At 37.8% G+C, this 206,072-nt stretch overlaps 2 protein-coding genes, 1 long non-coding RNA gene and 1 other non-coding gene across 14 annotated transcripts; 2 read left to right on the top strand and 2 right to left on the bottom strand.

Moving 5' to 3' along the window:
- Positions 1 to 52,081: 52,081 nt before the first annotated feature.
- On the top strand, positions 52,082 to 151,454 carry TEX15 (testis expressed 15, meiosis and synapsis associated). Of its 10 annotated transcripts, none has more exons than XM_042983141.1 (11): positions 52,082 to 52,124; positions 66,609 to 66,684; positions 87,325 to 87,475; positions 100,059 to 100,224; positions 115,728 to 115,965; positions 123,047 to 123,193; positions 124,518 to 124,680; positions 132,987 to 140,326; positions 142,661 to 142,719; positions 144,790 to 145,907; positions 149,366 to 151,454. In XM_042983141.1, exons 3-11 carry the CDS (start codon positions 87,337 to 87,339, stop codon positions 149,401 to 149,403), a joined length of 9,408 nt encoding a protein of 3,135 aa, XP_042839075.1. In that variant the 5' UTR covers positions 52,082 to 52,124; positions 66,609 to 66,684; positions 87,325 to 87,336; the 3' UTR covers positions 149,404 to 151,454. The 10 variants fall into 10 exon arrangements, with proteins under 10 accessions (XP_042839075.1, XP_042839073.1, XP_042839074.1 ...); XM_042983139.1 differs by lacking the exon at positions 52,082 to 52,124 and adding an exon at positions 52,777 to 52,847; XM_042983140.1 differs by lacking the exon at positions 52,082 to 52,124 and adding an exon at positions 52,989 to 53,076.
- Positions 100,077 to 105,066, bottom strand: LOC122237865. 2 transcript variants are annotated; one of them, XR_006216569.1, is made up of 3 exons: positions 105,007 to 105,066; positions 102,482 to 102,583; positions 100,077 to 100,198 (listed from the first exon to the last, which is right to left on the bottom strand). It is a non-coding gene; the product is annotated as an uncharacterized LOC122237865 (long non-coding RNA). The 2 variants fall into 2 exon arrangements; XR_006216568.1 differs by lacking the exon at positions 105,007 to 105,066 and adding an exon at positions 102,944 to 103,179.
- LOC122238202 lies at positions 101,822 to 101,929 on the bottom strand. Its single transcript, XR_006217164.1, has one exon. It is a non-coding gene; the product is annotated as a U6 spliceosomal RNA (small nuclear RNA).
- Positions 151,455 to 171,206: 19,752 nt separating the features above from the next.
- On the top strand, positions 171,207 to 205,273 carry PPP2CB (protein phosphatase 2 catalytic subunit beta). Its single transcript, XM_042983137.1, has 7 exons — positions 171,207 to 171,351; positions 193,994 to 194,203; positions 195,811 to 195,984; positions 198,266 to 198,355; positions 198,466 to 198,627; positions 200,539 to 200,657; positions 204,567 to 205,273. Exons 1-7 carry the CDS (start codon positions 171,250 to 171,252, stop codon positions 204,637 to 204,639), a joined length of 930 nt encoding a protein of 309 aa, XP_042839071.1. The 5' UTR covers positions 171,207 to 171,249; the 3' UTR covers positions 204,640 to 205,273.
- The last annotated feature ends 799 nt before the right edge of the window (positions 205,274 to 206,072 follow it).

Genomic DNA, 206,072 nt, shown 5'->3' with positions numbered 1-206,072 from the left:
AAAATGTCTATTCATGTCTTCTGCTCATTTCTTAACTAGATCATTTGTTTTTCGGGTGTTGAGGTTTTGGAGGAGTGTTTTTTTGGTGTGCTTGTTTCTTTCAGTAGGCTCTACACCCAGTGTGGAGCCCAACTCCGGGCTTGAACTCAAGATTGTGCCATCAAGACCTGAGCTGAGATCAAGACTCTGACACTTGACCAGCTGAGCCACCCAGGTGCTCCTGAGTGTTGGGTTTTATAAATTCTTTATGTATTTTACACGCTAACCCTTTATCTGATATGTCACTTGCAAATACCTTCTCCCATTCCAAAGGTTGCATTTTAGTTTTGTTGATTATTTCCTTCACTGTGCAGAAGCATTTTATCTTGATTTCTTATTTTTTTTTAAAGAGAGATATATACAATGTAGCCATTTAATCAAAAAGAATTCTGAGAAAAATCACCCCACTTGAGGACTTGTAAGTAGACAATGCAATCTTGCAAATTACTATTCTACTTGCTCAGGAAAAGTGGTGATTTATTAAAAATAAATGTAAAAAAATCAATTAGTACCTATGCTAAGCACTTGGTAAGATCAGAGAAGATACCCTTTTTTGGACTGGGCCTAAATTTGGTTCTTTTAAATAAATTATAGGAGAAAGTTTTAAAATGCCAAAAAGACTCAGAAACCAGTAAAAAGAAACTTTTAAATTAAAAAAAAAATTTAATGTTTACCTATTTTTGAGAGACAGAGAGAGAGAGAGAGAGAGAGTGGAGGATGGGGCACAGAGACAGGGAGACACAGAATCTGAAGGAGGCTCCTAGCTCCAAGCTACCAGCACAGAGCTAGATGCGTAGCTCGAATTCACAAAACTGTGAAATCATGGCCTGAGCTAAAACCAAGACTTGGACATTTAACCAATTGAGCCACCCAATTGCCCTAAACACAGTATTTCTTACCTGCAGTTATTTTTCCCCCCGCTTCGAGGGAAGAAAGCCTCTGGCCCTTTTTAAAACTTCTGATGCAGGAGCACCAGGCTGGCTCAGCCGATGAAGCATGTGACTCTTGATTGTGGGATGGTGCGTTTGAATCCCACATAGGGTGTAGAGGTTACTTAAAAATAAAATCTTAAAAAAAAAAATTCTGATGCAGAAAAAATGGGCCACAATAACATCTGATTGTGGTTCTATTACCTTATTAAGAAGGGTTTGGTAGATGGGTCTGTCTCTATTCTTTAGTACAAATGTTAGTATTTCTATTATTTCAAATATTAGCACAATATTAATATAGTGCAGTTTATACTAATGGTACAAATATGAGTAATTTCCCATAGGAGCTTTGCAAATATCACACATTCCATTTGTGGTGATAACGCAAACTTGTTTTTCCAAAAAGAATACACACAGATCTTGATGAGACTTGCTTAAGAAAGCTAGCTAACAATCATAGTTTTGTATTTCAATTTTTTTTTCTCAAAAGAGGAGGGGAAATGAATGTATAATGAGTATCAATAAGCTCAGGACTATTAGAAGCAATTTTACCAAAGATCTTCTGGAATAGAACTCCAATATATAAATAAAATCTTTATATTATATGTAAATTGACTTTATGTAAATAGATTTACTTTCCGTGTTGCTAGGGTCATTCCTAGTTAAAGGGTCCCTGTGGGAAAAAAATTTTAATCAAGGAATCTTTTTGTGATATGAATCTCCTTAACTGAACAACTTGGATGTATACTGAATTTTATTACTAGAGAATTCATCAATGGATAAGTGAATTGTGGTTCACTATGCAATGGTCTAGTATGCTGAATGAAATACTATTCAGCAATGAAATGGACCAAACGACTGACTGAGAAACTGCCTGCCATGGCAGCTGTCCCTCAAAAGACCATTATCTTTGTGTGCCCATCACCAATGTGTGACCACAAAAAACCCACACACAAACACCCATAGATCCCAACTTGTTCTGGGAAATGACTGACCACAGAAAACCCTCCACCTAACACTGAACCCTCCTTCATCTTTTGAAATGTCCCCAAACTTCTCACTTGCCCTCTTGCAAGTAATCAAGGACTGCCAAATAGCTAAAAACCAATGAGAAAGTCTCCCCGCTTCCCCAAATCCCACATTAATAGAATACTTGCCAATCAGGGGCTGTCTCAGTATTTCCTCTTTTTGCTCCATAAAACTTATTTTCCCTTCCAATGCATCTGAGCCCCTGCTGAAACAAAAGTGATGACAGATGGGTTCCCTTGCCAAGAGTAAATGAATAAACAGTTTTTGTTAATTCTGTCTCAGACTTGGTTTTATCTTTGACGTGATAGACACAAGAACATGGATGAATCTCAAAAACATGAAATTGAGTGAAAGAAGCCAGACACTGTATGATTCTATTTATATAGAATTCTGGAGCAGGCAAAACTGAGCTGTGATGATAGAAATCGAGATAGAGGTTGTCACTGGGAGTGGAACTGACTGGAAAAGACCAGAGGGATCTTTTTGGAATGATGGAAATGTTCTATATTTTCATTCAGGTGGTACTTACACTGATATATGTGTTTTTCAGAGCCCATTGATCTATACGCTTAAGGCTTGTACATTTTATTGGGTGCAAATTGTACCTCAGTTTTGAAAAGTAAGAATGTCTCTGATTTGGAAGAGTAATAGGTTTCAGTATCCACCTATAACTGACTTAGAGGAACCAAAGCTCATTCTGTGCCCTATAAGGAAATGCACCATGTCTCTAATAAACTCCAACTTTTGTACCCCAAAGATGGCAACAGAGGAAGAATTCCTAGAATGAAAATCATAATCACTACTGTTTCTGGAACTCTTACCATGCTCTTCACATACATAATCTCATTTAATCCCTCTGAGGTAGTATTGCTTTTATCCTCAGATAAGAGAAAACATAGGCCCAGAGAGGTTGACTAATCTTCTCAGTTTACTTGTAAGGTGGACCTAGTAAGTGGAGAAGTCAGTATGAAACCCAAGCAACTTGATCCCATAGTCTATGATTTTATCATCATGCTATGTTGGAGAAGAGCCTGTTGGACACCATAACCTTAGCTTTGACCTCAAAACTCATTTTCTTTTGGGGAATTCTCATTAGTCTGCTGTTACAAGACACTGAAAAATAATATGACATTTCTATCTCTCACAACAGTCCGAGTGATGGTTCAGATTGGTAGGCAAATTTGTCTGCATGATCCTTCAGGGATCCAGGCTGATAGCTGCTTGCCGTCTCAATGTGTGGTTTCTAAGGTCACGCTGGTCTTCATCTTTCCAGGCAACAGGAAAGAGAAAAAAATGGTTACTCAAAGTTAGGGATTTTCTCATAAGCAAGTGAGAAGTTGTATAGACCACTTCTGCTCATCCCACTGGGACACTTTAAGCAAAGGGCATACCTAGCTGCAAGGGAAGCTGGGAAATGTAGTCACTAAATATGCAGCTATGGTATAGCATTAGCCTTTTATTATGAAAGAAGCAGAGAATGGATTTTGCTTGGACAGTTAACAGTCTCTGCCATATTACTCTAGACAAATCATTCTTTTTTTAAAGTATTTATTTATTTATTTATTTTGAGAGAGAGAGAGAGCATGTGCATGTTGGGGAGGGGCAGAGAGAGAGAGAATCCCAAGCAGGCTCTGCACTGCCAGTGCAGAGCCCAATGTGGGGCTTGAACCCACAAACCAGAAGATCATGACCTGAGCCAAAGTCAAGAGTCAGATGCTCAACTGACTGAGCTACCCAGGTGTCCCTACATGTATCATTCTTAATTTCCCTAGACACACCTAAGACAAAGCTGGAATGTTAGTAAGATTATACTTTTGGGAATAGTAGAGGAAGAGGAAATAGTGTACAGCATACCACAAAATAATGTGCGCTAAAAGATATTCAGCAATTTGCTTGCTGAAGTCTTTTCCCACCTCCTAGTCTATTTCATGAGGTAAGTATTATCTCAATCCAGGCTCTTTATAGGAGCCAGAGGAGAAAAGAACTACAGTCAAATTTAGCTCAAGTGAAAAGATATCTTTTGGAAAGGACACGTGGGCAATCTAAAAGATATTCTCACATAGGAAATAAAGTAGAATTGATTAAAATACTTAGGAAAGAACTGGAAAAAGAAAGTTCTGGATATTATTCATTCATTCAACAAATATTTATCAAGCATCTATTATGAGCTGCCAGGCACTGTTTTAAGTGATGTAGACACAACAGTAAAAAAAAAAAAAATCTCCCTGAACAAACTTTCTTAATCATAAAGTTTACATTGTAGTAGTGGAGACAGACAATAAACAAAATAAGTGAAACATATAGCATATCACAAGGTCTTAAAATGTTATGGAGAAAATAGAAAGAAAATGGAAGTAGAAAATGTTAGAATGGTTGTTTGTGATAAAGATTGGTTAGCTGCCACTCAAATCTACTTTTCTCTTCCTCCTGGGAACATAGGTGAATTACATTTCTCAACCTCATTTTGTAGTTAGCTGTTGTCAGGTGACTAAGCTCCACTCAATGGAACATGAGTAGACATGATATTCACCTTCTGAAGGCCTAACGCATAAAACCACTTATACACAATCATCTACTCTTAGCTCATCTGATCACTGAATGGAGAGCGCTCTGGGAACTTATGAAGGGGATGGAACCACAAGATAGGATTCTGGGTCCCAGCGTGACCAAGGTTGGCTTTTCTTTTCAGAAATCCCTAACAGAGCTTTATATGAACAAGAAGGAAATTACTATTTAGTTCAGCTACTGAGGTTTGAAGATTTATATTACAGAACATTATTTACTGTAATATAGTAATTGGTACCAAAAAATATAAGTTATGAGCCATTAAAGGAGACCATAGCCTCAAGAAGGAAGGACCACAGGTCTCTAAATGATTAAGTAGAAGACTACCAACCAACCCAGAGCACCCAATTGGTCTTATGTAACTAGAAATAAATGGTCATTGTGTTAAACCACTGAAAGGCATCTGTTCAACCACTGGATTTTATCTATTAGAGCAGCTAGCATTACTTCCCCTAACTAATCAGGGATGTTGTATGATCTCTAGTTTCTTTTTGGCTGCATTGTTCTGCCAGTCTCCTGCTTCTCTGAAGACCAGCTCTCTGGGTTCCCTATAATTTTGGCTGGAACATGGCACTTTTATGAAGTCAACTCCAGCCCTGACTATACATGACCTTGCAGTTCAAGTATCCATACTCCTCTAACTGACTCAGACTCTCATTGTCACAATGCCAGCTTCTCAAAAGCAAAAACCTAATTGACCCATCTAGTATTGGACATCCACAACTTGTCCTATGAGCTGTGCTAGGGGAAGGTGATAATGGTGTTTTCCAGGGGCCATGGGCAGAATAATATCTAAATAAAACAGAAAACAAACAAACAAAAATATCCACAATACTGGATAGGAAAGCAATGGTTGCAAAATTTACTATAGACACCATCTTTTCATCTCTTATCCAGAAGCCCACACCTGGACACTACCTGAAAACCTTTAAAATCTATCTCTAACAAGAACAAGACCTCAAATGGGACACATCTTCCCTGTTACATATTCTAACTTCTGGTTCATTGAGTTAAGGTCAATTGGATAAATGACACCGGGAAAAATGGATTCCTTCAAAGAAAACCCTCACTCTCTTCATAGGGGTGTGTTATTCTCTAACATCTGCAACACATTAACCAAATCTGGATTCAATACCATAACCCCAACATCACAAAAGAATTATATGTAGAGCAACAGGCAAGGCATGTATTTTGATCATTGTGAATTACTCTTAATTGCCTTTATCATTAGTTTCCTCTATTGTACTTAAGACTTGGGGAAAAATATATTATTCTCACTTTTTAAAAAACATTATGTTTTTACATTAATTTATTTTTGAGAAACAGAGCATGAGCAGGGGGAGGGGCAGAGAGAGAGGAAACACAGAATCTGAAGCAACCTCCAGGCTCTGAGCAAGCAGTCAGCACAGAGCCCGACATGGGGCTTGAACCCACAAACCATAAGATCATGACCTGAGTCGAAGTTGGACACTTAACTGACTGAGCCACCCAGGAGCCCCTTACTCTCACTTTTAATACGAATTCTTGACAGGGAACATTATCACTTCTCCTGAATCTTTCACTGAAAGGTACCCGAGGGCTTGAAATATCAGAACTCCTAAAATCACAATAATCCAAAATCTACAAGGAAATTTCATGCCCATGTACCTGTGAATAGAATTTCTGAACTCCCATGCAACTAGCCAAGATAACAAGGCAAATCCTTTGGGAAATCAAGGAGATTCTTGCCCTCAATGGACTCATTTTGAATTTCTATGGGGCTTTGGGGACTTGCTTAAGTATTATCTGCTGTCACTTCTGGTATTGAGTGCAGGACCACGACACAGGAAAAGGAAGAAAAGGCAAAGGGCACACATGGCAGAGAAAGTTTGTCAGGAGAGAAGAGGAGAGGGACAATAGAGAGAACAAAGGAAACAGGAATTTTTGAAGGATGGGAAGTGAAAGATTACCTACAACATCCCCTTAGGATTCTAAGTGAAGGCCACCACTGGAAGGCCATCCCAGTTTAGCCTGAGATGATGTTTTTCTCAGCTTTCTCTATATTCTTCACCCTCCTCCAACCTCACTGTGGGCAGACACACACACACACACACACACACACTCACCACCTTACTATATTCTAATATGCATTTCCCAACACCAATTCGCTTCAGTGCTTTGTACTCTCTTTGTTCTAATTTTTTTTACAAGTTTTAAAATGCCTCCAAAATTATTTTTTAAAGACTCAGAGGAGCGCCTGGATGGCTCATTTGGTTAAGCATTCAACTCTTGCTCTTGGCTCACAAGATCGTGGGTTCAAGCCCTGCATCAGACCTTAGAGCCTCCTTTAGATTCTCTCTCTCCTTCGTTCTCTGCCCCTTCCCCCCTCCCTCTCATTCCCTCTATCTCTCACCCCCCTCCGCCTCTCTCCCAAAAATAAATAAGGGGTGCTTGGGTGGCTCAGTCAGTTAAGCATCCGATTTCGGCTCAGGTCGTGATCTCACGGTTCATGAGTTCCAAACCCCACGTCTAGCTCTGTGCTGACAGCTCAGAGCCTGGAGCCAGCTTCATATTCTGTGTCTCCCTCTCTCTCTGCCCCTCCCCTACTCACACTCTGTCTCCCTCTTTCTCAAAAATAAGTAAACATTAAAAAATTTTAATAAAAAAATAAACAAATACATAAACTTTTTAAAAAACACTCAGAAAAGTGACAATACTACAAATCACAGTATCAAGGACTTGGAGGCTTTTGACTTGCCAATGGGAATCCCATAGTATTTATATGTCCATCAGTGTCTCCGATTTTGAGTCCTAGTCTACTTTCTTACTTAATAAGACTTTCCTTGTACTGGACCTTTCTATAATATTAACATTAGTATTATAATGTTGTAATACTATAACCTATGGACAAATGTGTCCTGACAAAATTCATAGGTTAAAGCTCTACTCTCCAATGTGATGGTCTTTGGAGATGAGGCCTTTTGGGAGGTAATTAGGTAAGAAGAGTGGAACCCTCAAGAATGGGATTAGTGCCCTTATAAGAAGAGACACAAGAGGGACAATCTCTGTCTCTCTCTCTCTGCCATGTGAGGATACAGAGAGAAGTTGGCCATCTGTAAGCCAGGAAGAGGGATCTCACCAGAAAAATGAATCAGCTGGCTCCTTGATCTTGGACCTCCCAGTCTCCAGAACTGTGAGAAATAAATGTTTGTTGTTTCAGCCACTTAGTCTATGGTATTTTGTTATAGCAGCTCAAACTAAGATAATTAGAGTAAAAGGTACTCAGGGAGCAACAAAATTGTGTCCACTCAATATGAAATTGGGAGAAACAGCCACTTTGTGACTTGTGGATGGCTTATTTCTTGGCCCCCCCAGTATTTCCAGTGTAAGTTAATTTCATGTAATGGTTTTAATTCAGCATTACTGTAATTGACTTGATCTCTTAGGAAACAGATTATAAAAAAAGAAAATTTACCTGAAATATTATCTTCTTTAAATGGATACGGTGATGGTTGTACAATATTATGACTGTGTTTAATACCACTGAACTGTACACTTTAAAATGGAAAATTTTTATATTATATGTATTTTACTACAATGAAAAAAGGCTAAGCTTATATTAAAAATAGGCAAATCAAAGAGAGCAATGGAAAGGAAAAACCACTGATCAATAAACAGTTATATTAGCCAGAATTCTTTGGTTCTCAAGCACAAGAAAGGCAACTCAAATTGGCTTATGCAAACAAACAAACAAACAAACAAAAAAACATTGGCTCATGTAACTGAAAAGCCAAGGAATAATTTTCTATCAACATTTATTCATTTTTGAGAGACAGAGTGCAAGCGGGAGAGGGGCAGAGAGAGAGAGAGACACAAAACCTGAAGCAGGCTCCAAGCTCTGAGCTGTCAACACAGAGCGTGATGCCAGGCTCAAACTCATGAACCATGAGATCATAACATGAGCCAAAGTCAGATGCTCAACCAACTGAGCCACCCAGGTGCCCCTGGAATAATTTTTTTTTTATTTCAGTCATTGCTAGATTGAAATATTCATTGTCATCCTGACTTCTGTCTGCATCTATTGGCTGTGTTTTCCCCTATGCTAGGTTCATTCTTATGCAGTTTCTCCCTAGATAATGGTGAAAGTGACTACCCAAGGCTCCAGGCTTATATCCTAGCACGTTAGCAAACACGGGAAAAGGAGAGTGATCTCTCCCAAAAGTTCCAATAAAAATTCTGGAGCTAAAATGGCCTGGCTTGGATCAGAACCATTTCCTGAGCCAGTTATCTTGTCTAGGGGGATGCAATGCTCTAATTACTTAAGCCTGGGATAGGTTATCACCTTTAGAGCAAGGAGATAAAATCAGCCCAACCTAAACCAACTGAACTGAGAGTGGGGGAGAGGCGACTCCCTAAGAAAATTAAGTCCTGTTACCAAATGGGAGGAAAGACATTGGGCAGGCAAAAAACACAGATGTCCAGAAAGGGTACAAAATAGACACTGGGACATGTTTGCCCCAAAAATAAAATCAATAGAATCATTTACAGACTAAAGACAGAGACAAAATTTTCTAACTTTATTTGATAATATCCCAATTGGATGGGTGTTTGCTTCCTAGTTTTTGATCTTACATCTCTCTACAGCTACCACTCTCTCTGTTTCCCCTCTCCGTTTTGGCCAAGCTTCTTGAAAGACTTTGATATTCCCATTTAGAATTGTTTTCTGGGGACGCCTGGGGAACTCAGTTAGTTAAGCATCCAGCTCTTGATTTTGGCTCAGGTCATGACCTCACAGTTCCTGAGTTGGAGACCCATCTTGGGCTCCACTCCGAGTGTGGAGCCTACTTAAGATTCTCTCTCTCTCTCTCTCTCTCTCTCTCTTTCTCTCCCCTCTCCCTCTGCCCCTGTTCCCCACAGTTCTCTCTCTCTAAAATAATTTTTCAAAAGTAAATAAAAATTTTAAAAAGAATGTTTTCTGAAATGATAAATTGTATCTCCACTCCTCTTGTCCTTTCCACACCCACAAAAGTTAACACAATGGACTCCAAATACTACCAAAATGAGAAGATTCAGTGTGTGAGTTGTAGATTGAATCTGTGTCTTTGGCCTCATACTACATCACCTCCTCAGACTGTTTCTATGGGAGAACAAGCTGACTTTTGCTGGCTGGAGTTACATAAACATACCTTCTGTGTTTTTTCTTGGTGTTCATGGTCACCTTAGAAGAGAGCTACCAAATCAAATAGAGATAATATTAAACTCTCAGCTCTCGGAGTTCCTCCATGTGGTGCTAATAATGCACAATAGCTAGCCCCCTCCAAGCTCATTTGACTTTGCCCTTGCATTATCATTTAAAGCACACACACACTTCTTGGAGAGCCTGGGTGGCTCAGTTGGTTGAGCATCTGACTTCAGCTCAGGTCATGATCTCACAGTCTGTGAGTTCAAGCCCCGTGTTGGGCTCTGTGGTGACAGCTCAGAGACTGGAGCCTGCTTCAGATTCTGTGTCTCCCTCTCTCTCTGCCCCTCCCCTGCTCATGCTCTGTCTCTCTCTGTCTCAAAAATAAATAAAAACATTAACAAAAAATTTAGAAAGCACACACGCTTCTTAATGTCTGACCTTGACCAGAAAGCACACAGATGACCAAGAAGATAGATTCACAATGGCAATCATCGTCACTGAGCACAGTCACATGATTAACAGAAATAGAACTTGAATCCTCCCCCCCACCCCCAAATTTCTTTATTTTCCTTCTTCACAAAACTAACTGGAAATAGAACCACATGATTTAAGTACTGAGCAGAAATATCACTTTGTCGAGATAACATATTGCCTTTGCCCCCATGTTCAATAGAGGTTCTTGTCACCATCATTCCATTAAGCCAAACAATGTCAGGAAAAGGAAGGCTGACACTTAAAGCCGCATTTAAAACCTGTAAATGCTATCTGGGATATGTTTGTGAGGCAGAACAGAGAGGGATGGTCTTTTCTCACTAACAACCTACTAACCCCAGGAAAAATTCACCTAGCTTCACCTGGGAACCAGAGAAGAGCAGAGAATTTCAGCATTCCATTAAAATACCGGTAAATTTGGAGACCAGAAATTGCCAGGGAGGTGAGGTCATTATGCAGGCCTTGGAAGAGGAAATGTCCCAAATGAACTCACAGTCATTGGAAAGAATTTTAAAAGGGAGAATCAGATAGAAAAGAGAAAAAAAATAGTCAAAGAAGTTAATAGTAGACAAGCAGGTATATTTGTCATTCAATCCAGGAGAGATTAAACAAAAAACAAAAAACCGAAGTCAAGGGATGCCTGGGTAGCTCAGTTGGTTAGGCCTCTGACTTTGGCCCAGGTCATCGTATCATGGTTCATGGGTTCAAGCCCCATGTCGGGCTCTGTGCTGACAGCTCAGAGCTTGCATCTTGCTTCAGATTCTGTGTCTCCCTCTGTCTCTTCTCATCTCCCATTTGGATTCTCTCTGTCTCTCAACAATAAATAAACATTAAAAAAAATTAAAAAAGAAAAACTTGAAGCCAAATAGATATCGTGTCTATTGGGGGAAGAAGTAATTGAGACATGGTGAAAGGGGGTTCAGAAAACAAGAGGATTCTGGCATGCTCTAGCATGAAGTCAAAGCCCTGTCACTTAGCATTGGGAGGGGAAGAGAGAAGCAGACTGGGGAATCACTCCCTCAGTCTAATGCATAGAATCCATTAAGACTGTTCTTTGTTTTTCCATCTCAAACTTACAAATTCCTCTGTGTCCCTTGTAGTATTGTAGCAGCTGGAAGCAGATCTGAACTACTGCATGTTGGTTCTAGAGAATGTCATGATCAGAATTTACATTTCAGAGAGATCACAGAGATCCTGCAGCCCTACACCTAGAAAATGGCAGGCACATAGTATGTATTCAATAAATGTTGAATAGTTGAGTGTTGTAGCAGATGCAGCCACGGCCTTGATCTTGTCCTCTTGGCCCAGCCTGAGGTCACCAGAAATCTTGGTTATGAAATCTCGTACTTGCTCATGGCTTCTGTTGTGTGGGTCTTGGTCTATCGGTAGTAATGCGTTGGGCTAGAAATGCCCGAGGTGCTCACCTGGGCCCATCCTACCTGTGGCAGTCCCCATGGGAATTTTTTTTAATGTTTATTTTTATTTATGAGACAGAGAGAGAGAGAGACAGAGCACAAGCAGGGGAGGGCAGAGAGAGAGGGAGACACAGGACCTCAGGCAGGCTCCAGGCTCTGAGCTGTCAGCATAGAGCGCGACACGGGGCTCGAACTCACAAACCATGAGATCATGACCTGGGCCGAAGTGGGAAGCTTAACTGACTGAGCCACCCAGGCACTTCCCCCCAACCCCCACCCTCTGGGAATTTCTGACCAGACTCAACGTTGTGGCTGGACTGGCCCTTGTGGTTCTCATTATGACTGCACCAAAAAAGAGCAGCAGGATGGAGCTGGGCTCTGCCTTTGTTAGGATCTACCTAGGGTTGCTCAGGTTCTCTCTTTATTGGCAAATGTAAAATGTAAGAATGGGACTCAGGATGCAGGGAGGGAGAAGCGGGGGCCACCCAGGTGGTCAGTTACCCAGGTTACCCAGGGCATTCCTAAAAGGGGAACCTGATGGGTGGGGGTGGCCTGGTTTCTTGACTGGTTGGTTTGCTAGTAGCTGTATCCTACAGCCAGCAATGTGTTTATCAGGATGAGTGTCTTTGAAATGGATACCTTGGCAATTAAAAGCTTAATGTCAGGCACATCCACCACAGCTTCCCAGCATTTCTTGCCTGCAGGAGCTGTTCAGCCTGGGCACAGAGTAGATCACAAGTGCCACAGAAATGATCCTCAACTAAAGAGAGGCAGTAGTTGGTGAATTAAAAAAAATCTCTTGCTCTGGGTATGGTCTGCAGGGTCTCCCAGTGGGTCCCTCATGGGCAGACCATTGTCACCACTGTAACCTGCTCACTGAGGAACATTTATTGACTTTCCTCTCTTTGTCTTACTTCTCCAACCTTTTTAATATGCTTCCTGGGATACCCTCTGAATAAACTACTTGCACCCAAATCATTGTCTTAAAATTGCCTTTTGGATGGTTCAAAAACTAAAAAAACAAATTACTAGTAATCTAGTAAGCCAAGGGACTTTCTCTTATTATGCCCCTGACCTTGTAATTCCTTTTACAGAGTCTGTGACCTCTGGGCTCTAAAGTTATTAGTCAGGGAGAAATGTGGCTTTGAATCCCATGAGACAAATTTTGTTATTCATCAGAGTGAATAAAGATTGAATAATAATCAGATTCTGTTGGTTATAAAGCCAAAGCAAAATATTCATTTACCAAACATTTTTGAGAAGTCTGAATACCAAACTGTTGAACCAATCATTTATAATCCATTTCCAAGAGACTTGTATTAATTCTAGTATTAATTCCCTACGTAGACCCAACTTATTCTTACCCAAATTACCTACCCTCTCAGCAGCTCCATTTTTCTTATTTGTGGAATGGAGATAATCATGCTCGCCAGCTCCTTCACAAGGACACTGTGAGGATTAATGAGTTAATGCCAGGAAGCACGTTTCTGCCTTAGACGAATGTTGCTATATAAATGCAAATTATTGTATTACAGCTAGGCTTACATGTGCTAATGCAATAAGTTTTAGATCCTAGCTTCTTTCATAACACTGAGAAATAATTCTCCTCTGAACACAGCTTTCTCAATTTTGTTTTGTCCAAGAGAAAAAGCAATCAGTGTGAAGGGTAGCCAGGGATGATAGAGTTGCTCCTCATACTTTTTCCCAGACCCTCTCCCTGTCTGCTAATTGCTCAGTGATTGTGTGTCTACTCTCTCCTCAGCTACGTGCAGGGATCATCCCTCTCTCACCTGCTGTGTGACCAGGTGTTCCCATCACTCCTGGAACCCTTTGTGGCTTATTTAAATGAACTGTCTGCTTCTATTAAAAGAAAATCATCCTATATCTTACTTTTTGAATTCTCACAGAATCTTTCTTTCTCCTAATTCACCTCTCTGAAGCCTGACTCAGTAGATTCTGGGCAGTGGTCAAAGAGGAGAGGAGTAAAGTCTTTAGTATTCCATTGATCATATTATCCTCCTGCATAACACTTGGGCAACTTTCCATGACCTGCAGGATGACGTCCACACTCCTCAGTCTGGCACTCTGCCTTGTCCGTTCCTAATTCGACCGAAAGGCTCTTTCATCCCTCTCTGTCACTATTATCCTGCACAAAAAGAACACCCTTCTCTTATCTACCTTACAGCTCAGAACACCTGGATTTAATCCTGTTTGGGTCCTTACTACCTGTGTGATCTTGCATAAATTCCTTTTTAGCTTACATTTTTTTTTTATCAACATGTATACATGTGGTACAAAATTCAAAGGTACAAAAAGTGTAAAAGCAAGTCCAACGATCTGCTGTCTGCAAGCTGAAGAGCCAGGAAAGCTGGTGGTAGAATTCATTCCGACACTGCAGGCCTCAGAACTGGGAAGACCGCTGGTGTAAGTCCTGGAGTCCAAAGGTGTGAGAATCAGGAACTCCAATGTCCGAGGATGAGAAGATGGACCTCCCAGCTCAAGAAGAGAGAGCAGGAATTTGCTGTTCTGCTGCCTTTTTGTTCTATTTCAACCCTCAACAGGTTGGGTGAGACCCACCCACATTGGTGAGGGGCATCTTCTTTACTCAATTTACCAACTCAAACGCCAATCTCTTTTGGAAGGCACCCTCACAGACACATGAATAAGGTTTTATTAGGTATTTGGGGATTTCTTAGCCAAGTCAAGTTGACAGATAAAATTAACCATCGCAGCATATTATACAAATGAAAGGTACTAATATTGTTACCTAGCTATATCGTGTGGGTGTGTGTTTCATCTCTACACTGTCACACATGTTCTTCCCTAACTCCTCCCAACGCTCCAGCTTTACCTCAGGTGTCTCTTATCCTTATTCTCAATGCTCCAGTCACTTTGAAATTTTAATATCTAGTTTTTGTTGCCTAATAAGAACAAGGATTTATAGTCTTTTTTTATTTCTTAAATTTTTTTTGATGTTTATTTATTTTTGAGAGACAGAGAGACAGAGTGTGAGCAGGGGAGGGGCAGAGACAGGGGGAGACACAGAATCGAAGTAGGCTCCAGGCTCTGAGCTGTCAGCACAGAGTCTGATGCGGGGGCTCAAACCCACAAACTGTGAGATCATGACCTGAGCCAAAGTAGGACGCTCAACTGACTCAGCCACCCAGGCGCCACTATAGTCTTTTTTTAAAGTACAGAGGGTGGGCAAAAAGGGGGAAGGTGATCAAAAGGTGATCAAAATTCCAGTTATAAGACAAATAAGTCCTGGGGATGTAATGTACAGCATGGTGACATAGTTAACAATACTGTATTGTACATTTGAAAGTCGCTGAGAGAGTAAATCTTAAAAGTTCTCATCACACATACAGAAAGTGTAACTATACATGATGATGGGTGTTAACTGAACTATATAATTATTTCACAATATATACATACATAAAATCATTATGTTGTACACCTAAAACAAATACAATGTCATATGTCAATTATATCTCAGTAAAAACAGTTTTATTTTGAGCCAAGTAGCACTATACATTTTCAAAACATTAAACAACAGTTCCCGAGTTACTGGACTCATAGTCCTACCCCACCTATGGCTCTTTCGAGTGTTTTATTTTTTGTGGTATTTGCAGATATTATTATCACAATGTTCTGTTCTTGATTTATTAATTTCAGATATTATCTGTGAATTCCTCATGGAATGTATTCCTCAATGGAATTTCCTCATGGAAAATAAGGATTTAACATTCATAAGCCATCATTCCTAACAGTTCTCCTCTGATAATACCAGGAATTTAGATATATCACAACTTAAAAAACAAATATTGTGATTTCTTTACTGTGATTATGTAATTATTGTTCACTACTAAACCCAAAGTATAATTTGATTACATTTTATTGTCTTTTTAAGTTTATTTATTTATTTTGAGAGAGGGAGAGAGAGTGCCCATGAGCAGGGGAGGGACAGAAAGAGAGGGAGAGAGAGAATTCCAAGCAGGCTCCACACTGTCAGCCCAGAGCCCCACATGGTGCTCAATCCCATGACCATGAGATTACAACCCAAGTAGAAATCAAGAGTCAGATTCTTAACCCACTGAGCCACCCAGGTGCCTGATTTCTGGTCTTATCTGGAGTTAATAGTTGATTCTTCCATTCCTTTGCTTAAAGTAAATGGTATACATATAATCTTTTTCTTCCCAACTCTTCACAGAATCATAAAACCCACTTAAGGGGTGCCTGGGTGGCTCAGTCGGTTAAGTGTCGACTTCCACTCAGGTTGTGATCTCAGGGTTCATAGGTTTGAGCCCCACATCAGGCTCTGTGCTGACAGCTGGGAGCCTGGAGCCTGCTTCAGGTTCTGTGTGTATCTCTCTCTCTGGCCTCCGCTGCTCACACTCTGTCTCTGTCAAAAATGAATAAACATTAAAAATAAATAAACAAGGGCACCTGTTGGGATGAGCACTGGGTGTTGTATGGAAACCAATTTGACAATAAATTTCATATTTACAAAAGATAAAAATAAAAAAATAAAAATAAATAAACACGACCCACTTAATAGTATTTTTCATATCCTCAAATGCATCAGTGCTGGTGTGCATGCATCTGTGTTTTCTTAGAGCTTACTAGTCATCTACTCCAATCTAACTAGTTGTTCTCTAGGCTTTTGGCAAAACTGTTATCCCAGGACTTTCTTTCTTACTTTTTTTTTTTAGTCCTAGGACTTTCTTTTCTCATCACCTAGGGCGTTCTCTCTCTCTCCTTTTTTAAGACTTTATACCAACATGGGGCTCAAACTAATGACCCCAAGATCAAGAGTCACACATTTACAGACTGAACCAACAAGCCAGGGACCTGTCAGGAGTCCTCTTTATCCCTATTCTATGTTGTATCTCCTATTTCTTTTGATCCCATGTCTACCTCCTTTTTTTTTTTTTTTTTTTTTTTTTTTTGGAAATGTACTTCATTTTGAAGGAATATACCATGCAGAAAGTTCCTGAGAAACAGGGTTTGGGAGGTAAATGCTTATGTCTGAGAATATCTTTTATTTTCCCGTCACCATTTCTTAAAATTTTTTAAACATTTTTTTAAGTTTTATTTATTTATTTTTGAGAGATAGAGCGAGCACAAGCTAGGTAGGCACAGAGAGAGAGGGGAGACACAGAATATGATGCAGGGCTCAAACCCCTTGAACCCTGAGATCATGACCCGGCCAAAGTCAGATGCTCAACTGACTGAGCCACCCAGGTGCCCCTCCCATCACCATTTTTGATAGTTTATCTGGGTAGAGAATTCTAAGTCAAAAATATTTTTCCCTTAAGATTTTGAAGACATGTCACCTCTGCTTTCTTGCTTCCGGTGTTGGTAATAAGTACAGCATATTTCTAATTCTTGACCCTCTGTAGATTTTAGCTTTTTCTTTATTCCAGTGAGGATGATTCTGGGAAGACAGCAGCAGCAGAAGCATTTTGAATCTCTCCAAATCTTCACTTAAAAACAGAGTAATTAAAGGGAACACAAACAAACAAACAAAAAACTAAGAGATATCCCCTGAACCCCAAAGTACAAGCAGGTGAGAACAAAATAGCAGCCGTCAGTCATAGGACCTGTAACAGCATCTGCGTTTATGCAGGAGAAAAGCAGGGGCAAGCAATGGTATTCTGAAAGACCTGAAAATAGGAGAGCCCCATGGCTAACAGGTATTCATCGGAAAGCACAGTGAGTCAAATTTAGAACAACATCTGAACATGGGAAAGGTTTTGTCCACTCCAGCAGCAGGTGAGAACAGTAAATGTCTCCCTTGTAAAATAAGCTGGACAAAACAAATATTAAAACTATAAGTCAAGACATCTTGTCTAAAAAAAGAACAGCCAAAAAATAAAAACCCTTAAAACCACGTGTTGAAAGAGTGTGCCTCATATCTAATTATATCAACCTGAAAATCACCAGCCCAAGACATATTCTAATAAAATTATTGGACTTGAAAGAAAAATTGTTTGGGCAACTAGGCACAAAGAGCAATTGATATAAAGGAAAGAAAATTAAACTATCATCAGACTTTTGTCAGCAACAGATTATGCCAAAAGAAATGGAGTGTCTTTAAAATACTTAAGAGCAGAAAATGTGTAAAGGATTTTATATCCAGCAAAAATGACTTTCAAATAAAAAGGGGCAGAGGTGGACTATTATTAACACACATAAACTCAGACTTTCTTGTGTGTTGTTTTCACGGGCCCTTACTGCGGAATCTACTAGAGGAGAGCTTTGAACAACCAACGTAACTGGAATACTCACATAAACCAAGACTATATCTAATACTTCAGCTAGGTGTTTCTTCATGCATTATCCTGGGAATTTGAAGGATGGTTTCAATCTTAAAACTTAGTTCAGAGAAATGTTCTTGTATTATTCATTTGAAAATCCCCTCCCCTAAAATAGGTAGGGAGAGGGTGTCTGGCTTGCTCAGTAGGTAGAATGTGCAACTCTTGATCTCAGAGTTGTGGGTTTTGAGCCCCAATTGGGTGTAGAGATTACTTAAAAATAAAATCTTTTTTTTTTTTCTTTAGAAAGAGAGAGAGTGTGTGTGATCGGGGGAGAGGAGCAGAGGAAGAGACAGAGAATCTTAAGCCAGCTCTACACTCAATGCAGAACCTAATACAGGGCTTGATCCCATGACCCTGGGAATCATGACCTGAGCCGAAATCAAGAGTTGGATGTTCAACCGACTGAGCCACTCACATGCCCCAAAAATGAAATCTTTTAAAAAAAGGAAAAAGAAAATGTATTCCCCTATATATATATATATTCTCTTTCTGAAACTCCTATACATCAGTTTACCATATGCTCTGTCTCTTTTCCGTTTTGTTGTACATTTTGAGAGTTTCTTGACTTTATCTTCCAGTCTCTATACTGAAAGTTTTTATTTTTCTTTTAAAGATTTTAAGTAATCTCTATACTCATTGTAAGACTCAGACTCACAACCCGAGATCAAGAGTTACATGCTGTACGAACTGATCCAGTCAGGCACCCCTGAAAGTTTTTACTTAATCTCTCATCTTTTTAATTTCTAAATGCTCTTCCTTCCATTTAAAAAAAAAATTTTTTTAACATTTATTTATTTTGAGAGACACAGAGAGACAGATCACGAGCAGGGGAGGGGCAGAGAGAGAGGAAGACACAAAATCTGAAGCAGGCTCTTGGCTCTGAGCTGTCAGCACAGAGCCTGACATGGGGCTCGAACTCACAAACTTTAAGATTATGACCTGAGCCAAAGTCAGACGCTTAAATGACTGAGCCACCCAGGCACCCCTCTTCCTTCCATTTTTTTTTAACAGAATTGTGTATTGTTTCATGAATAAAGTATCTTCTCTGATTTCTGTGACAATATTATACTTACAAGGTTTTTCTTTTGCTCTTTATAGTATCTGTTTCCTTTGAGTGATTTTTCTAGTCTTTGTATTTCATGATACTGGTTTTCTTCCAATGTATGAAGACCCATGATTGTCCCCTCATATTAAATTGGAATATTACAAAGCTGACTGAAGTTCTGTGAGCATAGACTGGTTTGACCACTGTAGGCATTTAGGCAAGGACCCTAGTGATTTAAGAGACCTAAAAATATCAATTCTTGTAACTTTTCCTCTGGGACCATTCTGTTTCCCTAGAGAAGTGCCTTGTGTTTTTTTTCTACCTAGGAAGTATAACCTTGATTGCTACCATTCTGGGAGATGAACAGGGAAAGGTGGTTGGTTGGGTGGGGTGGGATGTCTGCCTTTCAATATGCAAATTCTTACTTATTCTGTTTTTTATCAGTCCTGCACGTGACTGTCTTTAATGCTGCCTGGTGTCCTCAAGCATGGAACTTCTCTAATTCAATTTCTCCAGATTATAAACCTCTGGTATCCTGCAGAGGCTGGAGGAAAGTTGTCACCTAGCTATGAAACATGGGGAAACAGAACTGGAATCTATTTATATACAGATTTTTAGCTGATCATTGGTTTTAACCCCATCACTTACCCTTACCTTCCACTGCTCCTAGTGAGTGCCTCCAGGGACTGACACTTTCTGTGTTTTTTTGGGAAATGGACTTGCTCCTTTTTGTCATCTTCCTTATGCAAACATGTAAGGGTTCAGCCTTCTCTGTTCTGTTAATGTTATTAATCACTCCCCCCCCCCCCCGCTTACTATCTTCCAGAAATTTGTTGACATACTATTGTTGTCTCTGTTTTTCTTTATCCTTGTGAGTTCTTATATTTCAAATTCATTTTCTGTCATTTTATTGGGGAATTGGAAGGAAGCAGCTGTAAACAAACCTGTTCAATGTGTGCTTAAAAGGGAGTCTTCCTTTCTATTGCTTGAATTAAAGTATTGTGTTACTTTCTGTAGCAGGTTTTCACACATGCTGTTTCCTCTCTGTAAAAGACTCATTGTCCTTCCTTCACTCTGGAATACCCATTCAACTGATGTAGTGGGTTGAATTGTGTCCCTGCAAAAGATATATCTGAGCCAGTACCTGTGAATGTGACCTTATTTGGAAATAAGACCTTTGCACATGTAATTAAGTTACAGATCTCAAAATGTTACAGATCAGTCTTAAGGAGTGATTTTCTCATAAGAGAAAGAAGAGGGAGATTTGTGACCCACATGATGAGGTTTTGAAATGGTAGGGATTTGGAGCTGATGGCCAAGAAAGAATTCTTGGAGACATCTTTCGTGCAAAAAGGTGATTTTATTAAAGCACAGGGACAGGACCCGTGTGCAGAAAGAGCTTCACTGGGGTTGTGAAGAGTGACTGGTTATATGCTATGGAGTTGGGGAGGTAAAGGCAAACAGGAGGCCTCCAGAAGGACTCTGATATGCTTAGGAAGATTCCTAAAATGCCAGGGCCTTACTATTGTCAAGCTAAGGTTGTTTTCCTTCCAGTAAGGCATTAACAAAGGGCAGTAGGGGGTTCCTGGAGAAATGTTATACTCCAAATTTGTCTCAAGTATTTGTCAATGGGCTGCGGGTTATAAGGAAATTTAATTTTACCTGCCATTTCCTTCTTGCCTTTGTTCTCCATATCATCATGGAGGGGAGGGTGATATTAGAGCTCCAGGAAAATGAGTCTATAGGTTTTTGGAAATTAGGCTATTGGTAAGATTGCCTTTTTCTTGTAATTTACTAAGATATTTATAAACTGATGGAGACTCATGTCCTGCATGACTGTGATCTCTATCAGTAAACTATTTGTTTTCCCCTTTTCTTTGTTCTTGGGCAGCAAGAGTTGCCTGAGGAATATCACACATAACCCACCTGGAGCTGGGGTTGTGTGCTAGTTTGTACTTTGCCCCCCCACTTGCCTTATGCTCCCTCATCACACAGACAGAGAAGATCCAAAGGGCTCTCTGTGAAGACAGGAGCAGAGAGTTGAGGGATGCAGCCACAAGCCATGGAATTCCAGGAGGCAGGAGAAGCTAGAAGAGGCAAAGGAGTATTCTCCCTCTGAGGCTTCAGAGGGAGCACGCTCCTGCCAACACCTTGATTTTGGACTTCCGGGCTCAAAAACTGTAAAAGAATAAATTTCCATTGTTTTAGGCCATTAATTTTGTGGTTATTTGTTGTGGTGGCTCTAGGACACTAATACTCCTGGTAAAAACCATCTACACGTAAGCTAACAAGTGACACATAACCTCTACATCCAGAAATCAGACACTGAATTAAAGAGCTAGAACAAGCTGTAATATATAATGTGATAAATGCCAAAGAAGAGGTAAATGTGCAGGGAAAAATTTAGCTGAAGAGACCAGGAAAGTCTTTGTAAAGGAGGTGACCTTTAGGCTCTCTATCCCCCCCCCAGAAACCACAGCATCTATCATGATGGAAGCAAATAAACATTTTTGGTGGTGGTCATGATAGCTCCTTTAAGAGCTAATCATTTATTGGACACTGTGGTTAAGTTGTCTTCTCCTCTGTCTCATAATCAAGACTTGAAGCAGCCAGAGGCAGATGTAACATAATACTCCCACTGTATCTCTGGTTGGGAAAAAAAAATTAGTGACCTTGTGGGCTTCTGTGTTTATAAGTTTTAATCACAATTTTACCAAGGATTCCCGAGGCTGGAGCAATGTGTTCTACACCTCTGTTAACCTGTATATGCCCCTAGTTTTGTACCCAGCACAAGTATTTATGGTAGAGGTATGTGTTCATATGATGTAATTATATACTTGTGTGCTTCCCCCACTAATTTGAAAGCCCAGGGAGAAACACTGTGACTTATTCATCACTGTATGCCTCTTCCCTAACAAAATGCCTGGCATACAATAGGAGAACAGCATATCTTTGCTAATTAAATAAAAGTCATTTAGTTAAACTTGCTCTGTCCCTGTAAGTTCTCATTTTGGATAATTTCTAAGAGCTGAACTTTTTTTTTGCACATTTTAGCTCCTGTGTAATTGGAGTATATATATATATATATATATATATATATATTTAATATTTATGGTTTTTTTGAAAGAGAGAGTATGAAAAGGGGAGGGGCAGAGAGAGAAGGAGAGAGAGAATTCCAAGCAAGATCCACGCTGTCAGCGCAGAGCCCAATGCAGGGCTTGATCTCACAAAACTTGAGATGGTGACCTGAGCTGAATTCAAGAGTCAGATGTTCAACTAAGCCACCCAGGTGCCCCTAAGGGTTGAAATTTTTTAAAATTTTCTTTAGTTTATTTATTTTTTGAGAGAGAGAGAGAGGGGGTGAGAGAGAATCCCAAGCAGGCTCTGTGCTAGAAGTGTGGAGTCCGATGCAGAGCTAGAACGCATGAACCATGAGATCATGACCTGAGCCCAAATCAAGAGTCAAACTCTCAACCGACTGAGCCACCCAGGATCCCTGAGTTGAACTTTTTTAAACTATGGTTATGTGTGCAGCCATCTAAGATGCCTGTAAATCAGGACTTAAACTGGATGGGTGCTCTTCTGGAGTTCCTGGACTCAATTCCAATGTGTTATGGGTGTGTGTCCCATACACAACACCTACACATTTTTTTGTTTTTTTAAGATTTTATTTTTAAGTAATCTCTATACCCAACATGGGCTCAAACTCACAATCCCAAGATCAAGAACCACATGCTCTACCAACTAAGCCAGCCAGGTACCCAAAATAGCAATTCTTGAACACCAACAAAGTGTCCAAGAATTCAACTCAATTCTGACACTATCTACCTGGAGATAGAATCAGATTCCACAGGTTAAGGGTTCAGTTCTATGAGATGCCCTTCTCCAACCTCGATCTCAGACACCAGTCACAAGCTCCAGGCTGTTATCTGTGTCTCTGACCAACAGGCTACAGATGGAGGTTCCAGCAACCTCCTTCTTAGGTTCAACTAATTTTCTAGAGCAGCTCACAGAACTCAGGGAAATATGTTTACCAATTTATTAAACGATATGATAGAAGATATGAATCAACAGACCAGTCAAGAGATACATAGGGCAAGATCCTAAACAAAGAAGCTTCTGTCCTCATAGAGCTTGGGCCTGACTCAGAGGCATGTGGAAATGTTATGGTTCCTGAAACTCTCTGAAAAGGACCAAAAAGTTATTCTCTTGGGTTTTTATGGAAGCTTCATTACATAGTTGTGATTGACTAAGTCATTGGCCATTGGTTGATTCAACCCCCAGCCCCTCTCTCCTTCCCAGAGGTCTGGGAGTGGTGGGACTAAAAGTTTAATCACAGGGCACCTGGGTGGCTCAGTCGGTTAAGTGTGTGCCTCTTATCATGGTCTCACAATTCATGGGTTTGAGCTCCACATTGGGCTCTGTGCTGACAGTGTAGAGCCTGCTTGGGATCCTCGCTCTCCCTCTCTCTGCCCCTCCCCTGCTCTGTCTCCCTCTCTGTCTCTCTCTCTCTCAAAATTAATAAACTTTTTTTTAAAAATTCAAAAGGTTAATCACAACCTTTAATCATAAGGTTGGCTCTCTTCACTTCCAACCTCTAGCCTTGGTGAGCTCCAAAAGTCACCTTCATTAATAACAAGACACTCATTTCACCTTTATGGCTCTGAAGCATTTTCAAAAACTGTGGATGAAGACCAAATATATCTGAGAAATATATTTTGGTCATCTGAATGATCGAGTGTATGTATTCTTATAAATCATTATATCACAGGTACTCATTAATTCTCAGATCCACATCCTGCTGTTCTATTTGCTTTGTGTTCCTATAAATAGGTATCGTGTAGAAATTTATCCACAGTGAAACAAAGGACAAGAATAGCCACATCCTTCCTTTATACTACTGTCACTAATGTGGGCACATTAATCCTGATGGCAATTAAATGAGGAATACAAGCATGTGCCCAGAAGAAACCTGCTAGTTGAAGAGTCACAAGGCACACACATACATACACACAAGAGAGAATTCTCATCTCATCAATTCAATAAATAGTGTAAAGGATCTACTGGTTTGGCTATGGTATTGTCCAAATGCCTGTGGTTTGCTCTCCTCTCTCACCCAGAGGTCAAACTGTTACGGAACCTGGTCTAGATCACCCAGCGGAAGAACTAAGCAGCACTCAGAGATCTTGGAAGGCAGGAGGTTTATTTCACACCGGCGGGCTCAGAGGAGATCACTCTCCCAAGGTCTGAGTCCTGAGTGTAAGCATGGGGGACAATTTATTGTCTGTTACTTCTGCATTAGTAGTAATTTAGCACGCAGGAGAGGCGGGGCAGAAAGAAGAACCCGGAAGGGGAGTTTTCGGGTGGGGACTGGAATTTCCCTATCAGTCCTGTGGGCCATCTCATAACATAATTTTTCCCTATCAAAACTACCCAGGTAATGAGGAAAACCTCTTGGAAGAACTAAAAGATATACCTCTATGCCTCTTTGATCAGTGTAGTGGACATTTTTGGGTTTGTACCCAGATTCTGTTCAGGTTCCTTGAGAACCTTCTATTCTGCAGAAGTGGCCTCAGTGTCCCTGGCCAGAAGATAGCAGCCCACCCCTTGCCTAAAGACTATAGAAGGCTTCATGGGGCTTCTGGGTGGCTCAGTCAGTTAAGTGCCCAACTTTGATTTCAGCTCAGGTCATGAACTCATGGTTCATGAGTTCAAGCCCTACATCAGGCTCTGAGCTGACAGTGTGGAGTCTGCTTGAGATTCTCTCTGTCTCCCTTGCTCTCTGCCCCTCCCCAGCCAACATGTGCTCTCTCTCTTGAAGTAAAGAAATAAACTTTAAAAAATAAATAAATAAAAATAAAGACTACATAAGGCCTCAAATGAAGCAGATGTCCTGTGCTCTTCAGGACAAAATTTGCCCTCCTCCTCCAGTGTGGCACCCTCCTCCCCTCCTGGCCACACTAAACCAGGAACAAGGAACAAATCTCACTGCAGCCTGATTGGAGAGGTACTGGCCTTGCCACAAAGAATATTTACTGAAGGAGATTCAAGGCCTGGCTAACCTATCTGGGAGTGGATGTTGAGGGTGCCGGACCTGAGTGGGAGACAGTATACTAACCTGGAGAAGGAAGAGTTTAATATGAAGTACTATTATATCACTCAGGATTTAACACCCTGACAATGGAACCAGTTCTAATGTGCTGTTGAGATGGCTTTTAGAAGTTTATGGGGGAAAATGGCCCACATTAAAAGAAGCGGAGATGCCAGAAATGCCTTGGCAGAGTGTTAAGGATGGCATTTAAAGGCTCAGAGATAAGAACATGTCAGAATGAATCAATTATTTAAAACTCAAGGACCCACTCTGTTCCTTGTGAGGGCCCAAAGGACACTCCTTTCACTTATGCAATGAGGAATGTTCTAGTGAGAGGGACATAGCACTCCCGAGACCTCCTCAGTTGTGATGTCCTCCATTACTGAGGGCTGATGGTTCCAGATGCTGTTATAGAACCATTCTCCTTAATGACAATGGGGATGGAAGGATTCCAGAATAGTAGACGTTGGGGGACAGATCTTAACCACCAGAGACAAGGTGAGCTCACTTACTATAACGTTTGGTCAGGTTGGAATAGTTCATGGTTGGTCAGCTCATTGGAGCAAGCTACAAATGAAACAGGCTGCACTATAGCCCACCGCATGCAAAAGTGTTCTCAAAAGACAGCGGTGAGGAGAAATCCATTTAAAGGTCTGAGTTTCAGGTAGTGTGCCTGGCCACCCGCTAGTATGGAGAGAAAGGGGTAAGGATATCATGGTATCTTGGACAGATACTGTTGGGAAATACCACGTTGTGGGGACAGTGGGAGCACTCCACCCCAGCATGGAGGAATAGTTTAATACCTACATTGCTTAGAATTGTCACTGCACAGTGATAATAAAAAGTGAACTGAATTTTAGGCATTTTTATTATTGTTTGAAATTGTCTGCCAACAACAGATACCCCTTTTGCCTGCACAGGAGCGGACCATTTTTGCCACTGTCTCCCTAGTTCACCATTGCTCATAGGCTGTGGTGAATAATTTGGTTGGTCGGTCAGAGCTCTGGAAGGAATAAGACCGTGGATGTGACAGCCTGGGGGCCTATAGGAGTGGGCCAAAGTGTGATGCCCGTCAGAGTGGATCCATTGCAGAAGAGGCATTAAACAGCTAAGGACTTGCCCAAAATGTCAGACTTCTATCACCAGCCACCTGGTGCCTGAATAAAGACGGCCAAAATGGAGCCTAGTGGCATAGACTCCCTTTCACCAAGGCTGATTTAGCGATTGCGATTGCGGCTGCTAAATGTGTCTGGTCTATCACTAGCAAGGACTGCCACTGAGCCTGCAATATGGCACTTTCCCTCAACAAGGAAAATCAGTGCCATGGTGGCAAGTTAATTACATTAGATCCCTTCCACCCAGGAAGGAGCAGCCACTCTCCTCACTGGGATTGACACATTTTCTGAGTTTGACTTCTTTGCCTACAATATCTTGGGATCCCACATAACAAAGCCTCACTCTGCATACAAAGGGAACCAATTAACAGCAAAGAAGTCACAGGAAGGGCCAACGGCCACAAGATCTATTGGCCCAACCACAGATGCCATCACCTAAGTACAGCTTGCCTGATAAAGAGGTGGGATGCTTTTAAAAATGCTCTTAAAGATGCAGCAATGGCACCAGCTTAGAGAGGATTCGCTCCAAGTTCAGGCCACTGCCCTTAAGAATGTTATTATACCTTCAACTAACAGCCTTGAATATGGTGCTGTGCGCAGTGGCTTTGTTCACTATCACCTCTGGAGACCCACTTGGAGAATTTATCCTTCTTATCTCTATAAGTATAGGTTCGTTCAGTCTACATATCCTGGCTGCCAGAGAGGAAATGCTTCTGCCTTGGGACACCCTAAGGGTTCTAACAAACTTATAGCTATAGCTGTCACATGGTCATTCCGTGTTCATGCCATTCAAACAAAAGGCAAAAAAAGATGAGTTACTACACTGGCAGGGGCAGGTGTCCGTGTTCATCATGAGGAGATAGAGCTAATGCCATAGAATGGGGCAGGAGAGGTGCCCTTGGGACTCAGAGGACCCACTGGGGCAAGGCATGCTACCCTCGTGCTCAGTTTTAACTCAAAATGGGCCAATTGCAGCAGAAATGGCATAAGGGCCTGGGAACCAGGGGCTGAACTAGCAAGGATGAGGGTCTGGGTCACTTCAGTAGGTAAGCCCCCTGGGACCAGAAGAAATGCTTGCTAAGGATGAGACAAACTAGCATAGGTAGAGAAGGGAGATGATGAGTATCACTTATGACCTCCAGACTGACTGTACCAACGGGGCTTTAGCTCACTTCACCAATGCTCTTTCGGTAAGTTCTGCCCAAGAAACGTGACCAGTCTCCGTCTTGAAGGAGCCAAGACAGGATGGAATGAACTTAAAGCGAGACCCAAGTAGATCTGGGTATTAGAATGAGTGGATGGCAGTGGCCACTGTTGGTACTTTACTGGATCCCCTATAATTCTGTAATTCTTCCTGTGTGCCCCTCTCCCATTTTCTGGGCTCTTTTGTTTTTAATGGCTTGCACATGCAACTTTATACAACTGACTTTATACATGTCTTTATACAACAGACTGAGAGCTACTGGAGCCTCTGCCTATACTTGCTAGGAGCCCCAAATACCTGGGAGTTTGTATCCCCTGGAGACGGCTTAACCAGTAACCAATTGGTGAGAATATGAAAGTCAAGCTTCCTTGCCTCAAGTTTCCACAAACTCTGAATGTAATTCATACTCCAGAGCTCCCCATGGGATCATGCTAAGGCTAGTGATATTGCCTGTGGTAGGCAGAATTCTAGGATGGCTGCCAATGACCCACACCCTTGTATAATCCCCCCCCCCCCAAGTATATACAGCACCTGTAAATATTGTGGACTATCGCTCCCGTGGTCATATTGTATTACATGGCAAGGTGAAGGGATTTTGCAGTTGTAATTAAGGCCCTAAATCAGAGGACTTTGAATTAATATAAAAGGAGATCATCTGAAGTGAGCCTGATCTAATCGGGTGAGCCTTCCAAACAAAGCTTAAGCCTTTCCTGAGAAAGGGAGCCTTAGTGAGGAGGTGACTGCAGTGGTTCAGGCAGGAGTTGATGATGGCCGCTGGGCTAGAGAGAGGGTAAAGGGAAGCGCTCAGTTTACAGATAAACTTTAGAGGCAGAATGATCAGCTTGCTGATAGCTTAGATAGGAATTCTCTCAAGAGCATCCTCATATATCATTAGACAACTCTAATTCAACTAACAGCTGATAATTCACTTTTTGGACAGCTGTAATTAAGAGAACCTTCTTTTCTTTGGTGCACTAAGTCAGCCTCATAGGACTCTGCCATTTGGTCTAGCTCCCATGAAATGTAAGCATCTGAAGTACCTGACATTAAGCTTTTGATTGTTGAAGCATCTACTTCAAAGACTACTTTCTCAGGGCCTGGGTGGCTCAGTCGGTTAAGCGTCCAACTTCAGCTCAGGTTATGATCTTGCTTTTCCAAGTTTGAACCCCCATCAGGCTCTATGCTGACAGCTCAGAGCCTGGAGCCTGCTTCGGATTCTGTGTCTCTATCTCTCTCAGCCTCTCCCCCCACTTGTGCTCTCTCTCAGACATAAATAAAAACATTAAAAAGAAATTTAAAGACTACTTTCTCAAATAAACACATTGCCAGCTATGAGACTAAAGAGCCAGACAACCCCACCTCTGAAGTTTCCTTTGTTTTAGAGATCTCTGGCTGACTTAGCTGATCATTTAACCACTTGTTTTTCTTTTTCCACTCTTTAATCCCCATTCTTATGTTTAAAATTCACCAATAAGGAGGCAGGTGCCTGGGTGGCTCAGTCAGTTCAGCATCCGACTTCAGCTCAGTTCATGATCTCACAAGTTGGAGCCCCGTGTCAGGTTTTGTGCTGACAGCTCAGAGCCTGGAGACTGCTTCGGATTCGGTCTCCTTCTCTCTGCCCCTCCCCCATTTATGTTCTGTCTCTCAAAAATAAACATTAAAAAAAATTTTTTTAATTAAAATAAAAAATAAAATTCACCAATAAGGAGCAAAATCCTTCTCTCTGCCCCTCCCCCATTCATGTTCTGTCTGTCTCTCAAAAATAAACATTAAAAAAATTTTTTTTAATTAAAATAAAAAATAAATTCACCAATAAGGAGCAAAATCCTAGGCCCTCAACCCCAATAAAAGCAGAACTCCAGGCCCATGTGTACTCTGTCCCTGAGAATTTTCTGTGTGGCCTTACGTGTGCCAAGGACCCTCCAGGACCTGTGAGAAAAAACCTTGTTTTTCTTTCCAAAATTCCCTGATAGTTGATGCTGAGATGTGTCTTATAATCATAACAAGAATCACAAAGGCCATTCCAGACACAACATTGGCTCTGAAAGGGGAAATGTCCAGTGGGATCTCACCTCTCAGGCCTAGGTGAGTACCCGCAGGCACTGGCTAAATATCAGCCACCACTAACTCAGGTTGTGCCCTTGGCAGGCTCAGCCCTACCCATTTTTTAAACCCATGAAAACCTAGTGTGGTAAGAAATGAGAAGCTCTCCCCAGGGGCAAGTAGTGGGGAAATGGAAATTACTGGTAAACCAAAGGTGAAGAGAGTGCTGGAAGTCTGTGTAAGCCCTGAGCCAAGCCTGCCTACAATTTCCCACCCCCTCACAAACAGATACACTCACTCACTCACCATTTCCAAATATAGCCTGTGTGTCTGATTTGCCTTGTAGGGTTCTCTGCCCCCAAGCAGCTTCCTCACTGGAAATAAAGCTTGGCCCTGAATTCCAGCATGGCAAACCATATCCCAGATTTCCTGGATTTATTCTACTGTCTTTCTTCAGAACTCTTGTTATTCCTTGCAATGACTCTACTCTGAGTTTCCCCTGACTTGTGATTTGCAAATGCACCTGCACAGCACTGTTCCCACTGCTCTCAGAATCAGGTTTTCCCTCTTGGAGAGCACTGCTGATTTAGAGCCACCTGGAGTTTGCCACATCCCCATGGACTTGCTGTTTGATTGCACACCTCTTCCCCAGGCTGAGCTGATGCCCCTGGGGTTTCTCCACAGCACTGCCACTTTTTGGTCCTCATTCCCTGATCCTGCTTGTTAGAATGTCCCAGCAGGCCATGCAGCTCGGACTGTGAATTATGACATATGACTGAAAGAATGTTAGAACTCAAAGGAATCTTACAGATCATCTTGCCTGGGGCCTCTCAAACTTTTCTCTGAACCACGCGTCTCAGGAAAAAAACACAAATAGCAGTGAATACCTTCTCTTTACAGACAAGAAAACAAGCTAAGTGCCTCACCAAAGATCTTACAGCCAGTTATGATTAAGAACTAATTAAAAATAAATAAATAAAAAAAAAAAAAAAAAAAGAACTAATTACCTGAGGAGCACCCTGGTGGCTTAGTCAGTTGAGCATCCGACTCTTGATTTTGGCTCAGGTCAGGATCCCAGGGTTATGAGATCAAGCCCCACATCAGGCTCTGCATTGAACATGGAGCCTGCTTAGGATTCTCTCTCTCCCTCCACCCCTCACTCACACTCTTTCTCTCTCTAAAATATAAAACAAACAAAAAACTCATTACCTGAAATGTAGTATATAGCATTTATGTATCATTAAGAGTCACATTGATTTGGATCTTTTTTCTGCCAACTCGGGTTTATCACCAACCTATAAGAACTTTGGGGGGTAGTATGTGCACAATTTAACTTTAAAAACAGCCATTGAGAGGCACCTGGGTTAAGTGTTAAGTGCCACATCTTCTTTATGCATTTGTCAATTGATGGACATTTGGGCTCTTTCCATAATTTGGCTATTGTTGATAGCTCTGCTATAAACATTGGGGTGCGTGTGCCCCTTCAAATCAGCATTTTTGTATCCTTTGAATAAACACCTAGTAGTACAATTGCTGGGTCATAGGGTAGTTCTATTTTTAATTTTTTGAGGAACTTCCATACTGTTTTCCAGAGTGGCTGCACCAGTTTGCATTCCCACCAGCAGTGAAAAGATACCCTCTTCTCTGCATCCTCCCCAACATCTGTTGTTGCCTGAGTTGTTAATGTTAGCCATTCTGGCAGGCGTCAGGTGGTATCTCATTGTGGTTTTGATTTGTATTTCCCTGATAATGGGTGATGTTGAGCATCTTTTCGTGTGTCGGTTGGCCATCTGGATGTCTTTGGAGAAGTGTCTACTCGTGATTTTTGCCCATTTCTTCACTGGATTATTTGTTCTTTGGGTGTTGAGTTTGATACATTCTTTATAGATTTTGGATGTTAACCCTTTATCTGATATGTCATTTGCAATATCTTCTCCCATTCCATAAGTTGCCTTTTAGTTTTATTTATTGTTTCCTTTGCTCTGCAGAAGCTTCTTATCTTGATGAGGCCCAATAGTTCATTTTTGCTTTTATTCCCCTTGCCTCCAGAGACATGTCAAGTAAGAAGTTGCTGTGGCCAAGATCAAAAAGGTTGTTGCCTGTTTTCTCCTCAGGATTTTGATGGTTTCCTGTCTTACATTTAGGTCTTTCACCCACTTTGAGTTTATTTTTGTGTATGGGGTAAGAAAGTGGTCCAGTTTTATTCTTCTGCATGTCACTGTCCAGTTTTCCCAACATCATTTGTTGAAGAGACTGTCTTTTTTGCATTGGATACTCTTTCCTGCTTTGCCGAAGATTAGTTTGCCGTACATTTGTGGGTCCATTTGTGGGTTCTCTGTTCTATTCCATTGATCCATGTGTGTATTTTTGTGTCACTACCGTGCTGTCTTGATGATTACAGCTTTGTAATACAGCTTAAAGTCTGGAATTGTGATGTCTCCAGCTTTGGTTTTCTTTTCCAACATTACTTTGGCTATTCGGAGTCTTTTCTGGTTCCATGCAAATTTTAGGATTGTTTGTTCTAGGTCTGTGAAGAATGCTGGTGTTATTATGATAGAGATTGCATTGAATGTGTAGATTTCTTTGGGTAGTATAGACATTTTAACAATATTTGTGCTTGTAATACATGAGCATAGAATGTTTTTCCATTTCTTTGTGTCTTCTTCAATTTCTTTCATGAGTGTTCTTTAATTTTCAGCATATAGATCTTTTACCTCTTTGGTTAGGTTTATTCCTAGGTATTTTACATAAAAGAGTCTTGAAAAAAGATGGTGGGCACTATATTAAGTCGGCCAGGCCTGCCATAATGGAATATCACAGTCTGGTTGGCTTAAACAACAGAAATATTGTTGTTTAAGATCAACAGAAGGATCAAGGTGCCAGCAAGATTGGTTTCTGCTGAGGCCTCTTTTCCTGGTTTGTGGACAGATGCCTTTCTCTGTGTCCTCACATGGCATTTCCTTGGTGTTTTCACACACAGCCAGAGGGAGATCTCTGGTGTCTCTTACTTTTCTTTCTGTCTTTTTTTAAATGTTTATTTATTGGGGTGCCTCGGTGGCTCAGTCGGTTAAGCGTCCGACTTTGGCTCAGGTCATGATCTCACAGTTCTTGAGTTTGAGCCCCGCATCAGGCTCTGTGCTGACAGCTCAGAGCCTGGAGCCTGCTTCAGATTCTGTGTCTCCCTCTCTCTCTCTGCCCTTCCCCTGCTTGTGCTCTGTCTCTCTGTCTCTTTCTCAAAAATAAATTAATGTTAAAAAATTTTTTTTTTAATTTTTTTTTTAACGTTTATTTATTTTTGAGACAGAGAGAGACAGAGAATGAACGGGGGAGGGTCAGAGAGAGAGGGAGACACACAGAATCTGAAACAGGCTCCAGGCTCTGAGCGGTCAGCACAGAGCCCGACGCGGGGCTCGAACTCGCATACCACAAGATCGTGACCTGAGCCGAAGTCAGACGCTTAACCGACTGAGCCACCCAGGCGCCCCTAAAAAAATTTTTTTAATAATAAGTGTTTATTTTTGAGAGAGAGAGAGAGAGAGAGAGAGAGAGAGAGAGCACATGAGCATGCACGCACTCCAGCATGGGAGGTGCAGAGAGCTACGAGGACAGAGGATCCAAAGCAGATTCTGCACTGACAGCAGCGAGCTGCATGTGGGGCTCAAACTCATGAACGGCAAGATCGTGACCTGAGCCAAAGTTGGACGCTCAACTGAGTCACCCAGGCGCCCCCTGTTCTTTTTCTTAAAAGGACACCAGTCCTATCAAATTACGGCCTCACCCTTACAACCTCATTTAACCTTTACTACACATTCCTAGAGGCTCTATCCCCAATACAGCCACACTGGAAGTTAGGACTTCACTAGAATGTGGGAAGGACACAATTCAGTCCATTAAAAGGCACTTCCTCAAGCTTTTCTCAGTATTATGCACCAACTCACTCCTTTGCTTGAAAGTTATTTCATGTGTTTACAGAAGAGACACAACAAAGAATTAGTGTTTGTCAGGGTAACAGCTTTGCCTTTGTGATACAATGTTTATTGTGTGAGTAACCGCTTATCTGTCTCCAGAGAGCAAGCAATACCTGAATTCACCTCCTATTCCATGTAAACGCAACAATGTAAATGCAAGGCAGAAGATTTGGCCACTCTTCATCTTCCTGTCACAACCCACTCTGCACTGATCAAATCAATTATTAACAACTCCCAGCCTTCGTCTTAATTTTGTTCAGGCCTTTGCTGTCACTGGGTAGCTTAGTTTTTTCTTCTCTGGAAATACTGCCAGTTTTCTCCATATAGTTACACTGGCAGCATATATATTAAAACTGGTTCAATAAATTGTTGATATCTGATACAGCAGAAAAGGAAAATATTATGAAAGCCATAGGTAAATGCTGGACTAAATTTCTCCCTTGAACTCTGAAGTTAATGGTAATAATAGTGTTGGTTAATTTTGTTAAACTCTTTAGGTAAAATGCTTTCCTTTATTTTAAAAAAATTTTTAAATGTTTTATTCATTTTTGAGACAGAGAGAGAGAGAGAGAGAGAGAGAGAGAATTAGTGGGGGAGGGGCAGAGAGAGAGGGAGACACAGAATCTAAAGCAGGCTCCAGGCTCTGAGCTGTCAGCACAGAACCGGACCCGGGGCTCAAACCCACCAACCGTGAAATCATGACCTGAGCTGAAGTTGGACACTTATCCTACTGAGCTACCCAGGCACCCCTATTTTTTTCCATTTATTTTAGTTGCAAAAGCAATATATAATGTTGTTTAAATTTAAAAAAACACCCAGGAGTATAAAGTAAAAAATTAAAATCTTACCCACCTGCCTTATTGTTACCCCACTCACTCATTCTCCCCACTAGGGATAATCGCCTAGTCTGATGTGTTTTTTTTCTAGATCTCTTACTAAACACACACACACACACACACGCACGCACACGTACACATGTACAAATGCACACACACATACACACACACTCCCTCTCTTTCTGTGTGTGTTACTTTTAAAATAAAAATTGGATGATACTTTGTATTCATGCGTTTCACTCCTCAGTGTATCACAAACAGAGAGATGAAATGAAAATTGCAGGAGACTGATAATTGTTGAATCTGGATAATGGATACATGGAGCTACATTATTCTCTTTATTTCTGGGCTAAAAAAAAATCACAAATATCCTTCAATGTGAGAAAAAAAAGAAAAGAAAAGAAACGTCATAGAAAAAAAGATCAGATGTAGCAGAGGCAGGGGTAGAGGGTGGAAGACTTGGATGAAAGTATTCAAAAGGTACAATTCCAGGGGCGCCTGGGTGACACTTGAGCGTCTGACTTCGGCTCAGGTCACGATCTTAAGGTCTGTGAGTTCGAGCCCCACGTCGGGCTCTGTGCTGACAGCTCAGAGCCTGGAGCCTGCTTCAGATTCTGTGTCTCCCTCTCTCTCTGCCCCTCCCCTGCTCATGCTCTGTCTCTCTCTCTCTGTCAAAAATAAATAAACATCAAAAAAAAATTTTTTTAAAGGTACAATTCCAGACATAGATAAATTAGTGCTGGGGATGTAATGTACAATATGATTACAGTTAACGCTGCTGTATGGTATATTTGCAAGTTAAGAGAATAAAATCTAAGACTTCTCATCATAAGGGGAAACAAAAACATTTTATTTCTTTCTTTTTGTATATATATGAAATGATGGATACTTATTAAACTTATTGTGGTAATCATTTCACAATATATGTAAGTCAACTCATTATAATATACACCTTAAACTTAAACAGTGCTATATGCCAATTGTATTTCAGTAAAAAATTGAAAAAAATAAAGTTCCATTGTAGAATATCATATATAGAAGGAGACTGCTGATGAGAGAATTGAGTTTTCCGTATACTATGCCAAATTATGTCTAATATCTCCCCTTTCCGCCACCAACTCCCTACTGTAAACCAGGACATACTTCATCACTAAGGTCAATTCCAATCTTTGGAAGACACTGAAGGAGTTTGAACCCAAAAATGTTGAACTTGGTACCATCACATATACACTCTCACACTTCTCATACTTTGCCTGAATTACAGTGACTGGCATTCTTCTGCCTTGCTGCACATTGCTTAATTCTAATCTTGGTCACCTTTCCAGGTCCACAGTCTTTTTAGGATTGGAGACCTGAATTCTTCTCAGTTGTTGACTCCAGTGGTTGATCTCTTTGGCTACCTATTTTTTTAAGTAGGGTCTGTGCCCAACATGGGGCTCGAACTCATGACCCCGAGATCAAGAGTGGCATGCTCTATCGACTGAGCCAGCCAGGCACCCCTGGCACCCCTGCTTATGTGAATCTCTGATTTCCATTGCCTCCAGAATTCACCTTTGTTTATTCCCCAAGCCTCTTAAAGCACTCCCTACCTTGCTTGTGGACTACCTTGAGATCAATCTTGTTGATTTTCCCGATCTCTCAAAAACTTTGTTCTACCTGTTGGTCTGGACTCACTCCCCACCTCCCAGGACATGCCGCATCTGTTCTGCACGGCCTATTCCACCGCGTAGGTCTAGTTCAGGGTCTGCATAATCCCCTGTGGAACTGTGCTCTGTGCCTATAATAAGACTCTTCAAATGCTCAAAAGACCATTTTCTACATACCTGAGAAATTTTCAGACATTTCTAGAAATGGAAAGAAAGTGTAAACAAAGAGTTATTCTGAAGAGAGAGAAGCCAGTAAGAATCAAATTATAACCGTTCAGGTGAAACTGGGAAAGACCTGTACTACGAATAGAGATTATGATGGTGTGAGTAATCTCATGAGGCTAGTTAAAGATGACTTATTTTAGAATAAAGGAAATTGCATAGAGATTAAGGGGTCATATTGTCAATAAATAATAAATTCTACAGGGGCGCCTGGGTGGTTCAGCCGGTTGGGCGTCTGACTTTGGCTCAGGTCATGATCTCACAGCTTGTGAGTTCGAGCCCTGAGTCTGGCTCTGTGCTGACAGCTCGGAGCCTGGAGCCTGCTTCGGATTCTGTGTGTCCCTCTCTCTCTGCCCTTCCCCTGCTCATGCTCTGTCTGTCTCTCTCTCAAGAATAAATAAACATTAAAAATTTTTTTTAAATAAAAAAAATAATAAATTCTACAAAGTAGAAATCTCTGCCCAAAATAAAATAATAAATAGAAGCTATCAAGAAAAAGAAAACTTTTTAAAAAATCAATTGCTTGGAAATGTTAAATGAAACCTCTAAATAACTCTTAGGTAAAGAAGAAATTAAAACTGAAATTACACAATAAAACTGAAAAATTCTGAAATTATAGATTATTTACAATATAACAACTATGTCACACTAGTGATCAGAACTTTTAGAATATAGTTTAAAATCCTATTTAGGGAGGAGTGTCTGGGTAGTTCAGTCAGTTAAGTATCTGACTTTGGCTCAGGTCATGATCTCGTGGTTTGTGGGTTCAAGCTCCATGTCTACATCAGGGTCTGTGCTGACAACTCAGAGCCTGGAGCCCACTTCGGATTCTGTGTCTCCCTCTCTCTCTGCCCCTCTACCACGAGCGCACACGTGCATGCTCTCTTTCTCTCTCTCTCTCTCAAAAATAAATAAACATTAAAAAAATCCTATTCAGGGAAAATTCAATGATGTTTAGTAGTTATATTAATAAGTACAGAACATGGGTCATTATACATTTATCTCAAGAAACAAAAAAAAAAAGGGGGGGCACCTGGCTGGCTCAGTCAGTAGAGAATGGGACTTTTGATCTCAGGGTTGTGATTTTGAGCCCTATGTTGAGTATAGAGATTACTTAGAAAAAACACAAACAAACAAACAAACAAACAAACAAAAAAGAAGGTAAAATAAAGGAATGTTCTAAGTAGTACACCAAAATCAGAAACTGAAGGAAAACATTGACAGGTTTAACTACAAAACTTATTCTTAAATTTCTAGAGCAAAATACACCATAAATAACAATAAAATGCAAATGACAAACTGGGAAAAATACATGCAACATATGGCAGAAATACATTTAATACATCTAGCATTAGTATATCTTTCAGATCAATAAAAATCAAGAAACACTTCAGTAGAACAATGAATGGGGATTCAACAAAATTTGCAGAAACAGAAGCTAAGATAGTATTACCCAGATAAAAAGATAGTAAATTCATAGACCATCAGAGAAATGCAAATCAAAGAAAAAGAAAATATTTTGAATCTGTGAAGCTGAGAAAAATTTAAAGGATCGATTTTGCCCAGAACTAGTATGGGAATGGGAAACTGGCATACTTGTCTACTACTGATAGAAGTGTGAACCGGTGCAAATTTTATTTTGGAAGCTTGATTTTGACAATATGTTTTGTATTTAAAATTTGCATATTAACTTGATGGTCCAAGCAGTATGCTTATCTCTCACACCTGCCAAAATCTCATTGAAGTGATGGAAAATACATCAAGGGAAGTTCTTGGGCTGTCTGACTAGATCAGTTGGTAGAGCATGAAACTCTTGATCTCGGGGTTGTAAGTTCGAGCCCCACATTGGGATAGAGATTACTTAAAAATAAAAATTTCGGGGGAGTGCCTGGGTGGCTTACTTGGTTAAGTGTCCAACTTTGGCTCAGGTCATGATCTCACAGTTCATGAGTTTGAGGCCCGCATTGGACTCTGCTGACAACTCAGAGCCTGGTGCCTGCTTTGGATTCTGTGTCTCCCTCTCTCTCTGCTCCTCCCCCACCTGCACTCTGTCTCTCTCTCTCTTAAAAACAAATAAATATTAAATTTTTTTAAAAAATAAAATAAAATAATATTTTTTTAAGAAAAGGATGTTCTTTGCCTGGTGGGGAAACCATAAACTAAGAAACCTGAAGCCCAAAATAGAGTCCTCATACCCAGCTTTCACCAGTGGTTTCTAGGAAGAACTCAAGTTCACAGTGAGCTGCAAGATGTCCCCTGGAAGGCAAAAATGCCCTGGATTGAGAACGACTAATACAGATATAGACATTAGCATGGCCTTACCTATATCAAGGTCTTAACAATGATCTTTGTGGGATGAGAATACAGAGTTTGACTTCTGATATGTTATTTGAATATATCACACACACACACACACACACACACACACACACATTTCCTTACAGTCATTATTACTCTCACTAAAAAAATTCTGAGGAGATAAAAGGATGAGGCACACCATTTTGTACCCATTGAATAAAGCCTCGGAGTAAATAAAACCTGAATATCTTATTCTGAGTTTAGGGGGAAGAATCCAAACTCCAAGTGAGAGAAACTGGACTGGTCAAACCAAACTGCATTTTAGGAGAAGATCAGAAATAACTCCTGAGAAAATATCCTGTGGTATTTTGTGAGAGACTTGTTTTCTGAAGAATTTCAGTGTGAGGTCATCTTTGATATTCACCTTTAACTTGAAGAGTTTTGTACTGTAGGTGAGCTAGGTGATGCTTTACTGAGGAGCCAGTGAGAGGATACATCACTGAGTGTATGTGTTACCCTCTCGTAGATTTACATTTATTTCTCTAGTCTCTTCCTTCGTAGATATGAGGTCTGATACATTTCCAGTGACCTATAGGTTGGACTAGGAATTAGAGAATCGATCAATACAACAAAATGTGTATCAGAACTCTGGAAAACAAAAATCACTCAGCTGGCAGCACCCATGAAAGTAGGCCTCTTTCCAAAAAACAACGCTGGGAAAAAAGAAATCCCGTGCTAAAATTTTAATAAATCTCATGTATTACTTTACCATGGTATTATATTTAAAAGGATAACATGCCTCAGAATAAGAAATGACTAGAAATTTAATTTTTTCTGCCTGCTTTTAAATTGATTCACACACCATGAAATTTACCTATTTATTTATTTATTTATTTATTAAGAGAGAGACAGAGGAAGGGGGCACCTGGGTGGCTCAGTCAGTTAAGCCACTGACTTTGGTTCAGGTCATGATCTCACAGTTCATGAGTTCCAGCCCCACATCAGGCTCTGTGCTGACAGCTCAGAGCCTGGAGCTTGCTTCGGATTCTGTGTCTCCCTCTCTCTCTGCCCCTTCCCTGCTCATGTTCTGTCTCTGTCTCTCCCCAAAATAAATAAACATTAAAAAAGAGAGAGAGAGAGCACAAGTTGGGGATACGGGCAGAGGGAGAGAGAATCTTCAGCAGGCTCCATGCTCAGCTCAGAGCCTGACCCAGGACTCAATCCTACTACCATAGTATCAGGACCTGAGCCAAGATCAAGAGTCAGGAGCTCAACTGACTGAGCCACTCAGGCACCCCTAAAATTTACCCTTTTATTCTGTACACTGCAGTGGCCTTTAGTATACTTACTATGTTGTGCAGCTAGCCCCAGCTGGTAATTCCAGAATATTTGTCACCATCCCCAAAAGAAACCCATATCCAGTAATAATCACTCACCCTCCCCCATATCTCCTGGCAACCACTAATCTACTTTCTGTCTCTATGGATTTGTCTATTTTGAACATTTCATATAAATGAGATCATACAGTATGTGACCTTCTGTTTATGGTTTCTTTCACTTAGTATGATGTTTTCCAGCCTCATCTGTGTTGTAGCATGAGTCAGAACTTCACTTCTTTTAGGGGTGCTTGGATGGCTCAATCAGTTAAGCAATAGACTCTTCATCTCACCTGGGGTTTTGATCTCAAGGTCTTAATCTCAAGGCTGTGAGTTCAGGTCCTGCACTGGGTCCTCCCATTGAGTGTGAAACCTACTGAAAAAAATAAAAAGAACTTCACTTCTTTTGATGTCTGAATAATATTCTATTGTATGGATATGCTACATTTTGTTTAGCATTTATTAGTTGATGGATATTTGGGTTTCTACTTTTTGGCTATTATGAATAATGCTACTATGAACATTTATGTACAAGTTTTTACCTAGATGTATGTTTTCACTTCTTTTGGGTATGTACCTAGCAGTGGAAATCCTAGATCAAATGGTAAGCCTATATTTAACTTTTTGAGGAATTGTGAGACCATTTTCCACAACACCTGCACCATTTTACATTCTCACCAGGGAATATATGTATGAGGGTTCTAATTCTTCATATCCTCACTAACACTTATTATTTCAATTTTTTACAAAGAAATTTAACCTTAAACCTGTTGGATATGAATTTAAGACGAAATCTGAAAATGTGTGCATTCAAATATTCTTCAGGTATATACCACATTGCTCATAAAGAGACAGGATTTAGAAATAATGAATCCAAGCTAGTTAGAAGAGGTAAGTTAAACCAATCTTCAAACTGACCTTGGGATTACAGATCTGCATTTGAACTCTGCAAGGTCTGCGACTTGAGAGAAATTGTTAATCTCCTGAAACTCAGTTTTACTTCCCTATTATGGTAATAATTCCTATTTCCAGAATAGAAGCCAGGATTTGAGGTCCTGAATCTTATACGGTTTTGAGGGCCCATGTTTAAGGAAAAGAATAAAAAATTATGAACACAAAATTAGGTATGAATAAGAAAAAAATATCATTAACAAAACACAGATGTAAGCAGTTGGAAAATACCACAACACCATGAGATTCAGGAAAATAACACAATATTTTATTAACTACCTGATACACCTCTAATATATGTTCTCTCCATGTTTAGTCTTCATTTTCTCTTAAAACCGCTTTGTGTGATATAAATGTTGTAGTGCCATTTTCAGTAGTGAGAAAAAGGAAAATAATGTAGTCTTCCAGCTTGGTTGGATAATTTTTTTATTATTGATAGTTGGGATATTGAAATAATGTGAATTTAAACCTATATATTACTGTTTGAAGCTCTATTACAAGTTTGTGTCCTACAAACAGAAATTCTGGTAAATATTGGTGCTGAGCACAATAGAAAACATTTATTTATTTATTTATCCATTTATTCACAATTTTTTATTAAAATTTTGTTTAATGTTTATTTATCTTTGAGAAAGAGAGAGACAGAGTGGGAGTGGGAGAGGGGCAGAGAGAGGGGAAGACACAGAATCTGAAGCAGGCTCGAGCCTCTGGGTTGTCAGCACAGAGCCTGATGCGGGGCTCGAACCCATGAACTGTGGGATCATGACCTGAGCCAAAGTCAGATGCTCAACTGACTGAGCCACCCATGCACCCTGGAAACATTTAAATCATGATGCAACTTCTCAGCATATACACTAGACACAGAAATGGCTGTTAAATACAAAAATTTATGACACAAATTCAAATTAAATGTATCCCCAATTCAAGATCCCCACAGTCACATCCTAAAATTGCCCACAGCCCTTTGAACACCACCCTAAAGGAGAGGGGAAGTGGAAGAGGGAAATGAAGTTGAATCCATGGTCTTAACCAATTGCCATTAAAATATATTTTATAAATTTTAACCAAAACATACAGCCATGCAAAGACACTGCTGCAGCCTCTTTCAGGATCTTGGGAGGGGTCAGGCAAATGAGAATCTTGAAACTTACATTTTTTTTTTTAAGTTTATTTAGTTTTGAGAAAGAGAGAGCAAGTAGGAGAGGGGCGGATAGAGAGCAAGAGAGAGGATCCCAAGCAGGCTCCACACTGTCAGTGCAGTCTGACATGGGGCTTCAACTCAGGAATAGTGAAATCACGACCTGAGCCGAAATCAAGATCCCAACACTTAACTGTCTGAACCACCCAGGCACCCCCTGAAACTTATATTTCACTGGCTTTGTGCTAACCCTGCCCCTGCCTATTTCATAGAATAGCTGTGAAGGTGAGTGAGATAACATGTTAACTATTTACTTGTGTTCTGCACAGAACTTTACAGAGTTCCAATCCCACCAGAATACCACATTTTTTAATGTCATAAAATTGGTGCATCTCAGTGGGTATATCTTTTCTTGTTGGAAAAACAAGAGAAATCATCCTTTTTCCCCCCCTACATACTATATAAAGCTATAATAGAAATAGAACACACTATGAACATGATCGCTTCTATTTTTTTCTCTGATAGGCAGTTTAGTATATGATATGAACCAAAAAATCATATGGAAATAATTTCTTTAAAGGTTATATTAATGTAATAAAGGGTGATGACAATACCTACAATATCTAGAATTCTGCATAAATATACCCAAGTACTATTGTTTAAAAAGAAAAGATTGCCTATGTGGATTTTTTTCCCCCAAATGTTTTCAGGTAAGAGAGTTCTGCATTTCTAATTTCTTTTTAACATTTATTTATTTTTGAGAGACAGAGAGAGACAGAGTGTGAGCGGGGAGGGGCAGAGAGGGAGACACAGAATCGGAAGCAGGCTCCAGGCTCTGAGCTGTCAGCACAGAGCCCGATGAGGGGCTCAGACTCACAGAGTGTGAGATCATGAGCCAGCTTAGCACCCAGGCGCCCTGAGAGTTCTGCATTTCTAAAGAAAAGACAGATTAAGATTTTGATTGAGATTTTTCAATAGAACAAGAAAAATTGTGCAGGATGTGTGAGTCTTTCTCTTAGACTGACTGACCTTGATTCTGAGTGTTATGGGCACAAGCCCTAGGGTGGGGTGGGAGTGCTGGAGTGACGGCACTGCTATAATTAGAGAGTGGGAAGTATAGAATTTTTCAAGTACGGAAGGCTGGTTTCCTCAGTCCTGATGCAGGGATCGCTCTGCACAGTACTGTGTGCATAGCTGCCCTCTACTGGATGGAATGACAATTTGCCCAAGTTCATTGAAACTGGAATTCATTTACTAACATTTAACAAATATGACTTTCTTAAATATTGTGTTGAGTTTCAGGGATATAGATATGGGGAAAACAGTACCTTCCCTCAAATCGCTCATGGAAAGTTGGGGGCGACTCTAAGAAAATCAGTGATTGCACTATAATAGTGGTAGGCATAAATACTATCAGATAATAGAGAAAATACTATTTATACTCCACTTTAGTTTATTATCTAGTATGACCCCTGTTTTAGACCTCATCTGACAAAATTATGCAAGACATTCTGTAATTTTTACCTTAGGAGTGAGGATGACAGATAAAAACACACACAGTTTGAATTTCAGACGGAGATTACATAGAACATACTTCTATCATTGTTTCTTTTGCAGGTAAGCATCTTTCAAAACCAAAAGATTTAGAATTAAGTATAAAAGTATTTAAGAAAATTTTGGCTTTTTAATATGTCTGAGTAATCTTAGGAGTTTAGTTGAAATTGTATAGCTAAAATAATCTATATAGGCTATAATTTTAAGGTTAAATTTTAAGCTTACAGTATTGGAACCATGAAAAAAAATCTCAAGAATCACTATATTTATGCTTAATTTTTTTGCATTATAAAAATTATTCAATACTTAGGAAAGTTTGTTCGTTGGACAACTAATACATAGAAAAAGAGCACTGACTTCATTAAATTTATAAGTGCAATTCAAAAAATAAGTTCAATTATCTAAGTTTATAAATGGGACCAAATATTTAGCAAGTGCCTTTGAAAGTAATTATTATAGCTTAATACATTTATAAATCAAATAATAGGATTTGCAAGGTGGATTTAAAAGCTTAAGGAAGAAACGAATTTTAAAATGTGTAACCTTAATAAATAGCACAATAATTTTACAAAAGCAAGGAACCCTAGAGTAATCTTTTCTGGGCATAAAAGCAATCCTCAAGGACGCCAAATGCATACATTGAAACCATTCATTCATTTGATAAATATTAATGGAACATTTACTACCTGTATAGTGTCTGAAGACACAGTAGTTAACAAAACAAACAGGAATAGTCTCGCTTTTGTAGATAAAGCATGGTGTTTGAGAGGATATGAGAATTATGGATTTTAGTTCAAGTCAGAAGACAACAGTCAATAGGTAGAAGGAGGGGGAAATTCTTCTACAAATGAAATAGCTGAGGGTTTCTATATGGAGCCCAAGGAAAGATCGTGTAATATGGAAGGAGGAGGTACAAGTCAGATTTTAGATTCAAAGGGAGTGTGTATATTTAAAAGAAAAACTGATAGAAGAAACAGATATAATTTTAGAGAACATCTTCTTTGTACCTGGAAAACTCAGAAAATATAGACAAGCCCAGGGATGAAAGATGAGATAATAAGTCAATAGACTGTGATAAAAAGGAAGTAGGTAGAAACAGAAACTGAATTAGGTGCAGAATGGCAGAGTTAGAAAAATCCTTGCTTTGGGAAAATCACCATAAAAATTGATTCAGACAAAAAAAATCAATGGATATTAAAATTATTCAGTGAAAGTTTGATGGGAACAGCAAATATACACAGTCTCAAGATAGTTCCTAACAAATCACATATTAATTGTAAAGTGAAAAAGTAACTTTATAGTGGAGAAATCTGGTGGACACTATCTTGAGTGATCAAAGTTAAAATTACCAGTTAACAGGACAAATGGGCATAATGTTCTTCCTGGTGTGATAAATTGAGAAGGACCAACATCATGCATGTGGTGTTCCCGCCAAAAATGAATAACCTGATTCTAATTATAGCAAACCCAGGTAGAGAGACACACTGCAAAACAACTGGTCTACACTCTTCAAAAATATCAAAGTCATGAAATACAAAGCAGAGTTGAGAAGATTTCTAGGTTTAAGGAAACCAAAGAGACACCACAACTAAATGTAATGTGTGGTTACGGATCGGCTCCTGTATTTAAGCATGAGTGGAATAAATGATGGATTTTGAATATGGGCTATATTGTAAGAAAATAGTATTGTAACAAGGTTCAATTCCCTAAATTTAATCACTGGACTATGGGTTATATAAGAAAAATTCCTCGCTTTGAGCAGATAGAAGCTGAAAGTTAAGTCATGACATATGTAATTATTCTCACGTGTCTCAGCAATAGTAAAAATAACATATGATACATACTGAGAGAGAAAGAGGGGATAATGGATTCAAGGATAGATATCCTATTAAAGCAAATCTATCAAAATGTTAATAATTGGTGAATCCAGGTGAATATACATAGAAGTTCATGTGTTCTTGAGATATTTCTGAGTTTTGAAACAGCTTTTCAAAATAAAAAATTCAAGGTGCGCCTGGGTGGCTCAGTTGGTCAAGTGTCCGACTTCAGCTCAGGTCATGATCTCACGGTTCATGAGTTGGAGCCCCACATCGTGCTGTGTGCTGACAGCTCAGAGCCTGGAGCCTGCTTTGGATTCTGTGTCTCCCTCTGTCTCTGCCCCTCCCCTCCTCTCTCTCTCTCTCTCTCTCAAAAATAAATACATTAAAATTTTTTTGATTCAAAATAGAAAATTTAAAAAAATAAAACAAAAACTGAATTCATGACAAGTAGAACAAACTTGAAAAGATCTCACAGATTACAGAAAAAAGGGACAAAGGAAAAATGATAAACAGGAAGCTAACAAAAATGAAGGACAAAGAACAAAAAAATTTGCATATCTGTTTTCCTGAAGAAGCAGGAAGAACAACTGTTATATTACGTATGCTATAATGAATGCTGTTATAGAAAAAGAAAATTGCTAATTGCAGGAAAGCCAGTCCGCAGGCAAAAGGGTCGATCAATTACCAGCCAAAATTAAGTTTTAAAAGACCAATATTCAAACCATTTGAAAGATGTAAAAATACAGAATTAATTCTGGATAACAGTTTTAACTATAATTAAAAACAGAAGAAAGCAATAATTATTGAAAATCAAAAATATAATAAATTAATTAACAAATAAACTCTGGGTCTAAAATTCCAGGTGATATCAACAACTGGTATGAAAATTATGTTAACCTCCTTAACTAATGATTAAGGAAATCAATAGGTACTGTTTCTTTTGATACTATTTCATTAAAGAGTATAGGTTTTATTATTGCTTAGTTAACAAAGGTATTTATACCTGCCAAAAAACTAGAGGAAAACAAGAAAATATAGTCCATGTATCAAAAGATATGATGGGGCACCTGGGTGGCTCAGTCAGTTAAGCGGCCGACTTCGGCTCAGGTCATGATCTCACAGTCCGTGAGTTCGAGCCCCGTGTCGGGCTCTGTGCTGACAGCTCAGAGACTGGAGCCTGCTTCAGATTCTGTGTCTCCCTCTCTCTCTGACCCTCCCTCATTAATGCTCTGTCTCTCTCTGTCTCAAAAATAAATAAACATTAAAAAAATAAAAATTAAAAAAAAGATATGAAATAAAAGAAACAGCAAAGATGCATGAAAAGTAGTATAAAATGAGATGATTAATGTCAGTTATACCTGTAAAGGGTTTGCACTACTATTTATTTATTTATTTATTGTGCATGAATGATGGAGGGGCAGAGAGAGGAAGAGAAAGAGAATCCTAAGCAGGCTCCATGCTGCCTGCACAGAGCCCGATGCAGGACTCCAACTCACAAAACTGTGAGATCATGACCTGAGCTGAAACCAAGAGTCAGATGCTTAACTGATTGTGCCATCCAGGCACCCCTGTTTTATTTATTTTTTAATGCTTTAATACAATTTTAACGTTAGGAATCTATTTTACATATATATTTACACATTTGCCAAACGACAAATAGACACAAATCCCTGCTTGGGATTCTCTCTCTCCTTCTCTCTCTGCCCCTCCCTTCCTCTCCAAATTAATAAAATAAACTTAAAAAAATATGATACTGTTTGTTAACTAACTTGAATTAAAATAAAAACTTAAGCAATCTATCAAAGTAATATCAACATTCTTCACAGAGCTAGAACATACAATCCTAAAATTTGTATGGAACCAGAAAAGACCCCGAATAGCTAAAACAATCTTGAAAAGAAAACCAAAGCTGGAGGCGTCACAATCCCGGACTTCAAGCTGTATTACAAAGCTGTAATCATCAAGACAGTATGGTACTGGCACAGAAACAGACACTCAGGTCAATGGAACAGAAGAGAGAACCCAGAAATGGACCCACAAACATATGGCCAACTAATCTTTGACAAAGCAGGAAAGAGTATCCAATGGAATAAAGATAGTCTCTTCAGCAAGTGGTGCTGGGAAAACTGGACAGCAACATGCAGAAAAATGAACCTGGACCACTTTCTTACACCATACACAAAAATAAACTCAAAATGGATGAAAGATAGGAAACCATCAAAAGCCTCGAGGAGAAAGCAGGCAAAAACCTCTTTGACCTCGGCCTCAGCAACTTCTTACTCAACACGTCTCCAGAGGCAAAGGAAACCAAAGCAAAAATGAACTATTGGGACCCCATCAAAATAAAAAATCTTCTGCACAGAGAAGGAAACAATCAGCAAAACTAAAAGACAACTGATGGAATGGGAGAAGATATATCAGATAAAGGGTTAGTATCCAAAATCTATAAAGAACTTATCAAACTCAACACCCAAAAGACAAATAATCCAATGAAGAAATGGGCAAAAGACATGAATAGACACTTCTCTAAAGAAGATATCCGGATGGCCAACCGACACATGAAAAAATGCTTCACATCACTCATCATCAGGGAAATACAAATCAAAACCACCATGAGATACCACCTCACACCTGTCAGAATGGCTAATATGAACAACTCAGGCAACAACAGATGTTGGTGAGGATGTGGAGAAAGAAGAACCCTTTTGCACTGCTGGTGGAATGCAAACTGGTGCCAGACACTCTGGAAAACAGTATGGAGGTTCTTCAAAAAATTAAAAATAGAACTACCCTATGACCCAACAATTGCACTACTAGGTATTTATGCAAGGGATACAGATGTGCTGATTTGAAGGGGCACATGCACCCCAGTGTTTATAGCAGTGCTATTGACAAGAACCAAAGTATGGAAAGAGCCCAAATGTCTATCAACGGGTGAATGGATAAAGAAGATGTGGTATACACACACACACACACATACACACACGCACGCACGCACACACACAATGGAATATTACTCGGCAGTTAAAAATAATGAAATGTTGCCACTTGCAACAACGTGGATAGAACTAGAGTGTATTATGCTAAGTGAAATCAGTCAGAGAAAGACAAATATCATATGATTTCACTCATATGAAGAATTGAAGATACAAAACAGATGAATATAAGGGAAGGGAAGCAAAAAGAATATAAAAACAGGGAGGGGGACAAAGCATAAGAGACTCTCAAATATAGAGAACAAACAGAGGGTTGCCAGAGGGGTTGTGGGAAGGGGAATGGGCTAAATGGGTAAGGGGCATTAAGGAATCTCTCCTGAAATCATTGTTGCACTATATGCTTACTTGGATGTAAATTAAAAAAATAAATAAATTATTTAAAAAATGAAAAGAAAAACTTAAAAATGTTATAAAGAGATTCATCCTATATTGATAAAAGATCTAATACACATGAAAATATAATCCTCATAAAGCTTTATGTACCAAATAATATAGTTCTACATATATGAGGAAAAAACAGCCATAAATTTAAGGAGAAATTGATTGAAACATATTTCTCTGGGTGCACGATTCTCTGATTTCTTGGAAAGTTTAAAAGACAAACATTAAGTAGATTAAAAAAATCACAATTTTGACAGTCTGACTAATGTGAGTAGTAAGACAGATATGTGTATGCTACATTTTATGCACTGTAGAAAATAGCAATAGAAACTTTATTAATATCACACATTTTAGGCTACATAACCCCCCCCCCAATATATTCCCCAAAGCAAAATTGCACAGATCACATTTTCTGATTGTATTGTAATTAAATTGGGAAATAAGAATAGAAAAAAACAACATCTAAATCACTTAGAAATTAAAAAGGCGGGGCGCCTGGGTGGCGCAGTCGGTTAAGCGTCCGACTTCACGATCTCGCGGTCTGTGAGTTCGAGCCCGGCGTCGGGCTCAGGGCTGATGGCTCGGAGCCTGGAGCCTGCTTCCGATGCTGTGTCTCCCTCTCTCCCTGCCCCTCCCCCGTTCATGCTCTGTCTCTCTGTCTCAAAAATAAATAAAAAATAAATAAATAAAAAGCCTTTTCCAAAATAACTCTTGTCCTGAAGAGCAAATTAAAAATGTAAATACATATTCTTTAGAAAATAATAATGGAAATACCAAATATAGAAACCCATAGGATGAAGCCAATGTTTTCTTCATATGCAAAAGATGAAAATAAACTAACCAAACTAAGAAGTTAACAGTAAATGAAGTACAGGTGTATCTAAGAAAATGATACGAAATAAAATAGAAATCAATTTTCTAGATAATGGTAAATAAATGGTAAATTTTTTTTCTTCAGAATTTCAAAAAGGAAGCAAAAATGGGAATAGAAGAAATAGAAATTGATGTTGTAGGTTTGGTATCATTATATAGAGTTGCTCACAAGATAATTCTTCTGTTCAGTTTCATCATGGCATTTTACTTTTGACCTTTCTATACAGAGAACAAACTAGTGGTTGCCAGAGGGGAGGGAAGTGGGGGGAGAAGCTACATAGTTGAAGTTGATTAAGAGGTATAAACTTCTGGTTATAAAATAAATCACAAGAATGAAAAGTATAGCACAGGATATGTAGTCAATAATATTATAATAACTTTGAATGGTGACAGATGGTAACTATGCTTACTGTGGTGAGCATTTCATAACGCATAAAATTGGCAAATCAGTATGTTGTACACTGGAAGCTAATACATGTCAACTATACTTCAACTTTAAAAAATAACACCTATTTTCTTCCCTACTAATGACATATGTCCATTGTAAGAAATTTGGAAGTTACAGAAAAGCACAAAAAAGAAAATAAAAATCACCTGTAATCCTGCAGCACACTTTCTTGGGAAACACTTTTTTTGCTTTTCTGTATACTTTAACCATGTAAATATGCATCCCTAGAATGAGTTTAGTTTTGCCTATTTTTGGCCTGTATATAAATGGCAACACACAATATGTATTATTTTCTGACTGACCTCCTTCCCTTACCATTGTGTATTTCATTCATGTTGTTGCATCTAACTGTAGTTTATTGTTTTCACTGCTGTTAATGAAATGATGGATGCTGCTAATGAAAGGTGGATGAATGTGCCACTGTTTGATTTGATAGATATTTGGGTTGTTTCCAATATTTGGCTATTATGAATAGTGTTGGTATGAAATTCTTACACATGTCCTTGGGTGCAAATTCCTAGGAGTACAATTGCTGGGTACCTTAACTCTTAAGTGTAAAAGGAAGGATAAGGGAGACACCTGGCTGTCTCAGTCAGTAGAGCTTGCAACGCCTGATCTCAGGGTCATGAGTTTGAGCCCCTCCTTGTGTGTAGACATTACTTAAAAAAATAAAAACAAACGTAAGGATAAGGGTCAATGAAGGAGAAAATGAGAAGTAGGTCAATTATGAACTTTTGTTTATTGTCAAAATAGAGTATAAAAAGAGCAATAAAGTTTTATTTCACAAATGGAGCAAAACTGGAACTTAAAATAATCTCTTGAAATACCAATGTTTTATAGGCACATAAACATAAAGCAGTTCTTACCACTTTGGGGAGTGTCACACATCTGAGAATCTGATAAAAATACAGAACCTTTTCTCACTAAACTGAACTTAAACATTTTCATATCACTTTAGTGTATTCACAGATCCCTGAAACTCCCCTTTCAATTTAAGGTAAGACCTTCAATCCAAGGAACAAAAACCTTGCTGTATACTGATTTTTTTTATTTTTATTTTTTATAATTTTTTTTAACGTTTATTTATTTTTGAGACAGAGAGAGACAGAGCATGAACGGGGGAGGGTCACAGAGAGAGGGAGACACAGAATCCAAAACGGGCTGCAGGCTCTGAGCTGTCAGCTCAGAGCCCCACGCGGGGCTGGAACTCACGGAGTGTGAGAGATCGTGACCTGAGCCGAAGTCGGCCGCTCAACCGACTGAGCCACCCAGGCGCCCCTATACTGATTTTTTTTTTAAAAATATCTATCTCATGACATGCTACATTCCAGTTTCAAAATACATTTAAAATTTGCCTTAAATTAAGTGGCTATTGGGAAATGAAATGTTGTACCATTTGGCTTCCTTGTCCCAACATCTTTACCCATGAACGTGCAGGATGCTTCAAGCATGGACTGCAAAACTAAATCCAAGTTCCTCTACTGGAGTACCTGTATTCTGTGATCTACATAACCCTTGAATCAGGACTGTTAAGAGGCCATGCTACAAAGACATCATTTAGATCCTCCAAACTTGTGATGTGTTTGCCACCTCCAGGCTCAAGTTCTAGCTAAAGGCAGCTGGCCATTACCTGTGGAACATATATAAAGTCCTTCCAAAATTTTTAAATTATAAAGTGAACAAAAAAAATGTACCGGAATGGCTGTTTCAGTAGAGCTGAGGATACCTGGAGGCTTACTTAAGCAAGGCCCATTCTGTTCAGTTTATGGAAGAAAACCCAGCTCTCCATCTGAGTCGAAAGGATGTCAGTAGCAAACACATTACATTCACGTAGTCATTCAACACACGTTTGTTGAGAGCCTATCATGTGCAAACGGAGTATGCACTGAGCACACGTTTCACGTTGGGACACCGAACTAGTCTACAAAGTCCACGTCCACCCAGTCCGCCATCCCCTCGCTCTTCAGGCCTTCCCCAATAGGACATCTTGCTCCACCCAATGCGCACGTGCAGAAGCGACCGCCTCCGCGGACGGACGCCTCCGCGTGCGCACGTGCCTGCGAGCACCGCTTGTTCCTGAAGTTTCTTGGCAAGCAAGTGCCAGGAGTTTTGTTTCGCTGTGAAGAGTTCGATTCTGAGGAACTGACTGGACAACGAAGGCTGCCTAAGGTTTGTGGGGAATGAGGTGGCGACCGTTTAGAAGCTGGCAAGGTTCTTGGTGAATTAGGGAAAGCATGTTAATCATCATGAAGTTCAGGGATTCTTAACTTGAGCCCAAAGGTGGACCTCCGCCGGCCAGGTTACTGGCTAAATATTAGCTTCCCTTGGATGAGCTACTTCCCACGCTCGCGCGTCCTTCGCCCCCGTGCAGAGGTATCCCGACACCACGGAGATTCAGGTACCGGTAACCGGGAGGGGAAACCCCACAGTTTGGACGGATCCCCGACCTCTTGATTCTCAGTTGCCACAAGGTCGAAGGGAGCAGTGCGAATGCTGTGTGCCTCGCACGGGGCCAGGCGCCAGGGTTGGATTAGCCTCCGTGCGGTTTCCCTGGGGGCGGGGCGGGACCGCGGCGGGGCTTCAGGATCCGGGAGGGCGGGGGTGGGGGTTGCCGCCCTCTCCCGCCGCAACTTGGCAGCCACGCACAACCCAGCGACTCCCGAGCGTGGAGGCGGGGAACGCCGCCCGGGTGACGGCTGCTCTCGCGAAGTCGCGAGGCGCTGAGCCGCCCGGGCCACCCGGGGCATCCGCGCGCCGCATCGCGGCGGAGCAGAGCCCGCGCGCTCGGACGATGCCCGCCGGCGCTGGCCGCCCGCTGTCTCGCTGCAGGAGCCCGTGGAGCTCGGGTTGGCGAGGGCGGCTCGGGAGGCGGGCGTGCAGGGTGAGCCCGAGGTGAGCATCCCCCGACGGCAGATCGGGCTGGCGGGCGGGCGGACCTTCGCGCCCGGGGAGGCGGCCGCCGCGTGTCCGAGGCGCTTTGGCCGTTGTAAGGGCTGAGTGGAGGCTTTGCGAGACTGCTTCGCTTTGATCATTCTTGGCTTCTTGGTTCAGTTCTTTGAACGTACTGAAACTTTTCGGGTCCCACCCTGGCGTGGGTGCAGAAAAAGCCTCCTGACCTCAGGTAGTTTAGTATGAGCCACTGCCTAAGCCCATTCCTACTCCAGTCTTTTAAGGCAGTTTCCATCGTTTCCGCTCTGGGGTTGAATTTATTTGGAATGCTCGATTTGAGGTACACGGCCGCCCTGGTGGCTGTGTGGAAAGCAGTTTAGTAAGGATGGCACAGAAAGTGGAAAGGTCGACAGTTCCTGGGCTTTTCCAGTGCACTGGACAGTTCCAGTGCTCCTCAAGTTTTAAAAATTGTGGGCTCCAAGTGCAATGTAAAGCACCCCAACACGTAAGTGCAATGCTTGCCTTTTGGGGTGACAGATGAGTGTGGGACTATTTCAAAATATAAAGTGGAAGTGACACAAAATTGTAATTCGCTTATTTACGTTTTTGAATTTGTTTTTTGGTCACTTATGTGCCAAGTGTGTATGTGTGGAGGTACCAATAGAAATGGTACAAGCTTTAAGAAAAGTGTCATTGAATTCACATTTTAGAAAATATATTAGGTAATCTAAAAAGGTTTTAGACTTCATTCAAAATATGTCAGTGTTCATTGGAAAGGAGGACATTTTAACAGAAGAGGCCAAGGGAACTGGAGGACTGAAATCAGTATTTATAGGTATTTTCAGTGCTTTGTCATTGCTCATTTTCTTAAAAGCTTCTAATTTAAACACACACATAGAAAACTGTCTTTATCTTATTCCCCAGATATTTTAAAATCTGAGTCTAATCATAAAGATGTCAAAATTTTGGAGACCGTGCCTAAATGTCTTGAAAACCTATGCGTATTTTCTTTTTAAAAATTTATTGAAGAATTTGGGGCGCCTGGCTGGTTCAATCAAAAGAGCATCTAACTCTTGATCTCAGGGTCATGAGTGTGAGCCTCACGTTGGGTGTAGAGAGATTACTTTTCATAAATAAATAAATAAAACTTTTAAAAAATTATTGAAGAATTCGTATGACTAGGGGAAAATTGCAATTATCTTTAGAGGTTAGTTGTTAATCAACAGGAAAAATAAGCATAAGTTTTATTTAAATTTTCTGGAAATTTAACACTAGTGATAATTTTAGTGTGTATTTCAGCCTCATTTTATTTTTATAGTTTACCACATTAAAAAGGTTTTATCATTTTGCAGTATATACATATGAAATCATTATGTTGCACACCCGAAACTAATAAATGTTATATATCAGTTATGTTTACATTTTTAAAATGCTTTCTACAACCAGTAAAACATAATTAGACTACTTTTGTTAATAAAATATATTATAATGGTACTTGTACTCAATTGCAAGTGACTTAAGGATTACCTTTTCTCTCAGTATAACAGCTACTAAGGCACTTTTAAGTTATAGAGTTATTTTTTATTATACTTAAACATGATATAGTTTACCTGGATTACAAAATTTTTAAATTAGGGATAACAATCACCGTTTTTACAATACCTGAAGATTAATTTTAGAAAATTGGCAATTCTGATTTTTGGTAAATGTGTTGCTTTGGTCAGCTTTTGCTATGTTCCTATTTTTTATTTATTTGTAAATGTCTTTGCTTTGAAGAAGAATGCTTTAAGGAATATGAAGTGCCTGCTTGTTATCCCGTTAGATGTGATGGAATCTGATTAACTGCAAACCCTAAATGTGTTGCACAGTTGGGATTAATTTTCCTTTAACCCTTACCTTTTTCCATTCATATTTGTTACGTACTTTTATCAAAAAGGAACTTTTTGGTTTAAAAAATATTTCCAGAATACCAGTGTTTTATTCATTGATTTTTTGTGTGTTTATAAGTGATATTCTAGGCTGATTTGTTTTTACTTTGTGATATTTTCAGTTATATGAAGTTAGTCCAGAGGTAGGCTTAGATTGTCAAAAAATAACTTTTTAAAAATAGCTCTATTTTACAAGGTGAAGTAAAGATGCATAGTAAGCTGAACAAACTTAAGAGAATTTTTGAAAATTTACACAAAAGTAAAAAATATAGTAGAAAAAAATTAAAGAAAAATATTTTTATTAAATGAAAATAAAAATGAATTTTTTCTCTTTCTGCTGAATTCTGTGGTTCAGGTTGTGCAGATTGTTGTGTTAATCCTCAGATCAGTTTTCTAAGTGTGCAGGATGGTTTAGTGTTCGTCTGGCTGTATTTCATGGACCCGAGACCCACAAAAAAACTTCCATGCTGTTCCACCATCTAGGCTCCACCCCCCCAAACTTAAGAGAATTTTAAACTCATTAATAGAGTAAATTTGATGATTGCTTTAATGAGCAATTTTGCCTGTTTAAGATAGTCTCTGAAGTCTGGTAGCAACTCTATATCCTTGGAATGTATAATCCACATAATGCAAAGCCTTTGTAATTACTGCCCTGTGAAACTAACGATAGTTGCTCCTGAGAGTCTGTCTTTAATTACCACAGCTGAGACTTTGGCAAAGCTGCAGCTGCTGCTGTCATTAGTATGGCTGTGGATATATGTGAACAATTAAATCCTTATCAGAACGTCATTTTCATATTGGATGGCTTTGGTAGTGCTTATTAGACCCTATATATATAAAGCCATTTTGATTTTTAAGTGTTTCTGACAAGTTTAACCTACTGTAACTCAACTTGAGGATATGGAGGACAAGGTCGCAAGAGAGAAAATCACTGACTTGAGTATCTAGCTTCTCAGGATACAATCTGAAACTGGCGCACACACCTCGAGTTGGGGGGCATACTTACTTTTTGCCAGTGAAGGTAAAACTTAATTTCTTTTTCACTTTTATAAGCATAAGCTTGTTAGCACTGCTGTGTTTATAGGTTGAACAGCAAAACTGCAAAGTGTGTGTGTGAGAGAGAGAAAAGGAGGGGAATGAATAAATGGCATTTTTGTATATTAAATCAGCAGAAACCATTGTAATCCTCTTGTCTAGAGGTTCTTAATTTAGGACACATGGACTTTGGTGATTACTTGAAGCCCCTGATTGTTTGCAAAAAAAAATGTGTGGATTGTGATAATTTTTGCTGAGGAAAATATATAGCTTCATCAGACTCTAAAAGATTTAGAGTTTTAAATTTGTTTTGCCAAAACAAATTTAGCAATAATAAACTTGAAGTAGTTGTACAGGAACATGTTCCCAGTTTATAAAGCGTAATAGCTGGATGTTAGCAGAACTGGGATTCAGACCTAGGCTTTGACTGCCAGTCCTTTGCTGCTTTCGTTAGTCTATAGTTATTGGACCTTGTAGTGGCCTCTTTTTTGATAAGCCAGTGTTCTATACTCTGTGGCTTACAAGTAAAGCTTTTAGAGGGACATTTCAAGTTCATGTAAGCATTTTAATGACAGGTCTTAGCAGAAACTATGAGCAAAAAATGAAATGAAGGAAGACATGAACAAATATTTCCTAATATCAGTAGATGAAAACATTGCCATAATTTTGTACCATTAGTATAAAAGAACAAATCCTGGGGCACCTGGGTGGTTCAGTCAGTTGAGTGTCCAACTCTTGATTTCTACTCAGGTCCTCATCCCAGGGTCATGGTCTGTGCTAAGTGTGGAGCCTCCTTGGGATTCTCTGTCTCTCTCTCTCTCTCTCTCTCCCTCTCTCTCTCTCCCTCTCTCTCTCTCTCTCTCCCTCCCTCTCTCTCTCTCTCTCTCTCAAATAAAATAAAAAATAAATAAATAAAAGAACAAATTCAAAAGGGACTGAGCTTTTATAAAATCAAATTCTTTGCTAGTAGAATTACATATCATAATGGTGGTCAGGAAAGTCTGTAAGCCCTTTGACCTTGGATTTATGCTTTCTTTTTTTTAAGTTTCCTTAAAAATTTTTTTAAATGTTTATTTATTTTTGAGAGAGAGATAGAGCACAAGCAGGGGAGGGGCAGAGAAGGAGGGAGACACAGAACCCAAAGCAGGCTCCAGGCTCTAAGCTGTCAGCACAGAGCCTGATGTGGCTGACACATCTGTGACATCAGGATCTGAGCCACCCAGGTGCACCATTTTAAGTTTCTATTCAAATTTCAGTTAGCTAACACACAGTGCAACACCATTTTCAGGTGTGCGATATAGCAATTCAACACCTCCACACAACACCCTGTGCCCATCAGAGCAAGTGCACCTCCCGAATCCCTATCACCCACTCCGCCCCCCACACAACCACCAGTTTCCTCTCCACAGACAAGAGTCTGCCTCTTGGTCTGCTCCCTCTCTCCCCCCTCCCCTTGCTCATTTGTTCTGTCTACTAAATTCTAAATATGAGTGAAACCACATGGCATTCCTCTATCTCTGACTGACTCACCCTGCCCAGTACAACAGTCTCCAGGTTTATACATCCTTTATACTCTGTGGGGTATATTGTGTATAATGAAATAGTCAAGGAATAAGAAGCAACTTCAAAGAGCAAAAGAGCAAATTTTTAAAGAAAAGTTTCACAAATCCATCTTTCTCTCTCAAAAACCCAGCCTTTTATATTTGCAGTTGTCTTTAAAGCCCGTTTCAATCAATTAAACCTAGTATTTTAGTTTTTCCAAGTTTATTATGTGCCTGCCTATCTGAGATATTTAGCCCATACAAGTACATGCACTTTATATATTTTTGTTCTCATTTTTTTGAAGGATTTTTTAAAGTTTATTTATTTTGAGAGAGAGCACAATTAGGGTAGGGGCAGAGAGAGTTCGAGAGAGAGAATCCCAAGCAGGCTCTGCACAGTCAGTGCAGAGCTGGACATGGGGCTCAATCCCATGAACTGTGAGATCACGACCTGAGCCTAAATCAGGAGTCGGACGCTCAACCGACTGAGCTACCCAGGCACCCCTAGTTTTGTTCTCTCTTAAAGCTAAAAAGAGAATAGGGCTTCACAGGTCAATAAATCATATGAATATTTGAAAAAGAGAGGATGAATGTTAGATGATTAACATTAAACTGTAAGAATTTAAAAATTTTATCTCATTATGTGATCAAACACATACTAATAATAATAACCAACACTGAATAGTGCTTTGTTCTGTAAGTCAATTGTATATATTGCATATATTAATTTAGTTACTCATACAGCAGGGGAGTATTGATCAACTGAATTAACTTGAGTAGATATTTGTTAATTTTCCTATTTTTAATATATGAATAAATTGAGGCACAGAGAGATTAGGTAACTGGTCCAAAGTTGCATAGTTAGTAAGGGCAGAACAGGATTTGGAACTAGGTGATCTGGCTTTACCATACTGCCACCAGAACTATTTATCTCTGATCTAAGTCATGAATGAATCAAATAATTTTCCTTTAAAAATAATTTATCTGGGGGCACCTGGCTGGCTCAGTAGGTAGAACATGAAACTCTTGATCTCAGGGTCATGAGTTCAAGCCCCACACCGGCATGGAGCCTACTTTAAAAAATTTTTTTTGCAAAAAACCAACAATTTATCTAAATTACTTACGCTAAATTTTTTAAGGAAAATTATTTGCTGCAGATTTTCTGAGTCTGAAGAAAGCTAATGGCAAATTGGTCTGTTTTGTTCACCTCATATTTGTGGACTATTTAAAAATGGGACTAAAATTTTTAGTCTAACAGAAGACTAGCATCAGAAAAGCCAAGAAAAATGATGCAAATTCATTTCCTTGCGTAGGGTGTTCTGGTTAGTTTTCTTCTGGAGACTCGATAATACTCAAATTTTGCCTACAGGTTTATTGGAATTCTCCAGTCTACTTGGTGTAATCCTCACCAGGTTTATTTTAGTATTTCAGACATGGCTTCTACAGAATTTTTGAGAAGTCTTGTTATTACAGTCAGGTAGACTCTTAAAATGAGTATGATGTTAGAAATAGACAAATTATATTGAAATCCATTCTTGATAGGATAAGGATGCATATTATTATTGTTAGTTGTTAGCTTCTCAAATTTAAACTTAAATATGGAAAAAATTAATTTTAAAATGAACATCATGCCTCTTCTATCAGAAGGATATATAATTAGATATATTTATTTAAGAATTATAATTGCATATTAGTGTTTTCTGGGTATGACTCCTTTACAGATATACATGATCCAATATTAAATAGTTATCTTTTGGGACACCTGGGTAGCTCAGTCAGTTGAGCGTTGGCTCTTGATTTTGGCTCAGGTCATGATTTCACTATTCATGGGATGGAGCACTGCATCAGGCACTGCACTGACAGTGCAGAACCTGCTTGTGATTCTCTCTCCCCCTCTCTCTCTGCCCCTCACATGCCCACACATGCTCTCTCAAAATAAACCAGCATTAAAATTTTTTTTACTTTGGGGCGCTTGGGTGGCTCAGTCAGTTAAGCGTCGGACTTCAGCTCAGGTCATGATCTCACAGTTCATGGGTTCGAGCCCCGCATCAGGCTCTGTGCTGACAGCCTAGAGCCGACTTTGGTTTCTATGTCTCCCTCTCTCTCTGTCCTTCCCCTGCTTTCTCTCTCTCTCTCTCTCTCTCTCTCTGTGTCTCTCTCTCTCTCTGTCTCTCTCTCTCTCTCTCTCTCTCAAAAATAAATAACATTAAAATTTTTTTTTTGCCTTATCTTTCTGGCCTCAACCTTGCATTTCTTTTAGGTTCAGCAGACCAGAATAGGTAACTAATAATTGATGGCTGTATTTTCCATACAAGATGTTGAATTTTTTGGACCAACACAGAAAGATAGCTTAATGTTTTAAAATGAAAACAACACCTTGAATAGCAAGAATGATTCAGTACACTATTCATTGACTTTGAAGGGCTATCTGAGGAATACTGTTGGTTTTTAACTAGAAAACAATCCAATGCAAGAGGAAAAGTTGACTCATTGTTGGTTCAGTCCTATTTAGAAATTTATCAAACGATGCTTCATCTATTACCTGTATACCTATATTAATAAAAATGAATTGTGTGGGTTTTTAGGTAAGACCAATTTTAGAGATTACTTTGTTATTGGGGAAAATAACTGATAAGTCTTCTACAAGGATTAAATAAGGAGCTCTTTATTATTATTTTTTCTCTTCCAAGAGTTTCATGTGTTTAACTCCCTTGAAAATTGTATGTCATTATCTTTAGTCATCTGATTATGCCTTTGTATTTCCCTAATATGTTTTTTAAAATCTCATAGCCGTAATAGATTAGCTACTAATCTCATTCCTGTGCTTTTACAATTCCCTAACTCCTTTTGTATGTAATTTTCTTCTGCCACACAGAGAATGGACTCAGTTTGGAGTTCTATTGATTGATCTCTTCATCTTTGACAGCCTGGTAGCACAATACACATCCATATTTTATACCCTTCGAGCAACACATCTGCTTTCCAGAACTTTGGTCAGGCAATCATCTCTCTGTTTATATCTGCATAGGGAGGAAAGAAGTGGCTTTAGTCTGGCAAGGGGGTAACTTTCCTGCTGTTTCATTTGCTTTTCACTCGTTTTCAATACAGTAACTTAGAGGAAGGCATTCTTTGTATTTATTAATTGGGCTCACTAAGTAGTAACAATCTCTCATTATGTTCACCTATAAATTATAAAACAAGGTTGATATATAGGAGGAGTGTAGGTAATCCAGTTTTTTTTCCATGTAAAATAGGTTGCAAAGTATCCTTTGCTAGTTTACTTCATGGTAGAGTGTTTCTTTTTGGTTAAGCCTGTTAGAATTTGGGCATTTGAGAAGGTTGAAGGAAGAGCTAGGACTGGAGGATTGAGTTAATGAAGAGTTGACTTGTTTTCTCACCTTTCTCTGTGGCCAGGATGACCGTGGCCTCTTTGTGGAACCTGATCTATTTTTACCAAAGCTCCTGGACTCCAACGGGAAAGGAAGCAGGGGAGTCCTAACCCTTGGGGGCCCCTTAAATTTAATTATTCCCCTGATGAAAAGCAGCTGGACTAGGAGTACTATTTCCCAGAGCCTAGACTCTTGGGATAGTCTTTAAAGCATATAAATTACTTTTAACTTTACTCTCATTTGACTGTGTATAATTAAATAGATACAGGATCCTCCTTGGGACTGAAGGGAGAGCCTGCCCCCAAATTTTTAGAAAAATCCGTTCATACACTATAGGACATCAAAACAAAATTAGGACTTCTGAGTCACCACAAAACCATGGAAATGTTTGAATACTGGCTTTTGCTTCTAGTTTAAGAAACCCTCATACTGTAGATTGATTAAGGCAACATAGTCAACTGAATTTGGGTTGTGATAAAATAATTAAACCACATAGTTTAAAAGATAATCCGTCCCTCCTATTCTCTTTGCCCTCAGGGAGACAGACTAAATCTTAGCGATAAATATAAATGAGAAGGCCTTGAGAAATGAACTGGTAATTCTTAGACCTTTCCTTCCTGGAGTGCCCAAATTTAATGATGCCTGATCATCTGGATTGGTGGTTATCAAAATGTGGTCCCAGGACCATCAGCATTACCTGGTCATTTGTTAGAAAAAAAAAAAAATTCTGGGGTGCCTCGGTGGCTCAGTCAGTTAAGTGTCCAACTTCAGCTTAGCTCATGATCTCATGCTCTGTGAGTTCAAGCCCTGCGTCAGGCTCTGTGCTGACAGCTCAGAGCCTGGAGCCTACTTCAGATTCTGTGTGTCCCTCTCTCTCTGTCCCACCCCTGCTTGCGTGCTCTGTCTCAAAAATGAATAAATGTCAAAAAGAATTTTTTTAAAGAAAAAAAAATTCTTGGGCTTCAAGCATAGACATACTGAATTGGAAACTCTAGAGATGTGGGACCCAGTAATCTGTTTTAATAAGCTCTCCAGGTGACTGATATATGTTAAAGTTTGAGAACCACCAACTCTAGATCATCAGGAATGAACCTTGTTTGTTTGTTTGTTTGTTTGTTTTTTGCTTTGCTAGTCCATTGCTTCAGTGTAAAAATAATTATTACTTATTACTCATTTGGTATTTTGCCTGTGTACACACCTGGAATAGGCATCCTGTGTTAATTACATTGAAGATACCCAAATTAAAATTGTTGGTGGCTTTTAGAGTTCTTTTTACTTCCTTGTCTTTCCTTCTTGCTGGGTACCTGGAACAAGGTAGCTGCTTGATAAATACTTGTTAAATGAATTGATTGCCTACCTCCCTTTCCACCCCAAAAGAGCAAACCCACAGTCTTTTTAAAAATTTCTTTCAGATTCTTCCTTGCCAGGAGCATTAGGCCTGAAAGTGACGTTTCTAATTCAGAACATTTCTTTCTCCTAATAGTGACTCTGGTTGAAAAGAATTGCTTGCTAATACTAAAAATGGAAAAGAAGATGGGGGGTGGGGGGGAGAAACTATTCTTATGTAGCTGATTGGATGCTTTCCTCGGAATTACCTACCAGTAGATCTCAAACCATCAGAATCACCTGGAGAACTTGTCCAATCACAGATTGCCAGGTCTAATTCCTAGATTTTCTGATTCAGAAAGTCTAGGATGAGCCCAGAAGATTTGTGTTGCCAGCAAGTTCCCGGGTAATACTGATGCTGCTGGTCTAGGGACCCCAATTTGAGAATCACTGCCCTTCGTTCACTAAGACCAGAAATACAGGTAATTTCCTGAATGTGAACATTAGTTGCTGGTGCTTGTGTATCTAGGGAACTATAATTGGAATGTATAGTATATAACTCGGTAACAGACTTACTGAACAGTATTTTTTAGAGGTGTCTGTTAAAATCTTTTTCAACACAAAGCTTTTTTCAGACCTCTATAAAAATTGATTGAAAACTCAGCCACCTAAATATCTGAATTTACGAGGAATAGATTCTTTACCCAAATCTTGCCACACTGGTCATTTCCCTGCTTCTTTTCACTTCAAGCTTTGTTGAGAGTTTAGCTAAGCTCCTCCACAGTACAGCTGCCTCAGCAGTCATTTTGTTTGGCCAGGCAGCCTTTGGTGACCTGAAACTGACCCTAGCTCCCTCATGCAAATGCATGCCCTAGATATTAGCCCTCAGAGTCACAAGTAAATGGAAGTTTCTGAAATGACTTCCCCAGCAGCCCTTTTGATCACCTGTCTCTCCTGCCTCCCACTGCCTTTCCCTTACACGCCCCTTGGTTAAGACCCCTGTGCAGCTTACCAAAACCCTGCTCTTTTGTTTTGAGTTGACCAATCCATCTTAGCCCACGAACCCCAAAGCACTCCGTTCACAGACCCTAATAAAGGCATGTGCCCAGGTCCTGCCTCTGCGTCTTCACTCTGCCTTCATCTCCTGTGTAGTCCCTTGAGGTGTGTCCACTACTTCCTCCAGGACCTGTAACAAATTTCTCTTCAGTTCTTCTTGTGGTCTGTTGTTGAGCCTTGGTTCACCATCCACTGGTGCTCCAGTTAATATGTGTCAATTTGACAAATTCATAACAAGCTTACTTAATTTTCCAATATAATTTTATACCCAAACACGTGTTGCTTGTTCATCTTCTTAAGTTGACCTGTTTCTGTATTTTCTGGCCTTAAATACAAGTTCCTAAAGAATAGAAAGTTGACATTTCATGTGGATATTTTTTTTAAGTTTATTTATTTTTGAGACAGAGAGAGACAGAGCATGAGCAGGGGAGGGGCAGAGAGAGAGGGAGACACAGAATCAGAAGCAGGCTCCAGGCTCTGAGCCATCAGCCCCGAGCCCGACGCGGGGCTCAAACTCACAGACCGCGAGATTGTGACCTGAGCTAAAGTCGGACGCTTAACCGACTGAGCCACCCAGGCGCCCCCCCATGTGGATTTTTTTCTTACAACTAAACAGTTTTGTTGACCTCTCTGCCATTTGAATTCTTACATAATACATTCTTAGCTTCTCCCGAAACAGGTTAAAAATGAGGTGAAATTGAGGTCTTTTCCCTTTTTCTTGGTAAATGGGTAGTTCTAAAGAAGAAAATCTGACATATATCAATGAATATAGAATTCTCATATTTAATTTTTTTTTCAACGTTTTTTATTTATTTTTGGGACAGAGAGAGACAGAGCATGAACGGGGGAGGGGCAGAGAGAGAGGGAGACACAGAATCGGAAACAGGCTCCAGGCTCCGAGCCATCAGCCCAGAGCCTCTACAGATTAAATTCAGAGTTACTGTACTACATAGGTTCTAGTAGAGAAAAGTCTTGAAGGCAGTTTTTCTTTATTTTTTTAATGTTTATTTATTTATTTTGAGAGAGAGAGAGAAAGACAGCACCCACACAAGCTGGGGAGGGGCAAAGAGAGAGGGAGAGAGAATCCCAAGCAGGCTTCATGCTGTCAGCACAGAGCCCGACGTGGAGCTAGTTCTCATGAACCATGTTATCACGACCTGAGCCAAACCCGAGAGTGGGACGTGTAACCAACTGAGCCACCCAGGCATCCCTTCGTTTCTCTTTTAATGAAATGCCTCCCATGAATTTGTGGAAAGGCTTACCAAGTCAGTACCTTCTTTATTAAATTTGTAGTTGGTGTTGCTTTTTTAAACTTAAATTTTTTTAATATTTATTTTTGAGAGAGAGAGAGAGAGAGAGAGAGAGAGAGAGAGAGAGAGAGACAGTGTGAGCAGGGGCAGGGGAGGGGCAGAGAGAGAGAGGGAGACACAGAATCTGAAGCAGGCTCCAGGCTCCATGCTGTCATCACAGAGCCCAATGTGGGGCTCAAACTCACAAACTGTGAGATTATGAGCTGAGCTGAAGTCGAATGCTCAACCAGCTGAGCCACCCAGGTGCCTTAGGTTGGTGTTGCTTTTTAATTTCAGTGTCCCATAGCCAGTTTTTTCCCCTTATTTCAGGGGTTTGCCACTGTTTTGCTATTCCAGAAAGTCTGAAACGGCTCTGCGCAAGGGTTTTTGTGTTTTGTGCTTTCTTAAGCAACTTCTATGATCAAATTAAGAGTATTGGTAACTTTTACATCTTCATACGTATTTGTTTTTTATACACCCCCGTTGTCTTAATTTACAAGTTTGCTTTGGATTCTTAAGTGTACTGACTTAAAAATTATCCTTTAACTTAGTACAGTTACAGTAGACAAGCAAATGCACTAATCGTTGATTTCCAAATGTACATGTCATCCATCTAATTATTACTAAATATTTCATACCATTATTGATATTCTTATGTGAATGCTAGCTCCAATCGTGGGAATTTGTGAGTGATAGACTATCATCATTAAATTCTCAGAATTTTTAGTTTCCAAATTAGTTGTCATTTTATTTTTATATGTCAGTCTCTTATCCTTATTACCTTGATATTCTGTGACTATACTGATTCTGATTTTTTCTGTGTATTTTTTCCACTTTTATTTCTTTGGGTCCTTTTGGCAATAACACTTCATTAAAGCACTTCACTAAAACATTGGCAAAATTATCAGTAAAGGTTAACATGTTCTTTTGTTTTTACAGAGTTTTAAAATGTGTAGTAATGACGTTTTCTTTTCAAAAGTAGATCTACAATGTCTATTTTATTTTATTTTTTTAAGGTTAATTTATTTATTTGGGGGTTGGGGAGCAGAGAGAGAGGGAGACGGAATCCCAAGCAGGTCCTGTGCTACCAGCACAGAACCTGACACAGGACTTGAACCTGTGAATTGTGAAATCATGACCTGAGCCGAAGTCGGACGCTTAACTGACTAAGCCACCCAGGTGCTCCTACAATGTCTATTTTAAATACTTTTTTTAAATTTTCTTGAATGCTTAACTTGGAAAATAGAAAAACTCTAGAATTTGGAGTTCAAAATTTTGCTGGATGTATCAGTAATAAAAACATACTTTTTCTTAAAGAAGGTGTAGCATTTTAAGGTATGGAATAGCATCATATAGAGATTATTATGTAACCAGTAGTACTATCCTGAAATCAGGGCATAAATTATATTTTAATATTATCCTGAAATCAAAGCATAAGTCTATTATCCTGAAATCAAGACATAAATTTGAAGCTAATTATAAACAGGTCATTAAGATTTGGACATATTTTATAATTGCTTATTGTTTCCATGGTGCATAAAATTAGAGTTATGGCTTAAATGTCTCTAGAAAGAAACTTAAAAAATGGTTAGGATAGTTTAGTGGTTTAGAATCCAGATATCAAGATTGGACTTGAAAACCAACTTAGCAATTGGATAACCTTAGGCAAGATTCTTAAATTTTTTGATTCTCCCTGTTCTCATCTGGAAAAAATGGTAATACTGCTAATCAGTGCAGATTAAATGAGATACTGTATATAAAGTACCTAGATGGTGCATAGCATGTACCATAACTGTTTATAGTGACTTAATTAAACTTTTGGTATAAAACTATCAGTGTTTGTGTTTAGTGTTTTTTGCTATATATAAAAGTCCAAGGACAAGCTCATCTGCTATGTCACAATGTCATTTTCTCTGCTAGATGGCTGCATAAAAGTGGTGAGCTGATTCTGAATAGCAGATGAGAACGTACTAAAGCGAAGAGAAAGACTTAGGAAGAGTAGAGGAGAAAAGAATGCAAGGGTGTAATAGAGAAGGTACTGAGACATGCAGAAAACGGAACCTACCCTCCCCCCAAATGAAACAGGACTAAAAGGAAAGCAGAATTCACGAGGAAAAAAATGGCAGAACAAAAAAGAGTTTATTCGTGACGGAGAATGTGACCATAATTTTCTTCACCTCTGCCTTTTCTTTTTTTGTAGATACTCCTTTGTCATTTTTCATGTATGGACTGAGTCCTGATCATAACTGTATGATGGTAGATTCCATTGAGGAGTGGTAAGTATTTCAAATAATGGTTTTGTTACTGCTGGTACTTATAATACTGTATTGATTTTTTAAACTCACTGTCAGTAATCTACTTTATAATTGACTTATAAATAATTTCACAATAAAAAAGATATGTGAGGAATATGTGTATTTTTCCACACATTGAAATACTAAAGTATCCTTTGCAGGAAATTTTATTGGGTACTTATGAGGATCTGTGATTGCTGCTGGAGATTTAAAAATGGGTAAATTATAGTCCAGTGGAGAACATTGACCCATACAAAATTGACCTTAATTTACCATAAGTATTGAATCTTTGAATAACTAAATTGGAAGGTCAGGCCAATATGCAGATATTGCTTAGAATATTTGTGTTATTTGAGGTTTGGAATTACCTTTGAGCTAGTACTTAAGCAGAATAAGACATTTATTTTGTAGCCAGATTGTTTTTGTTTCTCCATTTTTAATCAAAAGTGTTATTGTCACATGTGGTCACCCACATATTAACTGGATGGGTTTTAAATGATACTTGTTTGATTTTGAAAACAAAACATGTCAGAGGATGGAAATTGGGCCAACTGTTGACATTTAAAAAAATAAAAGTGCCATAGTCATACACAGATGTACTCTGAGGAAATAAGTTTTCTAAGTAGTTTAAAAGTAAGGGTATCAAGGCTCTTTAACTTCTGAAACTGCCAAACTTTTATGACATCAGCTTGCATACACAGTACAGTTTTTTGCACGTACCTGTGTGTGGAACCACAGAGAAAATGTAAATAAATAGAGCTTGGTAGTGGTAGAGAGTGGGATAGGAATAGGAGGAAGCAAAACATTTTACGGTTTTCAGCTTTAAGCCTTACTGAAAACAGATGAGAAGAGTAAAGCTTAGGAGCAGGTGTTTAGTGAGTGGCAGAATCAGGACAAGAAATCCAAGTCTGCTGACTTCTTGTATGGAGTCCTTTCCTTACTATGTCATAAATACTTCAAAACCATTCTTTTTCAAGTTAATTTCATAAAGACAATTTGGAAGGAAAGTGAAAAGTTGGACTGTTAAGTTGCAGGAGTTTGAGCTCTGTAGCCAGGTTAGCCTCAGCTACTTGTAACTGGGCCTGAGATTTTAAGATATTTTTCTGCCAATGTTTTAACTAGTCACTGTGATCAGTTCCAGACTTTTTTTTGCATTTGGGGAAAAAATTGCTTGTTCAGTCTTAGCAAAGTCTTCAAAACAAACCTGAGAGCTTCTCTTAATTTTTTTGGGTAAATCTCAGGTTTTTATTTGGTAACATTTCATAATCTATTTATTACATCCACCCCCGGGGTAGTAAGATTTTATTCTTCCATAATCATTCAAATTAGTACAGTTTTACTCTAAATGTCCAGGAGTTTAGATATATAGTGTATTCTAATGTATGACATTTTCTTTTGATACACCACATCTTTCTAGAGAAGTGGTTGATGTGGGCACTGATTTTCAGAAGCACACAGGTTCTGCTTATCTAACTCTTTAAACCTAAGTAAAACAAGTTATCAATGGAGGAGAGTTGTTCTCTTGGGAATTATGTTTGCTTTTTTTTTTTTTTTTTTTTTAATCTTCCTTGTTATTTTCTGTAGTGAGTCAAGGTAGCTACTGGAATTACTGTGTAGTTATAAGCCCTTGTCTCTGACTCACAGTAATGCCCTCCAGGGAAATAGGACTCAACAGATGGCTCATCTTTTCCAAGAGGATTTGATAAGCTTCACATGGTGCTTTTCCTAAAAGATTCTGGGATTTGACAATAGCAGAATAAACAAAGATTATCAGAAAAGAAATAAGATAGTCCTAATGTCCATCTTAAATACAATTGAAAGTGTAAGAAAACTACATGAGCTTCCTTTGCTATTTTGTTTCCAGTTTCTGTTAATTTTATATGAAAAATGATCTAGAAGCATCTTTTGTTTAGTAACTTCTGCCTGTTGTGTATAAGACTAGGAGGCAGTTTGGGTTTTTTGGGGTCTTTTTAAGTTTATTCATTTAAGCAATCTCTGCACCCAGTGTAGGTAAGGCTTGAACTCATGATCCCAAGATCAAGAGCCACATGTTCCATTGACTGAGCCAGCCAGATGCTCCTAAGGGCCAGTTTAAAAAAACAACAACAAAACGACTATTTGTGATTATCATTGTTCTTCATGTAGGCATTCCCAATATCACTGCCTCCCCCTAAGCCAAACCTCAAGTTAAAGAAGAATTTGAGAGAGAGAGTTTAGGGTAGATTTCTGAGACACTACAAGGATGAAATTGAGCTTTCTTTATTGTGTCTTCACAAAGTGTTGACATGTAAACCTCTGGATAACTTGTAAATTTATCTTATGAGATATGTGTCACAAAAAAATGGCTACATAGATGTTGAATCTGAAATCAGTAAGAATAAACGATCTGATACTCAGCCAGATGCTGTTGATAAAATTGATAGACAAAAGTCAACAACATTCTGTAAGTGAAACAAGAGAATTAATAGATTTTACTGGTAGCCGCTAAGGGGCATCCTCTGCCCCTTTAAGGGGTTACAAGCTTCTAGTCCATGAAAAATAATGGATCATTTAACTTTACCTCTTCAGTCTCCCCCCCCCCCCCCCAGCCTCACTAATTCAACAGACATTTATTGAAAATCTGTGTGAAGTTAGGTGTTAACCCTTGAATCATTAGGCTTTATATTTTTGCTTTTTGGGTTTTTTTGGTATGAGCTTTTTTTCTTACCACAATACAGATCATAATCTTGCTCTTTTATGATCAATTCAACCTCACCTTTTGGGAGATCTTTCAAAATTCCTCCAGTATTCATTTTTCCCTCAGAGTGTTCTGTTTGTTTATGATGGCATCAGAAGGAATTCTTCAAGACCTTCCATTTTTCTGTCACCACCCCATTCCTTTCCATGGGACTGGATCTTTCTGCCTTTGGTCTCAGTGTAATGTTTCACTCTCACTTGGAAACTCCACATTACCAGAAACAAGTACTAGTCACTGTGTCTGTGTTGCAGGCACTGTCTCTACCTTTTTGACTACAATGTCTTTTGTGTTTTTTTTTTTAATTTTTTAAGTGTATTTATTTATTTTGAGAGAGAGAGGGCGCGCGCACAAGTTGGGGAGGGGCAGAGAGAAGGAGAGACAGAATTCCAAGGAGGCTCTGTGCCATCAGCACAGAGCCAGATGCAGGGCTCGAACTCACAAACCGTGAGATCATGACCTGAGCCAAGATCAAGAGTCTGATGCCTAACCGACTGTGCCACCCAGGCGCCTACAGTCTCTTCTTGACATGGCTCCCATTCCATCTTTACTATTGTGCTGTTTAGTTTTATTATAATCTCTTTCTCTTTAACCAGTGGGATTTTTTTGTTGTTTATTTTTTTACCAGCTTCTTTACCAGCTGGATTTGTCCTGGTCACTTATTTCATTAATAATTTCCCTAAGGTTCTAGATTTCCTTTCCCTGGAAATGCCTCGCATTTCTAGAGAGTATAATGAATGATTATACTGTACATTCATATCCAACTTGAAATATTGTATTATGTTCTCAATTAGGATCTTATTTCATTACAAATATTTAATTTATGTTGGCCCCATTTAATAAATAAACCATGCCTTTCAAGTACCTACTCATCCACGTTAATTTTAAAATCATTTTTATCTAACTGCAAGAAAGAAATCTTACTGGGATTCATAAAGGAATTGCCTTGAATCTGTATCTTTTTTTCCTCCTTCATCAGTCTCAGCACAGTTATTGTTCGGGGTTTTTTCGCTGTTACAAAGAAGCAATTTTGGTCTTTTGTTCATTTTCTCTATTATAAATTTATTTTCTTATTTTAATTAAATCAGACTTTTAATAATTAAGAGTGAATTAAAAGTTACGAAATCCATAAGAGATTCTACTCCCCAGCAGATTGGGAGGAGGCAGATTAGCAGAGCACAGTGGTAGCAGTTATTGAAAAAATAGTTGTCAATGTTAATAGGTCAATGAGTTGAGACTTCACCAAACCAGAATTAATTATCCCTCTGTCTTGTTAGCGTAGAAATTAAAACATGTATGTGTAACTAAGTCTAAAGTTAATCAGTATATTCACCCTTCTATAGATAATACGGGACCTTAGAACACTTTTTTTTTTTTTTTAAGTAAGCTCTTAGACCCAATGTGGGGCTTGAACTCACAACCCCAGGATCAAGAGTTGCATGCTCTTCAGACTGAGCCAGCCAGGCTCCCCTAGGATCTTAGAAGGATTTTAATGCAATCCCTTTGAGATAACATGGTAGAAAAATACAAAAACAGAAAGTAAAAAGGATAGTACCAATAACTCAAGGCATAATTATTATTGAACTTTTGCTGTGTTTTTGCCAGGTTTGTTTTTTTTTTTTCCCCTGCTGAATTTACTTTATGACCCATGGTATTTTCTTCCAGTAGAAACAGGTCAGTTCCTGCTTAAAGTATCTCAGACTGTCTCTTCATGCATTCTGTTTAGTGAAGAATTGTATGATAACCCAAACCCTGAGTTCAGTGTTACATATTTACATTAAAAAGATGTTACTCACAGTGAGAAATAGGGAGATGCCAAGAACATGTCCTTTCCAGGCACATGTCTAGTGAGAAAGGACTTTTTAAAACTTTCTTCACACTTTAACTATCTAATCCCTGTTTCTTCAATATTTTAACCTCTGAATATTTATTTTATATTCTTTGTAAGCTTAGAGTTACTGTTCTGTTAGCCTTAATTTCTTTTCATATACAAAATATCACCACTTTCTATATAGTATTCAGTGAACTAGCCAATTCCAAATCAAAGCACACACTTCACTTATAAAAATGTCAAATTATAAAAATGTTATAAAAACTGAATGATACAAATAACCAAGTAGGATTAAGAGTGGAAAAGGATTAAGAGTGGCTCAGTCCGTTAAGCATCTGACTCTTGGTTTCCGTTCAGGTCATGATCTCACAGTTCATGAGATCAAGCCCCACATTGGGCTCCACACTGACAGCAGGGAGCCTGTTTGGGGTTGTCTCTCTCCCTCTCTCTCTGCCCCTCTCCTGTTCCTATACGTGCACGCACACACACTCTCTCTCAAAAAAAACAAAAAAGCTGTAAGTGTAAAAGGACTTGGAACATTTGTATAACAATAACTACCACCACCAACAAAAGCAAACTTTCCTTCATATTTCTCAAGATGTTACCTAGATCGGTAAGAACTTTTTGACATGTGATACCAGAATTCACAGATAACTTCTGATTTTTCCATTTATGCAAATCTCTGTGAAAGGTGTTAGAATTTTCTTCCTAGATATTCTGATTCCTAGCAAAGTTTTTGCTACATGTAATGGCATAGCCTTACAAGTTATTTTTTATCCTAATATGAAGTATAAAATACTCTACTTTCTTAAAATATTAACTTTTGTGGGTTTTTTGTTAAGATAATTTCATTTTATTAAGTTTTTATTTTAATTCCAGTATACTTAACATATAGTGTTATATTAGTTTCAGATGTACAGTATAGTGATTCAGCAATTCATTCAGCAATCATTACTCAGTGCTTATGATGATAAGTGAACTTTTAATTCCCTTCACCTGTTTCATCCATCCCTTACCCACTTCCCCTCTGATAGGCTTTATCTTAAGTGAGTACCCTCAGTTAAAGTTATTTTTTTCCAATAAGAAAATGTTTTACCTGAAGCATACTTCTGAATACATGATCTAAAATACATATATGCACCACAGGAACTAGGAAAAAAAAATTAACTCTAATTTACTGGAGGAAGGAAATAACAAAGAAAAATCAGAAATAAATAAAATAGAGACCAGAATAAACAATAACTTAACTTTTCAAGTAATGATCAGTTTTCCAAAAAATAAACAAAATTGGCAATGATTTAACTACATTAAGAAAAAAAGAGAAAAGACTCAAAAACCAATATGAGAAAACACAGAAATACATAGTGTGATAATAGATTACTATAAACAATTATATACTAACAAATCATGTAACTTAGGGAAAAAAGCAGATAATTCCTAAAAATGTACAAGTTAACACGACTGAGTCATGAATCTTGAGTCCAAGAAATAGGAAATCTTCTTATACCTATAATAAGAATGAAAATTGAATTTGGAATCAAAAACCTCCCAACACAGAAAAGCCCAAGACCATATGATTTCATTGGTGAATTCTACCAAACATTAAAGAAAATAACTAATGACAATTTTTCTCAAAATCTTACAAATAGTGAAATAGAGGGAACACATTCAAAATCATTCCATGAAGCCAGTACTATTCTGATACCAAAGCAGGATAAAAACAAAACAAGAACAAAAAAGTGTAGTTCATCTGATAGAAGCATTGCTACTTGCACATAATTTCAAAAAGTCATAATACTAAATATATATAATGAAAGACAGTTGTCTGTTGTCCCATTCTCTTCTGTTCCTAGTTATACTTCCTAGGGGCAGCAACCTTCAACTTCTGTAGTTACTTTCCTAGGTATTCACCTCCACACTTCTAGGTAATATGCTTTTACTAGTGTTTCTTGATTTATCAATGATAGAAATTATCCATTGATTTTGTCATCATTGTAGATAAGAACATAACTCCTAACCACCACCATCTCACTACCTACCTCCATCCTTCCAACATATTTATAATTTTTTGTTAGAAATCAGTGCTCACATTATTATGATCTACATATTGTTTTCTACAACTGTGATTGTCTAACTTTTCTCCTTAGAATTAATAATAGCTTTTTTAGCCTGCTTTTAAATGTAACATTTTTTCTGCAAATGTGCTAGTACTTGCCAGTAATGGTTTTTGGGGTGCTGAGATACATAAGTTCCTTTTTCTTTTTAAGTTAGAGAATTTTTTTTTAATTGAAGTATAGTTGATGTACAATGTTATATTAGTTCCAGGTGTGTGGGGAATTCTGTTCTGGAGCCCTCCATTGTCCTGCTTCAGTCTACACTGAGGGTTTCCTAGAAATTGTGTGCCACTTTCATCCATCCTAAGGTCACTACTCTGGGTTGGGTTCATTCTTTTTTTTTTTTTTTTAATCCCACGTCATCTTTATTTTAGATTCATTCTTTTTTTTCCCACCCCAAAGCACATCTTCCAGTAGTTTTCTAAGAAAGGGTATATGTTAATACTTGCATGTATGTTAACCCTTGCACACCTGCCAAAGACTTTCTCTTACCCAAGTACTGACAATCATGTGAGCCAGGCAGGGTAAAAGAGTTAAGGATTCTATAACTTTCTACCCAAGTCCTGTTTTTGCTGGTGTTACCTGAGTTGTGAAACTTCAGTCTTACCAATACGAGCAGCTGTATTCTGGTTGCACAGTCATCATCTCTGTCTATACCAGTTTCATATTTGGAATATTCATATAGCCAAAACTATCAAAGACAACAATATTTGATCAAAGCATCCTTTGTCTACCAATTGTTATTATATCATTTGATAGCAGTGGTCAAATTAAAGACTTGATTTCACCTTCTCTACATTTCACCTAATCAGTGAATTTTAGAACACTGAGATGGTTCCAGTTAGAACGAACACAGTCTAATTATATTACTATTTTAAAATTTATTATTCTTTAATAAAGTTAAGAACTCAGGTTGATAAAAAATTTTAAGCTCATTTAAATAAATCATTAAAAGCCAAGTTTCAATATAGTAATATAATTCTGGTTGTACAAGTTCCTCCTGAAACATTCAGGCCTCTGTTTTCTTTGTCAGTAATGGGCTGGGTATTAGGTCAGGATGAGTGCCAGTTTGATACTTTAGGAATTTTTTGTTTTTTACTGTAGGAAATTTATGAAGTGTAATAGTTACAGTATGGAATGCTAAATGGAGAGTTTTGGGATTATTGAAAAATAGCAAATGTTTGGTGGTCACATATTTTTTGTTAGCACCATTCAGCTGCCTGCCACTCAGTTTTGTAACATGTCTATCATATTTTTTCTGTTGTAGATTGCCATACTTTGGCATACTATTGTCAACTTAATAGTAATCTTTGGTGGGGGAAATAGTAAATAGTACATTAAAGTTCATAATTGGTAGTTGTTAATTTTTAAAAAATTCATATTGATTTTAATAAATGTCCTGAAATCAGAAACATTGAAATTTGAAAAAAATATGTTGCCTAGAAATGATATAACACAATTGTTGTATCAGTCTTCAGTCATACACACATAACGAAACCCCGTGAATGAGTGGTCGGAAAGAGGGAGGATATTACTGTAGGTATGTGAAGCACGAATTTGTCTAAACCCTCTGTGTGTATTTTTTTCTACCCTCACTTATATGTTCACCTGGTATAGAATTGAAAGTTTTCCTTTGAAACTAACAAGGTTGTTACACACTGAGCTGATGATTTGCCTGCTATCTATCATATTTCTTCTTTCCTAAGTTGTTCAGTTTCGCATTTTTTAAACTTCATATAAATGGCATCCTACTTTACTCTTTCACAACTTGTTTTGACATTACGTTTCATGTAGCTGTAGTCGATTCATTTTCATTCATGTTGTATTCCCTGGCATGTTGTATACCACAGTTTATTCATCCTGCTGGTTAGTGATGGACATCAGCAACAATGCTGCTCTGAACACTCCTCAGTTTGCTTTTAGGTGTACATGTACAGGAGCTTCTCTAGGATAATGGTTGTCAGAGATGTTGGTTTTAAAATTTGACATTTCCACCCTAACTGCAGTGCAATACAATCGAGTTCAAATGCTGACCATCTGTATTTAGTGTCAGACTCCCATTAGAGCTAAGTCTTCCGCAAAACTGTCCTTACTTCAGATGTCAGTCGCAAGTGGTTCCCCAAGCCGCCCATACCTGTGACCAACTGCTTACAAATTCAGAGGTTCCCACGAACCCCCTCAGTTTCAATAATTCACTAGAACAACACCCAGAACTCAAAAAGCACTGTACTTAAAATTAGTTTTATTACAAAGGACATACATAGAATGCAGTCCTGGGAGGGTCCTTAACAGTCCATGTCTTCCCTCCGTGAAGTCTGGAGGCATCACACTTACAGCACATCATTGCGTTCACCAATCAGTAAGCTCCCTTGAGCTGTAGTGTCCAGTGTTTATTGGGGTTTTATTAAGGAGGTGCAATTGATTAAATCATTGGACATGTGATTAAACTCATTCTTAATCCTTCTCCCGGGTGGAGCAACTGAAAGTCCTAGCTGTCTAATCACGTACACGGTTTTCTGGTGACCAGCCCCGATTTTGAAACTATGTAGGGGCCCACCATGAGTCACCTTTTAGCATAACAAAGTCACTCCTGTCATTTAGGACATTCCAAGGGTTTTTGAAACTCTTTGCTGGGACAAAACCAAATGTATTCTTTATATAGGATCCCTTTAATCACCCTTCAAATTTAAGACCGTAAAGAACTTTTGTTAACGAGGATTGTATCTCCTGTACCTAGTTACAAGCAAGAAATTTTTAACCATACTAATTTTTCATTTAGAAATAGCAACACATCCATCATATTGACATAAGTAATATTTTAATGAAAAATAACTATTTCCCAAAAAAGTGCTGTTGTTTTCTATTACTGCAAATCAGGCTAATAGAAATCAGGTGTGGGGCACCCTGGACGGCTCACTTGGTTGACTTGTGATTTCAGCTCAGGTCATGATCTCACAGTTCATGAGTTCAAGCCCAGTATCAGGCTCTGCGCTGACAGCATGTTTATTTTTGAGAGAGAGAGTGCAACCGGGGGAGGGGCAGAGAGAGAACAGGAGACACAGAATCCGAAGCAGTTTCCAGGCTCTGATCTGTCAGCACAGAGCCCGATGCAGGGTTCGAACTCAAGAACCACAAGATCATGACCTGAGCCAAGTCGGACACTTAACTGACTGAGCCACCAAGGCACCCCTAAAAAATAAACAAACATTTAATAAATAGATAAATAAATAAACTTAAAAAAAAAGAAGTGAATTCTCACACTTGCTTCTGCATTTAGTCTTCTGCAGTTTTTGTTGTTTTGGTTGAAGAATATGAAGATAATATGACCTCACAGATATGTAGGTGGAAAAGAGGACCTGCTGACACCTTGAAATGCTCTTAAGGACTCCCAGAAGTTTTCGGATCACACTTTGTGAATTGCTTCTTGAGTATTTATACCTAGAGAATGGAGTTTCTAGGTCAGAAGATAATCCACATCTTCAACCTTACTAGATACTGCCTAGTTGTTTTCTAAAGTGACAGTACCAGTTTACACAGTCACCAGAAGTATATGAGAGTTCCACTTGCTCTGGCACCTTTTTAAGCATTTGACATTGTCAGACTTTAATATTTTCTGATCTGAGAGGTATGAAAAATTTCATTGTAGTTTTAAATTTGTGTTTTTGTTTTCCATATGGCTAGGTTCTGTTTGAATACTGTAGATTGCCTCACTGATTTGAAATACCATTATTAACATCTGCAAAATCTTGGGGACTTTTGGTCTTTTTTCTGACTCTGGTATTCCATTGTTTATTTTTGTGTCGATAACTACAGTTTTAAATTGCCTATTATTTACTATCCTCTCTCATTAATAAAACCTAAATTTAATTGAGTGATATTACCCAGCTAATTATAATTGCTATAATTATTGAATAAATTATAATATTTAATAGTCCAGTTTTCTTCCTCCAGTAACTTTCTCAGAATTTCCTTGATTGTTTCTTTTCCATATAACCTTTAGTATTATTTTTGTCAATTTCAAGATTGAATCAACTTTAGAGGCTTAATATAGGACAATTTTAAATATTCACCATAATAAGTATTCCTCAAAAATAAAGTATGCTCATTCCCTCTTTAAGCAAGTCTTTTATGACCTTCAGAGTTTTTAGAAGTCTTCCTATCAGCCCAGATCATTTCTTCAGTTTATTCTTATGTATTTTATATTTTTTGTTGCAATAGTGAACAAATTATTTTCATTTTTAAGAGTTTATAAATTTATGAAGATAAAACTTAAGGTAATAAAAATGTAAGCTGATAAATTCCTCCACATTCCTAAACCACCTAGTATTCTTTTCTCCATAGACAGCTAACGTTATCGATTTCTTTTAAAGATAATTTCAGGGTGCCTGGGTGGCTCCGTCTGAGTTTGGCCCGGGTCATGATCTTGCAGTTTGTGAGTTCGAGCCCCACATCAGGCTCTGTGCTGACAGTTCAGAGCCTAGAGTTTGCTTTGGATTCTGTATCTCCTTCTCTCTTCCCCTACCCTGCTCACACTTTGTTTCTCTCTCTCTCTCAAAAATAAGTTAACATTAAAACAAATTTTTAAAGATAATTTATGCACATTTAGCCACTTTTATGCTTCTGTTTTTATTCTGGAAAGTTCCAAAATATATGAAAATAGAATACTATAATGAGTCCCCAAGTACCCATTTTCAAGCTTCAGCAGTTATTAACTGGATAATTTTAAAGCAAGTAACCCAGATATTATATCACTCTTTGTTTTGTGTGTGTGTGTGTGTGTGTGTGTGTGTGTGTGTTAAATCAACTATTGATTTTAAATCAACTTTATTGAGAATGCAACCTAGGAAAAAGAGATGAAATACATGAATTAGGTGTTAAGAAACATGAAAAATAAAGGTGTAGAAGTTTAAACACAGGTAACTAAAATTTCTATTCTAAGGAAATAGAACAATGCCACAACAATATTCAGAGATAAAGTTGCAGAAAATTTCACAAAAATGTCAAAGATACCAAACCTTAAATACAAGTCCATGAAATATTTACACTAGAACATTATAATGAAAATGCAGAACACCAGAGATGAAGAGATTTTAAAAGCTGTCAGAGAAAAAAGATTTGCCCTTAAATGAGTGACAATTATATTGGAGGTGATTTCTTTTTTTTTTTTTTTTTCAATATATGAAATTTATTGTCAAATTGGTTTCCATACAACACCCAGTGCTCATCCCAAAAGGTGCCCTCCTCAATACCCATCACCCACCCTCCCCTCCCTCCCACCCCCCATCAACCCTCAGTTTGTTCTCAGTTTTTAACAGTCTCTTATGCTTTGGCTCTCTCCCACTCTAACCTCTTTTTTTTTTTTTTCCTTCCCCTCCTCCATGGGTTTCTGTTAAGTTTCTCAAGATCCACATAAGAGTGAAACCATATGGTATCTGTCTTTCTCTGTATGGCTTATTTCACTTAGCATCACACTCTCCAGTTCCATCCACGTTGCTACAAAAGGCCATATTTCATTCTTTCTCATTGCCACGTAGTATTCCATTGTGTATATAAACCACAATTTCTTTATCTATTCATCAGTTGATGGACATTTAGGCTCTTTCCACAATTTGGCTATTGTTGAGAGTGCTGCTATAAACATTGGGGTACAAGTGCCCCTATGCGTCAGTACTCCTGTATCCCTTGGGTAAATTCCTAGCAGTGCTATTGCTGGGTCATAGGGTAGGTCTATTTTTAATTTTCTGAGGAACCTCCACACTGCTTTTGGAGGTGATTTCTTAACAGGAGCAGTGGGTCACAGGAAGTAGTGGGATAGTATCTTAAGAGAGCTGAGAGAAAATAGCAGTCAGTCTAGAATTTTATACCCAGGAAAATTTAACCAATACAGGATGTCTTTCAAAAAAAAAAAAATAGAATTTGTCATTCAATTGTAAAAGATTTAAAACTTCCCCTTTAGGTTCAGGGAAAAGACCAAGGCACCTGCCATTATCACTTATATTTGACATACGTTAGAACTTCTAGCCTGCGCAGTAAGGCAAGCACAAGAAATAAATGGTATAATAATTGGAAAAAAGAAACATGCTGAAAATCATTATAATATGCCCTTCCTCATTCAGAAAGGTTATGATTGTTCATGAAGACAAATTATTAGAATCAATAGAAGCATAGCAAGGTTGCTGGCAGTCAGTGTACAGAAATCAGTTTCAGTGAAAGTCATTTTGCCTAACAATTGAGTGTATTCATGCCAATGTCAGACTGCCTGGCTTTAAATTCCAACAAACACTTCCTAGCTTTCTGTCCTTGGGCACATTATTTAACTTACACTTTTTTCCCTAATTTAAAATAAGGGAATCTTATAGGGATATGATGATTAAGTGGATCAATATATACCTAAAGCACTTAGATAAGTGTCTGGTTCCTAATAAGTGTTACAGATAAATATTGTCATTATCATGAACACCACTTTAAACATTAGCAGTGAATAAAATACAACTTTTTAAAAAGATAATGTGTAGTGATTTAAAAATTATGACAAACTTAGAATAAATCCTTTATTTTTTTAATGTTTATTTAGTTTTGAAAGAGAGAGAGAGAGAGCAAGGGAGGGGCACAGAGAAGGAGACAGAGGATCCAAGCAGGCTCCAAGATGTCAGCACAGAGCCTCACGTGGGACTCAAACACCATGAACCATGAGATCATGACCTGAGCTGAAGTTGGACATTTAACTGACTCAGCCACCCAGGCACCCCAGAACTTACAATAAATTCTTTAAAACATGTTATACCCTTGTGGAAAAAAGAAATCTTTATTGAAAGATATAAAGGACATGAATAAATAGGAAGATAACCCATGTTCAAGAGAGGAAGACTCATAAAACAATATCATTGATCAGTAGTAGATCAGTGAAATTCCAGTTAAAACCTAAACAAGATTTCTTATTAGACAAACTTATTTTACATTTATTTATTTATTTATTCATTTATTTATTCATTTATTCATTTATTTACATCCAAGTTAGTTAGCACATAGTGCAACACTGATTTCAGGAGTAGATTCTTTAATGCCCCTTATCCATGTAGCCCATCCCCCTCCCACCGCCCCTCTAGCAACCCTCTGTTTGTTCTCTATATTTGTCTTTTATGTTTTAGACAAACTTATTTTAAAATATGTGTGTAAGAGCAAAGGTGTTTCAAAAAACAAGATTTGTTTTTTATTTTCTTTTGGTTTTATCCTAACATATATCAAGATTTATTATTGTGTGGTGTTGGTGCAGGAATGCAGAAAGACACCAATAAAACAGATCAGAGAGCCTAGAAATCATACATATGTGGAAAGTTGATTAATGTCAGAGATACCAGAGATAAATAGGGAAAGGAAAGATTTTTCTAATGCTACCCTGGATACTCATATGGAAAAATTGAGCCCTTCTTACCTCAGACTAACATGAATTTCAGGTTATTTAAGGACTTGAAGGTAAAAGGCAAAACTATAAAACTTTTCATAGAAGAGAATAGAGAGGATATTCTTTATGATCTTGGGGAGAATTATTAAAGTTTATCAAAAGCAAAAACAAAATATAAGGAAAAAGTGTATAAATTCAACCACATTAAATATTTTTCAAAAAAGTGAAAAGATAAGTTTAAAAAGTGAGGGGAAATTATTTGCAACAAATATGATTGATGAAGTGCTCATATCTCAAAAAGATTTTTTTTTGGGGGCGCCTGGGTGGCTCAGTCGGTTAAGTGGCCGACTTCGACTCAGGTCATGATCTCACAGTCCATGAGTTCAAGCCCTGCATCGGGCTCTGTGCTGACAGCTCAGAGCCTGGAGCCTGTTTCAGATTCTGTGTCTCCCTCTCTCTCTGACCCTCCCCACATTCATGCTCTGTCTCTCTCTGTCTCAAAAATAAATAAACGTTAAGAAAATTTAAAAAAAAAAAAAAAGTTTTTTTTTTTTTTTGGCAAATACATAGAGTAGAATAAATAGCCTCATAAAAAAGTGGGTAAAAAACATGAACAGGCATTTCACGGGTTTGAAAACACAAATGACCAATAAATATACACAGTCTTATGAAAAATCAGACAAATGCAAACTAACCACAGTGAGATAGCATTTGCAGATCGGCAAATGCCGAATCGGCAGGAATTAAAGTCTGGGCCAGTATTATGTGAGTTGAAAATATGGAACAACTGGAACTCTCCTACACTGATGGTGTTAAGATAAAAATCCAGTGTAATAAAAGGTTGAGAAATTAAACTACACAAAAATTAAAATTTTGCTATGGGATACAAATGCCATAAATGAAATTAAGACAAAAATATTGCAACCTTTATTATGACAGACAAAAACTAATATCTCTGTGTATAAAATCCTTACAAATCATTAAAAACCATCTTACTTGTAAAAAAGAAAAAATGGAGAAAAAGATAGGAGGAACAAGTGACAGGAAAAAAATGACTCAACCTCACTAGTAATGAAAGAAATGCAAATTAAAACCACAAGATTTTGTTTTTGTTGTTGGCTAAAATTAGTTTGATAAATACTACTAAAAAAATCTTCAAAGAGAATATTCTCTTATTTCCCTTATAGAAGGAAACATTAAAACAATAATGTTTTAGTGTTGAATTATTAAGAGACTGAGAAAGGACCACCTGAAATCAGGATTATGAAGTCACAGCAATCAGGGAAGAGTGGGGCAGATTGGTCAAGAGTATCAAATGTAAACAGGCCAAGTAAGTTATGAGCCAGAAGTGTGCTTACGTGAGTGAGAGACTGATGTGAAAAAGGTAACTGAAGATTGCTGTTGAGGTGGAGTTGAAAATCAAAGTAGATTGAGGAGGAAGTAAGGTGATCTAGATAAAGACATGTATAACCCTGGTAGAATCCTATTTTGGTTTTGAAATGATCAGGTTTGAGCCTGTTTAAATGCTGTTGGGCAAGATGCAGAGAAGCAAAGTGAGTAGGGATTCACTCACTTTGAAATTCATAATACAGTAGAGAGATAATTGAGACAATGGGAGTATGGGAGAAAGAGCCCTGAAATGGAAGTCATAAGACCTAGTTTTTATTGTCCCAATTAGTTGTGTTGCTTCATCTCTGACAGGGGTTGGCAAACTCTTTCTGTAAAGGGCTAGGTAGTAAATATTTTAGTCTGTGGGCCCCAGAGTGTCTGTCACATTTACTCAGCTATGCTTTTCTAATAGTAAAGCAGCCATAGACAATAGATAAATTGGTGTGGCTGTGTCCCAGTAAAATTTACTTACCATGGACCCTTAAATTTGAGTTGCAGATAATTTTTTAAGCGACAAATACTATTCCTGACTTTTTTCCAGTCATTTAAATTTCAGTCCCTATGAAAACTAATAGTGGGCCAGCGTTTGCCAATCCCTGATCTGTAAAATGAAAGATATGACAAAAATGTATTTTATTTCTCCATTATATAGTCTTAACTAAGGGATTCTTGGCTTAATTTCACTAATTGTATATGCAGTTTATCATATGTGTGATCTGATTTAACCATTTGCTTATCAAATAATTCTTAGTCTGAACCATTTAGAACTCTGCAGAAGAACTCAGAAATTACTTTTGTGACTTAAGTTCTGAGAGTATTCTTTATTCATCAGGAACTCTTTTTTGAGATTACTAGAAGAGGAATGAATGATCTTTGCCATATCTGCATATCATCATTACAGTAACTTCTGTAATATTCTAAAGTAGACTTATTTTTTACTTAAGTATATTTTGGGATGGAAAATGAATAGGAAGTCAGTATTATTTGGCACAAATAGAAGGTAAGTGTAAAAATAAGTTAGAACAGTATTATTTGCCAGAAAATCCTGAAACTGAGGCATTGCTTTTGTTGTTGTTAAAGAACAGCAAAGTTTTAGAGATTTTAAAGATAAATTAATAACAAGCTGATTCATACAAAAGTTTGAAAGAGAACTGAAAAAAAACTTTCTCATTAATGCTTTTGTGTATCTGCAGTCATCCTGAGTTACCTTGTATAAGGACTCAACTGATAGCAGTTGAGTCTCATTAAAGAAACTCTAAGGCTAAGTTTTTCACTTGAAACAGGTTCTGTTATTAAGACTCTTTGACAATCAGGTTAAAGATTTTGCAGGTTTATTTAGTAATCTCTAATCTCCCAAACATGCAAGTCCTTAATGTTTGATGATGGTCTTCGGAAACCCAATACAAATATTCTTCTAAAATGGACTTCAAGAGGATCAAATATTTAGCCTGACTATTTGGCATAAAAGATATCTATTCTTTGGCCATTACTTGTCCCTGAAAAATGTAATACAATTCATAATGCACACAGAGTAACACACTGCAGAAGTTAGTGAATTGTTGGAGGTTAGTTGAGTAGTTGCTAGTATTAGAGAGCTATTAAGAGCTAGTATTAGAACCAACATCACTTGACTTCTAAGCAGGTTATCTTTGCAGTCCTGTGTTTCTTGACAAATAGTGTAACTTGGTTCCATAGGATAGACTTTAGGAATATACAAATAGTTAATTGTGTCCATTATAGCATACAGGTGCTACAACCATGTGAAATATTATTGATATTATCAGTCTCAGAGAAGTTAGGCATTTTGCCTAATATAACATTGTTAATTAATGGTAGAACCAAAATTTGAAACATTATGATTTTTTTGCCTTTCTAAGTAAAATTCATTCTTCATCTAAAACTTCATCTAAGTTTTCTCTTACAAGCTGAAACACTCTTTTACTCCCAGAAATTCCCAAGCCCTTTTCTTTTTTCCCTTTAACTTGCCTTTATACCTTTTATTTCTTGCCATTTGCCCTTGTGAGCACCACCAGCCCACTGTTACAGGGAAGCAGAGATAAAGGAAACAAAGGCATTCTTATTTTATTCTTAATTGAAAAGGTAGTGCTCCTGATATTTAGCAATTTGCTATAAATTTTTGGTGTTCGTTACCAATTTCTCTGTCGCTTCCTCTTTCCTAAGATGTTTTAAAAAAAAAAAAATCATAAGTCTATGAGATAATCATAGTCTATTGAGAGAATCACTTGATTTTTCTTTTTTAGTGTATAGGCAAAATACTTTTAAAAGGTTTATGTAGTAAATGAGATGTACATATTTCCTATTGATAAATCTCCCTTGCATTTCTGGGGTGAACTCAGATGGTTTGTGATATATTAATATCATTTTTACTTTAATTTTTTTATTTTTTAAGTTTATTTGAGAGAGAGAGAGCACGAGCAGGGGAGGGGCAGAGAGAGAATCCCAAACAAGCTCCACATTCCGTGCTGAACCCAACATGGGGCTCGATCTCACAATTGTGAGATCATCACCTGAACTGAAATCAGGAGTTGTATGCTTAACCAACTGAACCATCCAGGAGCCCCATAATATCATTTTTACTTTTAGAATCAGTTTGTAACTTCTAATTTAATTTCTTCTTGACAGTACTAAGATGATGAATTCTTGTAATTCCTTCTTAAATCAGTTTTAATAATTTTTTTCCTAGAATGTATTATTTTGTATAATCTTCAAGTGTGTTAGCTTAACATTGATCATAATATACATACTTATTTTTTAAGTGTTTATTTATTTACTTTTGAGAGAGAGAGAGCATGAGTGGGAGAGAGGCAGAGAGAGAATCCCAAGCAGGATTCACACTGTCAGCATAGAACCCGATGTGGTTCTTGATCTAACAAACCACGAGATTATGACCTGAGTGAAAATCAAGAGTCAGACACTCAACCATTTGCATACATATGTAAAAACATATCCTGTTATATACTACAGAACAGGATATGTTTATGGGACTGTGAATATGAATATAAAGATTTATATGAATTTGTTATCACTTTAATATGGCTAAGTTGTTTAGGCTGAAGTTTTTCAAGTATTATTCCTACTTGAAAAATTGCTGGGTGCAACTTAATAAAGAACATTGAAGGGCGCCTGGGTGGCTTAGTCGGTTAAGCGTCCAACTTCAGATGCTCAGGTCATGATCTCACAGCTTGTGGGTTTGAGCCCCACATCAGGCTCTGTGCTGACGGCTCAGAGCCTGGAGCGTGCTTCACATTCTTTGTCTCCGTCTCTCTCTGCTCCTCCCCTGCTCATACTCTTCTCTGTCTCTCAAAAATAAACAAACATTAAAAAAAATTTTTTTTTAAAGAACATCGAATACCATTGTGCCCTGAATATTCATTTTTCACTACAGTTTTTAACTTAGCTAATTTGTGACTTAGTGTTATCCTAAGCACTAAGGAACAAAACCAGTGAATTTCAGAGGCCCACTTTATTAGTAAATTGTACTAGAGGAACATTGTATAAGAAACCATACAGCTATAATAGTATCCACCTTTCCTGAAAATACAGTTTAACTATAGTTAAAGGCAGTATTGAGGATTGTTGCAGCACTTGGCCCTTCAAGTATATTCAAGTGATGGTAGTATCCCTTTGTGTACAGTAGGTATAGATCACGATTAAGTGAAAAGTTTTCTTGTAATTTAAGTCATTAAATAAATTATTCTTCCTTCTCCCCCTTACCAGATGAATATGGCTATCTTGACAGCTATCTCTCAGGCTGGTATATCTTGGCAACAGTATTTCTTTTGTTGTTGTTAAAGATTTTATTTTTACATAATCTCTGCACCCAACACAGGGCTCAAACTCACAATGCCAAGATAAAGAGTCACGTGCTCTACCAACTGAGTTAGCCAGGTGCCCTGACTCAAGATAGTGTATCTTGTGGGTGTTCTTGTTAGGTGACAACACCACTGGTGTCTATCAGTGAAGCTAGATGAGAGAAAGGCTGATTTTCTGTTTCTAGAGATTTCTGTCTATTCAGATTCCCTATTCTGATCCATGTTTGGGAGATTGTAAGATTATCTCCCATAAAGGGTGGAGTGGGGATTGAAGGGAAAATCTTTTGTGAACCTTCTGTAGAATTTTATCCTTTATGATCCTTCTGTAGAATTTTGGCAGCTCTTAATGTAGATTATGAGCTAAGTTGGAACTAAGCAGTTAATAGCTATCAGGAGGTCCATGAACCATATTATGAAATGGTATGAAAAAATCCATGTCTACATATATTTCTGTGTGTAGACTCCATAACTTTCCTTCAATACCTAGTACGAGTTCTGCTTGAAAGGTTAAGAATTAACTGTATGTGTTGGGTGGGAGGGGAGGGAGGGTTGGAGAGAGAAAGAAGGGAGGAAAAGAAATCTTTTATAGTATGACAATATATGAGGTCTTAATCCATTTATAGAGTGATACTATGGAACATTAGCCAATGATTGACTGTTTAGGCAATCCAATGTAGGGATAGTCCTGTAGTAGTTGGTTTACAACTTTAGGTTTTTCCCACAGGCAGAGATTCTGATTTAGAGAATTCATTCTGTTCACAGAAGTGTATAGACAAAATGCTTTTTAAAAACATAGTATTTGGCAAGAATTTTACCAAATGTTAATAAAAAATTGTTGTTCAGAGGTGACTGGGTGGCTCAGTCAGTTGAGCATCTGGTGTCAGCTCAGGTAATGACTCACAGTCCGTGAGTTTGAGCTCCACATTGGGCTCACTGCCATCAGCATAGAGCCTGCTTCAGATCCTCTGTCTCCTTCTCTCTCTGTCCCTACCCCATCAAAATTAAATAAACATTTTTTTAATTGTTTGGAAGTTATTAAACTTTTCAGGAACACACACTTTTAGTTACCCCATTACAGTTTTATAAATTACAGAGAAAAGGTTTATTAGAAGCTAACAAAATAAATATTTAAAACATTATGTAAAAGCTAAAGCTGTTAATTTTTTATTTTGGGTGACCTGACAAATTGTGATTGGAAACTGTTGTGAGTGTGACCAAGACAGTGTGTTCAATTCCATGTAAGAAATTTTAAAGTTTTACTGCCATTGCCTCTTACTTATTAATTGACCTTTTGTTTAATAATTTCGGGTTGATTTTAGGGCACCAACAAAATGGAAATGAAAGATATTGCTAAACACAAGACACTATGGAAAATGAACTCAACCAGTGAGCCTTTATTACTTGCTGGTGTAGAAGTCAATCCTTTGAAGAAATTCACTATTCCCAAGATCAGGAGGGCAGCTGGGAAAGGTAATATTTACTATTTCCAAGGAAGGCGGGGTTATTTTATAACTATTACTGCATTTTTCTGATTCTTAGTTTGTGTTCATCTTCTGTTTTGACTATATAAAATTAGATGAAGTCATGCCTTTAATTCCTTAAACACACATGTACCTTTGGTTCACACACAATGAAACAGACATGACTCCTATCCCTTTCACTAAGTACACTTAAAATTGCTGGACATTATACACAAAACAAATAGTAGAAGACTTTGGAAGGTGTAGAGAAGATGGACCACTTAAAAACCCTGGGACTCAAGGAATGTCACTGCAGTAAGTTCTCTGGATTTTATGTTTGTGTTTCCTCCATGTCTCAGATCATATGCCAACAGTCCAGGAATACCAGCTGGAATAGACACAGAAAGCCCCAAGAAAAGTGTCTTCTCCCTTGAAAAGGACTAGGAAGGGCACATCCTAGAAAAATAGAAACTTATTTGACAGTATATCCCTTATTCCTACAAAAAACTAGGGGGGGAAATATAGTCGGTACACCTTTGTTAGCAAAAGCTAAGTGGAGGGCTTAGACTTCTATCCACTCCTCTCCCCTTCATGGCAGTAACAGGTTCCCCTCCCTGGCATCCCCTCCCCTGCAGTGTCAGTGGTTTTCCATCCCTGCCCTGTGGTGATGAGCCACCCCTTCTCACTTGGAATAGAGTCCATGAAGACCAAGTATGGAGCCTGGACTGCTATCACACCTGTCAGTTACAAAACACCTGTCCCTTTCCCACATTGTCATTGGAGGCTGAGTCAGGAGCAGTGACTTCTACCCCTTTCTCATGGTAACAAACAACCCCCCCCACACACACACACACAGTGTTGTTGGAGACTCTTTAGGGAGCCAGGATTTCAGTCCAATCTGGTGGTAAAGAAATCAGTCCCTCCCTTTTCTTACTGGCAGTTTCCCCTGTTAGCTCAATTTCAGTAGAGGCTTGGTAAAACCCAAGATTAAATATGATCCAGAATATCTTAACAATATCCAAAATGACCAAAATAAAATTTTTTGAAATCACTCATTTTCTACCAACCAGGAAAAATATCAACTTGAATGAGACAAAGTAATCCATAGATGCCAATACTCTGATGAAACAGATGTTGGAATTAATCTGACAAGGCTCTTAAGGCAGCCATTATAATGGTGTTTCAGTAAGCAACTATGAACACTCTTGAAACAAATGAAAAAATAGAAAATCTCAACAAAAAAATGCAAAATGTAATAAAGAACCAAGTAGAAATTTTGGAACTGAAAAATACAATAATCAAAATAAAAAAGGATGGATCCAGAGAAGAGTTGAGAAGAAGACATTGGAAATAGTGAATTTGAAGATAATAACAATAGAAATTACTCAGCCTGAATGACACGGGAGAACGTACACATGCACACACAGAAAAAAATACCAGAGCTTCAGGAATGTGTGGAACAATAATATAAGATTTAACATCTTTGTCCTCAGTGTCCCCAAAGAAGAAGAGAAAGAGTGTAGAAAAGTACTTGAAGGAATATTGGCTAAAAAATTTCCCAAATTTGGCAAAGGGCATAAACCTGCATAATCAAAAGGCTGAAGGTTCCATAAACCCAAAAAGTCCATGCTATAGCACAGCATAATCAAACTTCTGAAGACTAAGGACAGAAAAATCTTGAAAGCAACTAGAGCAACCACATATCTATAAGGGAAAAAAAAATTTTTAAGTAAACTCTATGCCCAACAGGGGGCTTGAGCTCATGACTCCCAAGAGTAAGAGTCATGTGCTTCAACCAACTGAGCCAGCCAGGTGCCCCTATAGGGGAAAATTTTTTTGAATGACAGAAGATTTTTCATTAGAAACCATGGAGCCTAGAGGAGGTGGCATAACATTTAAGTATAGAAGGAGAAGAACTGTCAACCCATAGTTCTATCCCTGGCAAAAATATCCTTCAGGAATAGAAATGAAGTAGACATTTTCAGATGAAGTAAATTAAAATTTTTTCATCAACACATGGCTGAAAGAATGGCTGAACAAAGTTCTCTAAACAAAGCAACAGAAGAAGGAAGCTGGGAACATTAGGAATTAAGGAAAGATTCAAAATACAGGGAAATATAATGAGCCATCCTTCTCTTGAGTTTTATAATTATGTTTGACAGTTGGAAAAAAAGTTGTAACATTCTCTGATGTGATTCTCAGTGTATATAGAGGAAATAATTATAAAGTGAGATGTTACCTTTGGAAGGAACTGGGCGAATGGGAATATAGGTGCTTTCTGTATTATATATTACAACTACATGTGAATCTACAGTTACATCAGAATTAAAAGATTTTTATAAAAATAGATCAAAATGGATTTTTTTAAATGTTTGAGTAACCCATAGGAAGTCAGGAAAATGAAATCAAGAATTGAACAGTGGAGGAAAAACAGATAAATGGCAGGCTTAAGCCCTAACATACCAATTATATTAAGTGTAAATGATATATACCAATTAAAAAAACGGGTTGACACAATATATTTTTATTTATTTTTTTTTAATATGAAATTTATTGTTACATTGGTTTCCATACAACACCCAGTGCTCATCCCAGCAGGTGCCCTCCTCAATACCCATCACCCACCCTACCCTCCCTTCTACCCCCCATCAACCCTCAGATTGTTCTCAGTTTTCAAGAGTCTCCTATGGTTTGGCTCCCTCCCTCTCTAACTTTTTTAGAGTCAATGGGGGAGTTCTCCTCCCCCATGGTCTTCTGTTAAATTTCTCAGGATACACATAAGAGTGAAAACATACAGTATCTGTCTTTCTCTATGTGACTTATTTCACTTAGCATAACATTCTCCAGTTCCATCCACGTTGCCACAAAAGGCCATATTTCATTCTTTCTCATTGCCACGTAGTATTCCATTGTGTATATAAACCACAATTTGTTTATCCATTCATCAGTTGATAGACATTTAGGCTCTTTCCATAATTTGGCTCTTGTTAAAAGTGCTGCTGTAAACATTGGGGTACAGGTGCCCCTATGCATTAGCACTCCTGTATCCCTTGGGTAAATTCCTAGCAGTGCTATTGCTGGGTCATAGGGTAGATCTATTTTTAATTTTTTGAGCAAGCTCCACACTATTTTCCAGAATGGCTGCACCAATTTGCATTCCCACCAACAGTGCAAGAGGGTCCTGTTTCTCCACATCCTCTCCAGCATCTATAGTCTCCTGATTTGTTCATTTTGGCCACTCTGACTGGTGTGAGGTGGTATCTGAGTATGGTTTTGATTTGTATTTCCCTGATGAGCAACGTTGAGCATCTTTTCATGTGCCTGTTGGCCATCTGGATGTCTTCTCTAGAGAAGTGTCTATTCGTGTTTTCTGCCCATTTCTTCACTGGATTATTTGTTTTTCGGGTGTGGAGTTTGGTGAGTTCTTTATAGATTTTGGATACTAGCCCTTTGTCCGATATGTCATTTGCAAATATCTTTTCCCATTCCATCGGTTGCCTTTTAGTTTTGTTGATTGTTTCCTTTGTAGTGCAGAAGCTTATTATCTTCATGAGGTTCCAATAGTTCATTTTTGCTTTTAATTCCCTTGCCTTTGGAGATGTGTCAACTACGAAATTGCTGCGGCTGAGGTCAGGGAGGTTTTTTTCCTGCTTTTTCTTCTAGGGTTTTTATGGTTTCCTGTCTCACATTCAGGTCCTTTATCCATTTTGAGTTTATTTTTGTGAATGGTGTAAGAAAGTGGTCTAGTTTCATTCTTCTGCATGTTGCTGTCCAGTTCTCCCATCACCATTTGTTAAAGAGACTGTCTTTTTTCCATTGGATAGTCTTTCCTGCTTTGTCAAAGATTAGGTTGGCCATACTTTTGTGGGTCCAATTCTGGAGTCTCTATTCTATTCCATTGGTCTTTGTGTCTGTTTTTGTGCTAATACCATGCTGTCTTGATGATTACAGCTTTTTAGTAGAGGCTAATGTCTGGGATTGTGATGCCTCCTGCTTTGGTCTTCTTCTTCAAAATTACTTTGGCTATTCAGGGCCTTTTGTGGTTCCATATAAATTTTAGGATTGCTTGTTCTAGCTTCAAGAAGAATGCTGGTGCAATTTTGATTGGGATTCCATTGAATGTGTAGATAGCTTTGGGTAGTATTGACATTTTAACAATATTTATTCTTCCAATCCATGAGCGTGGAATGTTTTTCCATTTCTTTATATCTTCTTCAATTTCCTTCCTTAGCTTTCTATAGTTTTCAGCATACAGATCTTTTACATCTTTGGTTAGGTTTATTCCTAGGTATTTTATGCTTCTTGGTGCAATTGTGAATGGGATCAGTTTCTTTTTTTGTCTTTCTGTTGCCTCATTATTAGTGTATAAGAATGCAACTGATTTCTGTACATTGATTTTGTATCCTGCGACTTTGCTGAATTCATACATCAGTTCTAGTAGACTTTTGGTGGAGTCTGTTGGGTTTTCCATGTATAATATCATATCATCTGCAAAAAGTGAAAGCTTAACTTCATCTTTGCCAATTTTGATGCCTTTGATTTCCTTTTGTTATCTGATTGCTGATGCTAGCTCTTCCAACACTATGTTAAACAACAGCGGTGAGGGTGGATATCCCTGTCGTGTTCCTGATCTCAGGGGGAAAGCTCTCAGTTTTTCCCCATTGAGAATGATATTAGCTGTGGGCTTCTCATAAATGGCTTTTATGATGTTCAAGTATGTTCCTTCTATCCTGACTTTCTCGAGGGTTTTTATTAAGAAAGGATGCTGAATTTTTTCAAATGCTTTTTCTGCATCAATTGACAAGATCATATGGTTCTTTTCTTTTCTTTTATTAATGTGATGTATCACATTGATTGATTTGCGAATATTGAACCAGCCTTGCAGCCCAGGAATGAATCCCATTTGATCATGGTGAATAATTCTTTTTATATGCTGTTGAATTTGATTTTCTAGTATCTTATTGAGAATTTTTGCATCCATATTCATCAGGGATATTGGCCTGTAGTTCTCTTTTTTTGCTGGGTCTCTGTCTGGTTTAGGAATCAAAGTAATGCTGGCTTCAGAGAATGAGTCTGAAAGTTTTCCTTCCCTTTCTATTTTCTGGAACAGCTTGAGAAGGATAGGTATTATCTCTGCTTTAAATGTCTGGTAGAATTCCCCAGGGAAGCCATCTGATCCTGGACTCTTATTTGTTGGGAGATTTTTGATAACTGATTCAATTTCTTCACTGGTTATCGGTCTGTTCAAGTTTTCTATTTCTTCCTGTTTGAGTTTTGGAAGTGTGTGGGTGCTTAGGAATTTGTCCGTTTCTTCCAGGTTGTCCAGTTTGTTGGCATATAATTTTTTATAGTATTCCCTGATAATTGCTTGTATTTCTGAGGGATTGGTCATAATAATTCCATTTTCATTCATGATTTTATCTATTTGGGTCATCTCCCTTTTCTTTTTGAGAAGCCTGGCTAGAGGTTTATCAATTTTGTTTATTTTTTCAAAAAAACCAACTCTTGGTTTCGTTGATCTGCTCTATAGTTTTTTTATATTCTATATTGTTTATTTCTGCTCTGATCTTTATTATTTCTCTTCTTCTGCTGGGTTTGGGGTGTCTTTGCTGTTCTGCTTCTATTTCCTTTAGGTGTGCTATTAGATTTTGTACTTGGGATTTTTCTTGTTTCTTGAGATAGGCCTGGATTGTAATGTATTTTCCTCTCAGGACCTCCTTTGCTGCATCCCAAAGCATTTGAATTGTTGTATTTTCATTTTCATTTGTTTCCATATATTTTTTAATTTCTTCTCTAATTGCTTGGTTGACCCATTCATTCTTTAGTAGGGTGTTCTTTAACCTCCATGCTTTTGGAGGTTTTCCAGACTTTTTTCTTGTGGTTGATTTCAAGCTTCATAGCATGGTCTGAAAATGTGCATGGTATGATTTCAATTCTTGTATACTTAGGAAGGGCTGTTTTGTGACCCAGTATGTGAGCTATCTAGGAGAATGTTCCATGTGCACTTGAGAAGAAAGAAACAAGGGCCCTGAATGATACAATATATTTTTTTCTTTTTTTTTTTTGATACAATATATTTTTTAAGATGACTGAAGTATATAATGTTGATAAATCCACTGCAGATATAGTGATACACATTTTTTAAAGTAACATAGGCAGAAAGGCCATGGAAACAGCCAAAATAAAGCAAGACTAGCTTTATTCATATGAGATAAAGCAGAATTCTGAGGAAAGAAAATTACCAGGAACAAAGAGGGATGTTGCATAATGATGAGAGAAAGGGTCAATCTACCCATAAGACATAGCAAACCTTAATGTGTATACATCAAACAACAGAGCTTCAGTATGCATGAATCAAAATTATTAGAAATTAAAGAAGAAATGGACAAATTCAGATTTACAGCTGGAGACTTTAGTATGCCTCTGTCAACAATTGGTAGAACTGAACTATTAAGGCAGAAAATCAGCAAAGATACAGAAGAACTTGACACCATCAAACAACAGAATCTAATTGACATTTATACATGACTTCACCCAACAACAGCAGAGTAGATATTCTTTTCAAACGCTCATTTGACACTTATCAAGATAGACAATATGTTGGGCCCTGAAACACATCTCCCCATATTTAAAGAATTGAAGTCATACAGAATATGTTCTTGGAGCATATGCAAAGTAGAAATTCATAGAAAGTAATAGGTCTCAAGACACATGGAAAATAACACATTTCTAAATATTCATGAGATTTCAAGAGAAATAAAATGCATTGAATCAAAATGAAAATGCAACATAACAGAATTTTAGGGACACAGCTAAAGCATTGCTAACAAATTTATAGCACTGAATACTTAACATTAGAAAATAGAAAGGATTTCATATGATCTAGTAATTCCACAACTGGGTATTTATCCAAAGAATACAAAAACACTAATTCAAAAACCTGTGTGTTTATTGAAGTATAACTCACAATAGCTAAATTATGGAAGCAGCCCAAATGTCCATTGATAGATGAATGGATAAAGAAGATGTGGAATACTCTCTCTCTCTCTCTCTCTCTCTCACACACACTCACTCACACACACACACACACACACACACACACACACACACACAGTGGAATACTATTCAGCCATAAACAAGAATGAAATCGACATTTGCAACAACATGGATGGATCTAGAGAGTATAATGCTAAGCAATATAAGTCAGTCAGAGAAAGACAAATACCATGTGATTTCACTCATATGTGGAATTGAAGAAAATTAATGAACAAAATTAAAAAGAGACAAGCCAGTGGGGCACCTGGGTGGCTCAGTCGGGTAAGTGTCCGACTTTGGCTCAGGTCATGAATCTCCGTTTAGGAGTTTGAGCCTCCTGTCTGGCTCTGTGCAGACAGCTCAGAGCCTGGAGCCTGCTTCAGATTCTCTGTTTCCTCTCTGCTCCTTCCCTGCTCATACTCTGTCTCTCTCAAAAATAAACACTGAAAAAATTATTTAAAAAAGAGAGAGACAAGCCAAAACTAGACTCTTAACTATATAGAACTGACGGTTACCAGAGGGGAAGTGGGTAGAGAGATGGGTGAAATAGGTGAAGGGAAGTTAAGAGTACATTTATCTTGATGAGCACTGAGTAACGTATAGAATTGTTGAATCACTATATTGTACACCTGAAACTATATGTTAACACCGTATGTTAACTGTTCTGGAATTAAATTTTTTAAAAATAGGAATGATTTCATAACAGTAACTTCAGCTTCCACCTTAAGAAAATAAGAACGGAATAACAAGCCCAAAACAAGCAAAGAAGGAAAATCAATGAAAAATAAGTTGGTTGATTGAAAAAATAAAAAACTTGACAAACCTTTAGCAAGACTGACAGAAGGGACAAATGTTACAAATTACCACTATCAGGAATGAAATGGGATATCACTTCTGACCCACAGCATTAAAGGTTAATAAGGGAATACTATGAACAGATCTACTTACATAAACATAGATGAAATAGACCCATTTGTCCGAAACTACAAAGTAACAAAACATTGTTGGAAAAGAAATATCCAGACCCAGATGGTTTCACTGGAGAATTCTAAACATTTAATTAATTAATTATTAATTTAATTATTTTATTTTTGAGAGAGAGTGAACACAAGCTGGGGAGGAGCAGAGAGAGAGGGGGACAGAGGATATGAAGTGAGCTCTGCACCGGCAGCGGCAGGCACAACACAGGGCTCAAACTCATGAACCATGAGATCATGACCTGAGCTGAAGTAGGACACTCAACCGACTGAGCCACGCAGATGCCCCAGAATGCTATACATTTAAAAAAGAGTTAATACAAATTCCACAGAACCTCTTCCAGAAAATAGAAAATAATTTTATGATATTACAAGCAGACAAATGCAATACAAAAAAAGAACAACACATGCCAATATCCATCATGAATATTGGTGCAGAAATCTTATACAAAATATAAGCGAATTCAACAGCACTGTATATAAAATGAATTAGACCACAGTACCAAAGAAAATTTATTTGAGGGATGCAAGCCTGGTTTTGTATTTGAAAGTGAATCTATATTTGCAGGATAGAGAACAATTGCATAATCATATTAATTAATGCAAAGAAAGCATTTGACAAGTTTCAACACTCATGACAAAGACCCAGCAGACTAAGAACAGGGCAGTTTCCTCAACTTGATAAGGAGTATATTAAAAATGACTGTAGCTAACATCACACTTAATGATGAACAACTGAAGTTTTCTCTGTAAGAGAAGAAGGCAAGAACATTCTCATTTACCATTCTTATCAACATAGTGCTGGAAATTGTAGCCAGTGCAAAAAGTGAATGAAATTGATTTAAAAACAGAGATTGGAAAAGAAGAAATAAAACTTTCTGTTTGAAGATAACGTAGGGAAACCCAAGGAATTAAAAAAAAAAAAAAAAGTCCCCAACTAGTAAGTCCAGCAAGGTCACTGGATGCATGATTAAAATACAAAAATCATAGAAGCAACTAAGTGTCCATACATGGTTGAATGGATAAAGAAGATGGAGTATATGTGCACACACACACATACACACAGGAATATTAGCCATAAAAAAGAATAAAATCTTGCCATTTGTGACAACATGGATGGACCTAGAGGGTATTATACTGTGTGAAATAACTTAGAAAAACACAAATACCATACGATTTCACTTAACATGTGGAATCTAAAACACAGAACAAGTGAACAAGAAAAAAGCAGAAATAGACTCATAAATACAGAAAAGAAACTAAGGGTAGCCAGAGGGGAGAGAAGTTGGGGGAATGGGCAAAATAAGTGAAGGGGATTAGGAAGTACAAACTTCCAGTTATAAGTTAAGTCATGGGAATGAGAAATACAGTCTAGGGGATATAATTAATAATATTGTAGTGACTTTGGATGGTGACATATGGTAACTATACTTATTGTGGTGAGCATTTTGTAAAGTATATAATTGTTGAATCACTATGTTGTATACCTGAAACTAATATATTATTGTATACCAACTCAGCTATGTCTCAGTTTTTAAAAAATGGAAGAAATCAGTTAAATTTTTATAGATTAGCAAGGGGCACATGAAAATTAACACGAATATCAAACATAATGCCATTTATAATAGCTCAAAACATGAAATACATATGTAGAAGTCTAACAAAAACATGTATGGTGTTTTTATGCTTTAAACAATAAATGCTGATGAAAGAAATCAAAGAGAATCTGTTACTGGGGAGGTGTACTTACATTCATGGATTAGAAGACTCAGCATAATGAAGATGTCAGTTCTCCGCAAATTTAGATTTATTGCCATTTCTCTCAAAATCCCAGCAAGTCTTTTTGTAAATAAATTTATTCTCAAATTTGCATGAAAAGGCAAAGAAACTAGAATAGCTTAAACAATTTTGAAGTAGAAACACAAAGTGTAATTACTCTGCTCAATACTAAAAGCTTACTCTGTAGCTACAGTAATCAAGACAGCGTAGCATTGGCAGAAGAATAGACATGAGTGGAACAGAATAGAGACTCCAGAAATAAACCCACATTAATACGCTTGTTTGATTTTCTTTCAATTAATTTTTATGAAAGTATATTCAATGGAGGAAAGGTAGTCTTTTCATCAGATATTGCTGGAGCAATTGGACAGCATCCATAGGCAAGAAAATGAACTTCTCCCTACTTCACACAAAACATAATTACAGTTGAATCATGGGTGGGGCCTGGCTGGCTCATTTTGTAGATCATGCGACTCTTGATCTCAAGATTGTGAGTTCAAGCCCCAAACTGGATGTAGAGATTACTTGAAACTAAAATCGTGGAAAAAGAATCATGGGTTTAAATGGAAAATGTGAAACTAAAATTTTTGGAAGAAAACATGACAGAATATCTGAAGAATCTAGAACAGTTCTCAGAAGTGATGTCAAAAGCACAAGGTATGTAAATTTGAGCCCCACACTGGGTATAGAGATTACTAAAAAAAAAAATAAACTTTAAAAAAAAAAGGAAAAGTTGATAAATTGGCTTCATCACAATTAAAAATTTTTGTAAAAGACTGTTAGGTAAGTGAAAAGACAAGCTTAGTGGGAGAAAAGGTAGGGTTTTGTTTTTTTGTTTTAAGTATAGTTGACACACAACGTTACATTAGTTTCAGGTGTACAGCATAGTGATTCAACAACTCTACATTATGCTGTGCTCCCGACAAGTGTAGCTACTATCTGTCACCATACAATGTTCAACACTGTTAAGTACCATTGACTATATTCCCTATGCTGTACCTTTTCTCCCCATGACTTATTTATTCCATAATGAGAAACCCATATCTACTCCCCTTTACCCATTTTGCTCTTCCTTCCACCCCCCCTTCCCTCAGGCAGCCATCAGTTTTTCTATTTATGGGTCTGATTTTTACTTTTTGTTTTTTATTTTCCACATATAAGTGAAATCATATGGTATTTGTTTTTTCTCTTTCTGACTTATTTCATGTAGCATAATATCCTCTAGGTCCATCCATGTTGTTGCAAATGGCAAGATCTTATCCTTTTTTTGTGACTGAGTAATATTAAATTGTAAATATATATACCACAGCTTTTTAAAAAAAATTTTAATGGTTTTTTTTTTTTTTGAAAGAGAGACAGAGCGTGAGCTGGGGAAGGGCAGAGGAGACACAGAATCTAAAGCAGCTCCAGGCTATGAGCTGTCATCACAGAGCCCAACGCGGGGCTGGAACCCATGAGCTCTGAGATCATGACGTGAGCCGAAGTCAGACACTCAACCGACTGAGCCACCCAAGCACCCCTATATACCACATCTTTATCCACTCATCTATCATTGGACACTTGGGCTTCTTCCATACCTTGGCTATTGCAAATAATGATGTGCTAAACATAGGGGTTCATGTATCTTTTCACATTGTGTTTTCATTTTGGGGGGTAAAAACCCAGTAGTGGAATTACTGAATCGTATGGTATTTCTGTTTTTAATTTTTTGAAGAACTAACATTCCCGCCAACAGTGCACAAGGGTTCCTTTTTCTCCACGTCCTCGTCAACACTTGTAAATCATGTATCTGAGAAGAACTCAGATCTTGAACATGTAAAGTGCTTTGCAAATTCAATAGTAAGAAAAAGACATTCCAATAGTAAGGAAAAGAACATGAACAGACATTTTACTAAAGAGGATGTACAGACAGCAAATGAGCATATAAAAAGATGTTCAACATCATAGCCATTAAGGAAATGGAAACCACAATAAGATACCACTACTCATTTGATGAAACAGCTAAAATTAAAAGAATAACAATGCCAAATGTTAGCAAAGATATGGAGAAACCAAATCAGTCATATAACCAGTGGAAATGTAAGATAGCTCAGCCACTCTTTGAAAAACAGTTTGATAGTTTCTTAAAAACACCAAACGTGCAAGTATCATATAACCCAGAAATTGCACTTTTGGGCATATCCCAGAGAAGTGAAAACTTAGGTCCACACAAAAACCATACACAAATGTTCATAGCAGCCTTATTTAGAATAGCCAAAAATTGGCTACCACCTAGGTTTACAGTGAGTGGATGGTTAGACTATGGTACATCCATACCATGGAATACTTAGCAATAAAAAGAAACCATCTACTGAAATAACAACTTAGTTGGATCTCAAAGGGATTATCTTGAATGAAAAAAGCCAATGTCCATAGGTCACAAATACAAAATTCTACTTAACAAAACATTCTCGAAATGACAAAGGTATAGAATATGGAGAACAGATGAGTAGTTTTCAAGACTTAGAGGCAGAGAAGGGGAATAGGGTTTTCAGTATGATTCTGTTTATAAAACAGTAAGGGAGATCTTTGTGGTGATGAATCTTGATTATAGTGGTTGCCATGAATCTATATATATGGTAAAATTGCATAGAACTATACACACAAATACAAGTATATGTAAAACTGATAAAATCTTAAGATCTGTGGATTGTACCGATATTATTTTTCTGGTTTTGATATTATAGTTATATGTCATTGTGTAGATGTACAAAGATGTAATTTTAAAGTCAAATAACCACTTGCCCTTTTCTTTATTTTTAGCTTACTTGTCACCTTGTTGCACCAACACTAGAGAGTATAGTTTCATACATGATACTCTTAACCAGTGCCGGCTTGATGTAGGCTGTGATCTACAATCATCATGGCAGTTTGGGGATACAAAACTGGTTCACAATGAGGATCTGGAAAAAAAATTTACTTCTAAGAGGTAAGTTATTACGACCTAAAAGTTGAGATTTTTTTTTCATTTTTACTATAAAGTTTTATATAAATTAGTAATTTCTACCATTTGAGATTTGGTAAGTACCACTACAAAAATAAGTACAGAGATTATTTATTCATTATTTTATTGGCTTCTCATGGCCTTGTGTAATAGTGAAGAGCTAAGTGTGATATTTTGGTTAATAAATTTTACAGGTTAACGTAGCCAGATTTCAGACACTTGTAGTTTTTTAATCCTGATAAATTTTTCAGAAGCATATATCAGCACATTTATTGAGCAGCCATTTTATAGATTCTTTGTGCCTCCTGCATAATATAAAACAGCAGTTAAAGAATTCAGAAAAATGGGGGCACCTGGGTGGCTCAGTCGGTTGAGCATCTAACTTCGGCTCAGGTCATAATCTCACAGCTTGTGAGTTTGAACCCCGAGTCAGGTGCTGACAGCTCAGAGCCTGGAGCCTGCTTCAGAATCTGTGTCTCCCTCTCTCTCTACTCTTCCCCCCACTTGTGCTCTCTTTTTCAAAAATAAACAAACATTAAAAAAATTTTAAAAAGAATTTAGAAAAATAACTTTTTTTTCCTTGACTCAACCATTCAGAGACTTAGTTGATGTTTTAATTTGGCAAGATTATATCTGGCTATTTCCAGCTATTCCACTAGAGCCACTATTTTTTTTCTTCTGAAAAACTTTTGAGTATAGTTAACACATAGTATTTACATTAGTTTCAGGTATACAACTATTTCTGATATTAATTTTTCAAAAGTACTACTTGTACTTTTTGGGAAGGCATAATCCATTATGTTGTTTTGATAAGAAAGAAGAAAAGCATATGCAATTTCTCATAAACATTTTGCATTTATAGGTCTAGATCTTATGTGAATACAATATAGCTTTTTCATTTTCTGAATTTTTCTCCTTTATCAATTTGCATTTAATGTAAAACCTAACTGTAGTTTGATGCAAGACCCATACTTAGAACTCATTTTGGAATGTTTTTTGTTTCTTTTTTGTTTTAAAATTAATTACTCTTGACTCAAACATACATACCCCCTGGTATCACTTTGAGAGAATTGGTGGGAATGACAGATATAGTTGATAGCATATTCTTTCATCTAGAAACCACAGTTTTGAGCAAAAGTAGAATGGACTGGATATATCCTGCCACTTCCAAATTGAAGTAATAGTTTGATCAAAAATTAATTCCTGGTATTGCTCTTTGATTTTGGTTCTTTTAGGCTTTTTAAAATTTTACCCTTTTTTGTAATGCCCCCCTGCCCAACACTTAATTTACAACCTCTTAAAGTTAGCAGAGAAATTAGAACCATGCAACAAGACATGTAAGAACATTGCAAATAACCAACAATATAGATTTATTGGTTTCTTAGGTATTTGCCCAGTTAGACAAACTCATTTGTTTCCCATAGTACTTTATACTCATTTTTCTTACTACAAATATTGGTTTTGTGAGATTCTCCTGTATTGTGAGTTTTATCTCATTTGTGTTTATGTCCATAGCATGAAACTGGCAACACAGTGGGCACTTAATTGTTAAATTAAGTTAAATTTTTCTTTCTTTCTTTTTTTTTAAGTGGAATGTTTCACCAATTTGCATATCATCCTTGCACAGGGGGCCATACTAATCTTCTCTGTATCATTCCAGTTTTAGTGTATGTGCTGCTGAAGTGAGCACAAATTTTTATTTCATTTTTTAAAACTCCATAGGTTTTAAAGGGCCCTTAATTAACCTTAAGGCACAAGTGGGAATAAAATAAAAGGAAAAATAAATAAGAATGGTTAGCAGAAATCAAAAAAGAATGAAATCTTGCCATTTACAACTACGTGTATGGAACTGGAAGGTATTACGCTAAGGGAAATTAGTCAGAGAAAGACAAATGACTTCACTCATATGAGGACTTTAAGATACAAAACAGATGAACATAAGGGAAGGGAAGCAAAAACAATAAACAACAGGGAGGGGAACAAAACATAAGAGACTCCTAAATATGGAAAACAAACAGAGGGTTACTGGAGGGGTTATGGGAGGGGATGGGCTAAATGGGTAAGGGGCATTAAGGAATCTACTCCAGAAATCATTGTTGTACTGTATGCTAACTAACTTGGATGTAAATTAAAACAATAAAAATAAACTTTAAAAAAGAATGGTTAGCAGAAGAAAATAATAGAATGAAAAGAAAAGGTATAGTAACATTGACTGCTTTTGGCTTTTCTTTTTATCACTCACCTTGGAGGAGTTAATATGTCTATGGGCTCAGCAAAAGCAAGTATCTCCAAAAGGACACTAATTTCCACTTCTTATCTCCATTCCATCTATCACTTCTTAAATCTGAAATAGGTAAAAGTGCTAATAATCTAAACATCTATGTATTCGATCATTCATTAAACATCTGAGTGCCTATTGTGTCAGACACTATTTTTGATACCCTCAGAGAAAATGAGTGTTTTTTCCTCAGCCTTAAAGAGTTCACATTCTAGTTTAGAACACATTCAGCTAAATATAAAATACAGCGTTATCATAAACATACAGGTGCACAGATGAGGGACTGATTATTCTTAAGAATTTTAAGAGATGCTTTAAAGAATTAAACTTGAGCTGGTATTAGTGGGTAAAAGAGAAACTGAATTATTCTTAAGGCCATTGCCTTATTTGTATCAGTTTGACCCTTTTTGTTTTAATATTACTTACTTTTAAACATTTCAAATTTATTGAAAGGATGTCATTTTAAAGATTGTCAGTACCCAACTTAATGTTATCGTTGAATTAGTACTTGACATCTCCATTTCTGTTTCACCCCCAGATGTAGTCTGAGCCGTCTGTGGTTTACTTCATTTACTTTAACGGTAATTGATTCCAAGGGTGGGCTGAACTAAATCAGTTTGGGTCAGTAACACACTGAAGATGGATTGACGTGGGGGTCTCTAGGAAAGAGAAGCCAATCTGATGTGAACAAGGAAGCATTTTGCTTAAGCTACTGATAGCACCACTGAGGTAATAAAGAGACTAGTGTTAGGACGACCCTAAAGCTGAGGACAGCAGGATAAAGAGATGGAAAAAACCTGGATCCTTGATGACATCTGGAGCCACAGAATCCGTCAACCCTGATAAAAGCTGCAAGATTTCTGAATTTCTTTTTATAAGAAGTCAACTTATTTTTAAGCCAGTTTGAACAAGTTTCTGTGCTTGAGGCCAACAGCATTCCAGCTGATACTGAATTTCGTACTGGGACAGGGGTACTTGCAAGTAAGAGATTGTATACTATGGATTTAACTTGGAGAGAGGGCAGTAAGGGTTCCAACTTGAGATGTTGGTGATATTCCCTTATACTTTGGGGCATAACCATTTGCTTCCTGAGGCTGTGGTTTGGAAGGAAATTATACAGAAATTTGAGGATATTGAAGTGCCCTGACCGTGTCCTACTTAGACCCAAAAGACCTTAAACATTCAGATTACAGATTTGGTAAGAAAGATTCTTTCCTCATGTGGTTTCACAGGTCAGCCTCATAAAATTAGATTGAGGTAAAGAATTCATCTTTTCTGAAGTTAGTTTGAATTTGGGATTAGAAAAGAGATTTAACAGGAGATAAGTATGCTATAGAGCACATACTTTCAACCTTCCCGATACCTTCTTTAAGGATTTTCTACTGGGTAAATGGAAACTACTCAGGTTTATACAGTAAAGGTATTTTTTAAATGCAATTTGGGGGAAGAAATGGATAGTTTCTAATTGGAATGCAGTAGGTAAAGGCCATTCCAAATTCAGAGCCTTGGAAGATGGGAAGATTTAGAGGCTTGTTGCCAGGAGACAAAGTCCTAATTGCAACCATTGTCTAACCGTGATCTTGCTATGGTTACTAGCCTTTAGAATTTTGAGGGTAAAAAATACTAGCTGCTTCTTTTCAAAAGGACATACTGTGTGCTAAGGGCCAGTTAACACTGACCACTGCTGTATCATGGTTTACTTTTCTGAATTTAATTATAGTTACCCTATTTTTTTCCTTTTACCAATGTATTTTGGGTGTAGATAATAATCTTATAGCTGTATTACCTTAATGGATGTTAACTATAGGGATCTATATCCAGACCTGTTGGAAATGAAGGCATGTTAGTCAGATCATGGATCTGAAGTTAGATGCAGTAACTGGATGACATTTTGGCTTGTTCCCTTTTTGTGAGGTAGGTTGAAGGGTTTTGTGTGAGCCTAAGCATTTTTGAAAGTGTATGTGTTAGAAGAAGGGTGTGTGCAAAGGGTAACCAAGTTAGTAGACTATAGTCTTTCTAACAATTCCAAATCATCTTACATAATTTAAACTTTTTTTTTTTTTTTGTCCTATTCTCCTTTATTGGTTTACTGATGTACAGGCCTGGTCTGTATGGTTCACTAGGATACTGTATGAGACCTGCCTGGAAATCCTGAGATGAAGGCAGTGTCTCTATTAAGGACCGCAAGCAAGGAAGCTATAGGTCTAGTTGCTGCTTGGCAGCCTTCTTAAGACTTAGAGGAGCCAAAGATAAAAGTAAAGCTATAGACAGCAGTAAGGAGAGTCAAAGCAAAGAAACTTGAATCCTTAATATTTTGGGGGAACTGAGTAAATTCAGAATCTGCCTTCAGTAGGCAGCACAGTGCATCCCCAAAAATGCCCACATCTTGATTCTTAGAATCTGTGAATATGTTATTTTACATAACAACAAAGACTTTGCAGATCTGATTGCGATCACAAACCTGCAGATGGGTGATTATCTTGGATTACCTGCGTGAGCGCAGTTTCGCGATATGAGCTCTTAGAAATGTAAGAGGAAGGCAGAATGGGTCAGAGAGGAGACAGGAAAAATTTCAGAGGGATTCAGCCTGCTTTTCCTGGCTTTCAAGATGGAGGAAAGGTGTTATGACTCAAGGAATGCTGGTAACTTCTAGAACCTGGGAGCAGCATTCAGCAAATAGCTAGAAAGGAAATAGGATGTTAGTGCTCCGTCTGCAAGTAAATTTTGCCAACAAGTGAAGAGATCCTCCCCCAGAGCCTGAGACAGGAACATAGTTCAAATGCCACCTTTATTTTAACCTGATGAGACCTACATTGGACTTACGTCTTACTTAACTATAAAATAAACTTGATTTGTTTTAATCCACTGAGTCTGTGGTAATTTGTTCTAGCAGCAATAGAAAACTAATACCTGCCTTTATCATCTCCAGACTTCTTGTGTGAGTTAGAAATTATTTTTTCCAGGGCTCCCGGGTGGCTCAGTGGGTTAACCATCCAACTCTTGATTTTGGCTTAGGTCATGATCTCAGAGTTTGTGGGATTGACCCCCACTTGAGATTCTCTCTCTCCCTCTCACACTGCCCCTCCCCCACTCACACTCTCAAAATAAATATTAAAACATTTTCCCTCTAGCTTTATTGAAATATGATTAACATATAACATTGTGTAAATTTAAAGTATATAATGTGATGATTTAATACATAGGTTACGAAATGTTTACCACAGTAAGGTTAGTTAACTCCTTTTACCTCACATCATAAACCGTTTTGTTTTGTTTTTATGGTGAGAATATTAAAGCTCTTTTCTCATAGCAACTTTCAAATATACAATACAATATTGTTAACTGTAGTCACCATGCTGTCCCATAGATCCTCCAAACTTATTAATCTTTCAACTGAAAGTTTGTACCCTTGACCAACATCTCCCCATTTCCCCTACACCCTAGGCCTGGCAACTCCCATTCTATTCTCTGTTTCTATGAATTTGATGTTTTTAGATTCCACATGTAAGTCAGATCAAATGGTATTTGTCTTTCTCTGACTTACTTCGCTTAACATAATGCCCTCAAGGTCCATTCTTACGTCACAAACTGAAGGATTTCCTTTGTTTTATTGGTGAATAGTATTCTATGGTGTGGGTGTGTGTGTGTACCCCATATTTATCAATACATGTGTTGATGGATACTTAAGTTGTTTCCATGTCTTGGCTATTGTGAGTAATGCTGCAGTGAACATGGTGGATACAGATATCTCTCTCAGATAGCAAGTTCATCTCCTTCAGATACATACCCAGAAGTGGGATTGCTTGATCATATAGTAGTTCTATTTTTAATGTTTTGTGGAATCTCCATACTGGTTTCCATAGTGACTGCACCAATTTATGTTCCCATTAACAATGCATCAGGGTTCCATTTCCTCCACATCCTCACCAGCACTCTTTATCTTGTCTTTTTGAGAATAGCCATTCTAACAGATATTAGACAGTGTCTCATTGGGTTTTGATATGCATTTCCCTGATGCTTAGTGATGTTGAGCACCTACCTTTTCATGTACTTGTTGGCCATTAGTAGATTTTCTTTAGGAAAATGTCCATTAAAGTTCTATGCCCATTTAAAAAAAATTTTTTTTAATGTTTATTTATGTTTGACAGAGAGAGAGAGACAGAGCATGAGTGGGGGAGGGGCAGAGGGAGAGAGGGGGACACAGAATCTGAAGCAGGCTCCAGGCTCTGAGCTGTCAGCACAGAGCCCGATGCAGGGCTCGATCTCATGAACCTCGAGATCATTACCTGAGCTCAAGTCAGATGTTTAACTGACTGAGCCACCCAGGCGCCCCGCCCATTTTTTAATCAGATTGTGTTTTTGCTTTTGAGTTGTTACGTACCTTATGTATTTTAGGATATTAACCCCTTACTAGATACATGGCTTGTAAATATTTTCTCCTACTCCGTAGGTTGTCTTTTCCTTTTGTTGGTTCTTTCTGCTGTGCAGAGTATTTTAGTTTGATATAGTCCCACTTCTTTATTTTGCTTTTGTTGCCTTTGCTTTTGGAGTTAGATCCAAAAAATCATGGCCAAGACTGATGTCTAGGAGCTTACTGCTTATGTTTTCTTCTGGGAGATTTATGGTTTCAGGTCTTACAGTCAGGTCTTATATCTGTTTTGAGTTAATTTTTATGAGTGGTGTAAGAAAGTAGTCTATTTTGCATATAGCTGTCCAGTTTTCCCAACACCATTTATTGAAGAGACTGTCCTTTTCCCATTGTATGTTCTTGACTCCTTTGTCATAAATCAATTGACCACATATGCCTGGGTTTATTTCCAGACTCTATTCTGTTCCATTGATTTATATGTCTATTTTTATGCTAGTACCATGCTGTGTTGATTACTATAACTTTATATTATCATTGAAATCAGGGAGCATTGTGCTTCCAGCTTTGTTCTCTCTCACGATTACTTTGACTACTTGGGGTCTTTGTGGTTCTGTATAAGTTTTAGGATTATTTATTCTATTTCTATGAAAAATGCCATTGAAATTTCGGTAGGGATTGCATTGAATTGTAGATTGCCTTGGGTTGTATGGGCATTTTAAAAATGTTAATTTTTCTAATTTCATGAGCATGGAATATCTTTTTATTTGTGAGTTCTTCACTTTGTCTTAATAGTGACAATAGTGTCTTAATAGTTTTCAGTGTACAGGTCTTTCCCCTCCTTGATTAAATTTATTTCTAGGTATTTTCTTCTTTATAATGTAGTTGTAAATGGGGTTTTTCAAAAAATTTTTATTTATTTTTTATTTTCATTAGAGAGCATGTGAGCAGGGGAGGGGCAGAGGGAGAGAGAGAGAATCTTTTTTTTTTTTTTTCAATATATGAAATTTATTGTCAAATTGGTTTCCATACAACATCCAGTGCTCATCCCAAAAGGTGCCCTCCTCAATACCCACCACCCACTCTCCCCTCCCTCCCACCCCCCATCAACCCTCAGTTTGTTCTCAGTTTTTAAGAGTGAGAGAGAGAGAATCTTAAGCAGGCTCCATGCTCAGCACAGAGCCCCGCACTGGGCTCCATCTCACAACCATAAGATCATGATCTGGGCCAAAATCAAGAGTTAGATGCTTATCTGAGTCACCCAGGCACCCCTCTTCTCTTCCTGATAGTTGTTTTTAGCTTATAGAAGTGTAACAATTTTCCATATATTGATTTTGTGTCCTGCAACTTTGCTGAATTCATTTATTAGTTCTGAGAGTTTTTTGGTGGAGTCTTTAGGATATTCTGTATATAATATCAAGCCATCTGCAAATGTGACAGTTCCAATTTGGATGCCTTCTTTTCCAATTTGGATGCCTTTTATCTCTTTTTCTTGCCTAATTCTTCTAGGTAGGACTTCAATACTATGTTGAATGTGTAGAGAAAGTTTGAATTCTTAGTAGGGCAAATTCTTCATCTCCATTTCTTTGTGCCAGTTATTAGAAGTTTACTAGATACCTCTGGTGGAGTCATGTTTCCCTGATTCTTCATAATCCTCTTAGCTTTGCATAGGTGTCTGTGAATTTGAAGAAGTGGTCACCTCTTCCAGACTTTATACATTGAACGTTGGTAAGTGTAGACCTCACCTGCAAGTGGGGGCAGGGTACCACGGCTTATGGTAGCTCCAGATCTGAGGGGGTGGATGGGAACTCATTGGATTAGGTCTTGGCCTGCAGAGTATTGGCAGTTTTGTGGTCCTTGGTGAGTGTTGCCAGACATTCACATAACCTGCATGAGCTCTTGGGGTTCTCATGTCTTCTCCTGGTCTGTCAGCTAGGGACCAGAGCAAGCAGCAGTAGTGGCCTGAGTCTGTCATGCGCACACACTCAGTTGCAGGTGCCTATGTTGTAACAGGGGTCAGCTGCTAACACATGTAATGGTGGAAGTCAGGACAGGCAGCACAGGCCAGCCACCAGCATGTGTACCGGCAGCTGGATCTGGCTGTGTTCACTACCATGTCGGTTGGATCTTGCCCTGGACACATAGCAATGTGGAGGTCAGTGATGGAGATTGGGCCAGAGGGTATGCAGGTGCATAGTTGGGAGTGGCTATAGGCCAGCGACAGAAGACAGGGCTTAATCTGGCCCCACATGCAGCCGTAGGAGCCTTCACTATGGATGTGGTCTGATGTGGCTGCAGGATCTCTGCATGGTGTGCACACAGCATTTTAGGCTGGTGACAGCTGTTTACCCAGTAGCATATAAGTACACAACTGGAGGGGGCTTGCCCTGAGCACCTGCATGTTGGTGAATGTCAGCTGCAGGAGTCTGCATGGGTGTGTTACACTCTCGGAGCCAGAGGGTCTTTGGCTGGCTGCTGGCAGAAAGTGGGTAGAGAGACTTGGGCAGCTGGTGTCAGCAAATAGAAATAGGTGGGTCTGAAACTAGTGAAATTTGCAGGGGTATGCCACAGCTTTGTGGCCGTTGGTTTCTTCAGTAGTGAAAGCTGCTAGTGTTTGCTGAACAAGTCAGTAGGAAGGTGGTTGCTCCTGTTGTATGGCTGCTACAGGTAGCCTCTCCTTTTCTTCCTTGTTCCCAGCAGTCTCTGTATGTCTCAGCTTTGCCGTTCTCTGGTTGGGTAAAACCAAAGCAGATCCTTGATCCTTCGTGAAGTGCCCCAGAGGGGTAGGGAAGCTGGTTACTCACCTCACTCTCACTTTTCTGGTGAGGGGAACTCTTTTTTACCTGGGAAATACCCTTTTGGGACCGAGAAATGCCAGCTTGATTTGTGCGCTGATACAGGCAAACTGAAGCTGTTCGTCCTTCCCTTTTTGTGCAATTACTCTCAGTTTTTTTTGTGCCACCATGTTGCTGCAGTTTCTTAAGTGAACGCCAAAGCTCTGCCAGAGCTGTTTTTGTTTGTAGGTAGCTATGTAATTGTTGATCTTTTCTTAGGGGGCCAGAGGGTGGGGTCTGCTACTCCACTGTCTTTGTGACATCACTACCCTTGAATCAAAGATGTACTTCTGTAAACTTAGTTAAATCCCCATTTTTCTTAGCTTGACTATGCTTCATTTCATGTATTCTGCTTTTTGCCAGCTAGACATTGATCACCTGTCAGCAATCTGATGGATTTGAAAACATTTAAATTCTTTTTCCAGCCCTCCAAAACCAGTTACTTCATTTTATTTAAGTATTTCCTAAAGCACATACTTAACTGAATACTCTCATTCTCTCCTCCACATACCCTAGTAGCTAAGTAAATAGCATTCTTTTATTTCCACTTAAACTTTGAGATAATGATATACTTAAAGTATTTCATTTACTCAAAAAAATTCACTACCTATTATATACACGGTATCTTGGAATCTGTTCTGTATAATGTAATTAACTGTGACTTGGGCATTCTGTCTGAGGCACTTATACCTCGTACTCTGTAGTAGTTAATTTCAGTAGATAAACATCATGGTAGCACACCATCAGTTCTAAGTTCATGGTCTTCCAAAAGATACCCAGATCATATCTTGTTTCTACCATTCATTTGTTGTGCTGTGTTAACTTATACATCTCTATCCATGTGAATTTTCTTAGCTAATAAGTCTTTTACATTTATTTAATTAATGTATAATCAAATAGTGGCTAAAAAAATAATGATCAACCCACAACCAAGAGTATATCTGCGGATTTAACATTTGACTACTGAGTTGTTTTTGAACTTTGCACTTCAGAGCTTTAAGTATCTGTAGGATACAGGGGCTGACAGATTGTGACACTTCTCCCTCATCAGCATTGTGGCATAAAAACAGAAGAAAATATTTCTGGAAAATTATTCTTAACTGTTAGGTATTTTTTATATTTAAGATAATATAAATATCATGTTGGCATAGAATCTGCCTGCTTCTTGGTAATGATGCAGGCAGGCTGGGTCCTCAACCCTGGAGAGGGGTCCTGCAGGACCATCCAAGAGGATGCTTGGCTTTGGGCAGGATGGAAATCAAATGTCAGCCAGGAAGTGAAAAAAAGAGTTTATTGAATAGCATTAAGTAACAGGCAGAATACAGCAGATGGAGAATGAGTCTTACCCCTTGGGGTTAGCATTTATACTGGAAAAGGGTAGAAGGTATATTTTCTTACAGGAGTCCAGGGTAGGATTTAATCAAAGGCAAGTGACAGGTGAATAATAGGTGTTATTTTCTGATCATCGAAGGTAAGGATTTTTTTTTATGTGTTTATTTATTCTGAGAGAGAGACAGAGCACAAGCAGGGGAGGGGCAGAGAGGGAGAGAGAGAATCCCTAGCAGACTCCACACCGCCAGCACAGAGCCCGATGTGGGGCTTGAACTCACCAATTGTCATGACCTGAGCCAAAACCAAGAGTCAGACACTTCACCAACTGAGTCACCCAGGCACCCCAAAGGTAAGGATTTTGATGCCAAAATTTGGCGAAGGTTTGTTTGAAGCTAATGTCCTGGAACGTGTTTAGGATCTGAGTCTCAGATGTAATCAGATGTTTGGGGGCCTAGGACAAAACTCCTAGAATGATTAACCTTCTTGTTTCCCACTTAGGGTGGGAACATAGCTTCTTTGGTTTATTGAGATGCAAAAATATAGAACATGAGTAAATGGGGCCTCGCAGAAAAACAGCAGAGGCAGATCCTTTCTAAAAATGGGGTCTCATGGGGCGCCTGGGTGGCTCAGTCAGTTGAGTGTCTGACTTCGGCTCAGGTCTTGATCTCACAGTTTGTGAGTTCGAGCCCCACATCGGGCTCTGTGCTGACAGCTCCGAGCCTGGAGCCTGCTTCGGATTCTGTGTCTCCCTCTCCCTCTGCCCCTCCCCCACTCATGCTCTGTCTCTCTCTTTCTGTCAAAAATAAATAAACATTTAAAAAAATGGGGTCTCTTCAGCTTCTCTCTCTCAGTAATAAGTCACGTTGTATGTATTAGATCTTTATATTCTTATTTGATTACATGTTACTACAAACACAAAAGACTTCAAATTTATTTAACCTGTGGTATTTGAAATGGAAGTCTTGAGACTCAGAGCTTCTGTCATTTAATAAATTGACATAGCTCCTAGTGTCTGATAACTCTGAAGAACCAGCCTTTTAAAAAACTTCTAAAGACACTGGAAAAATAAATAATCCAATTTAAAAATGGGCAGAACACATGAACAGACACTTCTCTAAAGAGGACATATAGCTGGCCAACAGACAGATGAAAAGATGGTCAACATCACTTATCATCCAGGAAATGCAAATCAAAACTACAATTGAGATATCACCGCACACCTATCAGAATAGCTAATATCAACAACACAAGAAACAGGTGTTGGCAAGGATGTGGAGAAAGGGGAACCCTCTTGCACTGTTGGTGGGAATGTAAATTGATGCAGCCACTCTGAAAAAACTGTATGGAGGTTCCTCAGAAAGTTACAAATAGACCTACCCTACAATCCAGCAATTGCACTACTAGGTATTTACCCAAAGAATAGGAAAACATTAATTCAGATGGGTATATGCAGCCTTTGCTTATTGCTTACAACAACCAAACTATGGAAGCAGCCCAAGTATCCATTGAAAGATGAGTGGATAAACAAGATATGGTGTATATACAATGGAATATTACTCAGCCAAAAGAGTGCAGTCTTACCATTTGCAGCAACATGGATGGATCTAGAGAGTATAAAGCTAAGCAAATTAAGTCAAGTCAGAGAAATGGTACCATAGAATTTCATTCATAATGTGGAATTTAAGAAATAAAACAAAGAAACAAATAAAAAAAAAAAGACAAACCAAAAAACAGACTCTGAACTATAGAGAACAAAAACCAGAGGGGAGGTGGTGGGGGGATGGGTGAAATAGGCGAAGGAAATTAAGAGAACACTCATCTGAGGTGCCTGGGTGGCTTGGTCAGTTAAATGTCCGACTCTTGATTTCGACTCAGGTCATGATCTTGTGGTTGTGAGATCAAGCCCTGCGTCAGGCTGCACACTGAGTGTGGAGCCTGCTTGAGATTGTCTCCCCTACCCCTCTCTCTGACCCTCCCCGACATGCACGCATGTGTGCACATATACTCTCTCAAAATAAATAAATAAACATTTTTAAATGAGTACACTTATCTTGATGAACACTGAGTAATACATGAAATTTATGAATCGCTATATTGTACAGCTGAAACTAATACAGCACTATATATTAACTACAGTGGAATTAAATTATTTTTAAAAAACTTCCATAGACTAATTTTCTATTGCTCATCTTTATCTAAATCATATGTAATCCTAAATGTTTTTCAAATGTAATTTTGAAAACATGTATTGAAAACAAGGAAGTATTTATCAGTATTATAACTAATACAAGTGGGGCCTCAGTGGCTCAGTCAGTTGAACGTCTGACTCTTGATTTCGGCTCAGGTCATGATCCCAAGGTCATGGGATTAAGCCCCATGTCGAACGTGGAGCCTGCTTATGATTCTCTCTCTCCCCTCTCTCTCTAAAATAAAAAACAACAATAAAAAAATAACAAATACAAAACTTGGGAATATTTTCTACTTTATAAAGGTTTTTAGAGTCCTGGGTCAAATCTTTACTAGGTTATATTTTTACATTTTAGTCAGACCTTTAAGAGGATATAATGTTAAGCTGATACGATGACTAGGTAACACGAAGAATTATTCGACCCAAAATGTCAATGGTGTGTGCCACTTCTGCGAAACCCTGCTCTAGGATTTACGCGGTATACCTTCATATAACGTTATATTTGTGTGTAGTGTTAAGAACCTTGCAACAATGAACATTTCCTTCCTTCCTCCCATCCTTTGTGCTGTTGTTGTTAGTACGCCCATGTGGGAATTCCTTCTAGGTATGCTCAGAAAGCTTATGATGTTCCAGATTCTAGGAAAAACCAGTTGAGAAATTGGGAAAACAAAAAAATAATTCTTCTGTGAGAATTAAACCTTATCAACATGGAGATCTTAGTGTTTCATAGAATCTACTGATATCAAGTTGAAAGCAAGAGCAGGAGATGATGATACATGGAGTTGAAAGTTAAGGTTGCCATTTCCAGGGCCTGGGACAGAGTGGTCATGATATAATCAGTCAGTCTTGCTTGTAACTGTTGCCATGTGTTTTTTGGTCCTGTGTAATGTAAACAGTTATTCATACAAATAAAATCAACATCAATATGCCAGTGTGCTTGGTATACTTTGTACAGACTCTGTGAGTGCCATTCCAGAGAACTGTTGGGAGCATGTGGTATTCAAGAATAATTTTCTTTTTGTGGTATACACATTACTTTTTAGGTTCTGAGGTTCTCCACTGTGATGATCATTTGGAATCCCACTTCCATTCTATTCTAGTGATCAAACCTCTTTATTATATCACCTGACTTGGCAGTTGTTGCTGCTGCTACATCTGAACAAGCCATATAAAATTCCCTTTCGAATCTGCCAATTGGGAGATACAAGTTTTCTATGTTTAAGTAGTTCTTGTTGCAGAGTACAGTCAAAATTGCAAGAATGTATATACTTCAGGGGCACCTGGGTGGCTCAGTGGGTTAGGCGCCTGACTTTGGCTCGGGTCATGATCTCGTGGTTCATTAGTTTAAGCCCCACGTCGGGCTTTGTGCTGACAGCTCAGAGCCTGGAGCCTGCTTCCGATTCTGTGTCCCCCTCTCTCTCTGCCCCTGCCCAGCTCACACTCTGTCTGTCTCTCTCTCTCTCAAAAATTAATTTAAAAATTAAAAAATTATTTAAAAAAATGTATGTACTTAAGATTACAATCAGTTTTGAGTAGGATTCATAATTTTCTTCTGTGATAGGAGTACACTATAATCAAATCCTAGATTATTTTTTCCAGCTGTTATATGAATCCCTGAGAAATAGAGAATGTCCCTAATAATTTACCATACATGTGTCTCTATATGTACTTAGGAAATGCATGTTAAAGAATCTTTATAAAAAAAGAAAAATGTATGTTCTTTCGTCCATAGCACAAATAGGTGAGACTCTGAGCTCTGGAACTTAACAGACAAGAGTTCCCATATATAATTGCAACTCTGTCATCTTGCTGCTTTGGCAAGTTTAATTCTCTGAACTTCATATTCCTCATTTTTAAAATGAGTATAACAGGGGCTAGGGAGACTAGGGAAAAAATGGGCATAACAACAGCAATTAAAAAATAACAATAGTCAATTGCTCAAGGGTTCAGAAAAAAATTACGAAAATGCATGTAAAAGTTAAGTCTTAACATATTGGGCATATTAGCAGCATTCAAGAAATGTTAGCCCTTATTATCACTGGGCTATACGGAATGTAGTCCATAATCCTGGATGAGTAGTTATCTACTTCATGAATTCTTTCCTTAGATGATTTTCACCCTAACTTGTTACAATAGAATAGTGGTGCTTCTTAAATTCTTTTTTTAAATGTTTATTTTTGAGAGACAGAGTGCCAGCAGGGGAGGGGCAGAGAGAGAGGGAGACACAGAATCCAAAGCAGGCTCCAGGCTCTGAGCTGTCAGCACAGAGCCCAACGCAGGGCTCAAACCCATAGACCGTGAGATCATGACCTGAGCCGAGCTCGGACACTCAGCCGACTGAGCCACCCAGGCGCCCCAGAATAGTGGTGCTTCTGAATGTTATCAGTGATTCTCTTGCTTTGTAACTGCAGTAAGTCGAAATGTTTATTTTCTCCTTGAAAATTCTGTCAATATTCTCACTTAACTTACACACAGTTTGTTTTGCTTTAGGTCAGAGATGCGTGAGAGTGGAAGACATGGCAGAGAACTTGAAGAACATTTCTGCTTTTTAGCACTTACTCAGAATGATGTGGCTGAAATATATCAAAATGGGATAAGTACCAGAGCATCTACATTCAAGATATTAGGAAATCCTCTTCTTGGAATTTATGTATTTAGACATGTTGACATTGCTTTGAATTATGCTCACAGTAAAAGCATTACTGTAGAAAGTATTATAATTTTTAAGGTAGGTAGCATAAAACAAATACTAAATGTTATATTTAGTTGCTTTAAATTGACCCAGATATATTCTCCTTTCAGTCTGAATTATTAGTGTTCTTAAGTTGCATTATATAAAATAAATCATACGTATATTATTGTCATCATCGTCATTTGAAATTTTCCCCTATTTCTGACTTTAGTTGGGTATGCAGCATAAAACAAAACTCCCAAGTAAGCAAATTCAGCCTGTATCATCTTTGTCTTTATTTTTTTCTCTGTCTTAAATGACACTTTTCTCTTTCTTCCTCTTGTTTAGACCATAATTAATACCACAGTGCTTTAAGTGTTTTTTTCACAAAACATTGGTTACAGAATTCTGACTTAAGCTAAAGTTACTAAATTCCTACTGTTAATTTTTTTTAAGTTTTTATTTATTTATTTTTGAGAGAGAGACAGCACAGAAGGGGCAGAGAGAGAGGGACAGAGAGAGAATCCTAAGCAGGCTCTTCACTGTCAGCACAGAGCCTGATGTGAGGCTCAGACTCACAAACTGTGAGATCATGACCTGAGCCAAACACTTAACCAGCTGAGCCACCCAGGTGCCCCACTAAATTCCTACTCTTTTAGTTAATAGTATTACACAATGTTAATTTCTTTTTGTTTTATTTTTTAATTGAAGTATAGTTGACACAGTGTTACATTAATTGCAGATTACAACATAGCAGTGTTTAGTTTTGCCATGTTTATTTAACGTTTAACATTTGGAAAAACTGGGGCGCCTGGATGGCTCAGTCGGTTAAGCGTCCGACTTTGGCTCAGGTCACGATCTCATGGTCCGTGAGTTCGAGCCCCGCTTCGGGCTCTGTGCTGACAGCTCAGAGCCCGGGGCCCATTTCAGATTCTGTGTCTCCCTCTCTCTGACCCTCCCCCATTCATGCTCTGTCTCTCTCTGTCTCAAAAATAAATAAACTTTAAAAAAAAAAATTTGGAAAAACTGGATACACGTATATATAGGACCTCTGAACTAGTTTCAAAACTAGCAACTTTTCTGAAAGTCTAAAATTACTCAAAATTGAAAAAAATAAGTCTTTCCAAATCTTAAGCATCAACAAATTGGTTAAGATAGACTTTTATGGTTAAATTTAGCTTTGCCAGGACTACTAAATTCAGAGTAGGTAGTCAGGATCCTCAGATTTGTAATATAGGATGTGTGTACACATAAAACCAATGCTTCCTTTGGAATAATTCCTTATGTGCTTAGGCCTCGAATATTATCAAATTAATAAAGCATAATTTATTTTTATATTAAAACAATACATCCTGACTTTAGAAAATCTGGTGCATACTAAGAAGCTCCAAAGAACTCATTAATAACCAGTTAATTTTCTTGTATATCTATACCTAGTCTTCTGTTTATGTGTGCAAATATGCATGTATAATTGTAATTAAAATGTATTCTTTACATACTATATCACTTTTTTCACTGATTATAAGGTAAACATTTTTAATTGCATTAAATAAGTATTTTTCTCTAATAACCTTTTGAATAACTACCCAGTATTCTACTATATAGCCTTACCATTATTTGCACAACAAATTTTAAAATTTGGGGATATAAGTTACTTGCTTTTGTGTGTGTGTGTGTTTTATGTACTACTTTGATCATCCTTGTAGGTATATTTTTATGCCTATGATTATTTGCTGTGAATTAATTGGTTAATTCCTACCTAGGAATAAGATTAGGAGCTGTAAAAGCTTTTGATATGTAATGCCCAGTTATCCTGAGAAAGGTTGTACTGATTGACATTTCTATCCACAGTGTGTCAGAACATCTGTTATATATAGTATGCTTTTTTAAAAAAGTCTTTGCCAGTCTTATATGTAATAGTTTCTCATTGATGATTCAGTTATTTTTGCAGTCACTGCTGAGTTTAAACATTCTGCATATATTCATTAATAATATTTAGTGAGTTGGCTATATCCTTTGCCGTTTTGGTGTTTTCTTTTTTTTCTAGTTGATTTGTAGACATTATCAATTCATTAAAGCATATTGTGTGAGCTAGGCTTTTCTCTGGACAATATTTTATCACTTAATGTTTTCTTTTTTAAAAAATAAACTTTTCCAATTTATAATAAATTTAAATGTACAGAAAAGTTACAAAGAAAATACAGAAAGTTCCTGTACACAGTTCACTCAGCATCCCCCTATTGTTAGCATTTCACATCACTATGACACATTTGTCAAAACTAAGAAACTAATACTGTATTTGTCAATTATATTTCAGTAAAAAAGTAAAAGTTAAAAATAATAAAATAAAAAGACTAACAGAGACTAACATTGGTACAGTACCGTTAACTAGGCTACAGACTACCTTTTGCCAGTTTTTCTATTGTTTTTCTTCTCTTCTAGTACCCAAATGCAGGATACCACATTATATTTAGTTTTTTAAATTATGAATGAATGTATTATTATATTAAAAAATAACAATAATAGAATTGCTGAATTTAAACGTTTATTTATTTATTTTGAGAGAGAGAGAGAGCAGAAGTGGGGCAGAGAAAGAGATTGCCAAGTAGACTCCACGCTAAGTACAGAGCCCAACACAGGGCTCATTCCCATGACTATGAGATGATGACCTGAGCCAAAATCAAGAGTTGGACACTTAACTGACTGGGCCACCCAGGCACCCCTTGAATTCCTGACTTCAAATAAAATGTATACTTTTTGTCATATGAATTATATGTTCATCCACCTTTTATCAGTTAATTGTATTCGTTTTTTTAAATTTTATACTTGTTTTGTTTTCCATACATGACCACATAAATGTTTCTTTGTATATCCTACTCAATGCCAATATCTTCCCTGATCCAAATTAATATATTAATATATTGTGTATATGCTACATCTTAGTCTTATATTGTATATGTTTTATACATAAAGGAATTGATTCACAATTTCTGGGCTGGCAAGTATGAAATCCATAAGGCAAGATTTCTATGCTGAAGTCTTGATGAAAAATTTCTTCTCTGAGACACTTCCCTTTTTACTCTTAAGGCCTTTACCCAATTAAATAAGGCTCACCCAAATTATCCAGGGTAATGTACTTAAAGTGAACTGATTTTTCATCTGGGAATTTTTTTATCATCTCAACAAAATACCTTCATAGCAGCATCTAGACTAATGTTCAATCAAACATCCAGACACTATACCCTAGCCAAATTGATCTATAAAATTTACTATGACATATGCTATCTATAAATTATTATTAAAATATATTTCCCAGGGCACCTGGGTGGCTCAGTCAGTTGAGCATCCAACTCTTGATTTCAGCTCAGGTCATGATCCCAGGGTCATGGGATCAAGCCCCATGTTGGGCTCCATGCTGAGCGTGGAGACTGCTTGGGATTTCTCTCTCTCTCTCTCTCTCTCTCTCTCTCTCTCTCTCTCTCTCTCTCCCTCTCTCCCCCTCCCTCCCTCCCTCCCTCTGTTGCTCTCCCCCACTTGTGTGCTCTCTTTATATAAAATTAATTAATTAATTAAGAATCCTTAAGATTTGTTGGTAAACAGTGATATTTTATTTTTAATTTTTTAATTTTAATTCCAGTATAGTTACTGGAAATTAACTATGTATGTATACATATTCCAGTATACATACTGGAAATTAACTATGTATGTATGTATGTATGAAAACCATACAGTGTTATATTAGTTTAAGCTGTACAATATAGTCATTCATAAGTTTCATATATTATTCAGTTCTCATCAAGGTAAGTGTACTCTTAATCCCTTTCACCTATTTCACCAACCCCCCCCCCCCCCCCCCGCCACCTCCCCACTTGTAACCATCTATTCTCTATAGTTCAGAGTCTGGGGTGGTTTTTTTTTTTTTAATTTTTTTTTACGTTCATTTGTTTTTGAGAGAGAGACAGAGCATGAGTGGGAGAGGGGCAGAGAGAGAGGGAGACACAGAATCTAAAGCAAGCTCTAGGCTCTGAGCTGTCAGCACAGAGCCTGATGTGGGGCTCAAACCCACAGACCAGGAGATTAGGACCTGAGCCGAAGTGAGACGCTTAACTGACTGAGTCGCTCAGGCACCCCCAGAGTCTGTTTTTTGGTTTGCCTTCCTCTCTCTTTTTTTTAACTAGACTCCACACCCAATATGGGGCTTGAACTCATGACCCTGAGGTCAAGAGTTGCATGTTCTACCAACTGAGCCAGCCAAATGCCTGTCTCTTTTTTCCCTTTGTTCATTTGTTTTGTTTCTTAAATTCCACATGTGAGTGAAGTTCTTTGGTATCTTTCTTTGACTGGCTTATTTCATTTAGCATTATACTGTCTAGATTCATCCATGTTGTTGCAAATGGCAAGATTTCATGCTTTTTAATGGCTGATACTATTCCATTGTATATGATTATATACCGCATCTTCTTTATCCATTCATCTTTCAATGGACACTTGGGCTGCTTCATAGTTTGGCTGTTATAAATAATACTGCTATAGAATAAGGGTGCATATATCCCTTTGAATTAGTGTTTTCATATTTTTTGGGTAAATGCCCAGTAGTGTGATGGCTGGATCATAGGGTAGGTCTATTTTTAATTTTTTGAGGAACCTCTATACTGTTTTCCAGAATGGCTTCATCAGTTTGTATTCCCACCAACAGTGCACGAGGATTCCTTTTGCTCCACATCCGCACCAGCACTTGTTGTTTCTTGAGTTTTTTATTTTAACCATTCTGACAGTTGTGAGGTGATATCTCCTTGTGGTTTTGATTTGTATTGCCCTGGTTATGAGTGATGTTGAGCATCTTTTCATCTGTCTTTTAGCTACCTGTATGTCTTCTTTGGAGAAAAGTCTGTTCATGTCTTTTGCCCATTTTTTAAAAGTTTTTATTTAAATTCCATTTAGTTAACATACAGTGTAATGTTAGTTTCAGGTGTACCATTTAGTGATTCAACAACTTCCATGCAACAGCCAGTGCTCACCACATGAGCACTCCTTAATGCTCATGCTCCTTAATCCCCACCACCTATTTAACCCATCCTCCCACCCACCTCCACTCTGGTAACCATCAGTTTGTTCTCTATAGGTAGGAGTCTGGGGGCACCTGGCTGGCTCAGTCAATTTAAGTGTCTGACTCTTGGTTTTGGCTCAGGTCATGATCTCATAGTTCATGGAATTGAGCCCCACACCGGGCTCCAAGCTGACAGCACAGAGCCTGCTTGGGATTGTCTCTCTCCCTCTCTCTCTGCTCCTCCCCTGTTCACTCTCTCTGTCTCTCTCTCTCTCTCAAAATAAATAAATAAATAAAACTAAACATTTTTTTTAAAAAAGAGTCCGTTTCTTGTCTTTCCTCCCCCCCCCCCCGCCATGGTCATTTTTGTTTTCTTAAATTCTACATATGAGTGAAATCATATACTATTTGTCTTTCTTTGACTTATTTCACTTAGTATAATACTCTCTAGCTCTACCCATATCATTGCAAATAGCAAGATATCATTCTTGTTTATGGCTGAGTAATATTCCTCTGTGTGTGTGTGTGTGTGTGTGTGTGTGTGTGTGTGTGTGTGTGTGTGTGTGTACACCTCCTCTTCTTTATTCATTCATTAGTCGATGCACATTTGAGCTCTTTCCATGATTTGTCTATTGTAGATAATGCCTCTATACATCAGGGTGCACATATCCCTTTGAATCAGTCTTTTTTTAATTCTTTGGGTAAATACCTAATAATGAAATTGCTGGATTATAGGGTAGTTCTATTTTTAACTTTCTGAGGAACCTCCATACTGCTTTCAAGAGTGGCTGTACCCATTTGCATTCCCACCAACAGTTTAAGAGGGTTGGCATCCTTGCCAACACCTGTTGTTGTTTGTGTTTTTGATTTTAGCCATTCTGATGTGTGAGTTAATATCTTGTAGTTTTGATTTTCATTTCACTGATGATGAGTGATGTGAGCATTTTTTGATGTATCTGTTGGCCATGTGTATGTCTTCTTTGGAATGTCTGTTCACATCTTCTGCCCATTTTTTAACTGGATTGTTTGTTTTTTGGGGGTTGAGTTTTAGAAGTTCTTTATATATTTTGGATACTAATCCTTTATCGGGTATGTTACATGCAAATATTTTCCCCCACTCAGTAGGTTGTCTTTTAGTATACTCATTTGTTTTTGATGTACAAATGTTTTGTAATGTTTTACAGTTTTATGTTTTAGGTTTATGGATTCATGGCACATATGCTTAGAAAATAATTCTCACTTTGAGATTAGATAAATACTGACTTTCTACAGTGTTTGCATTATTTAAATATTTAACCGGTTTGGCATTTATTTTGGTGTATATGTTAAGGTAATTTAATTCTTTCAATTGTTTTATACTTATTTATTATATGTTTTCATTTCACTTATTTCAAATGGTACTTTTAACATTATACTGTATTTTTATAGATGCTTGGACTTACCTGGGGCTTTTTATTTTGTTCTTTTTCCCCACTGCCTTTTTTTGTGGTAATACCATCCTTTAAAAAAAATACTTAATACTGAGGCACATGGGTGGCTCAGTGGGTTAAGCGTCCAACTTTGACTCAGGTCATGATCGCACATTTCGTGGGTTCGAGCCCCATGTCAGCAGAGAGCCCACTTTGGATCCTCTGTCTCCCTCTCTCTCTGTGCCTCCCCGCTCATGCTTTCTCTCTCACTCTGTCGAAAATAGGTAAATATTAAAAAAAAATTTAAATATATTTAATATCTTTGAAGTGCAAGTCGCCTGCCCTGTTCCATAATTCTGTTACCTCTGACCCAAAACTTTCTTCTAAAAACATTTTTTTGAAATTTTCTGGGCTGTTGTTTGTTAGTATTCCAAATAAGTTTTTAGACTAAAATTCATTTCTACAAATAGGTTTTCTAAAATTTTAATTACAGGTATTATAGTCCTAAGTTTAATTTAGAAGGGGAATTGATATGAATACAGTAAGTCATCTTATTCATGTGGGATATGGATTATCCATTTGTATTTCTTCCCTTAAAAAAGACGGCTTTAATTTATGTTCTGTATGGGAGTTTAAAATGTTCTAATATATTTTTATGACCTGCTTTTTGCCTTTTTTTTAGGTTCTCTTTGGAAAAGTGAAGAAAATTCGGCCTTCATTGGATAAAAACAAAGTTTCTTTGGATCCTTCTCCTAACTTTGATTGCCACATGTCAAGAAGTATACCTTCTCTGAAAGATGCCATTGAGTTACAAGCCTGCAATTCAGCAGTATGTTAACTTTTGGGTTCATGTGACTACTTGAAAGTGACATGCTTCACACTATATGATACACAACTTAAAACAGCTTCTTGAAATATTAAATGAAAATCCCTTATTTTATTCAATATAGTAAGACATTAAATAAATAATGAAAGCTCTTTAATATTTGTGATTTGGGAATGTAGTAAAGAAGTTTCCAAATTTGCATTTAACCTTGTTCAAAATACAGTGGCTGCTTTCTTTTATTTAGTTGTTCCATAGATTAATTCCTAACTTGCAAAACATGCCAACTTTTTTATAACAAGCTATTTTGAAATCACAACAGGAGAAAACGCTTATATGTTCATCATTACATGTGAAACAGTAATTTTCCATCATAAATTGCTGAGATACTTAGTAGACCTTTCCTCTTCTGTAGAATATTAAATTATATGTGGTAAACATTGCATATCATCATCTATATGACTAAATGAAGATAAATTTTCTAGAAGTATGTATATGCTCCCACATGTAAAATGTATCAAGCAATTATTATTTTCCTAATTAACTTTCTCTTCCAAATAAAACTTAGGGTTAACAGCATATGCAAAACATTGAACTTTTTTTAATTTTTTTTTTCTTTTTGAGAGAGTGAATATGAGCAGGGGAGGTGGCAGAGAGAAGGGGACAGAAGATCTGACGGGGACTCCACACTGACAGCAGAGAGCCAGATGCAGGGCTCGAACTCACAAACCGTGAGATCATGACCTGAGCTGAAGTTGAACGCTTAACCGACTGAGCCACCCAGGCACCTCTGAAACGTTGAACTTTTAATGGAAAAAAATCTCTTTTTAAAAACAAATAGTTTCTGGGGCACCTGGGTGGCTCAGTTGGGTAAACGTCCGACTTCAGCTCAGGTCATGATCTCACCATTCATGGGTTCAAGCTCTTCATTGGGCTCTGTGCTGACAGTTCATAGCCTGAAGCCTGCTTCAGATTCTGTGTCTCCCTCTCTCCCCTCACACTCTGCCCCTCCCCCGCTCACGCTCTGTTTCTGTCTCAAAAATAAATAAAACATTTTAAAATTTTCTTTAAAAAAGAAGAAAAAATAAAAACAGACTGTTTATGCTGCTGCCCACACTAATAACATACCAAAGAAAATATGTGTGGTTGGGAGAAAAAATTTATACCTTAAAAAAAACTAGAGTTAAAGAATGTGGGGAGAAGTGGGTATATGGAAGCAGGTGAATAAATAACAAACATGAAGTTAGTTACATAACTTTTTAAAATATGAGCTTATTCAATTCTGCTAACACTAATTAGTTTAAAATGTTTTTTTTCCTTTGTTTTTCAGGTATACTTCTATGAATACAATGTTCTTTCAAAGCCAGTAGATAAACCTAGGCATTGTCTTCCATATGCAACAGTAACTGTAAAATTTATTGGCCAAAAAGTAGATAGTGGACACCTTATTACATCTTTGAGGTTCCTTTCAACAGGATTTCCTAAGAGGGCTGGTAAGATACAGACATTATTATGCTTCCGTAGCATGTGTGCTGGTAGTAGAACTTCTGAATATTATTTTCTAATACGTTATCAAACTGTAAGCAAAATAGTTATGCTTTAACTTTTTAATTTTATGTATCTGGAATTATACTACAGATGTTTTTGTGACTCCTTTTGCTCAGTATTATCTTTGTGTGATTCTTCTTTTTTTTTTTTTTTTGAAGTTTATTTATTTATTTTTAGAGAGAGTGATTAGATAGAGCACAAGCAGGGGAGGGACAGAGAGTGAGACACAGAATCTGATGCAGCCTCCACACTCTGAGCTGGTCAGCACAGGGCCCACTGTAGGGCTCTAACCCATGAACCGTGAGATCATGACCTGAGTCAAAGCCAGATGCTTAACCGACCGAGCCACCCAGACGTTCCATTTGTATGATTCTTCTATGCTGATACGCATACCTGAGTTTCTTCATGTATATGTATTCACACACACACATTATTCTGTTTTTTGACTACACACTATTCCTCTGGGGATGTTTGGATACTTGCCAGTTTTCTTCATATTCCAGACATTGCTGTTTTAAACATTTATGTAAGTGTCTCAGTGCATATGGGCAAGAGTTTTGGTATAGAGTAATATAATGTCTACATCAGAAACGTACAACTTAATCCAAAGATAATATCAACTAGTTTTCAAAAGTGGTTGCATCAGGTTACATAATTACTCTATATCTTTGCCAACACATACACTTTTTAAAAAAATGTCTGTTTCTGCCAGCTCAGTGAGTGTGATATGTTATCATCATCGGTTCAAAAAGAAACTGTACTCTTGAAAAGCCATCATATCCCTTTCTCCTCAGGCCTGCCCCTAAGCAGTCGCTAATCTGCCTTCTGTCTCTTAGTACGACTGACCCTTGGGTTAGAGGTGCCAGCGTCGCAATCTATGTTTAACTTGTAACTCCCTGAAAACTTCACTACTAATAGCCTAGTGTTCACTGGAAGCCTTACCCAGAACATAAACATTGATTAATGTGTACATTGTATGTTATATATTCTATATACTGTATTCTTACAGTAATATCTAACTTTTTCTTAATTTTTATTGGCATTTCTAGGCTATGTGGTTCATCTGTGAGATTTTTTAAATTGTGGCAAATCTCCAAAAAATTTTCCAATATATTACATGAAAAAAATTCCATTTATGAGTGAACCCATGTAGTTCAAACCCATATTGTTCAAGGGTCAACTGTATTTGCCAATTCTGGGCATTTCATATAAGGGAATTCATAAATATGTGAAGCAAAGTGGCCTTTCATGAGTAGTGACTTTCATTTAACTGTTCTTAAGGTTCTTGCATGTATTAATACTTCATTCCTTTTTATGGCATAATATTACATTAAATAGAAACTATATCAGTTGAGGACATTTGGGTTGTTTCCATCTTTTAGCAATTATGAATAATCTTGCTATGAATGTTCTTGGACAAATTTTGGTACAGACCTGTGTTCTCATTTCTCTTGGGGTATATAGTTGGGAGTGGAATTGCTGGGTCATATGATAACACTGTTACCACTTGAGGAATTGCCAAACTGTTTTCCGAAGTGGCTGCACCAGTGACATTTACACCAGTAGTGTACGAGTGCTAGGATTTTCCACTTCCTATGTTATTATCTTACTTTTTGTTTATAGCTACCCTGGTGGAGGAAGTAAATGTTTTCAGGGTGTAAGTTTTATGCTTCTTTTGTTAAATTTATTTCAAGTATTGTATTTTTGGATACCTTTGTAAGTAGAGTTTGCTCAATTTCACTTCTTATGTTCCTCTTTGAAGTATATAGCAATAGTGTTATTTTTGTGTATTGATCTTGTAAATGGTCTTGCTGATCTCATTATTAGTTCTAATAGTTTTTCAGTGATTTCTTTAGGATTTTATATATAAAAGATCAAGTCATTTATAAATAGAGTTAGTTTTACTTCTTCCTTCTCAATCTGGGTGTCTTTTATTTCTTTTTGTTGCCTAATAGCCCTGGCTAGGACCTCCAGTTGAATGTTTAGTAGAAATGGTAGGAGTGGACATTCTTACCTTATTTGTAAACTTAGGGGAAAGTATTCATCCCTCACCAGTAAGTATGATGTTAGCTATGGAGTTTTTTGATGTCTTTTATCATGAGGAAATTCCTTTCTATTCTTAGTTTGTTGAATGTTTTTATCATGAAAGGGTAGTAATTTTGTCAGATCCTTTTGCTGCATCTATCAAGATGATCACATGATTTTTAGTCTTCACTGTGTTACTGTGCTGTGTCACACTAATTGATTTTCAGATATTAAGTAAACTTTGCATTTTTGAGGTAAATTCCATTTGGTCATGGTATGTGATTCCTATTATATGTTGGTGGAATCAGTTTACTAAATTTTTGAAGATTTTCGTGTCTATATTTATAAGATACATTAATCTGTAGCCTTCTTGTGATGTTTTGGTATCAGAGTAATACTGGTCTCATAGAATAAGTTTGAAAGGGTTTCCTTTTCTTCCATTTTTTGGAAAGAGTTTGTGAAGAATTGACATTAATACGTCTTTATATATTTGATAGACTTGACTATTAAAGCCATTCAGGCTTTTGCGGGGGGGTAGTTTTTTATCAGTAAGTCAGTTTCTTCACTTACTGTCATTCAGATTTTCTGTTTCTTCTTGCATCAGTTTTAGTGGTTTGTGTCTTTGTAGGAATTTGTCCATTTCATCTAACTTACCTAATTTATTAGCATCCTGTCGTTCCTAGTATTTCTTTATAGTCCTTTTTATTTTTGTAAAGCCAGTAGTAGTATCCTCTCTTTAACTTATTCTACTAATTTCAGTCTTCCTTCTTTATTTTCTCGGTCAGCTTGGCTAAAGTTTTGTCAGTTTTGTTATCTTTTTCAAAGAACCAACTTTTTTGGTTTCATTATTATTTTTTCTATATTTCTGTTCTCTCATTTATTATTTCCCTCCTTTTTGCTTTAGGTTTAGTTTTCTCTTTCTTGTGTCTTAAGGTGGAAGGTTAGGGTATTGATCTTGCTTCTTTGATAATGTACATATTTACAGCTATAAATATCCCTGGTTTTCTTTTTTTTTTTCTTTTTGAGACATAGAGAGACAGAGCATGAACAAGGGAGGGGCAGAGAGAGAGGGAGACACAGAATCTGAAGCAGGCTCCAGGCTCTGAGCTGTCAGCACAGAGCCCTACGTGAGGCTCAAACTCACAAGCCCTGAACCGAAGTTGGAGGCTTAACCAGCTGAGCCATCCAGGCACCCCTGAAAGTACTGTTTTAACTGCATCCCATAAGTTTTGGTATGTTGTGTCTTCATTTTCATTCATTTCAAAGTATTTTCTAATTTCCCTTTGACTTCTTATTTAATCCATTGGTTTTTTAGAAAGTGTTTTATTTCACTTATGTGTACATGTGAATTTCCCCCAAATTTTTTCTGCTACTGATTTCTAATTTTATTCCATTGTAATTGGAGAATATAATTTGTATTATCTTTATCCTTTTAAATTTATTGACCCTCTCATGTGGTCTGTCCTGAAGAATGTTCCATGTATACCTGAGAAGAGGGGAAGTTTTGTTTTTGTTGGGTAGAGTGTTCTGTAAATGTCTGTTAGACCTAGCTGATTTGAAGTTTGCTCAATTTTCTGTTTTCTTGGGGCGCCTGGGTGGCTCAGTCGGTTAAGCGTCCGACTTCGGCTCAGGTCATGATCTCGCGGTCCGTGAATTCGAGCCCCGTGTCAGGCTCTGTGCTGACCGCTCAGAGCCTGGAGCCTGTTTCAGATTCTGTGTCTCCCTCTCTCTCTGACCCTCCCCCATTCATGCTCTGTCTCTCTCTGTCTCAAAAATAAATAAAAATGTTAAAAAAAAAATTTTTTTTTTTAAATTTTCTGTTTTCTTGATGAGCTTCTGCCTAGTCATTCTATCCACATTATCCCTCAGCCAGATGGCTTAAAATGGAGGCAATAAAATAAAGATCTTTCCCTACTTTCTACTCTCACCCACCCATAATCTTATAGCTAATTACTTTAATCAAAGAATGATGGATAGTAACTAGACTTACTGTGATGATCAGTTTGCAGTGTATTCAATATTGAATCATTATGTTGCACATCAGAAACTAATTAATATAATACTGTACATCAATTATACCTCATTTGAAAAAAAGGAAAAAAAGCAATAAACAATGATGCCTTTCAGACTGATAAAGTTTGAGGAACACCTGTATTATGCCCAAAGTCAAGGCCACATGTGTTGGCTATCAGTGTACTCCTCTCTCTCCAGAGTAGTCTAGATCTTTGCTATCCAGTACAATAGCCTTTTAGTCACATGTGGCTATTTAAACCTAAATTAGTTAAAATTAATAAAAATGTTAATTCCTCATTCACACCACCCCTTGTTTATGTACTTGCCCACATTCCAAGTGCTCAGTAACTACATGTGGCTATTGGCTACTGTACTGGATAGCATAGATAAAGAACATTTCCATCATCACAGAATACATGGTGCTAATAACTATTTGGTAGTTTGCTTTGTGATTGTAATTTCATTTTCTTACAGTTTCTTATATTATGAAGATGTTGGGTTTTTTGTTCTCCTTTTTTCTGTGTTGTTTGGTGAGACTGCTAAAAATGGGAATAAATTTAAAGCGCCTTCATCCAGTTTAAGTGAATAATGTAACCTAGTGATTAAGGTTCTGCTGCTTATAAATTGTGATCTTGGGCAAATAATTCTTTATTTCCTTATCAATAAAATGGGAATGTTATGAAGATTAAATTAGTTAATGTGTATAAGACATCAGAAAAACCATACCTGGCATTCCCATTAAGTACTTTATTAATTAATATTATGTATATGTTAATATGCATTTACCATACATTTATGAAATTCAGGTTATTAAACTGATTTAAGTTTCTTTTCCCATGTTGCTTTGTATTAATTTGTCTTAATCTTTTTTTTTAAGTCTATTTATTTTGAGAGAGAGAGAGAGACTGTGTGTGAGCAGGGGAAGGGCAGAGAGAGAGGAGAGGGAAAATCCCAAGCAGGGTCCACACTGTTAGTTCACTCATGGTGTAGAGCCCAGCACAGGGCTTGAACCAAAAAATCCGTGAGATCATGACATGCGCCGAAATGAGGAGTCAGACACTTAACTGACTGAGCCACCTAGACACCCCTGTCTTAATCTTTGTAACAGCTCCATAACATTATTTTTCTAGTGTATTTGTATAGTACATACATACAGTACTTTTATAATTCTTGATATGCCGTATTTATTTAACCAGTCCCATTTTTTCAAGTTTACTTATTTTGAGAGAGAGTACAAGCAGGGGAGGGGCAGAGAGGGGGGGAGAGGATCGAAAGCAGGCTCCATGCAGTCAGCGCAGAGCCCGATGCGGGCCTCAAACCCATGGGATCATGACCTGAGCCGAAATCAAGAGTCAGAGGCTTAACTGACTGTACCCTGCAGGCACCCCTACCCAGTCTCGTTTTTAAATTTTTTTTTATTTGAGGGATGCCTGGAGGGCTCAGTCAGTTAAGCATCTTACTGTTGATTTCAGCTGAGGTCATGATCTCACCATTGTGAGCTTGAGTCCCATGTCAGGCTCTATACTGGGCATGGAGCCTGCTTAAGATTCTCTCTCTCTCCCTCTCCCTCTGTCACTCCCCTGCTTCTGCTCTCTCAAATATTTTAATTTGCCTATAGGTGACACACAATGTTACATTAGTTTCAGGTGTACAACATAGTGATCCAGCTCTTCTCTGTAGTATTCTATGCTCTCCACAAGTGTAGCTACCATCTGTCACCATGTAACGCTGTTACAATATCATTGACTGTATTCTGCCCGCTGTGCCTTTTACTCCCTTGACATATTCATTCTATAACTGGAAGCTTGTGTGTCTCTTTATGTGCCAGTAACATACTGTTTTGATTACTGTAGCTTTGTAGTAGATCTTGAAATCTTAACCAGTCTCATATTGATAGTTAGGTTTCTGGCTTCCAGCTGTCTTGGATTATGGTACTAAAAATCCTTGTGTATATGTTATTTATGCAAGTATATCAGAATAATGAATGCATAAAAATGGATTTACTGGAGGGGCACCTGGGTGACTGTCAGTTGAGCATCTGACTTCAGCTCAGGTTATGATCTTGTGGTTCACGAGTTCAAGCCCCACACAAGGCTCACTGCTGTCATCCTGTCAGCACAAAGCCTGCTTTAGATCCTCTGTTCCCCTCTCTCTTTGCCCCTCCCCTGCCTGTGCTCTCTCAAAAAATAAGTAAAACATTTCTAAAAATAGATTTACTGGGTATTATGTATTACATTTTGCTGAAAACTGTAGATTTACTTCCCAGGAAATTAGTACCGGTTCATACTCCCATGAACAGTATAAGAGTGTTTATTACATCTGCAGAATATTAATTATTCTTTGTAGTCTTTGCCAGTCTAAGCAGTTTTTAAATATGGCTCTGTTTATTTAGTGGAGTTGGACATCTTTTTGTGTTTGTTGACAATTTTTATTTGTGATTTTCCTGTTCTTACACTTGCTCACATTTCTATTGCAGTATCTGTTTATTAATCTTTTGAATGTGTCTGTATACTCTTTATGCACTCTAATATATGTGTAATGATGTACAAAGCTTGCTCGTTCAGAAAATACTTCGTACCAGTTTGTCCAAGTTTTGTTTATCATGAGTTTTGACCTACTAAGGTATTTAATTTACATGTAATTGACATCATTTCTTAATTTCTAGTTTTCTGATCTCCAGGCATTCTTAAAAAGTACTTTTCTACCTCAGGATTATAAAACCATCTCTGTCTTTTCTTCTAATACTTTCATGGCTTTATTTTTTTTTTCAATGAATTTTATTTTGGAGTGAGTATAGGGATCCACCTTTTCTTCTGTCCACTGCAGCTCCTCCTCTTAAGAACTACATCTCTGTTATGGTCAGATTTCTACTATAGCTTATTATAATTAAAAAGTATAGTTACAGGTGCACCTTGGTGGCTCAGTTGATTAAGCATCCGACTTTGGCTCAGGTTATGATCTCACAGTTTGTGAATTCCAGCCCTGCATCGGACTCTTTTGCAATGTTGACGCAAAGACTGCTTGGGATTCTTCCTCTTTGCCTCTCTCTACCTGTCCCTCACTTGCACTCTCTCTCTCAAAATAAATAAATAAACCTTAAAATGTATATAATTACAAGTGGTTATAGAATTTAGAAATCTTCAACAAAGCTATCTTTCGATATATCGTGAAAAAGAATTTCATGGTACTTCCCAGTAATATGATTATAGTTTCGTATATGTCATAAATCTCACAATTTCTCATCATTAATTTGTTTTAATAAATATATTTTTATGGTGTTATCTATGAATTTATGAATGGCTTACTTGGTAAATATGCATTCTTATAAGTTCCTTTGTTATTGTATGTAGTTATTTGTGAAATTTTAGGAATAAATTTCTATAAATTATAAGAGAAAATTTGCTTTCATTGTCAAGATTTTTGTTTGTATATATTACTTGCAGGAATACTTATTTTAGTGGAACAGGGGTAGTGCTTTGCTTTTGCTCCTGGGAAGGATTTTTTGGGTCCTTTTTGATCTGTTTCCTCACCTCATTCCCGTTTCTTTCCTGTTTTCTTTCTCAAGGTAACAGTAGATAAAAGGGGGAGACAATTTTGCCTATTAATATGTAGATTCTATTATTAAGTATCTGAATATACGAAATTAATATAAGAAATACCTAGTCTTTGAGCAATGTGTTTTTATTCCTTTTTAATTTTTCTATTCTTTGTATTTGTCACAATTCAAAAAACTTTATGGTAAATACTTTCTTCGTAAGGCCTCTAGGACACAGTTTCCTGGTACATCATTTATATTTTATTGGTTTGTCTTTCATCTTCTTCTCACCTTGCTTTTTCTGAGACACATACTTTAATCAGCATTAGGCTATTTATCGAACTTTCATTTAAAACCACTTATGACTGCGGTGCCTGAGTGGCTCGGTTAAGCATCCAACTTCAACTCAGGTCATGATCTTATGGTTTGTGAGCTCAAGTCCCACATCGGGCCTGTGCTGACAGCTCGGAGCCTGGAGCCTGCTTTGGATTCTGTGTCTCCCTCTCTCTCTGCCCCTCCCCCATTCATGCTCTGTCTCTCTGTCTCTCTCTCAAATATAAATAAGCATTAAAAGAAAAAAAGAAAAAACCACCTATGACATAGTTTATTTGAATTAAGGGTTGAATGTAGAAACCCTTTCCTTCCTATTTTTTCTTAATTTTCTTATTATTTCTACAGAAAGAACCTGCTCTCTGAATAACTGTACAGTTGCCAAAAGAATTGGAAAAGGAAAAGATGCTACTGTCGTCTTTGAACATTTCAGGAAACCTGTAGATCCATTTGTTCAGGAAAACTGTTCTTGCGGCTCACTAAATTCAGAGATAAATCCTTCCAACACAAATATTTCTAATTCCTATGGAAATGTGAAAAATGGAAACATTTCTGTATATGAAACATACGGTGGACAGATGGAGCACAATTTAGCAGAATGTAGAGACACTTCTCATATATATGATTCAGGTCTTTCATTTATTCCCAGTGATACCAGAGAAAGTGTTAATGGTGACCCCATGTTAAATTTGGCACATCTCAAAAATACTTTAAGTGGTCTTTCTGCTGCTTTCCCCCTTCATAACAATACTGGATCAAGCACAGTTATTACTTCAAAACTCATTAAAGACCCAAGACTGATGAGGAGAGAAGAAAGCATAGGAAAACATAATAATATTACAGATTTAAATGAGATTTTGCCACTTGAGAAGAGTTTAGATTTTGTGAATTCAGAAATAAATCTATCATCTATGCCAAATAATTCTGCCTCCTCATCTGAAGTTGTGCCTGGTGATCATTCTGTTCTTACTAATTGTTTGGATGCCCCTAGCTTCAAAATTTCTTTTGATGGTTCACAATCTCAAGCTCACAACTTGGACTTTAACAACTATGATTATACAATTCCCAGTAAAATTACCCCAGCAGGACAGCGTAAGGGCCAAGATAATTTTTCCTTTCCAATGTGTTTGCCAAATGTACTTTCAGAAGTTGAGAACCAAAAACACAATGAGGAAGAAGCCCAGAGATCTGAACTGAGAAGCAACATCCCACTTTTAATTGAAGAAAACAGTGAAGCACATAACTCTTATGAATCAGTGAATATTTGTACAAAAGGGCACAGTAATCACATCTCTCTGGAGTCATGGTCTTCTAATTTAGAAACTGTATCTCAGACTGGTCAGCAAATGTCTACAGCTTTTCCTCTCCAAAGGAAAGAAAGCATACATGAGTACACCCAAAATATTGGAGAAATGAGAGACTTCACTGGCCCCGAAAATAATTCCAAACATGGAGAAAAGCAGGTTTTGTGGAAGGAAATTGATTTTACTAAGGAAGCAAAAGTCAGTTCAGTAGATAATTATATTTCTTTGTACCAAGAATACAAAGAGGATGAGAGTCTTGATTCTTATGGGAAAAATTGTGATCAAATATTAATTGCTCAAGAATTAGAAATACAAAAATCTTCCACATCTACCACAAAGGATGAATATGAGCTAGATCATCTAAGTTTGGAATTACAAAGAGTGGAGAGCCTTTCACAGAAGCATCCTCAACTCTCTTTAGATTATGAAGATAACATTCATACAAGTTTTGCAGTTTCTCAAAAACTAATGGAACTAAAACTGGGAAAACCAAATCAAAACTGTGTTAGCATTGTGACTGATGCTTTCCAGGAAGCAAAAGACATTCCCCAGGTCAAAGAACTGCCAATTGATACAATTATTTCATCTCATGACATTAAACCAACTCATGACAACTCAGATTATAACATAACTAGAGAATATGTATGTGTCCATGGAAGAAATGAAAATGACCCAGTGTCATTAGAGAACATACAAAGAGACTGTGGAGAAACTTTTCAAATTGATGAAGGTCATACTCTGTTCTGTAATGCAGAGTTGCACAGTGATACACACCTGAATATTGATTTCAGAGAACAAGGAGATAATGATAAAGAAAATGAAAATGAGGCTAAAGAGGAAGACATTGCCTTGTCTACAGAAAGCAGAGAAAATATATATGGAGAGGAGAAGCAGGGTTTTCATACAAACCAAAGTTACACCAACACAGATGAAAGAAGGGAGAATAAAAATTACAACAATGTAGAAATTCTTAGTTCTGAAGAATGTTGTACATTTAATTTGAGTTCGGGGGAAAGACATGTGTCAACAGAAGCTACATTGTTAGAAAATGAAGACACTATGACTGCCACACAACAAAAAGATGCTCCAAATACTGGCAGGACTGTAGAGCATTTGGCTTACACAGCATTTCCCAAAGTTGAAGGGTCTTCAGAACATGAAGCCTCAAGTACTGCAGTGCAGACAGCTGGTGCTACGGTGCCTACATCGGGCACAGATCGTGAAGATCACCAAAGATACCAGATTAAAGAAACTTGTTCTTCTGAGAGTCTAGATTTTGGGTTGTTAGTAAAACATAGGGTTTCTGATTGTGAAATGGATATGGATAACAATAAATTACATGACTCATTTCATCAGTCAGTAAGTGATACTTCAGTTCTTCAGAGTTTCAAATTGGAAAATAAGATTGAAGTAGGATTGGAACAGTGTGATGATGCTTTTCTAATTCAACAACATAGCCATAGAAATGATCCATGTGAAGAATTTAGGGCCATATATGAAACTCTGAAGTCTCGTATTGATTGGGAAGGTCTACTAGGAAGCAATAATGGGGAGAGGGAAGTTAGGAAAAGCTCCAGAAGAAACGAGAATAGTGATCAGCATTACCCTAAGAAAAGTATTTGTTTTTATCCCTCTACACAAAAAAACAAAGGAGAGCTCAATCCACTTTTACTTCCAGATTTACAAATTAGAATCACTAATACATTAATGCCAGGATTCAATCCCACTTTTGAATCCCTTGCATTGAAAGATAATTTTTGCAAATACATAACTAAAACCACAGGACCAGAAATAAATGAGGAGGGGAAAGTGTCAGGATTTGAAATGTATTCCCACTGCTCTGGTGAAAATTCAGGTTATCCATGTGAAGATGAATTTGGTAATAGAAGGCAAGAATCAGGACTAGTGAATAAGTCTGAAATTGCTCTTTCTCTTGATGTGAGTCATAATACACAAGTGAATCATGTGTCTGAAAAACAAAACAGTGGACCTTTGCCTACTGAACCCTCTAATGTCACAGCATTAAATAATGAAAGCAGATGTTCCTTGACAGGGTCAAAAACTGATTGTAATGATATTACAAGTAAAAAGGACACACAATCAAGAATTAGCAAAAGAAAGCGACGTATGCCTTTTAGGGACCAGAACACACCACATAAGGATGTAAGACGTCGTGAAATTTATGGGAAGAAGAGGAGACTAACCAGTCTAGACTCTTCTGAACATTTTTCTTCATTATCCCAAGGACGAATTAAAACCTTTTCAAAGTCGGAAAAACACATCAGGAGTGTCCTTGATATTCTAAATAGTGAAGCATCTTTATGCAAAAGCAAACGTCTTTCCAGAAGACTTGACAGAGCTGTTCTTCATTTAAAAAAAGCTCATAGAAGAGTTCACACGTCTTTGCAACTTATAGCTAAAGTAGGAGAAAAAAGAAAAGGCCCATTACCAAAATCATATGCAATAATATGCAATAATTTCTGGGAAAGTTGTGACCTTCAAGGTTATAGCTCTGTGTCTGAAAGAAGATATTATTCCACTAAACATTTTTTGTCAAAAAGAAAATACGGCAAACCAGGAGAGAAAAGAGCTTTGGGATTTGAAGTGGATAAATCATTAACTCATGTATCAAAGCCCAAGTCTTACAAAGCAAGTAGAGCGAGAATCGCAGAGTGCATTTCTAAGAGAAGTATGGCCAGCAGTGTCTCCGGAAGTCACACCACCATTCATGTAAGGGAATTTTGTGATTTCGAGTATCCTGAGTCACAGTTAGCCCTGTGCTCCACATCCCAAAGTGCCAGTCATTCCGCTTATAACAAGAGCCGGATGAGAAATCGAAGATCATCAGAACTTCAGCTGTTTTCTGGAAAAACTGGATGTCTATTTTCCCCAGCCTGCCCAGATGAGAAAATAACTGAAAAAGAAAATCAAGTTGGCATAAAGTTTTTATCAAACATTAATAAATATGAAAATCCTGAGAACCACTCAGCACACAATATTAAGGATGCAGAAAACAATTCCGAGACTAATAAAGTAATAAATAAGAGTAATTCAGTATCATTAAGTTGCATAAAAGAAGACAAAGTAAGTTTTAGCACAGACACAAGTTATAATGCAACCTGTATAACACACACAAAGGTAAAAACTGACATAGTTATTTCAGTTTTAGAATCAGATATCAAGCACCTTTTAAACGTTGATGTCTGCACACCAGATAACCTTATTTTATCTGATTGTAAAGGCAACCTGGAAGTAAATTTGCCTGTAGAAGAACGGACAGCTGCTAATCAGAGCTCCAAACCAGGCACTGTTCCAGAAAACTTCCTTAAGGACCCATTAAATCTAACTCTGATAACACACAAAAAGTCTGACAGTATTCCTCAATTGTTATCAACCACAGCAGTGACAGACAGTGAAGGAGAATCTTCAGAATCTTATTTGGATAAACAGAGAGTTTTTGCTGTAGATTCTTTTACAACATCCACCAATGTACCACACTGCCAGCCAGGATGTGATGGAAAGGAACTTCTAAAGACAGAACAATGTTCTTCAAGTAATTGCTTCCATATAGATGGGAATGAATCACATGTTCTTGAGGATTCTGAGTTGGGTCTCAGATTAGTAACTGAAGAAAGTAAAAGTTGTAGGAAAAATACAATGAAGGAACTATTTTCCAATGATAGTTATTTGCTCTTAAAAGATAATATGAAGGGTTCTTCTTCAAAAAAGTGTATGGCAAATAAAGACATTTGGGACAGAAAAATGTGGAAAGTTAAACAAGCAGAAAAAGCAAGAGATTCACTTCACAAAAAAAGCATGACTGAAGGATGCACTGTTAAGACTCCGTTCAAAAATCAAAAGAACAAGATCTTAGAAGAATCCTCCTACTTAAGCAAGAAAACAATTAAAAATAACTTGATTGATTCTCATCTAAACGTTGAAAACATTACTGAGGCAGTCGCTTTGAATAACCCAGTTTCTAATCATCTTAACAAAAGAGAGGAAGAAGGGGGAGTTAAAGTTAGTAATGACCCTCAGTCTGACTCTGCATTGCATTCGGAAATAGCCTGTAATTCTAAACCAGGCATTATAGGAATGAATCCTATTCCTGTTTTACATACTGACTCTCAAACTTCCGAAGTCTCTACTCCTGAGAATAAGGCTGCATCATACACGAATGGATTAAAAGAGAAACATTGCTCAGCTAATCATTCAGCTCTTACAGCCAGGCTAGCTCAGATTTTGAGAAGGGCAGATGAAACATCATCTTTGCAGATTCTACTGGAAGAAACTAAGGCCTGTCAAAGTATTCTCCCTTTATTTGTTGAAGCTTTTGAAAGAAACCAAGAATGTTCTCTCGAACAAATCCTGATTTCAAGAGAACTATTAGTAGAACAAAACCTGTGGAATAATTGCAGACACAAATTAAAGCCATGTGCTGTTGACTCCTTGGTAGAACTCCAAATGATGATGGAAACTATTCAATTCATTGAAAACAAAAGAAGGCTCTTAGGAGGTGAACCAACCTACCGAAGCTTGCTCTGGTATGATGAAACACTGTACAGTGAGCTGCTTGGTAGACCACGTGGATTTCAACAACAATCCAACTTCTATCCTGCTTTTCAAGGAAGATTGAAGTATAATGCATTCTGTGAGTTACAAAACTATCATGATCAGTTAATTGAATTATTTGAGGAAACCAAAAGGGAAAATAATTCATACTATGCATTCTTAAAATACAAACGACAGATTAATGAGTGTGAAGCAGTAATGAAGCGTTGTTCTGATTGCTTTGACTTTTCTCTTTCTGTTCCATTTACCTGTGGAGTTAACTTTGGAGATAGTTTAGGAGACCTAGAAACCTTAAGAAAAAGTACTTTAAAGCTGATTGGTATGTATGGGGACTCTCCTAAAGTTGATTCCTATCCAGGAAAACAAGACCATTTGTGGATTATCATAGAAATGATCACCTCTAAAGTTAATTTTATTAAGAGCAGTGAGGCAATAAGTATTAAAATATCTCTTTATGGTCTGGAACATATCTTTTTTGATGCTGCAAAAAGTCTTATTTGGAAAGAGAAGAGAGAATCTTTCAGCAAAATATACTCAGGAGAGAATAGAGAAATGCTACTCAAAATGAATCAGTGTGCTTTTTCTAAGTTGAAAAAGATATATGATACATTGTCTAAGGATTTAAGCAGTGAACAAATTTCTAATACTGCGCTTGAGAATATGGAGATTGCTTCCAGAAAGTCAGATGATCTAATAAACAAAGCACCAGTTACCCTAGAAAACTGTGGGTTTAACAGTACTTTGCTTTCACACCCAGATATCTGTTGTATTAGCGAAATACTAGATCAAGCTGAATTTGCAGACTCTAAGAAATTACAGGACCTCACTTTGAGATGTACCGAACACCTAGAAATTTTAAAAAAATACTTTCAGATGCTGCAAGAAGAGAACATAGATAACATTTTTATCACAGAAGAAAACGTTTTGGACATGGTGAAAAACCACAATCATGGGGCCATAATTTTAAAGCCTGCAGCCATTGAAACCTATATTGAAATTGTCATGCTTTCAGAAACCATTCACTTTCTTAAAAACTCAATGGCAAAGAAACTAGACAAACAGAGGTTTCGAGGTATGCTTTGGTTTGATTTGTCACTTCTTCCTGAGCTGGTTCACTGCCAGGAAAAAATGGCTTCTTTTTCATTTCTTAAAGATAACTCAACAGATTGCCTTTGGAAAGTCATAGAGACTGCTATTTCTGAACTTAAGAAAGATCTGGATATTATTTACAAATATAGTGAAGCTGTTAATTGCTCATACGCTCTTCATTTGCTCTCAAGAGAACTTCAGGAACTTACAGAAATACAAAAACTTCTAAAGAAGTCTCAGTATTCCGTTTCCACATATATTGACTTTGTGCCATGTATAGCATCCATAAATTACGGAAACACAATGACAGAGCTGGAATACAGCCACAACCAGTTTTCTGCACTGCTCGAAAATATAATGGCTGCCCCTCGGAAAGATTTAGGGAAAATGGCCCATATTATGAAAGTCATGAAAACTATTGAACATATGAAGATAATATGTACTAAAAATGCTGAATTAACCATTTCCTTTATTTTGTGCCAAATGCTACATAACAGAAAGAAGACTTCCCAACTGCAGGGAAAAGAAAAAACGAACGTGCATGTAAAACCTAGGAAGGATAGCAATAAATCTAGTATTTATATGAAGGTGCCCTCAATTTCAGAGTGCATAATGAAAACTGTTTCACATTCTTCTGAAAAACGATCTATCACTGTAGACAAATGTGGAGACCCTCAAAAACAACAGAAAAACACTACTGTTTCCAGCTGTAAAAAACAAAAGGTAACAAATGTTTTAAAACAAAAGCCTATGTAAGTAAGTATTATTTTTGAGAACAAGTCTACTCTTCAAACAAGTAGTTTGCAGATTGGTAAAAATTGAGAATGCTTTGAATATTACCTTGCAAAATGAATTTACTAACTATAGAATTGGATTAGGGGTGCCTGGTTGGCTTAGTCGGTGGAGCATTCACCAACGGTGGAGCCCCATAATGGGCATAGAGCTTACTTTAAAAAAAGAATTGGATGAAACAGTTTTTATTATCTTTATAATAAAGTGAAATGTTTCTCTATATGAGAAATACCTTGCAAATACTTATTTTTAAACGTACAATTAAATTTTTTAATTTGGAAAACATTTCTTGGAAGAATGTAAATTTATATAACTTCTTAAGGAATAGTCCAATGTGAATGTGAGTAAGTTAGTAATTTATTGAGTAACTCCTATATAACAAGGCTATACTTGATGTAGTAAGTATTAAAAATTGGCTAATGGAACCTGTGTTCTTGACCATTATCATCCACATGGAAAAATAGAACAGATTTTTTTCTTAACTTTAGAGAGAGCATGCGAGGGAGGGAGAGGGTCAGAGGAGGGCGGGGGGAGAGAGAGAGAGAGAGAAAGAGAATTTCAAGCAGGCTCCACGTTGACATGGGACTCAATTTCAGTACCATGAGATCATCATGACCTGAGCCAAAATCAAGAGTCCGACGCTCAACTGACTGAGCCACCCATCCACCCCAGGACCGATATTTTTCAATAGATGATTATAAAGGAGTTACAAGAAGTCCTACATAAACAAGTTTTATTTAACAAATTATAGAAAATATTTATTTTATACCTGGCACTGTTGTAATAAATGCACAAGTATTAACTCTTTATTCTTCACAAAATCTTTATGATGTAGGTACTGTTATTACCTTATGTAAAGGTATGAAAACAGACACATAGAAAGGTCGAGTCACTTTCCCAGGGTTACAGAGTTAGTAAATGGGTAAGCCCAGATATAAAACCAGGCAGTCTAGCTCCAGGGCCCATAATAAACTGATACTTGCCTCTACTCTACCCTCAGAGGCTTCTCTTAAAATAATTTTTTGGGAATTTCAGTTCAGAAGAGAAACCTATATGCAAAATGAAAAATGGGATTTTTTTCTCAGCTTACTGTAATTGTGTTTGTTAGTTAAACTAATTCTAGACACCAGGAAACCAATCATTTATTTCACTGTGTTTATAGGAAAATGCTTAATAAACAACCAGTTTGTAAGCATACATCCAAAACAACAGTAATACTCCACATCAAGAGTAAAATGAGAATAATAAAAAGGTATTGTAAGTATTGAGAAGAAAAGTAACAACAAAAAAATTGTGTTTTTTAATTTCATGGAAGAGCATAGGCCAAAGCATTGCCTTAAATTAGGAAAAAATGGTATTTGATGAAGATTAAAATGAAGCAGGGGTATCTAAGTTGTGGAAAATAATATGAGCAAAGATACAATGTTTATTGACATTATTTGAGAAATGAGTTTCAAATTAAGTCTGGAACAAAAATTTAATTTAGTGGACAAGTAGTAAGCTAAAGATGGAGACAAATACTGTTTCAGATTATAGAATGTCTAAAATATAGGCAAAAAGAGTTTGAACTTCATTCTGTATTGAAGCGTAACATCCTGTGAAATGTGTTTTTCAGTGATTTAAAGGGTAGAGATTCTGAGGACAGTTGGGAGTAGCAAGTCACCCAAGGCTTACAAGAGGGTGCTGTCTGACAGCCTGAAAAAAGAAAGTCCAGGGGCACCTGGTTGACTCAGTGTGTGAAGCATCCAACTCTTGATTTCGGCTCAGGTCATGATTTCATGGTTCATAAGATGGAGCCCCATGTCGGGCTCTGCACTGGCAGCACAGAGCCAGTTTGGGATTTCTCTGTCCCTCTCTCTGCCCCTTCCCCACTTACGCTCTCTCTCAAAATAAATAAACTTAAAGAAAGTCCATATCTGGCAATTATTTAACAATGGAGCTTAAAAACCGGTTTACTAAAAAGAGTATGTATTTAAAAAAAAAGGCAGTGCTAAATGGACCCCAAGATCTGTTGTGAGATATGGGGATAAAAAAATATTGTAAATTGTTTATTTCAAAGTTTCTCCAAACATTTAAGACATAATGGGAAGTCCAACAGAATCACTGGTTTTTGAAGGTAGGAGGATCATTAATGAATGTTGTTTTAGACAGTGCATTTTAGATGATGACCAAACAAGCAATTGTAAGTACCTGTGATGAAAATATGTATGTATTGTATTTTATAACATTGCCAATGTCGGTTCTCTTTGTAACTTTTAAACACAGGTTGACATAAAAGATGTCACAAAAATCAACAGAGAAAAGGCAACATTCAAGGATTCCAGGTAGGTTGCCAGCAGACCTACGTAAAGAAAAACTAAACAGAACTAAGCACATACTAAGGAACAATACCAAGACATTTATGTACATACCTCTATTGGATCATACCTGTAACTTAAAGGACAAGAGTAAATTTAGGAGGGGGAGAATAAGGTTTCAGATTATACAGTGCTTTATTAAGATTTAAAGACTTTGAACTTCATTCTGTAAGTATTAAAGGGTAATGTCCTGTGAAATGTATTTTTTAAGTGATTTAAAGATAAGGAAGTTCTGAGTAGAGATAGAAGTAGCAAGTTAGAGAAGAGTGATTTTTTTTAGAGGAAGAAAGTAAAATTCATACTTGACAGACATTACTTAAAGAATTGATGGGGATTAGTAGCTGGTTGGCTAAAAAAGGAGATGAAATAATATAACAAGTGATTAGATTGAGTTTTTTAAACTTGTAATTGTTACAGACCAATCATTTCAAAATTGGTTAAAAGATAGAAATTGCTGACTTATATTACTAAGAATTTGGTCATAAACACGCGTACGTATATTATAAATACACAACTGTTTTCATGAAAGGATGCTTTAAAACCTTTAATGAATTATTTTTATTATTTTTGAACTGAATTATTTTTATGAAAAATTCACTACACTGTTTATATTTTTTCATTTTGACATGAAATGGTCCCACTGGACATGTGGACCATCTCTTATTTCATTCAGCTCTGTAATATTTTCAGTTTATGACAAGCTTCATTTTTTTTCCATGTTTTTTTTTCTGTTTTATGAAGGAGAATGAGTAATATGGAATACAAAAGATTAGCATTCTCATTTCTGTCTTACTTGGTTTTGCTCTTTTCGATACACATTTTATTTACTACATTTCTAGAATCGTTTTCTAGACTCTTGAAATAATTGCATAGTGGCATAAAGATGAATAGGTTTGTAAAGGGTTAACATAAACCACTTCTATAATCATCTTAGTTTTGGTAACTAAATCTAGGTGGTATTTGCTACTCAGAGAATCGAACTTTGTCTCACATAGCAGAAAATAAGTTCAAAGATAAGTTTAATACAGGGTGCTGTCTTCATGGAAGAATATCCTCTAAGAGAGTACATAAAAGAATGACCATACAGGCTGCTGTCAATCTATAGGGTTGAGACATTACTGAAACTTCATTGGAAATGTGATAAAGTCCAAACTGTAGTCTCTGCAAAATGTCAAAGTGTTACATGGGATTGGATGATGATGTAGGTTGTCACTCAGCTGCCTTTGAGAGAAGCTGGATTAAGTAAACTACGAGGCTTTTAGTTTCATGAATTAGATATATAAATTCCAGGCCAAAAATTAATTTCTCTTGACTGGGGAGCAGTGATTACTTTTTTCTTTTCAACATGTTCTTTTCCACATGCAATTCAAAGAATTTGGTGAGACACCAAAAAAATATAATTATCCTGGGGACCTATATTAGCTATCTGACTCTAGACATTTCCCTAGTGGATACTTCCTTCAGCCTGCTTGAAATTGTCTAAATTTAGGTAGAAATGTCAAGGATATTAAATTGGCATGGTATTCTGGAGGTCTGTGTTTCCTATTCTCAACCTTGAGCAGACAAAATACCTTAGTAGCTCCTGATGACAGAAGGTGGTCTTTGGCAGGGGCAGGGCACAGCTGGTAGTTTCATCAGTTACATATAACCATTTACAAGTAACGAAGATCATCAACAGTTGGAGGTATATGTATGCAAAACTACAGTAAAATATTGGACATAGTTGCCTACTTCTAAACACCTCTGCTAGGAATTGTCCAATGCATAAAGTAATTACAATATTGACTGCACTATATGTATTTCAAAATATATTAGAAATACATTTGAAACGTGGAATATTATCACCGTCAGCAGGAAAAGTAGCTAAATTCAAGGCAAGGGAGTAAAACTGGGTAAATAAGTTACATATATACTGCTGATAGAGAAAATGTAAATCTTAAGAATTCTTCTGAATAAAAATTTCACATACATGTTTATATTAAAATTGGGGACTCCATATATTTAAAGTTGTTTGTATATATGTGTTACACTTAATAGGACTACAAGATCTCATCTCGAAAGTGAAAGTGAAATAGGACCAAGTTCATCTGACAATCTGAAAAGAAACCATGTATCTCCAAAAAAGGCTGAAATGGAAAGATCACTACTTGGCTCACTTTTACCTTTAAAGAACTTAAAAGACACTTGCATATCAAAGTCAGAGGGCAAAATAGATTTAACTAATATTTCATCTCATACTTCAGAAGATTTCACTGGACAACAGGGAAACTTAAGTAGCATGAAGAAAAGGGATGTGAATTTTAGTGCTGCTGAAACAAAGAGTGATAAGAAAGATTGTTGTTTTGCGAGTTGTGAACAAAAAAGTGTAGATGGCATATTTAGGGACATCCCTGCCAATTTAGAAACAAATAACACTGTCTTTGAACTTCAAGATCATGAAATATTAAATTCATCTATTAAAAATTCTGCATGCACCAATCCTTCAGAATCCAAATTTATCCAGGACAAATTTCCTGTTCTTCAAGTAAATAAAACACAGCCTGCAAAAACTGAGTTAAAAGGAAAATGCATGAAGGATACATTCAGTCCCAATACTATACCTGTTGGAGCATCTGGGAACATAACCCTCAGTGTAAATCAAACCACAGAACAATCTTTTTCTGAACAACAGAATAATGAAAATTCCAAAGTCCTAACTCAGAATGCTGCAGCATGTTGGAACGAACTTCCACAGTCTGCATGTACCCCAATATATAATTCTTCTCAGCACCCGTTTGGAACTTCATATCCTTACTACACATGGTGTGTTTATCATTACAGCAACAGCAGTGGCAGCTCCATTACCCAGACATACCATGGGATAACATCATACGAAGTACAGCCGCCTCCTTCTGCGATGTTGACTGCAATTGCAAGTACCGTCCAAAATGCACATTCTAATCTTTTGTACTCTCAATATTCTGGTTACTTTTCTGGGGAGCCACAAGCAAACGACTTGGTGCCAGTGAATGGGCATTTTCAATCTCAAATGCCTGTTTCTTATCATTTTCAGCAGCCGATTTTTTCACAGTATGCTCCCCATCAAGCGTTCCCACAAGCTGCATACCCTTACCCTCCTGATTCAGGTGTGCTTCCACAAGTTCCTTGGACTTACGGTGAGTTTTATACGTTTTAACGTTCACTTTATTGAGTTTTTACTTTTATTTTTGTACATTCATGTAAATGGAATTTACAACAGATGGTGATATATATAGCAGTCATTTTTCTGTGTAGATTTGTAGTCTTGTTCCTATCTTCGGCAGTTGAATTATGTTGTCACATGGGAATCTGGCTGTCAAAGACTAGTAATATCACAAATATGTCCTTTAGTAAAACCCAACTTTGGGAAATAGTTAAGTAAGTTATAGTTAATCCACACTGCAAAATACAATGCAACAATCACAGAGTTTATAAACATTTTCAATGGCAGTTTTAAAAACTATGTCATATAAATATACCTGTGTAAATAAATGACTAAGGGTGCCTGGGTGTCTCAGTCAGTTAAGCATCTGACTCTTGATTTTGGCTCAGGTCATGATCCCAGGGTCCTGGGATCTAGCACCATGTCGGGCACCATGCTGACAGCATGGAGCCTGCTTGAGATTCTCTCTCTCCCTGTGTGTGTGTGTCTCTCTCTCTCTGCCTCTCCCCTACTCATGCCCATACTTGCTCTCTCTTAAAAATAAATAGACTTAAAAAAAAATGCCTAGAAATACTGAAATGAAATGCAACATTTTAATTTGTTTGCTTCTGCATAATAAATCGGGGGATTGTGGAGAGTGCTTTTTATATTTTCTAGATTTCCTACTGTGAAAATACATTATATTGATAAGTGGAGGAAAAAAAGAGTAAAAAACCAATTTGGCAAAGAAATTTCAATCTGATAAAGCAACCTTTCTCTTTTTTTTTTTTTTTTTTTTTTTTTTAAGAGAGAGAGTGAGCTGGGTAGAGGGGCAGAGGGAAAGAGAGAATCTTAAGCAGGCTTTATGCTCAGCATGGAGCATGATGCTGGGCTGGATCCCATGACCCTCAGATCATGACCTGAGCCAAAATCAAGAGTTGGGACATTGAATCACCTAAGCCACCTAGTCGCCCCTCTTTCTCTTGGTATTCTAATATAATATTTGGGCATACGTGAAACAACTTAGTAATTTGCCACTAGAAGTTGTAATTTTTTTCTCTTAAGCACAATTCTATTTATAAAATACCATGATTAGGGGTGCCTGGTTGGCTCAGTTGGTTTAACATCTGACTTCAGCTCAGGTCATGATCTCAAGGTTCTCATGAATTCAAACCCCGTGTCAGGCTCTGTGCTGACAGCTTGAAGCCTGGAGCCTGCTTCGGATTCTGGGTCTCCCTCTGTCTCTGCCCCTTCCCCACTCGCACTCTGTCTCTCTCAAAAATAAACATTAAAAAAAAAATTTTAATATCATAATTAGAACATAAATTTTTAAAATTAAAATTTATATACACCAGTATTAAATCAAATTTTAAAAACAATTATTAATAATTCTGCAAAAACTACAATTTTTCACTAACACCCCAGTATTCTACCATCAGAGGTAATGTGTATCATAAGTAAAGTTAACAATCTTTTAAGGTCTTAAATAGAGAAATGTAAGAGAATTTTTTTCAAATTAAAAAGTTATTTCCCAGGTCTCCTGGCTAGCTAGTCAGAAGAGTATGCGACTCTTGATCCCAGGGGCATGAGTTCAAGCCCCATGTTGGCTATGTAGAGATTACTAAAAATAAGTAAACTTCAAAAAAATGATAATAGGGGCACCTGGGTGGCTCAGTCAGTTAAGTGTCTGACTCTTGATTTTGGCTGAGGTCATGATCTCATGGTTTGTGAGATCAAGCCCTGAATCTGGCTCTGTGCTGACAGCATGGAGCCTGCTTCGGATTCTCTCTCTGCCCCTCTGCCTCGTGCCCTTTCTCTCTCAAAATAAACATTTAACCAAAAAAGGAATTTTTTTTTGTTTAAAAAAAATCATTGGAGTTACTACTGACGCTCTGTGACCTGTAGGATAAATTTCAAAAATTTTAGCTTGGAATGCAGGGTCCTTCACAGTATATGCAGCCTCATCTCCCACCACTTCTACCTTTGTGTTGAGGCCACATTGAACTTCTTGCTGTTCTCCCATATGACAGTTCCTCTTATACTATTTATGCACGTTTCTCACATGATACGGCATGTGAGTATTATATGGTATTCTAATTATCTCTGTGTCTTTCCCTTCCCACCTGGCCCACCAAATGAATTTAAACAGGACTGGAAATTGTTCATCTAAAACAGAACCTGAAGAAAAACTATACAGGAGAGGAGAAAGAAATAGGAATGGAAGTGGGGAAGTATATGACTGCCCTTTTTCCTTTTTTTTTTTTAATTTATTTTGAGAGGAAGTACACACGTGCTAGGGAGGGGCAGAGAGAGGGAGAGCGAGAATCCCAAGCAGGCTCTGCACCATCATCACACAGCCAGACGCAGGGCTCCATCCCACGTGAGACCATGACCCAAGCTGGAATCAAGAGTTAGTCACTCACCGGACTGAACCACCCAGGCGCCCCATGTGCTTTTTCCTTTTTGATTAACTTGATGTGCTGCCGCTCCTGTAAGGCTAAACACCCAACCTATAGTAGATGTGGCAAACCTACGAATTAAAGTAGAAATTTTCATTTCAGAAGAAGAAAATCTTGAATACAATTGTTTCACAGAGGTTCTCAGTTTGAGCTTTCTTGTGTTCTTAAATAAAAAGATCTCTCTGGAATCAAGTCCAGCTTTGATTCTCAAAAATCTTAATTGTTAACCTGCTTAGTTATATTAATCAAGTGAAAATAAAAGGAAAAGAAACAATTATTCAAAAGCAACTCTAACAGTGTTAGGCAATAAGCACAACACTCAGTTTTCCTGAGTGCAAATAATCTGGAGATCACCTCTCAGGCTTTCAGGAACTACGTCCTTCTAAAGGTGTGAAAATCCTTGTGACTCATTTATTGATGTTTTTGCTCATGGTGCTTGTATTCAGCACCATAAATGGAACTAAGGGAAGGGGCCAAGTGAGCCCTGTGTGCAAGTCACAGTGAATCCTTTACTCCATTTAAATCTCTCAGAATACCTATGAGGGATGAAGAGATGTTACTGTTCTTTACAGATAAGGAAAGTACTTCTTGAAGACCCTTAAATATCTTTTTCAGGATCCCATGGCTATCAAAGGGCAGATGTGCAGTTTGAACTCTAATATCTTGGTTCTTTTTTTTTTTTTTTTTAACATTTATTTATTTTTGAGACAGAGAGAGACAGAGCATGAACAGGGGAGGGTCAGAGAGAGAGGGAGACACAGAATCTGAAACAGGCTCCAGGTTCTGAGCTGTCAGCACAGAGCCCGACGCGGGGCTCGAACTCACATACCGCGAGATCGTGACCTGAGCTGAAGTCGGACGCTTAACGACTGAGCCACCCAGGCGCCCCGACTAATATCTTGGTTCTAACTTAACTCAGGTCTTCCACTAAACTATTGTGTGCCATTAGTCTGTATTGTTAACTTATCTCAAATCTTTGTGGTTTTTCTTCCAGTTCCATGGCAACAAGAACCGTTTCAGCCAGGACAATGAAAAAAAGTCTTCTGTCTACTGAAATAAAGGGGATTTAACAAGTTTTTCCAAGCATTTTTTACTTAACGGTTTTTTATATATGTAAATGTGGTAGGAAATATAAACCATATAGCCCTTTATAAAATGTTTAAATGTAACAGCGTATCATAGAATGCAATTGGAAATCGATTTCTGACATCTAAAATACCAAAATTAGTTCCGTGCAATATTTTAGTGAACTGTACTAGGCTATTTTCAATACCTATATTTTCAATAGGCTAGTATTTTCAATAGGTTAATGTTTCAATATCAGAAACATTAACAGTATTTTGAAATGTATATTTTGAAGTGTTTCTATCACAACTGTTAACAGCTTATATAAAGATTCTTTTGAGATTAGTCTAATGGAGTAAGGAGAGTAAATGTAACATTTAATATGATTAAAGTTAAGCAATAGTAGTAAAATCTTTAAAATAAGATTTTTGTAAAGTCTGATATTTTTTGATATATTGTTTATGGTAACATTGTGCCATTTACCTTAGATTAAAAAAGGATTTTTTTACTTTAATTGATCGATCAGACCAATAATTTTATAATTCTTGATACTTCATATAATTTACAATTCTGTGTCTAATGCAACAAATTCCTTTAATTTCAATATTTTCAATTTTTACTTACAATCTATATTTTAATAGGGAATTTCGTTTGCATATTTTCTGTGTTTGTCCTTGAGTAGAGATTTTTTAAGTTTTTATGTTTGAAGTAGTTTTATATCATATTGAAATTAAAGCACATTTAGCACCTTTTCTAGTGAGCCCTTTCCACAAGATTATTTCTTTTGTATTGTATTTCACAATCCAAACTTTTTTTAAAAGTGATTTTGTAGCAAATAATAAGGACTAATTTCTTTAGCTAATGCCATTAGTTTAGTTGTATTTTAGTGATTTAAATAATGCAGCACATAGAGTTTTTTAATCCTGTGGTCATAGATTTTTTTTCTTTTTCCAGCACTCCACAAAAGCAAAAAATGTCTCAGTAATAATCATCGTAGAACAGGGGTGTAGTGTATAACTATGGTCTTCAGCACTCTCTCTGCCCACTGACATCCATTCCTGTTTTCTGTAAGATTCCAGCTAGAAAGATCCCTCTCGACCTGACCTTTCCCCAAGTGCTAGTGGGCCCAAAAAACGTGACACAGACTTTGCACTGACTAAATCTAATGAACAGACAGCAGAGCCTCAGAGTTTTCTCAGACTTTTTATGTGAGCAAACTTTTTATGCTATCTAGCACAGGCCTCCAAAAAGAGTATAATTCAGCCAAATTTATCATAGAATAACTAATTTTTCAATTTAGAAAAACAGTAAGAACTCCCGGGGTAAGCCTCCCAGAGTAACCAAATAGGAGAGAATTCAGATTACTTAGGGTTCTTTTCTAACAAGGGGAAAGTAAAGAGGAAAAGTCCAGCCAAGACTGCAACTGAAAGAAAGAAGGAATCTGGAGACTACAGAATTAAAGTAATATCAAAATAATACAGGTGGGGGAAGGGGGGTGTTGTCCATACAGTTGTTTTATTTGAAAATAGTCTAAAATTCTGAACTCCTGAACAGGTATTAAAACAGTAATACTAACACTTATTCAAAAAATGACTTTGTCTCAGTCACTTGATTTATGCTTGGTTATTGAAAGATGTTACAAATTTATTACTAAAAATGTCTCTATTAGGTAAACAAGAAGTTAAATGTTAAAAGGATGCTTTCTTTAAACAACATTCAGATTCTGTTGATACTGTCTTGTGATATTTTTATTTCATGAGTTTTAATTTCTTCCAAAAAAATGAAAAACACATATCTAAACATTCAGTTACATTTTAAAATCTGCACTTTGAGACAGAGCATGAAAAACTGTAGCATTTTCTTTTTTCCCCCTCTCAAATATGTGCTTTGGTCCTAAAAGTAAAAGAGCAAATTAAAATTTGAGCAAACATTGTAAACAAACAAAAAACGCTGCTTATTTGTCAATATTACTGTTTTTTGGAACTTAAGAGTTATCTGAATAAACTGAATTCCTTCTAGTTTCAGTGTTTTGGGTTTTTTTTCCTATTTTGTTTCTTGACTAATGAGCAAATACATGGTTGGTCCTTGGCTTACACATGGCCATTACATGAATAACAACCCACAAAGAACTGGCTGAATTAGATGACTGAAGTGCTGGAGCCCTCCATCCACTGCAGCTGGTTTTGCCTTTATCACCTTCCTTCCTTTCCCCTCACTCTACAAACTTCTTTACTGCCTGGAGTTTCATAGGATAAACCAGAGTCCCTGCCTTCATGCAGTTCTCCTGCTGTTCAAGAGACACAAGTAATAAACGTGTGTTTATCACATCATGAGAAGTAATATGGAAGAAACAAAGTAATGGAATGGAGAATGACTGGGTGACACGTATGTAAGCTGAAATATTCAGTGAGGTAATCAACCTAACTTCTATATTCTTTTGTTTTAATTATATCACTCTGCCTTCCATTGATGTAAAAGTGCCTCTACAACCTAAGTTCTGAATCTAGCCAAAGATAAGACTCTACCTCCACTTCCCCAATGAGATTCCCAAAAGTGTTGTTTAGTGAACTTAAATAAATATATAAACTTTTTAGACATACAGATACATGTTTAAATACCGATTGGATATTATATAAAAATATTTAAAATGCTTTTTTTAGCTCATTTTGTAGAACAGTTTTCATTGTATCCTGTCATGTATCTTCGACATCAATGTCTTTGCCATCATTAGAGCCAATGACAGAATTTTCCAAGGCAGATCGTCCTTACTTACAAGTTGTTTGAGGTGTATGCTTTTTAAATCTGTGTACATATCAAAATTACTTTTCACTGAGGTCATTTCAGGCTAATTTCTTCCCCAAAGACATTCTTTAAAGTAATGACTTAAGTCTTTGCAATAGAGTAAGGCTCCATACATACTCCTTTTTTGTTTTAATGTTTGTTTATGAGAGAGACAGAGCACAAGCAGGGGAGGATCAGAGAGAGAGGGAGACACAGAATCTGAAGCAGGCCCCAGGCTCTGAGCTGTCAGCACAAAGCCCGATGCAGGGCTCGAACCCACGAACCATGAGATCATGACTTGAGCCAAAGTTGGACACTTAACCAACTGAGCCACCCAGGCGCCACATACATACTCCCTTTGACGGGTGTAATTTTAGGGGAAAAAATATGTTCAGGTATATGTGGCATTTTAAAACTATTAAATGTTTTTTTTTACAGGCATAGTTTGATTTCAATGTTTACAATATTGACAGTGCTTGAGTACCATGATAAACTCCCAGTTTTTCATGCAGCTTAAAAAATAGCATATTGTGGAGGAAGAAAATTAAATTTTCTCTGATGAATATAATTATAAGAGCAGTGACTACAGATTCTTAGCTAATGACAAGAAACTGAGAAAGTAAGAAGTTGTTGCTTAGTAATGCAATGTGGAAATAAGATTTAAAAGAACTTGTTAGAAATTAAGACGAAAATTTTGTAAGGCTATAAATCCTACTCATTTCTTGAGGTGTAAACTCTGCCGCCTGCTTTATTGTTACTATCTTATTTCTGAATCTTGTAACCATTAAAGAACCCCTCTGGTTCTTTAATTTGTAAGAAGCTTCCTCTGAAATATTCTTTGGAACTCTTAATCTCTTAATACATTGCATTCTAATTTGTCACAGGAAGCTGCATATATCTTGGGATTTGTAACTCCTTTCATTTTTAAAGTGTATTTTCCTTTATTTGATAAGAATAATACTTAGGTCTATGACAGGTTCATTTTTTTATGTGAAAACATTTGTTTTGAGAAAACTAGTCAATTGAACATGTTTGGTTAAAGATTTCATTTACATTTAGTCAACAATTACTGATCATGTGACTTGTGCTAAAAGTATGCTATTCTGTTTGTGCATGCATCAACTAATCTTTATGTCAGCCCCATGAAGGAAAGCATTATTTGCTTATTTCATAATGAATTCATTCAGAGGACCCTTCAAGATATTTTCATACCGCAGGTCGTCTTTGTGAACGTCAGTTAAAAGTTTCCAGTATTGTTGGATTAAAAGAATGTAAGATCTGTCTTAAATTTCTCTTCTTTGACATGTTACCTGCATTTTTAATTCCATACATCAATTTGTGTACTTAATACATAATCCCTTTTAAATTTTGAATTACAGAATATGCAGAAAGCATTACAGTAATCTTAGATTTTTGCATGTTCAATTAAAAAATAATTGCTCTATGTGCATACAAATAATTATAATCCTTTGGCTAATATTTTAGTTATATTAAGAAGTGAGTGTGTTTTTCATGTTGGAAGTTCTAAGTCAAGTAATTGATGACTCCTAATCCACTGATTCCCAACCAAGGTGTTTTAAAACCATGTCTGAATATTAATGAGAATATTACTACTGAATTGTAAAGTTAAAAAATGGTTAGAGTGGTAAATTTTGTTATGTATTTCACAATTTAAAAATAAAAATAAAAAGGAAGAGTCCTGCCAGGAATACTTTAACCAGGGATATGTTCTATAGGATGTGCTTGTACTTCCCTTCACTCCTGTGGTAAACCAAGGGTTCGGCCAACAGATAATGCCAAGTTACTATGCCAGATTGAGATCTTGTCAAGGATGTTAAGTCTCTTGTTCCTCTTCATCAACTTAAATCATTCCATAGGAGACTGATGGTGTGATGTGTATCCCTCTTACTTCCCCATATTGCATAGACCCACACACATAATGTCAGTGGAATGCTTTAAGTTATGCATTCACGTGTGTCTCCTCTGTCTAAAGACCTCTTGGGGCTCCTGGGTGGCTCAGTCAGTTCAGCATCTGACCCTTGATTTCAGCTCAGGTCATGACGCGGTGTCGTGGGATCAAACCCAACATCACACTTTGTGCTGAGCATGGAGCCTGCTTGAGATTCTCCCTCTTCCTCTCTCTGCCCCTCTCCCACTGATGCTGTCTCTTTCTCTCTCTCTTTCTAAAAATAAAGACATCTCAACTTTTCAACATGTATAACTCAAAAAAGATTGTTCAAGACTCATCTTTGGGTTGCCTTACTCTTACAAGTATTCCTAAATCCCAGTAGGATGAATTATATAGTCTTCCTCTTAAGACCTATTAACACCAAGCAGAAGCATTTTTCACATTATTTATCTCACTTTGTTTTAATGGCTGGTTTCTTGCATGCGTCTCCCACTCTTACAAAGACTGTAAGCTCCTTTCAAGCCAGAAATGTCTCATTGATTCTTTAATTCCAAATGTCCAGCATATGGCTGAGCTCAGCAATAAAAGATGCATGATACACATTTGCTATTTGTAACTTGGAGTATATTTATACTGAGTGGAATGGATTTTCATTTTGTCTTTAGGAAAGCAAGAAAATTTTTGTCATTCCCACCCTCAAATCTTGGGGTTGGTTTGGTTTTTTTTACTATGACTGACATCTAAAGGGAGCACCCATGGGGTGCCTGGCTGGCTCAATCAGTAGTGCATGAAACTCTTGATCTTGGGGTTATGGGTTCAAGCCCCACACTGGGAGTAGAGACTACTTAAAAAAAAATAAGGGCACCTGGCTGGGTTAGTCGATAGAGCATGCAACTCTTGATCCTCGGGGTTGTGAGTCCAAGCCCCACATTGGGTGTGGAGATTACTTAAAAAATAAAATCTTTTTTTTATAGTTTAAAATTTTTTTTCCATTTATTTTTGAGAGACAGAGCACAAGTGGGGAGGGGCAGAGAGAGAGGGAGACAGAATCCAAAGCAGGCTCCAGGCTCTGAGCTGTCAGCACAGAGCGTGTGATGTGGGGCTCGAACTCACAAACTGTGGGATCATGACCTGAGCTGAAGTCAGATGATTAACCAACTGAGCCACCCAGGCGCCCCAAGAAATAAAATCTGTAAAAAAATCTTTAAAAAAAAAGTAACACCCAGGATATTCACTAACAGATTGTTTTTACTTTGCCATTTGATGAGTACTCACAGAAGGTTGTAGGAGAAACTTCTTATTGCAGGCTCCTAGATCAGGAACCCAAAAAGCAGGGTGAGAAAACTAGTTTTTAGTCTGTCCCAATGTTTTGCCCTGAAAAATCGGTGGAAGACCACACAGGTAACACAGCGGGCTCAGCAGGCTATATGTGTGCATTTGCAATAGATGACATACTTGAAACATTACTTTGATTGATTTTGTATAGTTGACCTGTGAGAAAGGTTTGAGGATGGGTATAGGTCCAGGAAACTATCACAGAAGTAAATAGTCTTGGGATAGCTTTGAAAAGGTGAGAGGGAAGGAAGGTAGAGAGCCAGCCTCCCATAGGGGGTATGGAGCAGAAAAGGCTTCAGGACAGCATTTGAAGAGAAAAAGTGGGGACAAAGTCAGTTTTGAAGAAAGTGCCACCCATCTCCAGAACTTTCACATTTTGCAAACAAACCTTAAACCCATTCAACAACTCCCCCTTTCCCCTGTCTCTTCCAGTTCCTGGCAACCACCATTCTACTTTGTCTCTGTGATTTTGACTCCTCTAGATACCTCAGAAATGGGAGTCTTACAATGTTTGTCCTTTTTTTGACTGACTTATTTCACTTAGCATAAAGGCCTCAAAGTCCATCCATGTTGTAGCATGTGTCACAATTTATTTCCTTCTTAAGGCTGAACATGCCATTATATGTAATACATTTTCTTTATCCATTCATCCCTTGAACATTTGGGTTGCTTCCATTTTTTGGCTATGATGAATAATACTGCTATGGATATTAGTGCACAAATATCTCAAAATGGCTTTTAATTGTTTTGGATGTAGGGACGCCTGGGTGGCTCAGTTGGTTGAGAGTCCGACTTCAGCTCAGGTCATGATCTTGGGGTTCATAAGTTCGAGCCCTGGGGCTCTGTGCTGATGGCTCAGAGCCTGAAGCCAGCTTCAGATTCTGTGTCTCCCTCTCTCTCTCTGCCCCTCCCCTGCTCATGCTCAGTCTCTCTCTCTCTCTCTCTCTCAAGAATAAACATTAAAAAAATTTTTAATAGTTTTGGATTTATACCCGGAAGTGATACTGATGAATCACATTGTAATTCTATTTTTAATTTTCCAAGGACCTACCATAATGTTTTCTATAGTGGCTCCATTATTTTATACTCCCACCAGCAGTGCAAGAGGATTTCAATTTCTCCATATCCTCACCAACACTTGTTATTGCTGGATTGTTTGTCTATAGTAGCCATCCTAATGGATATATGATATATCGTTGTGGTTTTGATTTTCATTTCCCCAATACCGCTGCTGTGCTTTTAATACCCCAAATTCACTATATACATATATATATATATCTTGATATATTTTCAGCCAGTGGAATATTGGGAAAAAATATGTCCCCCACACTTGATTTATAAAAAATCTTATGACATTCCAAATGCATAGACAGAACATTATGGTGTCAAAAATAGGATAGGTGCGTTGATATCACAGCTAATACTCAATGTGAACCTTTTTCTCCACTATTGCATGTTTGTCCTAAAGGTTTTTTTTCCACATTCATCTTTCATGTGTAGCCCTTGGTTTTCCTGGAATGTCATGAGTGCCATGCCAGATGAGAGCATATTGAAGAAAATTGTAGATAGACAAGATAACTACTGTTGTAGACTCTAAGTCTAAAGTTCTCTTTTGGCCAGCAAAAGAGCAGACTCAGGATTAAAACGAGAGATGGCTAATGTCTAGGAAAAGACGAGAGCCTTGAATAAGGGTCCTTGCCCCGTATTTATTCAGATCAGAAGGCTTGCAAATGTGATGGGCATGTACAAAGAGGCAAAGAAACTAGGAACATTAACTTGGGGATGTGAGGGGGAAAAGGGGATTTTGAAGATATACTGTGTTTGGGGTTTGGGTCAATATAAAACAAAATCCAGGCGCTGGGCAGATGGGTAGATGGTTGTTAACAGCAGACAGGAGGCGCCATGCCTGTTTATCTTTGCCAGCCTTGGGGATGAGACAGCCAGGGGGAATAACCTCAGGGTTAATAAGGCACCTTTTATTTTGTTAACCATCTCTGCTCCGGGATGCTTTGCCTGCAGCACAGTGGTCCATGGTCCACCAATTTACCTAACCCGCCCCTAGTCTATGAAAGTAGCTTTTCTCCTATAGTAGTAAATTCGGGGTGCTTTCACCCCGAATATCTAATCTTGTTATTCCTATATATTGGGCACCTTTGTGCCATTTCTATTTCAGGCCTTTGCCTCTCGCTCTCTGTTTTTGGGGGTCAGCACCCACTCCCTATTTTGGGGTGCCCTTGCACCTCCCTATTCCTGGCACCTTTGTGCCTCCCTATTCTTGGGGTGTCTTTGCACCCCCCTATTCTTGGAGTGCCAATCTGGTTTACCCAAACTCAGGTGTGAGCATTTTATGGCTTTGTATTTCTTTTTTTTTTTTTAAATTTTTTTAACGTTTATTCATTTTTTGGTAGAGACAGAGCATGAGTGGAGGAGGGGCAGAGAGAGAGGGAGACACAGAATCCGAAGCAGGCTCCAAGCTCTGAACTGAGAGCACAGAGCCCGACATGGGGCTCTAACTCACAAACTGCAAGATCATGACCTGAGCTGAAGTTGGACGCTTAAACGCACCCCATGGCTTTGTATTTCTTTATGCCTTGTTAACCCATTGGTGTAAGCCCGGGGGATTCCTAAGCTTATCCCCCACAAACTACTATGTACAAAACTATTGTTTATTGAAACCATTTTGTTTGGTGATCAGAAAGCCATGTTTTAAGCATTTTACATTCAAACATGATAGCTTCTTGTTTGTACATGGGTAATTAATCATATTTTGTTACATTTCTAGGAAATTGGAGATTGGGGTTGGGATGTGCATTATAATTTTTCCTATTTAAAGAATTGGAAAATGGGCTCCTATTGTTGCAGAATGGCCTTGTTTTCAGGTAAAGGTTACTGATTTTACCTCTATTTGGATCTGAAGAACAACAAAAAAAATTTTTGAAACAGTCACAAACTTATAGAAAAGTTGAAAAAACTTTTACTTTTGGGCTGTTTAAGGGTAAGTTACTGACTTGACGCCTCACCACTCCTTGAATACTTCAGTGTGTGTTTCATTCTCCTACATAACAGTATGATCATTAAAATCAGGAAATTAACACCAATACCTTACTACCGTTGAATCCTTAGACCCCATGTAATTCTCACCATTTGTCCCAGTAGTGGGTCTTACAGCAAAAGGATCTAGGCTAGAACCACATATTGTATTTCATGGCCAGTTCTCTTTAGTCTGGAATGTTTCATCGGGGTTTCCTTGATATTTATACCTTGACACATTGGAAATTTATAAATTATACGGTGTTCCTCGGTTTGAATTTGTGTGGTGTTTCCCCATGATTACATCTTTGGCTAGACCCCAGCTTTTCACGTTGAACAAACATATACTAAGAACTAATAAGCTAAAATGTAGACATAGGAATAAGAAATGATTTAAGCCCCAAAAATCACAAAAAGGAAAACAAAATGGATTTGACAACAGTTTCTATTCAAAGAACTTCACAGAGAGATGACAGAATGAGGGAAATTACTTGACACAAATAAAACTAGGGATTAACATATACAACATACTCCCGGAAATAAAACAAAACAAGAATATTGAGCCTGCTGTGATTTGAACAGGCAAATCACAGAAGAGGAAGCCCAAATGGCCAACAAATGTATAATGAGATATTCAAACTAACTACTAGAGGCAAAATGCAAATTATAATGAAATACCACTTCATACTCATCAGAATTGCAAAAAAAAACCCCCAAAAATCAGAAAGGGGGATAAGATCATTAGAGATAGGTCAACTATGGTGCAGTCATACAGTGGAATACTATATATTAAAATTTAGGGGCACCTGGGTGGCTCAGTCAGTTGAGTGTCTGACTTTGGCTCAGGTCATGATCTCATGGTTTGTGAGTTTGAGCCCCATATCGGACTCTGTGCTGACAGCTCGGAGCCTGGAGCCTGCTTCAGATTCTGTGTCTCTCTCTCTGCCCCTCCCCCACTCATGCTCTGTCTCTCTCTCAAAAATCAGTAAACATTTAAAAAATATTTTATAAAAAAAAAGTTAGAAGCGGGGCGTCCTGGTGGCTCAGTTGGTTAAGTGACCAACTCTTGATTTCGGCTCAGATCATGATCTTACGGTTGAGAGAGCCCCATGTCAGGCTTTGCACTGACAACACAGAGCCTACCTCGGATTCTCTCACTCCCTCTCTCTCTGCCCCTCCCCCACTCACGCTCTCTCTGGTCTCTCTTAAATAAACTTTTAAAAATGTTGAAAAGAAAACTTAGAAGCTAAATACAGTAATGGTCATCATTTAGTGAAGTTGGAAATAAATGCATAGCACAATACAAATATGCACGTAAGACATAATACTGTATCTTTTACATGGATAATTTAAGGATATATGTCAAATACATTAAAGAATATTGTTCAAAGGAGAGAAACGAGATCCTGTATCCAGGATGAAAGGGGAAAACAAGGATTTTGCACAGACATGTTGACAATGTACTGTAAAATAAAAGGATTAAGTATACCTATGCATCTGAGAATCAAAAGAAAGTGGGCAGCTAATTTCCACAGCAAACTATGAAAAGATATGTTACATCCATGAATTTAAAAAATTATGTAACTATAGCAACTTTAACTACTTTTTAAAGTGTTAAGATGACAATAAGTTAAATATAGTTGTAACCAAGACAGTAAATGTCGTAAGTTCACCTGTCAAAAGATGTATTAAGATAAAAACTTACTGTGTTGCACTGTTCCATAACTAATTCCATGACAGTAAATAGGTATATTGCAACTCATTTCAATTCTGACACTTAGCACAACCCCTACAAGTGAAGTGCAAAATCCTTCACAAGACTGTCCCCACTTCAGGCTGCAGCCACAAATTTCAAGTGTATCCCAAGCAGGCTACAAATTCAGGGGTTCCCAATGACCCTTTCAGTTTCAATAATTTGCTTGAACAACTCACAAAATTCACTGAAACATGACGGTTACAATTATAGTTTGATGATAAAGGATACAGATCAGGAACAACCAAACTAAGAAATGTGCAGAGAAGTTCCTTGCCAATGGATGGGTATCCAGAGCTTCTCTGCCCTCTCCCCATGTGGCACCCAGGCACCTCACCTCCCTGCACACCGATGTACTCACCAACTCGGAATCTCTACAGAGTTTCAATATCCAGAGTTTTTATTCGGGTTTTATTACATAGACATTTTAATCAAATAATTGATCACATGGTTGAGCTCAATCTGAAGCTCCAACCTCCTCTGAGGTCAGGCTGGCCCAAAGTTAGCTAACCTGTCATATGACATGTGTTTTGGGTGACCAATTCCCATCCTGTAGCTATTTTGGGGCCAACCATGAGTCACCTCATTAGTATAACAAATATACTCCTATCATACTCCTATGGGTCTGTTCAAATTTTCTGTTTCTTCTTGCTTCAATTTTGGTAGTTTATATGTTTCTAGGAATTTGCCCATTTCTTCCAGATTGCCCATTTTATTGGCATATAATTGCTTGTAATGTTCTCTTATTATTTTTTGTATTTCTGGTGTGTTGTTTGTGATCTCTCCTCGTTCATTCTTGATTTTATTTGGGTCCTTTCCTTTTTCTTTTTGATCAGACCAGCTAGGGGTTTATCAATTTTGTTAATTCTTTCGAAGAACTATCTTCTGGTTTCATTGGTCTGTTCTACTGTTTTCTTGGTTTTGATAGCATTAATTTCTGCTCTAATCTTTATTATTTCCTGTCTTCTGCTGGTTTTGGGTTTTATTTGCTGTTCTTTTTCCAGCTTTTTAAGGTGTGAGGTTAGGTTGTGTATCTGAGACTTTTCTTCCTTCTCTAGGAGAGCCTGGATTGTTATATACTTCCCTCTTATGACCACCTTTGCTGCGTCCCAGAGGTTTTGGGCTTTGGTGTTACCATTTTCATTGGCTTCTATGTACTTTTTAATTTCCTCCTTAACTCCTTGGTTAGCCCATTCATATTATGCCACTGTTGCATAAAAAAGATGTTATAAGTGGAAAGATAAACTTCACAGTTTAATATTGGACAAAGATTTACCAATTGTCCTGTAGAAAAGAAAACTGGTGATAATATTAACAATCAAAATTACATTAAGATAAAATTTGAGAGTAATTAGTTATTATAAAGTTAATATTATGAAGTCATGACATATTAATGTACTATACACAACATTAATGTGTACTTTTTTTTTTGTTGTTATGTTTTCTTTATTTTTGAGAGAGGGACAGAGTGCAAGCAGGGCAGTGGGGCAGAGCCAGAGGGAGAGAGAGAGAGGGAGACACAGAATCCAAAGCAGGCTCCAGGCTCTGAGCTGTCAGCACAGAGCCTGATGCAGGGCTCAAACTCACAAAACGCGAGATCATGACCTGAGCCGAAGTCAGACACTTAATGAACTGAGCCATCCAGGAGTCCCATTAATGTATACTTTAAATTAGAAAACCTTTTAGGAAAAGAATTTTAAAAACCCAGAAATAGACAAAAAAGGATTATTATGAGAGATTTTTCACTTTATTGGCCTGTGATAGATTTAGTAGATTTAAATAAGGCCATAGAAGAAATGAAAAGATGACAGATAGATAGATAGATAGATAGATGATAGATAGTACTACCCAGAGTAACTTTTGCTTGTCTGGCTTTCTGTGTTATCAATGGCTTTTTGTGTAGAAACATGGAACATTTTCATGTGATTTAATCCCTAAGTATTCATTGACTCATAGATGGTTCCTGAATACTCTCAAATGTTCTCCCATGTTTTTATTTTACATTTGTCTCCAAAGGCAGCTCTCAAAATCAGCATCTCAAGCACTTTCAAGTGAAATCTTTTGCTTCTGTCAATATTTAATATATTTATTTATTGTATTTAATTCTTATCCACAGTATCTTGTTTTTCTATGCTCACTGTTGTAAGACATAATCCCCGCATTAATGTCTTCCCCTTCGAATACTACTTTGTGGTCATTTGTATCCATTACTTCCATTTTTTATTACTTGGGGCCACTCCAGTTTCCAGTTTCCAATCATTCATAGCATTTGAATATATTTAATGTTTATTTATTTATTTATTTATTTTTATTTTTGAGAGAGAGAGAAAGACAGAGTACAAGCAGGGGAGGAGTAGACAGATAGGGAGACATAGAATCTGAAGCAGGCTCCAGGCTCTGAGCTGTCAGCACAGAGCCAGACACGGGGCTCGAACCCACAAACCACGAGATCATGACCTGAGCCCAAGTCAGACACTTAACTGACTGAGCTACCTAGGTTCCCTGAATCGCTCACAGCTTTTAGATCATGACTCAGAGTTTATCTCAACACCACTTTTTAAATAATTTTATTATTTTTTAATTTATCCATTCTGAGAGAAACAGTGTGCACAAGCAGGTGAGGGCAGAGAGAGGAGGAGAGAGAGAGAATCCCAAGCAGGCTCTGCGCTATCAGCACAGAGCCCAATGTAGGGTTTGAACCCAAGAACCCTAAGATCATGATCTGAGCCAAAACCAAGAGTCAGACGCTTAACTGACTGAACCACCCAAGGACCCCAATAATTTTATTATTTTTAAAATGAAAAATAATCTATCCAAATTTTGACATTTACTCCCTACCTTGCCAGTCAGCATCAGCATTAATAAATGTACCAGTGTGTTTCTTAGTTACTCACCGTATTTTTACATCTAAATTTCTTTCAAGGATCATGTGAGAGAACATGCATAAGTGAACTTAGGGTAGATCTACCCTCTGTGTTTCTGAACACACTCTCCTTTGCCTACTCAACAGTCATTATCTCTAGTTAGAAATGCATTTCTTTGATGTTGACCAAACCCCAATTTTGTTCAGATAACTGTATGGAGAGCCCTTGAAATAGGGGGAAAATACATCCCTATTACAGACCTAGGGAATTATTCACAATTAAGCCAGTCATAGTAACCTAGTTTGGGAGAAAAATGAAAAAAGCACAAATGTAAATTAAAAACTCATCGAGATACCATTTCTCACCTATCATAGTGGCACAATTTTAAAAGCTTGACCAGGTACTCTGTTGGAGAAGCTGCAGGGAACGGGCACTCTCATACACTGTGGGAATGTTATGTGGTACAATCTCTGTACAGCAGAAGTTGTCAACATGTGAGGAAACTACATATGCCTTTGTAACCAGTAACCTTACTTTCAGGAATTTATCCGGATGATAAATCTCCATCCAATAATATAAAAATGCAAATGTATTGTTTGTCATCGCAAAATTTGGGAAATTACCTAAATTCCCATTTAGGCATAGCTGAATAAACTATGTCGCATACACACCAGTGGAGGACTATACAGTTGTAAACAATGAACACAATCTTTATGAACCAATGAAGAGTGTTTCCTGTGAAATATTAAATTGAAAAAAGCAGAGTACAAAAGAATACCTAACATATTACCTTTTGGATAAGAAAGAAGGGGATAAGAAAGAAAGAAAGAAATACACGCATATTTTTGTATAAAAGAACACTGGAAAAAGCAGAAAACAATGAAGCTGGTTACTATAGAGAGAACAGGGTGAAAGGGGGAAGGGAAAGAAGGACATTTTCCCAAATTTACCTTTCTGGATAAATTTTACTTTTGGAAGCTTGTGTAACGTTCTACATATCAAAAAGAAAATTAAATCAAGAAGCATGGGAGTAAAACTATAGGCAAGCAGATACAAAATTAATTGTTAAATGAATAATATACCCATACTGAAATAAAGACTGGAGAGAGACCAAACTAACTTAAACACAGCACTTTGGCTATAAACAATTCTAAAAGGGATTTTATTGAATCTAAGATGTCACTGACTGTAAGATGGGATTTGATTTCAAGTGTGTTACAGTATGAAAAAAAAACCAGTATCTTAGAATCAATGGATATGATATAATCTGGGAAAATGCATATTAGATGAATAATCCAGATAACTCAAGAGTATTAGAATAAGCACCAAAAACTTCCTTGGGCGTCAGGGTGAGGGCTCTTCTGAGGTTTATGATAAATAATAGTAGAGTCTATGTATATTAGGGGGATGATGATTATTGTTTGATTGGTACAGAGTTTCTTTTTAGGGGTGATGAAAAAGCTCTGGAGGTGAGAGTGGTGAGAGTTGCCTAATATTGTGAATGTACTTAATGCCATGGAATTGTATGCTTAAAGATGGTTAAAATGGGGGCACCTGACTGGCTCAGTCCATAGAGTATGCAGCTCTTGATCTCAAGGCCTTGAGTTCAAGACCCACAATGGGCAAAGAGCTTAATTTACTTTTTAATTTTTTTAATAATTTATTGTCAAGTTAGCTAACATACAGTGTATACGATGTGCTCAAAGAGCTTATTTTAAAAAAAAAACAAACAAAAAACAAAATCAGGGGCACCTGGGTGGCTCAGTCAGTTAAACATTGGACTCTTGATTTTGGCTCAGGTCATGATTTCACAGTTCATGGAATTGAGCCCTGCACTGGGCTCCCCGGGGATAGTGCAGAGCCTGCAGGGAATTCTCTCTTCCTCTTTCTCTGCTCCTCCCCCCACTCATGCACCTGCATACTCTCTTTCTCTCAAAAATAAACATTTTGAAAAACAAACAAACAAAAAACACTCTAAAAATGGTTTAAGTGGTAAATCGTATATTTTACCACAATAGCAAAAATCACAAAAAAATTTATATTGCAAGGAGATCTATAGAAATTATTTGGGTATATGAAATAAACAATAAAGTATTCTTGAAATCTTGGGGCAGATGAGCCTCTTTCAACAGACTTAAGCAAATTACTGACAGGATAATGACAGAGTATGACACAGATATTGGAGGCGGTAGGCTCTGGCTTCCTGGCTTCATTTCCCGGCTCCAACTGAGTGACCTAGGGCCAGTAACTGATTTTCTCTCCCTCAGGATCCTCATTTGGTTAATTAGAACAGTAATCATAGCACTTACTTCATAGGGTTGTAATGAAGGGAACAAATGAGGTAGTAATTTAAGTACTTAGAGTACTGCCTGAAATAAATACTCTTACCACAACCAAAAAAATGTTTAAATTTTTGTATCCAAGTAACACACTTTGTAAAATATTTGAAATATGTGTATCAGACAGTCTATAAATCGGTAATAAGGAAATGAAAAACCCAATAAAATAACGAACACTCAAGGGGCACCTGGGTGGCTCGGTCAGTTAAGCTTCTGGCTTTGGCTCTGGTCATGAACTCACAGTCCTTGCAGTTGAGCCTCTCAACAGCTCACAGCCTGGAGCCTGATTCTGATTCTGCGTCTCCCTCTCTCTGACCCTCCCCTGCTCGTGCTCTGTCCTTCTCTCTCCAAAATAAACATTAAAAAAATAATAATAATGAACACCCAATTCACATACACAATCTAAATGTCAAAAAATATGAAAAATTGCTCAACTTCACTACTTGTCAGAAAAAATCAGATTATTTTCCACCTATCATTTAGTCAAAGCATAAAATGAGTAATATCTGGAGGTATCTGCCAGGTTTGTGTTTAGATGTAACAAAACCTCCAAATGAAGCTTAAACAGATATGAAGCTTGTTTTTTGTTTTATGTTTTTTCACTCATAATACGTTTGGATATAGACAGTCCAGAGCTGCTATTCTGGTTTCTCATTGTCATTAGGAACCCAAGTTCTTCTTATCTTTCTTCTTAGCTACCCCTAACATGTGGTCTTTCATCTCTTGCTTTTTTTCTACTGGCTTCAAAATGGCTGTTCCATCTCCTACAATGAGTTCCAGGCAAGAGCACTTTGAGTTTACTCCCTTACAAGCTTTCCTGTGCAGCCCCTCTCAGCTACTTCTACTTATATCTCTTGCCAAAATTACACCACATACCCACTCCTAGGTATTTTTTTAAGCAGAGCATTTTTTTTACTCCAAACAGAATTGTACAGTGGATATCAGCTAGACTACAGCAATCTCTGCTACACCAGTGTTAGCTAGTATGAAAACTATGGTGTCAAAGCCATAATGATAAGAACTGTGATATTTTTATTAATAGTTTATTAATAGCAATGTGTAGTTTTTAAATTTAAATAAGGCATTTCCAATTTGACTTTATGTTTGTAATTGCATCATAATTGATGGAGATTCTGACACAGAATTCCCTGTGTCAATTTCAACAATATCATCTTCACATTCTGATCATCAGGTTTTTTTTTAACTAGAAGATACTTATTTAATCTTTTGAGAATTATGGCGGTTTAGAAGAATATTTTTTAGAACAATACAGTGTATAATTTTAAATGTAGCATAAAACTTCCTACAATATTACAAAATATAAATATAAATGATTCATATTAAAACCATTTAAATCAAGAAAATTATCAATATTTATATACTTTAAAAGAACAATATTTTAAAATATTTATATATTTAAAAGGTGCCTGGGTGGTTAAGTGTCCGACTTCAGCTCGGGTCGTGATCTCGTGGTCCGTGAGTTTGAGCCCCGCGGCGGGCTCTGTGCTGACGGCTCAGAGCCTGGAGCCTGTTTCAGATTCTGTGTCTCCCTCTCTCTCTGCCCCTCCCCCACTCATGCTCTGTCTCTCTCTGTCTCAGAAATAATTAAACATTAAAAAAATTAAAAAAATTAAAAAAAAAGAACCTAGTCAGTTGTGTAAGAACAAATATAACATGTAATATTATTTTTTCAAGTTTGTTTATTTTGAGAGAGAGAGCAGGCAGGGGAAGGGCAGAGAGAGAGAGAGGAAGAGATTGAGAACCCCAGGCAGCCTCCATGCTTGGCACAAAGTCAGACACAAGGCTCCGAACCCATGAACCATGAGATCATGACCTCAGCCAAATGCAAGAGTCAGATGCCCAACTGACTGAGCCACCCAGGTGCCCTATATCTAACATGTAATTTTTTTTTAACGTTTATTTATTTTTGAGACAGAGAGACAGAGTGTGAGAGGAGGAGGGGCAAAGAGAGAGGGAGACACAGAATCTGAAACAGGCTCCAGGCTCTGTGCTGAAGCCCAATGCAGGCCTTAACTCCAGAACTATGAGATCATGACCTAGGCCAAAGTCAGATGTTTAACCGACTGAGCCACCCAGGCACCCCGAACACGTAATTTTAAGGCAAAGGATCTGCTGAAGTCAATGATTTTAAAATTCTTTGATCAAAAGGAAAAAGGTAGGAACGCCTGGGTGGCTTAGTTGGTTAACTGAACAACTTCAGCTCAGGTCATCTTCTTGGGGTTCATGAGCTGGAGCCCCACATCGGGCTCTGGGCTGACAGCTCAGAACCTGGAGCCTGCTTCAGATTCTGTGTCTTCCTCTCTCTCTGTTTCTCTCACACCACCCCCCCCCCCAGCCCTCTCTCTCAAAAATGAATAAACATTAAAAAAAACTTTTAGGGGCACCTGGGTGGCTCAGTCAGTTGAGCGTCTGACTTCAGCTCAGGTCACGATCTTACAGTTTGTGGATTTCAGCCCTGCATCAGGCTCTGGGCTAAAGGCTCAGAGCCTGGAGCCTGCTTTGGACCCTGTGTCTCCCTCTCTCTCTGTCCCTTGTCCACTCACACTTTGTCTCTCTCTGTCTCAAAAATAAACATTAAAAATTTTTAATAAAAATGAAAATATTAATTAATTAATTTAGGGGCACCTGCGTGGCTCAGTCAGTTAAGCCTCGGACTCCTGATTTCAGCTCGGGTCATGATCTCACAGTTGCTGAGTTTGAACCCTGCATTGGGCTCTGCACTGTGAGTGCAGAGCCTGCTTGGGATTCTTTCTCTCTCCTCCTCTCTCTGCCCCTCCCCTGCTCTCTCTTTCAAAATAAATAAACTTAAAAAAAAATTTTTTTTAATTTTTCTAAAGGAAAGGGGTTGGCAAATAAAAACAAGAACATTTCTGGTAAACAAAGAAATTTAGAACTGGCTTGCAAACTTAAGATTAAATGCAGTTTTACATGGCGAGTAATTAGCAAGGATTAGAGGTTGATGGTTATTTTCTGCAGGATGAAACACACAATATATACATACATACATACATGCATACATACATATGTGACAGAAGAAAAGTGCAAAGAAAGAAAGATGTTTAAGGATTATGGCTTTTATTTTTAATTAAGATGCCTTTACAACCAAAATACCAAAAACTGATATTGCACTCACCAAGTCTCCTGACTGGTCTGCCAATGTCCAGCCTTCCCTACTCCTGTCAGACTGCTGAGGTCATAGAACAGAAAGTACAGGAATGGCAGCAAGACAGACTTGGGTATTCATTCCTATTCCACCAGTTATTATCTGTGTGACTTGGACGTGTTTTTAAACCCCTACGTATCTGTTTCTTTATGTGTAAAATGGAGGATAATAGGATTATTGGAGGATTAAATGAGAAGATACAAGTGAAATGCATGGTCTCTAGGAAGGACTCAAAAAAGCATTCGTTTTTCCTTGACAGCATAACTTGACTAAACTTTTCGGAAGCACTCTTTTCACAAACTCTCTTCCCTACCCCCAACTCTAAGAACATTCTCTCACATTAACTCCAAACACATTTGCTTGCACTTCAAGTACTTGCCTCCCCAAACACTATCCATGGTTCCCATTTCTCCTCTGGGTATGTTTTTCTATGCTCAATCCATTTTCTCTAGGAACTTTGAAAATAACCATTCACATTTGCAATCTGAGCTTTCCAGGTTTGGCTGAAACTCAGCCTAGTTTAAGCCTTTATAGATAATAGACTAACGTCCTCAGATACTGCAACATCTACTGCAATCATACACGTGTCCCTTCTCTTCAGTATTGTTTCATCACCTTTTCATGTTTTGTTCTTTAATGGGTCTAGTACTATTTACAAGTCACTTGAGATCAAGATTTCCTCCAGCCTGATTTCCCATCATATGACCTATTTCTGTTGAAAGAAGTAGCTTTCCAGACCACATTTCACACATGTGTTCTCTACCAAAAATAATAACAATTATATATATATGTATATATATACATATGTGTGCGTAATTATGTATGTGTGTGTATATATATATACATATACATATACAAACATATATATACGTATATATGTATGTATACATATATACATACATATATATACATATGTATATATATGTATATATATGTATACATACATATATACATATATATATGTATATATATACATATATATGTATATATGTATATATATGTTTGTATATGTATATGTATATATATGTACAAATATATGTATATATGTATATATATATTTGTAATTTTTTCCTCTTCTCCAGGCAACTTCAAGGTTTTGCTCGGGGAGAAGGTTCAAACTTCAGTTCATATACCACCTTTCCTTATTAAAAAAAATTTTTTTTAAGTTTATTTATTTATTCTGAAGGAGAGAGAGAGCATGAGTAGGGGAGGACAGGTAGGGAGAGAGAGAATCCTGAGCAGGCCCCATGCTGTCAGCGCAGAGCCCAACATAGGGCTCGAATTCACCAATCTGTGAGATCATGACCTGAGCCGAGATCACGAGTCAGACGCTTAACCGACTGAACCACCCAGGTGCCCCCAAATGCCACCTTCCAAAAGCTTTCTGTAACTGTTGCCCAGGAGGGAAAAGACAACTAACGTGTTAACCCCCTTACTGTACTATTGGATAGGCACTTGTAAATGTTTCTTCACAACCTGAAAAGGTAGACCTTACTGAGCCCTTTTAACAGATGAGGAATCTGAGGCTGAGGGAAACTGGATGCAAGAACACACCTATGAAGTTGGCAAAGCCAAGATAGGAAATTTGCCTTCTTCTTTCACTTGGGTTGAGTTGGCAGTAGTATGTGCCTTCTATATAGTCAGTATGGCTGTTTAGCACCTGCTGTACGAGGGATCTAGCAGTTAACAGTTGTTCAATAAATATTTGTTGAATGTACAAATCATTAGAACTCAGGAAACACTGCAGTAAATGCAGTAAAGAATGCTGGAGCTGGAAGGGACACAGATTGTTGTCATACAGAAAATTCATGAAAGGGAGGCTTCAAGATATTAGGGTCCACAGCTATTTAGTTGCAGAGATAAGACTAGAAAGAATTCATTTATACACCCAATAAATATTGAATACTTGCTACGGGAGAGTGCTAGACTCTAGGGAGACAATGCAGCTGAAGAAAGGCACAGGTTTCCCAATTCCTCTCCAGAGTGCTGAAACAGCCCTGCCGGAGACTAAGGTGGGTCTAAATTCCCAGAGAAAAGGATGTGAAGGGAGAACCGGAAGAGATTGGTCCGGACCCCAAGTGAGTAAGAAAGGTAAAAGAGGAGCCACCCTTGACCCCCACGGGCCATTTGTCCTCCAAGCCACAAGGGGGCGCTGCAACCCTCCGCGTCCCTAGCCCCGCCGGCGCCGCCAGCTCGCCTGTTCCCGGCGGAAATGCCCAGGCGATGACGGAAACCCAGAGGGAGGGGAGAGAAAGAGCGAGAGAGGGGGCGAAAGAGCCGGGAGAAGCGGGCGGGCGGGCGTGAGGCGGCGGATGGTTAGCCTCTGTAGGGTGTTGAGCCGAAGACCCGCGCCTCACTCCCCCCTAAACTTCCGTCGCCCTTCACCGACTCCAGGGGCGCGCAGCCGGGCGGGCGAGGGTCTCGAGGCCCTGCGCCAGGAGCCGCCCGCTGGCCTTGGGCGGGGCGAGGGGCCCGCAGCCACCCTCCCCGGCTCCCTCCTCTCCCGCTGGGAGCTGGCGGCGGCGTCGGCAGCGAGAGAGGGGAGCGGCGCCCGGGGTAGGGGTGGGTAGGGGCGGGGAGGGGGGAGGGAGGCGGCAGGGAAGGGGGATCGGGCCGCCATGGACGACAAGGCGTTCACCAAGGAGCTCGACCAGTGGGTCGAGCAGCTGAACGAGTGTAAACAGCTTAACGAGAACCAAGTGCGGACGCTGTGCGAAAAGGTAAGAGAGAAAAAAGAAATGTGGGAGCGTTTGGCTGGGTGGGGGCGGCCCCTCCCCTCCCGGGCCTGTCCGCCCTGTGCCCCGCGTAGCCGGTCCGGGTCCCCGTCGGGCTGCGTCTCCCGGCTGGGACGTCCACCCGGGCGGCGGGACGGGCCATTCCATGACCTGGCTTCAGGGGGCCTCCCCGGGCTCCACCTCTCCTCTGGGCCCACCCTAGGGCCCCGTCCGGAAGCTCACTTCGCTGGCCTAAGGAGTCCGGTGGAGATGGGCGGGGAAAGGTGGCATCAGGAATCCACGCCCTAGATTTTATTGGGGTCACCGCCGCTCTTCTGGGGATTACTGACCCTAACGTTTCACGTGGGGACTGGCGATCTCGGCGCTTTAGAATGCAGGCAAATTAATGCAGTCTCATTTGAAAATGCACCGAAAGTTAACCTGGATGTTATTACTATTAATGAACTTTTTAGTAGACGTAGGAATTTTCTCAGGTGAATCAGGGCCTTCAAAAAAATCACTAACCTGGGATGTGTCACGCGTTTGTTTGTGGAGGGCTGGCTGTAATGGCGGGCTGGTGTTTTAAATAGAGGTTGACTGTGGTTGAAACAGATGGTGACTGGTCTTCGCACTGAGTGGCCTTGGAAGCAAAATGTTTATTGTCAAAAAACAAGACAGCGTGTCTTAAGTTTGGCAACGGTGATTACTTGAAATGATAAATGGGAACGTGTTTTGGTGCACAATAACCCTTTTCAAAAAGTTATTTCCGTTTCTATTCTATCTAAAGTGGGTTTGTTTTTTGTTTTGTTTTCCCCCTATCCCAAAGAATAATAAAATATGCAGGGGGTTAACTGCTGACAGTTGTTCTTGATTGAGTGATCTTGGGCAACTTTCAGAATTCTGTATCCATTGTTTTCTTAACCACTGGGATCATTTCGCACTCTCCATTTTAAAGTCTGGAATTTTTTTATTCATTTTTTATAATGAGACTAAATTTTCACACGTTTTTGTGTAGAAAAAGTCCTATAGGAAAGAGTAACAAAGTTATTTATTCTTACTGCTGTGGGGTTTGTATTTTTAAGGCATAACCTGTAAGAGTTGTTTGATCATTTTGTTTGGAAATCAGGACGCCTCAGAAATGCATTGAAGAAGGAAATCATAGGGCACTCTTAAATTATGCAACTTACAGATGGAGGAGTAATAGCTAATAATCTAGAACAGTGTTTTTAACAAGTAAGGTTGCCAAGGACTGTTGTGTATTAAATAATTATAACTCTTAACACCGGAGAATTTCTGTAAATAGAACTGCCAACCCAGTGGTGTTTTTTTTTTCTTTCTGAAACAAACATTACTTATAGCTTCAAGTCGACATTGTTTTCTTATTTGATAATCTATAATTTCACGAGTCTTAAAATTTCCATTTTAAATTGCTCTCTCAAGGCCTAGTGTCAACATTCAATTTTGAAATACCTAGTTTTGAAATTAGTTGAGTCGGTTAACCTTGCTGTATTAGATACAGACTTGAAGTTGTGAACAGAGTTGGTGTTGAATCAGTTTTTCCCTTTGACTAAAATAATTTTAAGATACGTTTATAGAGAAGAGTATTGTACCACTTCTCAAGCACACTTAAGTCACTTTATTTTATTTTATTCATTTAAGTAATTTCTACATGCAACGTGGGGCTCCAACTCACCACCCCGAGATCAAGAGCCACAGGCTCCCCCTGAGCCAGCCAGGCACCCCTCAATCACCCCCTCAATCACGCTTCAGTCTTGATCATCTGAGGAAGTTTTCTGTATTTGTTAAGAGAGATTATTTGTACCTCAGCACTTAAATAAATTGGACTACAGATCTCTAGGACCTTATAGGTATATTTAAGCTTATAAGTTCCTCACTCTTTTTAATTTTTTTTTTATTTTGAGAGATAGTGAGCACATGGGCAAGAGGGGGAGGGCAGGGAGAGAGGGAGACAGAGAAACCCAAGCAGGCTCCCTGCTGTCGTCACGAGCCCAGTGTGGGGCTCAATCCCATGAACCATGAGATCGTGATCTGACCCGAAATTAAAAGTCAGATGTTTAACTGACTGAGCCACCTAGCTACCCCACTACTTAAAAAAAAAAAAAAAAAAAGCTCATATCCACTAAACATGAATTTTTAAGTGAAAATAACCCAGCCTTTTATCTGTGGCCTCTATCCCTTAGGTGGAATTGCCAATGGAATGGAGAAGTGTAATATAGTATTTCTTTCTCACCACCCTTTTGAGCAATGCTTAGTTTTACAACCCTCTCATGGCCACTGTGGTATTTCTTGGTGGCATATGTATTCTGTCTTCTAACCTTAGTCTTTGGTTTCCACTTTATATCTCAACCCCTAACATTCTTTTTCCTGACAGGTGTGGTATTTACTTACAATGAACTCTGGTAGTCAGCATATCGGAGTTTAAACCCAGTCTCATTGCACCTCTAATTCCTTTTTTGTAAGACAAGAGTAACATTAAGATACTACCCGGATAGGGGCGCCTTGGGTGGCTCGGTTGAGTGTCCGACTTCAGCTCAGGTCATGATCTCACGGTTTGTGGGTTTTAGCCCTGCGTTGGGCTCTGTGCTGACAGCTCAGAGCCTGAAGCCTGCTTCAGATTCATTCTCTCTCTCTCTCTTTGACCCTCCCCTGCTTGTGTGTGTGTTCTCTCTCTCTCTCTCTCTCTCTCTCTCTCTCTCTCTCAAAAATAAATAATAAACATTTAAAAAAATTTTTAAAGATACTACAGATAAAGTACTGACAAGTAAGAAGCCCTCAGTGAGTGAATCTTAGAAAAAGCCAAGTAAAAATAACCATTTTATCTTGTTTTATTTTTTATTTATTTTTTTAATGTTTGTTTATTTTTGAGAGAGCACGCAGAGAGGGAGACAGAGAATCCGAAGCAGGCTCCCAACCAGGGCTTGAACTCACTAACTGTGAGATAGATGGTGACCTAAGTCGAAGTCAGAAGCTTAACTGACTGAGCCACCCAGGTGCCCCCGTTTTACCGCGTTTTAAATCTGTCATCTCATTTTCTTTTGGGAAAAGATGCAAATTAAATAGCTGTGTTGATGTGACTGTGTTGATGTGAGGTTTTATGTGTAGTGGTTGTATAACCCTGAAAAATATAGTTTCTGTATTTCATGTAGTCTCTGTTATCTGAAGCACAAAGTACTAGAATTAGTAACAATTTTTTGAAGTGACTTTAAACTCCTTGCCTGGTCTACTTAGTACTTCCTCTACCTGTCCAGGTCAAGAATGGCAGGCATAAAGAAGGAATATAAAAGAAAAATAAAATGTTAAACCTAGTTATACAGACCATCTTTTGGTTCAATTCTTTGTGACTACGTGGTTTTTTGTTTTTTGTTTTTTAATAGGAATCTTTTGGAGTCTAATGAAAATACTCTATAGGACATTGCTTTATATAGTGGTGATTTTTTTCCCTCAAAATTAAATTCCTGTTCTAATTCAGGTTGCTTAAACACTGAAGGAGTCAGCTGAAATTGAAACCAAAGTGGGACTGGTAAAAGCCCTATTTTGAGAGAATGGCAAAAGTAAGATCCATCCATCCAAAAGTAAGGCCATCCAGTGCCAAATGGGGAAGAACTACAAAAAATGTGGTCTGGCCTTCCAGGTTCATTTTGTATAGAAAGAAAATTATTTGCATAAAATAGTAAGGTACATCTTCTGAGAGGACTAGCTCTTAAATTAACAGTCCAGCTTTTGAAGCTAATTGCAAATTTGACTAATGTGCATAGAGAATCAGTTTCTGTGATTCATTTCTGCAACAGCAGTGTGTACAGTAATTTTAAAAGATAGTATGCCTGGAGAGCCAGTCTGGCGCTGTTCAGGACATTGTGTGACTAGAACTATATTTAACTCTTGGTAGCATCTCAGGAAGAGGAACTTTTTAGGCTCTTTTACACAGTAAACTTTATTTTATACTGAAGAACCCAGGCATGATACTGTAAGTAGGTAAGGAGATTTAGCTGTGTGCTAGCAGATCTTTATTCTGATGATTACAAAGTGCCTACTTAGAAAAATTTTGAGGCTTGGGGCACCTGGGTGGCTCAGTCGGTTAAATTTCGGACTCTTGGTTTTGGCTCAGGTCATGATCTCACCATTTGTGAAATTGAGCCCCACAGAGCACAGGCTCTGTACTGACAGCAGGGAGCCTCCTTGAAATTCTCTCTCTCCCTCTCTGCCCCTCCCTCTCTCAAAATAAATAAGCTTTTTTTTTTTTTTTTTTTTAATTTTTGAGGTTTGTGTAGGATTGTAAATATGTAAATCTTATGTTAAACTAATGGATATGTTTCTGGGTTGTGGCATCAGCCTTGAAATAAACAGAAATATTAGGATATTACTTACCTCATTAATGTGAAATAGTGTGCTTAAATTCCTGAATGCTTAAAACCATCTTAATGAAGATTAGAGTCTCATAAAAATGAATGATTTTTGTGAGCAAGAAAAATCTCTTGGATTACATTTTTCTTTGATAGGTTGTAGCTAAAAAATAGTGGTCTTAGTAATCAGAAAGCCTAACTGGTGCTTCATTTTAACTTCTCTTAAGCTCGGGTGGTCCATTTGATAGAGTCTAAAATGCAGTGATGTAGAAAGTAGCTCCTTCCCTTCTAACTGTAACACAGAATGACCTCATTACAGTGGACTATGAGGTTAAAACCCAATTTTGCTGACCGAACCAGTCGTCATTTTCCATGCTTATCTAAGCCAGCCTCTCATAGCAGGCAGGTAAAGAAACTAAACCAAACTAGACTAGCACGAAATGCTAATGATTAGAAAGCAGACTTTTTAAAATCAGTTCATTTCCCAACTCTATATGATGTGTAAAATCATCTCTGTAGGTAGATAAAATGAAGATGTCTACGTTACATATTTTTTTCACATGGAATAGTTTTCTTTGTAGTAGGTGCCTTTTATTCTAATGTGAAGAGGCTGTAGGAATTTTTTCTTCACGGTCTTTTCTTCTGGATAAATACTATGAGGGACTTGCTGAATGAAGTCCTTCTTTGGTAAAAGGAAACCAAATACCAGAAGTTGAAGATAAAATTAATGCCAAAACAATTGCTGTGTTTTAAACTGTATCTGTTTTCTGAACTTAGTTTTTCTAAGAATGGCATTAAAATCATAGATGTAATCTATTGCGTGTAAGAATTTGAGTCTACTTTAAATAGGAATTTTGTTTTGAAGTGATATGCTTATACTGATTCTTCTTCATGTAAACCTAGTTAAATGTGATCCTAATCTTGGTTCTTTAAAATAACTTACATAAAGAAATATTTTCTTCCAGACTATTCCTTTACTAATGATTAAATCTTGTCTATGCTTCTTGTATCTTTTCAAGTCTAAATTTCTTTAAGAATCATATTAATCTAGGGAATGAGGTCAGTTCATTACTGATTTGGTTTCTTTTCTGGGGAATGGTGGGGAGCTCAAGCCCAGACTTGGTTTGCTGTCTCTTGTAGTCTGGGACAGTTGATTATGCCTTGCAAACTGCCCTTTTTTGAGCAAGAGTTAAATGATAATCTTGAGGTACAGTCTAAGATAAGTGACTTGCACTACAATGGCATTGTGATATAGCACAATGAAAGCATGCAAAGTTCCATTGAAGATCTGTTAAATAATATTTTATACAAAGGCGGTCATTTTATTTGGGGAATAGGATGGGAAGGTGAGATCGTACCCTCACCTCTTCCATCTTACATGAAATATTTTTTGAAGTGACCTTTTAGCATGTAATTTTTTTAATGTGCCAAAGTAATATGTAGCCTGTTCTTTAATTTTTCTCATTTCATTTCTAGAGAGGAAAATACTTACAAAGTGTCTTCTACTTTTGAAAGATTTCCCACACGACCTAGATAAGGAGCAGAGTTGGCTCTGCAGTCTTGCCTTTGCTTTAGTAGCAATAGAGACGCTTCTTCGAGAAATGAGAAAGAAAAGAAAAGAATGGTCGAATAAATGCTGGCATTGTATTTTTTACACCATAGATTCAGCAAATTTTAGTTGCACTCCTGTGTGCCAGACACTGTTCAAAGTGCTGGAGATTCAGCTGTGAACAGAAGAGGAGACTGATGATAAACAGATTTAATAGAATGCCAGACGGTGATTCTTGGTAGGAAGAAAAGCAGAGGATAGAAGAGAGTGATGGGCTTGAGCTTAGGAGGCTCTTTGAACAGACTAGTCAGAGAAAGCCTAGCAAATTATTCATTAGATGATTTACTTTTGTGATCTGAAAGTGTGTTGCAGGAGTTAGAGGGCACATTCCCAAGACTACCCTCGTTTTTGACACCAGTGACACGTCCTGTGTGTTCCACAGCCGCTCTCTCAGGTTCAGTAATTCACAGGAAGGCCTCGCAGAATGTACTCGTGATTGCAGGGAAAGAATACAGATTAAAATCAGCCAAGGGAAGAGACACACAGGGCAGAGTTCAGGAGGGCCTGATGTCTTGTCTCCAGAGGCAGAACTGGCACCGGGTCACCCAAAGCCCTCATCGTGAATCACCTTGTTAGACCATCCAGTGGTCACAGCCCCCAGGCAGAGACACTCTCATGAAGCAGGACATTCTGGGGCTTAACAGTCACCTCCCAGTAGGCAAGAGCAGATGCCAGACCTCTCTTTGGGGAAGGTTCTTAACATATACAGATTTTTACTTCGTAACAAATTTTAGGTGACAAGAACTTGTAATAAATAATTAGGGGGAAAATAATGCCAAAATACATGAAGAAAACATGGGTAGATTTATCAGAATCTTAGAGTGTGTAGGATATGAGGTATTTTCCTACAAATTGAGTTGGTACGTTCTTTGTTGTAATTTCATAACATTTTCTTTTCTTGATTCTGTAAACTCTGAAAATGCAGAATGTTGACCATTTAATGTTTAAAATATTCTTTCTCTATTCTTGTAATTTTTACCGGACATTTTAGCATTTTTGTGTAGTCAGATGGTTCAGCTTCTCCTTAAACTTTGTACATAAGAAACACTCGGAAAAGAAAAAAATTCAGATTCCTTAATTCCATCCCAGAAACTGATTATGTTTTGGCATGTCCAAAAATCTGCATTTAAAAAAAATATGTATTTTTTTTAATTTATTTATTTTGGGAGAAGGGGGTGAGGCTCAGAGGATCCAAAGCAGGCTCCAGACAGCAGAGAGCCCTATGTGGGGCTCGAACCCACAAACCATGAGATCATGACCTGAGCCAAAGTGGGATGTTTAACTGACTGAACCACCCAGGTGTCCCTGCATTTTTTTTAAATGTTTATTTTTGAGAGATCGAGTGAGTGGGGGAAGGGCAGAGAGAGGGGGAGAGAGAATCTAAAGCAGCCTCCACACTGTCAGCACAGAGCCTGACGTGGGGCTCAAACTCACAGACTGAGATCATGACATGAGCTCACATCAAGAGTCAGATGCTTAACCAGTTGAGCCACCCAGGCGCCTCTACCTTAAGTTTGGATCAGCTACCAACATTTTTTCCTTTGTGTTTTCCATGTTGCAAGATGTCTCTGAGAGCTTCTTTACTGAGATTTTTGCCAGCATCACTTCCTCTGGGATATATTCATTCTCCTCATCACAACCACTTTCTTCATATATGTCAATAAATTTCCTTATTTATTTATGTCACTATTTATTTTCTAGCTGCGTATTTAGAGCCTCTCCAGCAGCAGCAGTATCCATATCTCATAGCCATTTCTTTGATATATTTTTTATTTGAATTTCATTTTGAATTTTACCACTTTTCATTTCTTTGCTGCAGTTTCATCATTGTTGACCAAATCCCTCTTTTTGAGTATCCATTTTTGTAAAATGTCACATGAGTTTATTGCTAGAAGATAAGGAGGCAACATAGCTGTACATTTTGCTCTCTGGGTGTAAACCTAAGAACAAATGTGCTATGACCCATCCCTAAAAGTTTTGAAAGAAGTGATGTGATTGTTATTGATCGTGATGCTGCACCTCTTGCTTATATAGTAACTTGTATACCAGCAGCAAAAAATAATAATAAAGTTTATTTATTTTGAGAGAGAGGGAGAGAGCACATGAGCAGGGGAGGGTCAGAGAGAGAGAAAGTCCCAAGCAGGCTCCTCACTGTCAGCAAAGAGCCCAAAACAGGGCTTGAACTCACATATCATGACATCATGACCGAAATCAACTTGGACGCTTAACTGACTGAGCCACCCAGGCACCCTGCAAAAAAAAAAAAAATTTTTTTTTAAGTAGGCTTCACACCCAGTACAGAGCCCAGCATGAGGCTTGAACTCACGACCCTGAAATCAAGAGTTGGCTGCTTAACCGACTAAGCCACCCAGGTGCCCTAGCAGCAGAATTTTTAATTACAGTAAATATACTGTGGTAACTTAAATTTGAACCTTGTTATTGTGGGCCTAATTTAACTAAACCATGGTGACTGAAATTCATGCATATAGGAACTAATACAAAGTGAGAATTGCCTGTATTAAAGAGAAATTATTGGGGTAGGATTCATATCCACTAAATAATTTTTTCTAACCCCATTGGGCTACAGCAGTATTTCATACATTTTTGTCACCCCAAAAAAGAAACTCTGTGCCCATTAGCAGTTACTCCCCATTTCACCCTTCCCCCATCCCTTGGCAGCCACTAATTTACTTTCTCTATAGGTTGTCTCTATAAAATGTCTCTATTCTAGATATTTTATATAAATGAAATCATGCAATATGTAGTCTTTTGTGTCTGGCTTTTTTCAGTTAGCATAAAATTTTCAAGATTCTTCCATGTTGTAGCACATATCAGTACTTCATTCCTTTTATTGGCTGAATAAATTTCTATCATATGGATATAGCTCTCTGGTTGTTTTTATAATTAAGTTCTTGCCATCTGGATTTTTTTTTGAAGTTTAAAATTTTATTTTTCAGATTTAAAAAGGACTTTTTAAAAATTTTAACACAGAAATGTAGGGAAAAGAACACAAATGCTCTTCACTGTTGCACCCACCTTCCCCGACCACTGCCTTCCTACCTCAGAGACAAACATAGTTTTCCAGACCTTGTTCTTGAGAGGCAAAAAACATCTGTTGGGGAGGGGAGTGTTTTTGGTATAATGTTATTATTAAAATGGGATCATAGATATAACATCGTAAAACTTTTTTTACTGAACAATATATCATGACCTATACGCATACACATACCTCATTCTTTTTATTTCAACAGAGTATATGACTTATTTTTATATGTGTTTCCAGGCTTGAAATTGCTTGGCAAACAGACAGATTGACTGTTGCTGAGCTGAAAGGAAAAGTTCATTTCCTTGTATTTAAAAAAAAGTCAGCTGTCATTTATCATTTATGGAAGAAGCTTGTAACTGTATGGCTAAAGTCAAAAACACAAGAAATAGCAAGTGTTGGTGAGGATGTGGAGAAAAAGGAACGCTTGTGCACTCTTGGTGAGAAGGTAAATTGATGCAACCACTATGGAAAACAGTATGAAGTTTCCTCAAAATATTAAAAATAGAATGATCATATGATCCAGTAATTCCACTATTGAATATTTATCCAACGGAAACAGAAACACTAATTCAAAAAGATATATGCGCTCCTATATTTATTGCAGCATCATTTATAATAGCCAAAACATGGAAGCAGCTGAAGTATCCATCAATAGATGAATGGATAAAGAAGATGTATGGTATAAATGCAATGCAGTATTACCCAGCCATAAAAAAGAATGAAATCTTGTCATTTGCAACAATATGACTGGACCTAGAGGGTATAATGCTAAGTGAAATAAGACAGAGAAAAACAAATACCATATGATTTCACTTGTATGTGGAATTTAAGAAACAACAACCAAAAGAGACAAAAACAGACTCTTAAATACAAATAACAAATGGGCGCCTGGGTGACTCAGGTAAGTGTCCGACTTCAGCTTAGGTCACGATCTCACAGTTTGTGGGTTCGAGCCCCACATCGGGCTCTGTGCTGACAGCTCAGAGCCTGGAGCCCGGTTCGGATTCTGTGTCCCCCTTTCTGTCTCCTCTTCCCCCACTTGTGCTCTGTCTCTCAAAAATAAACCATAAAAAAAGATTTTTTTTTTTTAAAAAAGTGATGATTACCAGAGGGATGGATGGGGTAAGGGCATGGGTGAAATAGATAAAGGGGACTAGGAGTACCTTGAACACTGAGAGATGTGTAGAATTGTTGAATCATTCTATTGTACCCCTGAAACTAATATAGTACTGTATGTACTAATATAGTACTATATGTTTGAATAAAAAATAGGTCAGATGTCATTTATGGAAGAATCTTGGAACTATAGGAGGACAGGCACCCTGCTTATATTAACTTAGGTCTGTAGGATTTTTAACTTCATTTAATCTCATCTCTTTCATAGATCAGTCTGTTCTGTAGCCTTAAGATGAATTTACCTATGTTTTAGAGCAAATTATTTACGTGTAAATAGAGGGGAAAGAAAATTTGCATACTGACTCTGCCAAAACCAAATACAGTAGCTTTTCATTAATATGGGTCTGGTGATGGGCACCAGCACAAAAACAGAAATAGAATTTCACCTGTTGGGCAGGGGAGATTTTAGTACATTTACATACTATGCGTTCCTAAAACATGGGTAGGAGGGAAAATATTTTTTCCTCCTATTTTATATAAACATCATTCCCAAATTTTTGTTTTCTCAGTTCTCTTCCTAAGATAGATTTGGTTCATAGCAACAAGAAAGAACATGTCTTAAATGGGTGAGAAAGGAAACCAGTTTAAATGGATGGGTATACAGCATTCCATGCAGCAGTAACAGCTTCCTGCCAAGTGGCATTTACCATCCCCACAGTCCTTCACTTTACAGGTTTAAACTTGGTCTTATCCGTGTCCTAGAGATAATTAAAGTTTGGGTGTTAAATCATATTAAAAATCACTCGTGGGGGGGGGGGGGGGCGGCGCCTGGGTGGCTCATTTGGTTAAGCATCCGACTCTGTTTTGGCTCAGGTCATGATCTCACGGGTTCGTGGCTTCAAGCCCTGCATTGGGCTCTGCGCTCAGGCAGTGTGGAGCCTGCTGGAGATTCTGTCTGTCTGTCTGTCTGTCTCTCTCTGCCCTTCCCCTGCTTGCGCGTGCTCGCTCTTTCAAAATAAATAAACTTAAAAAAATCATTCATGAGAATTACATATACAATCACAGGTGTATAAAAAGAGTTGACATAGCAGTCCTGAGACTACTATCTGTAGAAAGGGCTCATTTCAGGGTTGCCCTTGTATGGAGTCTGGGAACTTGAATTTGGGAAGGGTTCCCACCATCCCATTACGAATGGCTCACCTGTGCCTAAACTTTGTATGCAAACAGTATGATTTATGCTGAGCACATGCTTTCCTCACTTTGGTATATGCTTGGCAAGAGGGTCCCTGTGTGACCAACTCCCAATTACAGATCTTGAGCACGGAGTCTAATGAGCTTCTCTGGTAGACAGCATTTCACACTTCTTGTCACAGCTCATTGCTGCAGGCATTCAGTGTACTCTGAGACTCCCCTGGGAGAGGACTCTTGGAAGCTTGCACCTGATTTACTCAGGACTTTGCCCCCATGTGCCTTTTCCCTTCGCTGAGTTCACTTCGTATCCTTATGTTGTAATAAAACCTAGCCATAAGTGTGACTATATAATTGAGTTCTGTTGGTCTTCTTTGCGAACCTGTGAACCACCAGGAGACCTGGGGATGGTTTGGGGGGGCCCTGGCACACAAAGGTTTTTACATGGAGAATTTTAAATATCAGGCGAACTGTATACTTCTGCCAGTCCAGCACATGATTTCCCTGTAGGCAAGTCAAAGTGATCTTACAATAATATCACTTGGTGAGCCAGGAATCCTGAAGAAAGGGTGGGAGTTAAAAATCAAGAGTGTTTAAAACATCAGGGGATCTATACAATGGAGATTAAAACTGAGAGGCGGGATGGATATCACACTGGCCTGAGAAGTACTTTCTTCACTACTATGTAGTGTAGAGGGAGTATTGCTGTATTATTGTGAAACATAGATACATTCTATATCATATCTTAACTCACCAGGTAGTTTTGTGAAACCTGTGCTGGGTTAAGATAACCGTATATCCTTAAAAGAACAATTGACTTAGATAATACTTGTATTTTGGTGCTTTCTATTTCTATATTTAAAGTAAGACAGTAAGTGATAAGGGTTGTATATCAAGCAGAATTTCTTTTCAGAGTTGGAACCATCAGCCGAGTGTTGTTTTTTTTATTTTTTAAATAAATAATAGTAATAAATAGAAGACATCAGCTCCGAATGAACATTCTAATGATTTGTGCTGTTCAGTTTGATTTTTCTTTTCCTGAACATAATTGGGAAGCTGTCTTGTGAAGTAAACTTGGTTAAAGTTTCTTTCATTTGTGATTTTAGACATTTTTGAGCTGTTTGTCAGACCCATGTAGGAGATGATTGATAATTTAAAATTTCCTTCAGTTGTAATTGGAATTACACCTTTTAGTGACTCTACCCTCATTCTGTTTGCATGCCAGTGATGGATTGGGGCAGCAGGGAACATGTCTCAGCCAGTGAGCTGTAGCAGGGTGGCTGAGTGGGACTTCGAGAAAGTTTTCTAAGATAGATAGACTAGGCTAGCATGTACTCTTTAGTCTTTTGTCCCTTTGCCTTCTTGCTGAAATAGGGCACCAGATACAGTGACTAGAGTTGCACCACCAGTTTGTGACCCTGAGTTGACAATTGTGTTCACTGCAGATCACAAGGTAGGTGGAAAGAGTCTGCTGTCCTGGTGACCCTTGAGAAGCTGCACCAGTCCAGGATGCCTACCTCCAGGCTTCTTGTTTAATGTGACAAAAATAAACCCAGTTTGTATTCTCCCCCCGCCCCCACCGCCAAAAGGGATAATTTCAGTATTTTAATGATTATAAAATAATGTACTTACCACACAGCTAAAAATCAACCCCTAAAGAATATCAGTTTGCAAAAGGATAGCTATTTCCACATTAGGGAATCGAACTCACAACCCCAAGATCACGAAAAGTATATAAGGTTACACAGATTTGAACCAGAATGGGAGTCCCTGTTTCCTGAAAGATTTCTATACATATAATCTCTAACTAACTATAGGCAAAGAGAAGAAAAAACATGGGCTACATTGTTCATAACTCTTGGGAAGGCCTACCAGGCTAATGTAAGCAGAAACAATATTTGGTAGCCTAGAATCAAAAGGAAACCTGGAGAGGGGTGCCTGAGTGTCTCAGTCGGTTAAGCATCTGATTCTTGATTTCAGCTCAGGTCATGTTCTCATGGTTCATGGGATTGGGCCCTGTGTCAGGCTCTGAGATGACAGTGAGGAGCCTTACTTGGGATTCTCTCTGTCTCTGTCTCTCTCTATCAAAAGTAAATAAACTTTAAAAAAAAAGAAAAAGGAAAGCTGGAGAACTTAGCTTGGAAATTTTGTAGAAATTAACAAAGAATGGAGCCACAGTCAAAATCATACGTGAGAAATGTTTTAGAACACTGGAGAGAATGGCTCTTTTGGAATAGAACTTGCTATTGTCCCTACTGCTTAGAGTCACTTCAAATTAAAAGTCTGGGCTAAGTACATCCAATTGGCATAGATGAATCTGGAGATAGACTTTGTGATTCCTACAATGTGTATGCAAACTTGCATTGCAATTTGTTTTACATATTCTAACATCAGTCCTTATGATTAGTTAATAGGACACTAATAGTCACTGAAAACAAGTTGAAGTGAATGGGATACATGTCTTTGTAGAAATGTGAACCTGCTTACCCTTACATGATCTCTCTCTTTCATCTTACATGTGGGTCAACAACAGAAGCATTAACATAGAGATTTTGTTAAACTTTTTAGTTTCCTGACCCCTTTATACTCTTAAAATTTAAGTTCCAAAAAGAGCTTTTCTTTATGTGGGTTGTATGATTGATACTTTATTAGCAATTAACGCTGAAATAGCAAAAGATAAAGTTTCTTCAACATAGTCTCAATATTAGCTTCTTCAACATAGTCTCAATATTACACGTCTTGGAACATTTTTGTTTTTGTTTAATTTGAGTGTGTGCGAGAAGGGGAGAGGGGTAGAGGGGGAAGAGAGAAAATCTTAAGCAGGCATTCAGGAAGGAGCCCAATACAGGGCTCGATACCATGACCCTGGGATCATGACCTGAGCTGAAATCAAGAGTCGGACACTCATCCAACTGAACCACCCAGACACCACACAAGTCTTAAAAGCATGAAAGCCTTCAATATTACCAAAATCTCTTTACCTAGACTTAAAAATAACTTTTTGATAAAATACAGAAAAGTATAACTTTAAACTACATTTTAAGTCCATTACTATAAAAATAGTTACAAGCCCTCTTCCATTTAACAGTTCAAACAAAGATGGCTAATTCAGAGACTCATCTTCCCAGACACTGTTGTATAGTTTCTTAGGGTTTCTCAAAACTATGACCTCTTAATGTTGACTACCAGTTAGTGATTTTTTAAGACATAGTTTGTTCTCCAGATATCTTTAGATGATAGATGTCCGTATGTTTCTGTTATCTTGTGTGCTATAAATATTTTCCCAGGCTTCTCCTTTTATCTTTTTGTATGAGAAATTTTTATTTTGTTTGGTGGAGCCCATCTAAACCAGCCTGTTGATGCTAGAGGGTTTACCTGTTCCTCTTTTTATCTCTGGTGCCTGGCCTACAACACACACTTCACAAATGTGTGTTACATGTATACATGAACATTACTCTTCAGGAGTATTTTGATGTGTCAGGTGATTGCTGTGTATGGTATACATCAAAGTGAATGGATTATCATCTTAACAACTGTTGTCCTATGCAGTTACAAATGTTAAATAACTTTTCCTGTTTTTGGTAATGTTTCCTTTAGTAGATTTGTACTTGTGATTAGCTTGTTAAATTACTGTTATATGACTTGAGGATTTTCTTTAACTCTGCAAAATCTTGGTTACTTGCTCCTGTTTACTTGAAAAGCAAGTTTTTGCTTGCTAAGTAAATGACAATGATTTTCTCATTTTAAGCCTGTTGCCATTGACCTTTTTTTTTTTTTTTTTTTTTCCAGTTGATAGTTACATTGCCGGAGGTTATGTTGCTTTTGAAGGTCTTCTGCTGATTGTTTCTCAATGTTCAGCTGTTTCATAGGATCCTGTTGACTTTGGGATTTGGCTTTTGTAAACTCAGTTCTTCTATTGAGGAATTTCCTTCTCTATGCCCCTGCTTCCCTGATGCGTTAGTGGTTTGACAGGACTTGGCTGACTTTGCTATAAGTATTTTGCCCTTGTGATCTAAACCAGCTATTTGGAGAACCTAACACTTAAAAATTGGCCAAACAGCTTCTTGGAGTGGAGTTCCTAGACCGTTTTCCTTATTTTAATAGGTGATCATGAAGTAGTTTTAGGACTTACCTTTTTCGTTTATATATCAAATGCCCTTTGTATCAATATTAGCATTAGGTTTCATATGTGTAACAAAAAACCCAAAAAAAGCGTTTAACCAAAGTAGCAGTTTATATTTTTCTTATATATATGCATATCTGGAGGTGATATGGTAGCCCTACAAAGTTACTAGGAAACCACAGACACTTGCCGTATTATTTTTCTGTGGCTGCTGTAACAAAATATTACAAACTGGGTGGCTTAAAACAGTAGAAATACATTATCTCACAGCTCTGGAAGCCAGAGGTTCAAAATCAAGGTGTCAGCAGGGCCACACACCCTCTGGAAGCTCTAAGACAATCTGTCCCTTGCCTCTTAACAGCTTCTGGTGGCTGGTGACATTCCTTGGCTGCATCACTTCATTCTGCCTCTATCTTCACATGAGGGTGTGTGTGCACTTGTCTGTCCGTCCAAAACTCCCTCTGCCTCATTATGCCTGTTGCGATAATCTAGGATAAGCTCCTCCTGTCAGAATCCACAATCACATCTTTTTCATGCGTGGATAATATTCACAGGTTTTGGTGATTAGGAAGTGACTATATCTTTGTGGGTATTTTTTCAGCCTTGCCACATCTTCCAGCACTCTCTTCTGCTGTTACCAGGGAGCAGCTCTTGTCCTTGTGGTCTGAGGTGGTTTTTGAAGTTCCAGCCATCCCATAAAGCATTCCAGGAAACAGGATGGAGAGTGATGAAGGACATGCCTTCATTTCTTTAAGGAAATTTTCTGGTTATCACATAATACTTCTTACATCTCACTGACCAGAACTTAGTCTCGTTGCTATCTGTAGCTACATAGAGGCTGGTGCTATGGACTATTTGTGTCCCCCCCAAAATTTATAAATGAAGCCTAATTACCAATGTGATGGTTTTTGGAGAGGGGGCCTTTGAGAGGTAGTTAGGTCATGAAGGTAAAGCTCCCATGAATGGGATTAGAGCCCTTATTTAGAAGAGACTCTGGAGAGATGACTTCCCTCCTCCTCTCCCTCCCTCCCTCCCTCCCTCCCTCCCTCTCACTCTCTCACTCTCACTCTCTCACTCTCTCACTCTCTCACTCTCACTCTCTCACTCTCTCACTCTCTCTCACTCTCTCTCACTCTCTCTCTCTCTCTCTCTCTCACTCTCTCACTCTCTCACTCTCTCACTCACTCTCTCACTCTCTCACTCACTCTCTCACTCTCTCACTCACTCTCTCACTCTCTCACCACCATGTGAGAATACAGCAAGAAGGCATGCCTCTGCAAAACAGGATGAAGGTCCTCACCAGGAATTGAATCTGCTGGCACCTTGGTGTTGGGCTTTCCAACCTTCAGAATTGTGAGGAAGCAGTTTGTGTTGTTGAAGCCATCTAGTCTGTGGTATTTGTTGTAGGAGCCTGAACTAAGGCAGCTGAGAAGTAGAGTCTTTGAGCTGGGAGCATGGCTACCTTGACTATAATTAGTTTAATTATGGAGAAGGAAGGGGAGACTAGTTATTGAGGTTAAGCAGTCTTTGCCTTAAATCACATTACATTTTGTTAGCTACTGTCCATTGTTTTCCAAAGAAGATGTATAAATGTTCATTCCTACCAGTAGGGTATGAGAATAGGCTTGCTAACAGTAAGTGAATGTCTTTTTTGCCAATCTTATGAATGGAAAAGAAGCATTTTTAAAAATTTTTTTTATGTTTATTTTTGAGAGAGGGGAGGGGGGCACAGAGAGGGAGACACAGAATCTGAAGCAGGCTCCACGCTCTAAGCTGTCAGCACAGAGCCCGACATGGGGCTCGAACCCACAAACCATGGGTTCAGATCATGACCTGAGCCAAAGTTGGATGCTTAACCAACTGAGCCACCCAGGAGCCCCAAAGAAGCATATTTTTTTCAATGTTTTATTTATTTTTGAGACACACACACACACACACACACACACACACACACACCCCATGAGCAGGGGAGGGGCAGAGAGAGAGGGAGACAGAATCCAAAGCAGGCTTCAGGCTGTGAGCTGTCAGCAAACAATTCTAGAATTGAAATTAACTACCTCAACATTAAACCTGTGGTTCAGGGGCACCTGGCTGGCTCAGCTGGAAGAGCATGCAACTCGATCTCACAGTCATGAGTTCGAGCCCCACGTTGGGCGTCAAGATTATTTAAATAATTTTTTTAGACAACCACAAAGTGAGAACAGCGTGGCAAGCAAATTACAGCAAGCAAGAATGGAACATAGCTTGGGAAATACTGTACAAAAGACCCAAAGTAAAAATAAAAGCAAACCTTATCCCGAGGAACAGGAAGAAATTACCCAGATGTGCTCAAATTATAAAACAGCTGACAGTGATGTGGACTAAATAAAAGAAGCTTGAAAAACGATAGCATAGGAGGAGATGAATAGCGATTTAGGAAACATCGAGGGCAAAATCAGTATTAATACAAAAGAAGCAGAATAGATGTAGCAGGAAAAAAATCTACCTCCAGAAAGTTAAGGTAATCACAAGGAATGCAAGTGACAACAACAAAAAAACAAACATAATTAAAAATAATTCAGGTAATTAAAATTTCTTTTTAATTTTAAATTCCAGTCTAACACAGTGTTATATTAATTTCAGGTGTACAATATAATGATTCACCAATTCCATACATCACCTCGTGCTTCTCACAAGTGTACTCCTTAATCTCCCATTGCCTTTTAACTTCTGAAATAGGAAATTCAAATAGAGCAGATTCCATGTCATGACAAGAGAATTTCCTCTAACTTAAGAAATGATGATATTTATAAGTCAAAGGAGTGTGATCTTACTAAGTTTTAGGAAATCGTACTCTTAGGCTTCCAGAACTGTGAGAAGTAAAATTCTGTTGTTTCTAAGCTGCTCAGTCTATGGCATTTTTATTGTAGCATGCCAAACAGACTAAGACATTAGTAATTACAAGATTTATAAGGGAAAAAAAAATTGTCATTCTGGAGTGTATATGAAAAATCCAAGAGAATCTATAAAATTTTAAGTGGCACAGTCAGTTGGGCGATTGACTTAAGCTCAGGTCATGACCTCAAATTGTTGAGTTTGAGCCCCACATTAGGCTCTCTGCTGTCAGTGCAGGGCCCTCTTCAGATCCTCTGTCTCCCTCTCCCTGCCCTTTTCCACTTGTGTTCTCCCCCTCTCTCTCAAAACTAAATTTAAAAAAAATTTTTTAAATAAAGTTTTAAGTATTCTAAGTTATAAGAGTATTATGTAAAAATCTGGCATAAGAGATATTTTTTAAATCCCAGTACAGTATCAAATATAGATTATCTTGGATTATGTATGACAGCTGCAATAACAAGTAGACATTATTAGACAATTAAAAGACACTTGACCAGGGGTGCCTGGGTGGCTCAGTTAGTTAAGCGTCCGACTTGCACTCAGGTCATGATCTCAACAGCTTGTGAGTTCAAGCCCCGCATCAGGCTCTGTGCCCTCAGCTCAGAGCCTGGAGCCTGCTTCTGATTCTGTGTTTTGCTCTTGCTCTCTGCCCCTCCCCCACTCACACTCTGTCTCTCTCTCAAAAATAAAAATAAAAAAATAAAAAACTTGACTGAAGAATAAAGGAGATCTGAAATAATTGTCAGTACTATATCAGTGTAAAAACTTCGTATTCTAAAGATGCCTACTCCAAATATATAAATTCAGTGCAATTTGAGTCAAAATCTCAACAAAATTTTAATAGGCCTTGACAAATTAGTTTTAAAATTCATATGACAGGTTTAATGAAAGGACCAAAACCAAATAATTTTGAATAAAAGGAATAATGAAGAGATTCTCAGTTCTCTGTTACCATCATTTCTCATAGAATTAAATTAGTCTGTTACTGATGCAGGGGTAGTAGACCAGTGAGAAGGGAATCTGAGGCAAGGTTAAGATGCTGACACTTTATTCAGGGACTGTACAAGCCCAGGTAGCCCAAAAATCAGGTGAGAAAGCTGTGAAGCAATGTGATATATGATGCATTACCTTGGGAGGTGAGGCTTCTGCCAAGTCCAGATAAATCATACCTCAGAGAAGTCCATGAAAGGAAAAACCAGGCTGGCAATTTATTTCCCTCTTCCCTTCTTTACTCCCTCTTCCCGCTGGTCAAGGTGCACTCCAGATGACCCCCACCTGTTTCCGGATTGTGCATCCTGCCTTCAGCACTTGCTCAATAAACCAGATCCCACATCCCCACCATGTGTCATTCCATGCCTGGAAATAGAGGAGCAACTTGGCATAGTTAGGGCTCAGCATGAGGACCAACCAGGTCCACAACTTCACCTTAAATTCAAGCCAGCTCAGGGTACCATCAGTGATGACAGCAGTACAGTTCAGAAGACAGGCAGCTCCTTTTTTTTTCTCTTTTTTTTAAAATATTTTTTAATGTTTTATTTTATTTTTGAGAGATAGAGCATGAGCAGGGGAGGGACAGAAAGAGAGGGAGACAGAATCTGAAGCAGGCTCCAGGCTCCAAGCTGTCAGCCCAGAGCCTGATGTGGGGCTCGAACTCATGGGCCATGACGAGATCATGACCTGAGCTGAAGTTGGATGCTCAACCGACTGAGCCACCCAGTCCCCCCGACAGGCAGCTTCCTAAGAAAAAGAATTATAAGGGAATCTGAGAAAGTGTACAGGGCAGTTTCCAGTACAAATAAGAAATCAGGAAACAGAATGTTGGTCTTTACAAAAGGCTGGCACTATATAAATAGTGCTGGACTAGCTGAGTAACCACTAAGAAAAATAAAAAGTTCCCAAAGGCGCCTAGCTGGTTCAGTCGGTAGAGCATGCGACTTTTGATCTTGGGGTTGTGCATTTGAACCCCACTTTGGGTGTAGAAATTACTTAAAAAGAAAATCTTTTTAAAAAAATGAATCCCTACGTTATAACAAATTCCAGCTGAGTTCAAGATCTGTTAAATGTGCAAAGGCAAACTGGGATAAAAACACAGGAGTGCTGTAGGACCTGGGTGGTTCAGACTCCATCTCAGCTCAGGTCTTGATCTCGTGAGTTCAAGCCCAGCGTTGGGCTCCGTGCTGGGTGGGGAGCCTACTTAAAAAAAAAAAAATACAGGAGTGCCTTTTTGGACTTGTGGAGAACAATTTCTAAAACAAGACCCAAGCACCAGAAACTATAAAGGAGGAAAAGAAATAGATTTGGCTGTCTTTGAAACAATAAAAGAAACTTAACTAGTGACACTAGAAGCAAAATAAAAACACCAGCCCCAGATTGAGAGAAAATATTTAAAATGCGTAAAACCAATAAAAGGTGAATATTCATAATTTAAAAAAAAAATTGGTACAACTCTATAGGGAAAATATAAACAACCAAATAGAAAATTAGGCTAATTTTGTAAGTATTTCACCAAAAAAAAAAAAAAATCCAATGACCAGTAAACATAAAAAGCTACTTTAAAAGAAGTGTACCTGTTAGAGTTGCAAATTAAAAGAGACTATTTCTGACCCATTGGCAAGAATGTTAAAGCGTTGACAGAGATGCAGAGCAGCAGAAACTTCTGTATAGACATTGAAAATTCATGTTTTTAAATGCTCTCCAGATGATCACGTCTGCCAAGGCAGAGAGATGTCTGTCCCTAAAATTCTACTCTCCTACAGTCTTAAGCTCTCCTCTACCAGGTCCTACTGTAAGCTTCATCCTTAGTGTTTGACTTTTGTTGCCATGTCATTTTCTCTACCTTCGCCTTACTTTGTATGTCTTCGTTGGTCCAATTCTTCCCTCTTATTCTTCATGGTTTTCTGTTCCTCATCTACCATAGATCTGGAAACTATAAATAGCTTATTAAAATTTTGCACATGATTAAGTAACTAGGCCTAAAAGAAGGCCTAAGAGACTTCTGGCAGGTTGGTAGGGAGGTACATAAACTTTTATCATATCTGTTTTATTACTTTAAGAGGCCTTTTTAATTTTCTCTGTTTCTGGGCTCTTTTTCTATTAGGCAAAGTTGCTGGGTAGATGAGACTTAATGAACTTTAATTTAGCCTGTGTACGTATTTTGCCATTGTTTACACATAAATCCTGTCCTTCAAGGCCTTCTAATGCTGTGTTTTTGTTTTTTTTAATCTTTATTTATTTTTGAGAGAGAGAGAGACAGGAGTGCAAGAAGGGGAGAGGAACAGAGGGAGACACAGAATCCGAAGCAGTCTCCAGGCTCCGAGCTGTCAGTGTAGTGTCTGACACGGGGCTTGAACTCCTGAACCGTGAAATCATGACCTGAGCTGAAGTCGGCCACTTAACCGACTGAGCCATCCAGGAGCCCTGACTAATGCTATGTTTTAATTTGACTCAAATGTAAAATAGTTGGAATAAGGAAGTTGAATGTTAGCCTATGAGTTGGTGTAAGAAGTACAAAACATTTGAATAATTGATTTGTAACTTTTCTGTATTGACCTTTTAAAAAATGCAAATAAGATTATTTTTTTAAATGAAAGATTTCTTGAGATGGAATTCCTATTGATATATTTCTAATAAATACAGTGCATTCAGAATATACAGCTCACTGACTTTTAGTATGTTGCAGATATACTAAATATTACCACAATATTAGAACAATACTAGTACATTTTCATTGCCCACAAAAGGAACACTGTACCTCTTAGCTTTTATCCCCTAATCCTTCAGCCTTAGGCAACCATTAATCTTTGTCTCTGTATATTTGCCTGTTGTGAATATTTCATGTAAATAGAGTCATACAACATATGCCCATTTGTGACTTCTTGCACTTAACATGTTCAGAGTTACAGCCTGTATCAGTACTTATTATTGCTGAATGATACTCCATCAAATGAGCAATACCATATTTTATTTATCCCCTAATCATTTACTGGACATTTGAGTAGTTTCCACTTTTTGGCTGTTATGAATAAAGCTGCTATGAACATGTGTAAACTTAAGTTTTCGTTTCTCTTAAGTATATGTCTAGGAACAGAATTGCTGGATCACATGGTAATTCTATGTTTAACGTTTTGAGGAACTGCCAGACTTTTCCACGGCAGCTGTGCCATTTTACATTCCCACTAACAGTGTGCGAGAGTTCCAATTTCTCTGCATCCTCAGAGACAGTTGTTACCTTTGAAATTTAGCTATCCTAGTATATGTAGTGTGGTGTCTCATTGTGGTTTTAGTTTTATGGTTTTCTAAGGTATCTTTTTCTCCATATTTTCTTTTAACAGGCTAAGGAAATTTTAACAAAAGAATCAAATGTGCAAGAGGTTCGTTGTCCTGTTACCGTGTGTGGAGATGTGCATGGTCAATTCCATGATCTTATGGAACTCTTTAGAATTGGTGGAAAATCACCAGATACAAACTATCTATTCATGGGCGACTATGTAGACAGGGGCTATTACTCAGTGGAGACTGTGACTCTTCTTGTGGCATTAAAGGTATGATTAATGAAATTCAATTTTGTTTTCAAGCCTCAAACCAGCAAAAGATGAGCATGACAGTATTGCATAGCATCTGTTCTATTTTACGATCCATTCAATTTATAGCCCCTTAAAATATAACCGTTGATTTTACATCTTGTAAAAAAGAGAAAAATGAAAATGTTAACATTTAACTTGTCCTGCCTACTCCTGGTAAATCATTTCCCTTTGGTAATTCGCAGCTGAAGTCTTAGGACCATTTTTTTTTTTTAGTCAGGTATCCCTCATAGTCAGGTAGTATAAGTTTGTTTTAATTCTTGCCTTGAGAAGTCTGTTATTCCTGTGTCTTTTTTTCTGTCACACAATACATATCTTCATCACTTCATAGCTTCAGCTAGTGTAAGTGTGGTATCTAATGTTTCTGACCTCTCCAAATGTGCCTTGCTTGCATATGCTTTGAGATTAAATCTGTTATTTAACACTTCGTCTTGTTACTTTTTTGTCCCCAAACTCTTCAGAGATTCCACATTGCCTACAGAATCAAACCCTTTGGCTGGCCTTCTATAGTCTAGCTTGAATTTGCTTGCTAGTAGTTGGTAGCATAAACTCTATTTCAAATCAGAGTTTCAAAACACTCTGCCCATCTTCATTATTTCCTTATTAGATTTTCCCACAAGATGACTCTGATTTCTTACCCCCTTCTGCCAAGAGTCAGCTTAAGTCCTACATTTTTCTTGAAACCTCCAGCCATTTTTTTAGCCTTGTTCCTTCTACTCTTAAGTACTAGGAAAATTACTCTTCCACTCCTAATTTATATTACCATAGTGGCTTATTGCCTTGAAGTATTTACGTCTCATAGCTCCTTCGTAAGATTAGTCCCTAAACAGCATAAGTCACATATTGCATTTATGTGGACCTGGCACCTACTTTTAAACACTGAGCTTAATGTTGGACACATAATGGTTAGTTAATAAATACGTATAAATTGAAGTATGCATATGCAGCTTTTTGGTTAATTTGCTTTACAGAATCTGATGCTTTTTCATACTTCTTATCAGACACACTCCTAACTAAATAGTATGCTTATAAGGTGTGTCTCTGTGTATTTTTATGAAGAGGAGACTAAATACATTTGAAATCTTGCCCAGATTTGGGAAGGGCCTATTTTTGTGTTTTTGTTAGCAAATACAGTCTTTCCGTGGGAAATAAAAATTGAAAGGAGAGAGACAAGTTGCTGTATAGAGTAGTTTGTCTTGGGTTCAAATCTTTGACCTTTGGTATCCATTTAGCAGTAAGATATCATAGTGTCTGGAAAGACCTAGAAGACTAGTAATTATTTGAGGATGAAGAAGGCATTAAATACCAAGCATAATATATAATTTTATTAACAGTAATGTCACTTAATAAGATTCCAATGAAGGTGGTATAAATAGTAATGAAGAAGGACCATAAATATTTCAAAGGTCAGTCAAAGAATGAGAAGATGTTTAACTCTGAAAAAGAATTAGCATTTAATGTAATAGCAAACAAAAGAGCCATTTAAAGAAATAGGTCAGAAATTTGCTTAAGATTAACACTAGTAACAATATGCTTTATTTCATGAATTTTTTTTGCTTTTCCTCCAGGTGCGTTATCCAGAGCGCATTACAATATTGAGAGGAAACCATGAAAGCCGACAAATTACCCAAGTATATGGCTTTTATGATGAATGTCTACGAAAGTATGGAAATGCCAATGTTTGGAAATATTTTACAGATCTATTTGATTATCTTCCACTTACAGCTTTAGTAGATGGACAGGTGTGTATGTGCTTATATGGTGGGGGGAGGGGGGAATAAAAGAAAAGCTGTGTTTTTGTTTTTTTGTTTTGTTTTTTTAAGATTTTCTGATAGTAGGGGCGCCTGGGTGGCGCAGTCGGTTAAGCGTCCGACTTCAGCCAGGTCACGATCTCGCGGTCCGTGAGTTCGAGCCCCGCGTCAGGCTCTGGGCTGATGGCTCGGAGCCTGGAGCCTGTTTCCGATTCTGTGTCTCCCTCTCTCTCTGCCCCTCCCCCGTTCATGCTCTGTCTCTCTCTGTCCCAAAAATAAATTTAAAAAAACATTAAAAAAAAAAAAAAAAGATTTTCTGATAGTAATTTAGGGTTTAGATTTACATGTGACATCCTACCCACATCTCCTTAGCTTTTTCTGCTTTTCCTTATAATTAAAATTTCAGAATATGGAATTGGGGTAAGTTTTATGCACATTGTAACCAGAAGATTTCCCTGTTGTTCTCAGATGTATAAATATTTTGGCCAAAGTATTTGCCAGTATGCTTTTTTTATTATAGATAAATACCATAAATAAATGCTTAAGACCCTGATGTGCAATACTAGTAAAGCAAAGCTGTTTTTTAAAACTAGCTCCACACATACACAGTTTGCTGACTACCGTTAACTTTTTATTCCTGTTTTCATGGTAATTGCAAGAAGTAATATTGTGTATTAGACCTTCTCACTAAGAAGGGCATGCTTTCAGGCACTTGAGTAGCTCAGCTGGTTGAGCATCTGACTCTTAGTTTAGGATCAGGCTCAGGTCATGATCCCAGGGTCGTGGGATTAAGCCTTTAGTTGGGCTCCATGCTGACTGTGGAGTCTCCTTAAAATTCCCTCTCTCCCCCTCTGCCCCCTCCCCAGCTCATACATGCATTCTTGATTTTGGCTCAGGTCATATCTTATGGTTCATGGGATCGATCCCCAAGTCAGTCTCTGTGCTGACAGCACGGAGCCTGCTTGGGATTCTCTCCCTCTCTCTCAAAATAAATAAACATTTAAGAAATAAAGATAAAAGCAGAAATTGGTACCAAAAAACCACTAGGAATGAGAAGGCATTACTATCAATGTGAATGTGCTTACTTACAATCACAATAACATAGGGTACAGATTTATTCTATTGAACTTGAAAAAATACATGAAATTTATTTTGGCAAATTAGTTTTTAAGGAAATTAGGCCAGTGTAAATAGACTACCAAACTTAGAAGGAATTGGAAAAGTAACCAGGTCTAGATAGTTTTATAGGCAAATTTCTGCCAAACCTTTAAGGTGCATCTGTGTTCCAGAGGTTAGGCAAAGATGGAGAGCTTCAAAATTCATTCTTTGAGGCTAGTATAACCTCAATACCAAACCAGACATGGCAAGCACCAAAAAATAAAACTCATTTAAGTAGTAAAATAAAATAATACTAATTGAATAAACTTACATTGACTATACTTAATCAGCAAAACATCAGAAATCTCATCAAAATCAGGAGAAAAATGCCCTCTTAAAACTTCCCTAGAAGTTTGAGGATGGGTCTGGGAATAGATATTTTACCCACCCACCTCCCCAAATTTGTATTTCTCAGTTTTGTTTCGGAAGTTCTAACCAGTGCACTGATCAATAAAAAGAATTAAAAGGAATAAACATTGAGAAGAAATTAACAAATATTTTTGCTAACACGATTATGTACTAGAGAACTCTTAAGAAAGCTGAAAAATGGAGCAGGAATTGATAGTCTTTGGTATATGAGAAAAAATTTTATATGTCAGAAAATGTAATGATGAATCACAAGAATGGAACTCACATCCGCTAGAGAAGGGAAAAAAAAAAAACCGTATACAAAATATTTAGGAATATAAGGGGAAAAAAATTTTTTGAAGTTTATTTGAGAGAGGTGGCGTGCACGTGAGTTGGGAGGAGCAGAGAGAGGAAGAGAAACAATCCTAAATAGGCTCTACGCTGTCAGAATGTAGGCTGACTCAGGCTCAATTTCAAGAACCGTGAGATCATGACCTGAGGCGAAACCACGTCAGATGCTTAACCAGCTAAGCCACCCAGGCACCCCAAGAAGAAATATTTCAAAGTATCAACTGTCTCTGATGATGTGATTTTTGTTTCCTTTTCCACTGTATTTTATAAACTTTCCAAGTATTATTAAACTTTTGAAAAGAAGAGCTATTAGGATTGACATTTATAATAACCATTATTGACTCTCTGTTAACTTTCAGCATTTAACAAAACACTCTTTTTTTCTCTCTCTCTCTTTTTTTTAATTCATAAACAGATATTCTGCCTTCATGGTGGCCTCTCTCCATCCATAGATACACTGGATCATATAAGAGCCTTGGATCGTTTACAAGAAGTTCCACATGAGGTAATTTTAGTTTTAATTTTAAAAATAAATACAACCATACTGTAGTAAAGCTAAAAGAGTTAAACTTAACTGTCAATAATTTATGACATGTACTTACTTTTCTTGGCTAGGGCCCAATGTGTGATCTGTTGTGGTCAGATCCAGATGATCGTGGTGGGTGGGGTATTTCACCACGTGGTGCTGGCTACACATTTGGACAAGACATTTCTGAAACATTTAACCATGCCAACGGTCTCACACTGGTTTCTCGAGCTCACCAACTTGTAATGGAGGTATGTCCTTTTCCTGTAGGATGATCTTTATTTCAAATAAATCTATATCTCTATAATAAGGCTTCATGAAATAGTCCTCCCTATTACCTAAATTAATGAAGAAAATATTTGGCTGGTTTTAGCAGGTAGTACTAGTTGGCCAGAGAAAAGTTGCAAAAATATTACCAAAAAATTTCCTTGTATCCTACACTCAGATTCTGCAAATACAAAAATTTTCACATATTTTCATCTTTGCTTTATCATTCTATCTCTACCCTCCAGCTTCCCTTCCTCCATGCACACATTACTTTCTTTTAAACTTACTTGAATGCCAATTGAAGACATGGTACTCCTTTATCTCCAAATTTCCATGTATATTTTGCAAAAATAAAGGTTTTTCTCTTATATTATGACAGTATAGTTCCTGCAGTCCAGAAATTTGCATTATTACTATGATCTAATCTAAACACTTCATTTGAGTTTTTCAGTATACCACTAATGTTCTTGATAGGAAAATTTAATTATGTATGTAATTATGTATAATCCAGGATCATGCTGTTTGGACTCCTTTGATGTAGAAATAATTCCTCAGATTCTCTGTTGTGCATAATCTTTACATTTTTGAAGACTACAAGCAGTTTTATTTTGTAGACTGATGTTTCCTTATGATTCAGGATATACATTTTTGGTAGGCATATTGCAGAATAATGTGATATGCTTCTCAGTGCATCATATTTAAGTCATGGAATCTGTTTACCCTATAGTTTGTTGGTGGTATCTGCTTAAATCAGTTAAGGTAGTGGCCACCAGATTTCTCTACCATGATGTTACTGTTTTATAAATACTAAAGGAATAGAAATAGAGTTTTATCTTTTCAAACCAGTAGGGAGTAGCTTCAAGATGTTAGAGAAAGGGGCCTCTGGGTGGCTCAGTCGGTTGGGCGGCCGACTATAGCTCAGGTCATAATCTCACAGTTCGTGGGTTCAAGCCCCACATTGGGCTCTGTGCTGACAGCTCAGAGCCTGGAGCCTGCTTCCGATTCTGTGTCTCCCTCTCTCTCTGCCCCTTCCCTGCTTGCTCTCTTTCTGTCTCAAAAATAATAAACATTACAAAAAATAATAATAAAAAATATAAAGATATTAGAGAAAACTTCAACCCAATTGAGGCAGGAGGAGTGAGAATATGGTTAATAAGGACTATAAATTCATACAGTAAAAGATAAACCTAATTCTATCAGTAATCATAAGAGATGTGAATGGATGAAAATTTTTATTTCCCTAAAATACTTAAAGTCTGAAGTAGATAATCAAAATTCAGCTGTTAACTTGGGATGAATCTAAAACATAATGAAAAAATAGAGAGTAAAACTTAAGAAGTAAAACAGGACAGTGCAGCCTAGAAAGAGAGGGAAAATAGTATGTTGGCATATCAATTAGTTATCCAAAGTCAACTAATAATGTGAATCAAATAGGCTCTAAGATAAAAGGTATATTTTGAAATAAAAAGAGGTCATTACTGATAAAAACTGGCCTAGTGATCTAGGGAAGAAATAATTCTAGGTTTTTGTTTACCTAGTAATAAACAGATTCTAAACATATAAAGCAAAAGTTGATACAATTTATAAGGAAGTTATGTGAAATCTTCCATCATTGTGGGAGAAATTTTAATACACATCGTAGCCAAGAGCTGAAGCATAGATCTAAGTAGAACAGCACCATTACTGAGCCTCCGTGTCACAGAACCCTGTGCACAACAGTTGAGTATTCAGTGCAGGTGCACAGTGTTAAGGATGGATACCATATAAGGTAGCAGAGAAGACTACGTTTCCTCCAAGAACATTTATAATTTTTCAATTTAGTTTTCTAAACTTACCTGCGTCAATATTATAATTTTATAATGAAATATTTTGTGTTGCCTTTTTTAATGCTGCAGGGATACAATTGGTGTCATGATCGGAATGTGGTTACCATTTTCAGCGCACCCAATTACTGTTATCGTTGTGGGAACCAGGCTGCTATCATGGAATTAGATGACACTTTAAAATACTCCTTGTAAGTAACTTGATGTTAAAGACAATTTTTAAATTGTATATAATTGCTTTTAGAAGGAAAACTTTAAATGTAGATATAGGATTTCTGGTGCTCCTGGGTGTCTCCCAGTCAAACTTATAACTCTTGATTTGGCTTAGGTCATGATCTCACAGTTCTTTGGATTGAGCCTCGCGTCAGGCTCTGCGCTGCCAGCTTGGGATTCTGTCTCTCTCCCTGCCACTCCTCTGCTTGCACATGCTTGCTTGCTCGCTCTCTCAAATAAACTCTAAAAAAAAAAAAAAAGAGGATTTCTGCTTCTCAAATAGTGGAGTAAGGAACTTGGCAAACCCTCTCCCCAACAGAGACAACCATTTAACTAGAAAAAGTGATTTTAAACAATTATTACATGCTTTTGAATATTGTCCTAAATGCATGCAACCTATAGAGAAACATTCTAAAAAATCTAAATCTCAGTAATAACAGCCACAATCTGTGGGATTTGAGCCATAGTGTGTTCCCTTCCTCTTTCCAGATCCCTTGTACAGAAACTACTCCACAGTCACTCTGCTCTGGACCCTGCTCATATTTTTATCTGGTTTTAATCTTTTAGCCTCTGTTAAACTACACAACAAAGTTATTTAGAAGTCCCCTCTCTGTAGGCACAGGCTAGCTATTGGTCAGAGGTTGTGCTGAAGCCTCCTTGGTCAGTGAAATTTTAGGGCCCACCCTAAACTAGTAAGATGGCTGGAAATGTATGTGGCTTAGAAGTTGCTCTCACAGTTGAAAGAATTTACATTTTAGCTCACAGTTCAACAAAGCACCAGTATGTTGAGTGTGTGTGTGTGTGTGTGTGTGTGTGTGTGTGTGTGTGTGTGTGTGTAATTAGTCCTGAGAGGGCACAAGCTTAAGGATGACATAAAGTGTAGTTTTCCAGACTGTCAGAGATGTATGTGTTTGGGATTTTAAGCCTGGCTTCCTAGGAGTTACTTCTGGGTCAGAGGAACTTGTTTATTAGCCAGTAATTGATTAGAGATTGTGTTTAAGCCCTAGTACCATTGAGGGTTATACCCTTTTGTTGATTAGTTTCCTAGGGCTCCTGTAACAAATTACCACCAAGCGGGTTCCTGAACGGAATTTATTCTCACATATGTGGAGGCTAAAAGTTTGCAATCAGGGGGTTGGCATGGTGATGTTCCCTGTAAAGAATCCTTTCTTGCCTCTCCCTAGCTTCTCCTGGCTCCTGCAATCCTTGGTTTGTAGATGCATCTCTCCAGTCTTTGTCTCTGTCTTCACGTGGCACTCTCCTCTGTGTGTTCCTTCTGAGGATACCATCAGATTGAATTTAGGGCTCAACCTAATCAAGTATAACCTCATCTTATCTGATAACATCTGCAAAGACCTGATTTCCAAATAGTGTCACGTTGTGAGGTTCTAAATGAATATGAATTTTGGGGATAAACTGTCTGACCCAACACAGTCTGTGTGTGGCTTGAGAATGTTTTCAAGAATGCCCCAAGGGCAGCTAAGTGGTTCAGTTGGTTGATTGTCCAACTCTTGATTTCAGCTCAAGTCATGGTCTCATGTTTGTGGGATTGAGCCCTGCATCGGGCCCTGCGCTGACAGCACAGAGCCTACTTGGGATTTTCTCTCTCCTCTTTCTGCCCCCCTTCTCAGCTCACACACATATGCGCTCACTCTCAAGTGGTTAAAAAAAAAAAAAAAAAAAAAAAAAAAAAGAATGCCCCCAAATGCTACACTAATTATTCCTGTTGTAGGTATAGTTAATATATATGCATAGTCTTCTTGTCTCCCAGTGTTGACTGTGATCCAAGGAAGCCAGGAAAGGCTGTTCTTAGCCCTTTTGTGTTTCACATTTCTTAAAAGTTCAACTGTACTACAAATACATCTGTATTTTTTGTACCCACATGCAGCTGGTTTTTAAATCAGTTATGAAGATGAAATTATACTGTTATTTGCAATTACTGTCATGTGTGTTTCTTAATTGATGATAACTTCAGTCTAAAGGAAGAATATGAATAAAAAATGAGAAGGTTGGCTCCTGGGTGGCTCAGTCCGTTAAGCGTCTAACTTTGGTTCAGGTCATGATCTTGTGGTTCCTAAGTTCAAGCCCCACATCAGGTTCTGTGCTGTCAATGCAGAGCCTGCTTTGGATCCTCTCTACCCCTCTCTCTCTCTGCCACTCCCCACTCACACTCTCTTAAAAAATAAACTTTGGGAGCACTTGGGTGGCTCAGTCTCCGTTAAGCATCCAACTTCGGCTCAGGTCATGATCTCGCGGTTTGTGAGTTTGAGCCCCACATCGAACTCTGTACTGACAGCTCGGAGCCTGGAGCCTGCTTCAGATTTTGTGTCTCTCTCTGCTCCTCCCCTGCTCACACTCTTTCTCTCTCTCTCAAAAATAAATTAATATTTTAAAAAATGAGAAGGTTAACAATCTACACACTCTCCTCAGCTTCTTTAAGGGCATGAGATTATATGAAATAGTAATTATGATAATGCATTTTGGAGATTGTAACATAACATCAGTAGCAAAAAAAGGAAATGGAAAGGAGCTTACTATATAGTAGAAATGTCTCTTAAATCACTAGAATTTATGAATCTTAAGTAGAATTCCATAAGTTAAGTGATGTATGGTTAAGATCTAGAGCAACCAATAACAAAATAATTTAGGAAAAATAGCTAAAGTTATTAAAGGAATTTAAATGGCACACTAGAAAATAATGCTTTTATTATTTTTTTTAATGTTCGTTTATTTAGATAGCGCAGGGGAGGGGCACAGAGAGGGAGAACCCCAAGGAGCCTCTGCGCTGTCAGCCCAGAGCCTGACATGGGCCTTGTTCTCAGGAACCTTGAGATCATGACCCAAGCTGAAATCAAGAGTCCAATGCTTAACTAACTGACCCACCCAAGCACCCCAAAATATGCTTTTAATAAAAAAGCAGTTAAAGTAGGAACCAAGAAACAAGACAAAAAGTGGCAGGTATAAATCCAGTCATATCAGTATTAAATGTGAATGAGTGGTTTGAGTAATGCACTCAAAAGACAAAAATTATCAAGATTGTTTTTTTAAAGATCCAGCTTTTATGATGTCTACGGGAAACATAATTTAGATTAAAAACAAATAGGTTGAAAATAGGTAAAAAAAGATATACCATTGCTAACAGCAACCACATGACTGCTGACCTCGTTATACTAGTATCAGACAAAAATAGATTTCAAAATAAAAATTGTTACACGAAGACATTTCACAATGATGAGAGTCAAACCATTAGGAACATATACCAGTTATAAACAAATGCACTTAATTATGGAGCAAAACGAACAGAACTGAAAGAGGTAAGTTCAACAGTAGTTGGAGACTTTAACATGTATGGAACATTCTACCCAAATGTGCCAAAACTCATGGGATTTGATGAAAGCAGTATTTGCAGGGAAATAAATAACTGTAAATGCCTATATTAAAAATCAGATTTTTAGAAAGATCTCAAGTCAGTAACCTAACTATACTTTACAGACCCTAGAAAAAGAAGAGCAGACTAAATCCACTGCAAGCATTTGGAAGGAAGTAAAATGAAATAGTAGACAAATAGAAAAAAGTCAAAACCAGAAGTTCTTTCCAACAAAATTTAAAAAGCCTTGACAGGCCAACCAAAAATGAGTAAAGATTCACATTACCAAAAATCACTGCAAGACCCTACTGAAATAAAAAGAATTAGAATACAGTGAGTAACTGTATGGTGACAAATTCCTAGAAAGACAAACTGCCAAAATTGACTCAATTAGAAAATCGGAATAGTTGTAAACAACATAGTAAAAATGGGAAACAGCACTGCTCTACCACAGTGTCTTCTTTATTAACTTGCTTGCAATTTCAAGTCCTTTATTTGCTTTCTTTTTTGCCACATATAGCCTTCAGTTTGACCCAGCACCTCGTCGTGGAGAGCCTCATGTTACCCGGCGCACCCCAGACTACTTCCTGTAAATTCCTCCTGGGAAAAACCTGCCTTTGTATGTGGAAGTATACCTGGCTTTTTAAAATATATATATTTAAAAACAAAACAAAAAAAAAGCAACAGTAATCTATGTGTTTCTGTAACAAATTGGGATCTGTCTTGGCATTAAAACCATATCATGGACCAAAATGTGCCATACTAATGAGCATTTAGCACAATTTGAGACTGAAACTTAGTACAACACTATGTTCTAGATCGGTCAGTCTTAACAGTTTGCCTGCTGTATTTGTAGTAACCATTTTCCTCTGGACTGTTGAAGCAAAAAAGGTAACTAACTCCTTCATCTCCTTTTGCACTTACTTGGAAATTTTAGTTCTAGTGTTTAACTGGCATGGATTGATAGAGTTGGGTTTTATTTTTAAGAAAAATTCGCAAGCTAACTTCCACTTAATCCATTACCCTTTATTTTATTGAAATGTATAGTTAAATTAACTGAAGGAAAGATTCTTGGGAGTATGTTGTCATAACATTTAAAAAGGTTTCCCTTCATTTAAACTAAATTACTGTTTTATGTTGATCTGCATATTTCTGTATATTTGTCATGACAGTGCTTGCATCCTATTTGGTGTACTGAGCAAATAAACTTTCCATTTTAAACAGAAACAAATTGGTTTACTGTGGTACACTTTAAATGAAAGTTCTGCTTTTTTGACACTTAATAAAACCTCTTGACCTGTGATAAACAGTTGTGTTGAGGTAATTTAAGTATAATGTTCTTTGTATAAGGCTTATTTTCAGAAGAAAAATTGAACTAGTAAGCTGTATCTTTTAGACCATGGAAAAGCCATTTTTTCTTTCTAAACATGATTTCAGTAGGTGGTTCGTGTTAATGTATTGAAGTATGGATTGTATGCTAAAACTGTGGAATATTCCAGGGGCACCTGGGTGGCTCAGTTGACTTAAGTGTCCGACTTCAGCTCAGGTCATGATCTCGCGTTCCATGGGTATGAGCCCCACGTCAGCCTCTGTGCTGACAGCTCAGAGCCTGGAGCCTGCTTTGGGTTCTGAGTCTCCCTCTCTCTCTGCCCCTCCCCCAGTCTCTCTCAAAATTGAATAAATGTTTAAAAAAAATTTTTAACTGTAGAATATTCTATAGCTAAGAAGAATCTTTTAAAAACCAAAATACAGAGGCACCTGGGTGGTTCAGTCTGTTAAGTGTCTAGCTTTGGCTCAGGTCGTGATCTCATGGTTCATGGGTTTAAGCCCCACATCAGGCTCTGTGCTGACACCTCAGAGGAGCCTGGAGTCTGCTTCAGATTCTGTGTCTGTCTCTCTCTCTGCCCCTGCCCAGCTCACACTCTCTCTGTCAAGAATAAACATTTTAAAAAGTAATAATTAAAAAAAAAAAAATTTATATATATATATATATATATATATATATATATATATATATATATATGTA

The sequence above is a fragment of the Panthera tigris genome, chromosome B1 (genome assembly GCF_018350195.1).
Source record: "Panthera tigris isolate Pti1 chromosome B1, P.tigris_Pti1_mat1.1, whole genome shotgun sequence".
NCBI classification, from domain to species: Eukaryota; Metazoa; Chordata; class Mammalia; order Carnivora; family Felidae; genus Panthera; species Panthera tigris.
This window is presented reverse-complemented; position numbering and strand designations above follow the sequence as displayed.

Excerpts from the sequence above, each read along its gene's own strand:
- TEX15 (XM_042983138.1), top strand. Across the intron at positions 115,966-123,046 it reads AAAGTATTATAATTTTTAAG|GTTCTCTTTGGAAAAGTGAA; the intron begins GTAGGTAGCATA and ends CCTTTTTTTTAG. Across the intron at positions 123,194-124,517 it reads TACAAGCCTGCAATTCAGCA|GTATACTTCTATGAATACAA; the intron begins GTATGTTAACTT and ends TTTGTTTTTCAG.
- PPP2CB (XM_042983137.1), top strand. The coding sequence starts at position 171,250 with ATGGACGACAAGGCGTTCACCAAGGAGCTCGACCAGTGGGTCGAGCAG. Across the intron at positions 198,628-200,538 it reads CTCACCAACTTGTAATGGAG|GGATACAATTGGTGTCATGA; the intron begins GTATGTCCTTTT and ends TTAATGCTGCAG. Across the intron at positions 200,658-204,566 it reads GACACTTTAAAATACTCCTT|CCTTCAGTTTGACCCAGCAC; the intron begins GTAAGTAACTTG and ends TGCCACATATAG.